Source organism: Amphiura filiformis, chromosome 13, assembly GCF_039555335.1.
Source record: "Amphiura filiformis chromosome 13, Afil_fr2py, whole genome shotgun sequence".
Taxonomy (NCBI): domain Eukaryota; kingdom Metazoa; phylum Echinodermata; class Ophiuroidea; order Amphilepidida; family Amphiuridae; genus Amphiura; species Amphiura filiformis.
Window position 1 is genome coordinate 32047887 of NC_092640.1, and position 243691 is coordinate 32291577.

The 243691-nt window shown below is 37.5% G+C and overlaps 3 protein-coding genes and 2 non-coding genes across 5 annotated transcripts; 3 read left to right on the forward strand and 2 right to left on the reverse strand.

Annotated features, from left to right (window-relative positions):
• The first annotated feature begins 2136 nt into the window (after positions 1-2136).
• Trnat-cgu (transfer RNA threonine (anticodon CGU)) lies at positions 2137-2209 on the forward strand. Its single transcript has one exon. It is a non-coding gene; the product is annotated as a tRNA-Thr (tRNA).
• A 685-nt stretch (positions 2210-2894) lies between these two features.
• Trnat-cgu (transfer RNA threonine (anticodon CGU)) lies at positions 2895-2967 on the reverse strand. The gene has a single exon. It is a non-coding gene; the product is annotated as a tRNA-Thr (tRNA).
• Positions 2968-51201: 48234 nt separating this feature from the next.
• LOC140168247 (procollagen-lysine,2-oxoglutarate 5-dioxygenase 1-like) lies at positions 51202-172333 on the reverse strand. The gene is made up of 19 exons (XM_072191583.1): positions 172198-172333; positions 162951-163051; positions 162080-162216; positions 160572-160686; positions 159336-159497; positions 157329-157392; positions 156038-156135; positions 153125-153228; positions 152200-152329; positions 150596-150717; positions 139851-139952; positions 130364-130489; positions 128852-128984; positions 118700-118813; positions 99693-99761; positions 97244-97348; positions 92319-92465; positions 75864-75989; positions 51202-51746 (listed from the first exon to the last, which is right to left on the reverse strand). The coding sequence occupies exons 1-19, from the start codon at positions 172301-172303 to the stop codon at positions 51591-51593; spliced, it is 2217 nt and encodes a 738-aa protein (XP_072047684.1). The 5' UTR covers positions 172304-172333; the 3' UTR covers positions 51202-51590.
• Positions 172334-172596: 263 nt separating this feature from the next.
• Positions 172597-182111, forward strand: LOC140168248 (uncharacterized). The gene is made up of 5 exons (XM_072191584.1): positions 172597-172856; positions 174181-174307; positions 176000-176059; positions 179723-179887; positions 181171-182111. Exons 1-5 carry the CDS (start codon positions 172690-172692, stop codon positions 181504-181506), a joined length of 855 nt encoding a protein of 284 aa, XP_072047685.1. The 5' UTR covers positions 172597-172689; the 3' UTR covers positions 181507-182111.
• Positions 182112-198046: 15935 nt separating this feature from the next.
• LOC140167252 (uncharacterized) lies at positions 198047-202648 on the forward strand. Its single transcript, XM_072190593.1, has 2 exons — positions 198047-198191; positions 201273-202648. The coding sequence occupies exon 2, from the start codon at positions 201273-201275 to the stop codon at positions 201918-201920; it is 648 nt and encodes a 215-aa protein (XP_072046694.1). The 5' UTR covers positions 198047-198191; the 3' UTR covers positions 201921-202648.
• The last annotated feature ends 41043 nt before the right edge of the window (positions 202649-243691 follow it).

A 243691-nucleotide genomic window follows, 5' to 3' on the forward strand; every position in this document is an offset into this window, starting at 1 on the left:
GCATGGAAGACATGGCCTCAATCTCCCACACAGGGGGTGTAGATTTCAAATGGAGTCATCCATTCAGGTAACCCCATTTGAAATTCACACTTCTGTGTGGAAGATTAAGTCATGTCTTCCACAGGGGGTGTATTGATTTCAACTGGAATAGCCTATTGCGCATGATAATTCATTAATAACCTGTCATTATTAATTGTTTCCTGCATTTACATTATAGGCATTAGAAGCATTTATTTGTTTCTATTACTATTATAATATGGACCACAAAACCAAAGATAATATTATACTCTTTTTAGGCAAAGTAAAAATAAAACATGTTTCTTGTCCAGGTTTTGGAAAAATAGGAGGAAGAGGGCTTTTTATTTTTTATTTTTTATTGAAAAAATGCCCTATATTGCCCTATTTAGACGCTTATATCCTTTTTATATAGCGTAAAGATTAGAAGCTGAAAAACATGAAGAGGCTTTTTTTATTTTGTTGATTTGAGATGCCAACCCCTCTGGTCATCACAAAACACTTCACAAATGCTTCTAATACTATTGTAAAGGCTTATAAGAAGAAGTTGCAACTTCTCTAGTATCTTTACAAAAAGTTATATCTTGGTGTAGATTATTCATCCAGTAGTTCAAAACATTATTTTGTAAATTAAATGAAATACTGGAACTAAAATTTGCAACTAAAGTGAGTTGCAAATTTTAGTTCCAGTAGGCCTATTTGATTTAATTTACAAAATAATGTTTACAAAAAGTTATGACAGAAAGATTGCAAAATAAAAAGAAAAATGCAAATCTTTAAAAAAAAAAAGGAAGCAGGAGGGGACGAGAAACATGTTTTTTTTATTTTCTTGGCCTTACCATGCTTACCTAAGCTTTGATTTTTTCTCAGCTCTATACATGCTATAATAATTCTACTCCACACTATTATGGTGCATGCTAATTGTTTATCAATTAATACCATGTTCAGTATTAGGCCTAATATCAAACCATCTTAGATCATACTATGACTGTTATTTATCATTTTATGATACTTGGTAATCATTATTATTTGTTTATTTATTCTTTTCTTTCGATCTATCTTTCAGTTACTTTATGAAATATTGTCAAACTATAAATAATGATGAGTCATCATTGCGTGCTATTATGTATCAGTACAAAAATTCCCGTGTTTTTTAAAGGCATGTTTTGGTCTCCAATTTGCATGATGCACCAACTGTGTGCATATTGCAATTATGTCTGTGGAGAGGCTTTACAGTAGGCCCTAAAGCCAAGAATTCTCCGCGTTGCGGAAATTCCGCGAAAATCGCGGAATTCGGAGGTAAAGCGAAAAACGCATTTCTGAGAAAACAATATAAAAAATAAGCAAAAATGACCTAGAATTGAAAAGAAATAAATAAAATACTAAATGAAATGGGTCTTCAAAATTCATCAAAATAAAGTAAAATCCGTCATAGATTTGCCGTACAACGCGCCTGTCCTACCTCCCATTCCAGCCATGATGCCCAATCACCCATCCCAACTTTGCAACATCGCAATGATCGTCACATTGGCCGGGCTGCAAAAATGTGCTAAAATTACAAAGCGGAGAAAAGCGGAATTTAGCATTTGTAAAGCAGACAATTCTTGGCTTTACTTTACAGGCATCAGCTGGCGGTTGATGTAACAGCAGACATTTTGTGACGTGGTATATCAAAAAGAGACACTTTTGGGCAGGTTATAAATTTTGAGTGTTTTACATATTTTAAATATAGAGATATTTTGCTCCACAACGCCGTTTTCCCCAATGAGGTCGGACATTCCTATCAGCGAAGATATTGAGTTCGTAAGTTATGGTATTATCAAATTGGAAAATATTATTGACAATGTTGAGAGTAAGAATTACCTCGAAAAATGTTTTTTAAAAAATACAAGATGCCAGTTATATTCCGGTCTGAAACTATCAGACAATATTTTAAACATGATTAACATCACAAATTTGCAAGAAACCCAAACTGTGAAAAATATCACCCCCGGGCAGATTTTTTGCAATTTCTCCATTACGACCCTGCCCAAAAGTGTCTCCTTTCGATATACCACGTCACATTTTAGTATTTATTTACCTTAAACAAAACAAAAACGATCGAAAGAAGCAAATATAAGCGCCTCCATAGCTCAGTGGTTAGAGCACTGGTCTCGTAAACCAGTGGTCGTGAGTTCGACTCTCACTGGAGGCTTATTCTTTTATGCTTAGTTATTATTTATCAATTTTCTAACAAGATGGGGAACAAAAAACAAGGCTCCTATTTTGTTAAAATGATCTCCCAAAAACATAATTATTTGACATTTGTACCTGGGCATTTGTAGGACAAGGAATTCTCATTTTGTTTTGTTTTCCTACGAATTGACAAAAAAGTCACAAAATTGGTACAATTGACAAAATGGGAGAAATTAAAACATGACGAATTGGATTTGAATGCATGTATGAATTACATTTTTTACGCAGTTTTTATAACTTATTCATTGTAGTCTATATATTCAGAAACAGCTAAAAATGACATGTGTGGGGAATATAGTTTGGGAGTGCCGGATCTCTAATGATGTCCTTATTAGTTCATTTCACAAATCAATATTGTGCGATTTCATAAAGAATAGATTCTTATTTGTTTTCCATAAAAGTGTTTTTAGTAATTTTCACTGATCAAATTATGTCCTCTTTCGAGCCAACAAATGAAGTAAAACATACTGACAAAGAAAACTGCTTTTAATTCTATCCTTAGAGCTCCTTATCCTATGCCCAGGTACAAATGTCAAATATGTTTTTGGGAGATCATTGATAGTAACTTTGACAAAAAAAGCGTCTTTTTTTCTTCTTTTTTTCGCCACCTTGTCAGATAAATAATAAATAAGCATAAAAGAAGAAGCCTTCAGTGAGAGTCGAACTCACGACCCCTGGTTTACGAGACCAGTGCTCTAACCACTGAGCTATGGAGGCGATTACATTTACTTCTTCCGATCGTTTTTGTTTTGTTTATAGTAAATACTAAAATGTGATGTGGAATATCGAAAGGAGACACTTTTGGGCAGGATCGTAAATGCAGAAATTGCAACAAATCTGCCGGGTGATTTTTTTTCACAATTTGGGTTTGTTGCAAATTTGTGATGTTATTAATGTTTAAAATATTTTCTGATAGTTTCAGACCGGAATATAACTGGCATCTTGTACTTTTTAAACATTTTTCAAGGTAATTCCTACTCTCAACATTGTCAATAATATTTTTAAAGGCCGATATCTCATCATTTTCAATTTTATAATACCATAACTTACGAACTCAATATCTTCGCTGATAGGAATGTCCGATTTCATTGGGGTTGTCGGTAGAGATATCACGTGATTTTATAACGACTAACAAATAATCACAATAGACTGCTCGCAAGCATAGTCTTAACTTTTTATCAAAAGTAAAGAGATCATTTGTGATTTGCTCCATCGAAGCCATCATTTTTCTCTAATTTCTTTATACTTTTTGCATGATGGTGTATTAAAATACCACGTAAAAGATTAAACCAGAAGTGCTTTAATTTCAGAAAAATTCAGATGTGTTCATCGATCGAACGATTGCTGACACGTCTCGTGCATGCAGTATAAACTACTGCGTGTTATCATGTTTATATGTCCCAGCTGCGTGAAGCCCCGCTCATAATAACGATTGGCGCATACGCATTGACGATAATTATTATTATTATTATTCATTTGTTGGCTCGAAATTAAAAGAGGACATAATTTCATATAAACATGATAAATGGGTCATAAATATGTTTAGGTTTTGGCCAAATCAACGTATAATAACATTTGAACATGTTGAATATCGGGTTATATAAATGTATACGTTTACAGCAACACTAAAACAACATTTTAAAATTGCGTCAACACTAAAATAACATGAAATGTTTTGCAACAAGTTTTCAAAATATGTTTGACAAAACGTTTTACACCCTTCATTTACCCTTAATATAACCCTACATCGGTAAAGCGTGTTAATGCCCTGTTCATACACCCTTTATCATGTTTATGTAACCCGACATTTCAAAACGTTTTCTGTAAAACAGTTTGTATTTGCTAGCAAACTGTGTTATTTATTTATTGTTTGAACCGCTTTATACCATCTAGGTATCATAAAAACTAAAAATAACTTGGTATGACCCTGGGGAAAGTTCATAGTGTCGTTTAGATGACTTCATATTCCTTAATATTTTACAGGGTTTATTCCCAAATTTAATATGTTTGTCTCTTTCCCAGTCTTCCAAATCCTTAACACGCACCATTACTGATAGTCTAATGCACTAATCAAAACGGTTTGCGAAGAGGCAACGTGTATATATTATAGAGAAAAAAGTTCATTCTGACCAGGAACTCCCAAATTTCCCGCCAATATTGGCCGTCACAAACGAATGCAATATCAACATGGAAATGGCGCCAAAACAGTGCAACCGCCAATGTTAGGAATCATAAGAGCATGGCACAAATTACATGCATATTACCATACGATAGCATACAATGTACTTCTGGGGATAACCCGAAGTACAGTCATAGCCGTTGCTTTCTTTTTATTTTTAGTGGACAGATATCCAGGGGTGGGCAGGTTTGCTTCGGACATGCGGTCAATAATCTTAAGTTGTATCCAAATCCAAGAAGCTCCAAAAGGAGAACCAATTCTCGCTATTCGCAATAAGGGCGCCGCCAGCGGTTTGCGATGTAATCGTGATGTATCATGGGAAAATCGTGATGTATCATGGGAAAAGGTCGACATCCAAGTCCGCGCAATACGAATATTACCATGCTATTACATAGCAACACGTGACAATATTTTTCAGTTTGTCAATATAACGGTATTACACGCAAATCGATAGAGAACAAATTAATTGTGCACATTTCAAATCACATTATTAAGTATTATTGAGTATCGAGTCGCGTGTAACACCTTTATTTTGACAAACTAAAAAATATTGTCACGTGTTCCTATGTAATAGCATGGTAATATTCGTATTGCGCGGACTTGGATGTCGACCTTTTCCCATGATACATCACGATTACATCGCAAACCTGCTGGCGGCGCCCTTATTGCGAATAGCGAGAATTCTAGAGTCAGTTATATTATAGTGGTTATGTGGATCCAAATATTGGCTGTTGCAATTCATGATGATTCCAAGTGGTCTTAGTTTGTAAAATAATATCATATCATAGTGATCTTTCTTCGAATGTATATGATAAACGAAGTTCATAAGCTAGGACTCCCCGGGGTACTCAAGTTTGGTTTTGGTAGGGACGTGCCGCTGAGATTTTGGAAGTGGACCCATAAATATACCAATTTTTCAAGAAATTTTGACCCATTGATATACCAAAAGTCAAAATCTTTGGCCGAATTTAACCAAAATTGTCTTAGTTTTTACAAATTTTCCCAAAATTTTGGGAAAATTTTGAAAAAAAGGACCCATTCATATACCAAAATAGGCTTTGAAAAAGGGGTCATTGATATACCAGAAGGCCGAAAATGCTACCCATGTTTGTGGCACGTCCCCGTATGGTCATTTGTACTGAGTACCCCCCCGGGACTTTCTCAGAGGGGGCAAGGGCAGGGCAACTTTCAAGCGGGAACAAAAAGGAACAATGTGATGAGCTGTGATGAAAATGGTCAAAAATGAATTTCTTCTTCTTCTTATCATGTCCACGCTAGATATTGTGTTTCAGCCAAAGCTGGGCACAACTCTTAGCAATATCATTGTTCTCTGCAAGATCCTAAGCTTTGCATTCTTGCTCCATGGAGGACATCGCAATACGCTGGCGAAGTTACGTAATTAATCGGATTAATTACCATAGCAATAGGTTAAAACAATTTTGAACATATCGCGCTGCACTACAAGCAGGTTACACTAATCACCTGTGTATGTCCGCAATCATTGATTGAATACAATACTGGTCTTTTCAAAGATACTAATCTTACAGGTGCAAGTGATCAGCATGATATGGTTCAATGCAGAGGTACCGCGTGAACGTTTCAGTGTAGCGCGGTATATTCAAAAATTGTTTTCACCTATTGCTATGGTAGTTAATCCGATTATTACGTAACTTCGCCAGCCTATAGTTGCTGGTTTGTGGTTCAGTTCCTTCAGTTTCACATACGCAGGTCACATCTTTGGTGTTTAGTTAAACCCACTTTTTGATAATCACTTTACAATGGACTAAAAAGTACGAAAATAACATAAAAATATATTGAATATCAGAACGGCCAGCATACCATGAGTGGCAAGGGCAAGGCTTCTCACAGAGAGTCAGCTTCCCCTTCCCCTTTGCCCCACGGGTACCCCACTGAAGCTAGGAGATGTTCTTATTGGTTTTAAACATAGTTGCGTAACTTGCGTATCCTCGTTCCTTTATTTAACCTCAAACTCTGAAACAGTTTGATTAAAACTAACAAGTTTTTGTTTCTCTTACAGATCTTTGTCACAAGGTAAACGTCCGTAATATTTAAATATGTGATTTTTTATAATTAACCAGTGTTTAATTGTCTCATAGTTGAATGAAGTACGCCACATGGGATTAAAAGTGTGATGCTGACGTCATCACGCCGTGAGCAGGTTAATTGTGTTATCTGTTTATCATAATCATGCAAACCGTCACTACTTTATTTTAAGGTTGAAATCAGTACCAACTGTAGCACATGCGCCGCTAAAGGAGGGGGTTTCATGGAGGAGGGTGGCTTTTAAACCCCACGCCACCTCCCGCCAAAACAATATGGGACAATTCTACTATTTTGTATAAAAAAGTGCCAACCTTTAGGAATACTTTATAACTCGTAATTTGGAATAATCTGTATTTTTGTGCAGGTTTTATGGAGTTCATTAACAGTAACACCACACTACAGTATTATTGTGTCCTTTTATTTAAGAGAGTGACGATGACCGTATTTGCCGCCATAACCCTAACCCTAACCCGTTCCGGCAAATACGGCTACCTCTCTACTGATAAAGAATATTTATAAAACTTCAATATGTCGAGGCCCGATGACCTTTTCCCAAAACTCAAAGACCCGTTTGGAATAAAGGCCTAATAGTTCCGATATTGATGGAGGATCCCCAAACGAAATAACTGCCCTACTTGCTTTCTTACCAAATCTTATAATTGACACTCGGAGAACATTGATTTCCTTTTAGTCTCATTTATCACTGCAAAAACAGCAGAGCAACACTTTAATAAACACTTTAAAAAACATTAATAGCTAAGGTTTGTACAGTGAAGGTATAGGGGTGTTAATATATTAACACTAAAACGGGTAAAAAATATGAAGATGTTTATGTTATTTTTAACACAATCTTGCTTTAAAAAACAAACATCTTCATATTTTTTACGTGTTATTGTGTTTATAAATTAACACCTCTAAAACCCTTAGCCGAAAAAGTGTTCAAGTTTCCATTAAGTGTTGCTCTGCTGTTTTTGCAGTACTCAATAAGAACACATTAAAAAAGGATATACACCATAATCATAACGAAGTAATAGCTTTCTCAATGCAACCAGAATATACCCACACGATGTCCTGCAATGACCTTTTTACATCTCTTTCAATGACATCACAAGCCTATCATTCCTGTCCATGTTGCCACATTGATTTATGATTTGGGCATCTCCTTACCCTCTTTAGGTAACAAACAAGCTCCATATCTTTTTCTCCAAGCATAGCGCATACGGATCTGAACTAAAAGCTCCTTTGCTTCAACCGTTAATTCGGTCAGCAACCTATAGCTTCTTATAAACATGATATAAACCAAGCCCATGGTCACAGTGATATTGCTTGTAGGAGGCTGCTACTGACTATTACCAATCATGATTCACCTTGAACTATTAAGCAGTTAAGTTAGTTTAATTTATAAGGCGTTTGACTATGGTGCGAGAGGTTGTGGGTTCGAACCCTGGCGGTGGTTTAGTACGCTCTCGTGGAAAATTGTGTTAGCTTGAAATTCCCTTGGACAAGGAACGTACTGCTTATTGTCTCGTTGTAACCCGTATGAAACTCGTGGAGATGATTCTGGTTGCGAAGGTCAATTGTGGAATGTCTAGGGTGTGCGCTCTTGAAGCTGCAAAGTCCCTGTCCCGGAATGGTTGTTAAATGGTCTGTGGAATAATATGGGGCCGAAGTCGTCAGCGACAACCTGTAAAGTGTGCTGAGGCTAGTGCATCAACGTCTAGGCGTTGTGCATAGTGCACTCTAAATCATTGTGCTATTTGTATTTATTTATTTATTTATTTATTTACTTATTTTTTGTGTGTAAAAAACATATCGGACGAAAACTGTCATTTTGCTATTTGAACATCTGCAGAGACTCGACTGGGCAGTGTCCAGTTTCTTCAGATGTTCAAATCACTATTACTGATTACCTGAAGTCACCAGTTACTTAGTAGTTTTGTTGGGAATGTGTTGGGACCACAGACAATGACAGAATTATTTTGAAGACTCTTTTTTATCTGGTATCTCATGTTCATTGATGGTGAAGGCATTAAAATTGAATACAGTCCTGCAGAGTGTCCAGCGGTCGACACGGGGTTGATGCATATTAAATATTGGTTTTTTAGTCTAGCTCCAGAATGCTCCTGTTGTGCTGCCCATCCGTGTCTAGTTGTTTTGGCACAGGAACCTTTTGCAATATAGTCATGAATTGAAGGTATTCAAAGTCCATTTTGATATTTTGATCCTAACACCGACACACTTCAGTCAACCCAACCTTCACACAAGCACGTATACAATCTACCGACCTTCACCAACTACTTAAGTTTACAACCTTCACCAACTGTTAATTCAGACTACTCATACCTGCACTGATTGCTTTAGTCTACATACCAAACTTTACATTCAATGGTATTCAAATGGCCGAACTCTTCAGTTGGAGGCAACGTAACCCGATTCGGCTGCTTCTGCCACCCTCTTACACAGGCGTCCCACAAAACTTCTGCTCAAACCTAATTCACGTAACCCTGGTGACATAATGTAGCAATGAACGCTCTGCGTCCGAATTCAAAAGGATTACACGCTACTTTCCACTCTCTGTCTTCGCAATCTGCTCGTAACTCTGCATCCTTAGCATACTTCCGCCCAAACTTCCTCTTTAGATGTTCTTAAGGAAAAGTTTAGCTCTCCAAAGATTTCTTGCCATTCAGATACTGACTTCTGACCTTGAATTGTCTTTTATAACATCAGAACATAATTAGATAGCAATGTTTTCTTTCTATACAATACTTTCTAAACAATACATTAAGCTGTAATCAGGACCCTGACAGTGAGTTCAGAGGTTTGTTACTGCGGGCATGGAAGCGGCCATTGACCCTGTCATCGCGTATCAGGAACTACCGGTCGCGTACGGCGCACTTGAATGCGCCCTATACGCGTTATTGATCGCGTAGGACGCTTGTGCTGGCGACGCGTTCGTTAGGGGCGCACACCACCAATTCAGCGTCCCATTGAAACACACGTGAAAACACGCCTTTTCTATGCGCGATTTTAGGCCTTTTCGGCAACAAATTGATTACAAAAGTACTACCAATCGATTGCAAATCGATGAAAATTTAATATATGTTTCAATGTACGGGTAGTCTTGTGATTAATTTTTGAGATATAGGCGCTTAAACAGCACCATGACCATTTTCGACCCCTTCTATACCCTGAAAACCCGTTTCTGGCCATTTTTCAATCCGCGGGCCTACTTTATTCAAAAATTGTGTTTTGCAACTTTTTGTGCGATCCAAATTCATGTATAGGTCTCAATCTTTTATTTAAGCTATAACATGCTTCTCGTTTTGATTACAAATCCACAGAGAGGCCCAAACTACCAAAAAATTATTCTGTTTTTACCGGAACTCATTAGGGTTACACAAATGGCACATTGATTTGGTGGTGTGCGCCCTTAGCACCCCGGCGACCCACGCGTTGCAGTTAGCACAGTCCTGTTCACACCCTATGACAGCTCCCATACGTGTGATTCGCGGAATTTTATTTTCAGGCTCTGTAGCGTGCAAATTTGGCTGGTCCGTTTTTTACAGTGGGGACCTGCTGTAATGTTTTCAGACAGTTTTCTTGACAGCTTCAGGGCGCACACCACTAAATAATTGCCCCATTGAAATACGTGTAAAAACACCAGTTTTATTTGCTCGTTTTGAGGCCTTTTCGGCGCTTTCTGAGAAATTTAAGGATAACCAGTCGATTGCAAATCGATGAAAGTTTAACATATGTTTCAATGTATGGGTAGTCTTCCGTCTCGTTTTCCCGGTAGGAGCCGCTAAACAGCGCCCTCACTGTTTTTGACATGCTCTCATGACTGTAAACCCGTTTCTCCCCATTTTTAATACGCGGACCTATTTTCTCGATAATTATAAAATGCGACTTTTTAGTGATTCAAATTCATGCACAGGCTTTACACTTTTATTTAAGCTATAATTCGCTACTCTTTCTGATTATTAGTCCAAAGAGCAGCCCATTATACCTCAAAAACTTTCTGTATTTTACCGGAACTCAGTAGGGTTGCACAAATGGCGCATTGATTTAGTGGTGTGCTCCCTTCAATACCCAAAGTAATTCTTTCCATGTCATGGGATCTGACAGGATGAACGGTTTACCACTTTATCATACAGCCGAAGGCAATACCATAAAAATTCGTATAAGCATATGTGCCTATTAACGAGTTGCTCGGACAAAAACGAACACAATGCTTATATACGTATTTTTACGCTATATGACTCAGATGTGTATCAGGTAGATCACGCATTGTTCAGTCCAGCTTTCCAGGAAGTGCCCTTCGCCTGAGACAATTGATTGTCAAATGCTGGAAGCATTGTTTGGCTATTGTATGGTAAATGAGTAGCTAAAACGTTGGTAAATCCAAACGGATTCGAGTAGCCTAATGACTGAAAATTCTTCAAAATGTGAGAAATTTCAGGCATCTAAACGTTTATAGGCTACCTTCAAAGATGGCAATGGGATTTCTGTAACCTTTGGTACCAAGATCAAAACGCTAGTCACCTTGTAGTAGTAATATTGATCTATGAGCATGATGAGTATAGTGAGATAAAACTAGGGACTGACAAATAAAATGATTTTGGAGAAAATAACGTTTTGTCTCGGCCACGCCCATTTCTGCAATAAGACTCCCGGGAAATGACTTCCATTTGGTGTTGTCAAATTCCTTTTATGATGAACGTGTTTTATTGATAAGAAGGTATAAATGAGTTAGCATTTCTTGAGAAACATGCTGAAAGAAGAAGTCATTAGGATCATAATAATGTCAAAATGTGATAACTCAAACATATCAATGACTTGGCACATATCTCTGTCATCAGGCTTTCATTTCATATAATGTATATAAGAGCTTTTCTTTAATATACTCACGTGAACTGTCCTAGATTTCATATTATTTATCAATTGATTTGCTCTTTAATCGTTTGTTTAAAGCTTTAAACCTAAAAACAAATCGCCTTTATCAGTCCGGTCCACTCCGGGCTCCGGGACGCGACAAAATTACGGCATTGACGGAATCCCGTCAAAATCGTGTTGAGGGCGCCAGACAAAGGTCAACATTCCAAGTCTGAAACGGGATTCCGTCCAGCCATCGACGACGACATATCGTTGATCAGTGATGATAGGTGATGCCAACACCGCTGAGCCAACTGACGGCAGAACCCCGAAGAAGCAAATATTCGGTATAATTACCGAATAGGGTGCAACTTGCTAGACTTGAGTCCAGTTCTCGTTTACGGGGTTTAGGGTTAGGGGTTTTGGTTGGGGACTTGGGGTAGGCAGGTCTATAAGGTGATGCCAACACCGCTGAGCCAACTGACGGCAGAACCCCGAAGAAGCAAATCTCCAATTTCGGTACAATTACCGAATAGAGTGCAACTTGCTAGACTTGAGTCCAGTTCTCGCTTACGGAGTTTAGGGTTAGGGGTTTTGGTTGGGGTAGGGCAGTCTTGTAATAAAGACTAGTAGAATTGCACCCTATTCGGTAATCGCTCCCAAATTTCTATCTTAAGGGATCTAAAATGAGCGTTTATTGCGTTTCGACAGTATTTTTTGTGGGACATGAGAGCACCTCGGACCTGTTGCATTCGTAATTGCATTCTGAATACGAAGCATGTCTTTCTGATATCAAATAATTTTCATTTTTTGAAAATCACAATATAATACAAATTTTATGACAAATTATAAAAATTTGATATTTTTGATATATAACAGTCCTCGAAGTAAATTATATAAATCTAATGATATATTCTTAAAGTGTATGTAGCAGGGAGGAAAAGCCGACGGTCAAATGAAAATTTTGACCTTTCATATTGAAGATATGGATTTTTTCCCAAAAGACCTAATTTTTTTTGGTGTTTTGGGAAAAAAATCCATATCTTCAATACGAAAGGTCAAAATTTTCAATTGATCGTCGGCTTTTCATCCCACCTACATACACTTTAAGTATAAATCATCAGATTTATAAAGTTTACTTCAAGTACTGTTAAATATCAAAAATATCAATTTTTAATGATTTGCCATAAAATGTGTATTAAATTGCGAATTTCAAAAAATCAAAATTATTTGATATCAGAATGACATTCTTCGTATTCAGAATGCAATTCGATATGTCTGATGTGCTCTGATGTCCCAAAATAAAACTGTCCAAACGTTCATACCCCAGCCCTTAACAAAGGGCTACCATCAAATTGTTAACACGATTGGGGTGTCACTATGATGTATTTCATTTAATTGTTAAATATTATGTTTTATAGATCGAACATCTGGGCCTAGAAATTCGAGATTAATAGATTTTCTTTTTTCTTATACACTTTTCCCGAACGAAAAAGGGGGAAATGTACGGTACAATAGATTTTTGTATTTTCTTTAAAATTTTTGTGATGGTTGTTTTCCTTCTTCTTTTTTTTTTTTTTAACCCGTAACGTATTATTACGTTGGAGCACGGAGCAGGGAGCACGGTGGCCGCGCGGAACGGGCTCCGACTCATAATCGGAAGGTTGCGGGTTCGAGCCCCGGGCGACGCCATCGGGTTGTGTCCTTGAGTAAGGCACTTTATCTCGATTACTCCTCTCCACCCACGTTTTTTCATGTTCTGTTTTCTATCTAGATTGAGGCCTGTCATTTAAATATAGGCTAAGCAGAAACGTGTATAACAATGCCCATCACTTCCGGTGTGGTTACCACAAATTTTTTTTTTTCAATCGTTTTTGTTCAATCTCAATTTGATGAAGAAACATGGGGGATGAGGCTATCGATCGGGTCAAGGACCTTTAAGACAAGCTCTCTGAAACGCAGGCCGGATGGTGGCAATGTTGGATAAGGGGTTAACCAAGTTTAACAAATTAGTTTACATCAATGAATAACTGCGGCTATGTGAAAGGAAAACCAATGTCACGGTTTGTGCCTTTCAATACTCATCGTGATCATGTGACAGGAAGTGATTAGAATCACATGACAGGAAGTGACGAAACTAGTCTTATTTTACTTTGTATGTTGTTTAACTTTCAATACATGTATTACATATTTATATGAATGAAATAGTTTTGTGAGGAATTCTGGTTGGTTACATTTGTATGATATCTGCCAAACATCCTGAGATAAGCGGATTTTATAAGTGTAACATTTGGTTAGGAATGTAACAGTACAGGCAGAAAAGAAAACATGCTCAATATCCTGCCCTGACGATGTAATGAATGCCGGTTAAAACATATTATGATTAAGACTATCCGGCCGAGAATATACAGAGCTAGGGCTTGATAATGGCAAAAACAAGGGAACAAAACAAGCAAACATGGTGAGGAATATCGCATTTTAATTGTTATTTGTTTTCATTTGTAAGATTTTGTGATTTTATGAATAGAACGCCCTAATCTTATACAACAATATTTAGTTTCCCATCAGGCGTGGTCCAGAAAATCAGCTTCGTGAGACAGGCTGGTACGATATACTGCAGTCACTGTCCGTTTTCCTATACACAATACACAGTGCTCTCACCATTGACGCGTGACCTCTACAAATGATGTATGTTGGAAGAATGGACACTTGCCTAGTTAACATCACTGTGTGAAAAATAACCAGCCAATATTTAATTTATTCTCCAAACTTCTAGCAAATATATTTCTCTAAAATGACCTAAAATTACAGCTAGGTTAGATGTTCAGAAATGGTCGCACTTTTGTAAAATATGAGTGAGGGCAAAGCATAGCTAGCTCATAGCTAGCCAACTCCCCGTGTTAATTGAATGGAGATTTGACCGAAAATATTGAGCTATATTGGTAACGGACCGCTCCGTTCTGAAGGATGCCACAAAAAAACGGTACAAGCTACATTTAAACTATTCTAAATAGGTTCTAGAAAATATAGTTTTGTAACATGTCCTAAATTTTTAGCTAATTTAGATGCTTGGAGAGGGTCGCACTTTTGTGTTTTAGGAAGGATATGTAAACGACAGATAACACCAAAAATATGAAGAAATTATTTCCAAACCGTGTAAAGTCAACAATCATTATGCTGCTCATTTTGAAGAATGCTGGTTAACAAAAAGCAGGTCATTGTCTCATTTCGTGTACAAAGGTACACATACCATTGTTTCCTTTCGTTTCCTTTATAATCGGTTACCCAACTGAAGCTATAATACCAGCTTTATTGCGATGTCGCACATGTAAAACAGACACTTGTGCACAACCAGAGAAGATCTGATTTAATCAGTTGAGCTGCTTCAATGAGTGTTATCTTGGTTTAATAGCTTTTAATGGGGTTTAAGTCCTGCAAAGGTCGAGATGAATTCTACTGTAGACATGACTGCATCATGAATGCAGTGGCCAGCAAAATATAAGGGACATTGTCTGATGATAAACACAGGTTGAATGTCCGTATTATGAGTGTTTGGAACGTAGTCTCGTCAGCTAATATTTAAATTAATACCCATCGCAACAGTTACGTGTAGCATTCATTGAGCTGGTCCTCCAGTTTCATAGCAATGGTCCCAGTTTCAGACCCATACAACAAAACACTTTCAAGTTTCAACGCAGGACTTGGGGAGCGTTACTTAATTGATCTTTCGAACTTTTCGAATTCTCAATTCTAGATCTTAATCAATTTATTGCAGGTATTAGATGCATGAGCATTCATACATCTGAAGTCATGAAGAAAATCTGGAACATGATCAGTGATAATACCCCGTATTAGAATTTCAATTCGGAGACATTTTTCAGTACTGACAACTCCATACTGCTTCTGCACTCTGCTCCCGGACTCTGCTACAGTGATTCGGCTTTCGAATATCGTGGAGAAGGATCGCAGGATAGTGTCTTCTTTTTGTTCTTCAATGTGTAGCCCAGAACTGTGATAATATGAATGGTGTCAAAGTGGCACCTTGGCGGACGTCGGTTGGTATCTTGATGATCAATTTTCTCCATCCGGAGAGATGGCAATAGCTGAAGACACTAGGATCCCAAACATTATCATCTTTCAGGACACAGTTTGTTAACCCCAATATGCGTGTACACTCGTACAATGACCTTTAAACGAGTTTGCTGCACTGACAAAAACTCATACTCCATAATTTGAGGTCAAATTATGTGCTATGTTTGTTAATAAAGATGACTGAACTTTGTAATTGCTGATGAGATCATTTTAATTCATAGTGAGAATTGTCACTACCTTTGCAACACTCACAATGCAATGGTGTTTAGGAATACCATAATTATGCACGAAGAAAGGATGTCAAAACATGCGCTCACGATGAACCGAGTCAAATGCCTTAAAGAAGTCTATGAAAACCGGAATATATAACAATGTTGATTATAATTAGTGATGTTTCATTTAACGATTTAACAATGCCTCAAAATCTGACACAGCTAGTCTCTTTACATTGTAAGTCAAAAGACTACAAAGATCGAATTTTGAGAAATGTGACCCAACACGACAAATTGAGGCAGATGTCGGACTGATTTACTTAGAATACCGCCATACTTCGCCTTCTCATGTCACAGCTTTGACTTTTATTCTTCCTGTTCTTGGTTTTGTTATAACGGAACAGAGCCCTTGCATCGGGGAATCGGAATTTCCAATTTCTGATTTCTCGACCCAAGAGCTAAGAGCAAAATTGTGCACATAATTTATGGAGGCACGGTGGTGCAGCAGTAAAGGCTCTATACCTCGAGCCTCGGCGGTGCCACCGTGTTATGCATTAGAGCAAGGCGCTTTAACTCACTTGCCTCTCTCCACCCAGGGGTGAAATGGGGAGCTGTTAGGAATATTGTCCAAACGGTATGAGCATGGGCATTGTATGGCAGCTGACATATTCTAATGACAGCGCTTTGATAAATGTGAAATGTCAACATTTATTTATCTTTTAATTTCTTGGGGTGGCCTTTATTTTATTTTCTATTTTTCTTCAATTGTGATTCTTTCTTTTTCCATACAGGCTAGCATGCGTATATACACTATATGAATTGGCTTGAGCAGTTTGTTTGAGACTGGTTCCACCAGGACACACGTGTCCTTCTACCCGGACCGACTGGATAAACAATAATTCTGATATGCAGCAAATAATGCTGCAATCTTTCATCGTATATCGTATATATTGACCAGCAAAAGAAAATGTTCTGTCCCTCCATCGCATTGACATTATAGAGTTCATGTTAAATTAATGTTTGATAGGTCGAAGTATCCAAGGACCCATAAATACAACATTAGATCGGAAACGGATCATATTAAGCTTCCTAAGAAGATCTAATCAGAAGCGATAGGCACAGGTTGGCATCTTAGATATCAATTTATAGTTCGACAAAATTAATGTAAGATGTAACATGAAACATTCACTGAACTTTCTACAATACATATAAGGAATGACCTGAACCCTCGAAGTTGCTAATATTAAAGAAAAGTCAAATGGAGCAAGGCGCGAAGCGTACAACAATTTGGCAGACAAGTTTATTTGCAATTTATACCACAATATTATACAATTTCTCATCATCTAAGATCATATTTAGCGAGACTAATCCCCGCGGGAGCCATGATGATGTCATCGGATACATGAGATATCGCAATATAAAAGCCAATCCCTGATTGGACAGACAATTATTAACAACATTTCGTTATGCTAATGATGTCAACAGATATGTCTCGATTTAACCCAATCGCAGATTGGTCAGGTTATTTACGACACTCGCTATGCACGTAAGAACATGAACTGACGCGATCAAAGCCAATTGCTGATTGGTTAGTCCATTTCACATTATTTCATGCTTTAGATACAACATAGAACCATGAACATGATGACATTCTGACCCTATTTTCAACTTAAATAACCCTCTCCACACGGGGTTCGACTGCAGACGACAAGATCTAAATTTCTTTAAAAATTCAAAAATGTCAGAATAGTACATTTTCATGACTGCATTTGGAATCCGGCATGAAAAATGCTTTAAAATAAGTACAAACAAGCCTTGTATTGGTTCAATGGTTTTTAAGATAGCTCTTGATATTTTATGAAAATATCACAAAACTTGAACATTTTATGTTGCACCCTATGGCTAGTACGCTAAGCACTAATACATTATGGAAGCCATGTGCTACTTACATTTCCTCCTCATCGCCACTTGACCTTGAAACAACATTACAACATGAAAACGATGGTACTTGTGACACATGTTTCAATTCTTATGGAAGTCCTAAACGGTGATCGAAGATCGATGGATTGTTAAGGGGTGTGGCCAGATCAACAGCCTCACCTCCCCACACATCCTATCAAAATAAAGAATTTGGCATCAGATGGATATCCAAAGATAACAATTTACATTTTTACAAATAGATGTTTACCAAAAAAGTGGTCGCCTCATCCCCCATAGTGGTTACCGCCCGTACTGTATACAATGGGCCGTCGTGAAACAGGTTTGTTAGTATCAAAACCGCTTGTTTTTGATACAGGTCTAAAAGTGAGGTATTCATTAATGTATACGAATATGCCTACTTTTATACACTACGCAAAAAAAGTTTCTTTATGGTTAGGAAATTTACCCACTATTAAAATCTAGCGACTAATTTTGTACGTTTGCTAAATAATCGCATGCGGGTGATTGTCCTGCGCATTTTGACACCTCAATCACTACTCTACGACACTCCTGAGAAAAGATATGAATGTTTAAGTAACACGAGGTCGAAAAATGAAAATTGCAAAAAGGCCTATTCAAATTTCCAGCATAAAAGAACACAAAAAACAACAAACATGCAGATAACATTGTTTGTTTAATTACTCAGCACATTTCAGGCATCATACTGCCGCTTCCAACTTCACTTGAGATTAATGTCTTTCTTTACCCGTCTTTCAATACTTTGTGTGTCCACCGTTGGCTTCCCTTACAGCAGCCACGCGGCGTCTCATGCTCCTAATGAGGCGTCGAATGTTACCTTGCTCAACCCCGTTCCACTCGTTGATAACGATGCGACGCAATCCCACCAGAGTTGTATCTGCCTTTATCTTCTTGTTGACTCGTCTCTTGTGTTGATGACACAGTTTCTCCATGGGGTTAAGATCAAGGCTTCTGGAGGGCCACTCAAGTGTCTCAATTCCTTCTGCTTCCAGGAATGCAGCTGTAATTATGACCTGTTTTGAATCCCTTTTCCAAATCCATCTCTCAAAACGTAAATGTCTTAGTACCCATTCACCTTTGTCTTTGATCATTCATCTGCACAATAAGCAAATGATTATCCAACATGCATCAATTAAAATGCTTTAAATTAAAATTAAAAAGACGGGAATAATCAGCTCTAAAACCATTGAATAGGCTTCCTTGCAATTTTCAGTTTTCGACCTCGTGTTACTTAAACATTCATATCTTTTCTCAGGAGTGACGTAGGGTAGTGATTGAGGTGTCAAAATGCGCAGGGCAATCTCCCGCATGCGATTATTTAGTAAACGTACAAAATTGGTCGCTAGATTTTAATAGTGGGTAAATTTCCTAACCATAAAGAAACTTTTTTGCGTAGTTTATAAGCTGCATTTCAAAAGTAATGAGTAATAACCGTCTGATATATGAGTGAGATATAGAACAAGCTAAGCTAGTGAAGTTCAACAAGTTCCAATGCAACTTCAGCCCCACATATTGTACTGCTATATCACTGGTGTGGCTGAAGGTATTTGAGTGTATGGATTCATTTACGGTATGCTGCTTTATAGTTTGAGGGTTTTTTTTGGTCTTGCGGAGATTTGAGCACGGGACCTCTCGCACCAATGTGCCAGCTGTTTTAGTTCTCAAAATAATGAACTTCCTTCACTATGAGATGAAGCATTATTCGATTGCTACAGACTGAACGGTTCAACGACACGCGTCAAAAAAAATCTCCGAACAAAGCAAATGTCATTTGAGTGGTAAGGGAGAACCGAATATCAAAACTGAAGTGGACGTGGTGGAGAGCCGAACATTTAAAGCAACGAAACAAAGACTGCAGCGGAAAACTAAGAATCGCTGCGGAGAAACAAAATCGTAACTTCTGTCACGGCGGAAAAACGGCCCGGAAAATGTCGGACCAAAGTTTGTTCGGCTTATTACAGCGCGCGTCAATAAAGACCGAACTCACGCTCGCGTAAATTCACATAAGCGTGCGTCACACATTACGCGACGCACAACTAGCGTAAGTGCTACGGCCAACTGCGTACACGCCATTCTATATCAATACACGGTTTTATGCATACCGCGGAAACATGGCATGTTGCCTCAGGGGATCGACGCTAAGTCAGGTACCGCGTGAGCAAACTCAAAAATAGCGCAAACAGCGCGAGCGTACACAACAGAAACTTCGCGCGTAAGATAAGCGATGTCGCCAGGTATGTACGCTGTACCGGCGTCAGCTGAATTCGAGTACGCTTAGAGGGCACAGGCATTGAAAATTCCAATCTGTGTATTAATAATCTAAGGTTTTATGTCTTATTTTTTCGCCTTAAACTTTAGAAAAAGTAGTAGCCTTCAAACATCAAAAGTATTACAACCTCTTTCAGTATCTACTCTAAAAAATGGGCGGCATTAAGGGGTGAATATGGTGAATGGGGAGCTCACGTAATGCTGATGATCCTCGCTATGATATCAGGAACTCGGCAGACAATGTGGGTCAGGTATATAGTACAATGCATGACAATATAATAAGGTGATGATATATAGGGTAATTTGTTGCATTCCTGACTCCATTACCTGCCTCACATACCTATATCTCCGCTAATGTATATATCCTTTCCGACTAGGAATCTATATGGGTTTCTGTAAATCCTGTTCTGATTTTGTATGCACATGCAGACCTGTAACATGCATAGGTCATTGAAGATGAGTTACAACATATGCTTGGCATTGCGATGGTTCAGTGTCTTTTGATAAACTACTGATCCATGTTACAGCGTATCTAGGGTATCTTTCATTCTTCTATGGTACCTGAGATCATGGAGATACATGAGTCTGAGGCCTGGGTCTGAGGAAAGAGTGAGTGGGTGGCAACAGACTGTCTTTTTCTCTCTTAAGGAAGCAAAAATATAACTCAAATTATTATATAGGGCTATAACAACACCAGTATCAGTAACATCTAACCTAATAATATTATGATATAGTTTGAATAGCTTGATCACATTATTGTTGTCTTCTTGATGTTCCCAACGATATTATTACGTTACATTGCGCAGTAGCATGTTGCATATTATATTACAGTGCTCGATAGTTATAGCAACATTTTGGAGAAAAATATGCTTTTTTAGAGAGGAAATTCTGTGAATTACCCCTCCTTAAAACCCTTAAACACAAACCCTAACCTAAACCAAACCACAGTGGGAGAGAATAATATATTGCTATGCCGGGTTTGTTCATAATATGAAACTAAAAGATGAAGAAACTGTTGAAGAATGCCAATCATGTATTTTCACATGACAATAGCAAGGAGTAGAAAAGAAAAACATATTTGTGGACTCCTGTATCTTGTAGATAAGATTCTGGACAGTCCACAAACCCATGCATCTGATTTCCCTGTGCGATATTGCAATGCTATAGGTATTATAGTTTCAGTTGAATGCACCATTACTAAGCAAACGCACAGTAATAATACTGTGTGAGCCTTTGCTTCCCAAATGAGAACAATAGTCTGCATATTGTTATGCAGCATTGTTATGGTAAATAATAGCTTGTATAAGAGGGTACAACTCATTGTTGCTAATGTCAAACTTGTCAAGGTAATTGTGTTTGTATCGCACAAGTAAATGAGACACATGGGGTTGTGGACTTAACGCGGTTTGGAAATAAGCTCTTCATATATGAATGTTATGTAAGTGTTATGTAGACGTGTAGACATAATCTGGAAATACATTACATCTAATGTTGACTTTCTTGTACCATTCGTTCCTCTTTATGTAATAACCCTACGGTGAAATAATTTGACTAAATATGATGTTTCCACTTTTTAACTTTTTGACCCTTTAAAAGCAACAGACACCCACTATATAAGTGTCCGGGGCGTGCGATAGGGGGTAAACTTGTACAGTTTACAAGCCCCAGGCGTTAGAAATTGATAGAGGAAGATGGCATGTTTGCTAACGGAAGTAATGGTAGAAGGTAGAGCACCTCTTAGGGGATGTTCTACCTGTAACTTGTTATCTTTGGACATCCTTAAAATTTGCAGTCAATTATTAATTAAGTAATTAAACGGTTCAAATTATATAGAGACCTTTTTTCCAGATTTAATGTAAAGAAAACTATGGATTTGGATTCTTATCAAGAGGGACTATACAAAAGTAATGCCAACCCAATTAAATAAAACGGTGGTATCAACAAATATGGTGCAAGACATATGGTAAACATGGTAAAGTTATGAAAGAGGCGAACCTGTATTAAACAGTGAACGGAGCTCTGAGTGTCCATCTCTCTTTCAACGGCGATTGTGCCAGACTCCTCCATGTAATGTTGCAGTGATGATCGCTAGCTACACCTACTTCACAGCGAGTCGGTTTATACCGCCCCATCATTAAAGAATGCCGGTAGCCATTTATACACCTGGGTAGAGAGGAGAAGTTGAGGTAAAGCACCTTACGACGTATGACCACGGCGAGGCTCGAACCCATAACCTCACGATCATGAAGCCTGTGCTCTACCGCTAGTCCCCACATGCCCAAAACCACAAATCCTAGATTCTAGGGTATGTAATAAAATATATACTGCCTTCTTAATTCGGAGACAGATTACTACAGGGTGTCCCTGAAAGAAATGTACCGTCGGTAACTGAATTGTTTGGGTATTTTAACGCATAAATCAAAAAATAACTAAATAACCGATGTGGTTGAGGAATATAACAGTTATCTCATACTTTTTGAATTTTGACAATTGACCTCTCCGTTTTTTAAATAAAAGAATTTTACAAAACTACCTCAATTTCAACCCGTTCCACGGAATCAAATATCTGTCAATGACAACAAACGCCTCATGCGCTGATGATGCGCAGTGATAAACTGATAAGCACTCCGAATTCAGATCATCGATTGATATTTGAATCCGTGGAAAGGTTTGAAAATGAGGGAGATTCGTAAAATTCTTATATTTCAAGAACGGTGTGGTCAATTGTCAAAATTCAAATAGTATGTGATAGCGGATTTCCTCCTCAACCATACCATTCATTTAGTTATGTTTTGTTGTAATGTTAAATACTAAAACAATTAATTTTCTGACGAAACAGTTCTTTCAGGGACATTCTGAAGCAACATAACAGTTAGTATACACTTTGATTATTTTCAATTAGATTGCCACGAAAGTAAAAGCCAACATGATCATCTATCAGGGCACAGTTCTTTAACCCCAATACATTTGTACATTCATTGAATGACCTTTGAAAATGTGGGTACAAAAACTCATACTCTGCAACTTGAGGTCAAATTTTGCACTACCAGTGTTTAATTGAGGTTATTGAACCATGCCATTGGTATGAGGCCACTGTGGTCCATAGTGTAAACGGAACAGATGATGCATTTTGACTTCGAAGGGCAGTAACCTGGTAACTGCAAACTGTTCCCGAGAGAATCACCATTCTGCTCAATAGCATTGCGAAGATTAAGAAGTTCCCCGGTATATTTGATATCATTTAAAGCATTTTGGGCGTGGTATGAGTAAACTTATCTTTACACCTTTGAAGTGAAAGAAACTTAGGTGGGAAATAAACACGCTCTAAGTGACAACAAATTTATTGAATGAACTACGTGTTTATGTTTAGAGAAGTCACGGTTGCTTGATGTGATCATTTATTAATTTTTCTAACAAAACATAAATGTTCAATTCTGAATCTGGACAATACGCTATCACACTAATGAAAACATACATTTTTTAGCTATTTTTAACACAGATTCTCGTTTCGTTATCAAATTATTCATTTTTTCTGCTTCTTTAATGGCAATTTGTATTCTATAAACTGTTTGTATGCAAATTGAGGGCGCTATTTTAAACATATATTTTAATTAATTTTAATTTAGCCAAATAATATGAGTTATTCCTTAACTTCGTGATAAAAGGTTTTTTTGACAATTTCCGTGCTTTTTGAATTCTTTTTCTGATGTTCTAATGCCATATACAAGCGTCTACAAAGATGCAAACAAGATTTAAGATAAATAGCTCCATCAGTGTTCACCTTTACTTAAAAATGACTACAGATTTACATACCATCAAACAATCGTGAAGTATTGACTGAGTCGATTCATCTTGGCTGCGCTGCATTGTCCATTATTTTTAAAACAATTTTTCTGTACACTTGTTCCTTTCAATCTTTAGTTCCTTCTTTGTCTTGTCTAATTCAGCTGTTACTCTGTGTTCGTTTTGTTGTGACGATAATTTATTTGAATATTGATTATTGTGCCTTAAGCCATGATACCCGTCCATCAAGTGAACGGTGTATTGACCCGCGCATCAATTGAACGCCGTTGAGCGAGCTATTGTCCGTGCTTTGATAAATAAGTTACTCCTTGTTAACCCTGCAACCGACGTGACCAGACTTGGCTGATTTTGTTTAGTTAGATTGGTCAACATGATGGCGAATATATTGTCATCTGTTGATTCATTTCGTCATTCCCGTTCCCGTTCATTCCCTTATCCCATGGGACTCCAAATTCGGTACCTCGCTCGACTTTTCCCTTGGACTAATTCCCCAATTTAGATTCATAATACATGGTGGAGTATCCGGGTATCGATATGACAAAATTCATCAGTTGTGCCCGCACAGTTATTTCAGGTCTTTAAAACTCTTTTCTTTTTCCTTTTGATATCAAATCATCTATTTTCAGGTACTTCCAAGTTCTTCTCAAACTATTCTTCATTTCTGATTGTATCCGACTCTTGCCTATACTACGTACCACCACTCCCACATCCATCAGCAGTGCGCCATTTACACTGAACCAACGAATGTTTGTCATCATTATTTTCAACTTAAAAGCCTACAGAAATTCCGTTTACTTGGCGCCAGTATGGTGGGATCTTTCCCAAGACATTGTCCTCCCATGAGGTAGCTAAGCAAAAGAGTCCAGTTCCTTGACAAAACAGGTCTCCTTTACCAAACACTCAGGGGGATAGAACCCGGGACTATTAGGTGATAAATTTTGATTGGTACAGCCCCGACCGGAACTTTTTAGGTAAAGTACCCGTAGGCAAATGGTAGGCAATATGTTATGTTACCTTTAATAGTGCCACAAAATGTGAACCACGGATGGAATAGTCTCGGGCCCAGACAACATGTGGTTCAATCGTGTTAGGAACAGAAACCAGATGTGAAGGAGACTACGGATGAATCGATCAGTGACCTGATTACCTACCGAACTGTCAATGGAAGTTCAGGGGTGTTATATCAACCCCTTAGGCATGTGGGAAGCTGATTAATAGTTAGGAATGAGTGGAACATATGTTTAAATACCTTTTGGAGATTGTCAATAAGGATTTACAGATCTGTCGATGATTATAGATCTGTCCAGATCTGTCAAATAAATAACTCATCTTCTTTTTCCAACTCTTTCGTCATGTTCGTACATTTTTAATCTTTTAACCTTTATTTGTCTGGTTCATTCATAGTTTGGTTCAGTTTGGCATGTTTTTTCTCTTTTACATTCACAATGACCACAATGCTCCAAAAATACACTTCGCCTCCTCCTCCTTCCCCTCCTCATCCCCCTTACGGATGAAATCAAAACTTGACCGGCGGTTGACCGGCGGTTATGACCGGTTGCTATTATTCTAAGCAATGGCAACCGGACGGAACTGCCTGTCAACCGCCGGTCGAGTTTTTATTTCATTCCTTATCACCCTCCTTCTCAATTTTTTTCAGGTAAATATATTTCTCCATAAATTCTGATGAATTTTTATTATCGTGACCCTCACTACACTAATTGTCTAAGTCATTTTTTTTTTTTTGAGAACAAAGTATAAAATATGTGACCCGGCAGCACAAATGAGCCGTAAATTCCCTAAATTGTATTCTGAGTTACGGTGTAAAATGTGTACGAAGGTAATATTCATCGGTAACTTCAGCTGGCCCGACATCCGTCTCATTTCGATAGTCAAAAAGTAATCAATAATCCTATTGTTGAAGTGGATAATAAGCTTCTACCTTAGATGGCTATAGAACTTTTAATAGTTCTGGTCTTTGTTTGCTTATATTGCTAAATCCTGTTCAAGTGGTAGGTTACCAGGCATTGTATTTTGTACAGGTATGCATAACCAACAATTAACAATGAGAGAACTTTCTTAAACCTCGTTGACTTGGGGATGATTTGAAATGACCGCCAATTATGACTGTTTGATATTTATTGCCAACAATGTGGAAAAAGAGACACATGTAAAAACGTAAAAAGCTATAATTTTGTTGAAGAAGCAAAGTTTAACAAACCATAACCCCGCTTCTGGATATCGTTTGAAGTCAAATGATATACAATTTTTAAGTTTATGATGTTTATTTTTTAAACACGAAATAAAACAAAATTGACCGGGGGAGGAATTTACGGCTCATTCGCCGTGTACGGTCACATATGGTCCAAGCATGCGTTTATTTATCATATCTATTCACCAATTTTTGCACAAAAACAAATAATAATGAGAAAAATGAAAGGGAATAATCATAAATAATTGGGATGATTACGTAACTGATGCATGCTTGAACCACCTTTTGTACTTTGTTCTCAAAAAAACAAAAACAATCAAGGCGATTATCGTAGTAGGGTGAGATATGACCCTTGACTATGTGTGCTAGTTATACCACACCCATGTCCATCACCAGTTTTCCATTTATATTGAACCACCGAAAGTTTCTTTTATCATGTTTATTATTTTCAACTTATAAGCCTACAGTAATTCCGTTTACTTGGCGCCAGTATGGGATCTTTATGAAGACAATGTCCTCCCGGAGGTAGCTAAGCAAAAGATTCCAGTTCCTTGGCTAAACAGCCTATTAAGGGACGCACCATTAGAATTCAAGGGTGGGGGTAGGAAGTTTTTGAAAAAAAAACTTCACCCACTACATGACCCCAACTTCCTACACCCCCCCTTGAAGTCTAATGGTGCGTCCCTAACAGATCTTCTTTACCCAATACTCAGGAACCTTGCAGGTCTTCTTTACCCAACACTCAGGGGATAGAACCGGGACCATCAGGTGATAAGTTTTGATCAGCACAACCCCGACCGGAACTTTAAGGTAAAATACCCGTAGGCAAATGGTGTAAAATGTTATGTTTAATCAGGGAATTGCCACTCGTTTTAATAGTACCACTAAATGTGCACCTCGGAAGGATTCTATCAGTGACCTGATTACCCACCGAACTGTCATTGGAAGTTCAATGGTGTTATGTCAACCCCTTAGGCATGTGGGAAGCTAATTAATAGTTAGACATGAGTGCCACATTTCAAATGTTTTGGAGATCGTCAATTAGATTTAGGCTATAGATTTGTCAACCCATCTTCCTTTTTAGCTCTTTCTTACATTCCCAGACTGCCTCACGGTTAAGCAGGTTGGTTTGTTTCTATCTTTAAAAAAAAATATGACCGACCACAATACTCACACGATGAACACAAGGAGTCTCTGAATGAACTGTGCAGTCGTATCGTAATGTTAAATTTTCGAGTATTTTTCGATGCGTATCAGTCGTAAATCTGCTTAGTAGTGAAATAGAGTGACATTACGATGCATCGTAACTTACGATCGATATTGCGACTTACGACTTGTCAGACGTTAGTGAAAGACACCCTAACATTTGTGACGTGCAGTAAGTCATCGTCCAAATCCATCGTTATTATATTCTGCCATAGAATTTATACGGTAATTGGGATGTTTTGGGCGAATACTGTAAGGCAACAAAATGACATATGAAAGGTATGTGCCTTGCACTGGGTCGGTGTAGCCGTGTAGGTTTAGCATTTTTCGTATGATTTTGAAAAATGATGAGCCAAGGAGCGGTGACCCGGGGGGGCACTCACATTTCCCAGCTATACGGGTATGTGCCGCGGCGACGACCCCCTTTTTCAGAGCCGCTAGCCGTTCCTTAGACCCTCTGAATTCATTGATTGCCCGCTCTGAAGCCCCGAAAATTTTCTAGCCGTTCCATAGACCCTCAGATCATCGATTTCCGCTCTCATTGGCATCTTGACAGGCGTGTTTTTTGTCCTACTATTTCAAGCCCAAAAGCTACTTTTGCGAGCCCAAAAACGTCAAAGTGAATTTTCCATAAATTTCTTCCCCATTGAAACACATTGTATTAGGAATAAGGTGAACTTTGGGCGGGATTTGGGGCTCCTTTAGTAGTGGCAACACTGGTTTGTTGTTATAAACAGCACTGCACTGCCGCGATGCCGACCTGGGGATGCCGATGCCTTCAGCTGATGAACATTTTGCTAGAAATAAATGATTTTGAGATCTCTTTTGGGAATAAAATTGCCAAATATGAGGAGAAGTACCTCAAATAATTGTGTGCACATCCTTGCAGCTGGCCATAACAGTGAATTAAAAGGTAATTTACGATCTACTGGTCCAGTGGAATGGTGTCAAATTCTGCACACTTCACTCAATCATCTCATGCAGTTCAATGTAGTCAAAATGTTTTTCTTTTCGGCACTGAAAAAAAAATTCTTGTGGGTTTGTTTTTATGGGGGGCTTTTATGTAATGCTGCTAGCTCCTGCTATAATTATCAGTAGGCTAATAGCATAGATTGTAGGTCTGCAGGGTCTAGTAATTTTGATTCGAATGCTGTTTTGTTTTGCTGAGATTTTCATCGTAATAGGCCAAACCAGACCTATTTTGCATTAAATTTAATGGTTTTCCTGATTTAATAATTTAATGCACAATTCAAAGTGAAATCGATTCTTTCAAAAATCTGTGGCAAAAACGCAACAAAATTGAACCCTGGTTTGGCCTGCATGGTTTAGTTGCCGAGATTTTTCAGATTTTGGCGGCTGATCAGTTCCCAAGACCCCCCTTTTGGCCGGTCAAACAGTTCTCAAGACCCCCCTTTTGACCCGCCGTTCAGTTCCCTAGACCCCCCCTTTTTGACCTGCCGATCAGTTCCTTAGACCTCAAGTTCGAAACTGGCGGTGGCACACCCCTACCAAAAAAAAAAGTTGAGTGCCCCCCCCTCTTTTGTTGAAATGAGGAATATACTGACTCGAAGCATACAATAGGCATTAGGCAGTGGAAGGCATTTTTTTTGGAATCATATGATCCTATTTATATTTGGTACACTGTACTAGTCTGGAAAAGAGTCACACAAGCTGCAAAGATCTGATTGCTAAAAAACCAGGAATACAATCACGTAAATCTCAATATTAACTATATAAGTTACGATTTATCATAATTCCCATTTCATCAAGGATTTACCATTGGTCAGTTGCTACACAGTAATCGGGACAGTAATAGGGATTTATAACAGCAACACATCGTAAAGTAGAGTTACAATGAGTAAAACGCACTCGTAATTTTACAACGTTATACACATACTTGCGCTACGACGGGTTAAAAGTTTAGTGCAACACGCCCCTGATATAAAACAGGTGTAATGACCAATTAGTGTGGTCAAATTGACGTCATACTTAAAATGAAACATAGCCCAAAATATATATGGCTATATCCACAAACTATACCCTGAGAGTATTTAGCGGAAACACTGCCACAGACGGTGGATCCCTTGTGACGATTTTGAGCCCACTGGCTATTATTACATATTCATGAGCACTTTCAGCACTTTTATTGATTTAGTGGTAAAAACAATGAAATAGAAAGGCTTTTCTGACACAATAAGCTTGTTTCCCCTCTCCGCCTACAACAAAATGAAGAAGAACAAAGAAAGTGATGAGTATTATGAGTTGCATTTTTCAAAAATTGCTTACCACTCTGTGTAAATAACCCCAAAAGGATTTCTTTGAAATTAGGAAATGCTCCGAGTATGCAGATTATATGGGCAGGGAAAAGGATAATGATCATCAATATATGCCTTTTGTTTGAAGAAATTTAGACATAATTTGAAAATACATTAGTCTTTAAGTTTAGAAATAGGCCCACCCACCACTCCCTAATCTTTTTGAACCTAACGAGCGAGAGAGAAGATAAATATTTTCGATCTCACAACATTCCCGGCATTATTTTATCTAGAGATGAGTTAATAAAGATATATTACCCCCGGGATATTACGATTCTTTATGTCCTCCGGTTTTGGACTCCATTTCTTTTAAAGCGTAATGTTCTAGGCCATTGGGCTATTCCAATTAAAATCCATATGCCCCCTTATGCATGGAAGACATCTTTTTTAAAATCTCCCATACTGTCGGTGTAGATGTCAAATGGGATTACTTGAATGGTTGACTCCATTTAAAATCTACACTCCCTGTGTGGGAGATTAAGGTCTTTTCCTCCATAGGGTGTGTATGGATTTCAACTGCAATAGCCCACTAGCGAGCGCGGTGGCCGAGCGGAACGAGCTCCGACTCAAATCGGAAGGTTGCAGGTTCGAGCCCCGGCGACGCCATCGTGTTGTGCCCTAGACTGCACTGCATTCCTTTTTTTTGATAAACAATTCATACGTTTCCATGCATGAAACCATTTAAAATCTCCAGTGACTGCCCAGCCCAGAGAAAAAAGGACTGCGGTAGTTGGATATGACCTGTGTGACCCACCATATCTTAACACATAGACTCAACCTCTTTCATCTCCAATCTGAGATGAATGTTAATGAAGCAAAAATCAATGTGGGTGGTAAATCTTAACCAATAACAGATAGGCAAGCATACATGTTTATGCATTAGCCCAACCCACTGTGTTCACTGAACCCAACCCACGTGGGGTAGCTCTATTCAGATTTCCTTTGACAGCTTAACCATCGCGTATACGTGCGCGACGTCAAGCGTGTACATTGGACCTTGTACAAATAATACGCGCTGTTGCATAAACCATCAAGACTGCATTTTTAATGAGGTAACATCATAGCCACTATAGAGTGCCTAGTTCATTGTATATTCCAAATACAGTAGACCAGTTTTCTCATGGATAGCTGAGCTGTTGAATCAGAACAGGAATGATGAGTTTTAGGGAATGATAAATTAAACTGGTCTACTACAGTAGACTAGTTGTGCCCTTGAGTAAGGCACTTTATCTCGATTACTCCTCTCTACCCAGGTGTATAAATGGGTATGTACCGACATTTTAAGGGGTACTACACCCCTCGATAATTTTGTTGTCTATTTTGCATTTTCTCAAAACTAATAACACAGTGGTAACAAAAGTTATGTATATTATAAAGGCAAGGAATCAATTACTACACTGGAATTTCAGTGACCCAAGACAAGTGGTTTGTTATTTATGACCAGAAATGAGGTACCACTAGGATGTACCTCGTTTCCTATCATATATACTGAACCGCTTGTCTTGAGTCACTGAAATTTCAGTGTAGTAATTGGATTCCTTGCCCCAATAATATACATAACTTTTGTTACCAGTGTGTAATTATTTTTTGAGAAAAATGCAAAAATAGTCACAAATTTACCACATGGGTGTAGTACCCCCTTAAATGCTGGGAAGGTAACAGACTCGCTGTGGAGGAGTCTGGCCCAATCGCCAATGAAAGAGAGATGGGCACTCCGATCACTGTTTAAACAGGATCGTCTCCTTTACCTTTACCCTTTTAGCCCACTAGCTGAGGCATGCAGGCAGACAGAGGTAAACTCGACCTCTCTTTATTTCTCTTTCCATTTAGTATGTTTCTAATTGTCTCATGTTAAATCGTGATCATGATTAATAATAATTAATCATGCTCTGTCGCATTGTTTTCCTTCCTCTTCTCCGGGTTCTTCACTGACTCCTGAGGCAGCCCATCGTTTCCTTTAATCAACAGATACTGCACTGTGGTCCACTTACTCAGACACCTCAGATAGCATGGATAGTATGGATAGAGAAGACATTAAATAAATCATTGATGTCTTAGACAGGTCACTACTCACTAGTACACTACCTATGATCTATTTTATCACAGATTAGGTGTTTCACTGCAAAATACATGTACTTTGAAAATAAAAGTGTACATTTACAGCTAACTGTCTCGCCAACGCAAGGTATATAATCCCTCTAAAAGGAGAACACTTTCAAATCAAAGATGTCTTACATTGGCCTAAACCAGCGCCTTTTGCATTTAACATTCTGAAATGCAGTAGGCCTACTTTCAATCTAATCCCTCTAGAAGAAGTAGCTCCATACGGTATATATCGTGCAAAGGCAAAATAAAGGCCCGCTAGCCCGCCCGCTAGCCACTTTTATCGCTGAAGGATGAAGATATTTGCGACGACAGATATCGAAAAATCACTGACAGCCGCAAGAAAATGACTCCGATGAAACCATGTCAGTTCACCGTTACAGGTTACCAAGGAAACGTATAAATGTGGTTTTAAAAATTTGGCAAAATATTAAAAGAGAAGAGGCATCTTTAAATTGTTTCTGAATGTTTCTGCATATAAAAAGAAAGATACTGGATATAATGGATATAATTAATTGAATAAACGTCGGAAATTGCTATACCATTTGTGCAAAAGACTTGATTCACAGATCTGAAATAATTGAGAGTATCTACCTGACAGGAAAACGACGAAAAATAGGACGTTCATCTTTTTCCAAGGCTCGGGCGACAAAAGGTTTCAGAAAAACGTTGCTCGAATACTAATGGGTATCATGTTTTGGTTTATATTTAACTAAACATGGATATGACGGAGAATTCATAGTTGCATTCAATTTGGCATAAATTGTGTTCCCATACATTTCTCATATTAACTATCATGATGATATTCATGAATGTTCATACGTGAAAGTGAAAATTTATGAAAGTCATGATTATTCATTGTTCATGTTCCTTTCCATTATATCTTCCTTCCTCTCCTCTCACTTTCTTTATCCATCCCTGAAGTGGGCTATTCCACTTTTCCTTTTGTTAACAGCTACTGCACTGTGATCCATTTACTTACCTTTTCTGCTTCGACATATCAGATAGAGAAGACGGTACGTGTGAAACAAATCCTTCATGTCTTACATGGCCCTACCTAGAATCTATTTCATCACAGATTATGAGTTTCATTGCATGTTACATTTTGAAATATAGTTGGGTAGTGTACATTTACAAGAAACTGTCTCGTCATGACAAGGCATATAATCCCCCAAAAGGAGAACACATTAAATAAATCGTACCCAGCACATGTTTCGTTGATATTCCCGTTGATATTAGGAAATGTGGTAGTACAGTAGTCCTATATTTCGTGTCGTGACTATGTATAATCCCTCCAAAAGGAGCGGTTTCACATGCATCATGCGGGTAAAGGCATAAGTAAAGACCCCGCTTTGTCACTGATTAAGAATAAACAGGATAAAGATACTTGCGATGAGTATATCGAAAATTGCTGACAGCCGTAGACAATGACTCCGATGACACCTGAGACCATAATATGGTCTCAGCCAGCACATGCCAGTTCACCGTTACACGTTACCAAGGAAACGTGCAAATGTGGTTTAAGGGCTGGGGTATGAACGTTTAGACAGTATTTATTTTGGGACATTAGAGCACATCAGACATATCGAATTGCATTCTGAATACAAAGAATGTCATTCTAATATCAAATAATTTTGATTTTTGAAATTCGCAATTTAATACACATTTTATGGCAAATCATTAAAATTGATATTTTTGATATTTAACAGTACTTGAAGTAAACTTTATAAATCTGATGATTTATACTTAAAGTGTATGTAGGTGGGATGAAAAGCCGACGATCAATTGAAAATTTTGACCTTTCGTATTGAAGATATGGATTTTTTTTTTTTTTTTCACCAAAACAAATTAGGTCTTTTTGGGAAAAAAATCCATATCTTCAATATGAAAGGTCAAAATTTTCAATTGACCGTCGGCTTTTTCTCCCTGCTACATACACTTTAAGAGTATATCATTAGATTTATATAATTTACTTCGAGGACTGTTATATATCAAAAATTTGAAAAATATTAAATTTTTATAATTTGTCATAAAATTTGTATTATATTGTGATTTTCAAAAAATGAAAATTATTTGGTATCAGAAAGACATGCTTCGTATTCAGAATGCAATTCGATAGGTCTGAGGTGCTCTCATGTCCCACAAAAAATACTGTCGAAACCCAATAAACGCTCATTTTAGATCCCTTAAAACATTTGACAAAATAATAGAAGAGAAAAGGATCATCGTTAAATTATTTCCAAACATTTCGGCATAAAAAGAAAAGTTTAGATACTGGATATAATGAAATGAGGTAACGCCGGCAATCGTAATATCATTATGTGCAAAAGATTTGACTTGAAATATCTGAAATAATTGGAATCTCTCTAACCGGATTCCGAAAAATGGCAAAACAAATCTTCCAAGGCTCAGGTGACAAGGGTTTCAGTAAAATGCTGTTAATAATAAATAATGTATCATGTTTCGTGTTGTGCTGTACTTGCGGAAATCATAGTTGCTTTCAATTTAGTATAAATCGTGTTCCACATCTCAATCATGTTAATATCATGATCATGTTCAAGTGATCCTAAAGTTAGTGAAAATAACATGATTATTCATGTTCCTTCGCATTAGCTTCCTTCCCCGGGTTACTTCCTCTTCTATCACTTTCTTTATCCATCCCTGAAGCGGGTTATTCCCCTGTTCCTCTTGTCCACATCTACTGCACTGTGATCTACTTAGTTCGACCAGAGAAGATGTAATCTTTTCTGCTTTGACATATCAGATAGAGAAGACGTGAACGTGTGAAACAAATCCTCGATGTCTTGCATGGCCCTACCTAGAATCTATTTCATCACAGATTATGAGTTTCATTACTCGTTACATTATAAAATATAGTTTGGTAGTGTACATTTACAAGAAACTGTCTCGCCATGACAAAGCATATATAATCCCTCGAACACGTTAAATAGTAGCTAATAGTGATTCGTTCAGATAGATATACTTGGAGCATGTTTCGTTGCATTAGTTTTCTGAAATGCAGTACACTCATAGAAATGACTTGTTCGCCTTGTTGGCGCAATTCAAAAGGAGTAAGTTTGGACAACTAAAAAATAGTGTAAAAGTTGCCAAAACAAAATTCATTTTAGTTATCCGAACTTAAAAAATGCTGAAAAAGCTCAAAAAGTAACGTCAACTAATCAACTTTGTTGGCATTACTTAAAAAGTTGATGTAAGTCGTTGCGTCAACTTTTTAAGTAAATGCCAACTTCTGAATTCAAGTTCAGGGAACTTAGAAAAATAAACAAGGTTCAAAGAACCAATTAGTTGAGTTATTGTAACTCAACATGTAAGTTGATGTAACTCGTTCATATTAAGTTACTGGTACTTATTGTTTTGAGTTATTCCAATTTGGTACTTTGTTACTTAATTCACGTAATTGGGTCATTTTCTGCACAATTAGCAGTATTCAAATATTTATTTTTGTAATCAGTGCAAAATTTTGTATACTACAGCACACCTCTAGAAAATTATGTCTATGGCATTACTCGGAAAGTTGACGCAACGACTTGCATCAACTTACTGAGTAATGCCAACGAACAATTTCTATGTGTGTAGTAGTACAGTATAATTTTACGAGGGTTGGTCAATAATATCCCGCAACCATTATTTATCTCCGCTCATGCATGACTTAGATGATTGTTACTTACGATCAATAAAGTTTTTACCTTTGTCTTTCAAAACGCACAACAATTAGTATCAGAGTACCTTTAATCTCATTTGCATAAAGTCATTGCTATATGTACACTGACAATTGTCAACATTGGCGAGAAATTTGAATTGGCTTTGAGGAACGTGTAATAAAAAGAATCAGAAGTAAGGACCAAAGCAGTTTACAAGCCTTACTTTTGGTATGAGGTAATCTGAGTATATTCAATTGATAATTGTGAAAGAAGAAATGTATCCGTCAACAGATGAGGAAAGGGACCGTCTTTGAACTTCACCAAAAATAGGCCTATAACAACAAGCAAAAATGGTGTAAAAATCGCGAAAAAGAGCCCACACGGCAGAAGAAAGAATCCAAATTATCTCCAAAATAAAACAAAACCAAATATGATTATTGGTATGGTATGAGGGATCATAGTCAGGACAATAGAATCTGTTGCAATAAAAATAGAAATATGCGCATGCGTTGATGGTATGCATTATTGAAAGTACCAAAAATGTATGAAAAAAGTAAAAATTCATCAAAAACGCGCTAAAAATATGACTAATACAAGGTTTGCGGAACAGTAGCTGTGTGAGTGAATTGCTATACCAAGTCTTATGCTAAAATTAGACACACCTTTCGAAATGCAAATCTCTTATTCAATACAGATCCTCTCTATGGTGTGCTACTTTAATTACAAAAAACAAGACCTTTTGAAATTAAGGGTTCATTAAGAAAGAAATGTTTATGGTTTCACCACTGGGACCTCCCTTTTTATAATCAGTAGATACCCAATCAAACTAGGTACCATTGGTTAAATTTTGTCATCGATTAATCTTTCTATCTCTTATTATGTAAAGAACAATGGGTGATAAAGCCTACTCAAAATTGGAGATATTCAACACGATTTCTTTTCTTTAATAAAATTGGATATGTCTAAAAAGAGTCCAGCATCATGCCTATGTTATCGGTTTATAAAGCTGCAAAAACCGTGCCAGATTCTATACTTTTATTCTCGAGATATTTGGAATTATGTAACAATACCTCAATTTGGCGCGAGATTTTCTTGACTACTTTTCACCATAAATCAGGCAGTGCCCATACGCTATTGTGTTTATGCTAATGTCATGACGTAATCAAGAATTCAGCATCGCTAATACATATTCTTTTTGAAAGACAAAAGTACAAACTTGAATTTAGCGTAAGTAACAGCCATCCAAGTCATGCATGAGCGGAGATACACCATAGTTGCGGGAACTTATTGACCAGCCCTCGTATAGACCTACATTCATGTCGTGACTAAGTATAATAATCCCTCTAAAAGGAGCAGCTTTACGTGCACCATGCAGGTAAAGGGAAAAAGCAAAGACCTCGCTTTATCACTGATTAAAGTATGAAGATATTTACGACGAGTATGACAGACCTCGAAAATTGCTGACAGCCAAAGACAATGACTCCGATGAAACCATGCCAGTTCACCGCTACACGTTACCAAGGAAACATACAGATATGGTTTAACCCTAACAAGTAACATGCTTTTTTTGCTATCGGAAGACAGAGAAGGAACGAAAAAGGAGAGAAGATGAAGAAAGATTACACTTGGCACCCCCGGGAATTGACCCCGGGACCCCGGGACGCACACAATCACCGACCTCATGCCACGGGGGAGTCGCTTGCCCGGCCAGCGACTTGGTGCCCATAAATGACTTCGGGTGATTGCGCAATGCCATCACGTGGAATGCATACATGCGCAGTGGTTTTCCTTGTAAGATTTTGTAAGATTTAAAGGCGTTAGGGAAGAATTTGACAAAATATTAGAAAATAAGAAGATATAGTTATTGTTTCTCCCGTTTCGCCATAAAAAAAAGAAAGAAAAGTTTAGATAATTGGATGTAATAAATGACATAACGTCGGAAATCACAATGTTATTTGTGCAAAAGATTTGATTCACAAAAATCTGAAATAATTGAGACAGTATCTGTCTAAATACGTACCTGACCAGAAAACTCGCATTCAGAGGATGTTTAAAAGGAGCGGCTTCACAAGTATCTTGCAGATAAAGGCAAAAATAAAGACCCTGCCTTTTTTGTTTATCACTAATAGGCTACGAAAAACATCCTGTTCTACGGGCCGACGGACCTTTGTTCTCCTCTAGAGGAATTATATGCCTTGTCATGGCGAGACAGTTTCTTGTAACTGTACACTACCAACTATATTTCAGAATGTAACATGCAATGAAACTCATATTTGTGATGAAATAGATTCTAGGTAAGGCCATGTAAATAAGACATCGAGGATTTGTTTCACACGTTTAACGTCTTCTCGATCTGATATGTCGAAGCAGAAATACGTCTGGTCGAAGTAAGTGGATCACAGTGTAGTAGAAGTGAACAAAAGGACTAAAAGGGGAATAACCCGCTTCAGGGATGGATAAAAAAAGTGATGGGAGAGGAAGGAAGCTAATGTGAAGGAACATGAACAATGAATACTCATTATCATGATTTTCACAAACTTTTTACGTTCATTTTGAACATGATCATGATGTTAACATCATGATCATGTTCAAGTAGAAATGAATTGTAACACTAAAATTGGCAGGACATCTTACCAAAGCCATCTGACAAAACCTCCTGGAAAGCTCTAGATGACTTACTATATGAAGTCCCCCCCCCATATGTTAGGAGGATTCCAGAGGAACAGCTTGACAATTTGGAAATGTATGTCTACAAGAAACTCGGAAAAGTGAATTTGGTGTGAAACCGCAATCCTCCAAGACTTTTGCTATGAAATCTCAAAGGAGTCATCAACGCATAAAATTGGAAGTGCCTAAAGAAAGATATAACTTCAGCAAGCTGTACGTGAAAAAGAAAAAAAAAGAAGATTGAAGATACCAAGAAAGAATTCCATAAGCTTGTTAGACTCCATAATAAGATCCGTAAATTTGAGTTAAAGCAGAGAGAAATGCTGAACAAATCCCAGCAAGAGGTGCGTGACAATTCTCACCAAGTTTCAAAGAAGATCTTCAATAACAACCAAGATCAACAACCATCATTTCAAAAGCCAAAATACTTCAAAAACCCTGATGGACTATTCAGATATTGCCATCCACCAGGGATGGATAAAGAAAGTGATAGAAGAGGAAGGAAGCTAACGTGAAGGAACATGAGCAATGAATAATCATTATCATCAGATCATGATTTTAATTTTCAATGTTCACTTAAACATGATCCTGATATTATCATGAGATGATGAACACGATTTATGCTAAATTGAAAGCAACTATGAATTCTCCGTGTTTATTTCAACACTACACAAAACATACTCCATATTTATTATTGAACAGCATTTGATGAAACCCTTTGTCGCCTGAACCTTGGAAGAACAATCCCCATTTTTGTGCCATTTTCCGGTCTCAACTATTTCAGATTTTGAAATCAAATATTTGCACAAATGACATTGTGATTTCCGGCGTTGTGTCACGTTTATTACACCCAGTATCTTAACTTTTCTTTTTATGTCGAAACCCCGGTCGAAACGTTTAGAAACGATTTAACGATATCCTCTTCTCTTCTATGATTTTGTCAAATTTATTTAAACCACAGTTTGTACGTTTCCTTGGTAACCTGTAACGGTGAACTGGTATGGTTTCATCGGAGTCATTGTCTTCGGCTGTCAGCAATTTCGCTGTCATACTCATCGCAAGTATCGTCATCTTTAAGGCGACCAAAAAAACCCAGAATTTGCGTTTTGGTTTTGCTTTTCAAATGTTGCTAAAATCATGTAATCAGACGTTTGGGCTGAAAATGTTTAGAAAATATGCCTACAAGAATCTTTTCAGATTTTGCTGAAATTTTAGGGTAATAGACCAACCAATCCTACTTAATACGTTAAATAGCATTCGTTCTGATAGCAGTGGCGTGTCCGGGTGGGGGGCTCTTTGGTTGCTGAAGCCCCCGCACTTAAAAAATCATGTAAAATCAGCCGGTTTTTTGGCGATTTTAGCCATTAGGCCCTAAGCCCCCCGCAAAACTCTGAAAGCCCCTCTGATCCCCACGCAGGAAAAGATCCTGGACACGCCGGTGGATAGATACACATACCCAGAGCATGTTTCGTTGCATTAAATATTCTTAAATGCAGTCGTACTACATACGTGTCGTGACAAAGTATAATAATCCCTCGAAAATGAGTGGCTTCATATGTATCATGCAGGTAAAGGCAAAAGTAAAGACCCCGCTTTATCACTGATTAAAGGATGAAGATATTCTCGATGAGTATGACAGACCTCGAAAATTGCTGACAGCCGCAAGACAATGACTCCGATGAAACCGTGCCAGTTCACCGTTACACGTTACCAAGGAAACGTACAAATATAAATGTGGTTTAAATAAATTGGACAAAATACTAGAATTTTTTTGTTTTTCTTGCCTCGGACACATCATTTGGGTATAAAGGACAGGGCATTAAACTTTATTTTTGAAGTATAGGCAAAATAAAAACCCTGCTTTATCACTGATGGAGGATGAAGATATTTGCGTCGACAGATATCGAAAACCGCTGACAGCCGCAAGAAAATGACTCCGATGAAACCATGTCAGTTCACCCCTACACGTTACCAAGGAAACGTACAAATGTGGTTCAAATAAATTTGACAAAATACTAGAAGAGAAGAGGATATCTACAAATTATTTGTGAATGTTTCTGCATAAAAAGAACGTTTAGATACTGGATATAATTAAATGACCAAACGTCGGAAATCGCATTGTCATTTGTGGAAAAGATTCGATTTGAAAATCTGAAAGAGTTGAACAGAATCTGTGAGGACATTCATCTGGGCTTCCGGCTAGATCATCTGGCCGGAAAAAGACAAAAAACAACAACTGTGCATTAATCTTCCAAGGCTTAGAAACAAAAGGTTTCTGTAAAAGCTGTAAGCATGGTAAGTGTTGTACAAATCTTAGATGGTCCTACCTTATCTATAATAGGTTTCATTGCCGCGACATTGCGAGTTATGGAATTGCATGATATTCATCAACATGCCGTCTTTTTTCTTGCAAATTATGCATGCAGTATAGTATAATAATTATGTTCATCACTTCATTTTTTTACGTTTTCTAAACGTTTTTACTGCCTCGGACACATCATTTGGGTGTAAAGGACAGGGCATTAAACTTTATTTTCAGGCGGCGGTATCATTTCTGCGTAATTATAGAATGGCGGCCATGTTTGTTCAGATATACCACTTTATTTCTGAAGTATAGGCCAAATAAAGACCCTGCTATATCACTGGAGGATGAAGATACTTGCGTCGATATCGAAAACCGCTGACAGCCGCAAGAAAATGACTCCGATGAAACCATGCCAGTTCACCGTTACACGTTACCAAGGAAACGTACAAATGTGGTTCCAATAAATTCGGGAATAAATTTGACAAAATACTAGAAGTAAAGAGGATATCTACAAATTATTTGTTAATGTTTCTGCATAAAAAGAACGTTTGGATACTGGATATAATTAAATGACCAAACGTCGGAAATCGCATTGTCATTTGTGTAAAAGATTTGATTTCAAAATCTGTAATAGTTGGACAGTATCTGTAATGACATCTATCTGGCCGGAAAAGACCAGAAAAAGGGCATTCTTCTTGAAGGTATATGCAACTTTCCAAAATTTCCAACGTTTTGAACATTACCAAATTGTGTCTGTATCTGTAACGCCCCGGGCCGAGGATAACGCCCTGGGTTAACGCTTAGTTTCATCTTAATTTCAGGTTTAAGATTAAAGCAAGCTAGAGTTAGGGTTTACGATTGGGGCCGGGGTTAGAGTTTGGGCGATGTCTAGGCCCCGGGAAGGCACGCGCACATCATCAATTTTGATGGGTATATTATTTTCCCCCGCATTAGAATATGATGGGTTTTTGGGAGCTGACAACGTACCGGTAAAAAGGAGTCTTTCGGAGCTGGGAACGGTCAAGATCTCAGGTCAAATTCAAAAGTCTTTCTTAGCTTTTCTTGGCTCTCGGGTTGAAATTGCCTCGAAAAAGCGAGACATGAGAAGAACGGACAATTTATGGGTCTTTAAGAGCTAAAATGGTCAAAATCAAAAATCATGGGACTGTTAGCGCTCTGTTTTGGTAAAATTCAGGGGTCTTGTGCGGTTCAAAAATTTGATCTTTCCGGGAGCATGCACACGCGGTCTTTGTGTTGAGTTCCCCCCACCACCCCCACCTCATGGTTACGGGGATAGGCCTAATCAAGGTAAGGTCAGTGTCAGTTTTAGGTTTTTGAAATTGGCAGGCGATACAAAATAAGACGCAGTATGTAACATCAAATCGTTGTAGCTTACGGATCTTGATCTTATTTTGGAATGTTTTTCTTAGAATGTTTTGCACATGAAAACATGATGCATTTGCCGATACACCCGTATCAAAACAAAAACCGACCCATGTTTCTAAACCATATCATTTTGCCTTAATTGGTACCCGGCTTTAAACGATATAACAAGAAAAGGAAATGTAACCTTTTGGAAGAAAAAATATAACAAAAATTACGTCTGGGTGAGAAAAGTTTCACTTTGGGCGTGACTCGGAAATAACAAGGAAAGACAACTTAGTTATGTCAGGTTTAAGTTTAGCTTTGTGTTCTACCTCCACCTCATCTCATGGGACAAAGGCACACGAGAAAAACATGACTTCCCATGATGCTTTACGTGAAACTGAATGAGCTAAATACAGGCGCGTACCCGGGACGGGGGGGGGTCCGAATTGCACAAAACTATGCTGATTTTGTATGCATGTTTTTGCACAAACACGCTGGGTGCAAACGTTCCCTAAAAAACCCTAGTATACCAGTAAAATAATATAGCTTAATTAAAGCCATATTATAACATTTTCATACAAAATAGATTAGCATTTCTTTGCCATAAAATGATAGTTTTTACTGTCAGATATATCCCCTTCAGATATAACAACTACGGCAAAGCAAAGAAATTGGAATTTACTACCAGCGCATATGTCGCCAATACATACCACTCCTTCGGTCATGTTATGGTACGACCCTTTGCTGTGTAGATCACCGTCCCGCACGTCGTGTACGTACTGTGTGTTATGAACATCGTGTATGCATTCGACTAATAATTCCATCGTAATAATAAAACGCCGGTTCCGTCGGGTTTTTTTCAAAATCTCGGATTTTGACAAAACTACAGCACCTAGAGTCTTGATTTTTGCAGGGTATATTGGTTTAATAAAGTACAATATAATCGTGTAAAAAAATAATTTAAAAACATCAATGAGGGCGTCCTCCTCAGCAAATGTTATAATATGGCTTTAATAGAACCTTGCTATAATCATAATTCTTTTCTTGGTGGTCAGTTATAAAACACGTATACCTTAAACCACATAGTCAAAAATAATTGCTTAACTTTGGCAATATTACACATGATGCGGATTGTTTTTTTAAGTAATGGGGTGGAGAAAGTAAAAACTAGGAGGGAATTCAGAAAACAATTGGCAATTTTTGCTCAACAAAGTGGGATTCGCGGCAAATGTTGGTTCTGACTTAGACTTCGAAGTCTCGTATCATCCAGACAACTGATGGCACTATAACCACCCTCACACCCCCCCCCCCTTTCCCCACCCATCATTATTTTCAGTCAAAATATGATTTTTTTACTCGGGGACAGGGGTGGGGGGGGGGCATTGTTATTAATTAGGAAAAAAGGAAAAAAACAATCAAGACTGGGGGAATGGGGGAGGGGCAAAATTCAAGTTTTTTTGGGGGGGGGGGCAGATGGGGATTCCCCCATACCTCCCCTGTCACCACCACTGTGCATGATGGGATGCCATGAAACTCTCCTATGAGACAAAGGTGCGTGAAGGCAGGAAATGTTGCCACCACCGTTATTCCAAATTTCTTTTACTTTTCATCATTTATGTTCATCCATGACTGACAATGTTTCCTCGCCATTCTCGCGGGAGCAGTCCTTCTTGTAAACCTCAATTTATTGCTCCTATTAAAAGAACTGTGGTTGCGGCTCTTTCTTTTTTAAAATGTTATGATAACATCTACATGTTGTGTTGGGGGAAACGGAGGCTGTCAATAACATACGAGGACGCTAAAACTGGTTTTGTTGACCTGATAAATGAGTGGTGTATGATCCAACTCTCCTATGGGAACACCTCCCTGTAATAACGCAAGTCATTTTGTTTTCTGAAACCAAGTTTGATCATAGATCGTACGGTTTGATCCTCTTCTACAGTAGTTTGAGCATTTGAAGAGCTTAGTTTCAAAACCCTTACATCACTTGAGCAATTTTGAGAACACATCATCAAAAAATCACTGATATATGGGGGTTGCAACAAAAGCTTTTGTTGAAAACCCCCTTATATCAGTGATTTTTTTGATCATTTTTTGATGTGTTCTCAAAGTTGCTCAAGTGGATGTAAGGCGTTTTGAAACTAAGCTCTTCATTTGATGAATTGGCCTATTCCAGTTGAAATCCAAACACCTCTATGGAAGACATCCACACAGGGGGTGTAGATTTCAAATGGAGTCATCCATTCAGGTAACCCCGTTTGAAATCCACACTCCCTGTGTGGAAGATTAAGATCATGTCTTCCATAGGGGGTGTATAGATTTCAACTGGAATAACTCGATTTATGTACAAATATCTATACTTTTGAACCTGAACTTTCCTTTCTTGTCCTCTACATGTAGAACCCTCACTCTTATGGTTCTATCAAGAATCAAAACAGGTTCTTTGAGCAAAAAAGATCCCTTTCTGGTTCTCTAAAGAACCATTTAAGATTTTACAGAACCCCTGAATGTTCTTCTAAGAACTAAAACCCTCACTGAATAGGTTAAAAGCTTGTCCAAAAACCGTTATAAAGATGAGGGTTCGTTTACCAAAACAATGTTCTAAACTTGTAGCCAGATTGTTTTCTGGAGTGTGGTATTTTCAAAATGTGGACTTTTTATGTGGACCTTAATATTCCATACAGAGTCCATTTGAGATCTACACCCCCTCTGTGGGAGGTTAAGGTGATGTCTTCCATAGGGGGTTTATGGATTACAACTGGAATAGCCCATTTCTCAGAGTGTAGGATGATCCTTACTAAAATCTTTGTATTCCAAAGCTATCAACCAAACACACCGTGTATCCTTCCAAAATCAACCCCCCCCCCTTTAGGTATCATTACAAAGATACAAAATTCAAGAAGATACAACTTTATTGTCTTGTTTGTCAAAATATTGTGAATTCCCCATTTTATTTTGCATAATTCTGTATACAAAATATGACAAGATTGTTGGTAATCAAGTAATACAAATAATATTAATTAGTACACTAATTATGTGACACTAATTTGACAACCTAACCAGGAACTTTAATGATATCAATTTAGACCATGCCTCACTTGAAACAAAAAAGCATCCTTGACTTGCAGTGGATAGACTTGTCTTCTTCCCAGCAAACACAAAAGTTTTCCAGAAAATGGTTTAATGTATTATTGGCTTATGTAAAGGGTATACAAAAGTTTTAACAAACATTTTTGAAAATGTTTTCCAAGCACAATAACATTTTGAAAATATTTTTTAAATGTTCTTGAAGTGTTTTATCATGTAAAACATTTTTCATGACTTTAAGGGCTTGGATTGCAAGTTTGCACAGTATTTTTTCTGGGACATGAGAGTACATCAGACAAATCAAATTACATCATGAATAAGAGGAATTTTTTGAAATTTGCAATATGATACAAATTTTATGGCAAATTATTATAAAATTTAGGTCTTTGTGGGAAAAAAATGTGTACCTTCAATATGAAAGGTGATTTTTTTTTAAATGTTGGTCAGCTTTTCCTCCCAGCTACATACAATTTAAGTACATATCATTAGATTAATTTGATATCAGCAGGACATTCCTCGTATTCAGAATGTAATTCGATATGTCTGATGTGCTCTCATGTCCCAGAAAAACTGTCATTCAAATGTTTTTATCAAAACCAAAACACCTTTTTTTTTCTTTGAACAAGTTTGAACAAAACCAAAACACATTTACAACACCTAACATTTTAAAAACAATTTTGTCTTTGCTAGGTTTAAATGTTCAGTAAAACGACTGGTTATATATTACCATCTTGTTTTGTTTTTTATTAAAACATGATTACATTTTGGCACAATTTCACACAATAATTACAAAGTTACAACTAAAATAATTATTTCATGTTACAAAATATCACAGTTGGTTTCAACATAATGTAACCTGGTATCATGAAACGAGTCACAAGTTGGTAGTTTCGAGACATCCTTATATTATTTGCGACTTAACGCTCATTTCGAGGTAGCAGGTCACATAACGACTGCTCAGTGCCGAGGTGGGTAAGTGCAATAGCTGCCATGTGTAGCTGCCATGTGTAGATGAGTACAATATACTGTGTGTAAACTGCCAAATGTTCACAAGGCAGCTACTGCACTTAGCCACTTCTGGCACTGAGCAGTCAATATATGATTTGACAAACTTTATCTTTACATGTCAGATTCATTTCACAATACCAGCCTTGGAATCAAGTCCACCATGGCCAAGTCTGACGCAAATTGCGAGTTTAGTAGAGTCCGCATCAAGATCAAAAACCAATGTTTATTTCAGTTTTCTACTACCCATTCTGATTACTAGTATAGTGATCAGCTGCACCATATTGGACTTATTATTCTAAGCTTGTAAAAGTGTCATACCATCATGGGCTCTCTTGACATAACTGAAATTATAGTTCACTCCCGTAAAAATCCCACCAATAAATAAAGGCACAGTCCCTGGGATTTGCAGAGGAGGGAGCTCTCTATTTGTAATTGTATGTAAAATAAGGCAAAGACAAAGGAGCACTGTTCACCATTAGGCGAATCTTTAAAGTATTTTATCGTCATGGATTACATACACACCTCTATTAAATTGATAGGATAGTGTATAAAATTATGCAATGATTATTTAATATAATGATATTTTAATTAATACAACATAATTTTAGCTTTATGTCAGGATTATTTGAGTAATTAATACCCACCATATTATACAACAAGTATGAAAATAGTTTAAACAAAAGTCTGGTGATTTTCTGGGTACAAAATAGGTATAAGGCACCAGAAACAAATTAGTTCGATCTTTGGATCGACCTTCGATGTTGCTTCGATGCTTGTTATTAATGAACTATCAACTAATTAATCAGAATTAACGCAAAATTTATATTGGTCAATATCACTACAGGCACAAATTAATATTTTATCACAATTAAAAATAGTTAATTAATTGATTTCATAAATATTAAGGACCGAACAAGCATCGCTGGTCGATCGAAAGATCAAACTAATTTGTTTCTTTTGCCTAATATGATTGTAAAACTAAGTACATGGTATATTGTGTATATGCATGTTTTAATATGTGGCCTAAAATATAAAGATGAATTTCAATTTGAACCAGTTTTATTACTGATAAATAAACATCCTTGAACTTTAATAACGCAATGAAAATATGATTGCAAACAATATTGAATATATATGCATTATGTTTTAATATGTGGCTAAAATATAAAGATGAATTTCAATTTGAACCAATTTTATTACTGATAAATAAACACCCTTGAACTTGAATAACCCAATGAAAATATGACTGCAAACAATATCGAATTTGGCTTGGTTTCCAAATACATAAAGTTTTCCTAAGTTTTCCTAATTAAAAGAGTCTCATTCACAGAGATTAGACACAAAGAGTCCCAGCTCAGAATTGCCATAATGGTATACTAAATTCGCCATATTGGTTTTTGTCACATGATCAAAATCATGGCAAGTATCACACATTAGATGGCAGGTTAAAGAAATAAATTATATCTCCTGCATTTGTCAGCAACGTCCAGATATCAAATGAAAAGCTGCAACTCCAAGCTTAAAGGGTTACACATGCAGGTTTGCATATTATGTAGCATTTAGCATGCATCAGCAGCACACAGCATTACATTCACAAACAGCACACACTAGTTTACAGGGCACATGACAAAATAATCACATTTTGCCCTTTAAGAAGGACACGCAAACATAGCCGAGTCAGGACCCTTTCGGTTTCAGTACAGCTTTGTACAGATATGCCAGAAAACAACTTGTTTCCGCAATCAAATATTAATAATATCATTACTTTTATGAAATTTAGTTAGTTGAATAGTATCACTGGTGGTTAAACTCTTGACATGTACAGTTTTATACCAATGTTATAGAGGAAGATTTACATACATCATAACCATTGCCGTCCTAAATTGCATTAACGCATTAAGTAATATTCACATAGCACCAATTGTTTTTCTAGTTACAGATTAGAAACTTTAGCAATAGACAAATTACCTAGACCTCTGTGTGTCCATCCCAAACCATGGCAGTATATGAAGCCACATATCCATGGTGATTTTGACAGGATGACTGAGTTACCATGCACTGAAAAATAGAAGCCCCACATCGCGTACATGTCTCGTGCTCGTTTGCGTATTTGCCAAAATTAACGCTAAGCAGTGCCAACTTCACTACACATATCAAAGTCAGAGGTGCAGGTACTTGTTTACCTGGGACTTTAACCATATCATTCTTGGTGTCATATCTGACAAAATCATGAGAAATTAGTCTCAATGTTTTTACAATCAATTTTTTACATTATAAAGTACTAGTCCTTCACATATTTCATGCAAACCAAATTGAACTTGGCAAAAAACCCAAAAAGAAACAAGAATTTCAGCACTTTTTTGCCAATACCTCATAATCAACATCAGCGTCACATCATGAGACTCATTCACCTTGATCGTGTCACATATGGAGCCCACTTGGAAACATTTTTAAACCAAAGAAACCAAGAAGTTCTTATAAATGTCGCTTTTTTCCTGACAGACAATTTCCACATGGAAGTAGGAGAGCTGCGATTTCCATAAACTAAATAACTACTGTACTGACAACAGACAAGTGTAAAGTTCACTTGCAAAATGCCAAATATGCACTTGCTGCCTTGTGCCATTTTTAAAAATCAATCTTGTTTTTGATAATTTGTGACCGTCCACGATGAAACGCTCGTAAAGTCAGCCCCTGGTCAATTTAGTTTTCTTCCGTGTTTAGAAAATATATATCATATGCTTTACAATGATATATCATTTGACTTCAAACGATATCCAGAAGTGGAGTTATGGTTTGAAACTTTGCTCCTTCAGCAAAAGGGTACAATATTTCGGTGCTACATTATTTCTCTTTTTACACATTGCTGGTATAAAATATCAAATGGTCATAATTGGCAGTCACTTCAAATCATCCCCAAGTCAACGAGGTTCAGGAATGTCCTCTCATTGTTAATTGTTGGTTAACCCACCACTTGAACAGGATTTAGCCAACGCAAACAAAGATAAGAGCTATTTAGGAGTTCTATACATAAGTAGACGCTTTTTATCTTCTTCAACAATAGGATTAATGATTGGTTTAAAAGGTGTTTGACTCTCAATAGCAAAATGAGAAACATGTTGCACCAACTTGAGATACATATGAATACAACCTTTATGCACATTTTGCACTGTAACTCAGAATACAATTTGCCAACTTTATGAGCGGTTTGTGGTGGATGGTCACATTTTAAATTATATTTTCGTGATTATTTCTTCTTTTATAATGATCAAAAGCTTTCAACATCATACTAATACTAATTAGTGCTGCCTGATAGCAATTGCAAATCATCATTGCATAAAGTAGCAATATTAATACCAAAATACACACGGCAGCTTTTGCATTATATCACATTTTGCATTTATTTGTTCTGAATCTGAACTGCTCAAGTGATACTTGTACTTTTTGATATACAGCTGTATGTGTTGTATGCTAACAGCTGTGTTGGATGTGTACACACTGTGGCCGGTCATCACAGACATATGAGCTGACTGACCCTAGCACTTTGGCAGTGAAGTGTTATGTGTCAGCCGATTACCACTATGTCAACTCGATCACGCTTTTGGGTCCTGAACCATGATCAAAATGATCGCCACACAAAGTCTACAGTATGTAAGATGATTCCAGAAGGTGCATGATCCAGTTACAAAGGAGTTATGTAACCAGTTTGCTATGGCTATCGTAGCAGTGAACACCGACTTCAGAAAAAGAAACAGATTTTTGTTGGCCATTGACAATCTCTGAAAGTATATTTAACCCCATGAGAACTACCTACTGATTGGCCAAAAAGAAGTTTTTATTATCTATTGGACCAATCAAAACATTGTTAGAATAATTTCACTACGCAAAAAAAATGGGGTTTATTATTTGCAAATCTCCATTCTGATTGGTGATTAAAGTGAAGATATCACGTAATTGACCAATCAGAGGCAATGTTAGATCGGCAGGTAGTGCTCAGGGGGTTAAAATCTACAACACCAACTGAGAAGCCCACACTTGCACAGAAATCAAGTATTATTAAAGAAAAATAGTGAGTATGAATACAAAATCATCTACAAAATAATCAGATTTTAAGAAAGTTTACATGTTAGCACACATGGAAATATGTAGTGATACACAGGCAAGCATTTTATGGCATACTAAAATAAATATATCTTGCACCAAAATTCTTTAACTACAAAACAAAATAACATGGAAAAAAAAGTAAACAAAAAACCCAGCCTGACAAATTGTAATTTTAATTTCCAATGCTCTCAAAATATTTTTCTTGATGGATTGTACATGCCACAAGTTCTCCATTACATCTATTTATGAGCTGTTTTTCCACTTATGAGAGTTATTCTTTTTGTTTTAAATAAAATTTGTTTTCTCAATTTTCGAATAAAATATACACATACATATTAATTACACAAATCTTAATCTTTAAAAATATTATGCAATCAACTGTGCATTGATCTAGAAATATTCTTGCCAAGTAAACAAGTATCTTGTACATATACCACTAGCACCAAGTGTGCAACCAGCGTTGGCGTTCCAGGGGAGGGGGGAGCAATAGATCTGGTCACTGAGAATTTGGTCCCAATTCGAGGGAAAGAGTACACAAAAGGGGCTTGTCATTTGTGTGAGAGACCACAGAATTTGGTGACTTGGATTACAATGAGGGATTATGAGCTTTAGTCTGTGATCTCTTAGTGCATTTCACACCAAAAGAGAGTGGATTAACTTGAGTCCTTCCGAGTTTACCTCAAAAAATTTCTGAGGGCTTCCCTTTGGTTACGCCACTGATTAACACACAAAATGGGAACATTACCAGACAACAAGTTACCAAAACTAAATTAAGGTCCAGGTGATGTCTATATGTTATTGAATAACTATATTTATTTTTCCCATTTCTTTCATAATTCCCCCAGATTTCTTTCATTTCTTGCCATTTCTTACAACAGAGAACTTGTGGCTGACTCTTACTCTTACTCAACACATTTACAACCTAATCTACTGGACTCAAATTAAACTTATGACAGTATGACAAAACAAAATACAAACAAAAATTCTGGATCATGTTAAATGTTGCATTCATTATTTTCAGTAACGTATTTACCATAAGGCACATTGAGTTGAATATTACATTTTTGTTAAAGGGGTACTTCATGATCAACAGCCTCATCCCCTACTTAATACTCCAAAGAGGTTGAGATTTTCATCACCATCAGAAATCTAGAAATACCTTATCTTTGTGTGCATAACCTTTCTTGCAGAATTGGTTGCTTGACTAAGGCATCAACCAAATTGTGTTTTGTCTATCCAAACAGAAATTGGGCTATTCCATTTAAAATCCACACTACCCCTGTGGAAGATTTTGGAAATATCTGCCACAGGGGGAGTATGAATTTCAAATGGAATGAATACATTAGCAGCTCCATTTGAAACTCAACTTCCCTCAGTGAAAGATTCAGGTTGAATCTTTCTCAGAGGGTGTATGAAATTCAAATGGAGCTGCCTATCGATTCATTCCATTTGAAATTCACTCCCCTGTGGCAGATATTTCCAAAATCTTCCACAGGGGTAGTGTGGATTTCAAATGGAATAGCCCATTACAACACAGCAGCCTAAATACAATTATGCATATTCTGCATATTTAATATCTAAATCAACTGATATTTTGGAAATACGCTTTTTCGTGGAGATCTATTGAACCAAATGCTCTAAAAAGTGGATGGTAGAATCACAAAATGCTCCTTTAACTTTCTCATTATATTCCTTTCACATTGATTATTTATTAAATTAAAGTGCTGAATAGAAAAAAAAAAGTAAGAAATTCTAAACATACTATGATTTCAATCAACCGACTGGGCTTTAAATTTGACCAATCATGTTCAATCTAATTACAATCCTAAAAAGTTTGACCTTTGACCTTTAACCTTTTAAGGGTCAATAAAAGATACCATGATGTATCTTGTACCCCATGTTGTCTCCAAGCCTTCATGGTAGTGGGTTAGCCGTCCGGGATGCATGAGTGTGTATCCAACAGGAAGACCTATACAGCTGCAATTGTAGCGGATAAAGTGTGCTCCACCACCCTGCAAATTGGATGAGAATAGTATAGAGGTTTATATTATAATACATGTAAATGTCATCATCATCAGTTGACTGAGGAGCAGGTGACCACAAGTTTCCTCCACCTGCTGTAGCATTATATTAAGACCTTCTAAGGGTCAACAAAAGACACCATGATATATCTTGTACCCCATGTAGTCTCCAGTCCTTCATGGTAGTGGGTTAGCTGTCCGGGGTGCATGAGTGTGTATCCAACAGGGAGACCTATACAGCTGCAATTGTAGCGGATAAATCTTGCTCCGCCACCCTGCAAAAGAAGAAGATGAGAATAGAGGTTTATATTTAATGCACATAGATGTCATCATCATCATCAGTTGACTGCACAGCAGGCAACCGTAAGTTTCTTCCAACTCTTACGATCTTTGGCTAGAGGTAACTGCTGCAATCTTGAGCCATTGTTACAAATTGGTCAGGCTGCAGCATTCAATAAAGATCACTAACCATGCACTGAACATACTGCAAAAGAAAAAGAAAAACAAAAAACAGTATTGTCCGGTTTCTCATCCTGTGTATATACCGGGCACATTCTTTCACAGGTTCATTGTTTGGCAAGCCAAGTACATGATGAGAAGTTTATGGGCCCTAACTCGGATGACCAGAAGTCACATTGTACATAGTTTCAACAGACAACCATCCACCTAGATGTTGCAAAAGCATTCATTTTGTTTTCAGGAATAATGCTCTTGGATGAAAATGAAGTGGGATTTACATTTTAGAGCGAATTTCGCTCAGTTGGATTGATAATGGCATGCAGGCACTCTCTTTGATATAGTATTAGTGTTTCAACTACTTTTACCTAGAATGTAGCTGCAATCATGCATGGTAGTAACTTTAAGATTGAAATGATATGCTGACTGATATTAATTTTATAAAGAGAGAAAATAAACAAATAGGTTGCTAAAAACCTTGTTGAATCATTAACATGAACCGAAATGTAGCTTTAAATGTGCATACTTTCATCACACAATACAATATTATCCTATTTTAACTGAAGACCAAATTTAGAGACTGGTAAGTTCAATAACTCCCAATCCTAAACTCACAATTCTGCAATATAATTCTCAAACTAGTTTAAAGTATTCCATCTCTCATCGCACCATACTAATCCTGGTTATCTCTCCAACACATCAGTGATCAACCTGTACCTGCACAGACAAACCCAAACTATCAATTATTGAGGAAATTGACCCAAATATTGGCAACTTTTTCTTTACAAACTCTCATTAGGATCCATAACATGCTCATCTATCAAGGCACAGTTCTTTAGCCTCAATACATTTGCACATACATTGAATGACCTTTGAAAATTTGGGTACATAAACTCATACTCTGAAACTTGAGGTCAAATTTTGCACTATGATTGTTTAATTGAGGTTATTGAACTATGCCATTGGGATGAGGCCATTGTGGTCCATAGTGTCTGTCAATATCAGTTGACATTAAGGATGTCCTATATCCACCCACCAGTAACCTGATACCACCAACTTGCATAGGAGAGAATTACGTATTACCAACATGGAAATCTACCTTAATAGTTATAAATTTAGATGGACATCCCACCTCGTAATAAGTAATTATATACTACATCACTGAGGTCTTAAGAAATGTCAGTCAAGTTCTGCGCTGTTTCTAAATATAACTGTTGCAGAGCCCAAACTGTGATAGTATCAAAATGGCGACAAATTCGATGGGTACTTCACAGGCCACAGGAGTTAAAGCACTTTTCTAGTGGATATAAGAATCAGACCACTTCCTGCAGGACTGCAGCCATCATAACATATCAGTACTTAGATTGTCAGTGTCCAGTCTGTGGCAAACACCCAGCTCTTTTTTTTTTCTGACTGGAAGCTACATGTATAGGTAATGGCTCTCTGCATTACATAGGACAAAACATCCGAGAGTAAATTGAATGAAAGCTTCCTCTCTCGGTAAGCAATTGGAATGTTTTGAGATGTGAATATTTTGTCTCTCAACAAAATATAGTGACTTACTTTAATATTTCATCACCACAACCGTGGGACTTCATCAAAATTTGCCTTCTTGTGAGGTACATGGCCTACCTGTCCGACTCCACTGGCATTCATTGAATTCGGATTTGAATGAGTTAATTGATCAAATGTCTGTAATGTAAATGATTCTTTTCTCATATATTTATTTTTTTGCTTTGTGTGTTTGTGTTCTCGGCCACCGCTCTTGTCATGTCTTGTTTGTATGTTTGTTTGGTTTTTGAGTGTTTAATTTAATTGTCAGGTGGTGCAACATTTTCTCAAGCTTTGCTTTTAGTTGCACCTCCTCCATCTTGTTTTTATATAAAGTTGTTGGTGTTATTATGTATGTGATTTTTGATGGAAATAAATTGAATATGAATATGAGAATAGGAGCGGTAAAGCTAATCATGTGACTCACAGGAAAACCCGGAGTCACATGACTTGATGACCGGTTTTATACACCCCTACTTAAAACATTACCTTTACCTTCCACACAAGGAGTGTGAATTCCAAATGGGTTTACCTGAATGTGTGACTCCATTTGAAATATACACCTGTGTGTGCAAGATTAAAGTTATGTCTTCAAAAGGGGGTGTATGGATTTCAACTGGAATAGCCTAAAAATAAACATAAAACATGGGACCAACATCTTATTACCATCCCTTCTGAATGATGAAGCCCTTCATTCACCCAATAATACATTATTCCACAGACCAAATGAAGCCAGAATTAACTGAGTATTAACAAACCATGAATATTCATTAACAGTATGAATATTCATTAATATACAGAATCAGTACTCAACCTGCTCTGAATCAAGTCCCTATAGCCCTTTTCATCTCTTGATCCATTTGATGACAGAATGGGGTTGTAATGAATAATTTAGGGGTCATTATCTCCCTAAATTGTATTCTGAGTTACGGTGTAAAATGTGTACGAAGGTCGTATTCATCGGTAACTTAAGCTGGCCCGACATTGATCTCATTTTGATACTGAAACACTAATCAATTATCCTATTGTTGAAGTGGATAATAAGCTTCTACCTTAGATGGCTATAGAACTTTTAATAGCTCTGGTCTTTGTTTGCTTTTGCTAAATCCTGTTCAAGTGGTGGGTTACCAGTCATTGTATTTTGTACAGGTATGCATAACCAACAATTAACAATGAGAGAACTTTCTTAAACCTCGTTGACTTGGGGATGATTTGAAATGACCGCCAATTATGACTGTTTGATATTTATTGCCAGCAATGTGGAAAAGAGAGACACACATAGAAACGAAAAAAGCTATAATTTTGTTGAAGGAGCAAAGTTTAACAAACCATAACCCCGCTTCTGGATATCGTTTGAAGTCAAATGATATACCATTTTTAAGTTTATGATGTTTATTTTTAAACACGAAATAAAACAAAATTGACCGGGGAGGAATTTACGGCTCATTCGCCGTGAACGGTCACTAATGTATCATCTTCTGAGTATGTAGGCTACATACTCAGAAGATGAAGCCTTTACTAGTCTGTGTAGCAAATGTCTGGGAAGAGACCAGTAAAGACACAGTTTGCTATTTTCTGAATGCTCTAGCATATATCTGAGAAGAGACTCAAGTAAAGACATTATGCAGTCCTGTACAATGATTTTATATAAATTAATATATTATCGAGTCGAGCTCATGGAGGCAGCCATTAGCAGACCACCCATTGTCAGATGGCTGGATGATTTTCAGCTCTACACACAAATGAATAGGAGAAATTTGAAAATGAATCATGACTTTTGGATAAACCGCTTACGGCCAAAATTCTGAGCACTGGGTGATTCTAAGTTTCACATACAATGCACAAAACAATATTTGTAAAATCTTTGTCGAGAGATTTAAAAAGTTATCGAGAGAATTTTCTGTAATATTGTTTTAAATTAGCACAAAATACAATTTTCTAAGCAGAAAAATGGCCACAGTTCCTATCTTGCCATTGAAAACTAAAGGAAGACCACCCAGAGCTTCAAGCCACATGCCAGACATCCTGGCGCTAACTGCAAATGGCTGCGCCCATGTGATGCAAGGCGATAATATATTATCGACTTTATAAAATCATTGTACAGGACTGTTATGTGTCCATTCCCCACAAATGAGCTGTAATGTTGTCATTGAACCTCTCAAAAACAATAAAAGACTCTCTTAGTGATTCTTTACTACCATGCAAACAAGCAACATCATTGTAAACATACTTGCCAACATTGGAAAATCAAAAACAGGGAAATTCTTATGCAAAGCGAATCTCTCACTTGTCACGAATGGCCGAGAGTATGACATGAACACAAATTACCACTTTGCATAAGAGCCCATGTGTGGTTGCCGGTCATTACAATTTGCTATCTTCTGAATGATCTAGCAGTTGTCTAGGAAGAGACTAGTAGTAAAAGACATGGTTTGTTATCTTCTGCAACATCTAGTTATAGCAGTCTGTCGATGATCTATGACTGAGAACAAGTGTACATGTACATGACTGTTCATTTTACAATTAATATTATAGATTTAGAAACTTGTTATTTTCATGAAACCATATAATAACGTAGCAAAAGACAGTAAAAAGAAAAATTGACTTGGATAGGAACTGACCTCTGACCTCCCAAGGGTCATTGTACGGTACCAAGTACTAGCATGTACAGGAGAAATCAACAAAAGAAGCCAATTCAGGTTTAACATTAAAGTTAACAAAAAGGTTGTATTTTATGCACATTAAAGCTCATGTTATAGTCCCCTTTCCAAACGTTGTATAGCGGGACAATTAACGCTAGCACCCAACCCTGCTTTTTGCTATCAGAAGTTAAAGAAGAAACAAAAAAGGAGAGAAGATGAACAAAGAAGTCACTTGGCACTTGGATTCGAACCTTAGACCCCTCGCATGCCAAGCACATGATCCCGACCGGTAGCCACGTGAGTTACGCTGCCCCAGGCAGCGATTCTGTTAGCATATAGCACTTGAGTGACTGATTACGTCATCACAGACCCTGGGATTCACACATGCGCAGTGGTTTTCATTGAGGTACTTTGTGGTATTTATGGGTGTTAGGGTTAAAGACTCTGAAATGATGCATGATGGGAAAGCATGTGGCCCTTGAACATGTTTAAAACCAAAATTGCCAAGAGGTTACATCTATAGGAGGTTTTGCTTAAAACATGTTCAGGGGCCAATGACACAATACAAGGTTTTTTTCTGCCCAATGACGACATACTCATGCTGTACCTTTCCTTATTCCCAAACAGAACCAACCAATCACACGAACTAGGTCAGACAATACAACAAACGTTCAAAGACTCTTTTTCTCAATCAAGATAAAAACTAAATATTTCTGACTACTTTAGTGATACCCAAACAAACCATGGAGCCAGTCCTCCAGGTTCAATCACCTCCAGTGATATTACCAACAAAAGTACAACCTATATTAAGCCCCTGGAAAATCTGTGTTTGTGGAAAATGATAACTTAATCACAGAATTTGGCTTTTCACACACAAAATGTGAGTTAATTTGGAGAATTTCCATAGATAAGCCATTTTCATTTCAAGAATATCAAAGTTGTTTGTATATAATGTCAAAAAACAATTGACAGTTATCAATGAAGTATGCAGAGATAAAAAAAATTGTGTAAAAAGTCAGAAACCGTCCCCAAGATCACCTCTGAGTGTGTTCTATTTACCTGTTTACAAAATGTGCTTTGAATTTCATGACATACCGTCATGTAATAGATCCACAACAAGTTCATTTGAAGACAGAAATCCAGACTCTGGCATTTTTCAGCGAGGTAAAATCCTTTTTTTTTTTCAAATAAAAAATTTGTGCACAGAATTCGCAGACACAAAATGCAAATTCTCCCTAGCCCTACCTATACCTTCTATTTGTGTCTGGTAAAATCAAAATGTTGTTCTATACCATTTTCCTCTTCATATTAAATATCTAATAAAAGTAAATCCCTGCCCCCTCTAGGGACATTAGATTGAGCGATATAGGTAAGAGTTGGGGGGGGTCTTACCTATCTCTGTATTTATTCCTTGTTGGGTTTGATATTAAATCTGCTGTGAAGTCTCGTTGTCAATGAAACTTACATCAATTGTAATCCACGCTATACATGAGTCCCATGGGGCGGGGGCATTCAAGTTTGTGGTTGTGTAGGGATGTGCCTTCAGGATTTTAAAAGTGTGACTCATCTTTATACTTCGCCAAAAATGGGACTCATTCTGGGCCAATTTGTTGATTTTGCTCCCCACGAAATTCTGGTGCTGACATTGGTTGTGCCTCATTGGGTTTGGTTTTAGATCTGCTCTGAAGTCTTTTGCAAATGAAACTTGCACAAGGGTATATCCAGCTTTTAAGGGGGGGGGGTGCAAACTGTTGTATCCAATGCAATAGCAAAGTTTTAAGTGGCCCAAGTTTTCCATCCAAGCAGAATTTAATTGTGTGTAGTTAACTAAAAAGCACTTGTAGTCCTCAAATGCACATAAGTATCATTAAGCGCATGTTAACTGACCTCATTCAAAATAGTATGTGCTATACACTAATGTATGCACATTTTTAAGAGAAATTGTGTTTTAGTTTAGCTTGCTTTTTATCATAATTATCAAACAGTATAACATTAACGTCATACGTATATCACTAACTTGCATATTTCCCCCTTTTTCACTGCTTACAATCTATGCTACTACTAATTATATTAAAGCTAAATTAATCTTCCAACTAGGTGAGAATGGTTTCCTGACCTAGTGAAGTTAAGTCAATTAGGTGCCAATATATTGGGCTATTCCACTTGAAATCCATACACCCCCTGTGGAAGACACGACCTTAATCTCCCACACAGGGAGTGTGATTATCAAATGGGGTTACCTGAATGATACGGTGACTCCATTTGAAATCTACACTCCCTGTGTGGAAGATTAAGGTCATGTATTCCAGGGGGTGTATGGATTTCAACAGGAATAGCCCATTGCCGTAATAGTTTACTCCTATTTGGTGACAATGATATCATAATTGGGCCTACCTCAGCAGGCGATTTAGTGGTTGTCATCCAGGGAGCCAGCTTCAAGTGGCTTATGCATTTTGTGTATCTGTGGTCCCATCATGACCCAAGCGTGTCTCTACACAGAACAACAGTTTAACCAAGCAAACAAACAAATAAACAAAGAACCTTCACCTTGCATAGCACAAAAACATCTCTTGATTCAATGCAATGCAATGACCTATTACTCAGGCTCCACGCATCTACTTCATTTATCGTTTTGTTTGAGCCTGTCCCATTAGGACCCAAGTGTGTCTCTGCACTGAACAACACTTTAGCCAAGCAAACAAACAAATAAACAAAGAACCTTCACCTTGCATAACACATGTTTCTCTATTCACTGCAATGTAATGACCTATTACTCAGACCAGCATCTACTTCATTTATCATTTTGTTTGATCCAGGTCCCATTAAGACCCCCACATGTCTCTGCATGGAACAACAGCTTAAGCAAGTAAGCAAACAAATAAATGAAGTACCTTCACCTTGGGCAACACAAAAACAGGTCTCTATTCAATGCAATGACCTATTCTATTACTCAGGCTCCGCGCATCTAGTTCATTTATCATTTTGTTTAAGCTTGGTCCCATTAGGACCCAAGCGTATCTCTGCACAGAACAGTTTAACCAAGCAAAGAAACAAATAAACAAAGAACCTTCAGATTGCATAACACATGTTTCTATATTCACAGCAATGTAATGACCAATGTAATTACTCAGACCAGCATCTAGTTCATTTATCATTTTGTTTGAGCCTGGTCTCATTAGGAGGACCCAAGCGTGTGTCCGCATATAGCAACTTGCACTGTATGCAGTGAGTGACCTTAGCTTTGAATGAAAATAATGATTTTAACAAGCAAACAAACAAATAAAAAAAGGATCTTCACCTTGTGTAGCATACAATTCAATGCAATGACCTATTACTCAGATCAGCATCTAGTTCATTTATCACTTTGTTTGGTCAATATACACGATGTACTTTGATCATATGGGAATAAATGTCCGTAACTCTTTTTTATTCAGTAGATTGAAGTCTACGATAAGCTAAGTCTAGGTCTCTGGTCCATGTCCCTGGTCCATGTCTGCTGCTTGTTGAGAGAGAAACTGATGGCAGGTGGTGAAGACCGCAGCCAAAAACTGTCAGGACATTTTGGACATGCTTGGACACGACAGCTGCTAATACCTGAAAACAACGTTAATGATGTGAACGGCGATAATCTAAGAAATGTGGTCATTTAAAGGCCCATTCAGTGATCTGTGGAAGATTTAGCTCAAGTCTTCCACAGTGGGAGTATAAGTTTTGAATAGAATAGACATTTGGGCAACTTCCATTTAAAATACTCACTCCAATTGTGGAAGACATATGTAAACCATACTACAGGAGGAGTATGGGTTTCATTTGAAAAACATAATTCCTCTGTGTAATATATTTCCAAAATCTTCCACAGGGGTAGTGTGGATTTCAGCTGGAATAGCCCATTTGCTCATCTGGACGATCATAAAAATCATCAAAATTCAGATTGTATGTCATTGTCATAGATGTGCTAACATAGCCTGCTAGGGGTTCAGCCAAAAACTGTGCATTTAGGACAACATTAAAGGCATTTACATGAATCTCTAATTTATATACTGACAGCATATAAATTAGCTACATGTATTTGAATGGGGCCTCAACTTTCCTAATTTTTTGGCAAATTTGTCATTTCAAAAATACTTAATGACAATTTTAATGACTTATCCTTTACTTTTAGACAATTTATAAACAATATCAAAAGGCCTTTAAGGCAATACAAGTCATTTGTTATATCAAAAGTCATCAATTTTGGACAAGAAATTTGGAGAAAATTAGCCCAATTGCCCAAAAAATTGCTTTAAGAAGATTTTCTGATTTTTGCCACCTATCCATAAAAAAATTTCATGTTGCCCTCCTATTGCTGCTCCCCAGAAAAAAGGTCCTGGCACCGCTATTGTATATTGATGAAAAAAATTCAGATTGAGGTAAGCAGTTGATACAGTTCACGGAAAAGGAGAAATGACGTTAAATGAACAAGACAGAGTCAAGTACCTGAGCCATGTATAGGATTAACACATGCGCCACGGTGTCCATAACGGTATACACCAATGGGAAAAGGAGAGCTCAATCGGCATGCTCTTACAAATTAACTTTGATGGTAGGTCTTTCATTGTGTGACTTCATAGCTATAGCCTTGTAAACTGTGGCCTAGACTCAAGCTCAATCTTCATGCTCGTACAAATTAACTTTGATGGTAGGTCCTTCTTGATGTGGCTGCATGATAACTAGAGCCTTGTAACTGAGGCCTAGATTCGCTGGACATGACTTCACACATTGACACATCATATTAGACCAATAATGTCTGATTTGGTTAAATGGATGGTACCAGGCCCACTGCACTCTATACAAGCTGCCTATACCGATTTGGAGTCACTTGGCACCAGGGTCTTAGCTCAAATTTCACAACTGCCAGTCCGTCCAAAATTTGACTCTGAAAACATAAACCAGACCTCTGTCCCTTCTGGGGGTTCAGTCAGTTCAAATAGCTATTGCTATAGCCTTCATTTATTAGTCTGATCTTATTTTGAGTTCACAGAATTTATTCAACCATTATTTGTAGAATTTAGCATAGTCAATCATTTTGCCTGTCCCAGGAGCAAACTGCCTGTCCAAAATGAGGGGTGAACACGTGGCTAACTAACACCCTGCTGCTCAGCGCTAGTTTCAGGCTTCAACAGGACTGTGACTCTGTACCACTAGTCACATCTATATGTATCTGATAAACAGCTTAACTGTGCCAAAAGAATTGCAATAAATAGCGCCCTAACTCAGAGATCATCTTTTGTATCATCGCTCAAGTCACCTTTTCAGAATTAGCCCCCCGCAGCTGTCAATCACCATGCACATCCACAAATTGTAAGACCTAAAATATTAAATATTAGGTCTTTTCGGAAACTTCATGTATATATCTTCAACAACAAACAGGTCAAATTTTCATATGATGGTCGACTATTCATACTAGCTACATGTATCACTTTTAAGTACATATCATTTGATGTATAAAAGTTTACTTTGAGGACTGTTAAATGTCAATTTTCAATAATTTGCCATAAAATTTGTATTATGCCACAAATTAAAAAAAAATTCAAAATTATTTGATATCAGAAGGACATTCCTCATATTCAGAATGTAATTTGGTGTGCCTGATGTGCTCTCAGGTCCCACAAAAATACTGTGCAAAGGTGGGTCACCAAGCCCTTAAGTTGAATAATTTTGTACAATGCTAAAATGCACCTAACTGTACACAGCGCAAGCATTGTGAGAATTTGTAACACTAAGGTGTGTGTGTGGGGGTGGGGGGTGAGTCATTCCATGGGACACATGATTTGATTTTTTTACAATTGTGTAAAAGCACAAATTATTGCAAATGACCGACTCTCTAAGCTGCTTATTCAAAAACATAAAAAACTCATATAATTAGTAGCTGCCTTATAGCACTGCTCCATCCCAGCAGCTATTCTCCCAGTAATGGTCTCATTTACCCACAATCTGCTCTTCCTGTAGTCACCTAAGCCAATATCCTCTAAACAGCTTACCCCTATCCTGCCTACCACAGCACACACTGGTATAACCAGAGTTGCTAAACCCATGATTTGGTAGCCCAATTGGGTGACTTTCAATGATTTTTTCCTGCAACTTTTGACAATTTCCTGTCCCATAGAAACCAATGGTTAAGAAAAAAATGTGTGACTTTTCAACATTAGCGCTTGCAACTTTGGTAGTTTAATAATGTCCTATAAATATCAATTATTAAGATAAACAAATTGGGCGACTTAACGATGATTTGCCCCGCGAATAGGCTGAACAATTCTGGCAACGTAGGTATAGGCTTTAATTCAATTTGACCACTTTCATAATGGATTTCACCAAACACAAAACACTCTACGTTTCCTCTCACCATTGACTGAAATAATATTTTTTTCTCTGTTCCGAGCACTTGGTGAAAGTTGTTATAATCCATGGTTGTTTTCAGTATAATCTATGGTATTTACTTGTTTTAATGTGTTTAGTAAATTGACCTTTTGGGTGTGTATTTGTGCGCCAGGAAACAGACATTTAGCACCTTTGTTACGGAGTGTATATTTTAGAATTCAACGAACAGGTACTGAAATAATATTTTTCTGTTCCGAGCACTCGGTGAAAGGTACAAGTTGCATGTTTTACAGCTTTAGTTTTAATGCAGGGTAGCCAACCTTTTAGACCTCAAAATACAGAGAGTTGCATAGTGTTATTACTAACTTTGTTTTATATAATCATGATGTTATTTGCTGTAAGAAAATGCTTTAAGGGCCACAGGCACCTGTTTCACAAATAAGGAGTAAAATACAATAGAAAACATTGTTTCCTTACACAGACCTACACACAAAAATAATACATTCGCGCATTGTCATTTTCTCACGGTAGCAGCTTGGAACGCGAAAACAGCGAAATTAAATTTGTGGGTAGAACTTTACTGACTACTCATACACTCCTAGATAGTGCGAACCAATCAGAGCATTTATATTGGTTTATCCTTCGTGTAAGAGAGCACAAAATAATAATTTAGGGTTAGGGTTAGGGTGAGGAATAAGGATTTAGGGTTAGGATAAAGGTTAGGGTTAGGATTAGAGTTAGGATTTGTTTTGTGCTTTCTCACACGAAGGATACACCTTTATATTTGCTTACACTTTAGGGCTCATATTGAAATACCCTACCACGTTTTCACACAGAAAGAAGGCAGGATTCCCCTCGCTAAGCGCGCGCCTCAGGAAAGCTCGGTCATAAAAACGGATGGATTATATGCATCAGTGATACACCCTGCCCAGGATTTTAACAAAAGAAGGCTAGCACAGGAAAGCTGCAGGATGGCGCACACCTTCCTGTGTAAGGGAATTTCAATATGAGCCCTTAGTGAAAATTTTGTAATAAAGATAGCAAAAAACAGACAAATCAGAGGATTTTTTCTCGTGTATGAAATACCAAGATGCTGATGCGTCTAAAGATGCATTAACATCTCATTATGCATGCATTATTTTGTACAATTTCACTCCAACAAGTAATATGCATTCATTAACCTGTAACTATTCCTCCCACCCATGAACCCCTGATGTTCTCACAGCACACAATAATACACTGACACTGCTATATACCTTGGCATTTACTACAAAGCATACCTCTAGACCTGAAGTAAAGTACTTAACAAGGCTTATTTCCTGTCATTTAAAATGTTAACCCTTTACTTACACCCAACTAGGGAAGTGTAGATTGAAGACCTTGGCAGTGAACTTTAAGAAGATTGTAGTTCAGACTAAAGGTGGCTATACTGAATAAACTATCTCACGAGTTTTCCATTTCTTTGGAAACTGACCCCCAGCCATGGGGTGGCTGCAGGGCTGTCAACTTTTTGGAATTGCTTGGCGTGAGACGGAGGCGTACCGGGACTACAATGTTCATTTTGACCCACGATTATTTGAGCCACGGCGCTTGAGAATGTGAAAAGCGGGGGAGGGGTAGCAACAACAAATTATTTTGATGATGCGTGAGATTTTGGTTGAGATTTACTACCTAGGCGTGAAATTATACTACCTTGGCGTGAGACCGTGAGAAAGTGACCCAATGCGTGAGAGTTGACAGCCCTGGGTGGCCGAAGTTTTGTATTATTTTTGACAGGTGGTGTGGCACCCCAGCTTCAATGCCCTACCCCATTTCTATGGGTAATCTTTACAAAAAATGGCTGAATTTTACATGTTCTGGGCAATCTTTTTGAAACATAAACCCATGTATTTTCTTGTCAAATCAATCCCATATTTGAGGATTTGCTGTGTGCCATTTTGGTGGCACATCTAATCCTGTTATCTTGTGTAACTATACCCAACCCCCTTATAGAGTGACCCAATTTCTTAAAAAGCAGGCCACTTGCATAACCCTGTGTCTAGTTTTTCTCAATTACGTTCAAATTTTGAGCTTGTGATATTATCCATAGCTTGCATTGCACTGACTAACTTATCTCAGTGGTTCTCAACTTTTCTTCAGAAAGTGACACTCACCCTCAGTTTTTGACAGGGGTGTGCCATCCAAGCTTAAACCCTACCCATATATTAAAGGGATACTTTACTAACTAAAAAAAGCTGAATTTTACATATTTTAGGGCAATCTTTTTTGAAACATAAACCATTGGATTTTCTGTCAAATCAATCCCATATTTGGGGATTTGCTGTGACGAATGACCTACTTGGGTGGAACATCCTGTAATCTTATATAACTGCCCAACCCCTTTATAGAGTAACCCAATTTCTTTAAAAGCAGGCCACTTGCACAACCCCATACCTGTCTAGTTTTTCCCAATCACTTTCAAATTTTGAGCCTATGACATTATCCACAGATTTGGGGCCTGTGACTGTCTAGTGATAGGTATTTTCAAAATAAAAAAGAAGACAAACTACATATCAAATACCTGTACAGACATGTAACGAAAAAGATGAAACCAAATGATTAGGTCATCTTAATTTAATAGTTTGTCTCAAAGCAACCGCATGCATTATTAAAATTGCCCGCTTTTTGTGTGTTATTCAGTTTTTTTCTGTGGTTTTATTTTTTTTCCAAATCCACACACAAATCTTGCGTCTGACATGGCCAGATGTCAAAATAGCCTAAATCGTAAATTGCAATAAAATTCTTCATCTTGACCACAGTGAAACCTCCTTGAGACATGAAAAGGTGGTCTATCTTGTCAAAATTTAGGTCCAACAGATAAAATTTTAAAGTACAAAAAACAAAACAAAAAACTTTTAACTTGGGAAGGGCTTTGAGACAAACTATTAAATTAAGATGACCTTATGGAAGGAATGGTTGAAAGCCAGCATTGGCTATCCCCTTGAAATTAAAGCAAAAAGAAAAAAAAAAAAAAAAAAAAAAAAAAAAGTACAAAAAAGGGCTCCATCGATATCTCTTTGAATACTAGTAACTACAATCAATTTGGCTTCCTCAAGAGAGTGGCATCAGAACTTTATAAGACTTGCAGATGTGTGCATTACGAACAAGCCACATTTTCATAAGTTGAGTCAAAGATGACTGTGTGAAATACATGCAGTTATGGCCTACAACCCTATATGTAAGGTATAGCCTGAATGGTCTCCACACATATACATTTATAATATCGCTAGCTTATTAGGCCAAGTGCCAATTCCACATCCTGTCATCATAAATAGCTATGTATACACAGTGCTATGGCAACTAGCCTATAAATAATTGAGAGGCAACGCAGAAATATAAATACCATGTATAATTGAGTCAACTGCAAAATGTTTTATGGTATTATTCACCCAAATTAGGCCGCTAAGTTTAGAACCGATTTCTCAAAACAAGATGTCATAGTGTTCTCTACTCCAAATGCAGCTTCAGGATTTACACTTCGTTTCTCCTTGACTTTGGTAGTGACGTAAATTTAGTGATTTTACGAGTTGCGCCTTAAGCATGCCGACATACTGCCCTTGTATGCATGCGATACTCTCTGGGATTAGGTTGACCAATGCAATTCTATGCTGGGGGGGGCAGAGGGGGGCAATGTTGACCAATTCATTATCTATTCTGTGCCCCTCCAAGCCATGAAAGTCAAAATTATCACGCGCTTTGCACGCATTTCAGCACAAAATCAATTGAAAGGACATTTTAAGACCGATATTCAACTTCTAGTAACCAAAATTAATTAGTGTATAGGTATTATTTGTCCAAAATTTCGCATAAATATTTCAAGAAGGGGATTGTATTCTTAACCCTAGCTACGCCACTGCCCACGCCTAAGATATTTTCGGGGAGATAGGGCGCCAATTTTGTTTCTTGCCCCGGGTGCTACCAACTCTAGTTACGCCACTGGGGGGTGGGTGGATTGGTGGTGGCTGCACTACATCATAACACCTTATGATGTCATACTGCCGATCACATGACATCATCAGAGAGGAAAATCCTGATTATATACACAACATTATCACAGCATCACCATCTGCTAAAGAAGCTAGTCGATCTAGTGAAAACGTTCCAGGTGAGCAAAAAATAGTGTAGTGTTGAAGTGAAACTCTTTATTAGATTTATCTACTACTACGTATGAATATCCACTTGTATACCTTGTTTATTGTTGTCATTTGTTGAACAGACAGAGATACCCCATAGACACACAACAATATCATCTTACATACTGCATAGTATCAGAACACAAATTGTGTTTGTTATGGTATGTCTTGGGCCATAGTGATCAGCCATTTTCTGTTAAAGTGTGCTGAGGCTGCGGGTTTGACATAGCGCCTAAAAATCATCTCATTTGTTGTCGTTTATTGAACCGACAGAAAGACCCAGAGGATAGAGACAGAAAGACCCTCAAGACAGACAGCTTGACACACCAACATACACAGAGGCAAAGAGGGAGAAAAAGGAAAAGACACACAATGAGACAAGTACAGAAATAAAGACAGAGGGACAGAGAGGAAAAAGATATTAAGGTACATGAGTGTTGACACCGATTTCTAACAACCTTACTGCAGTTAAATCACACCCTTTCATTACCAATAAGCAAAGCATGTATCCAGTCATTTAAACACAGTCACGATGCCTGCGGGCACCTATAAGACTTCATAAATCACTCCTTTCTGTTACTGGGATACGTAATGTCTATGCTAATTTCCTAACGCTTGATATACTGTATAATCTATAAGATATCCTAGCCAATTCACTCCAAATTGCTAGCAGAAGGTCGGCCTGGTATTAATAGCGAAGAAAAAAAAATTCAAATTTTAAAGGGGAAAAAAGGTATATAAGTTTGTAAATTGAGGGGTGGAAAGGGATATAAAGTGGGGCGTTCAAAGAGTTCAATATTCATTTAATCCAGGACTTAAACATGTCAGGAAAGTGAGTGAATTGGAAATTACAACAAGTTTGATTTGACTGTCCCTATAGTACACCATATGGAAATGCTGATAAAACTTGCATGGCTATAAGCTAGCTACAAGAGAATGGTATAATCAGTGATATTAATAATGAATGTTTATGAGTGCAATGGTGAGGCTATGTTCATGAGGTGAAAGATGGAATGTTCCATTCCAAGAGGCTTAAAGCCGAGTTGAATGGGATATTTAATCTTTCAACAAATGCATAGGCCTATGTTTTATCTATGGCACAGATGAAAACATGTATTCATTATCTTTATATGATATTTAAGTAGATCCCTATCATTAAGCTTAAAGCTAGGCCTAAGTTGTAAGCTTAGCCTAAGGATTAAGTTACGACTTACATTCTCCGATTAGGGCCTATACATTGCATGATATCTGGTTTGAACAAAACTCGAAGGCAATTCCAACTGCATAATTTCCTAGGCAATCGGAAGATATATGAGCGTATACAGTGGCCCAATATGCCGCAGGTTTAGGTCCGCCATTTTGGCTTGAAGAATGACAATCTTGATAGAACACATCGTATAATCACAGCGAAGTTCCATATTAGTGCATGTATAATGACTGCAGACTTGGAAAAGGCAAGAGGAATGCAATAGAATGAAACATATCGTCACTCTACTAACTCATTTTTTGTAGTTTTGAGAAAAAGCACAAAATATGGTTCAAGCATCCATATAAACATATTTATTAACCAATCTTTTGACAAGAACAAATAATAATGAGACAAATTAAATGAAATTATCAGAAACGATTAGGGTGATTACATAACTGATACCTGTGACTTTCAGTGAATTTGGCCTGTGACTTTAATAGGCAAAAATTAGAGCAAAATCTTCAGACAAACAGCTGAGTTAGGCATATAAAATTATGGTGTTAAAATACCTAACTCACCATTTGTCACCTGTCAAAATTGCCTAACTCACCCCAAAATCTCCTTTATGATTGTTCAATGTCAATGGCATTATTACAGCAGGTGCAAATGCTAATAGAGACATGATTTAGGCAAAAAGCTCAATTTGACAGAAAAGTGAGTTGGGCAATTATCATAGCTGCTGATGATATAAAACATAAATGCACACTTAATGGTCGAGCAAAAATGCACTGTATCTGACGTCAGCAGTGCAATGGATCAGCTATTAAATGTTATGTTTCATTTTACTGGAAATTGTCAGACCGGGGAAGAAACAAACTTGCCTCGCAGGGCTTTAGTTACACCACATGGAATGTCCATGTGAAATGAACATGATGGGCTCTTTAATTTGTTAGCCTGCTTTTGCTTGTATTGTTTTACCTATTACATGGGCTCTGCAATTAACACCATATCTGCCTTTAGATCATCTTTTATCAACTGGGCTTAAGTGTACATTCTTTATTTTGTTAGTCTGTTTTTGCTTCAGAGATGCAAGTGCCCTGAAGTGACTTTGCAGGAAATTGCTGGAAATTTGTGTGAATTTGGGCTATAAAGCCTGAAAATGGACTGAAAATAAATATCAAAATATCTGAATTCAGGCAAATGCCTGAAAACATACATCCCTGTTGCTTACATCAGGCTATTGCAGTTGAATTCCATACACCCCCTATGGGAGACATGACCTTAATTAATTCCCGTACAGGAAGTGTGAATTTAAAATGAGCCTTCCTGAAAAAGTAACTCCGTTGAAATTAATGTCAAATCTTCCATACAGGGTGTATGGATTTGAACTAAAATAGCCCATTGTTTTTGCTTGCTTTGCCAACTCGGATTGATGACACAACCACCCTTAGCTCAACCTTACCCACGTAAACTTGCCAATATATTACTGCATTGTAGCTACAATCTCCCCTGTGGCAGCATATTCACACTTGCGATAAGGCATAAGTAGGAAAAAACCTTCTGTTCCCACCTTGTTGCTAAAATTACTAAATAACCTGCCTCCACATAAACCCACCCAGGGGTAACAGAGTTAACAGGAATGTACAGGGTACAAGGAAAAAATTGATATATTTTAAAGCGTACAGATATTTAAAAATAATATTTCGACAAATTTCTCTTGGATGGACAGTAACAACATAATATAACAACCCATAGGTGATTTATATTGTGTCAAAACCGACATGACAGCAGAGCATATCACAAAGGAGGGCCTCAAACGATTCCATGTTCATCGACATGGCATTCAGGAATTTGTGGCTCTAATGAGCACACACTAGGCAAACCGCATTGTAATCTTTGCAGCCAGAAGAATCAGCTTTAATAAAATCAACACCAAACAATCAATAATATATATTGAAATAACAGAAAAGAAAATAATTGTGAAAGAAACTTTGTTTGCAGGGTGCTTGGGAGGGGGGACTTTGGGCTGATTGAGCCATCCCCACACCCGAGCCCCCCTCAAATGAAAAATCTGCATATCTTGGACACATTTTGGCCACACAGCCACCAGGTATGTTCCCAGCTACCTCCCCCCTCCTCTGCATTGAAAGTTTTTGGGTATGTCATTGTCACTGCTTTATGTGCCTGTTCAAAAAAAGTTTATTGCCTCTAATGTCCCTACCTCTAAACTAGCCAAACCTTAATATAAATCTGATTTCAATTTTTTATTAAACTGTATAAGCCTTTCTTTCAACAATAGACAAAATGACAAAAAACAGGCATTTATTTCTTCAAGTGCTGTATAAAACAACACAGACATGCATGTTGTCCTGGAATAACCCTGTTCAAGCACTAACTGACTGTATTCAACATAGGCTATGTATGGAGACCTCAAGGGAGTTGACTTACCAGGCTTGCTTGCACACCAAGAGGATGCTGGGAATGGGATTTCCCCCTGGGTGCAGATGGAGGATCAAGATACAGGGATTTATGGGATTATGAACTAGCTCCATTCTGATTTGCTCTATTTGAATTTGAAATTTCACCTCACCACAGTGGAGTAGTTGATAAGTATGGGTTATATGGAAATATAATGTACTGCAGAGAGCAAGTCCAATGTTTTGAGCCTGTGTATGCTTTTGAATAGTTTTCTTATTCTTGGATGCTTAAAGCATTTAACGTAAATACTTCTGTGGTCGGGGTACGTGATGGTGATGATTGATCACATAGAAGAGGTGGGGTCTTCTCCCTTCTTCGAGCCAATGACCAATGGGTCAACAGCCTTGTTCTCATAACCATTGATCATCCAATCAATGTGATTGTGTATTTTACTAAATCCAAAAATACTTGAAATATTCAGACAATTCAATTTTGAAGTGCTATCATTTTAAGAGGCATACCCTCAGCAGGTTTCCCTTAGCAGTAAAATATGTGAAATGATTTATTAATGTGAGCATATTGTTATAGTTTAAATAACAAAAAGTATAAAAAATGCACAAAGTACATAGTCGTCTAAACAATTAGTGAAGGCTAGGTGACAGCCTTTCCTAGTTTTACAACTTCAAAAATACAAAAGTTTGGGTACCCCCCAAAAAGGTTTCAAATCTCTTGAGCTCTGCACACTATACCTTTGTGAATTTCATGTCAACTTTTAAAGCTATATACATGTAAGGATGGGCTACATATCAAACTTACTGGCACTCCTACAATGTTTCAAAGTCCCCTCATGCCAATTAAGTGGGTTCAAGAGCATTATATAATTTACTCAACTACAATTAACTGCAGTGAATAGATTCATCATGTTTGTAAAACATATCAATTAGCAATTTTCACTTGACAAACCAGTAAGTTTTAACTTACTCTAATATTTCGTCCTACACGTCGGAGGAATTCATCAGATGTGACTATCTGATCCACTTTCCAAGATACTTGGCAAAGAGCATATCAGAAGATCCAGAGAAGTACGAGAAGCGATGGAGATCAGAAAGAGGGGGGGACAAAGACCATGAATAGAGAGGAAGGCACTTATTCCTAAGTCACGTATATGACCCACTTTTAAAGACTGGAGACAAGACCAATCACAACAGGAAGTCAATTTCCCGGGAAAGTGGATCAGATAGTCACATCTGATGAAGTCCTCCGACGTGTAGGACGAAATATTAGAGTAAGTAAAAACTTACTGGTTTTGTCAAGCGAAAATTGCTGATTGATACAATTAACTGGATTGTCTTCAATATCCAAACAATCAAAACCTGCCCAGGCCAGCTCTCAAAGCCTTAATGGTGCTAAATATGCAGCCCGTGCAATTTCCTATGCATTATTTGTGGCCTGCAGAGTAAAAAAGGTTATCCCTGACCTATGCTATCTTGCTTTAAAAATTTAAAGGATTCCTAACCTATTGGCACTACTGATGCCTCACTGGAGTACCAGCCTATTGGCTAGCCTATTGAGTTATCTTTACCTACCTTAAACTTACAAGGGTACTATAGCCTATCTACTGAGTGTACGTGCAGTATGTGTAGTATAATGGAGCTAAGTCAAGCCCACAGTGGAATACAATGTATAGGCCTAATACTTTATGTAGTAAAGCTATTGATTTACCAGCACATAACCTTTGCTATTGGCGTAGCTATAGAGCAAGATATAATCAGTGCAGAGCAGTGGAGTTATTTTTACCGAGTATATGTGTAGTATGTGAAGGACAATTGGAATAAGTCGAGCCCAACAGAGAACACTGCACATACTTTGTGCAGTAAGCTACTGATTAAGTTTTCCTATTGGCCTACCTACATAAGAATTTCAATTTTTTTAAAATATTTTTAAGTCCAGCATATCTAGGCATTAATGGCTGAAATCAGAATGACCAAAACTTGAACCAGGCCAAGTGACTTGATAACAGGGGTTCATAGCGGTCTGAGGCATTTTTACATGATAGCCAAGTGTAGCCAATTGGAACGGACTGTAACGAGGGTTGTTATCATAGGTTATCTGTCCTGCCTTTTCCAGATGAGCCACAGGGAGAGCAGATGGATTTGTTTTTGTCCAGCGAATATTTTGAACCAGGAACCTCTCACACGAAATGCAGACCTTAACCAGTGTGCCATGCTGCTCCCCCAACTTGTTATAATGCTTTTCTCATTGTTATTTTTTGCTTATATTTTGTGTACAATGTAATTTGGCCTCCAGGATGCAATTTTGTGTGAATCAAATCATATCATGCCATGCTCCAACCCAACTTCGTTTGGAAGACAGTTTACGTTGGATAGAAAGAATCTGCAATTTCCAACAATGGCCTTCCAATGAGGCTAATGGTCTTACTGTAAACCCCAGGGTCAATCCGTGCAGGGCATTAAGAATGGCACAAGACCTTAACCAATGTGCCACGCTGCTCCCCAACTTAAATTTGGATAGAGTGTACCTGCTCTCTCCAACATGGCTATTAGCCTATACAAACAAGGCTATTGGCCTTACTGTAAACTCCTCCAGGGTCAATCAGTGCAGGGCAGTTAAATTGATTTCCTTGATGACCAATCAATGGTTCCTTCCATAATAATGTAACTGTCACAACAATTACCATATCTGAAAACAAACCCTAAATCTAGATTTCCATAGTTTCACACATTTCCTCTGCATTATGACTTGTGTAGATTTGCCATGCCGTGAACACAGTGCACCATCATTGGGCTACTATACACAAGAAGTGGGATCGGCACCAATGTGTACTCCTGGGATGTGGATTAATGTGATATCCTTTTGTGCGTGACAATGCGCACAGACTGCATCATGCCATGAGCACCATAAATGCACACAACATTGCTTCATAAGAACACCCATACTCGCAACGCAGACTAAACAAGGAGACGGAAAAAGCAGTGTGTGTGAAGTGTGTTTTGGTGTACACACTCTACATACAAAATGAGAAGTTTTCACAAGAATGTAAGGAGGTGTGTGATGAAAACTTGAAGACCCCCCTGTAGGGTTCTCCACTTTGAGGAGCTCCTCGAATTACTGCATTTCGGGTCTAACCTCCTTGAATTGTAGGTGTGTGTAAGCAAACACCAGCCCTCGAATTAAGGATCTGAAGGGGCACGGCAACTTTTTTAGGGCAAGTTGATAATTGCTGTGGATTTTCACTGAAAAGGCAAGGCAGCACGGCAATTTGTAATATTTCAAAAGGGCATCAAGGCAACTGTTGAAAATTTGAGAAGGGCACCAAGGCAATTTTTCAAAAGTGAATAGATGCAAATGACCGTCACTGAATTCGACACCAAAGTAAAATTCGACTCACAACTTTGCACTAAAACTAACCTGATTGCTTAAAAACCTGCTTTATAATACAGTTTAATTTACTTAAATTTTGCGATCCCTAGTTCTGAGCTGCAAAACTGACTCGAAATGTAGCGATGAAACAGCTGTAACTTTGGTAATAATATTGATCAAATTCGCGGGATAAAAACTATTTCGTGCAAAAACATATCTAGAGATGGGCTCACATGTACAAGATAAGACGATACCGGAAGGGTATCGCCATCGGGAAGTCAATGTTTGATAATCGAGAGAACAATTGATTTGCCCAGCGCTCAGATTTTGTTCACGACATCGACACGAGGTCGAGGAAGCTTTAGTTACTAACAGCGCTTCTGATTGGTCGATAGTACGTTGAAGGTATTTCTCTGACCAATCGAGAAAATGAAGTCAGATTTCTAGTAATCAGATGATGTATAAGCCGATGTGATTGGCTGAATATGTAATACGTAGGGGTAATGAATATTAATTCACAACAAACTATTGTGTATATACTGTGATTGATAGCTGGGTTACGATGCTCAAAATAGCGATCGTGTTCAAGATTTTCGATTTAATTTTCCACAATTTTGCTGGGATTTAACCAATACTTGTTAATGATTTTATAATGAAGGGGCAGGGCTGGCCGGCTAGGGCACCCACGGCAACTTCATTTAGGGGCACGGCAAGTGACTGCCGTCGGTAAAGGACATATTTTGAGGGCATTGCGGCAAAGGGGGTGGGCACCCACGGCAATATGCCGTCGGTGCCGTGGGTTAATTCGAGGGCTGGCAAACACCCTGCGCGCGCACACACCCCACACTCTGTAACACATTTACAAGAAACATGCTCACTACCAGATCATTTCCCAGATGCAGATCAGAGTACTGTGTAGACAGTTACTATGATATTACTGGGGCAGATTCCGGGAGTGCACATTGAAGCGCATTGATGCCATCTCTCTCCCGTGTGGAGTCACCCATTATGAACCAAAACAGCTGTATGATGACCAAGAATATCATTATAAACTGGGTCATCATAAACAAATGAGTTATCTTCGAAAAACTTCGATCTGGAAAGGTCTACTGGAACAACTGCGATAGGGATTTGCATTTCTGTGCACCACAATTTCTGTGGAACCAGAAAAAGATGGGGGCAAGATATATTAAGGACCTTTGATAAATCGATAATAATCAATAAATCAACTATCCAATGATATTGTTATCCACGATATAAATTTCTGAAGAAAACCGATATATCCAAGTTGCCGAAAATGAAAAAAAAAAGTATCAACAAATCAGGAAAAAAGGAATGAAATTGAGCTCCATAAGTCCCTGGAAGGTGGCTGGCGCATTTGTGAGTCCAAATGGCATTGCACTCCACAAGTCGCTGGAAGGTAGCTGGTGAATTTGTGAGTCCAAATGGCATGATGCATCCTGTTACATAGGTATGGGTTAGATCATAAATTTTGGGTGAATGTAGAAGATATGAGTAAAATTGGGAGGAAAGATCGATTTTTATCGATATTGAGTGGCCAATATATTGATTTTTTTAAATCCTGACATAGACAATCCTTAAAAGGGCATTTCGTGATCCATAACCTCATCCCCCCACTTTTTTCAAAAAAAGTTGAGATTTTTATACCACTGGAAACCTCTGGCTACATAATGTTTATATACCAAAAATTTCTTGCAGATTAATTCGTTTAGCAAAAATATTGTCAAATTTAAATTTACAACAGTGGCCTATGGAGCAATGTAATACACATAATCATGCATAACTTGCAAACGCAAAATCGGAATCAACTGAAATTTTGGGAATAAGCTTTTTTCGTGGATATCTACTGAAAAATGTCATAAAAAGAGGATGCTAGGATCACGAAATCCTCCTTGAAGGTTCACGGAGTACTACAACTCACCTTATAATCTACATTGTGATGGTTTAATGCCATGTTGATGGTGTAAGTTGAGGAGTCATGATGCGGACGCAGGGTAGGCTGTTCATCTGGCCTGTAACGCACCACAAAATTCATCAAAGCATAGGCCTGCATAACAAAAACACAATATATTTACATATAGATTATAGTTACGTGCATGTAGATTTTAAATATTGGCTAGGTTTTGCCTGCAAAAGGGTCAGTCATTTTGATCGATATCAGACTCATTTAGTTTGATTAAATCACATATAACCCTGGACATTAATTACAGCAACACAATAATAAACAGACAAAACATCAGACACACAAAAACATGACAAATAAAGTGACTACATTTATTGGATATCAGTATCACTAACAGTACCATGCACAGCAATTGATCCATACACTATAGACCACAATGGTCTCATCCCAATGGCATAGTTCATTAACCTCAACTAAACAACCATAGTGCAAAATTCGACCTCAAGTTGCAGAGTATGAGTTTTAGTACCCAAAGTTTCAAAGGTCATTCAATGAATGTACAAATGTATTGGGGTTAAAGAACTGTGCCCCTGATAGATGAGCATGTTGTGGATCCTAGTGATAGATCAAAGGTTTGGTACTACAGCACATTTTGAGGAATAAATTATAGATTTGAAAACAAGTTGTTGGGGGAAAAATATGAACACTCCACAAGAGGAAAAGAAATAGAAAACAAATCCTTGAATATCTATCTTTAAAGCAGAACATCCCTTGAAAGCCCTAGAAAGCTACCTCTCTGTTAGATGATTGACAACATACAATTCATTATGTTATTTTTACTAACTTAGCTTTGCAATAGTTGCGACAAAAATCAGATATATCCGGGACACCCAGATAAAATCTCAAATTTGATGGAACCCTACATCAAACTGGGTCAGGAGGCTACCTCGTGAAATCAGTGCATGACTATGACAAACTAAAGGTGAGTATTCAGAACTTGGAGCTAATTTAGGAAATACGGTTTTACCTACCATATAAAAATCAAAATTGAAAATATACATTAAAATAAGGTGCAATCTGTAGGCAAACTAATCATAATCCTAAGCTAGCATATTATGTGGTGATTTTATTTAGATATTTAGATGTATGAGTGCATTGAAAAGGGGGCGCTGAGACAGTCGTTACTACCTGGGTGAATTCTTCGTAGGGGGTGTCAATTATGGGAGGGGTGCAAATTAGGTTAAATACAGTAGTTGTGTTAGCATTATTTTGTATAATCATCACATAAGAAAACCCAGTACAAAACTTCCCAATCCCAAACATCCTTGGTCTAGATCCTTCATGTAAAGCATACACAAAATTAGTATATTTTCAAGATTTCATTATGGGATTACATTTACTTGCATGTAAGGTCCATCAAGTACATCATAGCTAGACAGGTAGATCCCTGTACAGCTAGCTAATGGTGTCTTCTTCAAGCTCTTCAAGTCCAGGAGTACCATGCAGGTACTTGTAAATGGGACAGACATCATTTGAATTTCTCCATATTCACAGTTGCTGGGTGATGATGCTGCGCCTATCTAAAAGTACTTTGTGCATCCGACTCCAGCCCTGGTCCTATTTAAATTCACTTGGAAGATCCCAACTGCTTGGAATACAAAAGGGCTCAGTGAGGAATACCTTCAGGTTGGTGGATGAGGTCTCCCATTCAAGCCCTGTACTCTGCTATCCAGGAGTAATGGCGGGAAGGAGGCAACTCCAACAGCAAACCTGTGGCTTGCGTTGCAAAATGACTTTTAGGAAGACTCTAATCTACAAGGACTATGGGCGAGGGCACAAGGCTTTCATCCTGGTCACACTTCTGGGCTAGCTTCAGGGTCTGCAGATCTCTTCTCAGCTTTGCTGGAGGGATGCCAGTCAGAACTGAGAGATTGTTGATAGGTGCTGCAGTAAATGCACCACTGATGAGTCTCATGGCATTGTTAGGACAACATTAACCTTGTCAGTGTGGGCACTGTGGCTCCATGCAGGTGCAGCATACTTAGTACGCAAGTGTATAATTTGGTTCATCTCAAGCTTGGTAGTGACATATGTGCGTATTTCTCGCGCCGCAGTATCAAATCGTGCACGTAAAGTTAAACCACCTAAGTGTGCACGCACGCGTATATGAGCGTTTTGTTGGCACGCTTGCAGCGCAACCACGAAGAAGCATTGACATCACTACCGAAATTGAGGTGAACCAAAAAAATCAGTGCCAGCAAGTTTCTTGAGACGATTCACTTAGACAGAGCTTGTAACTGTATACAAGGCTTCATACAAGGCTAACTCTTAGTATGCTTACATGAAGGGAATACCACAACCTTCATCACTTAGATTACTGATGGGTATCTCAATGACAGCCCCATCTGTGATAACCATCCTAGCTACCCATCAAAAGGTCATGACATCCGTACCCAACCTGGTAACCTGGTTTCTGACCTGATTTATGCTGGCTAAAGCAGCTGCAACCACCAAATGGACCATGGCATTGTCTAGCCGGACTCTCTATACATGCCTTGTAAGACATCAGCGCATCAATGTATTGTAATAGCTCATTTAATGTAATAGCTAATTTAAAGTAATAGCAACACTTGCACTATTTGTTATTATAGTACAATGCTTGACCCTTGCAAGTGTCACTTTTGGTTTTATTTATTGATCACTGGGGAGATTTAAGCAAGTAACTCATCCTGAATTATTTGGTTTTGTTGTGTGTAAAAGATGTAAAGTACTGCTATTTTGTTACTTTTGTATTTAGCAAGTAATTTAAAAAAAAGCAGTGATTTATAGTGCGCTACGCACAGGCACAACGCCTAGACGTTGATCCACAAGTCTCAGCACACTTTACAGGTTGTCACTGACCACTACGGCCCCACATCATTCCATAAACCATTTAACAACAAGTCAGGGACTTTGCTGCTTCAAGAACGCACACCCTAGACATTCCACAAATAACCTTCGCAACCAGGTTCAGCTCCCTGAGTTTCGTACAGGTTACAACGAGACAATTAGCAGTAAGTTCCTTTGTCCAGGGGAATTTCAAGCTAACTCAATTTTTCCACAAGAGCAAACTAGGCACCACTTCAGACCACTTCTGATCCCCATGTGAGAGATTTTTGAGCACCTGAGGCACTTTTTGCACAGCACATCCTCCAAGGACAAGCGGCAGCATCAGCTCAGCTTAATTATGGAGTATTCATCTCAAGACTCAAGACATTGTTGCACAGGTACCCTATGTGAGACCATGAAAAGTAGCATATAAAAGAGGACAAAATGGCAATCCAAGAAACTATAATCACCTTGTTTTTCCAATGTTCACCCTGCCCCACATTAGAGCTCAGCAATAAATGACCTATAACCAAACCAACCCTAAGGCACTGGTTAATCTATCAAGCCTAACAGCTAGTAATCCAAATATACCACTCAACACCATTATCCCTTATGTCTTAAATACCTACCCCGGAAAATAGCACCCTTATCAGTTGGACATTTTTTTATGATTCACAAAATATATATTTTCCTATGGCCTGGGGGTACAAATTGAACAGATCAATTGATTTGGGCTATTCCATTAAATATCCACACACTCTGTGTGGAGGATTCGACTGCAATCTCAATTGGGCTATTCCAGTTGAAATCCATACACCCCTTTGGAAGACATGACCTTAATCTTCCACACAGGGAGTGTGAATTTCAAACAGGATTACCTGATTGGGTGCCTACATTTGAAATCTACACAACTTGTGTGGGAGATTATTAAGGTGATGTCTTCCACAGAAGGTGTATGGATTTTAACTGGCATAGCCCACTTGAATTACACCTTATATTAAATCCAGCTGACAGTTTTGCTAGCTGTTTGTTAAATTCTAGTTGAAAATGTTGAAATGTATAAAATCCAGTTGAATTTTGCATAATTTTGACCTAAATTTAAACAATTTTGTTTGGCATTCCAAACTTTTCCAGACCTTTTCGCCAGCGTTAGCTGGCTATGATCTAATTCGGAGATCGTCTTTGTTTGCTAAAGAGATTACGGGTACTAGCATTGGTTTGAATTACTTATGGAACTTTTTATGGTGAAAATATATAATAGACCTGTTATTGGATTTGTAAGAAAAAGAAAGTATGTTTTGCCGTTTCAACGAATGAAAACAGTGAGAATTTCAAAAGTTATGGTTTGAAGGAAATATGACATTAAAAGTTCATGCCAGGCCTATAATAGTTTCCACAGCATATCAACGAAAGAAAATTATAGAATCCTTGTTATCAGGCGTTCTTAGATTTACATTCGCAGACCTCCTGGAGATCAGCACAGCATGAGATGTGAGTGTATTGATAACATGATTAAAACCTTTATGGACGAAAAGTCAAAGTAAAAATATCCTATAATCTGTATCGTTTTATGGATAAAATGACTCAAAATGTCATTTATGAAATAATTTATATCTTAAACATCAGTTTTGTCTTTTCAACGGGAAAAATTGATGCAATTTCAGGGCCTATTTTTGATATGGGTATAATTTATATACATGTAGGCCTATTATAATTGAACAATATCAGTCTTTATACATTTTATAATGTGCTATATTAAGTATAAATCGCGAATTAATATAAAATTAATGTGCATGTATAAGGCAAAGAGGATGGCAGTTTTTAGCCAATTAACTAAAAACTGCATTTCTTTATATTAATAATGAGCTAAGGGTAGCCTAAAAGGCAGAAAAGACAAAAAGACAAAAAGACACAATTTGGAGTAATTAATTGACAGGAAGTTATAGGAGTTGTTTGGTTTGCTGTTTCTGTGTGCATGTTCTCATCATTGATGGTTTGGTGGACTGTCATGAAACATGATGGATCATAAAAAGAGTGATCCTAAAAATGCCACCACCCAAACTAATTACAAGGCATCTTCTGCATTGAAGCTGGCTTTCCCTTTAAAGGGAATTTTTATTCACTTTAATGTGTGAGAATAGTTGGAACTGGGATAATTTTAACTGAACATTGAATTTGGTTGGAATCCCAAAGTCTTTCTCCATGGAGATATAGATTTCAAATGGATTAGACCATAGTAGAGTGGATAAGCTGTCAGGAACACAAAAGGTTTAAATTCCTTTGTAGAACCTTACAGTTAACCCTTTCGTGCACCAGGCAGCCCATGAAGTTGACCTGTTTGCGCTCCAAGCAGTCAATGTGTGCGGTCAAGTTGGATCAAATGTCCCAGGGTGGACACTCACATACTATGACACCTTGTCATCCTGCAGCAGGCCCTCATATTTCCAACCCTAAACAGCAGTTAACCCTTCTGTGCACCAAGCAGCCCATGTAGTTGAGCTGCTTGCGCTCCAAGCAATCAAAGTGTGTCTTCAAGTTGGCTCAACTGTCCCAGGGTGGGCACTCACATACTGTCACACCTTGTCATCCTGCAGCAGGCCCTCACATTTCCAACCCTAAACAGCAGTTAACCCTTCTGTGCACCAAGCAGCCCATGTAGTTGAGCTGCTTGCGCTCCAAGCAAGTGTGTCGTCAAGTTGGCTCAACTGTCCCAAGGTGGGCACTCACATACTGTCACACCTTGTCATCCTGGAGCAAGCCCTCACATTTCCAACCCTAAACGCTGACCTACTTCACAGGGAAAATATCTTTGAAATATTTTGAAACAGGGACATTTTTCATTGGCCATCACAATATTTTTGGTATTTTTGGTATGTATGAAATTGAGGATGGAATATCCCGGTAAAATAGGCCTAGATTTCGACGAGAATCACAGAATCGATTTTCGTAATGATTCTTGTAAGATTCGGTTGCGAGAATCAACTTCTCTCATTGTATCATACTGTAAGTGTAGTGACTATGATGGATTTTGATTCTCGCAACCCAAGACAAAATTGAGGCCCTGTAAAAGTATTTTAATATAGGCCTATCATTGAGTGCAATTTGTACCCTAAAAGATGGTGAATTGTAGGCCTGAAATTGGAACCACAGATATTTTGAACCCTTTCCCACCTAAGAATGACAATATATTAGACAAGATAAAGATTTTCGCACATGGACATGATAAGAACACTTCCAATCAATCTGATGTGATCCAAGAGTGTTGATCGGTTGGTTATACAGCTGTTGAAGTCAATCAAACTGATGTCACAGATTCATTTACAGCATCCACATGCAAATATCTAATCCCATCTTGTGTCAATTTCCCCCACTCCCATAAGCAATATGAATGTTACTGGATCGTCACACTTTGATGCTTATGTGTGTATGAATACTTATGGAGGAAGGGTGCTTGGTGTGTCAATTGGGCAATTCCAGCTGAAATCCATACACCCCTATGGAAGACATGACATTATTATCTTCCACACAGGGAGTGTGAATTTCAAATGGGGTTACCTGAATGGGTGACTCCATTTGAAATCTACACCCCTGTGTGGAAGATTAAGGTCATGTCTTCCATAGGGGTATATGTATTTCAATTAGAATAGCCCATTGCATGTGCAATGATAAACATTTGAATTCACAAAAGTTTGCACCTCCTAAAAGAAACTGGTCAAAGAATCTGGAGTCATAGCAGACTGGCCTGTGGAACAAATACTGGCTGTGACAATCATTCTACACGCAGACTGATCAGGGTACTGTATACATCAAGAATTGCATCCCTAAATCATGCTCTATGGTTTATGATGTGTTGCAAAAACTTGCCCAAGAAAAACTAGTGAAAAACAAAAAAAAACCAATACCAAAACCGAGGCTTGTTATTAATAACTGCGCTGGCTTATCTGAAGAAAATAGCTCGCCAAAATAACCCGAGCTGAAAATCCTTAGTGGAAACGCTGTTGAAGATGTTTACATTGAATAACAACATGACATGCAACTTGTTGCCAAGAGAGCAGTTAATCCATAATGGTCACTTTCTCACTCAACCAAAACGTACCGCATGCAATATATTTTGATAAGGCATTGGCTAGCAACATGTCTCCAGTACCACTTAACAAACTTCTCCAATGTTTTGTTGCCATAATTAGTCATGCTACTTGTATATAGGACATGGTTTGTGAATGATCGCTATCTTCTTATTACAGCAAAAGTATAATGACCCAAAAATAGTGCAATAAACTGGGTTAAAGTTTGACTTTGCAGTTTGAAATCTAACGAACACACCCGGGTAATTAGGGAATACATGTAATTAGCACTTCTGTAACAGTCACGAACATACACTTCATCATCAGGATTCACTTAGAAAGATGCTACTAAGTTTGTTTTTTAAAAAAACCTGGCACCTTATACATATTGCCTACACTAAGCTTCCACAGAAGTAGGGCACATTCTTTCTCTGATTGATGTGCATGCCACACCAATGAGTGACATACGATAAAATTTTGTGTTCCTTTCATGAGTGCCTCTCTGCGCTGATCCATGCTTTGATGTGTAATAAACCAATCAGAACCCCACTTCTGTGTTTACGCTGTGTACGCTCACGACGGGGGGAAGTGAATGCCATTCTTCTCTGGAAGTTAGTGTAGAACATCATTTTTTGCATGTCGTTTATATATAATGCCTTGATTGTTGTGCTTCACACACCAAGTACAAAACAAAAATCTGGGGTCCATTTCACTGAAGTTTTATCCCTTCGTAACTCAGGTAACCCTCCGATAAGTTACGAATATCCAATACTAGACTAACTTTATGAGTAGGAAATCCCTATTACTTACAAAGGGTATACACCAGGCACAAAAAGAAACTAGTCAGTTACATTCATCCTTGCTGTTCAATAACTTGACAATTTTGGATTATTTTGAAACATACATTTTGTTAATTGGACTTTGCTTTCTCATTTAACACCCTGTTAAGTGAAAAGCGAACAAGAATTGACCAAGATATGCGCCTCCAAAGCCTCAAACCCCAAAATCAAAAGTTGCATTTTCAACGATTTTCAATGGGAACGCATCGTTGTATTGCACACAAGCACCACGGGCTAATCAATAAAGCACACGGTGTAACAGGCACAATTGAATCATTAAAATTGCAACTTTTCATTTTGGGGTTTGAAAGTTTGGAGGCGCATATCTTGGCCAATTCTTGCTCAATGTTCACGAACAGGGTGTCAAATGAGAAAGAAAAGTCCAATTAACACAATGTATATTTTAGAATAATCCAAAATTATCAAGTTATTGAACAGCAAGGATGAAAATAACTGACGAGTTTCTTTTTGTGCCTGGTGTAGTTCGCAAGTAAGATTAGTGAAATGGAACTTATGACGAGTAAGTTACAACCGATTTCGAGACTTACGAAGCTTTGTAAAGTTTGGTGAAATGGACCCCTCGTTTGGTCAGTTAAGCTTCCTCAAATACTCGGAAATAAAATCTCCATTGCCATCTTTTACCTCCAACCACAACCAGTTCCAATTTTTTTTGTTTCATTTTATATAATTGCTCCTGGTGTAGTCTTGCTCCTGGCAAACAAAGTATTAAGCACCAAGGGGGCAAGGTGGCACAGCTGTTTAGGACTTTTGACTCATAATTACAAGGTAGCTTGTGGTCATGGGTTCGATTCCCTGTGGTGTGCACTTAGGCTAGGCTATTCAATCCTTTTACCTCTCCCAACCCAGGTGTACAAATTGGGTACTGGCTGTTTTCAATGCCAGGAAGGTAACAGACTCGCTTTGAAGGAGGTGTAGCGATCCCCCCATAGCAATATTTCATGGACAAGTCAGTCAATATCCCAGCATGTTGCCACTACCAGGAATTGAACCTCGGACCTTAATGCATCAAAGGCAAGTACCTCAACCATTCCGTCATGCTCTCCCTTAATGGGTTACTCCTTCATGTAATTATACACAAAATTAGGGTTAGGGTTAGCGTTAGGGTTAGTTTAGGGTTAGAATTAGGATTAGGGTTATGATTAGGATTAGGCCTAGGTTAGGATTAGGGTTAGGATTAGTTTATGAAATAATTACATGCAGGATCTACCCCTTAATGGTGCTTTTTTATGACAAGAGAAAGAGAGACCAACAATTTTATCAACATGTAGCTTTCATCCTTATTGCTCCTGGTATAGGTTACTCAAGGCAGACAAAGTATATTGCACCATTTTTTATTTTTCTAAAATTAAATGATGAGCAACAAATTATATTTATAGAATTATTGATTGCTCAGGAATGTTTGTTGCACTGTAAATGACCCATCACAAAAACGAAATCCATCCAAGCACAGAAGCACTTCCTCACACAAAATGCTTCACAAACTATGTATGCATCTAGCTCTTTTTCAAACAAAATCCTGAAACCTGATAGGATATTCAAGTCTGTGCATAAGCAAGATTTTAGACCTGTGTCATCGTAAATCACAGTTTAAGGTCCATTAGGTCCAGAGGGTAAAATAAAGTGCAAATTATGAAAGTCCCGTGAGGGAAATAAAGAGATAATATAAGAAGATTAAAAAAAAGAGATAATATAAAAGGTAGGTAAGATAGAAAAGCTTTGGAGGCACAATGGCCTATTCCAGTTGAAATCCATATACCCCCAATGAAAGACATGACAGGGAGTGTGAATTCCAAATGTGGTTACCTGAATGGGTGGCTCCATTTGATATTAACTCTCACTGTGTGGAAGATTAAGGTCATGTATTCCACAGAGGGTGTAACAATTTCAACTGGAATAGCCCAATAGCTGCTGGGTGTGTTAAGGAGTCAGATCAGGTGGCAAAATCTGCCTGGTTGTAAAACTTGCTTGTTTCCCTCGGATCGTGATACGTCGATACTGAAACAGCGAGCTTGTAAGGCCAGAAGAGGCAAGTGTTGTTATATTCCTAAGCATCTCCATTATGGTCACCTGTGATCTCCAGAGTGACAAAGACTGCAACCCAGCGACTAGGACTGCATCAACGAGCTGTCCCTTGCTTCAAGCCAACCCAAAGGGGCTGTAAATCATGGTTCAATCCAACATTGAATATGCAAGGCTCTGAAGGGATCGAAGCAGTGTCCATCACCTCACCATCCCAACTTGATGCAATCTAGAGGAGAGCCACACATACATCATAGGCATCCCTGAGGCTACAGTACAGATGCTAATATATGTGTCACACTCTACTGAACAAAAGGAAACATGGACCCTTTCAGCCAGGTATAGTTTTATTTTGTCAGCAAAATGGTAACTTTGTCAAAGAGATCACTAGAATTAGCCAAACTCTTAACAGAATGCAGCTACACTAAGAACTTTCACTTAAAAGGCCAAGAAAAAAATTGTTTGTTTGCTCTTTCATGAAAAAAAATTAGGAGTTGTTATAGGTCGATTTAATTTTTTTTTTTTTTAAATATGATATAATAAACAGCGGATGTTAAAGTACCACATTTGTTTCAAAAAACAAAACACAAAGAATGAGAACACCCATGGAAACATAGTCAAGAAGAATGAGAACAGCCATGGAAACATAGTCACCAGGTATTATTTGCCAAAGTTTGGATTTCAAAATTTTCAAAAATATTTTAGAAAAGTATAAATTATTTTTTAAATGATTTTTTTGCAAATTTTTTGAGTTTTTAAAAGGAAAAAATATAAAAAAAATATAAAAATAAAAAACACAACCCAAGATTTTCATGATTTATTGGTCGGTCGGGAAAGGGCAAACAAACAATATTTTTGGCCTAATCATGCATTTCATTGCTGAACTGTCCCAGTTCTTATGGATGGTTTACAATTTAGGACAGAACTCAATCTTGGGGATAGGATACAGGAAGTTTGGTTCTTCACATACACTTCATCAGATTGCAGTTAATGGCTAGAATCACTCGCTTTCTGTGTAGCACCTAAATAGTGAATATTCTCTACCATGTATTCCAGGATTTCGTGAAATTTGGCAGATTGGTGTTGTGCCAGCAATATTGGTAACTGACTTGTGACAACAGATTGTGTTGCCAGAGGCTGTTGATTTTAAGTCAAACTTCTTAGTTTCACAAATTGGCAGGGACCTACAATTCAGTACTGAAAAACATTTCAAAGAAATTTTTAAAAATCAACGACCTCTGTCAACACTATCTCCTCACAGGTCAATGAACAATTGCTACCAGAATATTATTCGGCCTGAAGATGCACCTAGGATAGGGTGTGATACTGTAGCCACTCCAAGTTCAACAGATTTATTAATTTCCATTTAATTTATATTGCTACCTGGTGAATGACAACTTTTAAGTTGTAAGGCATACTTTCAACTTGTAAGGCATACAGCACAAAACCTGAACTTTAAAAAGTTCACGTTTTGTGCCGTATGCCTTACAAGTTCCAAGAAAGCGTGGCTCAGTTTTGATTTATGTAAATGGGCTATCTAAGGGCAGAGATTCTCAACAGGTGGCCTACAGGCCAAATCCCGCTCTTGGGTCTTGTCAGCTTTGGCCCTTCAGTATCCTTAGACAATACAAAAGACATAGGAACTTGAGGTGCATTTGGCCCTCAAGCACTTTCTCAACAGGCGGCCCACAGGTCAAATCTGGCCCTTATCAGCTTTGGCCTTTCAGTATCCTTAGATAATAACGAGGACATAGGAACTTGCGGTACATTTGGCCCTCGAGCACTTACATTTGATACACATTCAGCCCTCCATGCCCAGAGCAAATCGTCTGCAGAGTGCTACACTATCGTAAGTGCAGTAGAATGTAATAGCTGCCTTTTGTAAAACACCTATTGTTTGCAGCACAATCCCCTCATTGTAAAGTGTTGATGTTCTGTATTACTTGGCTGATGGCCACTAAGCAAACCCAAGATATCACCTTTACATGTAGTTGGGTATTTTTCTAGTGTTAATGGTTAAAAGTAAGTACATTTATTAAAATGTTGCAAATGGCAGCTTACGATAGTGTAGCACTCTGCCGACTGCCGATTTCAGTGAAATGGACCCCTGGTTTGGTCAGTTAAGCTTCCTCAAATAATCGGAAACAAAATCTCCATTGCCATCTTTTACCTCCAACCACAACCAGTTCCAATTTTTTTTGTTACATTTTATATAATTGCTCCTGGTGTAGTTTTGCTCCTAGCAAACAAAGTATTAAGCACCAAGGGGCAAGGCGGCGCAGCAGTTTAGGACTTTGACTCATAATTACAAGGTAGCTTGAGGTCATGGGTTCCAATCCCTGTGACATCAATGTGTTGTGCACCTAGGCAAGGCTATTCACCCCTTTTACCTCTCCCTACCCAGGTGTACAAATGGGTACCAGTTGTATTCAATGCCAAGAAGGTAACAGACTCACTTTGAAGGAGGTGTAGCGATCCCCCCATAGCAATATTTCATGGAAAAGTCAGTCAATATCCCAGCACATTGTCACTAGCGTGAATTGAACCTGGGACCTTAATCCAACAAAGGCAAGTATCCCAAACATTCTGTCACACTCTCCCTTAATGGTGCTTTTTTATGACAAGAGACAGAGAGATCAACAATCTTATCAACATGTAGCTTTCATCCTTATTGCTCCTGGTATTATAATAGTTTTCTAAAGGCAGACAAAGTATATTGCACCATTTTTTATTTTTCTAAAATTAAATGATGAGCAACAAATTATATTTATAGAATTATTGATTGCTCAGGAATGTTTGTTGCACTGTAAATGACCCATCTCAAAAACGAAATCCACCCAAGCAGAAGCACTTCCTCACACAAAATGCTTCACAAACCATGTATGCATCTCTCTTTTTTTCCAAACAAAATCCTGAAACCTGATAGGATATTCAAGTCTGTGCATAAGCAAGATTTTAGACCTGTGTCATCGTAAATCACAGTTTAAGATCCATTAGGTCCAGAGGGCAAAATAAAGTGCAAATTACGAAAGTCCCGTGAGGGAAATAAAGAGATAATATAAGAAGATTAAAAAAAAGAGATAACATAAAAGGTAGGTAAGATAGAAAAGCTTTGGAGGCACAATGGCCTATTCCAGTTGAAATCCATATACCCCCAATGAAAGACATGACAGGGAGTGTGAATTCCAAATGTGGTTACCTGAATGGGTGGCTCCATTTGATATTCACTCTCCCTGTGTGGAAGATTAAAGTCATGTCTTCCATAGGGGGGGGTAAGGATTTCAACTGGAATAGCCCAATAGCTGCTAAGTGTACTAAGGAGTCAGATCGGGGCATAATCTGGTTAGCTGTAGAACTTGCTTGTTTTCCTCGGATTGTGATGCCAGCAGAGGCAAATGTTGATCTATTCCTAAGCATCTCCATCAGCAGGGACCTGTTATGGTCACCTGTGATCATCAGAATGACAAAGACTGCAACCCAGCGACTAGGACTGCTTCATGGAGCTGCCCCTTATAGGCTGTAATTTACTAACCATGGTTCAATCAATCCAACATGGAATATGCAAGCTCTGAAGGTATTGAAGCAACGTCCACCTCACTATCCCAACTTGATGCAATCTAGAGGAGAGCCACACATATATCATAGGCATCCCTGAGGCTACAGTACAGATGCTAATATATGTGTCACACTCTACTGATCAAAAGCAAACATGGACCCTTTTAGCCAGGTGTAGTTTTTATTTTGCCAGGAAAATGGTAACTTTGCCAAAGATCACTAGAATTAGCCAAACTCTTAACAGAATGCAGCTACACTTAGAACTTTTACTTATAATCATGCATTCGGCTATTCCAGTTGAAATCCACACTACCCCTGTGGAAGATTTTGGAAATATCTTACACAGAGGGAGTATGTTTTTCAAATGTAATTGATCCCTGCAGTATGGCTTTAATACCTATATCTTCCACAATTGGAGTGAATATTTTAAATGGAAGTTACCCAAATGTCTATTCTATTCAAAACTCATACTCCCTCTGTGGAAGACTAAAAGCTAAATCTTCCACAGGGGAAGTGTGGATATTAAATGGAATAGCCCATTTCATTGCTGAACTGTCCCAGTTCTTATGGATGGTTTACAATTTAGGACAGAACTCAATCTTGGGGATAGGATACAGGAAGTTTGGTTCTTCACGTATACTTCATCAGATTGCAGTTAATGGCTAGAATCACTCACTTTCTGTGTAGCATCTAAATAGTGAATATTCTCTACCATGTATGCCCGGATTTCGTGAAATTTGGCAGATTGATGTTCTGCCAACAATTAGACTGCTTTGCATTCCCTTTTTGATAAACAATTCACACCATCAGATATGCCATGAAAAAACACAACACATCCCCAGTGACTGCTCTGCCCAGAGACAAAAGGACTGCTGTATTTGGGTTATGACCTTGTGATCCACCATATCTTAACACATATGCTCAACCCCATTCATCTCCAATCTGAGATGAATGTTAATGAAGTAAATATCAATGTGGGTGGTAACTCTTAACTCTTAATATCAGATAGGCATACATACATATTTATGGGTTAGATATCATAACACCCAAGGCTGCATTATGACCATGCAACACAACCCATGTGGTCAGTCTAGCTGTGTCAGGTAACATAACACCCAAGGCTGCATTATTAATGAGATAGCATCATAACCAGTATTAGAGTGCATAGTTCATTGTATTTTCTAAATTTAGTACACCTTTTTTTTCTCTGTGACGCGGTTCTCGGGGGACATCAGTTTTCGGAGTGGGCCACCAAAGTTGACGATTTATAGCTGTTGGATCAGTAGGGAATACAGGGATGACAAATCAAAAAGGGTCTACTAAAGTAGACTAGCCAGCAATCGGTAATTGACCTGTGACAAGATTGCATTGCCAGAGGCTGTTGATTTTAAGTCAAATGTTTTAGTTTCACAAATTGGCAGGGACCTACAATTCTGTACTGAAAAACATTTCAAAGAAATTTAAAAAAATCAACAACCTCTGTCAACACTATCTCCTCACAGGTCAATGAACAATTGCTACCAGAATATCAGTCAGCCTGAAGATGCACCTAGGACAAGGTGTGATACTGTAGCCACTCCAATACAAGTTATACAGTTTATTAATTTATATTGCTACCTGGTGAATGACAACTTCAAGTTCAGGTTTTGTACCATATGCCTTACCAGTTCCAAGAAAGCATGGCTAAGTTTTGATTTATGCAAATGAGCTACCTAATTTTGCAACACAAATATAAAGGAATTTGAAGATCGCCAATTGGCACCCCTCCACCAACTCACATCACTATACACCTTACCAAATCCGACAAATCATGCACAAGCTTGGACATATGGACCGACTTAATGACAGACGGACTGACAAACAAGAAACATAATACCTGCAGTGAACGCATAATAATAAGAAAATATGTGCTACTTATGATTATATTTTTAAAATTTTACCAACATTATGGGGCCATGTTGGTCATCATATGGTTTTTATCGTATTTTGCATTTGACCTCTTCATATTATTATGATCACACATTATTAGATTCAAACAACCTACCACAAATGGGAATAAACTGCAAGCTTAATATGGAAGCATATCATGAGGGTTTTTTTTAATTTAAATCTAACAACCTCAGAAAATCAGATGTTCATTGTTCATAGAGCAGAGATTCTCAAAAGACAGCCCATAGCATCGGCCCTTCCTTTAATAATACAGAAGACATATGAACTTGAGGTGTAATTGGCCCTCAAGCACTTTCTCAACAGGTGACCCACAGTCCAAATCCTGCCTTTGGTCTTGTCAATTTTGGCCATTCAATAGCCTTTGAAAATACAGAAATCCAACTAGTCTATGAAGTGTGTTTAGTCCTTGAGTACTTTCTCAACAGGCAGCTTACAGGCCAAATCCTGCCCCTTAGTCTTATCAGCTTTGGCCCTTCAGTATCCGAATTTGATAATACAGAAGACATAGGAACTTGAGGTGTATTTGGCCCTGAAGCACTTACTCAACAGGTGGCCCACAAGCCAAGTCTGGCCCTTATCAGCTTTGGCCCTTCAATATCCTAAGATAATATCAAGGACAAAGGAACTTAAGGTACCTTTGGCCCTCAACCACTTACATTTGATACACATTCAGCCCTCCATGCCCAGAGCAAATCGTCGGCAGAGTGCTACACTATCGTAAGTGCAGTAGAATGTAATAGCTGCCTTTTGTAAAACACCTATTGTTTGCAGCACAATCCCTTCATTGTAAAGTGTTGATGTTCTGTATTACTTGGCTGATGGCCACTAAGCAAACCCAAGATATCACCTTTACATGTAGTTGGGTATTTTTCTAGTGTTAATGGTTAAAAGTAAGTACATTTATTGAAATGTTGCAAATGGCAGCTTACGATAGTGTAGCACTCTGCCAACGAAATACAGTTGAGAACCCCTCACAGTGCTATTCCAGTTGAAATCCATACACCCCTATGGAAGACATAACTTTAATGTTCCACACAGGGGGTGTGCATTTCAAATGAGGTTACCCAAATGAGTGACTCCATTTGAAATCTACACTCCCTGTGCGGGTTATCTGGGTCTAGATCCAGTTTAATCTTGCACCTTAACATTCAACCAACCTTTGAGTAATAGCCTGGGTAGACTTTTTCTGCAACTGGAGCGACAAATTCCTTGAGGAAATAGAGCCAGTGTTTTTCATAGTTAATTTGCTTCATGTGGATATCTCTGGTTGGTACATTCTCATAGCCACCTTCAAGTCTAGCATCCTGCATAAACAAAGCACAAAGAAAAACATTCTGTCATTTCATATCAATATTTGAAGAGCTTGTTTCCAAACCATGTTAAGTCCACAATCACGATGTTTCTCATTTACTTTGACAAGTTTGACATTAGCAACAATGAGTTGTACCATCAACAAGCCATTATTTACCACAACAATGCTGCTTAACAATATGCAGACTATTGTTCTCATTTGTGAACCAAAGGCCTCACACAGTATTGTTTAATTGTGCATCCATCCACTGTTTGCTTTGTAATGGTGCATCAAACTGAAATTACTATACCTATAGCATCACAACCCATTGCAATATCGCACAGGTAAATCAGACACATGTGTTTGTGGACTTCACATGGTTTGGAACCAAACCCTTCATTTTCAGAACATTAATCTATACAACTCATCCAATTTTTAAGACATGACTTTAATCTTCCACACAGGGACTATGAATATCAAATGGAGTGACCTGAATGGGTGATTCCATTTGAAATCTACACCACTGTGTAGGAGATTATGGTCAATATTTTAAGAACATTCATCTATACAACTCATCCAATTTTTAAGACATTACTTTAATCTTCCACACAGGGACTGTGAATATCAAATGGAGTGACCTGATTGGGCAATTTCATTTGAAATCTACACCCCCTGTGTAGGAGATTATGGTCAATATTTTAAGAACATTCATCTTTACGGTACAACTCATCCACTTTTTAAGATATGACTTTAATCTTGCACACAGGGACTGTGAATATCAAATGGAGTGGGTGATTCCATTTGAAATCTACACCCCCTGTGTAGGAGATTATGGTCATGCCTTTCATTGGGGACATGGATTTCAACTGGAATAGCCCACTGGAGCTAAATGTCATCGGGAAACAGAAAGCAAACGCTGGTTTTCAGGCCATCTCATAGGGATACTATTACAGTTGATTTTCTAATTCCACCCGACTACCAAATCCTACATAGAACTAATAATACCCTGCCCCTTGACAATGGTTGATCCTGAATTCAGTGCTAATCACTTAGCTAGAAGTATAATCCCTTTCTTTTCCTAATCTGAAGGTACTATCAAATTGAGATAAAAAAGTTAATCCTAATCCCTAAGCTGGAGATATAATCCTCTTAAGTCCTAATCTGAAGGTACTATCAAATTGAAGTAACAGTTAATCTCTATCCCTTAGCTGGGCTGGAGATTATCCTCTATTCTTAATCTTGGCACGGTTGTTTGATGGGATCATTTATTAGATTTTCAAACAAAACATCATGTATAACCAAATTTTAGGCTTAAAAACCTAAAAGTGACATCGTTTTAATGTATACATATGCTTTTGAGTCGTTCTCAACTTTAAATTTCCCTTCTTTTACAAAATTATTCACTTTTATAGTACTTTCTAAAGCTTTTTCAGATATAAAATGTATCTATTAATACCAAAATTGGTGGCGCTATTTAGTTACTGGAAATTACCCTTTCAAGCTTTTAATACAATAATTCCTTTTATTGTTTGATAAAATATGTTTATAAAATTTCCTTGTTGCTTGTTTCATCTATTCCAGATGTTTTAATGGCTATATTAATCACATAACCCTTGCAAATAAAGGAATATGATTTAGGATAAATGGCGCCATCTATAGTTTGCATTTAGTTAATAATGAGGCCAATTCTATATACATCAAACAGCCGTGTTGGAAGGCAATATCAAATTCAAATAGCTGTAATAATCCCTTAGCTGGAGCTATACTTCTTCTCAATTTCTAATCCTGAAGGTGATATAAATTGGAATAACAGTACTAATCCCAAGTCAGAATCATAATTCTTGTTATTGACATGTTTATAAAATCAAAAAATTTTCCTGTGAAAATTCTACTTTTCCTCATTTGTTCATATAAATTTCCACAGAATAATTAATTGTATTATACAATTGTGCAAAGATAATTATTGGTTTTTCTATTCAAACAAATAAACTTCATTCTAATTAATGCCCGTATCATACTACCCAATCGCTAGGAGCGTAGCATTTTTATGATGTTACTTCCATCACTTATCGGAAAAGCGATTGCTAATAAATAAATCAGAAATCAAGTGCATGCCGTCAAACTGCAAGCAGTTGACTTCAGGCCAAGTTAGATCCTACAGGTTCAATACCACTAATTCTCTATAACACAGTTTTCAATGGAACAAAAGGTAATTTCAAGCACAATTTTCTCATACATGGAACTCTCACAGTGAAATGACATTTTTATCAATTAAGAGTAGAAGGTTGAATCCCCAAATGACTAAATTGCAACATATGATGACCTGGGACTTTCTTTTTAAAACCATCACTGAAGTGTAAAGAAAACAACTTTACAGTGCACCCTCCTTTTTGGGGACGAGATAAGAGCACACTCTTGATATCCAGCGGATGAATTTAAGGGATCTTTTCATCAAAACTGTAAAATAATGGTAGAAAAAAGGTCATTTCTGCATGTTACCCTGAAATTTGCACAATTTTGGTTATTATACACCATGGAATTTTTCAGTGATTTTTAAGCACCAATTCCACATGCCATGCAAGAAAATAGTCCCTCTTTTTTTCCAAGCACTGCCCAGCTCTAATCAGTGATATTTAACCTACATTGCCATAGCCATAACTGAACAATGGCAGCAATTTTCCAATCGCTCCACATATTTGATAGCTTAAACTAGCAATTCTTTAAGGGATGGGGTATGAACGTTTGGACAGTATTTATTGTGGGACATTAGAGCACGTCAGACATATCGAATTGCATTCTGAATACGAAGAATGTCCTTCTGATATCAAATAATTTTGATTTTTTGAAATTTGCAATGCAATACACATTTTATGGCAAATGATTAAAAATTGATATTTTTGATATTTAACAGTACTCGAAGTAAACTTTATAAATCTGATGATTTATTCTTAAAGTGTATGTAGGTGGGATGAAAAGCCGACGATCAATTGAAAATTTTGACCTTTCGTATTGAAGATATGGATTTTTTCCCATTTTTTTTCTTATTTTCAATATGAAAGGCCAAAATTTTCAATTGATTGTCGGCTTTTCCTCCCAGCTACATACACTTTAAGAATATATCATTAGATTTATAAAATTTACTTAGAGGACTGTTATATATCAAAAATGTGAAAAATATCAAATTTTAATAATTTGTCATAAAATTTGTATTATATCGTGAATTTCAAAAACTGAAAATTATTTGATATCAGAAAGACATTCTTCGTATTCAGAATGCAATTCGATATGTCTGATGTGCTCTCATGTCCCACAAAAATACTGTTGAAACGCTCAAAACGCTCATTCCAGATCCCTTAATCATTTGCTAGAATATAGGCATTACTTGCCAAGTTTTCTGCGGTATTCAGATATTGCTTTAATCAGTCAGTGCTTGTTAAATTATGCAAGCTCATTGTGTTAAACATTGGAAAGACATACATGGCTAGACTAGTGTAGGCATTTGTCTGACTCGATGATAGACACACATAGATGAAACACCAACCATGCTTGTAAACATGCTTGTAAGCATGTCAATGTTCCTGATCATCACCCATAGGGATTACAATTTCTGATGTATTGGACATGTTTACTGATCTTAAGGTAATATTATGCAAGTTTGTGGGGAAATTTATGTTATTTGGAACTAAGTAGGTCTTGAGGGGGCACAGTGGCATGGCTGTTAAGTGATTGGATTCATGATCACATGGTTCTGGGTTCAGAGTTACATTGTGGTCAATGTGTTGTGTCCATGAGCAAAGGCACTTAATCTGTTTTGCATCACTTCACCCAGGTGTAATTGGGAATCAATGTGTGTTGTTAGGCAGGAGCAGCAGCCAACCCCCTGCAGCAAACATTATACACAGATGAGTCTGGCCCCAAATTGCTTTGAAAGAGGGAAAGGTACTCCACCCTGTTAACACAGTACAAGCATGAACCTTAACCATTACCTATAAGTAATAGATATTTGAATGGCTGCACAACAGATATTGAACTTACTTTGTCAACTTGTGTCAATTACAGTCGGTAGATGAGTAGCAAAACACTTCAAACACGGTTATTTGAGGGAGACTTCGACCAATTAAGCTATTCTACTTGATATCTATACCCCCTAGTTATTACTTTAAGTAACAAAAATACACTAGTACCCAACTTCACGACCATACAGCCCTCCTTTTTTTTAAACAAAAATATTGATATAAGTAAGTTTAAAAGCATTTGTTAGAAATGCTGTGCGATTAACAATTTAAATGAGACAAAAATTAGACAAAATGTAAGTTTTGAGCCTCACATACTTAATTTTGACCAAGTTTGAGTCAGAAAAAAATATCTTCTGAGACATACTCTTTTTTGCAGCGGGAGGGTTAGACTAAAGTCATGATTTCTCTGTGTTACAAAATTTAAAATCTGTGTTTCAAATTGGACGATTTCCATTTTCCACAATAAAACACTGTAAAACAAACATGTTTGAAAAGTTTATTTTGTCTTACCTTTTATTGTAGTATGGCCAGAGTCTTGCATCGAAGGCCTAGAATTAATGCTAGAATGGATTGTTTAATGGTTGATTACTGCTAAATGATCACTTTTCTTTGTTTTATTATGCAAATTAACACAAAAGGTAGACATTTTGCACAGTTTTTAACTATTTTGTGGCATTTTCAAATTTCCGTGAGCAAACCCTGAATTCCGTGAATTTTTCTGTTTTTCCGTATCACGGAGAAATCATGGCTTTAGGTTAGACGTAATTAGACGTACCTCAGATTGGCCATTTGACCACTGCCCATAATTCTCCATCTCCTCAATAAGGTCTTTGGCATAGGTTTCTGTGACAATGGGAAATTGGTAGACATCTGGACAAGGCTATTGTGCATAAAATACAGAGAAATATCATTACATAATAAGCAGAAACAGTAATTTGTATCATTCATTGTGGATTCTTTTTGTACAGGAAAAATATTTTAGTTACCAATAATTTCAAACTGCTGTCTCACTTGAAGGAAACTTTCAGAGATTCGATGAGGACCAAAACAATTCTGTGAAAAGTTACCTAAGGGGTCGGTCACCCACATTTGCACAGTATTTGTTGTGGGGCCTGAGAGCACATCAGATATATCGAATTGCAGTCTGAATACGAAGAATGCCCTCCTGAATGCCCTTCTGATATCAAATACTTTGGATTTTTTTGAAATTTTATGGCAAATTATTAAAAATTGATATTTTTTATATTTTTCATATTTAACCCGAGCAAGGAGCATGCTTTTTTGCTATCGGAAGGAACATGCTTTTTTGCTATCAGATGGCAGAGAAGGAACAAAAAAGGAGAAAATATTAACAAAGATTTCACTAGGCACCCCCGGGAATCCTGGGACCCCTCGGGTGCCACGCAGGCGATCACCGACATCATGCCATGGGGAGTCGCTTGCCCGGCCAGCGATTTGGTAGGCATATATGACTTAGGGTGATTGCTTAATGGCATTACGTGAAATGCATGCATGCGGAGTGGTTTTCCTTGTAAGATTTATAGCCATTAGGGTTATTAGTCCTCAAAGTAAAATTCATAAATCTACTGATATGTACTTATAGTGTATGTAGCTGGGAGAAAAAGCCGACGATCATTTGAAAATTTTGACCTTTCATTTTGAAGATACACATTTTCAGACCATTTGCCAGATCTCTTGATGTCCCTCTCTTTTAAGAATCATGGACAACATTATGCAAAACAACATGTTGACTACTCAGTGCCAGAAGTGGACAAGTGCAATAGCTGCCTTGTGTAGCTGCCATGTGCAGATGAGTATGACAATATACTGTGTTAATTACCAAATATTCACAGAGCAGCTATTGCACTTCCCCCTTCTGACACTGAGCAATGTCCAAAGTGAGTGCTTCCACAAAGCTGACAACATTATCGTTCCTATAATAATTAACTACAGCCGACTAAATTTTCTGACCGATCGTTAGCGACTGTGACTGATTTGTCTCATTTCTGCTTTGCAATAACGAGTTGACGACAGATGGCTTTAGTTGGTAACAATAAGCAGCAGCTGGTTTGAAGCCATCACTATATATGGACCACAATAACCTCATCCCAATGACATAGTTCAATAACCTCAATCATACAATCAAAGTGCAAAATTTGACCTCAAGCTGCACGGTATGAGTTTTTGTACCCAAATTGTCAAAGGTCATTCAATGAATGTACAAATGTATTGGGGTTAAGAACTGTGCCTTTATAGATGAGCATGTTGTGGATCCTAGTGCATGGTTTCTATTAGTTGGATGAGATTATAGAATCCGGGATATAATAACATGGATAAATCATAGCTAAGATAACATAATGCTGAACTCTGCTTGCCCCTTTGTTAGCTTTCATATAATATCATTCCCTGAGTTCTGTGTTTAACTTCAGCTACTGTATATGACAGGCTGGGTGGATGTATATACAGCAGGGGTAGCACGAGCACAAAAAACCAAAGGGTCCAATTTAATTTTTCTGGACCCTTTGGTACCTGCAAAACCAACATTTAAGGGGTCTAAAAATGAGAATTTAAAGAGTCCATCTGTCCTAAATTCTAAACTTATACTGATTTATGCCTCCGTGCATAGTAAAATATATATACAGTTTTTATCGGACCATTTGGTCACTTTCAACTTGTGATTTAAGGAGTCCAAAATGGCAAAAAAAATGGAGTCCCTGGACGCGCAGACGTGTCAGATGCGACCCCTGATGTACAGTTGGGTGGAGGGATGTTTAACAATTGTAATTTTTCTGAGGTGCAGTCTGTTAATTTCATAACCAAACTCTTTTTATAATAATGCAATGAATTGCAGGTGTATTCATAAGTGTTGGGGACTGGTCCAGGACCAGGTCAGAGCACCGTTGGCAATAATAACACGATGCTAGACCTGAATTCAGTGCCAACTCTCAGTCTGTTGAGGCATTTCCATTCAACCCAGTTTGAGTCGGCACAAGGTAAAAATACTTATGGACATGGCTTTTGTTGGAAGATTGGCGAACCATTCTTTCCATTTGGCAGCTCTGGTACCTTCAGCTTGTGCACTATAAGGAAGCTTTCCTAGACTTCAGCCGATTCTTTTCAGGTTCATGGCCGAATAGGGGATGTTGCTCATCTGTGCCCTGAATGTAGATGGGTATGTTCTGGATCCTAGTGATAAGGGAGGTTGGACTGTACTCATAGCTTACCTGGGTGACTTCATGGTTGTCTTGCAACTGCCTGAAGTAATCTTGGTGAATGTACTTGGCTTCCCAGTCCTAATAATAGACACAAATAAAAATATGAACAGAATTATTAACTTTCCCAAATTGTCTTTTATTGGTTCATATGAGCAGTAGTACAAATGTCCCAAACTTGGCCGCTTTTTCCCCCCGTCGATTCTGCTTGAGGATCGACCACGCATAGATGGTCGATCGAAAGATCAAACAAATTTGTTTCTAATGCCTTAGGCAAAAATAATTGTGACATGATCTGGTCCATGGGGCCAAAGGAGGCATTTTGAAAATTGAGTTACTGTAATTATTACATTGTACATACAATAGGCTATCATTTACTGAAAACACCAAAGGTCTGGCATACTTGGTTCCAAAGTTCTAAAGTTTTTTGATGTCTATTTTCTTATGTATTGTATTGTTTATTTACTCCATATTTTTACCTTTATCTCAGTTTCAAATTTGGTGCCTTTGGCCCAATGGACCAGATTGTGTCACATATTTAGTTTCTTGGTTTTGTTTTGATGTTTTTTTGCTGAGGTTTGTGACATCACTGTGATGTCATACTTGCCATATATTTTGGTAAGAATAGAAAGAGAAATATGTATCATACCAAACTTAAATATTGCAACACCTCCCAAAATACTTTGGCTTATGATGTAGAAAACTTATTTTGGCAAATCAGAAGGGTGATAATATCAACCCTCTGCAATTAATTAAGCTTCTCCATATAAATTAGAAAACAATGACATTATCAGCAGCAGTTTGCCCCCATTGCCCTGTTAATGAACTCCTACTAATGAAGCTTTAGGTTAGCATTTTAAGTTTCACCACCTTGTCGTCAGTGTGATAGTCTAATACTAATTAGAAGAATATGTTGATGTTAAAGAGTTGCAACTGTTTTAACCCCCTGAGCACTACCTGTTGATCTAACATTGCCTCTGATTGATCCATTACATGATGTTTTCACTTTAATCACCAATCAGAATGGAGCTTTGCAAATAATTCACCCCAATTTTTTTGCATGGTGAAATTATTATAACAATGTTGCTGATTGGGCCAATTGATAATGAAAACTTCTTTTTAGCCAATCAGCAGGTAGTTTTCATGGGGTTTATAGTGTACAGGGTCTTGTGAAGTTCACATGATTCATGCACTGGCACAATTAGTTTCACGCACAATACATCTCCCCTTGAAGCAACCCTCCTAGACAAACTGATAACCCTCTCATGATCAGCAAAAGCTGGACACAACATGCATGCCCTAATTAGAAGAATATGTTGATGTTAAAGAGTTGCAAATGGTTTTAATAGTGTACCGTGTCTTGTAAAGTTCACATGATTCATGCACTGGCACAATATAGTTTCACACACAATACCCCTTCCAAAAGCAACCCTCCTTAACCCTAAAACACTCCCAGATACTACAAAATACTACATGATATATCCATGCACTGCCCGTGCATGCATCCCACATTGATGCACTGACGGAATCATCCCAAGTGATATATACGCAAGGTTTCATATGGCCAGACCAGCGAAACGCCCTTCCGGTAGCTGACCTAATGCTTGGCATGCAAGGGGTCTTGGGTTCGAATCCCGACAAAATGAACAACATCTTTATTCATATTCTCTCTTTATTCAGGGCTTCCTTCTTTTGTTTCCCTTTGCGAAAAAGCACTTTGGGCATTAAAGGTATCATTAAGATAGCGGGGGATCATTAAGACATTATGAAACCCTCTCTGCAACAGCTGAACACAAAATGCATGCTCTCCTCCAGTACACAAGTATACATAGTTTTAATATTTTGCATTCATTATTAAACCATGTCAAATATTTAATACTTGTCAATCAAAACCTATTTCTGGGCAACTGTTTCTTTCTGAATGTTTCTACTGGAAAATGTTAGCAGGTGATGCGATTTAGCTTAAAGTGTTGCCGCTTAATGTGCTAAACTGGAAACAGATTGGTTAGGAGTGATGCAGTGCAAACACCCAGCATATGTGAGCCACCTCATGAGGTAGACCATGCGGTGTAACAATCGGTAATTTCTTCCAGTAGAAACACAATTGATTATAACGGTTGCTGGATGTTGTATAGTCTTTTATGCACATTATCATGACCTTAAAAACAGCTTCTGGGTCAGGAAACCATTTTCAGTACTTCCAGTACCACAACCCCTATTTTAAGCATCAGCAGAATATCCAGGTCATCGAAGAATTGAATTGTGGGTTACCAGGTAATACGGGATAAAAACACAGAGTGTTCAGTATAAAAACACAGTTTGACAACAACCATTGCTTTATCACTGTCAACATACACCAAGTGTTAAAGAAATGAGACGCATAGGGAATTGAGTCTCTTGGGCTCCACATTTTATTCAACAGTAAAGAGGAGCGATCTATCACATACGTTTACACTTGTTCTTATCATGTGTGGTTTTCTAGAGATCAATGCTATCTAATTACTATCAGATCAATTGTAGGACTTAAGGGACTGATCCTACATGATCATACAAGGTCTTAACGCAACAATCATTATATTCCATGTTTACACTTTAGTGGTTGATCCCTTTCTTAATCTGTGGTTTATTAGGTCTCTCAACAAGATCAAATGGAAGTCGATATCTTGATTTCAATGTATACTGGACATTATAGTGAGGTCAGAACAATGCATGTTGGTGTGGGGGCATGTGTGGGGTGAACTCCTGCAGTGGGGGCGCTACGGGGGTGGGGGCATGGGGTGCAAGTCAGAACTGTTGCCCCTAGTAAAACCCAAAATTTTTGCAGCAACTTTGCACAATGTGCCCCCTGAAATTCACTTTGCCCCCAATGCCCCCCCCCCAAATTCCTGGCGCTGCCACTGAACTCATGTACAAGTGGATGCTTAACAAGATCCTCTCCAATACATAATTACAGATATGTATCAGTATACCATGTATCCTACATTCATCAAAAATCTATAGTTTGTCTTATCTCAAGTGAGAGTAACGCCATGTTGGAATTCATGTGCCACATTCAAATCGCGTGCACTAACCTTATCACAAGGGGCAAAATACAGACACTAAGAAGGCCAATTTGTCTTTACACTGGCAATGCTAACGCGAAAATGCACTGGTACGAATCTGCCGCTGCGAAGTTGAGATAAGACATACTATTACATTGTCCACATTGGGAATGTTCAACACATTATGCAGTTTTAAAGACTAACTTCACTTGAACTTGAACTTGAATGTTCATTACAATTTTGTGGTCATAATTATTGGTGCCAAATAGACGACAATAAAATAAGAAGCTGTACAAACACCAGAAGTAGAAAGGCTATCCAATATGGCATATTTCCTGTAGAATTACACAGAGGGCACCATGAAGTCCTTTACCCCACATTTTTAAATTCTTAAATTAAACACATCAGAAAGTTATTTTCATATCACACAAACATACTTCTCTGTCATGGAAGAAAAGAATATCTACAAGTAAATCACATAGTGGATACTGTGTTTTGCCATGGGAGGACAGACATACTGCCCTGCAATTCATCAACTGAAATAGAAGCACAGAAACGGACAAATCTGGAATAATACTCAACACAGCAAGCAGACGATCATGGCTTCCCATCATGCACTGTTTCAGAACCTTAACTAATGGTCATCTAACAGTATTTTTGATTGGTTGATAACTTGAATTGCTCATTTTAATAGCCAATTATGACTAGGCTTTAAACTATTTATGGTCAAACTTGCCTTTGCAGACAATCTTAAAATACCCTCCTTGACTGGTTCAAAATTGGGCACAATATTCATTTTGGCCAATCGGCAGGTAGTTCTCATGGGGTTAAGGCTGATCGAAGGGGTGCATAACCCAGCAGTGTTTTGAGACAAATAAAGAAAGCGTAGTGATTTAGTGATATAGTGTGCTGTGCACAGGCACAATGCCTAAATGTTGATCCACAAGCCTCAGCACATTTTACAGGTTGCTGCTGACCACTACGGTCCCAGCTATGAAACAACAACACATGGATTTTGCCGTTTAGGAGCGCACACCCTATACATTCCACAATTGACCTTTGCAGCCAGGATCAGCTCCAAGTTTCAGCTCCAAGGATCACCTCCAAGTTTGGTACGTGTTACAATGAAACAATTAGCAGTAAGATCCTTGTCCAGGGTAATTTCAAGCTACTTAATTTTTCCACAAGAGGGAACTAAGCCACTGCCAGGGTTTTAACCCGCAACCTAGCTCTCACACCATAGTCAAGACGCCTAATCGATTGAGCTATCTTGACTGCTATGGGTTCTATAAAAGAGATGCAATGCTTGATATACGGGGTGTAATTTCTGCCCCAAATATCACTTAGAGTTCCCTTTTCCCTTTAAGGTTTTCATGTGTATAGCAAAGTAGTAAGGTTTCATGGGTGACTTCACCAATTGCATCATGGGAAGGCACAAGATCCTGCTGTGAATACTCAACATAGTACAGGCCCATCAGTACCTAAGTTTTGTACTTTTAAATGAATTGGGAAAAGATGGCATAGATTAGGTAATTCCCTTAAGACAACATTGTTGTAACGCGAGCTATGTCCGTCCGCTCATGCACGTGCTTGAACTATATTCTTAATCATTTGAGGGTCAATAAAATGTGGCGACAAGATATGAAAAAATCCAAAAATATGTAGACTTCTTAGTGCTCCTGTGACAATATATTTGGTGACCAGTGGCGAGATTTCTTTTTGACATGGGGGGGATGGGGTTGTATAGTGTCCAGTACTTTTTGCAACAGAATGAGTTTTTTGTACATTCTTAATGGCTACAAGCACTATTACTCATATGGCACAACTGGTCATTTTCAGTAAATGAGGGGACCAGCAAGCCAGATTATAAAATGGGCAGGTGCCCAGCCAGATTTGGCCTACAGGCTGTATATATGTTGTGCACCCTTGATTTTAGGTCCCTCCAATCACAATGTCTTGCAAATTGCGAGCATGCAGTGTGATCTGATGAGTGTGTCATGCTGTCAACCAGTAGCATATATGCAGCCAGCACTTTTTCAGAGGGTGGGCAAGGGGGTCAAAAATGGGCTAAAAAAGTACAAAAAAGGCCTAAAAATCTTAAATATCAGGGTACTGAGGGTAGCCAGCATCCTACAGGGGCAAGACTTTTCACAGGGGGCAGCTGCCCAGCCCCCTTGGCTACGCCACTGCCATCAACGCATGTTGAAACCTCACAAGTCAGTGACAGCTCCTGATATCAGGCTCCGTGTCTCACTCACCCCGATGCCAAAACCTCTCAGCCTGAGCCACATCAATGTCAGCTCACTGCAGGCTGGTATTGATAGTTGACTGGTAGCTGTTTTTGCCATGAATCTATCTAGAACTCTTGCCCCAGACCATGTAACATTCTTAACCCCCCGAGCACTACCTGCCAATTTAACATTGCCTCTGATTGGTCAATTACATGATATTTTCACTTTAATCACCAATCAGAATGGAGCTTTGCAAATAATTCACCCCAATTTTTTTGTGTGGTGAAATTATTCTAACAATGTTGCTGATTGGGCCAATTGCTAATGAAAACTTCTTTTTGGCCAATCGGCAGGTAGTTCTCATGGCGTTAACCACCTCATAACTTTATCGCACCCTCTTAAGTGATTGCAATCCCTCTTCATCAACACTTGTTACAACTAATTCATATCAATTCACATCAATAAATCATCAAATACAAGTATTACAATATATACTTCTGCATTTCCAACTGGTCTTATCTTAACTTCTAAACATTACGTTTTTGATCCCCCGTGACCCGCCACGTAAGGTCATGCGTAACATTTATCTCCAATATTGCACATTGTTGCTCATTTCTGAATTGAACTCTTGGGGAAAAATCTTTCTCTTACAATTTTCAATTTAAGCCCAACCTAGCTTAGCTGGTATTAGCTTCACCGATGATAACCTATGGAGAGTTAAAAAAAATCATGGTTCTTATCACTTTTGTAGCTAGTGATCCATGCAAGAAGGTGAATAAATACCAGAGGCAACCCCACATGTGGGTCTGAGCTCGCTGCTCACATTGGGGACCGGAACAGAGGCTCAAAACAAATTATTGCTTGTTTCCTTTTTGATTTTCACCATGTTTTATTTTTGTCAACTTAGCACATCCATAAATATGTCAACTACTTGCTATATTTATGAAAGTTTGTGTGTCCCCACATGAAGCATTAACATTGCCATATTAGGCTGGATTGGGGACGGTAGTTTGCTGGATAGTATGGACTAACCCTATTGGTTTAGGAGATAAATTTTCTTCAAACTTACGTACAATGCCAAATATTGTCCCCGTCAGGGTTAGCGGTGATATGCTAAGTCCAGGGGTCAAATTGTCAAATAAAGGGGTCCAGGCATCTAATTATTAGTTTAGCAGATAAATTTTCTTCAAACTAAGTTACGTACAATGCCAAATATTGTCCCCGTGCATCTTAGGCTGGATTGAGGATGGTAGTTTGCTTGATAGCATGGACTAACCCTATTGGTTTAGGAGATTAATTTTCGTCAAACTTACGTACAATGTCAAGTATTTTCCCCTGCTTTTATAGCAGTTAAGCGTGCATGTCCATCAAAGTGGACCTACCCACAATGCAAATGGGCGCAGAGAAATTCTTGTTAGTTTGGTTACCTCAAAATTGACAGTTTTTTCACAATTTCTTCAGAAATCAACGATCAATTTGGAATATCAAATTTCAGGATGGTAATGTGAAAAATAAGATTAATGATACCCAATCTCATCAACAATGAAGTAAATCGGGGGATGGGGATGAGGCTGTCGATTGGGTCAAGAACCTTTAATAAAGCCACCATCATGTCTATCGGGTCAAGGACCTTTAATACGATTTTTGCAGATGAACTTCACCACGCAGCATCAATGATCAACTTGCATGAATTCAATTTCCCACTTTGTGGAAATCTATAGGCACAGTGATGGGTACTTGTCAAAGTTCTGACAAGTTTAATGCGCATCATGAAGTTTAATGCGCAGCCTTTACATGCACTTTGATATATATATAAGGGGCTGTGCAATAATTATAAGCTGGAAATTTCCAAAGAGCATGCTTTCTTCCCCTTCCCTCCTTAGCCTGCCAAACTTTGCTTTCCCCCCTTCCCTTTTGGCCTGCCAAAAAATCCTTGCCCCCCCCCTTGCACATGCCAAATTTTTTGGATCCTAATTTGAAAACCTTAAATGGTCTAGATATAATGCGAGTCTAGCGAGCAGGAAACTTTGCATATTTGAACATTTCGCAACTGTTTTCCTTTAAGCCTTTTAGAGAATTTTATTAAAAAGGTACCCCATAAGCTCCCATAGATAAGATGTGTGCCAAAAACAGGTTGCTCCTTTTGCCCTTCCTAAAATTGCTTCATTCACCTTGGCTGACCAAAACAATTCTTGGCTCCCCAAAATAAATCTGCCCCTCCCCCCTCATTTTACCCTCTCCAAGGCCTATAATCATTGCACAGCCCCTAAGCACTTTTGAAGAGGAGTTACATGGCCCATGGTACACCAGCATATTGACATCTTGAAAGTACATTTTGCGGGTGTCACAAAACTGCTAATCATGCTTAACCCAGACACATATGTCACACTCCATTTGCCCAACTTTTGAATCAAGATCACTGCAGATAACATTGAGCTATTCCATTCAAAATCCACACTCCCTGTGGAAGATTTTTGGGACACCCAGTATATTCTACAGGGGGAGTATGAATTTCAAATGGAATGAACACATTAATTAATTAGCTGATCCATTTGAAACACACCCTCCCTCATCAGTGGAAGATTCAGGTTGAATCTTTCTCAGAGGGTGTATGAAATTCAAATGGGGCTGCTAATGTGTTCATTCCATTTGAAATTCATACTCCCCCTGTGGAAGATATTTCCAAAATCTTCCACAGGGGAGTATGGATTTTAAATGGAATTGCCCATTCCAGCGTACTAGCTGTCTTGGATGTCTGCTAAGACAAAAAGTACTTCGCCCAATATATCCTGTACTCTTATTGATTCATGTTGTATTCTTATCAATACAGACAAGAAAAAATCCTGAAAAACACTTGCCAAATGGCAAAATTCATAGCAAATTGGGGGCAAAATTGTGTAGCGGAAAGAGATTCAAAGCTGTATTTGAATATCAGGGATTTCATTTTAGGGTGCCGGAATATAGCAGTACTCTTCGCTGTGGTGATATGTGTGTAATGTAAGCACAGATTGTCCAAGGGCCATTATGGGTCTTTAGATCTGAAATTCTATGGGACTAGATCCATTTGTATAGGCTCAAGTTGGACATTGCTGAGTGAGATATAAAGTAGATGGATTCATATCAATTGCGGTACTACCAGGTATTGAAATTTAAATATTTGTATGGGCTGAAGTTTGAAAAAAAAAACACCTTGGTTAGACACTGAGTGATGGGTCAAATATAAGATTGAAGGATCCATAATTATCTTATTACCACTGATATTTCCAACAACAGCAGAAACAAGATTGAATGATGACATCTAAAATATTGAACTGTATTCAATGGAAAATTTGACCCAGATGAATTCTGTTGCAATAACTGATCACCTTAATTTACCCCTTTAAAAAAATATTTTGTTGCTTCAGTTTTCAGCAAGCGGGTCAGCAAGGTTTTTCAGTGGTATGTTGATTTGGCGATGGCTGTTTATAGCATAAACACAGAAGTTGGGTTCTGATTGGCTAATTGACCTCACATAATCATCACATCTGTGCTTTGTTCGCCGGTCAGGCTGCGTAGCAACATGTGACTTAGTTCTTTTACGCAATAATCAGGAAAAGCAGTCAGACACCAGTGAAGGACTTATTTAAAAAATAGTTGAATATTATAGCTGATCTTCTCATGAAACACCATCAGTCCCACAATATACTTTGCCTCCCTAATTTGAAAACGTATCAATTACATTAAAAATGTAACTTCAACATGTTCAGCAATTGTTCAACTAATGAAAGATAAAAAAATCAATTAAATTCAACTTTTCCTCATTAAACAAAGGGAAATATACACAAAACTGGAATGATGCAGCGTCACATTTGACTTGAGCTGCGGGAAATAATTTCTCAACCAGTTCGTCATTAACATCTTGCACAGGAATTCATCCAGTACCCAAGACAATTCATTGACATCGCGCTCATCACGATCAGCCTCCGAGGGGAAAAGGTCACGGCCCCAATTCCCCCTCCCAGAGGTCTGTCAGCAGACAGAGATTTGCAGAGTCACTGACAAATTCAAAGCTTGTATTAATGAATATTATGAGCAGCACATGAATTGGGATTTGTAGAGACATGCGGATTATAGTGATGTTAATGGTACCATGTTAGAAACCATGAGTTGATTTAGAAAAGGTTACTGTAAAGGTTGTAATTTTCACTAATGCAATTTTTCACGCTTTACAGATTTTGAACTTCTTCACATGTTTTTAAATTTTGTGATTTTTATTTTTAATATCTAGACCTATACATAAAAGAACATAATCACTCGTTTTTATTTTTGTGTCAGCCGAATTAGGCGTGAAAAACGCAAAAATTAATGATTGAAAAAAATTGTAACTTTTACAATTAGCTGTTGATAACTGTGGGAAGATGCACACACCCATTAAAATAGATGCTTTACATTATAATGATGCATAGTCATCATCCGACTTCAGAGGCCAAATTTAAATCCAAAGACTTTCAACAATTTATATCAGAAAGAAATTTAATTGTAAATCTTAGTTGTAGCAAATGAGGTTTCTCTTTAATAACCTCTAAAATAAAACATTCTAGTTTTATCAAGATGCTATTGTGACTGACATAATAAGACAGGAGCTGGTAAGGGCCCAGATATGGGGGAATTAGCTATTTCATACAAAATCCACAGTACCCTTTGTGGAAGATTTTTGAAATATCTTCCACAGGGGAGTATGAATTTCAAATGGAATGAACACATTAGGCAGCTCTATTTAAATTTCATACTCCCTCTGAGACAGATTCAATCTGAAGGGTGGGTTTAATTCCTTCTGAGGAAGATTAATTGTATCTGGAATTCATACTCCCCCTGTGAAAGATATTTCCAAAATCTTCCACAGGGGTAGTGTGGACTTTAAATGGAATAGCCCAACGGCACTGCCATCCAGCATGGGAGGGGTGTAGGTTGCTAGCTATAATCAATCAGGCAACATCTTCCACAGAATTGAACCTCTTGAGTGTTAAATTAAATTAAATCCCACATTCCTTCAAATAATTGAGGGAGGGGTGGCAAAGATCTGAAAATTCTCCTTAAATTTCTTGCCGATCCCCCGGTAATAATTCCAATTTCTTGTTTTGATGCCCCCCCCCATTGGTAATGTTTGCAATTTCTTATTTTGATAGGTTCGAGAGTAGAGGTAAAGCACAAGATTGGGAGGGATAAGGCCCTTCCACCCCTCTATGATGCCACCACTGGTCCAGTTTTGTGGCAATGAGTAATGTGACAAAATGTCACTAAAATGAGCCTAATTGCTACCTTCTGTTGCATCATATGTGACATTGTTTTTGAGATATTGGCAAAAACAAAAACAATGTTCAAATTCTGTTGTTTCATTCATTCCACTCGATCATGTCACATACGGTCCACAACATGCGCATCTATCAGGAGCACACAGGGTTGCCAAACCCGCGATTTGGTAGCCCAATTGGGCGACTTTTGAAGATTTTTCCGCGACTTTTGACAATTTCCTGTCCCATAGAAACCAATGGTTAAGAAAAAATTTGGGCGATTTTTCAACATTGGCTCCGCGACTTCCGGTAGTTTCCTGCCCCATAGAAGCCAATGGTAAAGAGAAAAATTGGGCGACTTTTCGATTATTTGACCCGCGATTCGGGCTGAAATCTTTTGGCAACCCTGGGAGCACAGTTCTTTAACCCCAATACATTTGTACATTCATTGAATGACCTTTGAAAATTTGGGTACTAAATCTCATACTCTGCAACTTGAGGTCAAATTTTGCACTATGATTATAAAATTGAGGTTATTGAACTATGCCATTGGGATGAGGCCATTGTAGTCCATAGTGGTTGTGCACAATGCCCACCTGCATCACAATCACCTCTTATCCCCCCAAAAAATCACAATTAACTGTCTCCACAGATGAGCACATTCACAGCTAAAACTCCAACCTCTGGGACCGCCATATATGCCATTCTGACATCTTACACCATCTCTTGCTAACTAGATAAGCTGCACAAAACACTCGGAGCCTGACATTAAATCTAATTTACCAATGTGTCAGAAATGGGCATTCAATTGGAGAATCAACACGAATACTGTGCGGTGCACAATCAAATACTTCCCTGGCTATAACATAAGGATTTAAAGAGCCGCTTACAAACTCCTCAAGAATATTAATCCCATCCCTTGACGGATCGGAATAAAAGTACAAGAGATTAACTATTTATGGCTCGCGAGTGTATATTTGTTAGCATTTTCACATTTTGTCCTAGTAAAGTTCAATTTGCTATTTCTTTTCTTCTGTAAGTTCCTTCTAGAAACTCTAGCATAGCGAGTATTATGGTTAATACCACCCATTTAAGCTGGGCAGTGCTGGAAAAAAGAGAGGGACTATTATCTTGCATAGCATCAGAAAAAGGTGCGTAAAAATCACTGAAAAATACAGGCGGCGAGTGGCATGATAGAGCCGGCAAGTTGTGAAACCGCCCGGCCGTATGTCATTTTCCAAACAATCGTTTAGTTTTGTGGGGTTCATTATCGAACCCCAACGGTTTTAGCTTGTATTTATATTATTTATTAACATAGGCCTATTTGTTTGTGATATTACAAGCATTTTAAAATTTCAAAATAATCCCATTCAATTACACGGTTGACGATGGAATTTTACTGAATTTAGTGAATGCACTGCGACCACCACCTGGAAAAATAAAAGCTGTATAGTAAAAATTGTGCCTACCAAAACCAAACTTGAGTAACAACATGCATAAATGACATGTTTTTTACCATCATTTTACAGTTTTCTAAAAAACATTCCACCAAATTCATCTGCTGCACATCAATTTTGCCACCCAACCAGTGGGCTTCAATCTGTTCACAAAAAAGGAGGGTGCACTGTAAAATTATTGTCTTTACACATCAGTGAGTATAAAACAAAAAAAATTCTCCGGTCATGATCATCATATGTTGAAATTTTGGTCATTTGGGGATTCTCAATTCTACTCTTAATTGATAAATTAATGTCTTTTCACTGTGAGAGTTCCATGAGAAAATCATGCTTGAAATTGTCTATTTTTCCATTGAAACCTGTGTTATAGAGATTAGTGGTATTGAACCATAGGAGTTTCAGACATCATTCACTTCTAGGTCCTGTCACCAAAAACAATGATGGTTTAGTCTTGAAACCTATGATTTTATCCAAGTCAGAGAGATCTGGTAAAGGCTGATTTCAGCCATCATAGATGTCGCTCATGTGACCTACAACTGATTGTTTTCTTACAGAGAATGTTGTTCACGTCTATGGCGCCAGGCATTTGGTAGCATACGACCTGCAGCTTTGGCTGGCAGTCCTACAAACATTACATGCACATAATACATATCTCTCATTACTTCCCTGCAGGCAGACCCATAGTACAACCCCTCCCATTGCATTTGTTTGCTTAATGTTAGACTGCCAAAACAACCAACGCAGATTATCTAGGCCACTTGGTGCAGAAGGGTGCAGCATCCCTAAAGCAAGCCCAGATATAAACACAATATGTACTTCCTTGAGGTCACAACAACTATGAAACTCGTTTAAAAAACAATTATTTTGGTAATCTAGATATGGAGTTAGACTAACGCCCTCAGTCGTCAACATTCTGGGATGACTACTATCTGACATACTCTGCAGTCACTCCTACTTGTGCAATACATTTGCTTATTGAATTCCAATCTTTGTTATCCTTTACACGAAAAGCATAATGTTAACACCAGACAAGCTGCGACAAATGTATTGGCTCTTCCGCCTTGCATGAATGGTTATGATACTGAATATTTTAAATCATCTTTTTCATACAGTGGGGTTGAAGTTTGGAACAAGCTGAGTAATGAATTAAGAAGCTCAACAAATATGCAGACTTTCAAACAAAGATTCAAGTCCTAAAATTTTGTGCATATACTTGTAACAGTAAATGATGTGTTTTTATTTACTTCGAAAATTGTATGTATTTTTGTATTTTAAATTTGTCTAAGAGTTGTATATACTATATAAATTGTATGTTGAAAATTGTTGCTTTTAAATTATTGTATATATGTGTAGCAGGGCCCCATGTTAGACCAGCTATTTGGCTGAATTGGGCTACCCTGGATAAATATGATTAAAATAAATAAATAAATAAATAAACTTTCATCAGATTGATTATATCTAAATGAGCATTGTCATAATACATACTTTTGTTATTTAACAACTATTCAAAATTTATATTGCCCACTTTAACAATCAAATTCCCATCCTACCCCATCATGTTAGTATGTCACCATAGCAACATGACTCACTCTTACCACAGACCACTATCAGTCACCTAAATCAGTGAAAAATGAAAATGCTTACTGTGCAGGGTTCCCAGCATTTCACAAAAACAAAATTCCCTGCATTTTCTCGACAAATTTCCATGAGAAATATTTCCACTTTGCCATGCATCAGGACATGGACTGATTCAAACGACTACCTATAAGAAACAAATTAGGAAAAATTCTTTCCAAAAGTATGAAATATGAACTCAGTTTTTAGTAACTGAATGGTTGTTTTACAGTTTTGGGTACTTAGTACAAATGACCGACCACACAGGGAGGTGCTGCAAACATGAGTAGCAATTTCGGCCCATTGGTATATCAGTGGTCCATTTTTTCTAGGCCAATTCTGGTATATGGATGGATCCTTTTTACAAACTGTAGCCATTTTTTTTTTTAATTTCCCCAAAATGTAAGGGGAAGGTTATAAAGACTAAGACAATTTGTGTTTAAGGTAACTTCCTTGTGTTGGATCAAAAGTTTTAAACGTTAATCATTCAGTAAAATGTTGTGTTATTCTGAAATATCACATGTTTTCATATCATATGAAGTAATTTTATGTTTTCCCAATTTCAACATTTTAGACATAAAAAAGTCAACTGCTGGTCTGACTTTGATATGGCTCATATAATAATCCATGATGATACATCAAAACTTCCCTGGCTAGTCAACCCATATGAAGGCAGCCTTTTTGATATATCTAAACTCTTCATATATGTGACACGATCAAGGGAAATGAGTCGGATGTCGCTAATATTCATTTTGAGATATTGGCAAAGAAAGTGTTAAAATTCTTTTGTTTTATATTGTTTTCAGCGATTGATAAATTGATGTAACTTCGCAAAGAAAAGTCGTATCAACATGGGAATTTCAGTTTCTAAACGCTCTAAATGTCCTCTTTAGAAACATGTGTAAAACTCATTTTGGACCAGGGTCGACATGTGACTCATTCCCCTTAATCATGTCGCATATATTCATGCTAACAATCATGTTGCAGCTAATAAACCTAACTAAGTTTTGAGGTTATCCATTCCCTCCACTTGGGAATTCAATGATCAAACGGAGTTATAAGGGGAAAATACAGGAGTACTTGCTGAAAACTTATTACTGGTGATGATTGAGGCCATAATCACCAGCCATCTCATGATGTGGTGCCCTAGTAAAAATGCACTGGATTTGAGACAGTCATTTTCAAACGGTCACAGAATTCTCAAGGATCGGCGTGTTCAAAAATTGCAATTTCTAAATCAATCCACAAGTGTGTGTCCACACAACTCAGCTGGAATCGGATGATGTCAGGGATAAATTTCGGGCAAACTTGTAAGTATTGAAATTCCTGAGGGAGTTCACAGGCAGATTTCCCAAATTTTTGATCAAGAACTGAGTTGCTTTATGCCCTAGCTGTTTTTGGCGAGGGGGAAGGAAAGACAGAAGGAAGAAAGAAAGAAGAAGAGGAAGACTTTTTTCTCAGGTGCGGTTTTGAACCACCGACCCCTCGGGTGCCAGACACATGCACAGGCCTAACTTGCCACAGGGGTGTAGCTTGCCCGGCCAAGCTATACGCGACCATATGACTGTTTGCAATCCTATAACGGGATACCTGCCCGTGCATATGTTTTGTGAAGTGTGGTTTTTTGATGTTTTTGATCAGTACAGTTAGGTTTACGCAAAAAGCCCTCTTTGTGGTGGATGTACCTACACAGTTTGTTAGTGTACTCGTTTCTGTTGCACAAGGCATGAATTTAATACCAGCTGTCATCTCATCCTGGTACAGATTTTTGGCAAAGCCAAAGCGAGGAAGCCATATTTGGCAGAACTGGCATAGCACATTGTACAGCCACATGCACAATAGAATAAAAACCTCATACGAGATCATTCGAATATGAAGATAAGGTTTTGACAAAAGTGCAATGTTTTAAAAAAACAGTTCAAATCTCAAATCAAGTAATTGAAAAAGTTTTTCTTCAATAAATTTTTTTATGTGTTTCCAGTTTTCTACAATACTGACAGCCACTGGATTGCTTCAATAAAGAGGAGTGATATATACACTATGGACCACAATAGCCTCATTCCAGTGGCATAGTTCAATAACCTCAATTAAACAATCATAGTGCAAAATTTGACCTCAAGTTGCAAAGGATGAGTTTTTGTACTCAAATTTTCAAAGGTCATTCAATGAATGTACAAATGTATTGGGGTTAAAGAACTGTTACCTGATAGATGAGTATGTTGTGGATCCTAGTGATAATCTGTTAAAGATGTCTGTAACATGACATCAACCAGCCAGACTGCTTCCTCAATGAAATACTGCCACAATAACTGGCCAACATTAACAAGCACACCATTTAGTAGCCCAATTGGGCTGTTTTTGATGATTTCCCCTGCTACTTTTGACCACTTCCTGTCTCATATAAACCAATCGTTAAGTGAATAAATTGGGCTATTTTTCGACTGGCTCTAGATCTGCGCCTTATAACTGTTTCCTGTCCCATAGAAACCAATGGTAAAGAAAAAATTGGGCTACCTTTTGGTTATTTGACCTGCGATTTTGGGCTGAAAACTGTTGGCAACCCTGTAACTGGCTACTTGTGCTCAATGCATGTGCTTCAATTTTGTCACAAAAGTCTTACAGCCTTTCAGCATAAATCTTTTTCATCCGAAAAAACATGTGCATTATGAAATATCAGGAAGTGGCACAAGCACTCAAAATGACCCTTCCAAGTACCATGATCTCCAAAGCTATTATTTGCAGTCTTGCAGAACTAAATTTAGTTGCGAGTCTGTAATGGTAGAAGAGCAAAAGTATAATATCATAGCTCAAGCAGTTATAACCTGAGACCCCATGTAAATCATAGCAATATGCAGTGTGGTATAAGGGAGGCTCTTGGCATGGGCCAAAAGCCTGTGAAAATGGGCTATTCAATTTGAAATCCTTACACCCCCTATGGAAGACATGACATTAATCTTCCACACAGGGGATGTATATTTCAAATGGAGTCACCCATCACCTATTCAGGTACTACCATTTGAAATTCACACTCCCTGTGTGGAAGACTAAAGTTATGTCTTCCATAGGGGGTGTAAGGATTTCAACTGGAATAGCCCAATAACTGCATGCCTGCTACAACGCTAACCTGCTGCCCAACAGAGCCTAAGGCATCAAGACAGATTCTATATGCCAACTTCAACATCAATCCTTCCCTGCCATTTTACCTGGTGTTGATTTCCATGTACTAAGCCTTAGAAAAGTGTCACAAAATGTGGACCAGTATAACATTAAATCATCAAACCATTAAACATGTACCATGTGTCCATTTTACAATTAAATTTGAGCTTGTGCAACAAGCAGCTAACCATTAAAAGGCTAAAAAAATCAAAGAAGTAATTTTTCAAAACCCTTTACACTTTTGTGGATGAATGCTCTTCATGCTTGTATGTTATAAAAGCGCTCGATAGTAAGCATATGCTAACTATCAAGTTTTACGGCATTGCAATTTGGGACATCTTAGAGCTCCTGACCCCCCACTGACCGCTGTACATGCTAGAACAGGCATATAATGTGTTCAACTGAATTACAACTCTAGATTCCTGAATAAATCACAGAAACAATCTGTGATTTATCATAGATGCTATAAAAGTACAAGAAGACATTCTCCATGCCAAAAGGATGTTGAATTCAGGCCACAGGAAATAGGGACTATAAAAACCATATATAAATCTGCCATTGTAACTCAAGGCCCAAAGTTGTCTTGTAAAAAATAAAAGATTTTCAACAACTGAGACAGGCATGCATGCATGTAAAAGATAAATCTTTGATTTTTCAAATTCATAGAGCTGATAATAAACCATTATACAGCTCCATGGTAGCCACAAACGGTGTGTGCATGATTTGGAAGACACAGGTGTTCAAATGACTGGTCCTTGTGAATATGCAAGAATTTTCAGCAAAACATGGGAACTATACTTGTTGGTGATTGCTCTGTATGTTTTTTCATCTATGGTTAGGGGTGTTCTGTTTATTAATGTTATTTCCACTCTCTCCACTCCATGAAGCCAATTCCATTTTCTCTGAATTGAAGTGATGTTACTTCCTCTCCCAGATGGTGGAATCATTGAATTATGTAACTGGACCTTTCACTTGAACAACTTTGTGATGCAATCAAGCAAAATGAGTAATTTGTTGAGCTATAAAATTCAGTTTTCAATTTCATTATATATGACATTTCCAGGGCTTTATCTCTATTAAAACCCTCTATCACATACAATTACTTTCCAAAAGATACTGTCATTTTAACCTACGGTTCCAGAGATATGGTCATTTTGGTGCTGCTCAGAACAATAAAAATACAAAGAAAGTTGAATATCATTATGGGCCATATCTTAAAATCAATATTAGCACGAAACAACTCATTAAGATTGATCACATCACATACCGTAAAAACTCGATAGCTAGCATATGTGCTTACTATCGAGCGCTTTTGAAAACATGAAATTGTACCAAAGTCTGGCGCTTTACCAACTGAACCAACTGAGCAAATTTGCAGGTTTACTTGTTCATATATAACAATGTGAAAGGCGAACGGAGGGGGCGAAAAGGGGCCCTGGCTCAAGGGCCCCTGGTGGGGTCCAGGGGCAACGCCCCTGATGGGGGTTGAGGGGGCGAAGCCCCCCCGAAGCCAGAGGGTTTCTGTACATTTAGAGCTACAGGAGAGGCCATTTCTGAGGGTTAAATACATTCCAAGAAGTTAAAGTTAATTACAGTGATTTGCGAAACTGCAAAATTCGGAAGAGTTGTAAACCCATGTCATGTATTATAAGCTTACATACCTGGAAGTTTCAGTTTCCTCACGTACGTTGAGAAGTAGTCTCCGTTTATATCTTTCTCCTCTAACCACTGCCAATTAAATCTGTCTCGTATATCCTTTTCAATCTCCGCCAAATCGTCCTCACAGTGACGAAATTCATTTTTTGACGACAGTCTTCACTGTCAATTTTCACTTCGATTTTCAATCAGTTCCGTAGCCTCGCTCATTGCTTGCCGGTTGCAGCGTATACTCCGGTATCTGCTTCGAGTCTGTACTCGAGACCAAGTATGCAAACAGTCTCTTTCCAAGAGTCGGAAGGAACGGATTGCGTACATACGTAGTGCTATCCAACGACATGTATTATTGATCAAGAGATGGAAATTTCACTTCGCCGATTCTAACAAGAATTTCTTTTTAAAAAAAAGGTGCTCCGTTCGGGAAAAAAATAAAAAATAATAAAATCAGAATTTTAACCAAAAAAAAAATCGGAATTTTAGTCAGGATTTCTAAAAAATCGGAATTCCGATAAAAATCGGAAAAGTGGCATCTCTGGTAAGCACATATGCTAACTATCGAGTTTTTACAGTAAACTTAAATGGTACATTACTTACTGGTCTATTGTTATAAATCTCCCACAGGTCACTGTGTAGATGTGATGTCTCATAATAGTCTGTGGTGATCAGATGACCATAGTCATGTCGGTTGTCAACATACATGAACACTCCCTGAAAACAAACAAATGCATAAAGACAAAAATTGCTGTAAAATATGGTCTGAAAGATTTGGTAAATAAATGCAAGCCAATTAAGTGAGTTTAAGGGTAGACTAGGTATTGGGTATTGTTAGTCAAAGCAACCAAAAAAAATTGATTTTCATTATCTAGATCAATATACCGTAGAATTCCGTCTAGAAGCATATATGCCTCTAAACGAGGGTTTTTTTAACGAAAGATATGAAAAGCCAATACCCTTCTCAAAAACATTGCAATAGATTGGTCTTACCAATATACATGTTTGTACAGCCGCCTTTATCAGTAATATAGTTGTTCAAACTCCAAATAACGTTTTTGTTGAGAGTGTCTGCCTCTTGTCTCTTGTGTCAAAAAACCTCGTTTAGAGGCATGTATATGCTTGTAGACGGAATTTTACGGTGTTAGGTAAAAAAAAAAGATCGTTTGCTTGTCCTCCACAACTTTTTCCGAATTGTGTCGGTTGGTCGTAATTTTCTCTTTAAATATATTTTTAAAGGTCATAGCCAAAACATGACTGTATGCCTTTAATTAGCTTAATAAATAGACCAAATAGTTGTGAATTGGGATATTTCTCCACTTTATTCATGTTTTTAAAACAGTTTAGAAGTGTATAGAAACTGTAAAAAAACTTTTCAGGATGTCAAAAATGTTGAAAGAAAAAAAACTTTTTCTGGAATTTCCAAAATTAGGGTCAGTATTCACTTGTACAGTAAATAAAAAAAACTTTCTTCCAGATTTTCCAGATTAGGGTCGGTCGGTGGAGAACAAGCAAAAAATCCTTTTTTTTTTGGCCTTATTAAAAAATAACACCTTGATGTTTTGCAAAAAGTTCATTCTACAAATCATTTGAAAACTTGCTTGATTTATTGTTGTTGTATGAGTTATGTATATTTTACAAAGGTGATGTTGTTTCAGCCTTCTTTACAACATAACTCAAGAACCACAGGACCTACACAAGTATATCTGTGATATTTGAATTTTTCTATACACGCTGCTATGAAATGAGCAATACATTTTGCCAAAGCTCACTACCATTCGCAAGATGCTGTGAACTACCAAATTGCAACAGTTACTAACCTTAAAGTTGGTTCACTTTATTATTCATAGAGTATTCAATGTGACCTTCAAATTTATATTTTTGGCTTTCATATAAAGGGTGTTGAGGCTCGTGGGTTTAGGTGCATAGCACACTATGAAACTACATAGTTGGGGAGTGGGAGTAAAGGTCATTTGATAAAGGTTGAAATAGCATGTCATGAAATGGGACCGTCCTCCTGTACCACTATAAACATAACTGAATACAAAAGAGCATCTGATCACAATCATTATTATTACAAGGAGCAGGCATAAAATTAGCTCTTTCACTCGACACATCACACTAGCTCTTGTATAAGGCAACAAGGAGAACACTTGCTTATCTTCTGAATTTGGCATCATGCCCTTTAAGGTAGGAAACTCGGTTCCCACACGTCGGCAAGGAAAAAATTATAAAAAATATTCCGCCTCCTTGTGTACACCTCTTGATTTTTATGAGTAAACTACACACCCCAATGCTTGAAACCACAAAATATTTGAGTTGCTAATTTGCATTAATTAATGAATATCAATTAATTAGTTCAACCTTAATTTTACGACTAATAATTATTGCTAGCAAAAACTTGAACTCTGATTCCAACTTTTACTATCGGAAAAATTGTAAATAAATATTATCTAAAATCTCTCGCCAGCTCTTTCGCCCAAGTCCATTAATTACGTAATAGCATGTGTTTCTAGTCTGTGAAAATATTGATGTCGTTAAAAATTTATTTCTGCTTAAAGAAGCTGAAAAGTAACAAAAGCTGGCGAGAGAATTTAGGTAATCTTGTTGTGTTTAACTTTCAAAAAAAAAAATGTCTACATTAAGTCAATTTTTGTGACAATAATTCTGAAAATCCCCTATTTTATTCATTTTTTTCAGAAAACACTTTTGAGTGTGTAAGTGTCCAAATATTACGTAGCAGATGGCAAATTTCATTCATAAAGAAAGATCTATTTACAACAATCAATCTTTGCTACTTCAAAAGTCTCTGACCAAACACTAATACTTTCACTGGGTGGGAAAACACTATTCAGATAAATCCTTCAAAAGGTAAACAAAACTTTTTTCCACTAAACAGGGAGTCTTGTTGTCGTAATTTTGCTGGCTGCCGTGGTCTTTTTAGCTTGCTCGCAAGGTGTGTTAACAGTGTTATCGCAATTGGAAAAAAAAATTTAGGCGATGCCCGGCGCTGCATGGGCTCCTTTGGTTGTAGTTTGTACAGTGTTTAATGGAACAGGTCCATGGCGAAATCATGAAATTTACCCGACACGTAAAACCCAATAATAATGGTTCAGTTTCAGAAACATGCATATCTACACTTTATTTATGACTTTGAGGTATTGGATATTTACCAAATTGACTGGTAAGTTAATTGTGCACGAAAACTAGTGAAAACCTGGGAGCCAAAATAGCTCCGTATAAGCGGTGTACGTGTGTGTATGAGTGTAGCGAATGCTCGCAGCTGAATTCCCGGTTGCAAATTCAAGAGCCCGGGGTAGACTCGCTGAGTCTCATGGACGCCGTTCCTATGTCCATCAGACTCGTATTTCCCATTTTGGATGTCAATGGGAAATACACACTTAACGCTTTGCGCCGGTTAAAAACTTGAAAAAAAATCTTTAAAATTTTATCAATGTATATAAAAGTGGTACCAACCGTATTGTGCTTGCTAATTTAAGACTCGGTTGAAACAAAATTAAGGATCGAAAGCATTTTAGTGTCCAAAAGGCAAAATTATCGTCAAAGTTCTGCGAAATCGGCACCCTTGCGAAGGGTTCAGAATTGAATCGGGAGCGAAAATATCCGATCTTTGCGATCAAAAACACAAAATTACAACTTTAAACATACTATTGGCAAAAGACATTATTACCAAACAATACAGAATAGAAAATTTGACATCATTTTCTCAAAATATTGAAAAATTTGCTCACTAGACATCGAAAAAGTAGGCAATCCAATTCCCGTTCAAACGCGTGGGAAACTGAAAGTGCGATAATCGTGACTAGCCCGGGGAGCCGCTGTGCACGAGTGTGTTGAATTTTGTCGCTCGCTAAATGTTATAAAGCACTGAGAATTTCATATATTCTTACTGTACAACTCATAGCATTCTAAAAATTTCCCAGAAAAATCAGACAAAAATGTTCAATGAAACAATGCTACGCAATGTTATTATTTTATTCATACATGCACGATACTATTGTGATTTGTGCAATATCAATGAGACGGCTAAGTTAGTGAAAATTGACATTTCGTTTTTTATGGATTCTGAACGATTTAAATGATGCCCGATCTGTAATTTGGGGAAGATATTTATTACAGGATAGGGTACAATTAAGGAAATTTTGAGGGGATTCGGTGCATGACACGATAGCCGACGATCCGACCTTAAAGGAAGGTGGACCCGATATATTTGGAAAATGGAATTCTTTAAAACTTAGAATAGGGGTCCCTAACATAAAATGTTGTCCCCTTCAAGCATTCATGCAAAAAGAACAAGTAAATGTTACTTGTAAATGGGACAAATTCCTTATGGAATTACTGAAAAATATTCAGCACTATACTTATTATCTTAATGATATTCATGTAATTACTGACATATATACATCATTATACTGGTAGTCTACGGTCTATTTTCTTAATGAAAATAATGTAATAAATTGATATTAAATGAAAGATCCTATTTTACTCGTTAACATTTGATTAGGCGGTGTATTTCCGAAAATCAAAAGTTGCACTTTTATGTTCTAATCAATGGAAAGCATGGCACTAGTTTCAATGACTGTGCTAATCAATGGAAGCATGGCACTAGTTCTCTTGTTCGAGAACTCTTTGTGTACAAATCAATAGGGTATCCGATAGGGCAATCGGCAACTTCTGAATTTGTTTTTTTCTTGGGTTTTTGGATCATTGTATCTTTATATCTTGAACAGTTTAAACAAATGAGGTCTTAAATCCAAGCTCCAATTATAATTTGGTTCCCCTCAATTTCAGCGTATTTGCTCACGGCAGTATCGAATCGCTCACATTAAATTAAACGTGCCGAGTATACACGCACACGTACAGGGGCGGTTTGACAGCAAACTTGCGCTGTGACTGCGAAAAAGCATTGACGTCACTACCAAACTTGAGGTGAACCAAATTATATGCATATCTGTCTTTGTTTAAGATATACAGGGGTAAAAATAACTGGTACCTTAATTGTTTTGCTGTCTGAATACGCTGGCGAAGTTACATAATTAATTGGATTAATTACCGTAGCAATAGGTGAAAACAATTTTGAACATATCGCGCTGCACTACAAGCAGGTTACACTCATCACTTGTGTATGTCTGCAATCATAGATTGAAGACAATACTGGTCTTTTCAAAGATACTAATCTTACAGGTGCCAGTGATCAGCATATGGTTCAATGCAGAGGTACTGTGTGAACGTATCAGTGCAGCGCGGTATATTCAAAAATTGTTTTCACTTATTGCTATGGTAGTTAATCCGATTATTACGTAACTTCGCCAACATATAAGAGCATCCAATCAATCATCAATGGACTTTATACATTTAACTCCCTCACAAAGAAAAAACAGTTACATTTTCAAACACACAGCACTTGCTCTACCATAACACAAGCAGCACAGCTCCGTATCTTGACAAATTTGGCATTGTGCCCTACTTATCTGTGCTCTCAAACACTTATCAAGGCAACCCATTTCTATGTTTATACTCATTCATATCTATTACACAAGACAGTATTCAATACTACATGTAGTAATGTTTTTGGCAACAATGACACCTCCCAATCTATTTATGAACAAAAACAACACAAAAACTTGAATACCACCCAACCCTGTGAAACAGTAGAACTGGTACAAAGTCAAATGGATACCCAAAACTGTTTCAATGCAATATCAAAACAAACAAGTACATGTGTAATATAGAAATTCCTGAACTATTTTTAATAATTTTTTATGAGGAAGATTTCCTTTTCCCTTGAGGGTTGACATGCTATAATTAGCAAATGGGCTATTCCAGTTGAAATCCATACACCCCCTGTGGAAGACATGACCTTAATCTTCCACACAGGGAGTGTGATTTTCAAATGAGGTTACCTGAATGGGTGACTCCATTTGAAACATACACCCTCTGTATTAGATATCAAGGTAGTGTCTTCCATGGGGGTGTATGGATTTCAAACGGAACAGCCGCAATCTATCAGAGCAAAAAAATCTAGTACAGGCTTCCACATCATTATACATTGATCTTGAAGTTTTGAACTGAACTATGATGATAACTCTGACAATACCAGGGTTATATTATGGTTATGTTCGGTTGTAAGTATTCAGGCTACGGTTAGGTGTCAGGGTACAAAACGGTGCATGTAGACAAAATGGGAAAGCGGTAAAGGCTCCTTTTGCAGAGTGGAGCGTACCGGTCCAACTATCTCACCGTTATCAGTGATTCATGCCTGAATGATGAATAAGGTGAGTGTACTTTAGGTAGCAGTGTAAAATCAACAATATGTTTCCTTAGAATATGACATATGAAAACAAATTAAATGAATACGGAAGGCTAAAAGTACAGCAATGAAAGATTCAAGAACATTTATTTATTTATTTATGACTTCGTTATAGAGGGTAGCTAAATCAGTGCAGAAGTAATACTTTCTATATGGCTCAAAATAAGCTAAGGTGTCATAAAAGTGTAACACACAATTATTTTTCCAGCTCTTTTCTTTTGGTCTCCAACCAGGTTTAAATTATAGTATGCACATATATCGTTCATAATACACTAAAAGAAAGATAAGTTATAGACCATTTACTTCACAAATTTAATTTTCTAGCCCTTGCGTACGTTATATTTGACAGACACAATTTTGATGATTTTCTGCAATCAAATACAAATTTATAAAGTATTACATAAAGTATTTTGTGGTTATTTAGGTGTAGGACCTACAGCAACTGATTGTGGAAAAAAATGTGTCCAAATATTACAATAAGGAGGATAAATTGTTATAAATAAAATATGTGTGTCTGTCAAGCCATAACATACGCAAGATGTCTGTCAAATGTAACATACAGAATAATAATTTGGCAAAAACAGTAGTTCAAGATGGGAAATTGAATAAAGATCACATGCAGTTTATAAATCACATGTTTTAAAACACTTTTATAAACTCTAAACTATCATCATAATGTGAACATCAAGTGATTTTTAATTTTTAAAACTTATTATGTATGTTACTTTTGACAGACACATACAAATCTAGCGTATGTTACTTATGCGCACAAATGTTTGACAGACAACACTTAACAATGGATTGTGTCAACAAAAAAGCTGCTCCTCACAAAGTGATAGTGCCACAAAGCTAGGTGGAGCTAAATGCTATGTCATGTAGCATAATTAGCTGTATCACCCTAGTTTAGCAGGAATTACAGCACGGTCTTGCGTATGTTACTATTTGACAGACATTTCAAGAAAAATTTTAAAATTGTTATATGTTCAAAAAAGATGGCAGCCACTTACAAATTGATTATAATATGGAGAAATGAAGTTATTTACAATAGATTTACCCTTTAGTTTATGCTTCAAGTCTTTGTTTATAAAAAACTGAGGGACTTCAAAATCAATCAAAAGTTTGACAGACAATAGTAACATACGCAAGGCCAACTTTTAAATCCTTTTTTTTGATCTGTTAACTTATAATTCATAATGCCTCTTTCTGTTTTTTTGATTGGTTTACTGCACCATATTGGGAAACAGGAAACATGAATTTCAATAAGGATCCATAAAAAAAATTAAAAGCTGTTGAAAAAAGGCGTCTCTTGGCATGTTACAAATAAAAGTGTAAAAATAGGCATTTTTACAGCTATTTTTATTTTTTTTATTATTTAGAGTGAAAGGATTTTACTTAAATTGTGTATGCTATGTCTTTACTACCTAAACTTGCCACTAAACTAGCAAATATTCCATTTCTATAATTATTATTTAAAAAAAAAGATGTCAAAATATATGGCTATAATATGACACCTTAGCATATTTTGAGCCACATGGGTCCTCTTTTGGGTTTAATTGGGACAAATTGTGACAGTCAGGGTTTTCACACTGCTCTTTTCAAAACTAACTGTGATGTATATGACTCACTATGCACAGGACAGATGGCTCAATATCGCCTCCGAAATGACAGAAAACACTCATGGTTCATAACCCTTTTGTTTACCCAATTCTAAATGAACCACAGGGAGAGCTCTCACTAGGATTGGCTCAACTAGGTAATATCACCACATGACAAATTATATACAACCTCGAATTTTTCAGATATGACGAGCAAGACACCAAGAGGGTGGTGAGTGGCACTAAAATAGCCCAATATCCAGTCAAAAGTAAAGACATTCAAAATATTTGGGCACTTTTACTGAATATAGTGCAGAAGTCACTCAATTGATTCAGTATACATCCTGTACTTCAAGATTGATACTTTGGTTTTAGAATACTTGAAATGGGTAAGTGAGCCCTTTAGTGAATTACAAACCTGTGAAAATTTGAAAAATAAAAGGAATTTACAATCACAAGTACTTTGAAAGTTTCAAAAAGAACCATATTTTTAGCATGGTGTGGTGAACTTTTCTGAAGTGTGCACTGAGGAAGGTGCCTTTGGAGGGTAACCCAATTGTGCAGGCTAGGCGCCATGTGACATCACTGCAAAATGGGTCTATAAACTAGATCTTGACTGGGTTGCCATAATGTCAGCCCAAATAATTGAAAAGTGACCCAATTTATCTCTAAACCCATTAGTTACCATGAGACTAAAAACTACTGAAAGTCACAGGAGGCAATTTTGAAATATCACCAAAGTTTTTCTCCACCATTGGTTTCTACGAGACAGGAAATTGTCAAAAGTAGCGGGAGAATTTGTCAAACGTCGCCCAATTGGGCTACAAAATCGCTGTATTTTGATCCTTTTGTTATTCTAGTTCATATCTGTAGTATTAATCTGGCAATGGAATGCTTTACCTATATCCCCTGAGGTAGTTTTATCAGTTATATAGGTAAACTAGAGCACCCTGGCAGCTCTGCTCTATCTCTGTATCAAGCAACAATAGGAAGCCTTGGGAACTGAACAGAATAATAGCTGCTGGGTAGTATGTGATGATGCAACAGTGGAATAATTTGGAAAATTTTCCATCAACATTTTGAGAACATTCAACATTTACGATAACTAGGTGAAGGAACTTGAAGCTATTTCAGGAATTTCATATTAAAGTAAAGAACTTCAGATATCATATTAGGCTACAACGGAATGACTGATGATGAAACTCTTTGAACCAAACTAGTATAACTAGAATATCAGATATCATTTTAGGCTACACACGAAGCGATTGATGATGAAGCTCTGTAAACCGAACTAGTATAACTGAGTAAGGATATGTTACAGATTGGTAGGAAAGGGGCCAACTTTGCATCAAAACAATTTACATTTAGAAAACCCTTCAATATTAACACCAGGGGAATGGGAGTTTTGACAATAATATTGACAAAAAATGTTGCGTTCCCTCCTCGCATCCGTTCAAAATTTTTGGATTCATCCCTTTTTCTCCATTTAGAACTTAACATTCATGGTTCAAGTAAAAAATTAAGATTTCCCCCCTCCCTCAAGACCCCCAATATTTGGATGCCCCCCTGCTACCCTGTGGAACATCCCCCCCCACCCCGCAATATCACAGTCAGTCTCAAAAAGAGTAGGATGAAATCGCTGGCTTTACCAATCCTTTCTGATTACATTCAGAAGAGGGCCCGTATGGAAAGCAATGCTTTGGCACTGATTAATGGCTGCCCTTTAGATAAAGATGCGATGCATTAACTAAATCACTGAGATGGTGAACCTATAATACCACGATATCATACATGGCAGCTATGAAACTCTTAAGACTAATATATCCCCTGCGGGAACAATTGCACATATAACATTTGTGAATTATTTATTCTACAGACATGAAACATGCCTGAAATCCAAATCCTTGGTGCTTGAATAAATATAACCCAGCACAATGTCAATCATCCCACACACCCACATAGAAGTTACTTCAAGTTTGGTTTAGCTTCAAACAACAGGAAATATAGCATTTGGAGGTAAAGCTAACACTCAAACTTACTTTTTACAACTTTACTACATTGCATCTGGAACCACCAAAGTTGCAAACAGTAATTTCCAGTATTAGTAGTATTAGACCTGTTTACACAGAGAAAAGTCGGCTTCAATCGCGACATCATATTCAGACTGCGACTAAGGATTAGCATAAATTACTTGTTGACGCATGTTTACATGGCAGTCAATTTCAAAACAACTTCTACGCTTTCACTTGCTCTTGCTTCAAATAACCATTATGAGCTTGACTTCTAATTGCGTGTTAGTTTACACTGCAAAATTTGAGTTCCAATTCGACAAAAGTTGCTCCAGGTCGTCATTAGAAGTCGACTTCTAAAGTCAAGTTCAAAACGCAGCGACCCTGTTTCCACGCAAACATAAGTCAAAAAGTCGATTTCAGGCTCTGTGTAAATGGGGGGTCTTAAGATTTATTTCCAAAATTCTGGTTGCAGCTACCGAATGACTAAGAACATTCACTCAACAGGAATTTATGATTGTGGACATTATATTGGATACAGTATATAACAGTGGAATTGTTTTTCCTGTCAAGCTAATGGTCTAATTTCATTATATATGATATTTCCACCTTGATTGAATAAGCTGTTCCAGGTACTATCCATACACCCCCTATGGAATGCATAACCTTAATCTCCCACATAGGGGGTGTAGACTTCAAAAGAAGTCACCCATTAAGGTAACCCCATTTGAAGTTCACACTCCCTGTGCGGAAGATTAAGGTCTTGTCTTCCATAGGGGGTGTAAGGATTTCAGCTCGAATAGCCCAAAGTGTAACTTACTTTCTCCCTGTAAGTTCTACACATGGCCATGTCTGGATCCAGGCCTTCTATAACAAAGTTTGGTGGGTGCTCCCTGAGGGTGTCGCCTTTGATTAGGTATATGTAAGATATATGAGCACCATTCCACACACCACTGCAAAAAGAGAAACAGTTCAATTCAATTCAGGTACATATGAGATATATGAGCACCATTCCATACACCACTGCAAAAAGAGAAACAGTTCAATTCAGATTAATTCAATTCAGAGATATATATTGATATATGTGACACGATCAAGGGGAATGAGTCGGATGTCGCTAATATTGATTTTAAGATATTGGAAAAGAAAGTGTTAAAATTCTTTTGTTTTATATTGTTTCCAGCAATTGATTAACTTCACGAAGAAAAGTCATATCAACATAGGGTTTTCAGTATAAGTATATTAAAGCTCTAAATGCCCTCTTTATAAACATATGTAAAATTTTCGGCTAGAGTCGACATGTGACTCATTCCCCTTGATCATGTCACATATGAGCACCATTCCACACACCACTGCAAAAAGAGAAACAGTTAAATTCACATCAATTCAATTCAGGTATGTATAAGAAATATGAGCACCATTCCATACACCACTGCAAAAAGAGAAACAGTTAAATTCAGATCAATTCAACTCAGGTATAGATATATGAGCACCATTCCACACACCACTGCAAAAAGAAACAGTTCAATTCAATTCAGGTATGTAAAATTTATGTGCACTATTCTACACACCACTGCAAGAAACAACAGTTTAATTCGGTTTAATTCCCAACTTTCATTTCCAAAAACCAAAATTGTTTACACAAAAGCAACAAAAACAGCAAAACCTGAAGACAACTATGAAGGAAATAGGGCTGGAAGGCCATAAGGTAGACATCAAAGTTTGGTGGAAAACCAGTTTATTTCATAACTTCTTGGAGCAGACTTTGTCAGACTAATTAATGTTATTCTATGTTTTGCTTTGCATTAAGGGGGTACTACACCCTTGGCCAATTTTGTGCCTATTTTTGCATTTTTCTCAAAAATTATAGCGCATAGGTGAAAATAAGTTATGTATATTACAGGGGCAAGGACTACAACTACTGCACTGAAAATTCAGCTACTCAAGGCAAGTAGTTATTGATTTATTGATCAAATATTGGTTTTCCCTCATTTTTTACTGTAACTCCACAACTGTTGTCTGTGCTGAAATAAAATTTCCAGTGCAGTAGTTGTAGTCCTTGCCCCAATGATATACATATCTTACTTGTCACCAATGCGCTATAATTTTTGTGTAAATCTCAAAAATAGGCACAAAATTGGGCAGGGGTGTAGTACCCCCTTAAACATTCCAAATTCATGCTGACAATATTTGAAAACTGTCGGAAACTGGTATTCCAATTCACAAAATGGAACTTGTCTTTTAGAAAACGGAAAACTTTGATCTCTACCATTAGGTTTAAGAATATCGCTCTTTACATTTCTTATAATGCACCATTTATTGAGCTACTTACAGTCTTTTATACTTGACAATCTCCAAATAATCTTCAGATCTGGCATAGAAGCCATCAGGCGTCAGGTCACCCCAGAAATTGGTCCACAATTTACCATGTCTTGAAACAAGAGGTGCTAGGATTGGCCTGAAAGGAAAACAACAAACAAAATGCATCAATTAGCGTGAATATTGGGGTGGAGATGTGATTGATTGCGGCTTTTGTAGTGTCTGCAGGGTTTTTTAATTGGCATATGTGTGACTTGTGCATAAAGGTCATATGTGTGGGTGTGTTCAGGTATACTATATATCTGAGTGTAGTACTTTTGAATGTGGGGGATGTGCAGTTGGGGTGTGTGTGTTTGCTTGGTAGGGGTGTTTGCTTTGTATGTATATTTGCATGACTGTTAGAAGTGACATGACTGGGGCTGTATAATTTCAAATGTATCTGAATATTTTAGTTTATTATATTTTGGTTGTTTTATCAACTCCATCATTGGTCATTTGAATCAAGGCGAGAGACCTCTCCATTTCCACATTTCTTCCATAACCAATTGTCTACACTTTCAGCTGCGGACATTTCTCACCATGGGAATTGGTTGTTGGAAGAAGTCTTGTGCTTGTGCTTTCTGATATTCTATATGTCATACAGTTTGTAGAATTCTATAATGAATTGCACATCAATTCAACGAGTGTTTCAATAAACCATGAATAAATAATCTTTCTGAACTCATTTACAAAGATTTCCGATCAGCTGCTGATAGGCCCGTAACCAGGATTTATTTGGGGGGAGCTGATTTTGAAAAAGTGGACTTTTTTTTTTTTAAATTTAGACCTTTTTTGGACTGGGGGGCAGACTTTAAATAGTGGACTTTTTTTTCAAAAATTTGGACTTTTTTGACCAAAAAGGCATAAAAATCCCCAATTTTGTCACTCGCTACGCTCGACCCTCACAAATGGGACTTTTTGAGTCAAAGAAGGGGACCTTTTGGGCATTATGGGCTTTGGGGGGCATCCACCCCCTGGTTACGGGCCTGCATGGCTAACTGGGCCATATGGAAGAACAGGGGAATACTTAAATTTTCCCCTGAATATGGACCCAGTATAAAGAAGAAATAAACAAACAAACATGGCTGCTGAAAAGATCTATTATGCTTTTTAGAGATGCCAACAGTTATTTTTGCATACAATTTCTTCAAAAAAATCCATAAAACATGTTCAAATTTAAATGCCACTCGCATAAATAGGTATAGACCTCTACGGCAGGTCAAGAAATACCACAATGTGACATTCCCCTCTTTGATAAGCCAAACAAAATGATGTAAGCAAAATAAAGACGGAAATATAGAAATTGTATTTACCATCATGGAAGTTTAAGTACCCTCAGTTTACTATTAAAAAGAAACCAATGAATAATAGCAGGTCCACAGGGAGGTCATATGATAGCATAATGTTTATTAACAGCGTAAGTCCCAAGAGAAAGTCGCTTGAACGATTAATTGTACAATGACTAAACGCAGGGTTGCAAAAAAACAGCCCAAATTGTGGGTCAAATAATCAAAAAGTCACCCAATTTTTCTCTTAACCAGTGGTGTCTATGGGACAGGAAACTACTGGAAGTCACAGAGCTAATGTTGAAAAGTGGCCCAATTGTTTTCTTAAACATTGGTTTTTATGAGATAGAAATTTGTCAAAAGTCGCATGGAAATTCTTCAGAAGTCACCCAATTGGGCTACCAAATCATGGGTTTGGCAACCCTGACTAAATGTCAAAATGTTTAGGCTTGAACCTCCTGGGAAAATGTTGATCTGAGACAGGGCTTACTCGTAGGTCAATCAAGGTGAGAGGCAGTGTTGCTAATATTTTCATCCTGAATTGCGGGGCAAATCACTAAAAAGTCACCCAATTTTTCTCGTAACCATTAGTATCTACGGAACAGTAAACTACCGAAAATCATGGGAACCAATGTTGAAAAGTAGCGCAATTGTATTTTTCATCATTGCTTTCTATGGAGGAGAGGAAATTGTAATAAATTGTGGGGCAAGTATTCTACAGTCACCCAATTGGGCTACCAAATCAAGGGTTTGGCAACCCTGGTGACAGGAAGTGATAAGATTAAAACAAGGAGCAGAACGGAGTTTCTTTTATTAGGGGTACTTAATAAGACATTGATTGGCTTGTAATTATTTCTGTCAAGAATTTTGGGATTTTTTTTCTATTTGTTATATGTTTTTTTTGTATAATACATACACACATAGTGAATGTGGTGTACTGCATGTGCTGTATCTCGTATTTTATTACAATGGGTGATTTTTAGAATTAACCTTTTATTGTAAAATAGTGCAACATTTTTCAGGCTTTTTGGAGGCAGTATTAAAAAGGTCCTCCCATCGTCAACATTAATTAATAAAAATGTTTGTTTATTTGTGTTGCACAGAGGGAATGTTAAGGTGGTAATGCTGTGATAGTGTCCAAGACAAAATTAAAATTGTTTTGGAATTCTAGGTTTCCAATAGAAATGGGATCATCCATTTAAAATCCACACTCCCCCTGTAGAAAAGTTTGGAAAATATATTCCACAGAAGTAAGAATTTCAAATGGAATGAATTTTTTTTTTATGTCAGGCATATCTAGGCATTAATAGCTGAAATCTAGGAGATAACGCTGACGAAACTTCGCCCAGGCACAAGTGACCTGGTGAACGAAGGGGGTCGCTCTCTGAGAAAGATACAACTTGAGCCTTCCACAAAGAGAGGGCGAGTTTCAAATAGAGTTGGTTAATGTGCTAAATGCAATTTGAAATTCATACTCCCCCTGTGGAAAAGATTTGCCAAATCTTTCACAGGATGAGTATGAACTTTAAATGAATTAGCCCGATACCTATTACACTTTTATACTGAAATTGCCAAAATTGCCCAAATTATGCAATTTTAATCTAGAAACACTGGGACACATGTTGCAAGACATATTGCAGGGTGAAAGACAGAGATAAAAAGACAAGTTCACATCTGAAATTCTGACAACTAGATAGAAAATGCCGTACTACACTGGTCGGCCACCAATTACGGCGCGCCTTTGCCCTGAAGTCAGACGCGATTTAGTCTTTTTATCGCTGTCTTCATTATAATCATATCTGGTGCATGGGCCAAATTTGAATAATTTTTCCAACCTTCATCTCCAGAGGGTAGAGTGGTATAGAAAAAGTATTTGCACTCAACTTGTCAGAAATATGATTCTTGCCATATTCACATTACAAGTTTCAACAATGACACTTAATATAGGCCCTAATAAATAAATAAATCCATGGATAAAACTGTGACCCGACCGCAGGGCGATGATCTTTTTAGTGTGCTGCCAAACCCACAAGCCCAAACACTTTACAGAATGTTGCAGATCACGGTGGCCCAAATCATTCCATGTAACCACTTCGCTGGCGAATTGAGCCAACTGGAGTTGTGCTCTGCAATGAAATTCTACCAATGAGAAGAAATACTCGAATTACAATTTATCTCTAGTCAAACTTTTGTTGTAGAAACAATTTAAAGATGATTTTCACCAATTGTAACTTAAAAATTCATGTCATTGACCTATTATAAAATTTATCTATCACATAATCCTCATAAAGCCCATAATATCTGATTTATGAGACAGCATCGTCTGCTACAGCTAAATGTGGTCAGACGCTCTAATCAAATTTCATTTTAAACTGCTCTTAATCACCCACATAAATTCATGTCATATTGCGTCCACGACATGACTCACGATCAACCACCCATGATACTACTGGAAAATGAGGTACTGTCACCGTGGTGATGGCTTGTGTTGTTGTTGTCGTGGTAATGGTTGGGGGTTCTCCAATGACTTTTTTACTATGACTGGCATTTTCAATGCAAGATTGGGCTATATTGATGGCTCATATATGATACACAAAGAACGTTAACATTTCCTTCAAGCATCTGGAGGGAATGAGTAGCCCACGTTTGCGTTAAGTAACCCGAGTTTATGACGTGTAAAATTATCCAATTGTTCTGTCTTTGAAGTGGGCTATTCCCAGTGAAATCCACACTACCCCTGAGGAAGATTTTGGAAATATCTTCCACAGGGGGAGTATGCTTTTCAAATGTAATTGGTCAGAGTTAATCATTTTGAAACCCTATTATGACTTTCATATATCTTCCACAACAGGAGTGAGTATTTCAAATAGAAGTTACCCAATTTGTCTATTCTAATCAAAACTCATACTCCCTCTGTGTAAGACTTCAGCTAAATCTTCCACAGGGGTAGTGTGGATTTTAAATGGAATAGCCCAATGTGTCAACCCTGCCCCTCATGGCACACAGCATAGAGCAGTGGGGTGTTGAGCCACAGTCTAACCCTACCTTACAACTGGGATATCACCCCATGGCAGTAAGCAACACCAATTGATAGAACAGAACAAATGCTTAACAGTATTATACCTTTTTGTCCCCAGCTTTTCCTACTGACCCAGAGGACACAATCGCAAATCAACAAGTGACAAGTGTATTAGTGTTAATGCTGCAGACTTTCATTTCTCCAGGTTTGGATAATAGTTATGGCAGTAGATTTACATTTTTAAACCTTCTAACTTAAATGATCATGTTTAAGTTCCAATTCACGTACCATAATTGACCTAATTACTATAGCCCCTCCACTTACACCCCTACATAATTTTGAAAGTGACCGTCTCCCTGGGAACTGTCTAGGCACCCGAGTGTGATCGGAATCCGTCCCTCACGTGAGGGACGGACATCAATAGATTAATTGCTGTGTTTAATTAACCCTTGTTAAAATTTATTCCTTTAAGTTAGGTTAATATATAACCCTTCGACCAATAGTTATTTCATGCATGAAAATGTTGCCACATGTGCATCAATTATTTCGCTATACAAAATTTTCACGTGTGAGGGACGGAAATCAATAGAATAAGCAATCACCACCATTAGTTACATCTTCAAGTTTTCTATTGAAACTTATACACATGTTTAATCAATATATACTTTTCATGAAAGAGTAATGTTCCATCCCTCCAAAAATTAAGAAATTTGACTCAGTTTGTTTTCAAGGCGCCTATGAAGCGGGTCCAAAGTTTATGTGAGGGACGGACATTTTCTATGTGAGGGACGGACAAAATGTTACAAAATTTCAAATTTGGCAAGATTTCTCCAAATCCACCCCTAATGCTATCCTTGACATCTAAATGAAATGCAGTTGTCAAAATAATTCAAGTTCAGTGGAAATATCATATGATTATACCCGCTAAATGCTTGTGTGAGGGACGGACAGCTTGTCTGTGAGGGACGGACATATGATGGCCTAAATATCTTATTCAGTGTGTATTTCACTTTTAATTTCAAATTACACAGAAGTTTTACTTCATGCTGTTTGTTTTCAATATCCAATTGTAGTTTTACTGATAAAGAAGCAGTAATTAACAATAATATTAATTTTAATAAGTTGGTGTGAGGGACGGACAGACCCTCTTTTTTAGCAACAGGATCTTCAATTCCAAATGTTTGGGAGCATGACCTTCTGGGATTGGCATGAATTTGTTTTAGACAGTCTCTCTGACTGGGTAGAATTATTGGGTTTAATATTTAGTGGCCAAATATTTTCACTCAACATACATTGGTACCTGTACATCCAAAATAAGTTGGTGTGAGGGACGGACATGTCAGTCCCTTAATTAGTTAAGGACTAATAACTCTTAGATTTAAAAATTGGTAATTTTAGTTTCTTTATCTCTAGTAAGGTGAGCACTAATATTGATAGATGGGGTGTATGCTATTTTAATTCCTTAGAATATTGCTCAGAGAAACAACTTTTTTGGATTTTTATCCGTGAGGGACGGACAAAATTTCTAGCATTCACCTTCCATGACATCCAACTCTCTTCTGAAAGACATCTAATTAAAAATCTCATTGATATTTCATGTGGCAGGGGTTGCACTATTGATATGTAAACAAAAATATTTTCACTCAACATACATTGGTACCTGTACATCCAAAATAAGTTAGTGTGAGGGACGGACATGTCCGTCCCTCACATTAATTAAGGACTAATAACTCTTAGATTTAAAGATTGGGAATTTTAGTTTCTTTATCTCCAGTAAGGTGAGCACTAATATTGATAGATAGGGTATATGCTAATTTAATTCCTTGAAATGTTTCTCAGAGAAAAAACTTTTTTGGATTTTTATCTGTGAGGGACGGACAAAATTTCTAGAGTTCACCTTCCATGACCCCTCCTATCTTCTGGACGACATCCAATTAAAAATCTCATTGATATTTCCTGTAGCAAGGGTTGTACTAATAGTCTGTAAACAAAAATTGACAATAGCATATAATCTCTTCCTAAGAGAAGTATTTTCATAAAATGCAACATAGTGTCAAATCCCTCATGCTACAAATAATGCACGCAACTTTAGCGGCACGGAACACACAAAATTTGCGACAAATTTTTCTTTTTCTTTAGATTATTAAAATATAATCCTTTCCACCAAATTAAAACCATTTTTTATGGAAATTTGAATAAATCCTATTTTTTCACCAAATGTTACCCAATTTCCGATCACACTCACCCTCATTTCAATGCACAGGTCTGTACAACTTATTTCTGTCAAATATCTAAACAAAAATGAACATCTTATGCTGGTTTCATACTTTCCTGCCACTTGCCGCTCTGAAGATGATTTTACTTCACTGCGCAGTCGCACTAAAAACGCTTGCGGTGACCAGCGGCATGCCGATATATCAATTACTCCACCACTTTGCCGCCGCGGCAGCACCGCTGGGAGTTGAATTCAAATCAACTCCGAGCGGTGCCGCTCTGACGTATGAGAACAAAAACAAGTGCAAGTGGCATGATAAAGCGTCACGCCGCTCAGCGGCAGAAAGTATGAAACCAGCATAAGCCTTCCTGATAAAGGATTATGATGATTCTGACTTCAATTGTGCTGTAGTTTTATAATTCGTGTGTGAATTCCCAATATTTTTACTTTCATTCGTTTTAATAAGTCCCTACCCCCTCTCTGTGAACGATTTAAGCGCCAGGGTTTTCAATTATAGATCAAATAAATACAGTACTTTTTTACAGCGTTATGATTTTATAAAAAAAAGTTACATAAGGAGGTCAGGTGTAAAATTACATTTTATTTGGGTGATTTGACATGGAATGAGCCTATAGTGCAATTTTGAGTATAATATCTTTGGACAAAGCACACTACATGCAATAACAGCTTTATCGTAACAACAAGTATGATTTATATGTATGACTAAGTTGCCTAGATTGAGACACGCTTCCTCACATATTCCAAGACCAACTACCGCCTGAAGCTATGCAACAAATGGTCCACCGTTGTTCCCCTTTTTTCATTCTCTTTCCTTTAAATTTCTCTCAATTTTGGCAAAGTACAACGTTGGTAACCAAATAAAGTCTAGACGAGTCGAGCATCAAGTGTCATAGAGCCTTGATGAGGTATCACATTACATTTGGAAGCTAAACATATCACTATGGATCACAATGGCATCATCCCAATGGCATAGTTCAATAACCTCAATCAAACAATCATAGTACAAAATTTGCAGAGTATGAGTTTTTGTACTCAAATTTTCGAAGGTCATTCAAATGAATGTACAAAATGTATTGGGGTTGAAGAACTGTGCCATGATAGATGAGCATGTTGTGGATCCTAGTGATAGAGCCGAATTGATGAGGTATCACATTACATTTTGAAGCTATAATATTCAAAGCTATCACTATGGACCACAATGGCCTCATCCCAATGGCATAGTTCAATAACCTCAATTAAACAGCCATAGACCAAATTTGACCTCAAGTTACAGAGTATGAGTTTTTGTCCCCAAATTTTCAAAGGTCATTCAATGAATGTACAAATGTATTGGGGTTACAGAACTGTGCCCTGATGGCTGAGCATGTTGTGGATCCTAGTGTATAGATACAAGATACCAACAATGTAAATATACAGGGTTGCCAATTAACCCTCAAGCATTGGGCTATTCTAGTTGAAATCCATACACCCCCTATGGAAGACATGAACTTAATCTTCTACACAGGGAGTGTGAATTTCAAATGGGGGGGTATAAAACAAATATACACCCCCTGTGTGGGAGATTAAGGTCATGTCTTCCATAGGGGGTGTATGGATTTCAACTGGACTTGCGCATTTGTGACAATTTCCCAAAATAAATATCCATCTCTTTGACCCTTCTTTGGAGGTCTTTTTGGCAGGATATCAAGAGGAATGTCTTTCTCTCTAATCTGGAAAATTAGTTCTTTAAAAAAGGATGGACTGTTTGGCTGAAACTACAACACGTCATATACATGTAGGTACAGCTTGTGCTGCAGCAGTACTCACGGGTACAAGTACCGTATTCGTCCCATTAACTGCCTAGAGCGCTTAACAAATTCATCTTGGGTGGGCGCTTATTTTTTACATTGTTTAAACCAACAATACGTAAAAAAGGCACAAAATATTCATCCATCATCATCAGTGTATCATATGTTTCAGACCATGATTCAGATTTGCATGGGCAGTTAATAAACTAATATCTGTTTGCTTGTTGCAAAGTCACTGTGTAGGCTCTTACAGGGGTATGGGCGGTTGATGGAACGAACATAATACCCATCTCTTTTTCCATAGCATTTGGTCCAGACTCTCCTGAACAAGTGTGTTTCCCTTCCTAACACTAAATGCCAGTACCCATTTATACACCTGGGTGGAAGGAATATTATAGGAAAAGCCTTGTGCACTAAGCCTGGGTTCAAACACACAACCAACTGATTATCGGAGCCCATGCCACTTGTGCTACAGCCGCCTATATTATAGTGTATACATTACCTGTTTTTGTTCAATTAGCAATTTGAGTTTTCCCTTCCCAACAGTACCCATTATACACCTGGGTAGAAAGAGACAATAGAGGTAAGGAGTGTCTAGGTGCACAACGCCTGGGTTCGAATCCACAACATTCTAATTAAGAGTAGGAGCCCATACCACTTGCACCACTATAGTGTACATAATACATTACCTGTTTTTGTTCGATAAGCAATTTGAGTTTTCCCTTCCTAACAGCAACCATTTAAACACCTGGGTGGAAAGAGACAAGCTGTTAAGGCCTTGTCTAAGTGCACAACGACTGGGTTTGAACCCACAACCTTCTAATTATGAGTAGGAGCCCATACCATTTGTGCCACTATACCGTAAAAACTCAATAGTTAGCATATGTGCTTACTATCAAGCGCTTTTAAAAACATGGAAATTGTATCAAAGCCCGGCGTTTTACCAACTGAGCTAATGGGGTTGAGACACACATTTGCAGATTTACATGTTAACTATGTGTATCAATGATTTGTTCAAAACCCTTTACATTATTGTGGATGGGGCTCTTCATGTTTGCATGTTTTGAAAGCGCTCGATAGTGAGCACATATGCTAACTATCAAGTTTTTACAGTAGTGTACATAATACATTACCTGTTTTGTTCAATGAGTAATTTGAGAGTGTATGGCTGAACAATCTGTACATCTGCATCCACATTGAAGTAGTACTGGCAATCAAGCTCAAGGAAATGTTCTCTGTAAATACATAAGAAAATACAATGTAGGAAATGAAAATTACTGCTTAAAAATAATACAATAAGAGGGATTTCATACAATGAAGGGAAAACGTGTAAACATTGAAGTAGTACTGGCAATCCAGCTCAAGGAAATGTTCTCTGTAAATGTAACAAAAGAAAATAATACAATGTAGGATATGAAAATTACTGCCCAAAAATATTTTATTTATTAGACAATAATAACAAGCATCACCTATTTTGAGGTCATTGTGGGAAATTGGAGGGTTCTGTTTTGGGCCTCGGTATTCTTCCGAGGGCGTGGTAGCGCCCAAGGAAAAATACCGAGGCCCAAAACAAAACTCGACAATTTCACACAATGAACTCAAAATAGATGGTGCAAAGTTATTATTGTCATTCATTACCGTCGTATCTGATATAACAAATCAAAGTGGCATTTTATGTTATTTTATGCCATAAAACGCTGTTAAATATAATCAGTTTTAATGATTATTACAACCTACCCTACAAAAAGAACCGACCAGGCGAACTTGACATTAGCGCCGACAACAAGAGCTACCAATCACAGAAACGCAACGGCATCGCGTGTGCATTGCCGTAACGCTTAGCGTATACACGCAAGCATGCGCAGAAGTCAATGTAGCGTGTCAGGAGTCATTGTGAGTTAATGACCGCGCTTGAATGAGTGCGCGGTCAGGCAATCAATTTCTTTTGAGGTTATGAATTTCATTTATAACATTCGGCCGAAGCCAGGCAAAGCCCAATAGTGCTCAGACGCTACTAAATTCAAGGGATGCCAACCGAATATGATGGGACAGGATATGGGAAGAAGTTCGATTTTAGGAGCAGGAGGAAAACCAGTCCAGAGCAAACCTGCAAGAATGAGCAAGAACAGGAATTTCATACAATGAAGGAGAGAAAATGTGAGGATTCTCAGGAAAAAGACCAAACCGCTATTGGTTTGGTTAGTTATAAATCCCTCCTTTTTGAGAAGCACCAAGCTAAGTCAAACTCAAAAGTCAACTTGTTATCAAAATAAGAAAGTTCAGTCAGAGTTGGCATTAAATATTCAATAATAATAATAATAACAAAAAGTCACAATTAGCTGATAAGCGTGTAAATAATAGCAACAAGATAGTTCCAGTTCACAACAAGCACTGCCGCAGATTGCAGCAATCAGTCATCCCATCGCCTTCCATCCTATGGAAGCGCCGAAGGTCATGCTAAGCTACTGCAGGATATAGCAAAAGCATGCAATATTATTTTGAATTTGATTCACATCTATGTGCTTAAGTGAGATTTCTGTCCTTTCTCTCCTCTTTCCTTCCCTCATTCCCTCCCCCTCTACCTCTCTGTATCTTTCTCTCTTTCTCTCTCTCTTGCCCTCCCGAAATTTTTCTGTCATTGCTACCCACTTTTTCACCAACTTCAAGGCCAAGTTTGTCTTTTTAACGAACAACTCAAAAATGACCACATAATGTTGAACACATTGCACTCCGCATCAAATTCAATTTACCAAATTATACACCAAATAATTTTTCGCCTTTAAACACATACTACTGAAACCATCCAATAAGCACCCTAATTCAGTTATAATCTTGAATCTAGCTGCATTCATACATCCTGCTTCAATTTAAGTGTCACCCTAGAAAATACTGCAAACATTTCAGCATGCTCAAATTTTCCCTACATTGAAGAAATTATGTTTGAATTTTTCATTTGTGTTGGTAAGGCCAACAAAAAGAAACAGTTTAACTCTCAAAAATATGGCACAAAAGCTGTGTGCTAAGAGAAATACATGATTATGTTTATAAGTGTTTTCAGTCCACTTTCTATTTATTTTTATTTATTTACTTATTTTTTTGTCGCTTCGCTATAATGGGATATAGACCGACATGGCAAAACTGATTTCACATCTAGGTACAAGTGTGAGTTTGTGACACAAACCTCTTTCTTTTCTCGGTCTTATTGGCAGACCAAAATATTTTGCCTTCTATCGCATTTATGTCATATTCTTATTACAAACTTTGATGATACTGCATCAACTTATAAACAAGAAATTACAAAGATTATGATCTGTACTAGAAACATCATCAGGGGAAAAAGGACAATAATAGAGGATCATCAGTCAGACGACCTGCAGCTAATTACACTACTGAGAATGTAGAATGGCACTACGGCTAATTGTCATGGTCTGCTTGTACGAAATTCCAGGAGCTGATCCTGGTTGCGATGTTTATTATGTGTAGGCTGACTAGGGTTTACAGCTGTATAGCGCTGTATCCCTAAATGAAATTAAATAGGGTGCATCTTGGGCCAAAGTATTCAGTGACTTTGTGTAAAAGCACAATGACCGTATGTAATTGCGCCACATAAATGTGTGGCTTTTTTCCACTGAAATATGCAGTTCAAAAACTGGTTGTTGACTAATTTTAAGTCAACTTTTGATGAAAAATAATATAAACTTTAAGAACAAAATTTTCCTTTCAGAAATGAATCACTCTATACTAATTTTACATCGTGGAAATCTCGCCTTAACCTATATATGGAGTGTTTCTATTTGTTTCCATTCATGGAAATCACATCTTAACCCTTGCACTTTAGGTGATAACATGACCTTTCCAAGCCAATTTGTCATCGTGTAAACAGGATTTTGCTCTAAATTTGTTTTAATTGGGGTGACATTTTCGGCAGCAGTCTCCACATAGTAACAAGGATAAGATTTCTGTGCAGTTGTAGTGCATGAGGTAAATTTCTTTTTTGCTAAATGTATATATGTGACACGATCAAGGGAAATGAGGCGGATGTCGCTAATATTGGTTTTGAGATATTGGCAAAAAAAGTGTTAAATTTCTTTTGTTACAAGCCGACGACGAATGTCGGCTTGTTCTGTCTTCTTCCAATTCTTCTTTCTTCTTCTTCTTCTTCCTTTCTTTCTTCTGGCAACCAATCAACTGCATCTAGCTTCGCAAGGGATTGACAGATTTCAACCAAAGTTGACCCAAATGACCACTGGGCTAGGCCAAACCTTCCATTTGACTTTGACCTCGCTGTGACCTTTGACCTAGCTATAAAAAAAAAAATGTGATTTCACAAAAAATGCTACTCCTTCCACAAATTTCATGCGATGAGGACATGGTTATATCATGTGACTCGACTTTAGTCGGTGTCTATAGGGTGTGCTCAGATAAGGGGTCAAAGGTCATTAAGGGGTCATTTCCGGTCAAAGTCTGAAAAATGTGTAAAAAATATTCAAAAAATCACTGTCTTTACAAATTACATAGCAGAGAGTCGCCATTAGCACACATGCATTGCTACTAGCCGGGTCTTTAGGATGCCTACAGTTTTGGGGTCAAAGGTCATTAAGGGGTTACTTCGGTCAAAAACCAAAATTATCAAAAATGTTCAAAAAATTTTTATCTCAAAATGTAAACAGACCAGAATAATATAACCAACGTACATTAATTAGTGTTACCTGATGTATGCACGGTATTTTTATTTTGGGGGTCAAAGGTCATTAAGGGGTCACTTCCTGTTTTTAGCTAGATAACTTCAAGAATTTTTATCTCAACAACTGAACATAATAGAATTTTTTAATTAAAACTGGAACAATGCATTTTGTCGGTGTACATAAGGTTTTTTTTCCCATTGAGGTCAAAGGTCATTAAGGGGTCAAAAGGTCAATCAAATATTTAAAAAAATCAAAATCCATGTTTAAGTTCGATTAAGCTGAAATTCACCAGGAATATTTCTTATGACATCCTAAGCACAATGCAAGAGCAGTTGACCCCATCCGTAACCCAGGGGTCAAGTTATAGGGGTCAAATTGCGGCTTGTATTCAGCGTCTGTTGACTCTAGTTTTATATTGTTTTTGGTGATTGATAAATTGATGTAACTTTGCAAAGAAAAGTTGTATCAACATGCAGTTTTCAATTTCTGAAAGCTCTAAATGTCTTCTTTTGAAATATATGCAAAACTCATTTTTGACCAGGGTCGACATGTGACTCATTCCCCTTGATCATGTCACATATTACTTTAGTAGCAAAGCATTCAAGGCATTGAAAACCATTCCTTATTTGTATATAAAAGATTTTAACTCTTGATCTCAAGGCAAACTTATTTAACTCCGTACGTTTTAGCTGTTACTACTACCAGGGATGCTACTACAACCTTCATCAGCAGAATGACCTAATTGTGCACTCTTTAAGTGTAACGTAATAATCGTGTCATAGTCCTTTGGTAACTTGAAGCCCCCTCCGTCCTTATTACAAGTTACTAAAGGTCTATATATGCTCCTATTACTACGTCAAATTTCTAGAGTGCAAGATCGGGTCATTCCGCTGACGCAACTGCTGAAAATTACGGAGGTGTATATTTTTTTTTTGTATTGAGATGAAGAGTTCAAATCTTTCTATTTATGGATTACCAATACAGATGAACTTTCATGCTAACATTTCTTATTTGGTTTCTTTTTACATGACAACAATTTGAGACCAGTTTCATTCAACTTGTGAGCATTATTCAGTATTCGGCTCTGTGGAACCTAAATGTTACCACATCCAATTCCACTGCGCATGGAATAGAGTGAATGACCTTACAGGGATGTGATGCAGATACACGTAATTTTCAGGGCCTCTGGTAAAACAATCGCTCCATAGCTTTAGTCAATTTTAGGGGGAAAAATCAACAATTTTTCCAATTCTGTTAATTTGGTCAAAATTCTTGGCTTCATGTATATTTTGTGGGGGAAATCTTGGCCTAGGGTATAAATATAAACTTGATATGCAACCAAAATGCTGGTGACGCCATAGAGGTCATTTGTGCGACATCATTTTCGGCCATTTATGCAAAATATCATGAAAATATGCGCTAAATATTGTGTTACAGTTTTGTCTGTCGCACTTTATGGAACACTTGGCCCTCATTAACTTGTGATGCTGGGACTTAAGCTAGCCTGTTTGCGAATAGTTTGTAGAAATCTGTGGAGATATTAACAGAGATGTGATAGAAAAGTTGTTGGGAATAACTTTGCATCAGTTATTTTTCGGGAAAGTTATTTTGCTATTTTGATATTCTCCACAACACACTCAACAAAATTTGGCATGAGACTACACATTCATGAAAAAGTCTGGAAATTGTCAAAAAAGCTGGAAAAGTGCATAAAATTGTACAAAAACAACTGAAAAAGGGCTGAAAATAAATAAAATTGCAGAAATTTTGACATCACAAAAGTCTGGTTCCAGTGTTTCCACTGGAAAATCTCATACCTGAAAATGGATGCACAGACATTAACCTCTGATCAGGAAAGGGATAGATGAGAATAGAAAAAATCCTGTGAAAAGCCTAAACAATGACAGCTGGCAGGTATATATAAAGGCGGGATATCCCATTATGGATAAAGATGGCATCAATGATGATCATGCACTGGTCAAAGGTTCAAAAGTTTACCCCCATCAGATAGGCAATGGACTCACATTGGACTTGTGTGTGGTTTGGCATCACTGTGATCATGATACATATTGAAGCAGATACATGATTCATGTACTTTTAAGCTACCCACCAAAAGTTTATGGGATAAGCTCAGTTAGCAAATTGAGATAAACTACTGGGGACCCATTGACCTGTATTCATGGACTATAAGTGATGGCAGATGAACTCCAAACAGTCAAAGTCTCAGTATCACCCTCTAATGAGGGCCAATCGTTCAATGAAATGCAACAGGCAAAACTGCTACTCACACACCGCATATTTTTACAAAGACACACAACGCCGTATACGTGAAGGCATGCAACGCTGGCGTGCTTGTTAAACACGGCACGATAGGCCCTCACAAATATGCAAGAATTCACAGCAAACAATGCACAGGGACTTTGACTGTTGGAAAATAGTCTGTATTAGTCTATGCCTGTATTGCTAGTGAGAATGTTGGGTATAGAAATTACAAAGATTGATGAAAGAGTTTTCTGTGGAATTATCTTATTATGAAATAGGAATATTATGGGAATACATTTCTTATTCTTTATCCAAATATTTTATTATGGGAATACATTTCTTATTCTTTATCCAAATATTTTCCACATTTACACTGATATCACAAACATTTTTTTTCACCGATGCAGACAAGTGAAAAGTATCCCTCAAAAGTGCATTGCCTCCTATTATAGTGCGTCTGATCTCAAGTTGATAGTAACCTGTGTTGGATTTTGCAGTGGTAGATTCAAATTAATGCGTTTACGCGGTTGCATTGCCAGTGTACGTATAAATCGTGCGTCTACATGTGTGTATACCCCCTGCGGGATACATTTATCGCACATGATTAGAATCTGCCACTGAGAAATCCAACATAGCGTTACTCTCAACTTAAGCCGAGACACACTATAGGTAAGTTGCACTGATATGGACGGTTCTCGTTCAGTTGATGTTTGTCATGGTGTCGGCATCTTCACTCAAAAATCTTTTATTTTCAGCAGCAATATTTTTTCTAAAGTCTGTGACTCATTTCCATGGCACATAGGGTGTAAACAACATAGTTAGGAGTCATCAGTGCATGACTAGGTTCTTTACATAGCTTTAAAATGTCTTCTTTTCAGTATAAGGGTTTGTGTGTAATGAAGTCCTCATTAAGTTTCACAGGTAGTAATGAGCTAATTAATTATTAATGAGGTATCTCAGCGTAAGGGTTTGTGTATGATGAAGTCCTCATTAAGTTTCCCAGGTAGTAATGAGCTAATTAATTATTCATGAGGTATCTCAGCATAAGGGTTTGTGTATGATGAAGTCCTCATTAAGTTTCACACAGCTAATTAATTATTCATGAGGTATCTTCAATGGAAACTTTACATGCAAATTTTAGATGAGAATTCTTAATGGAAACATGAATTTATAAATAAATAAGTAACACCAAATATTGTTTTGTTTTAAAAGACTAAATAAAAAGTGACTCTGCCATTATAAATATAGCTTCAGAACTATTCACAATATCTTAAAATATGAAAATGATGGTTTATTTATGCGCATTTTAAAACCCCATTCATCCAATGTCATTCAATAATAACAATACAGTATGTGTTTTTATACCCCAATTTGAAAATTGCATTTTACAGCCATCAATGGTTATTACGCAAAAATTGTAGCATGAAAAAGCTGACATTATCTTCGCACTGAATTTAAATCAATATCAAATCAAATCAATATTCAAGACAAATGAGGTGTCAAAATTACCTAACTAAATTGTCTTTTTCCTGATGTTTTCAAATACCAAAAATATGACTAACAGCTTTAGAGTTATAGGTATATTTATAACCGCTAAGTTAGATATGTTGTGAGGTATTTATTATCATCAGATAAGGTGAGATTGTTTCAGAAGTGAGAAGTGTGAGAAGTGTTAGAGCCACAAATAGTTTTGGTGGATAATGATTGAAATTGCTGCACTATACAGTGGCGTAGCATGATTCATGCTATGGGGGGGGATTGCACCGACCATAATTGGGGGACAGTCCTGATAGGGGACCACAAGCCATTTTTTTGGCAATTTTCCTAAAATTTCTAAATTTTCCAATCAATTGGGGGGTACATGCCCACATACCCATCACATGACGCGACCCTACGCCATTGGCACAGTATTCTATCGGTCGGAGTGCTGTCATAATTTTCCCTCTCATCAGCGGAGTGAAAGATCACTGTTGTAGTGAATGGGAAAGTTAACAGAATTTGAAACAGCAGCCTAATCCTTTCATGAAAAAAATCAAATTCCAAATATTACACACTGACTTTAATAATATTCTCTCACTTTCTGCTCAAGATAAAGTTCAAGAAAACTCCAATCAACTGCATAAACTTGGGATACTGCCAGAGTATAATTGAATACTGCGCAGGAAGCATCGTCTTTGATTGATGAAAATTGCATTTATATTCTGCACACACACACTATGTACACACTAACAGCTCTTTGTCCATTTATAACCATCTCAGATCACAGCCTTAATTTGGTATCTCCTGATATCAGGGAGCATCTTATCGTTTCATATTATATCAGCTAGTCACACTGCGCTATTCCAGTTAAAATCCATCCACCCCCTATGAAAGACATGACCTTAACCTCCCACACAGGGGGTGTACATTTCAAATGGAATCCCTATTCAAGTAACCCCATTTGAAATTCACACTCCCTGTGCGTGATATTAAGGTCATGTCTTCCACAGGGGTGTATGGATTTCAACTGGAATAGGTTATTACTTCACATACGGGGTCCTCTTACAGCAATCTCGCAGCTACAGGAACTTTAATACGGCTCTTTTATCCCCAATAAAAGAATCCTATAAATATAGGCAAACTTTGTTCAAACAAGATCAAATTTTTCCCAGTCACTGTCTATTTCTCCCCTGTTTCCTCCACTACAAAATAGCCGCATTATTTGGACTATACCGCCGTCTCTGACAGCTCAAACGACACTTTCATGGACTGTTTGATGCTATCTGCCCCCTCGTTGCTAAGTTTAACATCCCTTAAAAACCACAAGTGTTATAAATAGATATCACCTTTTGAAGATGTGACTCATCTCTGGTAGGGGAAACCGCTATTATGCAGACACTCAATCAGGGTTGCCAGAACTGTTCAGCCCAAATCATGGGTTAATTAACCGAAAAGTCACAATTTTTTTTTCTCTTAACCATTGGGTTTTATGGGACTGGAAACTACAAAAGTTGAAGCTAATGTTGTAAAGTCACCCAATTTTTTTCTTAATCATTGTTTATATGAGATAGGAAATGTTCAAAAGTTGTGGGGAAAATCTTCAAAAGTAGCCCAACTGGGCTACCAAATCATGGGTATGGCAACCCTGCACTCACTGACTAGCTAATATAGCCACTGTATCATGGGGATTAAGGACATGGTTCTGCTGATGACGTCATACTGTGAGTGGCTTGGAATTCTGTCAAGCGAGGGCAGTGTTGCAGTTTATACACTAGAAACTGGATCCATAATTCTTTTGATAAGATTATGATTTCATCACTTTTTATATAACTCATACAAAGATTCTTGTCATTTAATTGGCCTATCATTAATGATTATTCATGCTTTTTCAGCAGCAGCTGCAAAGACTATTGCACTCCGGTTACTCGGCAAATCCTCGTTGAATGGAACTGTTCATATTTCATCTCATGAAAATATTCTTATTAGGAGCTGTCCATAATTTTCGCCATTTTCACTTACTCACAAAGTGTGCGTAACTTTTTACCCCCCTCCCCCCTCGAGTTATACACAAATAAAATGTCGAAAAATTTGCCATGAGTAGGGGCCTGCTATTGATAAATACATATCCAAATACTCTGTGGATACATTAGTGCGGGCGTATACGATGCAATGGTGCGGGAGTACCCACTATATGAATCAAAATTAAACTGAAGCAATGGTGTGAAGGTCTCCTTGCAACTTTATTTTCTTTACCCATCAGTTAAACTTAATGACATACGTGGCAGTTAATTCTTGGTCTAAAAGACTTCCACATGATAAAACATAAAAAATAACATTATTAACAAAATATTCTAAATCAAGGTGTGCATCCTTCCTTGCATCACAGACCCAGTAAAGGGGCTGCGGGTTCTTGAATTTTGTTTGGATGAGTATGTACGACTGGGTCTCAGAAAACTTACCCAGAATTTAAACCGTGTTTGACGAAAGAGAGACTCGAATTTACTATAAACAAAGGTATGATGCTCTATAGAGTGCCACAATAAAGTTTAGTATTCAGTAAAAGGTATAGCACCGCTGTGCATAATAGACTCGAAAAATTTTCTGATTTGACAACAAGACCATAAAGGACCTTGTAGCAAATTTACTTGCATCCATTTTCACGATTAATTTCAGTTATGCAAATTTATCAATTTAAAGCCTGCAAAAATATTTTTAACTGAGTGAAACCACAAAAATAGTTCAGAACAGTTAAAATTGCAAAAAATTAATACTGCTAAAATATTCTGCTATACAGTATTTAAACCAATGAGGTAAAACCAAAGAGTACCAACTCTTTTGTGTGTTGCTCGGATTATTTCGCTATGCACGCTTTAAACTTCATTTCAAAGTGTCCTCCCCTGTGGCTCAACATGTCAAAGCCACTAAACATACTGTGAACTGGAACAAGGTCAAGATTCTTGATCAAGATTCTAACTGGTATAACAGAGGAGTGAGGGAAGCGATTAACATTCACAGACAGCCCAGCAACCTAAACAAGGACAAGGGGCGACACAACCTGGCACCTGTCTACCGGAACATCCTGTCATATGACGTTGTTGACAACAATTCGTCATGAGACACTCATCAAGATCAATAACATCAGTTTGAAAAATGCTTTAGCGACCGCAAGCTGAAAGCTCACGTAAGTGAACATTTGACATCATCAATATTTGTTGTGTCTTGTTCAGCTTGTAATGCTTTGTGCCTAAAATTTGCACTAAGCACTAACTGCACAACCGTACCACTCTAGCTTAAAAACACTGGTTATGGTTCTATTCCGGGCTTTAGCCGATAAACGCAGGAGGTACACTCTTTGCCCTCCAAAATGGCCGATTTACTATTGTAGCATTACACACATTGAGTTTGTACTATTTTGGTATATTCTCTTTGATTCAACCACAGATTGTACTTACACAGCCTTCATACGAGCCTCTCCTTCTGAGAATCCATCAGCTGGGATGTAGGATTGGACACTGCGATACTCCTTTTTGGCCTGTTCTGTAAAGTTTTTGGCGACATCATAGTGAAACATTTTCTGAGCGAATGAAAAAGACAAAAAAAAATCATTTTTATTTGTCCATCAGAATTACATAATATTAAATAGACTGGCACTAATATGTGACATGATAAAGGGGAATGAGTCACATGTCGGCAATTTACAATTAGAAGTTTTTTACATCATTTTCCGACAGTTTACGTATGCTACATTTTGATACAAACCCCATCAAAATCGGACATCTGATTACCAAGTTATGAGCAATTTATCAATGGCTGAAAACAATATAAAAAAAGAATTTGAACACTGTTTTTGCCAATATCTCAAACAAAATATTGACTGTCTCTGTTGCTCATTGTGTCTTTGATTTGAAACTGGCATCAATTCACATAATTTCACCCTGTTGGATATATTCACTCTGATTGAATATGATAAAATTCATGCACATGTTTAATGTACAGAGTGATCAACATCAACATTGTTCTCTGAAGGTCCTCAGCTTTGCATTCTTGCTCCAATAAAAGGATGCTTTGATTACATTATCAGTCAAGAGATGTCTGATTTCACTGTGTAGGCATTTTTTTTTTTGGTTTCCCTTTTGTTCTCTCATCTTTTCTTGGGACCCCATCGGAAATAAGCTTGCCTTTTCTGCGGGCTTAATGAGTTATCCCGGCTTGTCATTTTTTTGTCTGTGTGTCCTGATCCTAAATGGCTTTGTAGCTGATTAATTTAAGCTTTAATTAATTTGTCACATTGATGTACTTTGTAATGATTTTTCTGTCTCTATAATTTGTTTTTGTATTCTAATGATCTTGCCAAATAATTAAGAAACAAACAAACATTATACAGGTGCTCATAGTTTGTGGTTCAGTTCTCTCTTGAGAGTCACTTTACATTGGCCAGTACCAGCTCTCAGTCTGTTGAGGCATTTCCATTCAGCCCAGTTTGAGTCAGCACCAGGGAGAAGTTCTTCTTTGGCACTTATGGACATGGATGTTGTTGGTGGAAGATTGGCAAGTGAGTGTCCAACACCAATAGACTGTATGGCTGCATTTTTCACCTTTTGAGATATTGGACCCATTTTTTTAGGCAAATTTTCCTCAAAATAACCTTTACATTGATATTACATGTTCCTGTTGCTTGGTTTTAAGGGAGGAGTAAAACCAGTAAAAAGAGTTGGGAAATCCTTCATCTTCAATTGTTTGTTTTTTTAATTTAACAAACTTTCAGTTCACTTTTTATGTGCCCCCAGTCAAGAGACGGACTTGTTAATCAAATATGCTAATTAGGTAAAATGCAGTACACATTCAGTATACTGACATGCACATAATGGGCTATTCCAGTTGAAATCCATACACCCCCGATGGAAGACATGACCATAACCTCTCACACAGGGTGTGCACATTTCAAATGGAGTTACCCATTCAGATAATCCCATTTGAAATCCACACCCCCTGTGTGGGAGATTAAGGTGATGTCTTCAATAGGGGGTACATGGATTTCAACTGGAATAGTACTTACCTGATTATTAATAAATAAATCAATTTTATTCTTGGGATACTGGAGAGCCCTGATCTTCTGGAAGAACTCATCAATAAATGGCGTTGGAACAATTATAAATATGGCTAACATTACATTGGGCAGTTGGTGCGTTCTGTAAGCAAAGAAATGATTAAAATTAATCTTAGGTAAAAACTGCATATTATACGCACACACACAAAATTGTGTGTAGGTGTTCTGAAAACCACGCTGGTGTCGACTGCAGACGACAAGTTTAAACAAAATTCAAAAAATTCAGAATTGTAAATTTTCATGACCATATTTGGAATCGGCATGAAAAATGCATTCAAATGAGTACAAACAAGCCTAGTATTGGTTCAGTAGTTCTCAAAATAGTTCTTGATATTTTGAGAAAATATGTCAAAACTTGGACTTTTTCTGATAAGGCTAGCACGAAGAGCATTAACAAAGTTATTTTTGGTGGGTGCTTATTTTTCACATTGTTAACATAGGGTCCATTTCACTAAACTTTACGAAGCTTCGTAAGTCTCAAAATTATTCGTAATTCTTACGATGAGTCGTAAGTTCCATTTCACTTAACTAACTTACGAACTGTACCCTTTGTAAGTAATACGGATTTACTATAGGGACCCTTCATAAAGTTACGTCTAGTATTGGGTATTCGTAACTTTACGACAGTTACTTGAGTTACAAAGGGTTAAAAGTTTAGTGAAATGGACCCCTGATTACATAATTATGTTTAAAAAAATGGCCCAGAATGTGGATTTTATGAGTAGATGCACTAAACACCCATCTATGATTCATAAAGCTATGAAGCTGTTCCAAACGTATATAGAACGTATCAGTACAGAGTTATTCTACAAAAAATCTCATTATTATCACAAAGCGCACAATGATTCAGCTTAGCAGCTGTGTTATAGTACTTACAGGAAGATCTGTGATTCTAATCCTGTCTTCTTCACATCCCAAGCAGCCATTATCTTGACTCCACATATTCACTAGGTAGTTACCAAGCTGGTTTAGATGAAGCTGGCAAACAAACAAACATTTAGAACTTAGATTTAGAATCAGTTGTTCAACAATGGTCTTTGATTTGATTTTTTTTATTTGATTTGTTCGGGTTTTGACAACCCTGGATAACCCAAGAAAGCCTCTATTGAAGCTTATTTCCATTGGGGTCCATTTGAAAACGGGGACGGGTTGGGAACAGTCAGGGGTTAACACCCTACTCTTTTTGAAACTGGCTGCGAGATACATGTACAGTTATGGCTCTCTGCACACAGGACCGACGGCTTAACGTCCCCTCTGAAGGACGGGGTACTTTCATGCTTCATTTACCCAATTCTAAATGAATCATGGGGAAAGCGGAAGTCTGAATTTAATCTACAGATGTTGCCAATTAATTTCAGACTTTTTTTTCCCAAGTCAATATCCCAACAAATCGCCACCGCCGGGAATTGAACCCGGGACCTTATGCACTAAAGGCAAGTACCCTATAACCATTGCGCCACACTCTCCCTCTCAACAAAAATGCCAAGTCCAATAGACTACTTCTGATGAAGATGATGCATCACAAATTGAAATTGAAGGTTAGTTGAATTTGTTGTGCTGAAACTATTAAAGTCAGTTTTAACTTTTAGAAACAATTTTCTTGACTCCAAATATTCACCAGACAGTTGCCAAGCTGCTGTAGATAAAGATAAAAGTTAGGATTCCCACGTAACATTGACATAAAAATATGTCCATATTTTTATGTCAATAAACATCTTTGAACACCATCAAATTGTTCAATCTACTTTTTGCTGTAGATGAAGCTGTCAAATAAACACACATTTTGAACCTTTTTAATGTTCTTTGTTTGATGCACACATGTACAAGCCAGTAGAATGTCCTTTGTGAATTCCCTATTGTGTATGTTGTGCCCCATTCACAAGAACATACTACTGGCATACATAATGCCCCTTTCACAAACCACGGTTGTTTGATGTAACCATTTATTTTTTCTAACAAACATTCTAATGTTCAATTCTAGACCTGAATAATGCCAAAAGCTGTTACACTAATATGTGATGCGATCAAGCAAAATCAGTCGGAACTCGGAAATATTGATTTTGAGATATAGCCAAACAAAGGAAATATTTCCTTTTGTTTTCTATTGTTTTGGAAACTCTTAAATTGCTCATATCTTTGCAACTAGTTGTTCAATTGCAATTGGGTTTTCTACAAAATGCAGCTTTGCAAATGTTTGTTATTATCTGATATGAAACTGAAAATTTAATATTTCCGAGTTCCGACTGATTTTGCTGAAAAGTTTTGTAGCAACTTTTAACATAAATTTTCGTTTCTATATCAAGTTATTCATCGTTTTCTGCTTTTTTGTGGTAATTTTAATTCTATAATCTGTACATTTGTGTCCAAATTGAGGGCACTATTTACATATATTTTAAATTTAAATTAGCCACATAATATGAGTTATACCTTACATTTCATGATAAAAGGTTGTTTGAAAATTCCCTTATCACTTATTAGTCTGTTCGCAGATGTTCTAATACACTTTTACAAGTGCCTACCCCTTGTAAATATGCAAATAAGATTTTAGATAAATAGCGCCATCATTGTTGATCTTTTCTTAAAAATGACTCAGTTTTACATGTCATCAAACAACTGTGAAACACATACTTCTAGCATGTACAGGTGTGCATCAAACAAAGAACATCAATTCAGCAGCCAGGGCAGCGCTCGAAATTAGGCGCGTCCTTGCGTCAAATACCCGTGGAAGTAGGTCCGGACCCCAAATTTCCTACGCTACGGGTCCAGCGTGACCAGTAAAAATTGAACCAAGCAAAGAGCAGAAAATCCTAGTTTTGTTGTTCCACTGGAAACTCTGGTTCACATAATAGGTCCAGCTCCCTGAGTACACTTTCATTTTAGTTTCCCATCAAGTTTTCAAGCCGGTTTTTCAATTTTCTACAATCTAGACATATCGTGATCGCCGTAGCTAATTCTCTCTCTTGAAATTTCAAAGGGATGGGTCCGACGTCGGACACAATTGAAAATTGACACAAGACCCTTGAAATTTCAAAGACAAGGGTCCAGATAGAGGACCCTTGGATTTTTCTTCTTATTTCGAGGCCTGAGCCAGGGGTCTCCAAACTACCATCTTGTGACTTAACACTCATTTTGTGGGAGCAGGTCACATATGAGGGTTTTTTTTTCAAGTAAACTGTCTCAAGTTGGGAATCAAGTCAAATCATTTCTGAAAATTGTGTCAAGGCGAGTAATTTGTGTGCAACTCAAGTTGAGTCATTTTGACTTACAGACTGGACTCAAATAAACATCTCAAAAAATGTAACTAACCCCCCTTAAATAATGACCATTATTCAAAAACGGGCGATTGTATTACAAATCTGTAAAATGTGTTGGAAGCAGAATTTAATTCTGCACATTTTGACACCTCATTTGTAGCAATTGACTAAATATTGACGTCACAGCGTACATTTAAATCAATGTAGCCCAAGATTTGAAAGTTGCAGTAAATTCTACTGATTTTGCATTCAGTGTAATGGAAGAAAATCTGTGTAATGATATCTGAGTGTTTTTGTATTGTCAAAATTTGTATGTAAGTGCAACTTTCAAATCGGGACCTCACTATATTAAATTGACGGATGTTTTATTGTTTTCTGAGCTATCGTATCAAATGAGGTGTCAAAATGCAGAAATAAATTCTGCTTCAACGCATTTTACAGATTTGTAATACAATAGCCCTTTTTGAATAATGGCCATTATTTAAGGGGTTAGTTACTTTTTTGAGATGTTTATAACAAAATAACATTCCTACCTTTGATGGACCATTTCCATGGATACAAATTGGAACTGTGTTAAATTTGATGTTATGTAGAAGGCTGTTGCGTCCTTCAAATCGAAGTTTAACATCATCTGCAAACGGAAAATAAAAATTCAAATGTTTATCTTAATACTTAACTTAACATGTAAATTTCTGTCCTAAATCAATACAAATGGAAGTAAGATCAAAACAGAAAGGATGAACCTTCTTCATGTTTCTACTAAGGAAAGGTTTCCGGCTGATGCGATTTGGTTTGGAGTGATTCTGGTTAACATGTTCACAGTTTGGAGTGTATGCCATGGGAATACCAGGCAACTGTTAAATACCCCATCATTATGTAGATCAAGCTGGTTAGATCCTGATTAAGGTTGTCTAATATGTGACACAATCTGATCCACTCGGGCCAAAGTTGGGCATTTTGAAAATTGATTTTGAAATCCCCAAGTCTCTAGCAAATTTGGCTGCACAGTTATGAACTTTTTCTTATGATCTTTATGGTTTTCTTTTGTTTGTTTTTTTGTTCCAAATGCTTGCAATATCCAAGTCTGATTATTGGCGACTTTGGTCTTATTGGATCATTATGAAGTCACATAAACATAATGATGACTTTTTAAAACTATCATCACATCTTCTGGTAAGTAAGTCCAGTAGATCTGATTATAGTTTTTTAAGGGGGTACTACACCCCTGGCCGATTTTGTGCCTACTTTTTGCATTTTTCTCAAAAATTATAGCGCATTGGTGACAGGTAATAAGATATGTATATTATAGGGGCAAGGACTACAACTACTGCACTGAAAATTCAGCAATTCAAGGCAAGTAATTATTGATTTATTGGTGAAATATTGGTTTTCCCTCAATTTTGACTGTAACTCCACAACTGTTGCCTGTGCTGAAATAAAATTTCCAGTGCAGTAGTTGTAATCCTTGCCCCTATAATATACATATCTTACTTGTCACCAATGGGCTATAATTTTGAGAAAAATGCAAAAATAGGCACAAAATTAGGCTGGGGTGTAGTACCCCCTTAAATTCATAGTATTTACTACCTAGATGAATGAGAATCTTTATAAAGGTGTTTCCTAATACACATAATGGGCTATTCAATTGAAATCCATACACCCCCTATGCAAGACATGACCTTAATCTCCTACAAAGGGGATGTAGATTTCAAATGGAGTCACTCATTTACCTATTTGAAATTCAAACTTAATGTGTGGAAGATTAAGATCATGTCTTCCGGGTATGGATTTGAACTGGAATAGCCCAAACTGAATGTTTCTTACCCCTCGCTCCATTCAGGTTTTGAAATAATGTAGCAAGATGATCCAACTTGATAGGCCACTCCTCCTGTAAACACATAAACACAGACAAAACACACATCAAGCTTTGCTTACATTGCTCAATTCTACTTGATTTCAGAAAAATACAGAAAAATAAAACAGTTTCTGTTTTGCCAGATGAGACATGGTTCAATGCTAATCCTTTTGTTTGACCTAACTGGGAATAAAGATTCAAATTCCATCAACAATGGGGTATAATGGGGAAAATTGTATTAGATTTTAATCAGAATTGACCAATTTTGAAATTTGACCCATGCACAGGGCAGCCATTTTGATGACATCGTTTCGTTTGAACATGTTTTTCAAAAGGAATTTTGGGCAATTCCATATCTGTGAGCAGGGGCATACCGGATCTACCGAGCCAGAGTGGGCAAAATTTCCCAATCATCTTGTTGATCCGCTTCTAAAATGACTTCACCAGGAGGAATGGGCACACAAAAATGTTGAGATTTTAAGGCTAAAATGAGCCAAAATAAAGAAAACTGTGGTCTAAAATAGGGCCAAAGGAAGATGGACATTATGCTTCCTAAAGTAAACACATTTCAGGCCAAACATTTCACTCTGGCTATAGTGAGAAACATATAGGAGCTTTCACCTGATACCTAAATCTGTATTTTGATGGAGTAAAGTGAGAGAATGAGACTGTCCATCACACCTTTAAGTTCTGTCCACAGAAGGAGAGAAGGAGAATCGGCACTCGGCCGCCATCTTGATACAGGCATGGAGCAAAAATTGGGGGTATTCTGTTTCTCTCGAAATGCTCTTAAAAGGCATTTCTTGCCATGCAAGCGTGACACCGCATAGTGAGCGTAATTTAACACGCTTCATTGTAAAGCGTGTCGATTGCAAGGCGCTAAAGATGAGGCGCAGAATTGTATTTGTTCGTCTCCGCGCATAGTCGGCAAGGCCCTGAATAGCCCCAATTTTATCCCCATAGCTGATGGCACGATTGTACGTGGTGGTATAGGGAGTTCCAGTTCTCTTCAGGCTCCGATAATTTTTTTATTTTTAACTGCCCAATCGGGCAAGCTTAGGCCAACTTTTGCTTACCCGATTACTTGTCAAAGAAAACCATCAACAAATGCAAGTTGCAGTATTGTAATTAGCTTAAATTGCCTACAAATATTAGTGACCTAATAATACTACACTTGCTTCGGGGAAAAGCCTGGGATCAATAACAGTCAAAATTAGTTGGAAATTAAGTTGCTAGCTTGTCAGGAAATATATTTTGTACTGCTTATTTGTTGTATCTGCATTACTGTTAATGCAAGTAAAATATGAATGCCGTATGAATGCATTCATAACCTCATTAATAAACGCGATGCGTGCGATCCAATCATATTTTATTATTTGTGAAAACGCGAACGCAAATCGAGGTCATTAATATCTCACAATTGACCGCAAAATGCGTAATTGTTCCAATGTCGCACACAATTGACTTCTCGTGCGCCGTGATTGTGCGATCCAACGAACTGCTGCGTGGGCTGGCTGCCGATTTGGATTGCGGCGCTACCACCATTTGCACAGATTCTGATACGCACTTTTTTGTTATTGGTCGTTTTGTTTTAGCCTGATCGATTTTGGGAAAGGGAAGATGTAAGAATTGTTTATTTTACAAACTTTTGAGGAAAATTTTGTGTTATTTTGTAAAGTTAAAAGATCAAAGTGACCTCGGAATATCCCTCGGGGCTGCGCCCCTCGGGATATTCCTCGGTTCCAAAGGCAAAATGTTTAGACTTTTCACAATGCCCTCCAAATAACCGATGCGCAGTTATTAACCTCTAAATAATGCCGTCATTGCATGATAATTTTGCAATTGCCCGGTCGGGCAGGGTGCCTGATGATTTAGCTTGCTCTACAGTATTTTTTATTCCCCCGGGCAATCGGACTGGCGATTTATCGGAGCCTGGTTCTCTTCCTCTAATTCTGTGGTTCTGTCAATTAACTTACCCTCTTTTTCTTGTCCAGATAAAGTTTGGTAAAGTGTAGTTGATCATCTTCTTCATCTTCAATATCTGTGTATGTGACAGCCTTGTACACATAAGGTGCATAGCCAATGTATAACCCAGAGCACAGGTATGGATATCCAGTTGCTATTACTGGATACTCAGACTATAAGAAAGAACACATACAGCAACACTATTTAATGCAAGAATGACAAAATTAAACTATAGGTAAAATATCTAATTCTCGATCACAAGAGCCAATATATTTGTGTACTACACAAAGAACATAAAGTTTTTGAGAATTGACCAATCACGGTCTTCAAATACGGTCGTCGCTAGACAATGTCCAAGGTTCCATCATGTAGGTATACTGATGCAACAGTACGCAGAAGGTACGTCCTCTTGTGATCAAGAATTAAATATTTTGCCTTTAGTTAACACTATGGCACCACATCCCAATTTGTTCAGATTTTGGGATCGACCATCGATGCTGCTATTATGTCAAATGCAATTTGTCTCCACTGTTATTTAGATCATTTCTTTTATTCTCTGCTGCCTGATCAAAGTTTCCATTAATGCAGGGGCTTTTTATTTTTTCATTTTATGATTAGAGCTGGTCTCTACTAGTTGTATACTGAAAGTTGGTCTCTTATTATTTATACCTTGAAAAAGGAACATTGTGTTTATAACTTTCTTTACCTCTTTTGTGTTATTCCCCCATTGGATATTGTGTCACTTTCTCCTTGCCCATAATTCTTCTCACCTTTAAGTTTAGTAGTGACATCAGTGCTTTCAGTTACACCGCAAGCATGCAAACAAACCACTTTTGTATACACTCTGGGTTAGTGTAAATCAAATACTTCAACCAGCAAAATATGCGCATATGTCACTACCAAACGCGAGTTCAAACAAGTATAGTCAGTTAAAGTACACAGTCAGATTCTGTTAGATCTCATGATTATTCCTTCAGTGTTAAACAAGCCAACCTGACAGGGTCAGAAATTCGGCGAGAATCCATTCTCGCAAAGATTCTCGTCAACAAAATTGCAAGAATGTAAATGGATTCTCGTAAATATTTCAATTTATCATACAAAGTTATGAGAATCCAAAAGGATTCATGCACTTGGTTGCAAATTTCTGACCCTGAGCCATGTATTGGCTCTGACACAACAGGTCCTGGGTTCAACCCCTGTTGGTGACCACTTACTGGGGTACTTAAAGTTTGACAAAAAATACCTACCCTTACTGACTGATCTGGCCACAATAAATTTTCGGCTGAGAATACTATGCTGGCATTAAAAGCTTTGAACTTCTTGATGATCTCCTCTTGCCCAGTTGTGAAAATAACATCGTAACTGTGTGAATAAGAAAACATATTGTTGTGTCAGTGCAAGAGAGTTGTATATGCATTTTTGTCATTTTAGAGCATTTATGTGTTTTACTGCACTCAAAGACCCCACTTAAATATGTCTCACCGAATCCCCTAAGGTTGCTACCTGTTAAAGCCAGAGCATTACATGGGTATCACAGGACTTCAATCCAGCCCTTGCAAAAATACAGGAACATATTGAATGAAAATACAGGACAAATATAGGACAGGTCAATCAGAGACCAGTAACTATATTGTTAGGGATAAAGTCCCAAAGACAATTTTTGCATGTGTGCATCATTTTGGACTGAAGTGGTATGATGGCTGTAAATATTATACTGGGCATAAAATAGAAGCCAGTAAAATCTTGCCCCTGACCAGCTGAAATGTATGGCAACTGCTCACCAGTCATGTGGAATTTTCAATTCACTAGTGCAAGTAAAAAAAAAATCCATGCTAATTTCATAATTTGGAAAAAATATAGGAATTGTAACAAAATAGGAAAATATAGGAAGAGCTCAAAAATATACAAATGTAGGCAAAATAGGAAATAGGAAGGCCGCTTGAAGCCCTGGTATCAAAAAAAGTGAGATTTTCCCCCTCCACAGGCACACACACCCTCATATAAACAGGGCCTATGGTTTGATCAGCTCGTGACCGGCAGGAATTGTTAGACTTTTACCAAGAGTGATAAAGTTGACCTGTATGGTCTATATCAGGGTTGTAGCTAGAGAATTTCTAGTGCCGGGTGGTATTTGAGGAATTTTTCGTGAAATTGACAATTTTATTGAAAATTTCCTAAATTTGGCCAAATTCTATGTGATTCTGCAATTTTGGACACTTGAGTGCTGGGTGCCGGAGCTTACAAAATGTAAATTGTTCATCAGTAGTGGGCTCTAAATTAGAATGCCGGGCTCTGCCGCCCGCCACCGCCCTCCGTACGTAGCTACATCCCTGGTCTAATATGAGTGTTAAATGAAGTAGACAAAGTATATAACTTGAATTAATAATTTGTGACACTTTTGGTGAGATATCTCATTACAATTTTTTGAAAATAAAATAATTGATATTAATCTGCGTGGTAATAGGCCCGCAGATTACGAGCGGATTTGCAGGTGAACTTTGCATGGATCCGCCATCTTGTTACTGCTAATGTACCAACAGTCTTTAAATCTTTCACATAAATGTATCTAGGCACAATATAGCTGTAATTAAATCCTTATATACAGCTATATATATGATACACACAAATGGCATGCGTGTGATTTGTAAAACACACACAATAGAACGATTTTGCATTTTGCATTCAAAACACAGATTTTGCCTGTTAGTGATTGGTGTATAGATTTATCGGTCCATGGCTCCGAGTTGTGACTTACCTATCAGAGAACATAATGATGGTATCCTCCTCATCTTTGTATTTTTCAAGACCTACTTTGAGTAAGTTGAGTTTATATCCACCGCCTGGATACCTCACTACATCTCCCCCTCTCCATTCCTGATTCATGCCGAGGACCTGCAAAACAAAGGCAACAAAAATATTACCTGACAATGATACCTAAAAACCAATTAATGGCATGATTTAAAAATTCAATCTGCTGTAAAAGTAAGCATAGGTAAAATGCCCTATTTGTGAGAATAAAATGCATGTGTCAGTTTTTGAAAATGTGCAGAAATGCACAATTTGCGCATTTTTTACCAAAATGTGTGATTTTTCTTCTATATTTTCTTGCAAATTTTTTTCTACACTTTTTTTTTAACATGGATTGCGTTGCAGATCATTATGGATTCTTTGATTTTAGTGAAAACTTCAGGTTTTTGGAAAATGAGTACTTGAAAAATGGTTATTTGGGGCAAATCTTAAAATTCACTGTCTGGGGTCTGACCTAATGTGTGATTGTACCGAAAATGCGCAATTTTCGGCATTTTTTGCACATCGCGCATTTTTCCTGTCATAGGAACATGGTCCTCTAATACCCCTCTTTTTCTCCATCAAACATCAAAATAGAAATATTCTCCTTGAACCTGTGAAATGTTAGGCCTGAAAGAAATTTGGTTTGGATTTTGTAAGCCAAAATGTGTCAAAAGTGGGTCAACCAATGGGGCCTTCAAAAGAGCAACTTTGCTTCTTATACATGTATAAAAATACATGCTATATATACCAACATGAACTTCATACATGTAGGTGGGGAGTGGGTTCATGGTTATTCATTCATAGCATTCATAGGGAGAGTATTTTCGCTCTTTTACCTCTACTTTGAGATTGTATGTATCCATTGATCTCATGAATCGTTTATAGCCATCTGTTTCTGCTGATGCCACAGTGAATACCACTAGCCTCACATCATCACCTACAAATATATAAAACAAATTAAAGCATTAAAAAATAAATAGAACAAATTAAAGCACTAAAATAAACATTAGACATTGATTTAGAGTCAAATTGCTCTGGGCATGCAGCTCTTTGCTAGTGTTATTTTGATACACAAGTAAGTCCACTCCCTTAAAAGTTGAATAAATTCCAATTCAATTCTCTGTTATTCAGTTGTTTGGATTAGATTTCAATTCAAATCTTGTTTACCTTGAAGAAATACTTTTGAGTTGATTTAAATTCAATGCATCAGAGCCAACTGATAGCAAATTTTGATTCAATTCAAATTATTGTTTTGATTTTAAATTCAATTCCAATTCAATACATGTATATTGAATGTATAGAGACATTAATCAGGGACTGCCTTTTGAGAGGAGTGAGAGCAATCACTCCTCTACAGCTCTTAAGTTGCAAATCTGTAAGCTCCTCTAGATGACTCGTTAAATTCTTTATGCTTAATGCTTACAGAAGCAAAAAGCTCTTCTGAAGCTCTTCTTGAAGAGATCAGAAGAGTATTTTACAGCTCTTTTCTAATTTTCAAAAGGCAGTCCCTGATTTATAATGTATACAGGGAATGAGCGAAGGAATGATGAATAACTGTATTAGCTACATGTAGCTCTTCAATGAAATCAAACAATTTAACCTAAATGGGATTTCAGGCTCTCTTGTTCATTCTCAGTGCACACATGACATAGTATACAATTTTTTGGCAAACATGTTGATTTGATAGTGCATACATACATGTACTAGTATTTTTCAACAAGCTGAACATCGCCACATGAAGAAAATGAAGTTTTGATCTACTGTTATGTAATAATATTATTCCTACTTTAATGATGATTGAAATGCCTGAATCGATATGAACCTTGATGTGTTTTATTACAACCCAATAGAGGCCATCAGCGTGACGTCATATGCCGCCATCTTGTGGGTACACGCTGCGATGGTCATTCGATCTGCATGCTTGAACATAAATGAACAACACTATCGCCGCATCAACGCGTGATAACAGCTGTGTGGCAAGCTGCGCCCTGCGCGTAGTGTCCAATGCATGAACACGCAGATCATTTGTACCCACAAGATGGCGAAAGGCTGACGGCCTCTATTCTTCATTTAAATTGTGAATGTCAATTAGATTTTATTCAAATTCGTATCGGTTGCTCAAATTAAATTTTGATTCAATTCCAGTTCTATTTTTCTGCTTAGAGTTATTTTGATGTAATTCCTATCCCAACTCAATGTATCAAAATGAAAAAGGATCAAATTCAATTTCAATCCAATTCCAATATATTGAAAGATCACTACAGGAATACAGGTACTGTTTTTGTTTTGAAAAATCATAATAACATGCTAAAAAATAACAGTAAACATATACCCATCTTAATAATCTATTGCAACTAAAAATGAATCACTAACTTGTAACTTTGAAAGAAATTTTAAACCGCTCACTTTCAACCACAAAACTCAAATTACATATAAAAATAGACTACCGGTACTGACATTTTACAAGAATGAATAATTGATAGCGGATGCAGGAAGCAATCAACTCCTCCATGCAATATTGAGACAATATTTACTTTACATTGCAAGTGTAGCGTAAACACTTCAAAATTTTGACTTGAGATCTACTTATCAAACATTATTCATTTTCAACATATTGTTTTATACTATTCTGTTAGTGTTTGAGCATCTGCTTTTATTAGCGTTATAATAATCGCTATTAAAAGTTCAAAAGACAACAATTTTTGTGTTTTTCAAAGAAATTACTGAAAGTAGAACTTTGAACTTGGTACATGTACATCAAATTAATTGGGCAATTTTATTTTTCAATATTCAGCCAAAAGTTTGCTTTTAATATAATTTGTTTTCGTTAAGTAATAGATTTAAACCAAAGCCCAAACTTTTCTGCTTTATGTCAAATTCTGCTTTCTTTCGCTTTGTAAATTTTGCAATTTTCTGATTTTTCACTTTTTTTGCAAGAAGCTACATTTTATGATTTTAACCTGCTATGGAGTGCATTGCATGGTAAAACATTGCTTATTATATAACCCTTACTGAACCAGATCTCACTAAATCTCACTATGAAAACCACTGCTCGTGCACGCATTGCACGTGACTTGATGACGCAAGTCATATATACCCAGGGAATCATTGGCCGGGCCAACGTCACCTGTGTGGCTACTGGGGATCTTCTGCGTGGCATGCGAGGGGTCCGAATCCTGGGGGTGCCAAGTGACTTCTTTCTTCATCTTCTCTCCTTTTTTGTTTCTTCTTTCCCTTCCGATAGCAAAAAAACCTTGTGTTCAGTTAGGGTTATGTAGCATGTTTTTCCTAGATTTAGGCCTAAATAACCCTTACTGAACCAGATCTCACTAAATCTCACTATGAAAACCACTGTTTGTGCACGCATTGCACATGACTTGATGACGCAATCAGCCCAAGTCATATACTCAGGGAATCATTGGCCGGGCCAATGTCACCTGTGTGGCTACATGCTGGGGATCTTCTGCGTGGCATGCGAGGGGTCCGAGATTCGAATTCCGGGGGTGCCAAGTGACTTCTGAGACTTTCTTCATCTTATCTCCTTTTTCGTTTGTTCATTCAATTCCGATAGCAAAAAAACCTTGTGTTCAGTTAGGGTTACATGAATGTTACATTTAGAAGCTGATTTTAATATTTATATTTATTTTGCAATCTTGATTATCATCCTACATGTATGTGCCACAGATGATATTCTTGCAAAACATAAAATATCCACACCCCATGCAGAACAAGAAAAGAAAAGGTGGACACCAAGAGGTAAACTTGGTGCTCGGAACCCTTGCATTCATCAGTGATCAATCTATTAGTATTACTGCGTACTAGCCATGCGCTTCAATGGAAAAAGTTGAAGTTTTGAAATATTTTCTCAAAATATCAAGAGGTATCTTAAGAACTACTGAACCAATACTAGGCTTGTTTGTACTCATTTTGATGCATTTGTCATGCTGATTCCACATATGGTCATGAAAAATTACATTTCTGAAATTTTTGAATTAAAAAAAAAAATGAAACCTGGTGGTGGTCCAGTAAATAACCCCACAAAGGATTTATTTCTGGAGTGATGAGGAGGAAAGTGGTTTTAGCTCTGAATATTTAGAGGCGGATTTTGGAAAGAACTGAGCGGGGGAGGCCACAATTTACTTTAGGTATAGTATGTATTGCTCCATTGTATTGCATTGTAACCCAGAAATTAAACCCAGACAGCGGGATAGTCTTTACAGCACAAACAGCTACTTTATTATTCATAAACCTCATTTAAATGTATGGTAATAACAAAGTATTTCTCACTGGGAATCTGCCTGAAATTATAGTCAAATAAACTGAAAAAACAATGTATTGCAAGAATTCAATCCTATTGCACAAAATGCATGAAAACTTATGTACCGAACCCAAAAGAATGTTGCGCACCGTAACACCTCCACCTACATGTACATGTATGTACTGGCGCAACTCAAAACACATGGCCATTTAGAATTGGCATGATCAGACATGTGTGTAAGGGTAACTGGTCAAAAAAAATTTTGACCAATTTTTTTAAAATTAGTAACTACTATAACATTACCAGTCAATATAGGTCTATTGTACGTAACAACAGCACAATTTCGTAACACATTACATGTTATCTTTTATCATATGACTCTTGCAATTTGCCAAGCTTTGACTAGATTTGCCGATGGACAATCACATGGTTTTGACAACAACAGTCCATGTTCACCAACAAAAATTGTGTATGGGGGGTGTCACACCCCCTACCCCACCCCTCTAGCGGCGGCCCTAGATGTGATAAGAATAAGCAAAACCCATTCATAAAATAAGGCTAAAGAATAAGTTCACAAGATTGAAGTCAGTGGGACAATATGTGTTGAAAGAGGCTGGTGCAAAACAAATTACCTTTGTGTCTGAACTACTGAATTAATAGAGAGTTCCTGTGTTTTCAAGCGGAACGGACTACAATAGTGTTTATAACGTGATTCGAACCGCCGTATTCCTCATTCCTTTGATTTGGTCAATGACCCTATTGGTGCTACATTCTACAAAATAACATTTGCTAATTATTGTGCGAGTGTTGGTATTCTGAAAATTGTAAACGCAGTTTAGGGTTCCCTCCAAGATGGCGGGTAACCCAAAACACGGGAACTCTCTATATATCTCTATGGAAAGCTCTACATGTGCAAGTATATAAAGTATTTTCTCATTTGCCAGTTTACAGGTAAAGCTGTTTTCAAAAACACCACATTTTTCATGAAAATGACTCTGTCTGTGTTACATATCTCCCAAGGTCATTGTACTTTTTCAATGTCAAGTGTATTTTCCAACTTCTTGCTTCATTAGCTTTCAGAAAATATGTAGGGTTTGGCTGTGTTTCAACAAAGAAATAGGCAGTTGACCATCACAATTCCCTGAACTTCAAGCATATACAATACTGGCCCAGTTTAAAATGCATGGCCAAACCTACATTGTACATTGTACACCAATGACTACTTTGTACCCAAAAAATTATACTATTACTATAGAAAAACCCTCTGAACTCTGTGCCACAGGGGCCATTCTTCAGAAAATTAAACAAGTTTTGAAAAAAAAATTATGTTTTTGTGTGACAAGTACAGTTCAAAGAATCACCAAGCACCTAATTTGCATAAATTAACATTTATTGCTATTTTTGGTCCAAAATTAAGGCTTTTTGAGCATTTAACAAGTTACTGCAATTTTAACTTTAAGTATGTTTTTCTAATTTGTTGAAAAATATGTTGGTATGACTCCACTAATACAAATCAGAACTGATAAATTCTTTTTTTCAACTACAATTGATATCATTTAATTTTAAACAAAATAAATAAATTGGGTTTTGCATGTCACGCATTGTCACCACATGTGACCAAAACATGTACAACTTAATTACTATCAGAAAAGGTTTTATTTTAAATCTTTTAAAATTTTATGTCAAAAGGTAGACTTATTGTACCCTCCATTTAACCTTCATAAATGTCAATTATCAATTAAGTGTTAGTTTTTAAGTAATTAATGCTAATTAACAAGTCACACACATAACTGGAGTCGACTGTGTGTCAATTTTGATGTGTGTGACATACAAAATCCCCCATGATGTTGAATTTTGGTATTGACAGTGTATGGCTACATGTGCTGTTACCACTGATAACTCATCAGCGCTTTGTGTACTAGGAGCATGAGCACGTCTTGCACGTACAGGCTTTGAGTTTGCAGTTAAATTGGATTGATAAACAAGTACGATTGACTGGTGTGTGTTAGGGACGATTGACGATTGACAGTGTGTGTTGGGGTGAGTGGGCACTTCTGTGTTTGGACTTTTCAGCCCATTCACTCATCCTGAATTACTTGCTTTTGTCATGTGTAAGAAATGTAGAGTGTGTATAAATGTACTGTTATTTTGTTACTTTTGTATTTTGCAAGTAATTCAAATAAATATTATTATATGGATGAAATCCCGGGTCAAAGTCCTGTTAAAAATGCAATGTTGATCGTCGATTTTTAACTCGGGCTTTCGCGGTTATAAAAACTGAGAGATTCTAAAATTAGAACCGTTCAGTATTGAAGTGCCATTACATACATTGTAATGTAGCATTCAATAAGCCTACGTATACTTTACTGTTACTGTCTGTCATTAATATACCGTACTGACGCGAGTATAGTCTCACCCCGTTTTTGGGTAAACATTTTTCAAAATTGGGGTGGGACTATACTCGAATTTAAAAAAAAAAAATTTCAAAGCATTTTTAAATCATTTTAATAGAGTATGACATGAGTACAAATTTATTCAAAATATATACGGTAGAGGCCTACAATTATATTTTTTAATCAACCATGAATGATCCTAGCATTTAGGTCTAAGTTCAGGGACACTCCAAAGCCGAAAAAACTTAAAATTTTGGGGTGGGACTTTACTCGAAAGTGGGACTATACTCGCGTCAGTATGCCTATGGTAATTATATAAACTTTTTTAATAACCATTTACTAGTATTTTGATGTAATAAAATGATATCAGTATAATATCGAGTTCAACTGAATGCGTTCATAATACATATACATTTTTATTTATCAAAAATCAATATGGCATAGTCTATGTCTTCACTTGTCAGATTCAAGGGTTCTTTTTATATTCATCATTTCATGTATTGTTAATTCAGTCTGGACCACTCGCTCAATGGAGCGGTATTGAGCAATCATGCTGCATGCAGCGCTGCAATTTCCAGCAAATCACGCTGAATGCTCCCACACACACACCCCCACACAAATTAACTACACACAAAATTTTGAATGCTGTTTACATACACAAGTGTTGCTTCAATATCTAAATTTTGACCAATGAAAATAAATTTTCAGTTGTCATCAAGGTCATCTTGAGCCTTGATCCTGCGCCACATTGAGTTCTATTGGAGTGCACCACGCTTTACTCGAAAACTCTAGCTTGAATTATGCCTGGTCGAGCACCCTCACAGACCGAACGTAGTGAGGGTGCTTGGTATATCCGCCATGTTTCAAATACATGGATGGCCAGCATGATGGACCGCAAATTTAAGCTTTATGAGAAGCCTATTCTAGTTGCAAAATGAGAACACAGAATGGCCAATCTTTAACCCACATTCTCAATCTCTCATGCCAGAGGTTAAAATAAAACGATCCCTAACTAATTATCAAAAGATATAAATTAATTTCTTGAAACATGCCGGCGAAACGATTTGTTTACAAGTAACTAGTGCTGGTATCGGCAAGCATTTTCATTGTCAACAATCGACAAAAATTAAAAAGCCGACGTCGACAATTGTCGACAATCAGGCGTAATTAATGTCTCAAAAATCGCTCCATGGTAAATTGCGACGATCAAGGTTCAAAATTCGGCAACCTACAGAGTGCACATTTACAGTCAACACGCTTACAGGGACTATGAAAGCGATACATACTGGCAACGCTAAAGTCATGGTATAGTTGCTTATATTATTTGCATGTGGGGTGAGAAGAACTAAGAAAATAAAGCATATTTTTCACGTAAAAAAACATAAATAAACAAATACTCAACCAAGTAAACACACAAAATAAATTTCGTCATCCCAAGTGTGCACACGGCACGCTAAGAACGACCTTGACATTTGGCCAATCAATGATCGTTATTCAGCCAAGCCCCCCTGACGTCACATGGCGGCCGTTCTAAAAATAAACCAAGATGGCTGAAGCCACATTGACATCGACGAAAATGGGAAAGCATGGAAAGGGGTCACAATTTTGCTGTATTTGACCATTTTGGATGCTATATTATGAACTATCCTTTGATATTTAGATAAAAAGATTCATAACTTTCTTGTCACATGAAATCTTTTGGGTTGCTGGTAAAAAAGAAGGAAATTAGCGAAGTTTCTTCCAATCAATTTTTCAATTTCGATCGCAAAATGTCTGATATTTTTTGTCGATACATGCAAAGCTCTTGTCGCCAATCGGCAAAAGTGCTCTTGTCGACAATTTTGTCGACAACGGCTTGTCGATACCAGCACTACAAGTAACAATCCTTGTTCCGATACCATTCATTCGGCTTCATTCGGCAAACCACATGATCACTCAGGTGAACTAGGATTGGACGATCAATAGAGAGTTCCCGTGTTTTCAAGCGGAACGGACTACAATAGTGTTTATAACGTGATTCGCACCGCCGTATTCCTCATTCCTTTGATTTGGTCAATGACCCTATTGGTGCTACATTCTACAAAATAACATTTGCTAATTATTGCGCGAGTGTTGGTATTCTGAAAATTGTAAACGGAGTTTAGGTTTCCCTCCAAGATGGCGGGTAACCCAAAACACGGGAACTCTCTATTGCGTTAAATTTTATCCAGGTTACCGTGCCATGCCTAATGGCGATACTCGCGTCTTGGAAATATTTTTCAACCACGTTGCAAAATGATCGGAAATACACCTTCAAGGCGACTCGATCGGTAAGCATCATTGAAACTAAGCAATATTTAGTATTTCTTCTTTTGATTTTTTCGATAAAATTGTAGTTTACAGTTTTGATAGTTTGATGAGAGTGGATTTAAAACCAGTCCACTAGTAGACGTTGTAATTGACAGTTTGACAGTTCAGCCGGCGGATAATGTGAATCCATATGATGTGGCGATCAATTTCACGATTAAAATCTTTCCTTGGGGTGAATTTTCATTCTTGCTATCATTTTAAAGCCTGAAAGCATCAATACTAAAGATAGGCTATCAGTCGCTTGTGCAGATATGTTAACATTGGATTCCATTTCTTGTTTATTGTTCACTGTACCGGTATGGAAAAGCCTGTACGGTTGTATCTTGTATTGGTTGTATTTCCCACGCATAGCTTCGAATTTGCACACGATAGTTACGCATTCGAAGCTAGAGTGCTTTGGTATGTTTTTTCGGTTGGACAGCGGTGCAATTTTTTGCACCGGAGGTTAAGTGCTAATGTTGAAATTTGGATGAAAGTTATTTCGATGAATCAACTGTATCTTTTGAGTAAGTAGATTTGCCTACATGTATTTTGGGCAGTCTAAAATTTTGCTGAAATGTACCGTAATTTTAGCATACCTGTACAGAGTGTACCGGTATATGAAAAAAAGGAGTTTTATTGGGTATACATAATATCGCTTGATTGAGCGTGCACGCTCCATCGAGCAGTGCACTCGACCGCTTGATCGAGCGTCACTGCTCAATCGAGCGTACCGCTCCATATATAGCGAGTGGTCCCGACTGAATTTGGTTTTCTAGCTATTATTTTTAACATGATTAATCTTATATTTTACAATTTGGATTGTATAGTTCAATTACAGCATTTATACTGATTGTATACAAGTGTATCTGTATATTTTCTTAAACTGTTTTGAAGGCGTACAGTTAAATTGTTGTAAGAAAAAAAGACTACACAAATTGTGTGCCAGCTCTACTTTTTACGTACGACAGACTGTCTGTAGCAATGTGACTACGTGGCTACTTCTCGTACTTTCGCTGAAGTTTACTGCAGATAAAAACTTAAAATGCAACCATTCAAAACATCAAATTACTAAAGAAAGTACATCAACACAATATTACAAACCTTGTTCACCTTCGTCAGAGGCTGCAACAATATTAGTTATTAAGAAAGTAGTAAATAAAGCAAGTAAAATTGGCAGCGAAAGTCCCCGCCGTAGATAGCCCTCCATGTTGACAGATCGCGACACAGATGAGAAATAGTCGCGACTCTCACTTCCTAGTTCACACGTGGCCGGAAAGTCCCAGTGGGAAACCGGGTGAAGTGCACGTTCCCCACGTACCACGACGATGATTCTGTGCTGAGTAGAGCTCTTACATCCTGCTTGGCTCTGCACGTAGCTGTGACAGAAGGCAGCTAGCAAAATTAATTGGGCGGGTTCATACTGGTAATTTTACGCCCAATACTAAAAGTTTGTATAAAGTAGCGCCCAACTTGTGCTACAAATTAAGCACCACGTATAAATAATAAACAAATCCCCCGAAACATGGATTGTCAATCAGAAATCACTTCCTGTAGTAGAAACAATTTCAGAAATGGTCTGAAACAGCAGCATAAATGAGTGACTACAGTGACCATCAAGTCGAATGCATCGTGAAGTTAGGCGGCAGAGCAATAACCCACAAAGAAAGACATGAGACGGCAAATACAGAGGCAATTCAGTCGGCAGGTGCACTGTTTTGTGACACTGGCATTGGCAAATTCATAGCGGTGCATGGTGCTGGGTGGGTATTATTATATTTACAAGGGCCATACTGGAAACTGGTGGTTTTTTTTCTTCAATTTTGTACTATTGCAACGTCAAGAAAGAGTTTGCAAGATACAAATTGTTAATGAAACAGAGTCATGAAAATAATTTAAAAAAACACAAAATGTGACTGAGGAAGAAATTAGTAGTTTAACACCACTGAACTTATATTCACAAGATTATACATGTAGTGGTCTCAACTCAATTTCAGTAAGTTATTCGCCTAACTTATCTAGAAATATTTGGAAGGCCTACTCACGACTTGAGTGGGCTATCTATGACAGCAAAAGAAGATGTACTGTAATTCTGGCATTGACACTGGACAGTTCATTCTATGTATCCAACCAGGAGTTCCAAGAAATGCTGCATATGTATTTATATATTATGTGTTTAATAATAATATGCATTCACCATATCACATGCATTTTTGCAAGTCAAACATTTTGCCAACAGTACCTGTGACTTCCCCAAATGTCAGTACTCACCAACACTGGCATGGAACGATAGGCCTAATCAAGTATTATTCATATGCAGCCATCAATTCCTTATGATTTCCAGTAAAAATGGTATAGAATATAAAAACATTTCCACACAGTCAATTTTATTGGGGATGTTAACCGCTGTGGCCGGATCATCACACAAAATTTGCACAGACAGAGTCCACTGTTGTAGGCACCGCACCAAAGTCCTCATCCAGATGCTGAACAGGCTTTGATGAGTAGCAGCATAGAAGTAAAAGAAGAAGAAAATTGTGCATATAATAAATGTTTTCTACTATACGGTACTGGCATCGTATTGTTTTATCTTTTCTAAGGTGTGCCAAAAATTGGTTTCCCTTTTGATTTGCTAAATATACTACCCCCCCCCAGTGGTGTAGCATGGGTTACCATCACATTGGTGGTACCGCAAGGTCTTAGGCAGGATTTGAAGGTTTGGGTGTGTAAATTCAAAAACTGGGTGTGTAAATTTAAGATTGTGTACAAAGTATAGGCCATGTAGGGAAAAACTGGGTGTGTATTTACAAATTTGGGTGTGTAAAACACTTCCTACACTGCTGGCTGCCTAAGCGCTTGGGGCACCGGGTCTGATGGGGGGGGGGGCACAAGCCATTTTTCGGCAATTTTCCTATGGGAATTTTTAAAATTTCAGATCAATAGGGGCACACACCCCCTCCCCCTGTGCCCCTATGATGCTACGCCACTGCACTCACCCCTGTTGAAGTTTGCCAAAAATGCTTCCACTAATTGTCATGTCCACATTCAATATTTGTCTAATTATTTTTGTCTTCTCTCTGCAAATAGGTCTTTTGGTCATTTTGAAGCGAAGAAGTATGGTGTTGCCACCGGGTACAGAAACAGTGATGGACTTACATCACCCGTCAAACAAGTTCAGATGGGACTATGTAAAACTAGACTGTCTGTCACTAAGGTAAAGAATATGACACTGAGATTGCGTTCCACGATACATATACAATTTGTTTTTTAAATAAACCGGCGTTATATTAAGCCATCTTTAAAATAGTTTGTCTCAAAGCTTATCAAAAGTTCAAAACCTAATGCGGAATGCGGTTTTGTTGTTGTTTTGTTTATTTATGCCATGTATTTATCCAAGCCCCAAAATAAGCAGATCTGGACCAGGAGCCACACATTTGGAAAAAGCAGCTCCTGGCCTGGTCCTGTGATTATCTAGTGAACCAGGCACCACTTTTAAAGAGCTAATATAGAGTCATTTAAATTTCAATTGTACATATTAAATACAAAACCTGCTTTAACTACCAGGCTCTATTTAAAAAAAAAGCCTGGTTCATATGATTTTGGTGTGGACCAGGAGCCAAAATGTTATGACCATTGGGTAAATGGCTCTTGGGTGCCAGTAGCATAGCCAGCGGGGGGACAACGTATAGTGCCCCCCAACGCATAGTGCCCCCTGACAAAAAATTACAACGCATAGTGCCCCCCAACGCATAGTGCCCCCTGACAAAAAATTAAGAGAAAATCAGGAGGGCAAAGGAAAAGAAAAGGGGCAAGGAGCCCCTTTATTACCAAAATTCAGCCAGATCATGTGCCAAAATAGTGTGAAATACAAAATCTTTACGCGCACACAACAATAAAGCCCTTTTCATCCTGATAATGGGCACAAATAGTGTAAAACACCCAACATCATCCCAATAAAGCCTTTTTTGGAAGCTCTAAAACATACATGTACAGTCTCTATGTATTGCATGATGCACAGGGTTCGATTTAACAATTTTGGACAACCTGCTACACAAATTTCAGCTTGTATAGCAATTTTTTACAATGTAAACATATGCTAATATTATAAGAACATCCCCTAAATAAGGTTTTCGCTAACAAATTGCTACGCACATTTTTCAAAGTAAATCGAACTGCTTTGAGAAACCGTTTTGGTTGCCATGATGCACACTGCAAAGTGTGATGATGCATACATAGACATTAAATTATGCATGGATGTTTGGGGTGATGATGCATACATAGACTGTACAGCTTTATCTTTACATTAAATTATGCATGGATGTTTTACTGTGGTTACACTCGGATATGCTAAATGCCTAGAGTTGCAACTTAGGCTGTTTTTTTATCTAACCGTGTCAGATACATTAGTCATTATAGGCTGCAATATTTTCTTGTTGAATGAAAAAAAAGTGGGAAAAAAAGTGGAAAAATATTTTCCCAAGTGACATGAGACCTATTAAAAAATGTATACTATTGAAGCCCAAAATTCAGGTGAAATTTTATGTTCACCAGGCCAACTTTCAATTGTACGCTATTTTTGCCCCCCCAAGTAAAGGTAAAATTTTGTTTTTAGCGGGCCCCAGACCGTGGCACTGAATTTTCAGCTTTACACTATGGGAGGGGGGGCAGTAGGGTATGGTGGTTTTTTGGGATGAAATTTTCTTTTGGGGTGAGTTTAAAGCAAACCAACTCATTTGGGGGTTACCATAGTCCGAGGTGCTCTGACGATAACACTCCGATCGCCAGGCAATCTACGTTAGGCCAGTGGGACAACGAAAACGCTACGTGAACGAGCTAGGGTTACCAATGAAGAAACATTACTAGATCAGAAGTTTTCATCAATTTTTTTCTCATCTTCTCTCTCCAGTTGAATCACCTGCTTGTCTCAGAGTTTGTACAGCAAGGAATTCCAGCAGTTGGGATGTCGGTAAGTCTAACCATTTGGGCATAAGCCCACACCCCACACAAGAAGATGGGAGATTTTACCAGGACCCTGACAGTAAGTTCAGAAGTATGTTACTGCGTGGAATCGGCCATTGACCCTGTCATCGCGTATCCAGGAACTACCGGTCGCGTAGGCGCACTTGAATGCACCCTATACGTGTTATTGATCGCGTAGGACGCTTGTGCTGGCGACGCGTTCGTTAGCACCCCGGCGACCCCCGTGTTGTTGTTAGCACCCGTTAGCATCCTATGGCAGCTCCCATACGTGTGTCAATTTGTGATTCGCGGGATCTTATTTTTCAGGCTTTGTAGCATGCAAATTTGGCTGGTCCGATTTTACAGTGTGGGACCTGATTTTACATCGAAATGGAAGTTGCCAGTGGGCTTAGTGGGGGAGCACTCAAACGATTTTCAGCATGGGATCTATGGGGGCCAGTTAATGAGCACAAAAATAGGGGTCTTTTGGAGTCAGATGCTATAAATGGGGTCTTTTAGGGGAAAATACATGTAGGTCCTACAAATATGGTCGGGAAGATGCTAAAAGTATTAGACTATTATACACAAACAAGATTAAATTTCCTTATAAAATCCTTTTGTGTGTGATCTTCATTCCTACGAGATTGCAGGTGGTTTTTTTGGGTAGAATATGGGGTAAAATTTTAATGTAACAGTAGGAATTTTGATAAAGCCAGTCTTTCAGTGAAGACTTAGCACAAAAAGGGTTGGGGTGGGGGGGGGGGGAATAGGATAAATATTTAGAGAATAAATGATAGGAATTTTTGTTTTTGCTATCCTCGTCTACCGTGTGGTAGACGACAGGCAGGTCGAATATTTTGAGTATTGCGCCGGCATCCACTACGATAAAAATATTGGACCTGCCTGTCGTCTATCATATAGGTAGAGGATAGTAAAAACAAAATTCCTATCGTTTATTCTCATTCTTAGTCAGTTAAATATTATTTTAAGAACTCTTAAGTTATTTTTTCAAGCAAAAACAAAGTTACCGTCATAAAAACTCCCCTTATTACAAAATGAACGAAACTTGTTTACAACTTCTGCACGTATTCTGTTGCGAGTACTGCTAGCGTGTTGGCGCATATCACGCTCTAGTCTACACATACAACGCGACACATACGCAGATCTCTAAAGGCTTGTTACGTGTTATCAACGCTCATAGTGATGTGGGGTAGTCTACGGCCTGATAGACGGCACCGAAATCATGCGATTGTCCAATCAGATTTTGTGTCTACAAACTACACCACTCCGACTGACCAACAATGGGTATTTGAGGGCAAACAAGCTGGAGAATGCTATATTTGAAGAGCTTAGTTTCAAAACCCCTTACATCCACTTGAGCCATTTTGAGAACACATCAAAAAATAATCAAAAAAATCACTGATATATGGGGGTTTGCAACAAAAGCAGTTTTTGGCGGGATGCTTGGGTAGGATGAGCATCCCGCCAAAAACTGCTTTTGTTAACAAAAACCTTATATCAGTGATTTTTTGATGATTTTTGATGTGTTCTCAAAATGGCTCAAGTGGATGTAAGGGGTTTTGAAACTAAGCTCTTCATATATTCAGCTGTCTACAAATATGTGATCCGTTCTGACAAAACCAGGAACATTTGGCATATTTGTGACATTTCATGATTTGAATAAAAATGAATAACAATGTAGCTCACTAAACAACAAGCTTTAAAATGATACCAAAATTATATACACAGCATTAATACTTTTCAAGATATGGATAATTTTGTAAATGATACTTTGATATTTTTTTCCAAGTTGCTATTCTAAGTAATAGGCTAATTAGTTTCCTGCCTTACACAGGATTGAATAGGGATTATCATAGTTCGATTGTTAATTATTGATTAACTAAATCTCGTTTTAAAAAGTACTTTCGGGGATTTGAAAGTCCACTTAGTCCCACAGTCAAATACCATGAAATTCAGAATTCAAAAATTTGTTTATGGGAATGTCATCTTGGCCTATGACTCAAAAACATGCCTGGCGACTTGTTCCTGGTTTTGTTGGAGCTCGTCACATATAGATAGCATTCAATGATTAAATGCTGTCAACAGAAGATAGCATTCGATAGCATTCAATGATTAAATGCTGTCAACAGAAGATAGCATTCAATGATTAAATGCTGTTTACTGAAGATAGCATTTAATGATTAAATGCTGTCTATAGAAGATAGCATTTAATGATTAAATGCTGTCTATAGAAGATAGTATTCAATGATTAAATGCTGTCTACGGAAGATAGCATTCAATGATTAAATGCTGTCAACAGAAGATAGCATTCAATGATTAAATGCTGTCTATGGAAGATAGCATTCAATGATTAAATGCTGTCTACAGAAGATAGCATTCAATGATTAAATGCTGTTTACTGAAGATAGCATTTAATGATTAAATGCTGTCTATAGAAGATAGCATTTAATGATTAAATGCTGTCTACAGAAGATAGCATTCAATGATTAAATGCTGTCTACAGAAGATAGCATTCAATGATTAAATGCTGTCTACAGAAGATAGCATTCAATGATTAAATGCTCTCTACAGAAGATAGCATTCAATGGTTAAATGCTGTCTACAGAAGATAGCATTCAATGATTAAATGCTACAGTCATTCAATGATTAAATACTGTCTACAGAAGATAGCATTCAATGATTAAATGCTGTCTACAGAAGATAGCATTCAATGATTTAATGCTGTCTATAGAAGATAGCATTCAATGATTAAATGCTGTCTACAGAAGATAGCATTTAATGATTAAATGCTGCCTACAGAAGATAGCATTTAATGATTAAATGCTGTCTACAGAAGATAGCATTCAATGATTAAATGCTGTCTACAGAAGATAACATTTAATGATTAAATGCTGTCTACATAAGATAGCATTTAATGATTAAATTCTGTCTACAGAAGATAGCATTCAATGATTAAATGCTGTCTACAAAAGATAGCATTCAATGATTAAATGATATCTACTGAAGATAGCATTCAATGATTAAATGCTGTTTACTGAAGATAGCATTTAATGATTAAATGCTGTCTACAGAATATAGCATTTAATGCATGCATCCCACTTTAAGTGCAAATTCATGTGAATTCATAACCTCATTAATATACGCGATACATGCGATCCAGTCATTTATATTTATTTGGAAAAATGCAAACGCTGAACACGGTCACTAATAAACAACAGTGGACATCCGCGCCGTCAACGTAAAGTAACCTCCGCGCGCACCGTGTTGTGCTTCGAACAAACTGCACGCGCGCTGGCCATCGTATTTGGATTGCGCATTACCATATTTGCACAGAATATGCACTGCTGTTATTGGTCGGTCTGTTTTAGCCTGATCGATTTTTGAAAAGGCAAAACGTAAAAATTGTTTATTTTTGAGGCAAATTGTGTGATATTTTGTAAAGTGAAGAGATGAAACTGATGGTTATGAATGATCTTATGAGGACCTCGGAATATCCCTCGCCCCTTCGGGATATTCCTTGGTTCTAAAGGCACTCAGTTCCAAAGGCAACATGTTTAGATTTTTTACATTGCCCTCCAAATAACCGTTGCGCAGTTATTAACCTCTAAATATTATATTTAAATGAATTTTTCTATTTTACATTTTACAGCCTTTTAATAGTTACATCACCAACAGCAAAGATTCCTTTAAACATGCTGATCTTGATGTGTTGAGCCAGTCCCTAGATGAAGGTTACCTGCCAGTGTTACACGGAGATGCGGTTCTTGATCAAGCCACTGGCTGTAGCATTCTGGGAGGAGATCCTTTGATTGAGGTAAGACAGGGTAACCCGTGATTAAGGTAAGGGTGTTATAGATGAAAGGCATAGATTAATAACACATACCATGTAGAATAGATAGGAATATTCCTGTGCTCTCTAAGCGTACTCGAATTTAGCTGACGCCGGTACAGCATTCAGACCTGGCGACATCGCTTATCTTATGCGCAAAGTTTCTTTTGTGTATGCTCACGCTATTTGCGCTATTTTTGAGTTCGCTCACACAAACAAGCGTCAGCCCCGACAGACAACATGCCCATATTCAACGGTATGATGAAAGGATCCATTAGGAAAATAAAAGAAATAAAGAACTTATTCGCATCTGAAAATCCTGTCAATCAAATGGTCCGTGATCGGTTATTGTGTAACTAATCAAACCCTTAGTTATGACTAAGGTAGATTTTGATTTATAGAATCGTCTGATGCAAACTGGATGGGTTTTTTTCCAACTATCAATCATACAACTTTGGTTGGGATGCAGATTAAGGAGTTTAGGTGGAGATGTGGGCATGGGGTTCTACATTCTGACAAAGCATTTTTTGGCTGTTGGGTCTTAATATTAGGAAACTGATCAATTTGGAAAAGGTCTGCTTTAAAAAGTTCCCCCATCTGAAAAATCCAACCTTAGTTTGGGAAATGAAACAAGGCTGCAGGTTGGATAGAATTAATGTCAAAAGTTATGCTCAGAATTTAAAAAGTTCTGTAATTTTTGCAACAAAAAAAAACACATTTTGTAACTTTTTCACAGTTGGTGTAAAGGAGGGCAAATTTGGATGAAAATGGTCCAAATTGGGCTAAGAAGTACAAAAAGTCATAAAATCTTAAATATCTGGGTGACCAGCATCCCACATGGAGGGGGCAGGGGAGGAGGGCAAGACTTCTCAGGGGGGCTGCCCCCTGGCTACAAAACTATATTATCAGAAAGTATGAAATTGCACTGTGTCAGTACTACAAACAGTGATGTTTAATAAAGTTTTCAGCCCTCCAAACCTACTATACTTTAGTAGGCAAGACTCATTTCTAACATTGTGGATTGATAGAATCATATGGCATACATAAATGCGGGTGCAACAGCCACACAAGTGCGTGTTATGTGATTGATGCAGGTTTTTTGTAAATTTACACCAGCATAAGTTGTTGGGACTTTTTCAATGCATATAGCGACAAAAAATAATAAATTTAACCCATTAACAGTTGAATAAAGTACACATGTATATAGGAGATGGATGAGCTGAATATTTATGGAAATTAAAAATCTTTCTTACATTTTCTATTCCCAGAAACTATGCTGTCATTTCAAACCTAAGAGAGTAGTATTTCTCACAGATGTCAATGGAGTATATGACAGACCACCTGACCAACAAGGAGCCAATCATATTCCACAAATTACTGTCAATCAAGATGGCCACATAGCAACTATTTTAGCAACCTCCATGTCAGATCATGATGTGACTGGAGGAATTATGGGTAAAATAGACTGTGCTTGTCGAATTGTCAAACATTCCAAAGGCAGGACTAAAGTGTTTATTGGAAAATTGGAGTCGACTTATTCAAAGGACCTTGTCAGGAATGGTATGAGTAAACCTGAGATGATGACAGAGATTTGTTATCAATGAAAATACAAGGTCACACATTGCTATGCAGCTTGACCAGCGAATGAGGTGCCGATGTGATGAAGATGTGATTCAATTAGCCGATGAGAATCCCACTTTCAGTATACACCATAAACTGCGCCAAATTTGCAGACCCTTGAAGTTCTCTGCTGAAAATTATAGCAATATCAGTCACTTGTCTAACATAATATTTATCATCATGAATATTATTGTACAATTCATTGGCCAAACTTCTCCTCATAGTATGATTTACAGTCATGTGTGTATGATTGCTGAACACAACCATGAGGTAGAACAAAAGAGTACCGACTCCTATATGTTTGTGTGACGCTCATAGAGGGCAAATAGTATGTTGTTGTTTGCATTCTGCATTTAACGCATTGTGCCAAACATGCACGCTAAGACCTGAGTTTCGGAAATCTTTTAACAAGCTGAAATATGCACATTTTTGTTCGATTTTGGGCTCTAACTGAAAAATGCCAGAGGTACACCATTTGTCCTCCATGAGTGACAAACCAATATGGTGGGTTTACCATATAGTGTTACACAGAGGATAAGTTTGAGTTGGTACTCTTTGGGTATAATCTCTTTGGAACACAGTGAAATACTAGAAACCACAGTTGTGTTTGACCAAACACGAATATCTATGCCCGTGATGACCACACCTAACCCCCTTCCCCTATTCACAAACGAAAACTTGGTGAGCACCATGTGAAGCCCCTTGTTGTAAACTTTCGTTTGATATACATGTAATGCTCATTACACTAGACTGGCCCACACTCTCTCTAATACCCTACCAAGCCTTCACTCTCATTTATACCCCACCAGACCCTCACTCTCTCTAAAACACCACCAGACTGGACCACACTCTCTCTGATACCCCACCAGACCCTCACTCTCTCTTATACTCCACCAGAAACTCACTCGCTCTAAAACACCACCAGGCTGACCCATACTCTCTCTAACACCCCACCAAGCCTTCGCTCTCTCTTATACTCCACTATACACTCACTCTCTCTAAAACACCACCAGACTGGCCCACACTCTCTCTTATACCCTACCAAGCCTTCACTCTCTCTTATATCCCATCAGACAATCAATCTTTCCAAAACACCACCAGACTGGACCATACTCTCTCTAATACCCCACCAGACCGTCACGCTCTCTTATACTCCACCAGACACTCACTCGCTCTAAAACACCACCAGACTGGTCCACACTCTCTGTAATAAGCTGTAATACCCCACAAGACCCTCACTCTCTCTTATACCCCACCAGACCATCACTCTCTCTAAAACACCACCAGACTGGACCAGTCTCTCTAATACCCCACCAGACCCTCACTCTATCTTATACTCCACCAGACACTCACTCGCTCTAAAACACCACCAGGCTGACCCATACTCTCTCTAATACCCCACCAAGCCTTAACTCTCTCTTATACTCCACTATACACGCATTCTCTCTAAAACACCACCAGACTGGCCCACACTCTCTCTTATACCCTACCAAGCCTTCACTCTCTCTTATACCCCATTAGACCATCAATCTCTCTAAAACACCACCAGCCTGGACCACACTCTCTCTAATACTCCCAGACCCCCCTCACTCTCTCTCTCTCTTATACCCCACCAGACACTCACGCTCTTACACCACCAGACTGGCCCACAGCCCCACACGCTCTCTAATACACTACTAAGCCTACACTCTCTCTTATACCCCATCAGGACCCTCACTCTCTTTTAAACACCACCAGACTCCTTGTCCCATCATGACAACCTATTGAGGTGGTCCAAGGAACCAAAATCACATTCCCTTTTAAGGGAGTTTTTGTCAAGTGATCAGTTTCCTTGACGTACGATTCAGGCCGTTATCATTGCAAATACAGGTAGCTAACAAAATGCGGCCTATTGCGCTACACTGTGTTAATAGTTTGTACCTAATTTGCAGTTTAAATCCTTTGAACTTTGACCTCTGGGGTTGCGGCTACCACAGAATACATCTAGGGTTATGGGCCATCATTGTACCAAGTATGAACCCTGAGGGCGCTGTAGTTCTTGAGCTGGAGATGTTTGAAATTTTACACATATTGCTCCCTGTAGCCCATGACTTTTGACCTCTGGGGTCGATGTTACTGCAGAAAATATCTAAGGGTCATGGGTCATCATTGTACTAAGTATGAACGCTGAGGGCGCTATAGTTCTTGAGCTAAAGCGGTTTTAAAAATTTACACATATTGCCCCCTGTAGCCTGTGACCTTTGACCCCTGGGGTCGAGGCTACCATAAGTTACTTCTAGGGATCATGGGCCATCATTATACTAAGTATGAACCCTGAGGGCGCTATAGTTCTTGAGCTAGAGCTGTTTGAAATTTTACACATATTGCCCCCTGTAGCCCATGACCTTTGACCTCTGGGGTCGAGGCTACCCTAGGAAATTTTAGGGTCATGTGCCATCTTTATACCAAGTATAGGCCCCGAGGCTACTTTAGTTCTTGAGCTAGAGGAGTGCAAAGAAGTGGTCTTAAGGAGAAGAAAAAGTCGAAGACTAAACACAACAAATACAATATCTATGCCCCGTTACCACGGGCATAGATAACAAAAGAATTTGACCACTGTCTTGTTTGGTCATAATTCAAAGTGGAATTTTGACAAATGTGTAAAATTAGTCATTTGGCTTGACTGCATTTGTAGGCATGTAGAGGAAAGGTGAAAACTTCATAATGTCTACACATATGACACGATCTGTTCCATGAGAGCCAAAGGAGGTATTTTTGAAAATTTAGCTACTATAATTATTACCTTACAAACATAATAGGCTATTATATAGATCTCAATTTCAAATTTGTCGCCTTTGGCACCTATGGACCAGAGTAGTTGTTGGGAATGTTGGCCGACTTTTTTGCTTGACAGGAAATGTTTAAGAGAATCTTTTAATTAGAGAGGGTTAGTAGATGTTAGGAAGTTCTATCCTACCAGGGTCCCTACATCAGGGGAAATTGGGGTAATTAGGGTGAACTGTCAGTCTTAGGGTAATTGTTAATTAGTCGTTATCTGGTAGTAGTAACTAATTATGATTATTAATTAAGTAATGTCAATGCATTTATACTGAAGCGCAAGCCTATAGGTTAATTCAATCATATTTATTACCAAGTTTCCCAAATATTCTTATAATCCAATTGACTGTCTGTCTTAGGGATCCATTAATTAAGATGTACTGACTATCGTAACATGGTCCTGATATAATAATTGCTTAATTGGATGTCCCCAACATCCTGGATCTAGCTACTTCAGTCTGTCAAAAGTGAAATCATGAATTAATTAGCAACTGCCAAAATACAAAATCATTAATTAATTAGTGATAACATGTCTCAACTGGTAAAATAGAAAATATAAATATGAAATAAGTATACACTAAATAAAATATAGAAATTATCCAGTAGGATACATAAAAATTGGTATTATCCATCCAAATACCTGTCCAAACTGGTTCTATCGGACACTTTAATTAAGTTAACTGTATATAAAGTGTAGTTTGTAGGTCTAACCATTCACTGTTCGATTTGACACGAGAGCAGTAGAACCAGCATCAGCTATGGCCACCAGTTGTAACATTAGTGTGTAGTATAACACATTCATAGGTATATTGGGCAAATCCTGCCCTCTGACTGGACTTCTGTCCTCTGATTGGTCAGTTAAAGATTAAATGGGAGAGTGGTTAGGTACACAAGAAGAAAATGCAGGGACAAGAGTAGGAACCGCAGGGGGCAGTATCTGGTAGTTAGATTGGTAGTTAGGGACATCAGTATAAATATTTGTTTTTGTTAAGAATCCAAAACAACTTACTGCAGTAGGTTCCAAGTCAAATAAAATGCTCAAATATTTTAAGAGAGGTTATTATAGTTCAATAGGGGTATGATGTGGCAGTGAGGTCAGTGCACATTTCATTGGGGGCCCAGCTTCAAACCCTGTGTGTTCGCTCAAAGTGCTGGCGTACATACGCACAAGCTTAAAGATGCTGTCTAGATTAGCGCGCAAAACAGTTGCCTCAACGCATTGACGTCACTGCCACATACTTACGGATATTTTGTTTGGCCGTTTAGACTGAATTTGGATATATCGTCAGTGCTCTCATCTTTATATTTCCCAATGCCCTGATTCAGAATGAGGTAATACAAAATATGTAGCGCATCATGACCTATGCACTACAGGATGGTAAATGGAACATGCACTTGAGACGCAACACACATAAAATAACTACTATACGACTTTCAAATGTATTTTTCAATCATATTTTATTCAGTATTACCAAGTAACTTGTTAATGCATTTAAACACTTTTGTTTAAAATACACATCGTCAAAAGGTATGCAAGGATAACATAACACAGTTTTCTTGTTTCATATAAAGTCTCTATGTCTTTGAACCATTCGTCGCTGTCTCTGGTTGTGTCTTTCATGTTTTCCTCATCATCATCATCGTACTGGAACAGACCATCAAATTTGGCTTGATACAAATTCATTTTAGGCCTACATAAGTTTATGCTTTTATAATTCATCATTTATACTTCAGCATGTTCAGTTCACACTAAAATTGGTTTAATTTGTCACAATCAAAATATACAATGAAATCCAAAAACGATATCATATGACAACAAGAAAGAGTCCTTGAATAAGTTCATCAGGATTGTAGATATCAATTATTGGTAAATTATGCTTTACAAATCCACTTGATTACTCACGTTTTTAGACGTTTCATCTTCCTACGGAAGACTTCATCAGTAATGTGATGAACCAGCAACACTCCTACTCTCATCTCCGGAGGGTGTAGTTCTTTGCAATAGTCGCTTACATATTTTTCAAATAAAATAGTTTTTAAATAACTTATACAACTTATGAATTATCTAAATGTCTATTTAGATTAGTATAGTCTTTATTCAGCATTATCTTCTTCGTCTGTCTCCTCGTCCTCATCTTGTTGGAATAATCCGTCAAATTTGGATTGATGTTTAGGTATCACTCTGCTCAGTGCTTTGTTCACATCCATGCCTTTATCCATTTTCTCTTCAAGATCTTCCACAATCTCTTGATAAGTGTCGTCATCTTTAAGGTGTAGGTAACTGGACAAAAAGTCCATATATTTGTTGAAGAAGTTTTTCTTGACTGCCCAAGTGGTCTTCCTATTTGCTTTTTCCTTGGCTTCATCTTCCTCATGCCTCCATGGACATACTTTTCATACTTCCCAGTCCACATCTCTTCAGTTGATTCCAAGGCTTCTTTCAACCAATCTTGATAGGCTGTATTGTCTTCCAGATCAGAACTAGACTCATTTTCATTCGATGACTCATCATCTTCTACCTCCTTTTCAATCTCAGATTCCTCTTCCTCTGAATTGTCATCTTCATCCGGAGATTCACTTTCAGATTCTTCTCCTGATGAATCTTCAAATCTAGGATTTTTAGATACAGGCTCATAGTTTTTCACCGTAGAATTGTCAGGATCATAGCTCACACTTTCATCCATTGTCGATTTCTCTTCGGCATGTACGCTCTCTGTATGTCTTCTTAAGCTATACCTTCGACCAAAACTTTTATCACACATGTGACAAGTATGGGGTTTGATGGCAGAAATAGAATTCATGATGTTTACTCTTCAAAGGTTTGTCTTCAAATGACAGGAACATTGTAAAAAGAAATACTGAATACGAAGACTCTGAAAATATGTGTCATCGGCTTGCAATGTAGATCGCAAAATTTGAAAAAAAGCAAGGAATGTGCAAGATGTTGTGCCGGAAATGTGCAAATAAATGTGCCGGATATGGGCATTTGTGCAAATAAATGTGCCGCATATGTGCAATTGTGCAAATAAATGTGCCGCATATGTGCAATTGTGCAAATAAATGTGCCGGAAATGTGCGAATGTGCAACAAATCTGCCGGAAATGTGCGAATGTGCAAAGAATTGTGCTAGAAATGTGCACTGGAATCACGGTGCAAGAACCGGCACATTTATTTGCACATTCGCACATTTCCGGCACATTTATTTGCACATTCGCACATTTCTTGCACCGTGATTCCAGTGCACATTCCGGCACATTTATTTGCACAATCGCACATATGCGGCACATTTATTTGCACAATTGCACATATGCGGCACATTTATTTGCACAAATGCCCATATCCGGCACATTTATTTGCACATTTCCGGCACAACATCTTGCACATTCCTTGCTTTTTTTCAAATTTTGCGATCTACATTGCAAGCCGATGACACATATTTTCAGAGTCTTCGTATTCAGTATTTCTTTTACAATGTTCCTGTCATTTGAAGACAAACCTTTGAAGAGTAAACATCATGAATTCTATTTCTGCCATCAAACCCCATACTTGTCACATGTGTGATAAAAGTTTTGGTCGAAGGTATAGCTTAAGAAGACATACAGAGAGCGTACATGCCGAAGAGAAATCGACAATGGATGAAAGTGTGAGCTATGATCCTGACAATTCTACGGTGAAAAACTATGAGCCTGTATCTAAAAATCCTAGATTTGAAGATTCATCAGGAGAAGAATCTGAAAGTGAATCTCCGGATGAAGATGACAATTCAGAGGAAGAGGAATCTGAGATTGAAAAGGAGGTAGAAGATGATGAGTCATCGAATGAAAATGAGTCTAGTTCTGATCTGGAAGACAATACAGCCTATCAAGATTGGTTGAAAGAAGCCTTGGAATCAACTGAAGAGATGTGGACTGGGAAGTATGAAAAGTATGTCCATGGAGGCATGAGGGAAGATGAAGCCAAGGAAAAAGCAAATAGGAAGACCACTTGGGCAGTCAAGAAAAACTTCTTCAACAAATATATGGACTTTTTGTCCAGTTACCTACACCTTAAAGATGACGACACTTATCAAGAGATTGTGGAAGATCTTGAGAGAAAATGGATAAAGGCATGGATGTGAACAAAGCACTGAGCAGAGTGATACCTAAACATCAATCCAAATTTGACGGATTATTCCAACAAGATGAGGACGAGGAGACAGACGAAGAAGATAATGCTGAATAAAGACTATACTAATCTAAATAGACATTTAGATAATTCATAAGTTGTATAAGTTATTTAAAAACTATTTTATTTGAAAAATATGTAAGCGACTATTGCAAAGAACTACACCTCCGGAGATGAGAGTAGGAGTGTTGCTGGTTCATCACATTACTGATGAAGTCTTCCGTAGGAAGATGAAACGTCTAAAACGTGAGTAATCAAGTGGATTTGTAAAGCATAATTTACCAATAATTGATATCTACAATCCTGATGAACTTATTCAAGGACTCTTTCTTGTTGTCATATGATATCGTTTTTGGATTTCATTGTATATTTTGATTGTGACAAATTAAACCAATTTTAGTGTGAACTGAACATGCTGAAGTATAAATGATGAATGATAAAAAGCATAAACTTATGTAGGCCTAAAATGAATTTGTATCAAGCCAAATTTGATGGTCTGTTCCAGTACGATGATGATGATGAGGAAAACATGAAAGACACAACCAGAGACAGCGACGAATGGTTCAAAGACATAGAGACTTTATATGAAACAAGAAAACTGTGTTATGTTATCCTTGCATACCTTTTGACGATGTGTATTTTAAACAAAAGTGTTTAAATGCATTAACAAGTTACTTGGTAATACTGAATAAAATATGATTGAAAAATACATTTGAAAGTCGTATAGTAGTTATTTTATGTGTGTTGCGTCTCAAGTGCATGTTCCATTTACCATCCTGTAGTGCATAGGTCATGATGCGCTACATATTTTGTATTACCTCATTCTGAATCAGGGCATTGGGAAATATAAAGATGAGAGCACTGACGATATATCCAAATTCAGTCTAAACGGCCAAACAAAATATCCGTAAGTATGTGGCAGTGACGTCAATGCGTTGAGGCAACTGTTTTGCGCGCTAATCTAGACAGCATCTTTAAGCTTGTGCGTATGTACGCCAGCACTTTGAGCGAACACACAGGGTTTGAAGTTGGGCCCCAATGAAATGTGCACTGACCTCACTGCCACATCATACCCCTATTGAACTATAATAACCTCTCTTAAAATATTTGAGCATTTTATTTGACTTGGAACCTACTGCAGTAAGTTGTTTTGGATTCTTAACAAAAACAAATATTTATACTGATGTCCCTAACTACCAATCTAACTACCAGATACTGCCTCCTGCGGTTCCTACTCTTGTCCCTGCATTTTCTTCTTGTGTACCTAACCACTCTCCCATTTAATCTTTAACTGACCAATCAGAGGACAGAAGTCCAGTCAGAGGGCAGGATTTGCCCAATATACCTATGAATGTGTTATACTACACACTAATGTTACAACTGGTGGCCATAGCTGATGCTGGTTCTACTGCTCTCGTGTCAAATCGAACAGTGAATGGTTAGACCTACAAACTACACTTTATATACAGTTAACTTAATTAAAGTGTCCGATAGAACCAGTTTGGACAGGTATTTGGATGGATAATACCAATTTTTATGTATCCTACTGGATAATTTCTATATTTTATTTAGTGTATACTTATTTCATATTTATATTTTCTATTTTACCAGTTGAGACATGTTATCACTAATTAATTAATGATTTTGTATTTTGGCAGTTGCTAATTAATTCATGATTTCACTTTTGACAGACTGAAGTAGCTAGATCCAGGATGTTGGGGACATCCAATTAAGCAATTATTATATCAGGACCATGTTACGATAGTCAGTACATCTTAATTAATGGATCCCTAAGACAGACAGTCAATTGGATTATAAGAATATTTGGGAAACTTGGTAATAAATATGATTGAATTAACCTATAGGCTTGCGCTTCAGTATAAATGCATTGACATTACTTAATTAATAATCATAATTAGTTACTACTACCAGATAACGACTAATTAACAATTACCCTAAGACTGACAGTTCACCCTAATTACCCCAATTTCCCCTGATGTAGGGACCCTGGTAGGATAGAACTTCCTAACATCTACTAACCCTCTCTAATTAAAAGATTCTCTTAAACATTTCCTGTCAAGCAAAAAAGTCGGCCAACATTCCCAACAACTACTGACCAGATTGTGTCACATACAGATCTATCTACAGTCCAACTACCATGGCTTCTGCATTCTGTGTATCCACAGATAGGAATGCTTGTCAGATATTTTGCAAAATATGGTGTTATTTCTGCTGAAAAAACATGATTCACTCTTGAAACACACAAACAAGGGGTTATTTTTCAAAAAGCATTCTCAAAATTGTAAAAAAGGGTGTTCTTCATCTGTGAATCAAATAAAATAATTGGGCAGTCATCATGCTTATAATATTATCCGAAATTCTTATTTTGGGAAATAAAAAGGCGCAAACCCTGCTCAGTTTCTTGACTCGTTGTACATTTATGTATTAGATATTTCCAGTAGCTATTCATCTTGATATCATCTGCCATGTTTGTATTTCAAATAAATCTTGCAAGTACATGAAGTAGCTAAATGTAGTTTCAGTACACAGTCAAATATCCATAATATCAAATATCAAATATCCATCTCAGTGTTAAGAGTTGGCTCAGTGGCCTGGCTAATGCTGATCAATGGTTTATACCAATTCAGTTTCAGTTTATTTATTTACCATATGCTGGTGGAGAGGTGTAAAAAACACGTTTGCACTCATCAAAAACATTCTTAAGTACACATTTCTGTAAAAAAGAAAGAGGCATCTTTGCAATATCTTTCATGTTTTAACCAAAAAGCAGAGCATTGTTGAAGGGCAAACAATTTTCAAAATTGCTAAGAAAGGGTGTTTTCTTCTGAAAAATCCATAAAATAAGAAGCAAAAGGGTGTGTTTTTAAAGTCAGCAGACAAAAACAAACCTATATATCTTAGGGGGAAGTCATTTCCTTCGGAAGGGGGTCATGAATATGTCGGTGACCGGAGTCAATTTTTTTATGACCCCCTGTTGTGGGTTAATTTTTTACGATACCCCTATCTTGGGTCGAAATGTTTATGACACCCCCCCTTACGCTTACACAGACTCAAGATAATTGCCAGAACTAAGGCGCACAGCGCAACAAAAGTTTAGAGTGAAGAAATTGTGCGGAGCGTGTTAAAATTACGATCGTAAGTGTACAAAGGAGGCGCGTGGAGTGCACAAAAATTTATAACTAAAGATTGTGTGCATATTTTGATTGTTAACTTAAAGAATGCACATGAAATTTTGCGTCACCAGCCCTTAATAATCCTAAAACCCCTAATTTGGGTGTTAAAATTACAACCCCCTCTATTTTGGGTCTAAAATTCTATGAACCCCAGTATATTCATGACCCCGGCCCATTCCGAAGAAAATGACAGCCCCTTACTATGATGGGACCAGGCATCACAACGGTGAAAATAAGTGTGGTGCTGCACTGCTATAGTGAAAACAAACTGCATGTTGGTAAACAACATAAAAGACTTCTCCCAGTTTCCAAGCTTTTATGAACTTTGTGAGAATGAAACTAAATACAGAATATAGGATTGCCGAAGTTAAAGGTAAATTAGGCAAACATTTAAAGAAATTTACATTTGACCTTAATCAGGATTGAAGTCACTTTGCCTGCCAATCTGGTTTTATTTGCATTTCCTCTTTTTTATGAAAATAGCATGGGAAACTTGTCCTTTTGTATGCGTCATTGTTGTTTGTGTTCGTTTTGTTTTTTCCTTTTTGGTGTTCAAAAAATTATATCATAAAATCAGCCATCTTTTATATTGTGTAATTTGTTAATAAATATCATAGACAGTAACACTATGGGTGTCGAAAGAATAAAAAAGAACATGATTGGATGCTTGTACTGAATTAGTCTTGATTACAGGATGGGTATATTCAGTGGCATGTTCAGCAGTGGCATAGCCAGCACTTTTGCAGAGGGTGGTCAAAGGGGGGAGACAACTTTGAAGGGGGAAAATGTTGACAAAAATAGGCAAAAAAGGGTTTAAAATCTTGCATACCAGGGCAGCCAGCATCCCAGGGGTGAGGTAGGGATGGAGTGGGGCAAGACCTTTCATGGAGACAGTTGCCCGCTTTGCCCCCCTGGCTATGATGTTCAGTGGGTGGCTTTGGGGGCTTCAGAGCCCTTCCCCCTCCCCCTCTCCTGATTTTTATGGAAAATCATGCAAAGTCAGCATGTTTGGGGCATATTTCAGCCTCTTGGGTTCACTCCAATCCCCCAGGTAGCCAGTCAATAATATTGATATAATTAAAACGTATCTGCCAAGTTTGACTATAAATGCATCGGAAACCCAACTACAAGAAACTCTTCTTAATTTGCTAATTTATTTTCATTTTTACCACTTCGTCAATACATTGATGGTTAAAGTAGTGTTAAGAACTGAAAATAATGTTCACTGAAATCATGCCGTTTTGTCAATATGATCATGTTTCTGTATAAATCACAGATTCCGGGATCTGTGTTGTCGTTTTCATTTGTCCCTTCAGTGATTTGCTCACCCGGACGTTCGTAAAAATCATCAAAATTCAGATTTTGGTACCTTTCTCATTGTCATAGATGTGCTAATAGTGGTTCAGCCAGAAGCTGTGTATTTAAGACATGAATCTGTAATTTATATACTATATGACAGTATATATTAAAGCAACATGTATTTGAATGGGGCTTCAACTTTGTCAATACTGCAGTTTTCTTCGCTTTTTGTCAAAATGTTTTATACAAAATGACAATTTGAATGACTTATGATCACTTATCCTTCACTTTTAAGCAATTTATAAACAATATTAATTCTTGGAATAATTCTGGTATACCCTGCGCACAAGTATACTAATAACCTTAACCCTAATCTTAACCCTAACCCTAAAATACAGGGTGCACAGGTTAAACTAGAATTGTACCTAATTATAAACACTTGCGTTGGGATCACTGAATGGGCCTTATGTAAAAAAAAGATATATGTATAAATTTCCTGAAAGTGAAGGATGAGTCTTCAAAGTTGTCATTAGGAATTTTTTTAATGAAAAAATTGGCAAAAAACGACGAAACAGCAGTGTTGAATAAGTTGAAGCCCCATTCAAATACATGTAGCAATAATTTCTGTACTTCAGATTCATGTAAATTGTTAATTTTGTCTTAAATCTTTCTTTCTTTCTTTCTTGCTTGCTTGCTTGCTTGCTTGCTTGCTTGCTTGCTTGCTTGCTTGCGTGCTTTCTTGCTTGCTTGCTTTCTTTCCTTCATTAATTCATTCTTCTTTGCTTTATTTCTTCATTTATTTCTTCAATTATTTCCTTATTTCTAAACAACACGAAACTTCTCAGCATTCTTTATTAGTGAAATAAATGAAATCATGTCTTTGTACACAAACCAGTGACGTTCGGGTTGAAATGTAAACAGAGACTGTTTGGTGATGGTAGAACCCTGGTACGACAATTTTTACATATGCATGAATAATCATGACACACCTTTGCACAGATTACAAATAATTCCAATAAAGAGGGTACATCTAGCTTTTGTAGTAGGCATATACCACTTCCGATAGAAATAAGTAAATGTCATTGGTGACACTTAGAACCCTGGCACGGCGGCAACATACATGCAATGAATTATATCAAAATGTTGGCTAAGCATTTGCATGAATAATCAAGATACACCTTGGCACGGATTATTCGTTAAACAAAGGACATATCGAATACCACTTTCGATACAAATGAGGAAACAAGTAAAATGGGCGATTTTGACATTATATTTATTTTGACAAAATGTTCATTTCTTTTCACCCAAGGACAATTCACAATGAGGACAATCATCGGTATTTTTGGCCCGTGATCGGGGCACACCCATAATGACCCATTTATTTAACAGTAGTATATGATTAAGTTTTTCTCGGCCATTTTAAAAGTATCTGATCAGAGTACCCCGACAAAAAAATAATGATAAAAAGTGCCCTAACATGCCTAACAAAGCAACTAAGGAGAAAATCGGGAAGGCAAAGGAAAATAAAAGGTGCAAGGAGCCCGATTTTGACATAGGCCTACATTTTTGGCAAATATTTCATGACGGGTAATGCAGCACGACAGAAACTTAATCAGATACTGCCCCCCCCCCTTCATTTTCTGGGATTTGTCAGATTAAAAAAAAAAAATTCAAGACTTTGGAATACTTTAATACTTTAGGAAAACTTTATACATATAAGTGATTTTGGTCACTTCCAAGGCTTTTTGTGGTAGGCTACTCTAAGGAGGGGGTTCAATCCTTCAGAATCTCACATTTTAAAAAATGGCCTCTTCCTTTCTTCGACCAAAAACTACTAAGAACGCTAATTTTACATTGGGGGGAAACGTCCACTTTTTTAAAATTCGACCCTCCCCCCAATAAATCCCGACTACGCCCCTGGGAACGAAAAAATTGTGCGGATTTTTATTTTATCCTCGCCGGATCTCTGAAGGTCCCCCCCCCCCCCTCCGCACTACCTGCCGATCTAACATTGCCTCTGATTGGGCAATTACACCTACATGCTATTTTCACTTTAAGAATCAGAATGGAGCTTGCAAATGATACAACCTAATTTTTTTGCGTGGTGAAATATTCATTATTCTAAAAATTTTGCTGATTGGGCCAATTGATGATATTTCTTCTTTTGACCAATCGGCAGGTATTCACTTCTTGCACGGTTCATTATGCACTATGTGCGGGAGAGCCTCGAACTGGCAGCATACATGAATGGGAATTGAACTAGTCATAACGTTCTGTGTAAGGTTACATAATTCTTCCTTTCATGTATGCTGCCAGTTCGACGCACTCCCCGCACATAGTGCATTAATGGCGGAACCGTGCAAGTAGCGAATAGCTCTCATGGGGTTAATTAAAACACCTGAACACGTATCACTATGTGTGTAAATGATCTATTTTTACTTTTTTAGTACACGTGTCAGATGTTTAAGATGTGTAAACAGTTGTATTACATAATCAGTATAATTTCATCAATACTTATTTTGGTAATTATAAACACAACGTAAACAGTTTCTTGGAGATATACCAATAAATAAATTGATTGTTCTAAATATTTACCAATGCATGATGCAGTCATGTCTACAGTAGAATTCATCTCGACCTTTGCAGGACTTAACCCCATTAAAAGCTATTAAACCAAGATAACACTCATTGAAACAGCTCAACTGATTAAATCGGATCTTCTCTGGTTGTGCACAAGTGACTGTTTTCATGTGCGATATCGCAATAAAAGCTGGTATTCATAGCTTCAGTTGGGTAACCGATTACAAAGGAAACGAAAGGAAACAATGTTATGTGTGGCTTTGTTCACGAAATCAGACAATGTCGTGCTTTTTGTAAACCAGCATTCTTGAAAATGAGCAACATAATGATTTTTGACTTAACACGGTTTAGAAATAATTTCTTCATATTTTTGGTGTTATCTGTCGTTTACATATCCTTCCTAAAACACCAAAGTACGAGTATTTCCAAACATCTAAATTTGCTAAAAATTTAGGACATGTTACAAAACTATATTGTCTAGAATTTTAGAAGAGTACTTTTAATATTGGCCGGTTATTTTTCACACAGCGACGTTAACTAGGCAATGTACTATTACCTATAACATTAACTAAAACACCAAAGTACGAATATTTCCAAACATCTAAATTAGCTAAAAATTTAGGACATGTTAAAAACTATATTTTCTAGAACTTTAGAAGAGTACTTTTAATATTGGCCGGTTATTTTTCACACAGCGACGTTAACTAGTCATATCCCCATACTGTTAACGTAGGGCTATTTGTAAAGGTCACGCGTCAATGGGAAAGAGCACTGTGTATTGTGTATAGGAAAACGGACAGTAACTGCAGTATGGCCCTTTAAATTCATCTTGGTTTCTTTGTCTGATTCTGAGGCGATTGTTTGCAATGACTCATCAGTTCTGACCAGTAATGATCTGACCGATTATCATTGATCCGCTGTCTGATATTGGTGTGATCACATACAGGGTGTCCCAAAAGAGACACTACCCAACTTTGACCCCTTTTTTATCATCTTACAGCTGAGAGCTAAATATTGTGCATTATTTTGTATATGTTTACACTTGAAAAAAAAGCAGTCTGAACATACATTACTGTCACTTTGGTGTCAAAACAGTTCAAAATTTAGAAGTGTACAATCTCTACTATAGTCATATTATGATTTTTTAAGCAAAGCCTACCACAGCAGGCCTAGGTATATAATTTGTTTGAAGATTGGATCTTGTTATATTAGGCCTATATCTTTTTATGACATTTTTCAATAGATATATATCCACGAAAAAATTGATCCGTTTTTGCGTTTGCGAGTTATATGTGATTACACTCCTCTGTAGGCCATGTAATTTCGTTCTGGTGTACCAGAACGGAATTCAAATTTGACCATATTTTTGCTAAACGAATTAATCTGCAAGAAATTGTTTGTATTTTTGTATAAATTTTAGAGTCAATTTGCTCAGTAGACCTATCTCAACAACGGAAGATGCTAATTTGACCATTCAGCAAACATTTTAAGGACAATACTGTTTAAACGAATATGTAAAAATGCTCAGGAAGTTGGATGGGTTTTGTTTATTGAGACTCCTTGTATATTTAGGCCTACTAAATCATGACAAGCCGAGAAAATCCTTGTTATTATGTTGTTCGCTTAATATAAATGTGTTTACAAGCTACTGGTTATCCTTGAAAGCATGTTCATAAGCCTGTATTCTCGGTATCATATAATGGGTTTATAATCTTTTTTTTTAATATTTTATTTTAGGTGTGTCTATGTCGCGCAATGTTAATTTGACTTATGTCCAGCATGTAACAGGGGGCCGACTGACCAAGAATTGCGGTTTGAAGATTTTGTTGTTAAAATCGTGTAAAATCAGCCGTTTTGAAGCCAAAATTAATGCTGAACATTTTTAGAATTTTTTGTTCAGATTTTGGTGAAATTTTAGAGTAATTCGCCTCCAGAGAAAAACAAAACGAAACAAAAACGCCCGACCGACCCTACTTGAAATGTCCGTCCGCCCGACATTGTTTTTTTCTTCGTCGCCTATTAGGCTAATAATCTAAAACATGGTCTGGAAACTTTAATATCAATGGCTTACGCGTGGGGAAGGGCAGGGGGCACTTTGTCCGACGTGCTATCTTCAGTAGATAGCAAATTCGTGTTATTTGCATTTTGAACATCAAATTTAGTATAAGCAAAAACAAAAGTTTTTGTGTATTTTGAATTACGTGCTATCTTCCGTAGATAGCTCATATTATGCATTGGTTGCACCAAACAGACCAGTAACATTATCACACCATGAGCACATCAATGGCCCGATTGGTCAAGAAAGTTGACTTAGGGAGAGCCTTGAGGTCACACCCTACGTCATCATACTCCTTACATCATGACCAGGTACCATGCACATGCCGATACACAAACCAATATCGTGATATCTATTGTACTTATTTTTTAGTCAAAATAGTCGAAATCTATATAAATCGGGAGAAGTGTCCTTGCTGTCAGCATAATCTTTTCATCTTCTACCAAGTAAAGATCAGTCTGTGTGACTTTGCAGATTTTTGTCTACCATCACTTATTTCTGGGATCAGAAAGCTTGAAGTTTCTCTCTGCGAAAATTGCAACTGGTATTAACTAGCAAGGTAAGAGGAGTTTTACAACTGTTATATATCATATATAAGACTATTATGTTCTTCTTATTCATTTTAGTACCGTACTTCAACCAATTGTGTATCTTTTTCATGCATACTTATATAATTATTAAATAACGAGGCTCGTGTTTTTTTTAAGACTACAATGTAGACTCTCAACCTTGCACTGCAAAAACAGTGTTTTAAAATAAAAAGTAGAAAGCGGGGACAGATTGGTGTTTAGAAAGTTAAATGTTTAGGCATGAGAAATTTCGGTTTTAAAACTCATTTTAGTTTTTTAGTCAAAATTTTCGCAACTTTATTTAATTTCAGCCTGTTTTTGGTACTTTTAGTCCAATTTGCCCTAAACACATTTCATATGATTATGTGTTTAGATTTTTGGGAGGATAAACATTAAGGCCTTATAATTTCTAAACATTTAAAGACCCAATTCAGTGATTTGCTCATCCGGACAATCGTAAAAATTATCACAATTAAAATGTTATAGATGTGCTAACATAACCTGCTACTATATATAGCGCTAGTGGTTCAGCCGAAAGCTGTGTATTTAAGACAAAATAAGGCATTTACATGAAATCTGTAATTTATACTGACAGTATATAAATCAGCTATACATGTATTTGAATGGGGCCTCAACTTTGACAATATTGCTGTTTTCCTCATTTTTTGCCAAAGTTTTCCATTTCAAAAATACCTAATGCAATTTTAATGACTTATCCTTCTTTTTTAGGCAATTTGCAAACAATTTCAATTGTTTTGCACTTTCGCTGGGATCACTGAAAGGGCCTTTATCTTTCCAAACACTAATCTGTCCCCGATTTCTAAACACTGTTTTGCAGTGTACAGTTTTGTAATAATCGTGAAATTAATTGCAGGTACGATAAAATAATATTGTGGGAAAAAAACCCGACGAGACAGGTCTTTATAATATTACACTCGTAAAGGAGTATTTCGTGATCCTAGCATCCTCTTTTTATGACATTTTTCAGTAGATATCCACGAAAAAAGCTTATTCCCAAAATTTCAGTTGATTCCGATTTTGCGTTTGCGAGTTACGCATGATTATGTGCATTACACTGCTCCATAGACAATGCACCAGAACGAAATTCAAATTTGGCGATATTTTTGCTAAACGAATTAATCTGCAAGATATTTTTTGTACATAGACATTATGTAACCAGAGGTTTCCAGTGATATAAAAATCTCAACTTTTTTTGAGAAAAGTGATGCTGTGGATCACGAAATGCCCTTTTAAACGATCTAATCATTTTTGAATAGAAACTTTTCAAATTTGACAGGGAAAACTATTCGGATGGGGACAGCCCCGTACGCAGGATTTCATTTCGGGGGTGCTGATTTTGACAAAGTGGACTTTTTCCAAGGGGATGGGGTCGATTTTGTGAAAAGTGGACTTTCTTCCCAAAATTTGGACCTTTTTTGTTCAAAAGAGCGTAAAAAACACGAAAATTCTGAAAATTTGAGACTTTTGTATACTTTTCCAAATTGGGCGCCGCCCCCCCCCCCCCCCCCTGCGTACGGGCCTGGATGGGGATATAATAGATTTCTCTTCAAAATGAACAGATTTATCTTCAAAATGAATCGGATATTCTCATCAAACTGACAAGAAACTCATCAAATTTAATAAGATTGCCTTGTCATTAAAAAAGAATAGGTTCTTGTCAAAAATGAATAGGTTCTTATCAAAAATGACCAAAAATTGAAATTTGAATAGTTTAATTTTTCCAAGGGGGATGTAATAGAACTTTTTCAAATTGAAATGGATAATCTTTTCAAATAATGAGTTGGAGATCTTTTCAATTTAAATAGTTAATTGTTAAAATAAAACCGGAACTATTCATTTTGATAAGATTGTGGGTTCAAAGTGATAATATACCTAATCAAAATGAACAGTATATCTCATCAAAAACGAAAAGTTACGGGATCAAAAATAAATGAAAAGGGATTTTATTGAGAAAAATGAATAGTATGAAATTAGAGTGTATAATTTAAGGGATTGGTCACGGTTTTTTGCTAATTATTTTTATGGGACAGGGGGCTGAGGGGGCACATCAGACACATCAAATTACATTCTGAATACGAGGAATGTCCTTCAGATATCAAATAATTTAGAATTTTTGAAATTCGCGATATAATACAACATTGACATTTTGAAATCTAACAATCCTCGAGGTAAACTTTGTAAATCTAATAATAATTATGTAGCTGGGCGGGAAAGCAGTCCATCATTTGAAAAATGTTGACCTTTCGTATTGAAGATAATATAGGCCTATAGTTTTTCCCCAAAAGTCCTAATATGTATATCTTCAATACGGATGGTCAAATTTTCAAATGATGGACGGCTTTCCCTCACATCTACATACACTTTAAGTACATATCATTAGATTTATAAAGTTAACTTCGGGGACTGTTAAATATCCAAAATATAAATATTTAATAATTTGCCATAAAATTTGCCAGGTTCTTTTTTCTGACCTTTTTTACACATTTTGTGATGAAAATTACGGTAGTATATTAAGACGTGTGTACGATTTCCAGTATGTTGTATTTTGGATTCACGCCTGCATTTAATACCTGACACAAATTTTTCACAACATCTGCCCAATTTCTTTGATTTTTTATGGTTGTGTAACCTTTCACGAAATGTAAAAACACCGCAGATCAGGACGGAAGGCCTTTAGTGACATCTATATAGGTGAAATTTGGGACATGTTTAAACATTATAAATGAGCCAAAAATTCAGGTTTGAAAAAAAATCTGCCATGTTTACTTTTTTTTTGCCTAGAAATATTTATCACAGGTACAAAAGTTATGTATCATAATAAAGGAGGAAAGTCTAATGTATTGATATTTAAGCATGATCAATTCTTCAAATAGATTTGTATACCCGGTATTTGATATTGTGTTTTAAAATATTGATTATATTTTACGATCCTCCCGATGAGTAAATCACTGAATGGGCCTTTAACTATTATGAAATATACAACTTTCAATGACATGTCATATTTTGTATATATAATAAAGACTACATTCACATTTTATTTTTCTGTACAGATGAAGACATTGCTGTTGGTGGTATCATTAGCCTTAGTCGCTACCCTTGTATCGGCTCGACCAGGAAAGGGTGACCGTGGCCCTGGGGGACGTGAACCAGGTGGACCAGATAGACCACCAAAAGGCCCTGTTCTTGAAGAATTTGAAGACTGTCCGCTAGATTGCCAAGAAACCAGAGAAAACCAGACCTTGTGTGATGTCAAGTGTCTGTATGAAAACTTCCCATGCCCAGAAGATTGTGTCGACGCGGCTAATGCATCCTGCAGTGCAGTTGGCTCATGGTGTCCCTGGCCAGAAAAAGAACATCTTTATCCAGTTGAAGACTGTCCGGAAGATTGCCAGAAAAACGTAGAAAATAAAACCTTGTGCGATATCAAGTGCCTCTACGAAAACTTCCCGTGCCCAGAAGACTGCGTTGAAGAAGGTGATGCATCGTGCAGTGAAGTTGGCTCATGGTGTCCCGTGAAAGAGAAAGAAGAAGGAGAAGGACGCCCTGATAAAGAAGAAGGAGAAGAACGCCCTGACAAACCTCCCAGACCAGAGGAAGGAGAGCCAGAAGGTGAAAAACCTCCAAGTCGTGGACCAGGTGGAGGAAGAGGAGGTGGACGTGGTCGTGGACGTGGACGTGGTCGTGGCCGCAAAGATTAATCAACTTGTATAGCTCATGAAGTTTACTTGGATTACTTACTTTTATAATGACTTTTGTCTTTTACTAACCCAATATCATTAAATATCGAACACTTCTAAAACAACCATTTACACGTAGAACGGACTTTATCTAGTTAAAAATTCAGTCACGCAACCAATGAAATGTCACGTTGTATATGTCTTGTTATTCAGTCATTTATTTTTGTGCAACAAAACCATGAATATTCATATTACCTATAAAATATCGCCGTAAGTGTAGACTTGGGTAGGCCTATGAATAAATGATATAGTTTCAGGTGTGTGCAGATGAAGAGTTTGACAGTAGTGGGCACCCTTGAGCAATTTGAACATTTCGGGCATATCCAGGGTTAAAGTTTACACAAGGGTTCAAATTCAAAATTTGTGTTAAAACCAAAGTGTTCCTCTGGTAAAAAGGATTAAAAATTACAGTTTGATCTCTATGGGATATCAGTCTACAGTTTATTGGTGAAAAGGTTGAAAAGATCAACATGTCGGCTACAGAAAATTCTCAAAAAACTCAAATTGTGGCAATCCAAAAAAGAATAGTTTGCATTATCAGGACATTTTGACCCGTGTTGATGTGTTGACCAAAATGGGTCTTCATGTAAACACCCACGGTGTCGGTAGTGAATTGGCAGTCTCACTTGAAAAGAGTCATGCGTGTCACTGACTTTGACCCAAACTGACACCTTTTTATGTTTGTCTGAACATGAAGGTAGTAGAGAAGGAGTGAGCTCGCGTTAAGCTCATTACGTGAATCCTATTGTATACACAATAGAGACAGATATACCTTTGATCTAATGATCATCGCCGATAATTTCTGGAATGACTCCGTCTCATGGGGGTTCATATTTAGTAATAATAAATCACGTATGCGCAAAACATGTATTATGGATGCGCATACATTTACTTAGCTGTTGAACTTGAATATTCATATTTCATTTAATATATGATGTTTTTTACGATTAATATGTTGAAACATGTTGTTCCAGAATGTTTCTAAACAGTTTATTATGGAATAGTGCAGTTCACACACATTTTAAGGACGGGTAAAAATATTTTTAACCACTGTTTTAAAAATACGAAGATCTTATTAAAATAAATTGCGCATTGATGAGTTGAATTATACTCCCATCAAACGAGATGTATCTCAGTGTTGCCCGGTACTGCCCGGGTTGGTCCGATTTTATTTGTTTACCCAAAACTGTAACAATTGTTCCTCCCCCGAGGTTTCAAAATAAACCGCGTCCTGAGCCCTCTTTCAAACTAGCCAATAAAAGAGATGTAAAGCATAATGTGCATCATTTTCATCAAGTTAGAATGACTTATGCTGTTTCATCATATTTATAGCGCACACAAGTGTGCGACCATGCATGTATACTAGGGTGATTCACAAAAAATGAAATTGGTATTTTTCAACGGGACACCCCCTCATTTTGTTCATTTTGGTAATAAAATCATACCTGCAAAATATGAAAAAAATTAATTATTAAAAAAGTTTAGGGGTGCTACCGGTCAATGAACTTTTGTACACAAAGTCAATGGGATTTATGAGCCATTTTCTTTACAACACAAAAAAAGCCATGTTAATTTTCCTGATTGTGCCAAAAATATTTGATCATAGTGTGAGTAATGTCCTTAAAATAAATGCTGAAGAAAATTGTAAAATGTTAACCCGTTTTCCAGAAAATTGCATTTTTGTGAAAACTGTTACATTTGGGGCAAGGTAGTTGCTGGAACAGCCAAAATATTATGGTACTTGGCTAATATAATGTTGTGTTTATGGGGCTCTAGTTCTTTCTTTTTTTTTAAATGTTTTTTTTTTTTTTTGTTTCTTTTTGCTTTGTTTTGTTTTTACTTGATCATGATTATGTGTTGTTTTGTTTTGTTTTTGTTCTGTTATGTTTTGTTTTTGTCTTGTAATATGTGTAATCCAGTAGTAAGATGTCTTAGCACTCTAGCTCTTGTCACAAGTACCTTGCACAAGGTGTAGTTTTGAACTGGCCACTATCCAATGTTGTGACCCCAATTTATATACATTTCTTTTCAACCATGCAATAGTCCAGGTGAATCTAATCCTTCCTGTGGTCATTCAATTCAAACAATACAAATCTTCATCAGGTATGGCCATAATGACCACCCCTGATACAGATGTATGGATTTTGATAGTTACTATTACATAAGATTTCAAAAGCTGGTATCACCATTGGGGTAAACTAATATGTGAAGAATTTTAATCTTTTTTTTTATGAACAGTTCAGTTCAATAAGGTATAAATTTGGGGTGCCTGGTGGGATTCAGGGATATCCCAGGGTATTCTTTTCTTGAGCTACACTCCCTCTGTCACTTTTGAAACATTTTTATTATTACAGTCAACTATGAACTTTAATTTGGTAAAAACCCATGTTTTCACAAAGTTAGGTATATCATTGAACATTTACTTCAGTTTTGCAAGCCTGGTAGACTTTTTAGGCCCTGAAATAAGCGTTTGAAATTTTTAACAAAAAATCCCATTGACTTTGTGTACAAAAGTTCATTGACCGGTAGCACCCCTAAACTTTTTTTTGAATCTTTGTTCCTTTTTTTTGACCTTCATATTTTGCAGGTATAATTTTATTACCAAAATGAACAAAATGAGGGGGTGTCCCGTTGAAAAATACCAATTTCATTTTTTGTGAATCACCCTAATGTATACAACACAAAAGATTTTAAGTGATAATCGTGTTACATAATCAAAACGTTGATCTGGAAACCTCAAAGGGCGGCAATTATGATTGTACAATAGAATGTGTGCGAGCTTTCTCCTTCTCTACTACCTCCATGGTCTGTTGAATATATTATTTCAAACAAATGGGCAAGTCAGGTTATCGTCACCCCCCTTCGTCAGCTTGTTACGCTTTTTTCCTAAGTCATTTTTTGTAATTTTGAGAACAAAGTACAAAATATGGTTCAAGCATGCATTTAAACATATTTATTCACCAATCTTTGCAAAAAACGAATGATAATGATACAAATGATAGGGTGGTTACGTAACTGATGTATGCTTGAACCACATTTTGTTATTTGTTCTCAAAATTACAAAAAATGACGTAGGCAATTTAATTAGCGTAGCAGACTGACGTCATGGAAAACCCGTGTGAACCGATACATTCCCACAAGTATCATGCTCTAATTGCAATAGAAACCATTTCACATGCATTCAACTCGCAAAAGCTCTCACAAACAATATTAAAAGTCTATAATAGGAAAATAAAATTAGCGGAACAGTGCCTAAGCCCAATCGCCATTGTAACTTAGTTTTTGAGAGCAGTTTTGGGACACTTTGACTTCTGACATATCGGAAAAATTGCTTTAATTATTATTAATAAATTTTATTTGTCATAATGTTGTCATTAAAAGTACTCAAATAATTAATTTATTCAATAATAATGTTTTTGGGTTTGTTTTCATTCTTGTAAAACATTTTAGATTATATTTTGTACGCACAAAAAACAATTTTTCTGAATTTTACCAATAAGTCAGAGGGCAAAGTGTTCCAAAACTGCAAAAACTGTCCCACAATGCATTGCAAACTTCCAATGCCGATTTGGCTTATAGGGCCTATTTGCATAAATCCAAAATTTCCGCTGAATGCAGGGGGGAAATTTCGGAGTCGGTAAATCTGTTTAAAAATCCATACCAATGCATTCCTCTCGTCAGAATATCTGAGGTCAGATGGATTCAGCACTTAAAGTTGAACTGTCTCCGACGTAGGCCTACAGTTTTGAGTTGAAGGCAAAAATGTCAAAGGTCACTACGATTTTCTTTATGATATGTTAACTTTTGAGACACTGTTATCAGTGTGAACTTTTCCAAAATAAATGCATGTGAAACGGTTCAAACGGATTACGTTGCAATAGTAATGGGACATTTTCTTATTGGACTAGTCCAGTTGGAATCCAGAGATCCATGCACCCTCAATGAAGACAAGACCTTAATCTCTCACACAGGGGGTTTATATTTCAAACGGAGTCACCCATTCAGGTAACCCCATTTGAAATGCGCACTCCCTGTATAGAAGATTAAGGTTATGTCTTCCATGAGGTGTATGGATTTCAACAGAATTAGCCCAATTTTACTTGAGATTCAAATGATTGTCCTTTTCGGTAAGGGAGGTGCAATATACCCCCGGAGTGGTGCATTCTTACAAAAATGGTCTTCCAAATATCGCTTCCCTCTTCCTTTGGGAGTGCCAAAAATCTTTGTTCCCCTCCTTTCAATGTAACCTTTTTTTTTTTTGACATGCCACAAAAATCTGGGGAACCCAAATTTAAAACCTTAAATTGTCTTATCATTTCATGCGAGCGCATGCACAAACGAGCAGGAAATTTTGCACATTTGAACGTGTTCCTAACATAGGCCTACACATTTTTAGGGCGTAAGGGGCTGTGAAATAAGTATGAGCCCGGTGGGGGTAAAATTTTCGAACGGTGCCAAAATCGCCCCCCCTTCTTGGCCTGCCAGAAATCGCTTTGCCCCCCCTTGAACATGCCACATTTTTGGGATCCCAATTTGCAAACTTTATGTTGCCAGCGCAGCGAGCAGGAAAATTTGCGAGGGTTAGAGCCAGAACTAGCTATGTCCATTTGTTTTCTCAATTACATGTTACTCATTTCGGTAACAAATGGACGGTTAATTCTGCCCTCCATAAGAAAAATGTAAGTGACTTTGAATGGTATATGCATGGTCACTTGCGTCTAACTAACTGTTCAAGTGACCATGCATTGCATTTATTATGGAGGGCATAATCAACCGTATATTTTGTTGACGAAATGAGTCACATAATTGAGAAAACAAATGGACATAGCTAGTTCTGGCTCTTACCCCTCGATAACGTTTCCGTACTGTTTTCCCAAACCTTTTTAGAGCATTTAATTAATAAAAATTCCTTTAAAAAAGGAATGTGGCGCCCAATGTGAGCTGGACGGGATATGGTGAATTCCATGGTGATTAGATTTGGTATTATAATGATTTTTTTTTTTTTTTGTAGAAGATGATCAAATACGAGAGAAATGCTTCATGGAATGAAGCTTTCGTGTCAATTTGCGATTATGTGGGTGGGAGTTCTGTTTGGGGGCCGTTGTAGTGAGGATATTGCTTTGGATATTGAATATTGTTGAATTTCGTTATCAGGGCCTAGGGTATATGATGGATAACTAGAAGACACAAATAAGTAAGCTTCCCCCCTAGTCATCTATACACTCATTCTTGTCACACGACGAATTTCGACAAAGTCATGTAAACGTAATTTCGTTTTTCACCCGACCTCCGTCCAGAAACAATCCTGAAATGTTGAAAACTTGGGGTCGGCGCACTCATGTCAGTTTATAAGGTATAGGTTACTCTGTGTCTTTTGTAGCCAACCATGTGGCTAAGAGAGGCTAGAAATACTTAAACTAATACAAAACAATCATACCCTCCTTTCATATCAAACAATACCAAGAAATTGACAGGCCTGTTAAATCAAGGGTAAGATCGATCGTTATTCTTCATGAAACGGGCACAGCCCATTTTTATGTTATTAATTCTGCAGAAAATTAATTAATAAATAACAAATTTTTACGTCATAATTATGACTTTAAGTCTGCCATAGAACTCTATTTTAAACAGACAAAATAGCCATTGGGGTTTGTTTCACTTTACCTTTAGGAACCCTTCCCAGCAGTTAGGCATATTACAATAAATATTATTTTTGCAAATAAACTTTGACCTTCAACACAGTCATGTCTTCCAAATTTATTCCTTTCTCTGCTGACCAGGATTGATTTTCGTTAATTAATGTTTTGTTTTTTATCAGAGATAGTCACAAGATACTGAGCTGTATTCAAGCACATAAACCATTAGTGATTTCATGTTTGGTCAGTGGTTGTGTTGGTCAACTATAATTAATTGGTGTTTGTTTAAGGATTAGGTGCACGGTGTGCAATCACTATATTATCAATAACCTCAATTAAACAATCATAGTGCAAAATTTGACCTTAATTTGCAAAGTATGAGTTTTTGTACTCACATTTTCAAAGGTCATTCAATGAATGCACAAATGTATTGGGTTAAAGAACTGTGCCCTGATAGATGAGCATGTTGTAGATTCTTCACACTGTAAACAACTACCGGTAGTTCATGTGCAAACATGTTCAAAACATACATAATTAGAATGGTCAAATGTCACCGTCTATCGGGTTCTAAGAGGGTGTAAACTGGTTTAAACCATACAAAGGTCACGGGTTATTTGAAGTTTTTTATAAGTCCATTAATTTTGTATTTTAAACAAAGAATATCACACATCATTTTATCCCTGCATATCAGAAAACAATAATAAAATAAAATCCTAGCATATTGTGGTTTTATTTCTGAGCTGGGCATAATTTTAGCAAAACAATTAAGGAGTAAATCTAGCAAGAGTGAAATTAGAAGCTATTCACAAAGTACATGCCTATATGTGGCCCCTCCGTAGAGGGCGCCACAAAAAGGCGCCTCATGAATGTGTGCCTAAATCGCTTGCCCCCTCTCGGTTTGCCAAAAATTGCTTCCCCCCCCTCCCTTTCGGCTCGCCCAGGGCTCATAATTATTGCACAGCCCCTAATATAGACACGGTGCCCAAAACATCTGTGCCAAAAATCGCTTACCCCCCTTTGACCTGCCAAAACCTCTTGTGGTCATTCAATTGAAATTTGGCCTGCCAAAAAATCTTGCCCCCCCTCTAATTCACCACCTCGGGGCTACACGTAATTATTGCTCCACCCCTTACATGATGCAGTCATGTCTACAGTAGAATTCAATTCGACCTTTGCAGGACTTAAACCCCATTAAAAGCTATTAAACCAAGATAACACTCATTGAAAGCAGCTCAACTGATTAAATCATATCTTCCCTGGTTAAATACACACATCATATGTTTCTGCTTTTACACGTACAATGGAGCAATGGCTGGGATTATAGTTTCAGTTGGGTGAACGATTATAAAGCGAGCGCTAGAGAACAATTCTGTGTGGGCTTTTGTTTACGAAATGAGACAAAACTCTGCTTATTGTTAACCAGCGTTCTTGAAAATGAGAACATGGTGGTTTGCAGACTTAACACGGTTTGGAAATAATTTCTTCATATTTTTTGGTGTTATCTGTCGTTTACATATCATTCCTAAAACACCAAAGTACGAATATTTCCAAACATCTAAATTAGCTAAAAATTTAGGACATGTTACAAAACTATATTGTCTAGAATTTTAGAAGAGTACTTTTAATATTGGCCGGTTATTTTTCACACAGCGACGTTAACTAGGCAATGTACTATTACCTATAACATTAACTAAAACACCAAAGTACGAATATTTCCAAACATCTAAATTAGCTAAAATTTAGGACATGTTACAAAACTATATTTTCTAGAACTTTAGAAGAGTACTTTTAATATTGGCCGGTTATTTTTCACACAGCGACGTTAACTAGGCATATCCCCATTCTTTTAACGTAGGCTATTTGTAGAGGTCACGCGTCAATGGGAAAGAGCACTGTGTATTATGTATAGGAAAACGGACAGTAACTGCAGTATGATTCCCATAGTCGATGCTCAAATTGTATGCATCAACGTAGCCTGAGTCCCTCGGCCCCGATCTCGAAACAATCAACATGGCGGAATAAAATGGCCGTTTCTCGATTCAGCACAACCCGATGACCGTGCGTAAGCAGTTGAAGGACTGGTGGATCAAGCCTAACATCAACGTATACTTGCACTCGTTAATTTATGTCCCGGGGGCACTCAACTGACATTACTGCGGGTGTGCTCCCCCTGGAAACCTCTGTTTTTAGACCGCGAAGCTAAGCTCCAAAAGACTCCTGAATTTTGACTAAAATAGAACACTGAAAGACCCTTGATCATGTTGATTTTGATCATTTCAGCTCTAAAAGATAAGTTGTTCATTCCTCACATTTCTGGTTTTAGGCGATTGATTGATTTTGACTGTTCACAGCTCCAAAAGACCACCTTTTGCATGTTCGCAGTTAAAAATAAACACCCTGTTACCGGTACGGTACGCCGTCGACATCTCCAAAAGGCCCACAAATTCTCGGAGGAGCATACCCACCAAAATGTATGATGTGCCACCCCCCGGATTTATGATGGTGCCATCGCCGATGACGTACTCTAGGTTCAATTCGCAAAGCATTTCGGGAATTACTGAAATGGTATGTTCTAAAAACGTTTCCAATACAACAGTAAGCACTGCAGAGTGCCCTTCTGACAAAAAATGAAAAAGAACAGTGCCCCGGACAAAAAATGAAAGAGAAAAGCCTCTTTTTGGAAGCTAGAACACTTTACACAAACAGGTATATTATACGAGTTACGGATAATTGCATGGTTTACAATGTTATAGGCCATGTGGTGTATAATATCTGGAACTATATACCCCTGATAACAGTTACTGTTGAACTACATCTAATAACAGTTACCATGGTTACTATTGAACTACCCCTGATCAAGGGTGGAAATAAGTGGGATACGGGAGCCGTTTAGCCCCAAGAAACCCTGAAATGGCCCCTGGTTCCATCTAAATTTAAGCTGACCAGGGGACACTTTTCTTCAGGAACTGGCCCCTGGTCACTACACCCAAAAAATTAATTCTATAGCCATTAATGCATGATGATTGATGAACTTATCCAGAACAAATACTGGCCCCTTGTTGATTAGAAGTGGCCCCTGGTTCCATGTTGAATGAAGTGTACCAGGGGCCATTTTGTGTAAAAAGGAGCCCCTGGTTCATCATTTTTTATTTTCACCCTTGCCCCTGATCACAGTTACTGTTGAACTACCCCTGATCACAGTTACTGTTGAACTACCCTGATCACAGTTACTGTTGAACTACCACTGATCACAGTTACTGTTGAACTACCCCTGATCACAGTTACTGTTGAACTACCCCTGATCACAGTTACTGTTGAACTACCACTGATCACAGTTACTATTGAACTACCCCTGATCACAGTTACTGTTGAACTACCCCTGATCACAGTTACTGTTGAACTACCACTGATCACAGTTACTGTTGAACTACCCCTGATCAGTTACTGTTGAACTACCCCCGATCACAGTTACTGTTGAACCACCCCTGATCACAGTTACTGTTGAACTACCCATGATCACAGTTACTGTTGAACTACTCATGATCACAGTTACTGTTGAAACTACTCCTAATCACAGTTACTGTTGAACTACCCATGATCAGTTACTGTTGAACTACCCATGATCACAGTTACTGTTGAACTACCCATGATCACAGTTACTGTTGAACTACCCATGATCACAGTTACTGTTGAACTACTCCTGATCACAGTTACTGTTGAACTACCACTGATCACAGTTACTGTTGAACTACCCCTGATCACAGTTACTGTTGAACTACCCCCGATCACAGTTACTGTTGAACCACCCCTGATCACAGTTACTGTTGAACTACCCATGATCACAGTTACTGTTGAACTACTCATGATCACAGTTACTGTTGAACTACTCCTAATCACAGTTACTGTTGAACTACCCATGATCAGTTACTGTTGAACTACCCATGATCACAGTTACTGTTGAACGGGGACAGGTAAATGGCGAGTTAAGAATGGGCGAGTTAGATGAAAAGCGAGTTAGATTGGCGAGATGCGCGCTGCAGAGATTAATGAGTGACCCCTGCTGAGAATACGACAAGTCCCATTGGCGAGTTAAGATTTACAACAAGTCCTGCTGGCGAGTTACGACAAGTCCCATAAGCGAGTTAAGATTTTTACGGCAAGTCCCACCGGCGAGTTAAGATTTTTACGGCAAGTCCCGCTGGCGAGTTAGGATTTTTACGGCAAGTCCCGCCGGCGAGTTACGATAAGTCCCATTGGCGAGTTATGATTTCAAATACCAAATGCTTTATATATATTTAATTCTCACCATCTGTTGTTGTCTGCCATTTTTCAAGAAGGCTAATTATCACATGCTGGGTAATTAATGATGGTTCAGGGCACCTATGTTCAGGGTAATGTATTGGGTAACCTTGGAGCAAATAATAATTTTAAGCAGGAACCACTTGTCAGAGAGGCCCAGCAATGTAATAAATATATCAATTAACAGATCTGCAAGTATGGTGAGAGTACATGGATATTTATTATAATATTACAAGGTAAAACATTACTTTCTGAATTGAAGACCTCACAGGAAAAACCTACATCAAGTCCCACATGTAACTCGCCAATGGGACTTGATGGTGTTGCTGTAACTCGCCGGTGGGACTTGACGGCATTGCTGTAACTCGCTTACAGGACTTGATGGTGTTGTCGTAACTCGCTTGCAGGACTTGACGGTGTTGTCGTAACTCGCTTGCAGGACTTGATGGTGTTGTCGTAACTCGCCGGTGGAACTTGTTGGCGTTGTCGTAACTCGCCTTTAGCTTACTTCGTGGGGGTAATTGACAAAAACCTAATCTCTGTGGGGGTAACTCGCCTTTTAACTCGCTTTTCTTTAACTCGCCTTTTTTAACTCGCCTAGTTACAGCTCCCCTGTTGAACTACCCCTGATCACTGTTACTGTTGAACTACCCCTGATAACAGTATACTGTTGAATTACCTCTGATTACAGTTACTGCAACTGATTACAGTTACTGCTAAACGACCCCTTGTCACAGTTACTGTTGAACTACCCCTGTGTGAGAAGTCGTGCCCTCTCTCCCTGTGGGATGCCTCTTTTGTATTTTTAAAGCATATTTAGACAGTATTTTGCATTAAAATGCTGTAACCCCTTCCAGGGGTTCGCCCTTGAACCCACCGGTAAGTAACGTCGGGCCCTTAAGCGGGCCCCTGGACACCACGTCGCGATGCGCACTACGATTTCAAACTTTTACCCAAGCGCTTTTTTCAATTCATGACAAAATTTTCAATCATCACACCCTCTTGAAAAATTCCTGCCGTAGGCCTACGTCACTGATATTGTAATCAGATAAACTTACATTATCTAGGCCGGAGCGATGTTTTCGACGCCGTATGATTTTCATAGTTAATAACAAAAACACAATAGGAGACTATTTTTTCACAGGTTTCGTGTGTAATTAACATGATTAATATCTGACTAGAACATAATAGAATATCCATGGCCGTCATATTGTTAATTACCTATAGCCTAATTATGATTGAGCTTCAGAAAGGATATACTTGCATCATTAATTTACATATTCATTAACCTATCACAGCAATTGATGATTATAATTGCAATTTCTTAGAATTTTCACACATCTACTGGTTTACCATAGTTTACATTTACAGTATTTAGTTCATTATAGCTTAATATTCATCAATAGACACACGTAATAAGTACCGGTACCGGTGTATAATCATAGTTACTGCATCGCGGATCGGAGGAGGTCTGTCAATGAAAACGAAACAACGTACAAGTATAGATTGAATTTGAACTTCGAGGAAACAGGTTAGTGGTAATTTTCCATTTTGTTGTGAAAATTTTATAATCTATATGTCTACATACGGTTATAATAATGGACTTCGTTGGTCAATTTTAGATGAAATCCGTGTAAAAAGTCTCATCGCATCATTGAACCAGCAAGTTTAAAAAAAAGACTGATAAAGAAGACTAAATCATGAAATAGATGCTCCGCGAGACTATATCATTATATAGATCCCTGACTATATTTACACGAAACACCAGAGGATGATTTAAGGGGTTGTTTTGAATGACAGGTGAGTCAGGGGTCAAAAACAAAATTGATACCTTTTGACCTCAGCACATGTGTATGTATGATGTGCCATACAAAAATTAACAAAACAATACCTTAAAGTATCATTTTTTAATGTTTTTTGCGATAGACAGTATCTTTTACCATGTTTAGGCCGTATAAAATTAATGTTTTGGTTCTCGTCCAGAGGATTTTCATGAATTGATGAGGGAGGGAGGTGTTTTTTTTTTTTTTTTTTTTTTTTTCCAATGTTTTCGGTCTTCTCCAACAGTGCTCGAGGAAACGATGAGGCCCTTTTTTTTTTTTTTTTTTTGAGAGATTTTGAGGGATAAACTTTTTATTTTTTTATGGACAAAAAGAATTGGGGAGTGATGTTTGTTCTTTAATTAACTTATTTATATGTATGAAGATTTCATAAATCATTCCAAAGTCTAAAAATATTGAAAAATCTAAAAAAAAAAAATCTGACAAATCCCAGAAATTGAGGAGGAGGGACGAGAACCAAAATATTAATTTTACACGGCCTTACAAGCTACAACTATTTGTACCGTGGGCGTGTTTGTTGCCAGGTCATTAACAGACGGTCAGACCTTGAATAATAAATTTTGTGGCTTTACATAATGCATTGCTTAAAGCAATTATAGTAGCCTTGGCCCAAGGCTTTGGTTCTATAAGTCACATGTGGGAAAGCATACAATATAGGCCTATTCAATAATTGCTTTATATGCCCCCCCCCTTGTGTTGTCTCATATCCCTGAGCTTCCTGGTCAAATCCAGCTTGCAAAAAAATATAAATGTGCTGATATTAACTCATGGTGGTTTCTTTAATGTTTACATGTAAATGGCTAGCATTGCACCTGGCACCATTTTCCATACTGTTAGATTACATGTATACATGTAGGACCAAACATTGTGTACTCACAAGAAACTGAACAAATCATAGATCCAAACTCAATATCCTACAATTGGTCTTAGATTACATGCATGTAGAGTGTGGCACCAAAATAGTATCCTCGTAAATTATACCTTTTATGTCCTGTTTGGAAGATTTTGAAGTTAATAATTTTGGTATATAGGCCTACATGAATTTAATTGTGGATTTTGATGATTCATTAATACTACTTCATAAAGTACCATGTTAACTGTAAAGTAGGGCCTATGTTAAATACAAAATAATAGGCCTATGATATCTTGATAATGATAATGATAATATGTCGCACACCTCTTATAACTTAGTAATTTAGGCTTATAGGCATATACAGCCTACATCATGAATTTTCTCTGCAAATTAATTTTACTGTTCTAACCATGTCAAAAGACTTGGACAAGTCTAAAGCAACAGAGGGTATACAATATAATGTCACTCATGTCAACCTCATCATCAATATAAAATATTGACATCGTATAAGGTACCACGGGCAATTCGAATGATAATACAGATAAAAACAGGTGATGGGTATGAATGGTAGTTAGTGGTTTTGGAATCGAACTACACACCTGTGCCTCTATCACCTTAAAGCTGTCCCATGTCTCATCCCTGAATAAACCAACCGAGCTTAACCGTAAAGGTATAACAATTGATATTGTTAAGCTTTATAGAAATCAGTTCAATGTTTAAATTGGACACACCTCAGTGATCCGAATACATTAATGTCCATATTTGTGGAATATAGTATTGGCGAGTTGTGATTTACTTTGCAGAGTTTATAAACTACGTTTTAAAATACTGCAGCATTCTCTGTGTGGTAGCATGTAGGCCTATAGTGTGGCGTAACATGTGATGGTGTGTAGGGCAGGTTGCTTGTTTTAGGGTGCGCTTATCTTTTAATATGGCCATTTGTGGCATATTAAAACTTGATCCGTTGTCCTATACAAAAACAATTTGGTTTTGAAATATTGTACACATTTCACGTTAAAACGTCATCAATTATGCCTGCCGAAAAATGTACATTTTCCTAATTTTTGCTCTTGCCTTGTGGTATTATTTTCTTAGGGTGATTGAGGTAAAATGTTTGACTGAATGAAACATTTATGTAATATGAAGGTATATGCTGAAATGCATCTTTTATTGTTTTTTCTTTCTTTCTTTTTTGTTCACAATTAATGATAAGACACAAATATATCCTAAACCTAACCCCAACCCTATCCCTAAACGTCGCCTTAACCTGTAACCTAAGTTTTAATCCTAAACCTAAACCTAGCCCCAAACCTCTCTGAATCCCAATTCTGACTTCCAACTCCTCACCTATGCACACATTCCACCTTGCAACCCTTAATACTCACACACGCACATCCCACACACCCCCTACAGCACCCACATCAATAAATCCACACTCCGTCGACTTAAAACACACACCTACCCAGGCTACCCCAAATAGGCCTACCCCATTCGGGTCTAACTCTAATTCTACTAATAACACGACACTAAATTCTACTAATAACTCTCACTAAATTACTCTAGAAATAATTATACATGTTGGAATATAAAAAATTGGTTGTCGTTTTTTCCGATGTATGCCCCGCCTACTTTATCGAATGGTTTATAGTCCAATAGAGGCTGAAAGCGATATTTATGAAAAAATGCTAGCTCCAGATCACAATAAGGCTATTGAACAGTGTATAGAATAAGCCGGTCCCTGTAAATTTTAGTCGTTAGCCGAAGCGATCAATGTTTAGAAGGCTTTTAGAACATATTTTGGCAGTAGAAAAATGATCTGGGCAGTATCGCGGCCAGAGACTAAGTTCGGTTTTATACATTAAGCGTATATTGACAACCTACATTGAGACCCCTTGAAATGATGATAAATATATCGACACAGAATCCAGAGCTGCTCAGAGTGACACATGTTTTTAGTTATGAAGTATTGCAATGGACTGTTACCAGGAAAATGTGGATTTATACTAATTCAAGACACCAATCGGAAGAAACATAGTAACCACTGTGCAACGCTTGTGTTTGGCCTTCTTATGTGTGAAATTTCGAGGCAAGGCGGTGAGTAAAATAAAATAAAATCAATGAATATATGATAAAAAATTCCATAACATCAATTCTGTAGATATGACATATAAAGGCAAAACTCAGCACTAAAGTGGACGTTTTGAATAGGATGCATTTACTAAATACACACAAATTTGGGTTTCTTCGCTAACGGAATGGGTGTAGAAGTCTTTTTCGTTAAAAAAGTGGGACATTTTTTAAATTTTGATGGACAAAATTGCAATAAGAAATAGGCGTTTCCAAGGTTGCAAAATTACGATGAGTTGTGTGCACAAACGATACCAATTAAGACACATGCCTTACCCTCAAGTTGAAAGTAAGTACCGTAATTATTTATATAGAGTGTGCAACATATTAAGGCGAACTTCTGGCGAAATCGATGCAAAGTCAATTCATGAAATCTTCGTTGCCACTAGAAAGTGCGTGAGCAATAATGTAACATCAAATATACACGCCTGTTTACATAATTTCCTAAGACCTTACACAAGTGATCAGGCTCAAATATAAAACTAGAGAGTTTGGTCATTGATATGTACCATCAATTTTGAACCTATGATCAATATTGCTAGGCAAAATTCACATCAAACATGGCAAATTTCTCTCATTTCGGAGATATTTGAAACAATACAGCTCGACCCCTTAAGGAAGCCCCATCATGCACTGTAAAAGTGTTATCACTAGAGTTTCAACTGCCACTTTACTTTTCAAATCCCATTGAACTCTGTGCAAAAGATGTTGTTTTAGAATTGCCCGTGTGTCATTATTACTTGGTTGATTTCAGATCTAAAGTGATGTATACATGAAGGATAATTCACACCTTCTGTAGATAACATAAAATGTGAAATCGACCAACTTTTTGAAGGTGTTTTTACTGTAAATATATCTGTCCAAATTCAAATTTAACCATGCACGTGTGTATGCAGTGGGCGGGCAGTGGTGTCATGTTCACTCACACAGCTTAACCGCAAGACTTGCTGGAAAGTGTTTAAATCATCCTCTGACGAAACACTAAAATACTTGAGTTTTATTGTTCTATGATGTTTTTCGATGGGTACAAAATAGATCTAAAATCACGCGAAATCTTATTTACTGTCCCAAGTGTAATGTTTAACAAGTCATTAATTCACAAGGTGACACCAATCCTACAGTCAATCATTGTTTGAACTTTGAATAGATAAACATTCTTGCTTCATTTCACGCGTTATTTCATAGCCAAAATGATTGGAAAGTACTACTGATATCCAGAATATTTGAACACTGCTACAGCCCTATCTGCATTAAGGTGCGGGATTGTAACTATCTAAATTATCCTGACAAATATCCAATTAGCTTCAGCTATTAAGCTATTTAGATATTTAAGATATTTGGATATTATTAAAGGATATTATGGATAATTTGGATAATAGTTGGACCTACTGATATTTTGGATATTTGGATATTTTAGATAATTTGGATATTATCAAGGATATTATGGATATTTATATATTTCAGATATTTGGATATTTTAGATAATATTTTGGCTATTATTAGGGCTAATTAGGATAATTTGGATATTTTAGATATTTTGGATATTATTATGGCTAATTTGGGTATTTTGGATATTATTATGCCTCATTAGGATAATTAGGACATTTCAGATATTTGGATATTTTAGATTTATATTTGGATATTATTAAGGCTAATTAAGATAATTTGGATATTTTAGATATTTTGGATATTATTATAGCTAATTTGGAAATTTTGGTTATTATTATGCCTCATTAGGATAATTTGGATATTTCAGATATTTGGATATTTTAGATAATTTGGATATTATTAAGACTAATTAGGATAATTAGGATATTTTAGATATTTTGGATATTATTATGGCTAATTAGGATAATTTGGATATTTTGAATATTATTATGCCCCATTAGGATAATTTGGATATTTTCAGATATATTTGATATATTTTAGATAATTTGGATATTATTAGGGCTAATTAGGATAATTGGGATATTTTAGATATTTTGGATATTATTATGGCTAATTAGGATAATTTGGATATTTTGGTTATTATTATGTCTCATTAGGATAATTTGGATATTTCAGATATTTGGATATTTTAGATAATTTGGATATTATTATGGCTAATTAGGATAATTCGGATATTTTGAATATTATTATGCCTCATTAGGATAATCTGGATATTCCTAGCTGCGAATCACTTTCGAATTACTTTTCAGATTCACTGAAAGGTCTCTACACGTTTGTTTGAAGACAATAGGTCTATTCATATAAAACCTCAGTTCGACCAATTGGTAAGTTTATAGCGCGTTCGCCGTCGGACAAGTTTAGAACTGTCAAACTTTCGTCAGGAGTAGCTCTGACTTCTTCAGGACAAAGTACCTAAGCATGGTACATGATGCCGCCCCTTGCCTACTGGTGGCTCTGAAAAGAGCCGTTCACTGAAGACTCTCTGTTGTCAACAGAGAACAGGCAGATCTCGCCTATTTGCTGATGTAAAGGTTTGGTGGCTCTGAAAAGAGCCGTTCACTGAAGACTGCCCCTTGTCAACAGAAAACGAGTAGACCTCGCCTATCTGCTGATGCAACTGCAGAGAGTTTGCAACAAAGTAGGTCAGTTCGACCTCTTCCGTGTGTGTATAGTAGTCCATGAAATACACCAGTTAGTCAATGTATCAAGTATATCACAGTTTGAATTTAGCCAAAACAACTATTTTGGCCGCACGTTGATTAAAATATCGACGAAATGAAAATATAATTTTCTAGATTGGTGGGCAATAATTAATAATGATAATCGTCGATCATGACGATAGTTTTGAGACAGAATATACCCAAAAATGTTGCATTTTTTACCTAATGGGACTCGAAGTGCATTTTTTCAGCCTATTCTGCAGTTTAAACTTCAATGCAGAGGCTGTTGTGGGTTATTATTTATTCTATCATTTCATATGTCATATCCTGGTGTAGACTTTCTCGGACCTGATATCAGTGATATCTTATTCTTTTTTTCAGCTATGGCCATAGCCGCTCCTTCACCAAACTCTAATTCTTAAACATTTTTAAAGTACCAGTGGTCATACTAGTAATATAGGCCTATAGCTTTATAGGCCTACCAAATTATTCTAGCCATTGGTATTTGCACCATATAGCCAAACAACTTTCTCTTCCCTGATCATGCTGTATAACTTATCCAAGAGGGCCAAAACCCTAGTCGTGTGCCTTTATATTATAATCTTTGCTAATTACTCAAATCTCATTTAATTTTTGAAGATTAATAGGTAGGATATTTTAATATCCCACCTATTATCCCACCTTTAAAGTCCTCCCTCCCCTCTGGCTGTTTTCCCAAGATATGTGCTTTCAGAGACTTCTTGCTATTTTCACGGCCTCATGTCTCAATGCGTCATTAAGATCCAATGAAAATAACAAGTCCCCATGAACGAACACCAAACCCTGAAAAATGCATATATAAAATATCCTAAATATCATTTGTACAATGTATATTAAAGTAGAAGATTGCGTAAAAGCGATTAATTTCCAAGTAAAGTTACGAGCCGTATTGAACAAAATTGAATTATAACTTATGTTTAATTTCATTACAAACATTACTATATACATCAATCCTTGAGTAACAATTATAATCAACACATTCAGAAAATAAAGATTGAATTGAGCCAGGGAACCCCTGGGATTGAGTAATCAGTCTTTTGATTATAATTGTTAAAGGTCATCTTATCCTGAGGTGGAATAGGTATATATTGTTGGATTGTCAGAATGTTCAAAGTCATGTCATAAAACGTAATCACAAAGTCGTCTGAATATAGATTGTTGGATTGATGCGAAACTCGGAGGATGTGATTTCCATTGATCCCTTTGTTTGTACAAGTATAAATTTAGTATAAATTAAATGTAGACCTATTTAACACACATTTTTCAATTTAGCTTATAGTATGTCATTGGTGGTATTCGTGGTAACAACATTTCCAACCCGGTTAGTTGTGCATGTGCTACACACAAAAAATTACTATAGCATTCCAAGTACTTGTCAATGTAAAATTATGAAACATGAATTTCATCCATGGTGTTGTCTTTTTAAAGACATTTCTTGTTATAATTGTTACCTATGATGTTGACACACCTCGTTATCATCTGTTCTGGCACGTTTTCCACGAAAAAAAAGAGTCCATAGAAATTGTTAATTAAGTTATCATTGACGTATGTAACATTAATTAAATTAGCTTTTATCATGATTATTTTGCTCTTTTGCAGTTTTAATCAACAAGCTCGGAGATGATCTTCGCGAAATATTGGCTAATCATCTTTTGGTGCGTCAGTGTCACGTCATATGTATATGAACAAGGTACGATATCTCAATCATTAATTAGATGAGTTGCGATGTTCCATACCCCTCATCCCTTGCTTCCGTCCATTCGCCCGTTCATTCGTGCGTTGATACCGCATGATGGGATGCTGTATATACAGTAAGCCAAATAATTAAGGTACCCGTTTCGTTCACCACCTGTATATCCTAAATAAAGACAAATATGTCAAAATTGAAACAAGGAGCTAATACCTGAACTCTTAACTCTGATTCAAGACTTTATTTGTTGAATTTGGTTGAGAATTAAAGAAACGGTGATCTAAAACTTACTGAAGAGACGAAATCAAAAGTTGCACTTTTGTGTTCTAATCAATGAAAGCATGACGCTAGTATTAATGGAAGCACGGCGCTAGTTCCCTTGTTCGTGAACGATTTGTGTACAATTCAATAGCGCATGCAATGGAAGAAACTGCAACTTTTAAATTGGCACCTTCCTTGGGGTTTTGGATCGTCGTGTCTTTATTTCTTAAACAATTTCAACGAATGAGGTCTTAAATTCGAGCTAAAAGATGCAGCTATTGGATGTTGGTTCTAATTATGGCATATCTGTCTTTGTTTAGGATATACAGAGGTAAACATAACTGGTACCTTAATTCTTTGGCTTACTGTATATAGTTCAGGACACTGTACAGCAATAGTCACATAAAGGATGGCTGACCAATTTTTTAACGGTCAAGAGCCAATGCCCAGGCCTAAGGTCTACTTTAATTAAGCATGCTTTTGATGTTGATTAAAAGCCCTGGCTAACATGCCGCTGTAAAATAATTGTGCTTCCCTAATGGTTGCAAACAAAAAAAGACCCAAATATTTTGGTAGATTAAGGACCACTACGTGCCTAAATAAAACTACGTTATTATCATAATTGTATTTTCTTTGTGCGGAAATATATAGTCACATTGAATAAACCGGAGGCAGTACAAAGCGATCACTTCAACTTTGTGCGTGCGTTAACGGGGAAGTTTGTGTCAGAGATGCAAATCGCAACCTCTTTTATTATACGGGTAGATCTCCAATTAATCTGTGTACATACCAATCAATGGACAATGAACGAAGTCCAAGTTTTCACACCTTACTGCAGCTTCATTATAATCATTTCTTATAAACAAAATAAATCATATTAAAGGAGGATTTCGTGATCCTAGCATCCTCTTTTTATGACATTTTTCAGTAGATATCCACGAAAAAAGCTTATTTCCAAAATTTCAGTTGATTCTGATTTTGCGTTTGCGAGTTATGCATGATTATGTGTATTACACTGCTCCATAGACAATGTGTTGTAATTTCGTTCTGGTGCACCAGAACGAAATTCAAATTTAACGATATTTTTGCTAAACGAATTAATCTGCAAGAAATATGTGGTACATAAACATTATGTAGCCAGAGGTATCCAGTGGTGTAAAAATCTCAACTTTTTTGGGAAAAGTGGGGGATGAGGCTGTGGATCACGAAATGCCCTTTAAGCTTTCCTTCGTCAGTACAGTTCGTATGTTCAATATTCTCGTATGTTCAATATTCTTGATTCTATTTAATAATTGTACATATTTTGCGCATTTCTGGTTTGTTTGGGAGTTTATTTACTTACCTGAATGATTTATTAAGCCACTGGCTAAATAAGATACCTCGCTCCGTTACAGGAGAGTGGTTTTGGAATAATTAGATGCATGGGCCTGAGGATGATTTAAGGAAGCCCCATCATGCACTGCAAACGTGTTATCACCAGAGTTTCAACTACCACTTTACTTTTCAAATCCCATTGAATTCTGTGCAAAAGATGTTGTTTAAGAATTGTGCGTGTGTCATTATTACTTGGTCGATTTCAGATCTAAAGTGATGTATGCATGAAGGATAATTCACACCTTCTGTAGTTAACATAAATGTGAAATCGACTAGCATTGTGAATGCGTTTTTATTGTAAATATATCAGTCCAAATTCAAATTTAACCATGTCCGTCAATGCAATGTGCCCGCAGTGGTGTCATGTTCACTCACACAGCTGAGTTAACCGCAAGTCAACAAAGTGGCGTGGTGGGAAGTGCTTAAATCATCCTCTGTGCATGGGCGTACGACCACGGGTATGGAAATCTCAACCTCTATAATCACTCAGAACAACACCCTCTATTGTTATGCAAATAGTCGTGCTGGAGGTCGATCGATACAAGTTGAATTGAACACAATTCTTATTAAAAGTAACAAAAATGGATACTCTACCGATTCATCATAATTAATTCAACTATTTATAACACATTTTCGGTTTCCAATCTCTTTTTCAGATGAGTACCTATACGTAGGGGATGGAGACCTTACCGTCCCACTCTGTCAGAACCACCATGGTTCCTGCATGGAGAGACCATGTGGCGAGTATAAATGGGAACCCCTCTGTTTCTGCTCTCCATTGTGCCATTTTTTCAATGATTGTTGCGTTGGATCTTTATCCACATCAGCATGTTACGACGTAACTAGCTTTGATCGAATCACTGCCAATATAGAGTCTAATGGGTACCTTCCATCAGATTTTTCATGTGTGGATCCCGTTTACAATGAAGCACCGTCGTGGGGAATACAGATGGTAACAACGTGCAAGGCGACCTTTAACGATAAAGAGGTTGTCCGTAGATGTCTAGATATAAGACAAAATGATTCATATGCTTCCACTCCGGTCACAGATGGACAAGGTTTTACCTTCAGGAATGTCTATTGCGCCTTATGTAACTACCGTGATACCAGTGACATTACCAGCTGGAATGCCGAATATCTTTGTGACATGGGCGAGGCACCTGACACAACGTCATGGACTATATCGCAAGTGGTGCAACATATCAAGTCGCAATGCAAAGTCCAATATATTCCTCCATTCGAGCAGATAATTGACGTTGGATTGTCATTCAGACAATGCTTGAATATTCGACCATCACACCTGATTGACGAAACTCGATGCCAGTTCTCTCATCCGGCGTATGACGAATGCTCTGATTATACAGCTTATATACAGATATCTTCGTCAGAGTCACAAGTCTTGTTCTTCAAGAATCCCCACTGTCTCATGTGTTTTTATGATCTGACTAGTCTAAATGGATCAACGTACCAGAACTTAATTTGTGATCAACATAGTTTTCCGGTTATGGTAAATGGTCTATGATTGCCCTATACCCAGAAGGCGGTGTGGGGTTCGTTTCGATTCCGTTGTCGGTTTTGTTTGATTTCAGAAGTTCGAGCCAGGTTCAGATTATGGAGGGATATCAGTTTGTAACACTCGAAGAGTCCTTTGAATGTTTGATAGGGCAAGCTTATGATCCGTTTCAAAGTAGATGTCGCCAGTTAATTTGTCCACCCGGGATGCAGTTAAAGGGTAACGAATGCGGCTATAACACCCGCACGGATGTAGAATGTAACACTAACGGGCAAATCAATGCTACGATGGTGATCGAATCGCAAAATCATGACGAGTTTGGTATGAAAAATACATCATCGTGTTCTTATTCTTTAGGCAAGGTATTAGGCGAGCAACATAACCTAGTCAAAATCCAGGCCAGCAGACTCATCGGCAACGACTCGGAAAGGATGGTTTCATCAGTTATTGTGGCTACTGAAGATATCAAGATGCTTGAAGACAATGTAGACAGACATATTGCCGCCTTGACATCAAGCACTGAAGAGAACAAATGCTGTAATGTGTCAGAGATTCAACTTCATTTCGTTTGCAATTCTAGTGCTATCGCTGATGACTGCAGCGGCGAATGGCATATAGAAGATATATCAAGTGATGGTCTGAGCCGCCATCTCACATACGATATTGATGACGATTTCCAGGTTCATTTCTCTTCCCAAAATGTTCTTCTACAAATTAAGTACACACGAACAGGAGAAGGATACTTCAACAAAAGCACCTAATAATCAGACGGTGCGTTATGAAGGCTCGTCATACTAGCTTGGAGTGTCCACTCGTATCCTTTCCAATCTCATTTTTTAGAAGTTCTCCTACCGGCGATGGTTGGTTAGAATTTATTCCAACAGGAGATTTGTTTAGTCCAGATAAATATATCAAGCCCTCTGCCGATGAGATTCAAATATGTTCTGACAACACCATTGGAAACCATCCGTATTCAAGCCCAGTGTTGTATCCCATTCTTACGCACAGAAGAACATCACTCTCGTTGGTATTATCCTGTCCCTCATTGGCTGCTCTATTACTTTTTTTCACCATCTGTTTTTTCAGGACCTTCGCAATCGAGTAAGTCCTTTACTCCTAAATTTTATTGTTGCGGTTTTTCTGGCTCAATTACTCTTCATCAGTGGTGGGCATCAAACTCAGCACCCGGAGTGTGTGCAATTATTGCAATGTTTCTTCACTACTTCTGGCTGTCCACGTTTTCTTGGATGAACATCTTAGCGTTTGATCTTTTTCTAACATTTGGGTCACCAGACCACCTGAATGCTCCAAGACAATTGGAGACGAAACAGCTCATTTGGTATCCCATATTCGGATGGGGTTTCCCATTTGTACAGTGATTCCAACCATTGTCTTTCATTTTGCCAGAGTACCATTGTTCGGTATGGAAGTGAAGCAGCTTGCTGGATCAGCACCGGTTGGGCAAACTTGTTGTGTTTTGGCATACCGGCTGCGGTGATGCTGTCAGCTAATATAATCTTTTTTACATTGGCGTGGTTTGGGGAATTCACCTCGTCTAGTGCCACGAATGACATGAACGATGCTAACATCCAAGCAGCTCGGGCTCACGGAAGGAAGACAGTAAAGCATCTTATCATATACGCCAAGGTAATAAAAGTTTTACAAAGAAGTAATGATTCCCTTGGTGCTAGACGCCGACTCCGCTCTCACGCCGACTGCACCCGCCTATCTACTCTGAGATCTCACAAAACGGCGGGTGATTCTTCCTTTGCTGTCGGTGCTCCTCGCCTGTGTCTTGCTTCAAGCGATCTTGAAAACATTTTTATTCCCATGTTGATTTTTTTTGCTCACTTTTTTTGTGCTTTGATTTGTATTTTCCTGTTATATTATGTTTCTCATTGTAATGCGCTGTGCTCTTTGTAGACCGCTTATAAATGCTTGTATAGAATATAATAGAATAGAATAGAATAGAATAGAATAGAATAGAATAGAATAGAATAGACGAGTCCATTACGTTTGAGCAAGACAAAATTGGAACATCAGTGTTTTTGTTGTAATGATCTCAAAAAGACATCCCCGAACAACATATCAAAAAATGAAAAAAGGAAAATAGGGGAAAATTTGCATAAAACAAAAATGGCCTCTCATTATAAGGACTCAAAAAAGTATAGTTTGACCTATCTCCGATGTACAGTTCTTGAGTTATATGCATAAAGGTAAACATAAATGCATTAATTTTTGTTTTGATCAAAATGGCAACATAAAATGGAACAACATTTTAAACAAAGAATAGTATGCCATATCTCAGGTGTTTTTGTTACCTGGGTAACATCACGACATAGGTGAAGGTTAATATGATTCAATGGGCTTCGATGTTTTGCATTTGCCCTGCAAAACATAAGTGTTCAAATTTTGTCCAGAGTATTAGTTTACTTAAACATCGTCAATCCGAACCCCGTCAGTCCGATTATCTAAGTGAAAAGACGTCAACCCTAACCCTAACCCTAGATTTTCGGACTGACGGTGGTTCGGATTGGTTCTGACTGACCATGCTGATGGGGAGACCCTTTGTTCTTCGATCTAAAAATCTATCCCATGCTTTCCTTTATGCAGATATCCATCCTAATGGGATTCACTTGGCTATTTGGTTACATCGCAACCTTCACTGATAACAATGCCCTCTGGTATGTCTTCATCATCTGTAATTCATCTCAAGGATTTCTAGTGTTCCTAACAAACACATGCAATCGACGTGTTTACCAATGTTACAAGAACAAAATACGTGGACACGGAAACAGAGTCGGACCAGCCGGCGCACCTCATCAGCCATCACGGCAACACGGTCAGGCATTCTCTCCACCTAAGTTGCCAATAGAGATAGACGGTGGATCTCTTGTAAATGGATTACATGCCGAAGTTCAGGAGAGGTTAGAGATCCGGAGTGAAGGAGTCTGAATTTCGAGCTTGGCACAAATTTCTCAAAACGGAAAGTAACGTGGGGAAGCGCAGCAGTTTGAACCTGATCTTACTCGACTGCATTCAAAGAATTTCATAAGGATAACACCACCATCTGATTTTGAAAAGCAAAATGAGGATGTAAAGGTGCAGGATGTAAGATCTGGTGCATCTTCCCTGCTTGATGATGACGACGATAATAGCAAGTACGATGACGCTAAGATATTCACTTCTGTAATCAACGCATCAAATGATACTGGCTACGCTTCCGGATCTAGGAACATTGGGACAGTGTCTGAAATAGTGCAGTAGTATAAACCACATTCTTGTAATCTCCGTTATAAACACCTCAATAACAGTTTTTTCAAGCATCTATATCTCCGATTAGTTGTAATATGTTCATGTTGCATATCAATGGATATTAACTACTTAATTTGCCTATACCATTGTATACAATGACACCGCATTTGAAACAATCACCTTTTTCGCGGCTGATTACATGTCTTGTGAATGTAGTGCGCTCTCAAACAGAATGTGCCAATTATTCTGTGCTCAGACAACACTAGTCAAACCTTAAAAGCGGGTTTAAAAACCATACGCAGCCACAACAGCCAGGCCAAAAAGGCACCACCTCCCCAAGCTGCTCACCAGCATGGTCACACGTTGCTGTGGAGCTCTGTGGGATGGCATTCCATAATTCAACAAGGATTCGTCGCAGGTCATTCAATGTCGTGACATTGGCTACTCTGGCACGCACAGTACGACCAAGCTGGTCCCACAAGTGATCGGATTGAGATCTCTGAGCTGATGGCAGACTATTCCATTCTCTCTCTACTCCTATATTCTGCGGGTAGTCGTTGACTTCCCTGGGATTGCGGGGTCGAGCGTTGTCATCTTGGAAGATTGCATTAGTAGGTCCCAGATTGTGAGATATAGGTTTACAGCTTGCAGCACACAACAATGCAGAATAATGGTAGAGGCTTGGTAGGTTTGGCACATTCTGTTTGAGACCCCACTACATTCACAAGACGTGAACCCAGCCGTGAAAAAAGGTGATTGTTTCAAATGTGGTGCCATTGTAAAGGGAAATAAAAGTAGCTATCCATTAATATACCGTGAACATGATATGAACATGCCACAATTTTAACTGTGTCATGTGTGATCTGTTAATAAGTTTTACGTATGACTGTGGTTTACCCATGTTCTATATAAAATCCCGTGGGTTGTATGAGAACAAAGATACCTCTCACTTAGTGGGCGCTTTCACGTGACATTCTTTTGATAATTTTTTAAAAGTAACCTGCCTGGTAAAGCGTCATGCGCTGTCAGGTTACTTACCGATTTAATGGCGGAACCCCTTTGTCCCAAACAAAAGGTATCTCTCGATGAATAGCTTGTCGGTAAATCAAATCGGCACAAAGAAACAATGCGTTACGTAATCTATTGCGCCTCCACGGATATGATAGCTCCATGTTCGTGTGTACTTTATATCCACTCTTGCATATTGTCTTTGACATTGATCAATCAAATTGATTGTGTATAGGCCGCATAAGATGTTCAGCACAGTGGGGTCAAAGCATGCCATCCATTCATGCGGCATGCATTCATTCATTCATTCATTCATGCATGCATGCATGCATGCATGCATTCATTCATTCATTCATTCATTCATTCATTCATTCATTTGATTCATTTGATTACGTTATTATAGCAAGCATGCACCTAATACTCAGAAATGTTCTGAATGTCATATCTCTTAAAGGAGTTAACCCTACTTCTGTAACGTTTACATTTTTTAAAGTGAAATTTGATGAGGAATTCAAATATGGCATTGGTTTTTTTTGGTATAGGGATGGAGGGAAAAAAGTTTCGATTGAAACAGTCATAAAAAGTTAAAATTACGTACCTGGTACGATTTTTGAACACCCTGTATCTCAGTAAGGCAATATACATATAACACATTTTTACAAGTTTGTTTTTTTTAAAGCCGAAAGCCTACCATGTTCTTATCACATCTAAAGAGCTTTTAAAAAAGTTTTTATGATAGTAAATAAGGGGAACAACATTTTGTACTTTTTTGAACAAAAATTTGAACTTTCCATCCTATATGATATTTGCAGCATCCTATATCAATCAACCTACAAGTTACAAAATTGTCTTTCTTACAATTGCAGCTTTACGATGATTATGTTTTGTGGTTTCTACCAAAACCTGAAATGAATTTTTTTCGCAGCCAAAGGCGACAAATTTTTTTTTATTTTCATGCATTTATACAATTAGGTGGGGAAAGTTTTTATTTTTTATTTTTTTAGTGTTGGTGGGGAAAGTTTTTTTTTTGGCTCATGTAGTGGGGAAGTTGGTTTTTTTTCAAAAACTTCCTCCCCACCCCTATGAAGTTTAATGGTGCGTCCTTAGCATTTCACATGCTTTGCCGGTACTATAAAACAGTCAGTATACTTTACCGTATGCAGCCGACTCGAGTATTCTAGACGTATAATATTTTATGTAACATATTTACGTTATTTAAATAGTCCCATTCTTTTTCCAGTAATGTTTAAGGGCTGGGGTATGAACGTTTGGACAGTATTTATTTTGGGACATTAGAGCACATCAGACATATCGAATTGCATTCTGAATACGAAGAATGTCCTTCTGATATCAAATAATTTTGATTTTTGAAATTGCAATTTGATACACATTTTATGGCAAATCATTAAAAATTGATATTTTTGATATTTAACAGTACTCAAAGTAAACTTTACAAATCTGATGATTTATACTTAAAGTGTATGTAGGTGGGATGAAAAGCCGACGATCAATTGAAAATTTTGACCTTTCGTATTGGAGATATGGATTTTTTTTTCCCAAAACACACAAAAAATTAGGTCTTTTTGGGAAAAAAATCCATATCTTCAATATGAAATGTCAAAATTTTCAATTGACCGTCGGCTTTTCCTCCCAGCTACATACACTTTAAGAATATGTCATTAGATTTATATAATTTACTTCGAGGACTGTAATTATATCAAAAATTGAAAAATATCAATTTTTATAATTTGTCATAAAATTTGTGTTATATTGTGATTTTCAAAATTGAAAATTATTTGATATCAGAAAGACATGCTTCGTATTCAGAATGCAATTCGATAGGTCTGAGGTGCTCTCATGTCCCACAAAAAAAATACTGTCGAAACGCAATAAACGCTCATTCTAGATCCCTTAAGTTCTAACGAATGTTTGATGACGTAAAATCGATAATATGTTACGTATAATATCTGGTAGAAATATATTAGAGACCGTTCACAAACACTTGTTAGGGGGGCCTGGTGCAAAAAGGGGGCCTGAAATTTTTGACCCTCTAAGGGGCCCTGAAAACAATGACCACACATTTCACGGGAAAATTGAGTTTACATGCTTTTCTATGGGGTTGACCCATAATTTTCATGTCAAAAAGGGGGGGGGCTGAAATTTTTGAGGTCTGTAAAGGGGGCCCCGAAAAATTTTTGCGATGAAATTTTTTTGCATCAGCCCCCCCCCCCCTAACAATTAGTGTTAATGAACGGTCCATTATCGATTTTTGGAAAAAAATGCATCATTTACAGAAAGCATGAGGACTTGTAGCAAGTCTATACAGTTCATAATTACCGGTACGGTGAACATGGTGAACAACTTTTAAAGGTCAAGTTGAGCATAACGGCGAAGTCGAAACCATAGAACAATACCTGGAAGCGGCACTAGAAATTAGCATGAGGCCGCATTCATATGTAAATAGCGTATTGTTATTTAAATTTGTGCCCAGACGTATTGAGGGCGACATGATCATGTTATCCAGACAGAGAATGTCTTGATGCGCCAGGCATGTCAAATTTCTGAGTGAATGTGTATAAATCCCTTTCTGTATAGGTAATAAGCTAGTATATTTCGTGTTCCAGTTTGTTATAACAAAAAAATAAGTATTAAATTAAATACATTAAGTGTATAAACTTTGAAATTGACGTGAATTTGAAGTGCAGAGCTCCAAATCTAGCTAAATCGTGTAGTGTAAAATTATACTGTGTGACCCTCTGCGTGGTAGAATTATATTCATAAAACATTGAATTTAACATATAATATGGGCAGCCAACCACGATTCATCAGCATTTAAAAGATATATTAATTAACAAAGATAAATAATCAATAATACAAATGACGATTTAACTAGTAAACAAGTCTGAAATCTTGAAATGTTGCCACGTGATTTCCCGAACACATGATATGTCAACATGTGACCATTATTCAGATTTACCGTAAGTATTTGGAGTATGGTGCACACGGCTTGCAGGCAACTGTGTATTTCTTTACCTCCGTATAAAATCAATAATTCATGCTGGGAGCCAAGTAACATTCTGTCTGCTTAGTGCAGATTGGTATTTTATTTAACTTGAGAGCATAATTCGCTGTCGTAGTGCACGTTAGTAACCATTGGTTACTGCTCCAAGCCTGGGCTCATACACCTGTTCCGAATTTTGATATGCCATAGGCTTTGTGTTGTGATCATTTCGATCAGTGGTTCGTAACAAAGAAAGCGTGATTCAGTTGGCTAGCAACGGTCATATTGTAACGTGCACTACGACAGCGAATAGAAATACATAAAGCGGGCGAATAAGGCGCCATGATGGAAAGCTATGGAAGGTCAGGTCGGGTATCAAAGGTTATTGTAACGTCAAATACTACTTGTGTTTCACACCTTGCCTCTGTCGCGTATTTCCTTCATATTATTGACCTCACGTCATAAGTTTGACTTTGCTATTGCAAAATGTCATTTCATATCAAATTAGTAGACTTTCTTTGAAAAAAACATATCACTGGAGCCTGATGGGAATACCCGTCCGCCATTTCATTAAACTGGGTCGTTTTCGCCTGGTTTGTGCCCAGATGTATTGGGCGCGCTATACTCTCATTGAACAGGCAAACATCGCAAAACCAACAACGCTGTTATTTGCCAATATCAATTAACATGATCCAAGGGGTCGAACATGAATTATTCATAACGGATCGATAACTGGCCTCACTTTCTAGCTAGTAAACCAGCGGAATTTTTCATAGGTTTTGCGTTGCTAATAGAACAACCGTGAATTTAGTGTCACCCCCTTGTCGAAACCCTATCAACATGATCAAGGCTATATGGACTAAAGCGCACGCACTTGAATACATCAAACTTGAACACGGCACAGAATATAGTCCATAACAGCACAATAAAATAATTATTGGCGTGATTATGGCTTTGAAGTATGTTGTACGCTTTGCAGAACGAAGTGATTGTCTAGCAATACATGCGTTGCTACAGCAGTTGGCAGCCTCAGGTGGCAAAATCACTCACAATACATGCGAACGGTGACTGTGGAAAGTACGTATTAAACTAGTATAGCTATTCAACATGTTCAATTCAATAAAGCTGAAGCTAAACATTTGAGCGTGTGTATACGGCGTAGAAGTGACGTCATAATCGGATTAACTACCATAGCAATAGATGAATACAATTTTTGAATAGACCGCCGTAAACTATAAGCAGATTGCACTAATCACCTGTGTATGTCAGCAAACATAGAGTGAATACAATACCGCTCTTTTCAAAGATAGGCCTACAGGTGCGAGTGATCAGCCTTTCTTTTGACATCTATGGTTCAATGCATCGGTACCGCGTGAACGTTGTAGTGCAGGGCGGTATAGTCAAAATTTATTCATCTATTGCTATGGTAGTTAATCCGATTAACTACGTCACTTCTACGGCGTATAGTGGGAGCAGATGTGCGGTACATTACGGTATAATATGTCTATCCGGTCAGAAATTATCCGGAAACTTGCTCACTGAACACTAACCGTATTTGTAGGCCTACCGCACATCGATATCCTTCTCCACCGAAGGATATATATTGGCTCTAGATATTTGCACTATCAGCGTGTTTATAGTGAATATACCGCATTTTGAGTACATACTGTATACGATCATCCCTGTAAATGTACCGATACTCTTGCTGTTTATAGTGAGACACAGTTACAGCACAAATTATATAGGCCTACCAACTATATCGTAGGCCTACATTTGCAATAACCCCGAGGGCACACGGGGAATGTGTAATATTGCAATTAGTTGTGCCACACACACAAAATTATTAGCATTCCAAGTACTTGTCAATGCAATATTATAAAACATGATCTTTATCCATGACGTAGTCTTTTAAAAGACAGTTCTTGTTATTTAAGGCCCCGGATATCACGGATATGTCGATGTTATTCCTGGCACCAGGCTGATGCGTGAGGTTACGAGGTATAGTGTTTACTTCTGAATCGAACATGGGAAATGGAGAAAAGGCTGAATAAAAAATTATATTTACCTTAATTTAAATATTTATAATACTTTCATCGATACAAATATTCTTAGCGATGATAGTGTGAATATAAAAAGTATAAAATTTACTATTTTGAGAAAATAGTGTTTTTTTGGTTTTTTGCTGTGGCGGCGCCACGTGGGGCATGGGGGAAAAACCCCAAAAAATTACGAGTAATGTTACGCAAAATTTGTTGATCCCCACCCCCTGAAATTCACTTTGTCCCCTGAATTTTCCCCCCGAAAAAAATTCCTGGCGCCGCCCACAGGTGTAAACACCCTATATTATAAATATTTTTTTCCATACAACTCCATCCTCCGTTGGTCAGCGACGGGCGATTGAAAAGGAGTCCTATCTGATTGGCTAGAAATCGATAGCTAGATCGCTCACTGGTAAAGTACAAACTCAAAATGTATTCAATTCTGTTGAAATCAATACTCTATTATTGACACAGATAAAGAAAGTTTACATAATGCATTGTGTTATAGACACGGTGATTGAATATTCTATACAAGCACCTGGATCTTTAGTGAATGGGCTAAATGTGTTCCTTTATATAATTGTAAATTCTCAAAATTAAATATATCACAATTTTATTTACGATTTAAAAATCGTTACTTATAAAATGCAGTAAAATATATCCACATCAAACAGCAATGGCCGCTAATTAGTGTATTTAATTTCAAGGTAGTGTATTAAAAACAAAATCTGGGTTTTACCTGAAAACAAATCAAATTTTCTTGTAATAGCAACATCTTATCACTCAGCAACCTGGACAACCGATTCTTTTTTGTGATGCAAGGCTCACTCAGTCATTTAAGCAGGCAATACAAACGATCCAATGGGGTGTAGAAATGAGCTAAATTTTGAGTTACACCTTTTCAATGTAAAATTAATTTTCTCGGCCAAATGAAAAGCAATCCTTTTCATTTTTTTTGTTATTGTTAGGAAAAATTGTAGTGTTTGATACTGTATTTTTTTTTAAATCCTAGTGTTAAACTTAGGCGTGAAATTTAGTCATTTAGTGTAAGATTTTCGATTTTGATGAGGCCTAAACTCTGCCCGCGAGCCTTTTTTTTGGATCAACCTTTTAGCTTTTCAAAGTAAGATAGTTCGCTAATGAAGGATTTTTCCCAACTTTCTAACGCACATCACCGTGAGCGATATATCATAGTTTTGTCAGAATTTCCGTTTTAATTTCACCATCTTTTACTGTCGGCTGAAAATTTTTCAAAATCAGCGCGTGAAATCTAAGGCTAATACTAGCATTGTGGATCGATATCCCTGGGTTTAATAGGAATACCGGCTTGGCTAAGTGTTGCCAGAACTTCAATATAGCAAAGAAATTCCCAGGCCTATAGCGCTCCTACTGATCATGTTTAACCAGAACACACATTTGGGCTACCAAATCGCTGGTCGGGCAATAAATGGAAAATTGACCTGGATAACAACAAAAGAAATATCGACTATTTCTGCTGGTTTGCTCTCGAGATAAAAAAGTACTGAGTTTGACATTTTCGGGCATGAAGGGAAAAAGGTAAAACAAAAGGAAATTCTGACAAAACTATAACATATAGACCCACACGATGTGCCTTACAGGGGTGGGAAATATCTTTCTTTATGCAAACTATATTTGTTTGAGACGCTAAAACATGAATTCCGTAAAAAGCTCATGGGAGAATTCAAGGCCTATAAAAATCAAAAATATCACACTAAAAGACACAATTTGATGCTTAATTTTAACACAAGGATTTTAAAAAAATGTATATCCAAGCACCAAGTTTTTAACTGACATTACTGAAGAAAAAAAAAATTATTGCTTTATATTTGACCGAGAAAATTAATTTCATAGCAAAAGGTGTATCTCTGAATTGTGCTGATTTTAACATGTATCGATCGACTTTTAGCGCGACTAAGCATTTCTAAAATCGGTTGTCCAGGTGGCTGCCAGGGTAACTGACTGTTATGGGGTACTAGAGCATGCACAAATCGTAATAATGTGTAGAATAGAAACTTTGTGGTATAAATGATAGTCGTATGGTGTAAATGGTATTAGCCTAGCTGATTCGCTCGGCCTATCTCGAACAAAATCGCCATGTGCAGCTATTGAAAAACGAAAGGATTCGCCGTACTATCACGGCAATTTTTGACACCGTGTGTGACAAAAAGATTATAGGGATGATGACGCTGTGCGCCACTTGTTTTTAGACAGTGCAATGTTGGGGCAAGGACGGTAGTGCGTCAAGGGAAAGACGGTGGGTCAAAGGGTGTCAATGGATGTCAGTATTGGCCAATGGGGATCATGGTAGGCGATGGGTGCCATGGTGGGATAAAGGGGCGTCAGGGTAGGTGAAGGTGGGTCATGGTGAGTCGAAGGTATTATGACGGGTCAAGGGGTGTCATGGTGGGTCATGAGGTGTCATGATGAGTCCAGGATGAGTCGAAGGTTAATATGGTCGGTCGGTCGGTCAAGGTTCGATGTCACTATGGGGTAGGCCTAAAATTAAACGTTAATACTAAAAGGGTTACTATACCTTATTTGAAATTAGAGATATAGCGAACCTTATTTGAAATTAGTAGCCGAACCTTAGAAGTAAAGAACCTTAATTATATAACCAGTAATATCGAACCACTGAATAAAGATCTTTTGTAATTTAGTGATAGCGAACCTTGGAATAACTATAGCGAACCTTAAGGTATTGGTTATAGCGGTCCGGATGCGGTTCTTGTGAATTTGTTTTTGTTGCTGCTATTGTCGCACAGTGACATCTTGATATCTTCATAGTAGAAATCGCCATGGTAGGTTGAATCCACAGCCACCTATGACCATTTTATTCGGACCTTATGAGATGCATATTATTAGCGTAGTGACTTGACTAAGGCTACTGTATAGACGGGGTAATTGATTTCTCGCTCTGTGAGCAAGCTTGTATACGACATTGCTGTTAATAGTTATACTCTCTCCACTTGAGTGAGTGCCGCTATAGCCTGCTGTGCGCTGTAGTCCATATAGGACCAACGCAATATAAAATTGAGAGTTTTGGTCCGAATTTTGACTTCAAAGCGCACGGCCAATTTTCAAAGCGCACGCTAACGACTATAATATCTGTTCAACACGTATTTTCAAGTGTATGAGACCACATCTGGTTTCTTGAAAAAAATTCATTTACAGGAGATATTCATCATTTTGTAACCCAGTATCCGAAGATTTTCGTCTGATATCAAAATCGTGCATAGCAATTCACGTGTATGGATCCCGTGTATTCATTTTAATGTCTCTGCTGCACCAAATAATTATTAGCCAGGCGATGTCGGTGTGTGTCGTATCTTTCTTCAGTGCTGTTGTATTGATGATGAATTCCATTAATTAATGTTCAATTTAGAATGACTGACCTATTTTCCATATCATTTTCTGTTTTAGAGCTAATCTCGGATGGTTTTGGGCCTCGTCCATGGTACCACTGTCTCGTAGCATGTACACACGATCGAGATTCACATCAAGGAACGAAAATTGTAGGCCTTACTTATGTACGCTTTTACCTATGACGTTATTGGAGGAAGAACGATATTTGGTCTTGAATTTTCGTGAAGCCAGAACACAGAGGTAAAATGATCATTGTCGGGGTGGGGCTCCATGTATTTATTCCTCTGGCATTAGGATATATCAGAATCATTTCCGCTTCACCAAGTCCGCAACTGATGCGCAGATACTCTCATCGACTTAGATTGTGATTACCCCCAGCAGTCCCCATTTTACACCTGGGTGGAGTGAAGCAATTGGGAATTAAGCTATCTTGCTTTAAGGACGTAACACACTGACCGTGGTGGGGCTCGAACCCGCAACCTTTCGATTACGAAGCTCGCGCCCTAACCATTGGCCCCCGTGCTTCCCACCAACTTTAAGATTCCCGAGCACCCGGGAGAAAAAAAATCATTAGTGTTCGTACACCCACTGTAATTCCCATGTTCTTCTTAGCGTAGTGCGCACGCTATATGAGTCACTGGAAAATAAGAATTATAATAGTGTTCTCAACGTTCATCTTAAGCATGCCCTCCCTTTCCCCACCAAACAATCCCTCATTTCAAATCATTAGTTTTGGTTTCTCTTTTTGTTCAGAAACCAAAAATCAAGGGATTAAAAAGTGGAGATGAACTGGTCTGCAATCATAACACTATTGTGCTGGGAGGACACAAGAGGGTATATATAACCAAAAGTATAATGGCCTATAACCATACGTATATAATAGCCTATTGTGCTAACATTTTCATTATCGATCGGATATCTATCAACAATGATCAACGCGGGCGACAGTTGCTCTCTTCCGTAGGTGGCACACTTTCATGACACCTTATAATTACACCCGAGTTATATATACGAGGCCTACATGAAGAAATCATGTGCATATATTGAGGGGTGGGGGGGGGTGTGTTTTGTTTATTTGTCTGAAATATAAACGATGCATGATGATGTAGATGATTTGATTATGAATTAGATTATTCCCCTGAAAGCACAACCCATACCTATGTTCCCTCCGCCACCTATATATAACCTCCTCCCTCCCCTCCCCCACTCGATATCGACTCTTCCTATTATTCCACTCCACTCTTGAGCTCCCCTAGGCCCTCTCCCCCCTCCTTCCCTTCCCACTTCAATGCTCTCTCCCTCTGTTTCTTTTCTACCTTACCCTTACCCCCACCCCCCACACATCCTCTTTCCCTGACGATCTCTTCTCTCTCGAGTCTCTCTCTTTTCCAATAAATAAATTGAATAAAAGTCAATTTAAACCAGCTTTCTATGATATTGATCTTCCGTCATGCGACATGCACATAAATAGAGTTGTGTATAATAGTGTTTATATCACTCAAGTCAAGTGTCTATTGTAATGTCTGTGGAAATATTTCGATGGTCTATATATTTTTCACAGTGAAATAAGCTAAGGCTGATTCGTAGTCTCAAGTCAATGCTTTCAAACTAAATCAATGCTTTCAAATGTAGACTGCTTTGTTCGACTTCTCTGATCGTGAATATTGCACTGCGAAATTTAAACATTTCTTTTGTATACTTAGATCAGGTAACTTCAAATCCTGTAATTTTCTTCGTCACACCACTTAAAAGAAACTGAAACCAAAACCGAAACTACCTGTCACAAATGTTTAGTTTTAAACAAAAGGTAGAAACAATGAGTTCGATATCTTGTGATTCAAGTGGTTAGGCAGGACAATAGGAAACCACATGACCAAAACCAAAACCAAAACTAAAACTAAATATTTGAAATGAGGCAATGTTGAGAGAAGATATGGTGAAGATAAGCATATTGGGCATGCCAACATTGTACGGGGGTAGAAGGGGGAACATTTGCAATAAGGCCATAGATGAACTACTGGATGGGGCAGCTTTAATTAGCATGAGGCCGCATTGATATGTAAATAGCGTATTGTTATTTAAATTTGTGCCCAGACGTATTGGGGGCGACAGTCATGTTATCCAGACGGAGAATGGCTGCATATGCCGGGCATGTCAAATATTGCTGAGTGAAAGGCTGATAATCACCTTTCTGTATAGGTAATAAGCTAGTATATTTCGTGTACCAGTTGGTTATAACAAAAAAAATTAGTATCATATTAAATATATTATGTATAAACTTTGAATTTTACATGAATTTGAAGAGCAGAGCTTGAAATCTAGCTAAGTCAGGTGATGTGAAATTCTGCTGCGTCACCCCCTCTGCGTGGTAGAATTATAAAACATTGAATTTAACAGATATCGTGGGCAGCCAACCACGATTTATCAGCATTTAAAATATATGTTAATTAACAAAGATAAATAATAAAGAGTACAAATAGCAATAATAGAAGGCTTGCGAAATGACGTTACTTTAACTTTACTTTAACGTCTAGGGATTATAAGGATTATGTATTCAAAACCAAGGTGGTTTTGAATACATAATCCTCTATAATCCTCTAGACGTTAAAGATAAAGTTAAAGTAACGTCATTTCGCAAGCTCTCTAATATTAACTAGTGAACAAGTCTGAAATCTTAAAATGTTGCCACGTGATTTCCCGAAACATGATATGTCAACATGTGACCACTATTCAGGATTTACCGTAAATATTTGGAGTATTGTTGCACGGCTTGCACATACACTGTGCATTTCTTTACCTCCGTATAAAATCAATAATTCATGCTGGGAGCCAAGTAACATTCTGTCTGCTCAGTGCAGATTGGTATTTTATTTACTTGAGAGCATAATAGAAATACATAAGACGAATAAGGCGCCATGATGGAAGGTCAGGTCGGTATCAAAGGTTATTATAAATTCAAATACTACTTGTATTTCACACCTTGCTCTGTCACATATTTCCCCTTCATATTATTGACAGCAAGTCCTAATTTGTTTGCTATTGCAAAATGTCATTTCATATCAAATTAGTAGACTTTCTTTGAAAAACATATCACTGGTGCTCTGATGGGAAATGGAATACCCGTCCGCCATTTCATTAAACTGGATCGTTTTTCGCCTGGTTTGTGCCCAGAATGTATTTGAGGCGCGCTATACTCTCATTGAACAGGCAAAGAGTTCATGCCAAAACTAACAACGTTATTGCTTGCCAGTATCAATTAACATGATCAAGGGGTCAGAATTTGCTTTGGAATTATTCGTGATTTGATCGATAATTGGCCTCACTTCCTAGCTAGTAAACTAGCTGAATTCTTTTTCATAGGTTTTGCGTTGCTAATAGAACAACCGTGAATTTAGCGTCACCCCCTTGATAAGGCCCTTTTAAAGTGTTCGAACAATAATTTCTAATATTGTAGTAATGGCCGACCAAATCCTGACCATGACTTGACTCTTTGGATTCGTCCATACGTTGGCGAAGTTACGTAATTAATCGGATTAGCTACCACATACCGCCTTATTAAGTCGTAAAACAATTTTGAACATATCGAGCTGCATTATGCAAGCAGGTTGAACTAATCACCTGATTTATGTCTGAAATCATACTTTTTGAATACAATACTGGTCTTTTCAAAGATATTAATCTTACAGGTGGTGCAAGTGATCAGCATGATATTCAATTATACATTATTTAATACGAAAGATACTGGTTTTGAGGGTCGTATTCGCTACTTACACGGTATTGCTTGCACTATGCGGGGAAACCTCGAACTGGCAGCCAGCAGATAGAATTGAACTAGTCCACCCAACGTTCTGTGAAGATTTGCATAATTCTTCGCTGTATGCCCTTATCCCACCTATAATTATAATGGACCGGCTAATAACAGGCTACAAACAAATACGATGATAATGTCTACTGATAAAGGTTCAATGCAATTACGGCATAGAACGTATCAGTGCAACGCGGTATATTTAAATTTTGAACTATTTGCTAACGGTGAATTGATCACGATTGATTACAACAACCTATCGCCGTATACTCTTGCCCTGCCGTGGACGATCGACCCCCGGATTTGCCTGAAATAGATTTATTTTGCTTTACAGGGTCATCTACTTTGGCGGAAGGCTCTTGTTCGATGTGTGTCATCATCTGCAGTGCGTGGTGCAGGTCTATTCGCTATATGGTACGTTTAAATTGGTGCAACCAATTATACGCCTTACCCCCAGGAGCAAGGAAATTTACATATTTAGACTTTATGTTATAACATTTTCCAGCTGGATTTCCCTACACCTTTTTAGGGTGCTTGTAAGCCAGCAGAACAGTGTTGAAAATATCTGTGCCATTAGTCAACTTGCCCCCAGTGTCATCATCCCGATATCTTCATGGCATGAAAAATGCTGCTTGCCGTGGGGTGAATCCACAACCCACAAACCAGTGTTCCCACCTGTTTCTCAAACCATAATATGACTGAAGGACGTCCAAATGAAAAGGGCTAATGATGGGCCTGTTGGCCTGTGACTGACACTCTGTCGGCAGCGCATGCATACCATGTTGTCATATGCTTTTAACTGCCTTTGGATAGTCTCCTACACGGTCGGTTTGTGTCCAGTCAGTTCCCCCGGCACTCGTCGATCCTGTATGTTACATGATAGCCACATGCAGTCTGGGCCCAGGGTCTGGGCGGACTACCTCCACGAGGATCTACGCTGCGCTATATAATCTCTGATGATTTGGTCACTTTTCATCTCCAAGACCTTGCTGTGGTTTTCAAAGCGCTGACCTAACGACGATAACCTATGTTGAACATATATGTGTTCAGGTGCGAGGAACTTCATCTGGTTTCTTTGTAAAGAAGTCATTTTGCAGGAGATATTTATCATGGTACCACTTCCAGCCAGTCGGGAGCAGCCAACCAGACCCTGGCCTTCCAGGGCTTAACGAATGAAAAAATTTCCCAATTTCTGATCCGAGTTAGCCATTATTTATGTGTTGCGGGCGGCTTGCCGTGAAGCAGCGTTTAACAGAGTGGGGTCCAGGGCCCGACACGGCGGGAGCCCCTAATAGGAATCAATGTAGCCAGCCCAGCGGCATGATCAAGGGCGGAACCCGCAAACTCTGGTTTTTGGCATATTACCGAAGCTAAAAAGTCAGTGTTCCAGAGTACCAAATTTCACAAAAGAAAGTAAGTAGGCCTATAGATCTTCTTCCTCTTTCTTTCCTTTTTCTCTTCCCCTTTCTACTTCTCCCTTCCTTTTTTTTCTTCCCTCTTTTTCTTTCTTCTCCCTTTTCTTCTTCCCTCTTTTTCTCTTCTTTCCCTTTCTCTTCCCTCTTTTCTCCTTCTTTCCTTTTCCTCCTTCCCAATTTTTGCTCTTCTTCCCGTTTTTTTTTGTGCCCGGGGGGCGCTTGCCCCCCCCTGCCACCCCCTGGTTACGCCACTGCGGCCGGTATCAAAAGATTTATCGTCTGAATATCAATCGTGCATAGCACATTTACGTGTATCGATCCCGTGTATTCATTTGAGTGCCTCTGGCTGTACTAATGTAATTATTAACCGGGCGATGTAGGCGTGCCCCCTTTCGACCTGCCAAAATCACTTGACCCCCTTTCGACCTGCCAAAAATGCTTGCCCCCCTTTTGGCCTGCCAAAAATCTTTACCGCCCCCCCTTATAATTCACCACCCTGGGGGTAGGCCTACACATAATTATTGCACCACAAGGGACATTTGGACTACTTTGCCTGACAAGAGGTAGAAGGTTGGATATGATATGCATCATGTGCATTACTTTGTTTTAAAATGGTATTTAAGGATACGATACGTGATTTACCGACATGTGACTCATTTCGGAATGCGAGCATCAATTTTGAAGGAAAAAAGTTTCCACAGGCTTCGTCGGGACTCGAACCAGCGAATCTAAACTTCATTCGATTACACGTCTAGCGCTTTACCGCTCGTCCACCGTGGCAGTTGCGCAGATGAGTGTAATGATAAAAGATAAATCTCACAATGCCATCTTTAGCCTTTTGTTTAAAAGAACACGCGTTTTGTAAAGATAGATTAGCCGTTTTATGCATAAATAGCACGAACGTTTGGGAAAGGGTTCAAACAAATAATAAAGACACTGATGTGATGATGAAATTGCGTAAGTCGGATTATCTGCGTCGCAATGTTTTGTTTTGGTTTTAGGAATTTGACCTTAAAATGTACGACTTCATGACATTATCATTCGAAATCAACAAAAGATATTTCAACACTATATGTTCTCATTCTTTTTTTAGAATGTTTTGTACATGTATGTGAAATAGCTTCAACAATGGTTCGCTGCATAATGGTAAAAATAGCCTTGACCTAAAAAAGGGCGAGAGGTACCATATTTACGGATTCAGGCTAAATTTAAAATTGATATAAAACGTTTGTTTTTTTATCTATTACAAAAATTAATTTTTGTCGTATAAAGAAATTGTATGTGGCGTGAATTACACTACAGTTTTTATTCCTAGGGCTCTTTGACCTCTTTTTTAATGATAGAGTGAATCCCCTGGCCCTCTATAATTACGCACAAAAGAGCAAGTCCCCTTAAAATATCAAATGTAAGTTCATACTAAGTTATAGAGGCCTTGCATGTGACGTATCATCCCGTAAATATTGCGGACTACTCAAATGCATTCAACAAAAGCATGATTGCAATCTACCGTGACAGTTCGTCTCACACACATAACGCTGCACTACGATCAAATAGGTTGATGACAACATTTGATTATTGTGTTT

Coding starts and splice junctions, on each gene's coding strand:
- LOC140167252 (XM_072190593.1), top strand. CDS start 201,273: ATGAAGACATTGCTGTTGGTGGTATCATTAGCCTTAGTCGCTACCCTT.
- LOC140168247 (XM_072191583.1), bottom strand. CDS start 172,303: ATGGAGGGCTATCTACGGCGGGGACTTTCGCTGCCAATTTTACTTGCT. Junction 162,217..162,950: donor CATACAATCTCAAAGTAGAG/GTAAAAGAGCGA, acceptor TTTGTTTTGCAG/GTCCTCGGCATGAATCAGGA. Junction 118,814..128,851: donor GTAGAACTTACAGGGAGAAA/GTAAGTTACACT, acceptor GTTTGTTTTCAG/GGAGTGTTCATGTATGTTGA.
- LOC140168248 (XM_072191584.1), top strand. CDS start 172,690: ATGAGTGACTACAGTGACCATCAAGTCGAATGCATCGTGAAGTTAGGC. Junction 172,857..174,180: donor ATAGCGGTGCATGGTGCTGG/GTGGGTATTATT, acceptor CTCTGCAAATAG/GTCTTTTGGTCATTTTGAAG. Junction 176,060..179,722: donor TTCCAGCAGTTGGGATGTCG/GTAAGTCTAACC, acceptor TACATTTTACAG/CCTTTTAATAGTTACATCAC.